This window comes from Budorcas taxicolor, chromosome 5, assembly GCF_023091745.1.
Source record: "Budorcas taxicolor isolate Tak-1 chromosome 5, Takin1.1, whole genome shotgun sequence".
NCBI classification, from domain to species: domain Eukaryota; kingdom Metazoa; phylum Chordata; class Mammalia; order Artiodactyla; family Bovidae; genus Budorcas; species Budorcas taxicolor.
The window spans coordinates 9,968,348-10,216,365 of NC_068914.1; the positions used below are offsets into that span (position 1 = coordinate 9,968,348).

General features: G+C 47.0%; 3 protein-coding genes across 8 annotated transcripts; all 3 read right to left on the minus strand.

Moving 5' to 3' along the window:
• Positions 1-16,692: 16,692 nt before the first annotated feature.
• On the minus strand, positions 16,693-92,482 carry SH2D4B (SH2 domain containing 4B). Its single transcript, XM_052641015.1, has 8 exons — positions 92,299-92,482; positions 71,851-72,010; positions 70,157-70,304; positions 56,297-56,444; positions 40,667-40,883; positions 36,974-37,098; positions 20,024-20,244; positions 16,693-16,785 (listed from the first exon to the last, which is right to left on the minus strand). Exons 1-8 carry the CDS (start codon positions 92,480-92,482, stop codon positions 16,693-16,695), a joined length of 1,296 nt encoding a protein of 431 aa, XP_052496975.1.
• A 16,245-nt stretch (positions 92,483-108,727) lies between these two features.
• On the minus strand, positions 108,728-163,941 carry TSPAN14 (tetraspanin 14). 3 transcript variants are annotated; one of them, XM_052639714.1, is made up of 9 exons: positions 163,837-163,941; positions 137,240-137,337; positions 121,852-121,902; positions 119,940-120,086; positions 118,251-118,421; positions 115,982-116,107; positions 114,664-114,708; positions 112,802-112,921; positions 108,728-111,712 (listed from the first exon to the last, which is right to left on the minus strand). In XM_052639714.1, exons 2-9 carry the CDS (start codon positions 137,318-137,320, stop codon positions 111,641-111,643), a joined length of 813 nt encoding a protein of 270 aa, XP_052495674.1. In that variant the 5' UTR covers positions 137,321-137,337; positions 163,837-163,941; the 3' UTR covers positions 108,728-111,640. The 3 variants fall into 3 exon arrangements, with proteins under 3 accessions (XP_052495674.1, XP_052495675.1, XP_052495673.1); XM_052639715.1 differs by lacking the exon at positions 163,837-163,941 and adding an exon at positions 148,997-149,143; XM_052639713.1 differs by lacking the exons at positions 137,240-137,337; positions 163,837-163,941 and adding an exon at positions 122,283-122,397.
• A 26,959-nt stretch (positions 163,942-190,900) lies between these two features.
• Positions 190,901-209,597, minus strand: PRXL2A (peroxiredoxin like 2A). Of its 4 annotated transcripts, none has more exons than XM_052640282.1 (7): positions 209,443-209,576; positions 203,425-203,596; positions 199,014-199,176; positions 196,886-196,977; positions 196,101-196,241; positions 195,373-195,537; positions 190,901-191,677 (listed from the first exon to the last, which is right to left on the minus strand). In XM_052640282.1, exons 3-7 carry the CDS (start codon positions 199,156-199,158, stop codon positions 191,564-191,566), a joined length of 657 nt encoding a protein of 218 aa, XP_052496242.1. In that variant the 5' UTR covers positions 199,159-199,176; positions 203,425-203,596; positions 209,443-209,576; the 3' UTR covers positions 190,901-191,563. The 4 variants fall into 4 exon arrangements, with proteins under 4 accessions (XP_052496242.1, XP_052496240.1, XP_052496243.1 ...); XM_052640280.1 differs by lacking the exon at positions 203,425-203,596 and adding an exon at positions 201,378-201,494 and having other exon boundaries at positions 199,014-199,193; positions 209,443-209,575; XM_052640283.1 differs by lacking the exon at positions 203,425-203,596 and having other exon boundaries at positions 209,443-209,597.
• Between the last annotated feature and the right edge of the window lie 38,421 nt (positions 209,598-248,018).

The window sequence follows — 248,018 nt, forward strand, 5'->3', positions numbered from 1 at the left end:
CAGCTGATGTGTCTCTTAAGTTTCTTTTCAACCAGAAGTTACTTCCCCACCCCTGATATTTTTCTTATGTCATTTCTTTTTCAAAGAAGTCAGGTCATTTGTCCCATAGCATTTCCCTCATTCTGAAGTTAGCTCTCTACTTCCTCATTTGAGGTGTAATTTAAAAGCATAAACAAACAAAAACAGGCAGAGAATCATCAGGACAGGGAAGAGGCAGGGAAGACTGCCTAAGAAATATTCTCTAGAAAAAGAGAATAACCGAACCATTAGCTTCCATTTATGTTAGTCCCTGAGAGGGAAAAGTAGAATGAAGCTCTGTCCTTCCCAAGCCTACTCATAGTTCCAAACTTTGGCAACTTGTTGAGAAAAACAGTTAATGGAAAGAAAGGACACGTGAGCTAGGAGGGAAATGGCACTGAGGTTTGAACCAGCTCAGAAGAGGTGCAGAAGAATCCCAGCTGTGAAAGAAGTATTTCAAGTGGTCCCATCCTCTGCAGACACCTTTTAGGGGCAGAAGAGATCAAAGTCTTGTTCAGCCGTAGACAGGGACCCACATTGCCTCCTGCAGGTGAAACTCCTTCAACACCAGCAATGAAATCTCAGCTGGGATTTCCTTCAGAGCTTTGGAGAAAGCAGGAGTGTAGGAACAGCTTCCATACTGTGTGTGCTCACTCGTTAGAGGAGAAACAAGGTTTAAAATGTCCTGAGCCAGAAGTCAATCAGTGAAAAAGTCTTCAAATCATCAGATATATACAATTGATGGTGGAGGCCAGCATTCTCATTGACATTAGTTCAAACGGAAGTTCTCTCCTCTCAAGAAGACACTTAAGAAGACTGGGTATAAAGTTATAAATGCACTATATATTTTCTTTGGGGTAGTGGGAATTGGCTAAAATATGATTGCTTCCATTTTTCTGTTTGTACAACACAATCCTGTAGCAATACTACACTGCGTCTGTGTCTGATGCTTGTTGTTGTTTGGTTGCTAAGCTGTGTCCAACTGTTTTGTGACCCCATGGACTGTACTCCGCCAGACTCCTTTGTCCACAGGATGTTTTTATAGGCAAGAATACTGGAGTGAGTTGCCATTTTCTACTCCAGGGGATCTTCCCAGCCCATGAATCAAATCTGTGTCTCCTGCATTGGCTGGTGGATTCTTTACCACTGTGCCACCAGGGAAGCCCATCTGATGTTTATACATCCCAAACATCAAGATTAAAACATACATTTTGATCAACTCTGTTGGAGGAAGCAATAGCTTATCTTTTTAATTTATTTGCAATATATTATAAAATGACAATTTTACAGAGATATAATCAAAGAGTATGAAGCCAAGATATGTAGGAAGTTGAAAGTACCATAGAGGTGTGTTAAAAATAACTGTTTAGTGAAAACATTATACCATCTTTTTGAACTTGAGGGTGTTTGTGGTATTTGGCAATTTATTTAAATTTGTGTTTTATTGTTATTTCTTTTCATATTTTACATATTCATTTTTGTACAAAAAAAAAAAAAAAACAAAAAAAGACTTAGGCAGAAAAAAAGTTAAAGTTATAAAATAGATTAATTAAGGAGTGATAATTAGCTTTGCACAGTTTGATTTAACAAAATAATTCTTTTAAACAGACAATGTTCTCTTGGGACATTTTAATTATGACTTCACAAAATATTGTAGAGGTGAATAGACCTGAGGGGATCTTATGCAGCTTATTCCTCAGATAGCTGAGAAAAGGACCCCACGTCCAGAAAGACGCTGGGAGTCTGCAGAGGCAGAATTAGAACCCAGGACCCCCGTCCCCTGTCCACATGCTCCTGCGTCCACAGGTGTACAGGCTGCGGAGAGGTGCATGGGCTTTCCTGGGTGGCTCAGACAATAAAGACTCTGCCTGCAATGCAGGAGACCTGGGTTCGTTCCCTGGGTCAGGAAGATCCCCTAGAGAAGGGAGTAACAACCCATTCCAGTATTCTTGCCTGGAGAATTCCTTGAACAGAGTAGCCTGGCAGGCTACAGTCTATGGGGTCGCAAAGAGTCAGACATGACTGAACAACTAACACTTAAAGCTATCATCTACCCTGAAACACACATATTAACAAAAAACCCCTACACTTCTGGGCCACAGCTCTAAGTTCCCCAAGCTAAGCAAGCAGAGGGCAGGGCTTTTTCACCTAACTGCATTTTTCGTGGGTGATGTAGATACCATATACATCTACCTAGGATGGTATCCAGTATGTAATAGACGTCCATCACACAGTGTCTGTTACTGTTACGTGAATTTTCTCCCCGTAGGTTCTGTGTCCTCAGCAGCTTACTGCTCGTAGATACCGGTAAAATGCTGTGATTTACACAATCATGTAAATCATAGCATCTCAAACTTATGGACATCACAGTTTGATTTTATTAGCCCCTCACAGCCAAGGTTAGATTCACCTACAATTGTAAACCCCGCAGCTGTGGATCATACAAGTAGTATGACTTCCTACATTACACCCTTCCTATTGCCATGGTCTGAGACTCCCACCTGTCTTTTCCTGCTGCAGGAGAGGCTGCCTCAGCAGATGCTGCAGGTGCCCCCTGCTGGCCAAACCGAATATCACAGCCCAGGTTACTCTCCCTTTAAGAGATTCTGGCTCCTCTCCAGCAGTTTAGAACCTGTACAAAAGATGCGGGGCTAAAGGAGAGCTTTAGTAGAACTAAAGCAGAACTTCCTACACATAGAGGGGAAGGAAAGTGTTCCATGAGACTTTGTCCTGTACATGCTCAGTTGAGACTACGGCAACTCCATCCTCAAGATCCTGAAACTATGAAGCCTCGTTGTGGAGCCTAGGGAGGGGCCTTGAAATTTAACATGAACAAACATTTCCTGGGAATCTTGTTCAAACACAAATTCTGATTAGCTGGTTCTAGGTTTGAGCTTGGGGTGCTGCGTTACTAACAAGGCCCCAGGTCATGCCAATGCTGCTAATCCAAGGACCACACTTTGAGTAATGAGACTGTAGATGAAAGTGCATGTACTCTGAAGTCAGATAGAATGGTCTGAACCCCTTTCTTTCACTCACCAGCCATATGACCTCAGACAAAAGTGGTTAAATCATCTTGAACCTTGAATTCTAGGTCTATAAAATGAGCGTGCCCACACCGACTGCATTTTTCGTGGGTGATGTAGATACCACATACTTCTACCTAAGATGGTATCCAGTATGTAATAGACATTCAGTACGTAGCGTCTATTACTGTTACATGAATTTTCTCCCCATAGGTTCTGTGTCCTTAGCAGGTTACTGCTCGTAGATACCGGTAAAATGCTGTGATTTACACAAACATGTAAATCATAGCATCTCAAATTTATGGACATCACAGTTTGATTTTATTAGCCCCTCACGGCCAAGGTTAGATCCACCTATAATTGTAAACCCCGAGGCTGTGGATCAGTTAGAGTTGGGTCCTTAACAGCGGTCTCAGGTGGCCCTGATGAATGTACATCTTCTCTCACACCCAAACTGGAAAGACACAGAAGAAGTAAGATTGATGCCTCATCACCACGCTGGAGGTGAGCCGTATTTCACATGTGCTCCAGGCAGACACTGGAACGTGACCTGCACAGAAAATCTTCAGAGGAGCATGTAAAAAGAGACTCAGTTCTGTGAGCTGGAAGACCTGGGTTCAGTGCCATGTCACGGAGCCACCTCAAAGAACCCTCTAAGTTATCTGAACCTCAATTTCCTCATCTGTAAAATGAGATGATGAAAATAATGCAGCCAAATTAGACACAGGACGTGAACTGCTTTTAAAAGCATCATCCCCATCACCTTGGCTCCCCTTGTGTGAGAAGGGTTAGAATTTAAGATAAATGGGGAGGGATCCTCTCTGCATAGTAGTTCTGAACCCAAGAACCTGGGAGTTTAGAGGCAGCAGATGTTGCAGAAATATTTGTTTGTGAATGAAATATACTGCGGTTTATTTTACATCAGAGTTTAGGTTATAGAGTGGCAAAAGTCCATCCCCCCCGACCAAATTTGGGTTACATTTTGAAGCAGGAAGTGATTGAAACACTGTAATCCCATCTCCACAGCAGAGCCTGTAAGAGCCTTCCACCATGACCCTCTCCAGCCCATCGCTGATTGCATCCCCAGTAACTCCAGAGTGCCAAGTCCTGGTGCCCTTTTACCCCTCTGCACCTTTCCACACGCCCCTACCTTCCTCTCCCTCAGTACCCCCCAAACTTCTGACTCAAGGACCAGTCAGTGCTTTTGGTTTCAACAGAGTCTGTCCCTCAGTGACATAAGCAGTAGAGTAGCATATCAGAGGATATCGGGAAGCTGAGAGAATCACCTAGAAGGCTGGAGAGAGTGGCTGGGCAGATGGAGGGCGATGTAGGAAATCACAGTCAGAACCACAGCCAAGACTTCAGTGCAAAACAGCCCAGGGACACCCCTTCTGCTGCCACTACCAAGCACAGGAAGCCATAGGTGTGTGTTCAACCAATACCCCCGGCAAAGGCTGGCCCTACCCTCACACCCCCCCAACCCCCATCACCAATCCAGGAAATGAGACTGGGCAGCTGCAGAGACTGGGCAGACTGTGCAGGTGGGCAAGTCTGGGGGACTTTGCCCTTCTTACCAGGAAGGCAGAAAACTGGGAAATTGCGCTTCTCAACTTCTGTGGTAGAATGCTGCATTCCAGCCAGACCCACTCAGATAAAGGGCTCTGAATCCAGGCAGCCAGATAGATAAGAGATGCATGTCCACAAGCCTAGCCTCACGATGCCCCAGAACTTCCCTGCTCTACTTTTCTCTGTGTCCTGAAGCTATGTTCCCAGCACCCCTTAAATCTGATCATGTGGTTTTATATTTTTCTAACTAGGTTTCTCTGACTGCCTTAGGACAGACTCCCCAAAAACAGACCTTGGGAGGAGAAATCTCATACAAATGATTTATGAAGGAAATTCTCCAGGAAAGATACACGAGGGAGTGGGACAACAGGACAGGAAGAAGAGAAGGCCAACAAGGAGGCGATCTTGGGCAAAAGTGAAACAGGGTGGCTTCAAGCTGACTCCACAGGGGACCTCAGGAGGGTAAACTATGCCTCAGAATCGGCTCAACTCAAGGTGAGGGGCTGGGTTTCCACACTCAGTACCCAATGGGCACTGGTTAACGGCAGCCAGGGTTGGAGAAGGAAGGTATGAGTCCAAGGCACATCCTTGCCCAGTGGCTCCAGTCGCCCTAGCACCAGGCTCCAGGAAGACTGGCAGGTGCCACCGAGCTACTGAAAGCACGGTGTTGACTGTGGCAAAGATGAAATGGGCCCAGGAGGATGGACGGGGCTCTGACTCCGTCTGCTCCAGTGGCCTCATTACACTGGAGCCCCCTCAAGATCACTGCCCGGTGCTGATTTCGCCTTACGTTCCCAGCACCCAGCGCAGGGCAGGAGCTTAGAAGGCATTGAGGAAATGTTGGAAAAGTGAATAAATGCTGGCTGTAAGGGGCTTATTGCTTCTGGGGTGCAACACAAAGCAAAAAGATGAATGCAGACCCTGACGGGAGGCGAGCAGGCAAGGGTCAGGAAATCCCAACCTGGGATTTATATTCTCTCCATTATCGTGCAAGTCCTGGCCACACCATCTCTGACAAAGGAAAGAATTCGTGGGGTTCCCAAGGTCAGAAGGGACTTGTCTTTGGAAAGGGTCTAGTGTGACATGAACGCCTGTCTCTGGAAGGTGAAAGAGCATTTGGAGTTCTCCAGGCACAGCTGGCCCATAGCTACCCACCCCCTCAGGAAGCGCCTAGAAGCTGGAGCTGATGCAGATGGCTTCTGAAATCACATACAATGCCCAGAGGCCACAGGCGATTTGCTGCAGCAGCTCACTTCTTGTCGCCTACTAGCAGGTGGAAGGCGGGACTGGACAGGCTTGTAAGCCCCTGACGAATGTGCTTTCACAGTAGAGCTCCCAGAGGAATTCACCCTGGCTGACTCTGGAGAGAGAGTTATTTTTAATCCTGTGCCTTTGGATTGGCCAACCTTAGAGAAAGAACAGAGCTGGTGGGGTGCGGGCAATCTCCCCCTTCCACTTTAGGATCAAGAAGAAGGCAGAGTGTTTTAGCACAGGCTTGATTTGGGATGCCAAAGAGATCTGTGTTCCTCCAGTCTGAGGCCCAAATGGTAGCCCTGTGAGTGTGGCAAACCCCCAAGAGAAGAGACCACTGATTAAGGGTCACCGTGGCCCAGGTCACGTCATCAGCAGGCCAGTGTGGAACACCATCATCAGCCTCTGGAGTTAAGGGCCACTGTGACGGTTAATTTTATGAGCCAACTTAGCTGTGCCACAGCGCCCAGATAATGTGGCCAAGGATTTTTGCAAGGGTGTTTTTGGAAGTGATAAACATTTAAGTTGGTGGACTTTGGATAAAGCTGCTTGCTCTCCATGATATTGGTAAATCCATCCTGGGAAGAAGAGACTGGGAGTTCACTTACTTTAACCTGAAATAACCAAATTTTATTCAGAAAATGGGGACTTGATATAAAGTAGCTTTAACTGCAGAAAATTAAAGTGGCATCTCTCACACAGTTGCCTAAATCATGAAGATAGTACATGTCATCATCATCACAAAGACAGCGTGCCCACGCTGTCCTGTGCCCCACAGAGGGGACACTTCACCTCAGAAACACAGCCTCCACTTACTTAGAATAGACTGATGCTGAGGTCCAGCCCAGACCAAGGGTTTAGCATCTCTAGAGTAGGAACATTACTGTCTATTTGGTTTCTTTTGTTTTGTTTTCAGGATCCCTGGAAACTGCTTTAGATCATCCTGTTCATGCCCATCCTGTAACCCTGTGAATGGACAATTTCCTGGCTGGGCAGACAAAAACAGAACTGAGGTCCCTTCCCCTCTTTGCTGGTTTGTTTCCCTTTTATTGTGCAAAGTTTCAAGTACAGTCCAATTAGACTCTGCCTCCAGTCCAAACTGTAGTTGAGCTTCACTTCTTCCTTCTAATCTGCAGAATTTACACTAGAAATTTCATTCCATGCTCAGATTAACCAGTGAGGAAATGACAACCATTTTAAATGGCTGTCCCCTTGTTCTGCCAAAACCATAAAGCAACTACACAAAGGAAATGGACAGAGCCGCCTGGTAGGGGGCACCGAAAGTCTCCACAGCGTCCCAGCAGCAGAGCCCTGGCTTCCTGGGCAGGGACACTGAGCCACAGGCTCAGGGGAAAAAAACCCTCGTGATGCTCAGACTATACTGACTCCAAGTGTGTGCTTCTCTGATGAATTTCCCTTGTCTCCTATTATTGCTTTGTCTTTGGAGATTCAAAAAAGGAGAAAATCTATACCATGGGAAAAGTGGAGAAAGTTAGAAGTGAAATAAACCTTTAACTACAGATTGTTCAAATGATCCCTGCCAGAAGTGTATGAAGAATGGGCTCCGTGCTAAAAATTATGATACTGGAAAATCCATGAAAAGCAGCATAAACTAAAGAATGTCAGAGTGCAGAGGATATGGTGGTCTGCCATCCCAGGGTCCGGTGACCACCGCCAGGCAGTCTGTCTCCTCAGGTACAGCGCGGAAAGGTGAGGGTCCTTGTGGTGGAGATGCTGAAACACTACAGCCAAGTTTCAAAGCCAGAGGTTGGGTGATAGGATATGACCTCTGCCTTCAAAAGCGAAATAAAAAGATCTGTTAACGGACTTCACGAGTGGACCTAGAAAGGTGACTGCGGTGGGTGGAACAGGACAGCAGGCAGAGACACTGTCTCTGAATACGTACAAGGACTCAAGGTTGGCAGGAAAAGCCAGGACACCTTCAGACTAACGTTGCCCCCCTACCCAGATACACTCTTGACTCCTCCACCTTTGGTGGCTGTCCTGTGGAGAGTTCACCAAGAGTTTCAGACCCTCTGGCCACAGGCAGGTTCAGCCGCTGGGGCACCCAGCAGAGGTTAGAAACAGGGAGCAGGGTGAAGGCAGGCTATTATTTCTTGCCCCGGCTGCCTCCCTGCCAGGTCACGTCAGCTGGCTCTGTCCCCGGACACAGTCCTGACCTGCTCAGAATGGCCTGCTGTACATGTCCCTCCCTCCACATGCTATAACTGCTCTCCCCTCCTCACAACATGAGGGCCTGGGGTACCAGGCGTGATGCCACTAAGCCACTGCCCTTTCCACCATGGGTCCCCTACGCCCCCACCTTTGTGAATAAAACCTCATCTGGTGACCCTTGTTGAGGTCCCCTCATCCTTCCTACTGGGGCCCCAACTGACATAGACACCAACAGCCCCTAGATCTTTTCCTGGCTATTCTCAGCTGTCACTGAAGAAAAAAAAAAAAAACCCAAATCACATATGCAATGGGGGAGAAAATGATTCCATTTGAAGAAAAAATTGAGACAAGACAAAAAGCTTATAAAAGCCTATGAAATGTGTCTCCTAACTTTTTCTCCTTTTTGAGTCACCATTGTGCTTTTGGTACAATTGGTTAAAAATTAGTGTTCAGAGGCTTTTAAAATTGTTGGGAGAAATGGTTCCTCCCTTAAACCAATAATTGAATTGCTTAACTGAGAACATAAATCTCTGTTGCGAATATTGACGGCTTCTCTTTAACGGCTCTGTATGCGACACCTACCAGCCTGGGCTCCATTGTTTTATAGACGTGTCAGGTAAGTGTTTTAACACAAAGTATTCCTCCCTGGGTATGTACTAAGTAATAAAAGTTAAGTTGTTACTAAAATGATTTTTGTATTTCTGTTTCAGCGGTGAGTTAGCCTCTGTTTTTTAAGGTTAAGAATGTTTCTAATGCAGAGTGTCATTAATTAGTTTCCCCATGGCCCTTGTGTTAAGGGATTCCATGCCTCCTGAACAAATTGCTAAGCGGTTAATGGAAAACGATATTTTGTTAGGCAGACTGGGGAAAGTGTCTGATTTATTCCTAAAACAATGTTTTAGAGTAGGGCCCTGGGTTGCTAGATCACGGATGTTCGTATGGGTTTAGTTATTTGTTCAAATACTAATTTTTGTATTTCAGCATACTCTTTTGGTTGTGCTGTGTGTTTTTATTTGCTTGTAGCCACAAGTGTTCTTTACTTTTCAAGAAGCCTTAGAAACTGGAAATGAGGAGAGAGGCCTCATTAATTAGCTCAGAGAACTTTCCGTAGTTCTGTTCAACAACCACTAGTAGAAAATAGGCTGAAAACAACACACGTGCAACATGGAAGGGGGTGGGCCCCCAGCTTATTAAATTGCCCAGCAGCTGCACAGGGGGAGAAGAATCACTCAAGAAAGGCGAAATGACAAGCAATAATTTCAGCCAATCAGAACAAGCCAAATGGGAAAACCCCACCAAAACCCCATGATGACGTGAGAATAAAAAAGAAATTAACCAGAGTCATACCGGCATAAATAGCAGTATGAAACATCAATTAGAGTCAAGAAAGGATAGATGAGGAAAAAACCAAGTTATGGAAGGGCTAGGCTGAGTTTTTAGCCAACACCCAAGTTAGGGATACAAATTGCTTGCAGAAGTGTCCAGGACACTTGGCTGATGAGTGAGAATCTATGCAGAATGAGTCCCTTATGATGAGTTTAGTTGCACAGATATTCAGTCTGTGTGATAAGGGCGGAGTAGATTACAGATGCTAAAGAGGCACCCCCCCACACACACACACATATATGCAGCCCAAGTTTGGTTCTGACCCCCCCCCACACACACATATATGCAGCCCAAGTTTGGTTCTGACCCCCCCACACACACACACATATATGCAGCCCAAGTTTGGTTCCGACCCCCCACACACACACACACACATATATGTAGCCCAAGTTTGGTTCTGAAGGAACTTGTGGATCGCAGGGGTTTTTAAAGCCTTTCTCCTGGAATATAGGCATACATACACTCATGCACTTTTATACTGCCGTACCCTTACTCACGCCAGTTTTTCCCTGTTTCTCGAAGCCTCTTTTATTCTTCAACCATTCAGATTTGGACGCATATTGGTGACCCTCAATGAATTACTCTTCTCTCTATTCTGCTTCCTCCTCCTGCCTACGTGGGGGATGCGAGATGAGATGTCCATGGAAGGGAGAAGCCCTTTGGTGAATAGGCTGAGGGTCCACCATAGATAAGCTTGCTACCTCCCTCTTCTACAGAACATGGATGCTCCTGAGGCCTTCTCTCCTTCAGCTCCCCTAGAGTGGGGTCACTGTGATTGCTGGACCTCTAACATGCGATGCCTCTAGGGTAACAAGTTTTCCTTCAGAAGAGTATCTAGAATAACCATTTTTCGAAGAGGGGTTGTTTTTAAGATTTTCTTTTTAATTTATTTTTTAATTGAAGAAAAATTGCTTTACAATGTTGTACTGGTTTCTGCCATACAACAATGCAAATTAGCCATATATCCCCTCCCTCTTAAGCCTCTGTTCCCTCCTCCCATCCCACCCCTCTAGGTCATTACAGACTGCCAGGCTGGGCTCAATGTAGCAACTCCTGACCAGCTATCTATTTTGCACATGGTAGTGTATATATGTCAGTTTGGCTGTGCCAGGTCTTAGCTGCAGCACGTGGGATCTTTGATCCTCATTGCCACATATGGGATCCAATTCCCTCACTAGGGATCGAGCCCAGGCTCCCCACATTGGGAACACAGACTCTTAGTCACTGGACCACCAGGGAAGTCCCTGGCATAACCATTTTTGAGTCTGTCTCTGGCTCTGAAACCTCACCATTGTTCACATTATACAGTTTCCTAGAGTATAAGCTCATAGCCCAGCAAGTCCATGATCTCATCCTGTGAGATGATGTTAGAAACGGACATGGACTATTGCCCACCATGGCGACTCTCACAGCTGATCTTAGCATGGTCAACAAAAAAAGGGACATTCAGCTGTTATCAACTGTTTATCATGGATCCCATACTTTACAGATATCATCTTTATAAAGCCCACCAGCAAAAGCCCTCCTGGAATACATGTGTAACCAAAGTTAGATTGATCAGCTGGTTGCAGCAAGGGGGAGCACATACCAGAAGAATTGTGGGAGTTAGATAGGATAACTTGTTGGAGCTGAAGTTGATCAGAGCATAACCTTGGCAGGGATTGGTCAGAATCTATAAACTAGGGAGTTGCTGAAACACCCAAGAGATCTTTAGAACACACGAGTCATGTAAATACTCACCCAAGTTCATAGCAGCATTACTCACAACAGCCAAAAGGTTGAAGCAACACAGATGTCTATCAACAGAAAAATGGATAAGCAAAACGTATACACGTACGATGGGACATTTCTCAGCCTTAAAGAGGAAAAAAAACTGATACATGACACAGTATGGATGAACCTTGAAGAAATTATGCCAAGTGAAACAAGCCGGTGGCAAAAAGGCCAATACAGTGATTCCACCTTCGTGAGGTACCTGGAGTCATCACATTAATTCAGACAGAGAGTAGAAAGGTGGTTGCCAGGGGCTGGAAGAAAGGGAGAACAGGGAGTTACTGTTTAATTGGTTCCGTTTATCTGTTTTGCAAATCACGGAACAGTTTCGCCAAGATGTGATTTTTGTTTGAATTCTCAGTTCCCCCAGTTCAGACTAGCTGTGAGCAGAGCTGTTTTTGAGCTTATCCGTCTTGATTGTTTGTTCCTCTTAACAGATGAAAGCAGTGGATTCAGGATTCCAACCCAAGGCAGCTGCAATGCTCAGCTTGGGCTTTTCAACCACAGGACTCCCCTAAAGGTAAAAGCAGCCTTTTGAAATCCACACAGCCCATTTGTCCCCAATCCATAACAAATGCAATTTGACAACAGCGACTATTCCAGGCACCATAAAACATACAGGTATACGGCATCACTTGGCCTCCAGGACCTCACAGACTGAAGGACAAAACAAACAGAACTGTAGGGAAGGATGATTCATTCGAGAAAGCAAATGACCCTGTGCCCTTGTAAAGTATCTGTATAACTGTGATAGTGCTTGCTTATATTTGGTTAAAATCCTTTGACAAAGACACAGGCGTCGTCTTTGATTACTAGAGATGAGTTTCAAATTTAAAATGGAAACATGTAACACATTTACTTAGGTTTCTCAGACATATAAACAATGGTATTAGCATCTTTCCTAAGGAGTAGAATTTAGATAAAGCAGAAAAAGAAAGTAAAAGTAATTTCTCACATATACACCAAAACTTAATGCTGGGGTCAGCAAATTTTTCCATAAAGGGCTAGATAGAAAATATTTTAGGCTTTGCAGACCATAGGCAGCCAAAGATTGGGTAAGCAAACTAGCAAAGCTGTAGTCCAATAAAACTTTATTGATGGACACTGAAATTTGGATTTAATGTAATTTTCACAGGTCATAAAATATTATTCTTCTTTTTAATTTTTTCCAGCCAACTGAAAATATAAAAACCACTCTTGGCTCAGGCTGTAGAAACACAGTAGAGAGGCCAAATTTGGCCCGCAGCTTTAATTTGCAAGGCTTGCTTCTCCAATTGTGGTGAAGGTCCAGCAACATTGACAGCACCTGAAAACTTGTTAGAAATGCACACCTTCAGGCCCCACCCTGCAGCCACTGCAGGATGTTTTAAGAACGTCGGTTCAGTTCAGTTCAGTTCAGTTGCTCAGTCGTGTCCGACTCTTTGCGACCCCATGAATCGCAGCACGCCAGGCCTCCCTGTCCATCACCAACTCCCGGAGTTCACTCAGCCATCTCATCCTCTGTCGTCCCCTTCTCCTCCTGCCCCCAATCCCTCCCAGCATCAGGGTCTTTTCCAATGAGTCAACTCTTTGCATGAGGTGCCCAAAGTACTGGAGTTTCAGCTTCAGCATCATTCCTTCCAAAGAAATCCCAGGGCTGATCTCCTTCAGAATGGACTGGTTGGATCTCCTTGCAGTCCAAGGGACTCTCAAGAGTCTTCTCCAACACCACAGTTCAAAGGCATCAATTCTTCGGCACTCAGCTTTCTTCACAGTCCAGCTCTCACATCCATACACCTGTGTTTATTTACACATCTGCGATTGAAAAGCACTGGTGTGAGGTCTACACAGTCTCCAAAGCCAGATTGGTGAACCCCAGTGCTTTAAGACAACTTCTCTGACAAGGACCCCTGGGAAAGTTCTGAGCTTCTCTTTGCCTCAGTTTCCCTACGCACAAGATGAGGATGATAGCACGGTCTCCCTCAGCATGGTTGTGAGAATTACACTCACACACAGAACTCAGAGTTTGTCATTACTGTTACAGAATCGTGTGCTATTTTCCCAGCGACTGACTGCTCTGAGACCAGCCATTGTGGAGAAACTGTGGCCCCGAGAGTTGGAGACACTTGTTTAGAGTCACAAAACAAAGGTCTTTCTGCCTCCAAATTTATCCTGAGGATAATGAAGGATTTAAGGGTACAGAAGGGGGCATGCTCCCCAGGGACTCAGATCTTCCTATTCAACGTGTCCTTTCTTGTTTTTTTATCTTTTTAAGATTTTTTTTACACGTAGACCATTTTTAAAATCTTATTGAATTTGTTACAATATTGTTTCTGTTTTATGTTTTAGCTTTTTGGCTGTAAGGCATTCGTAATCTCCAGCCAGGGATCGAACCCACACCTCCTGCATTGGAAGATGGAGTCTTCACCACTGAACCACCAGGGAAGACCCAACACATGCCCCGTCTAAGGATTCCCCCTCAGTAGCTCTTCGCAGCCCTTGTTCCTTACATATCCCCTCCCCCGACAGTGCGCAGCTCCAACTCCACACACAGGGACCTTCCCCCAAATCTTTACCCCAAGTTCCCCTTTCATCCTTTGAAATTTATCCTCCATTAAGTTGCACAGTGTTTTTTACAACTTCTCTTTCTAGTTGTGGATTGTAAATTTCCCTTCTGCTGAGTCCTGTAGCTGGCTGACTGTTTTTCATTATATTTGTAGGCCTCAGGGAAAAAAAATAGGCAATTCCTTTATTTGAGAATCCTGACATTTATTAGCATAATAAAACTCTCAAGATGAGATTGCAGTTTTCCAGACAGTAATTTCATTTGCAGGACAACTTACAAGGAATTTATTTTAAGGCCAGGTAAAACCTAAAATCTATGAGACATGCAGAAAATGCGGGCCCCAAATAAAAGGAAATAAATGTGCTGGGCATGGGAAACTCAGCTGTTGTCTCTCACAAGTTAATTAGGGGTGACAGGAACAACAGCTTAGGGAATCGAGTTCTCAGCCCATCCTGATCTGCTTTCAAAGCTGCTGCTGAATAGAAGTTTCTTCCTGTTAGTTCCTTCTAACACCTCGCAAATCATCACATCCTATCCCCTCGACACTTGAAATTATTGTCACTGTTAAACCAGTTGTCACCAGCAATACCTTCCATTTCACAGAACTCTTATACTTATCATTTGACTGACCTGCCAAGAGGCCTAGTGATGGCCATATAGGAAATTCTCTTCTCAGTTACACTGAACTTTAGTGAGGTTAAATGACATGAACAGCGTCATATGATTAGTTAAATGGCAGCCAAAACTCTAATTTGATTCCTCAGAGTCTAATAGAAAGAAGGTAATTATAATAATAATAACAATCGGGTTTTAAAGCACTTTGAAGTTCAGAAAGCCGATTCTCTCAATCACTTTCCTGCATCCATTCAGGGCCCCTGCGATGCAGTGAAATACGAGGGAGGCCATGGAGTCAGGATGCAGATTTTATATTATAAAACACATTTGTATGATGGATCCTTACTCTGGCTTCCCCAAAATGCTAAGCCTGCGGCACATGCTTATGTGCTGCTGTTTCACATGGGAACAAAGTCCCGAGGGACCAGGAGAGAAGAAAAAAACAAAAAGCAGAAGTAAGGCAGAGATGGAGGGGATGGACTGATCCAGCTACTGCTTGCGTCGTCATGACCAGCTGCTCGGTCTTATGGGACTGTCTTAATATGTCTTGCATAAGGAGAACTGCCTCGTGGTACAGTCCATCCAGAAGGGAGGAGGAAGGGAGAAGAGCTGATCAGCAGCCTCTGTCTCCCATTGATCCAGGATTCCCTGCATGGGGAATTAACTTCCCAGCTCTCCTTGGTCGCATGGTGTCTCAATGCCTCTGCAGTAACAGAAGAACAGCCCATAGCACCACACGCGGCAAGGCACCATTGGCCAAAGCTCACGTAAAGCTGATCAACATGGTGGGGAAGAGCAGAGCCCACCCAGAACTGGTTTTAGTGGTGGAGACTGGAGCAAAACAAGTAGCAAGTAGCCAAGGTGATCTGAGGAACAGCTGAGGTCAGTGGTGGAATAGAGCATGAGAGATAGTTGATACGGCTATCAAGTAAGGTGACCAGTTCACCGATGACCAGAGTCCATTCATCCTTTTACTCCCACCAAATACAATACTGCCAGCATTATAATACTAGTCAGGTTCAGGGTGTGATTTGAACCCAAGTCTGCTTGATTCTGCAGCCTATAAAATTCCCATGATAACATGTCATATACAGATACATATAATCCATAAATGTGAAGCATGAGCATACAAAGACACCGATGCTGAAAGTTATTGAGGAGTTACTGGAGAGTCTTCTTGTTAATAAGAAGAATGTGCTCAGTATAAACATAGTATAAATAGAACATACTCAGTACAAACAGGCATGCGAGCATGCATGCTCAGTCGCTTCAGTCGAGTCTGACTTTTTGTGACCCTATAGACTATAGCCCACAAGGCTCCTCTATCATGGGATTCTCCAAGCAAGAATACTGGAGTGGTTCCCATTTCCTTCTCCAGGGGATCTTCCTGAGCCAGGAATACAACCCATGTCTCTTATGTCTCCTGCATTGGCAGGCAGGTTCTTTACCACCAATGCCACCTGGGAAGCCCAGTATAAATGGAGAGTAAAATCAAAATCAAAAGGACTGTGAGGATAGAGCTAATTATTTGAGTAACCTGCATAAACAGGACCACATGCTAGAAAGCAAAGGCCATATCAGAGGTCTACAAACCATCCTTGGATTTTTAATTCTCCCTGGGGCTTAGGCACATCTGTAGAAATACATGAAACCACTGCCTCAATATTGCAAAACTGAGGCCAAGATATGATTCCAAGAAAAAGGAGAGGTTGCAGAAGAAGAGGGAATACAAAGGCAGGGCAAAGTCATCTGTTCTGGAAGCTGGGACTCAGAAGCCTTAGGTAATTCCAATGACAATACCAATGAGAATGAATATCATTTAAAATACAGTACCTATGCCTTCCATATAAATCCTTTAAAATATTTCTTCCCTAATCTCCATGACTTTATAAACAGCGACAAACAGAACTTACTAGGAATCATTGCTAACAAGTGTTGGAAAACTTTCAAAAGAAGTGCATTCATTCAACAAACATTTATTGAACGTCTACCATAGGTTAAATTCAGAGTTCGGCACTGGAATTATTTGGTTAATTAAAACATGACCGTGTACTCTAGGAGCTCAGTTTAGGGCAGCCCTGACAAAATGGCTTTATTTTCTGAGGTTGTATCTAAATTTTTCAGGAAAGAGCTGCATCAGCTATTAGCAATTTCTGTCCTGGGTCAGGAACCACCAACATATACGCCATACATTTCATATTTGTTGAAATACACTAATCCACTTGTTCCTCTGGGTGTTAGTGGATCTTCCAGAAGGCCATAAGGATTTGAGCTGGGAAGTTCTTGAGTTCAAAAACAGGATGCCCAATGAAGTCCAATTGAGAAGGGGGAAAAAAATCATTCAAACAACAGATGGTAGTCTGGTGGGCTGTCCCTCTGTCCACAGGGTTCCTGCAGCAACTCTCCCCCTGAAACAGTGATAATTTCCTCCTAAAAATGAAAAAAAAAAAAAAGGAAAATTCACTTTTAATTAGAAAAAGGAAATAAATATCCACCAGAGAGAGACTGGTTCAAGATAGAAAGACTAAGAATATGTATCTCCCTCCTCCTCATTCAAATTTATAGAAATGACAGAAAAAGTGCTCTTAAAAAGAAATAAACCTATAAAAGCATGGGAAAATAAGAAGGAAGGCCACCAACAAAGCAAGACCAAAATCAATATGTGATGAGATTGTCAGAGGAGTGAACGTAGGGCAGGGGGGAGAACGAGCTGTCAGTGGGCAGGTTGGGGGAACCCCAGATGGCAGAAGTCTGTGCCTCAGGCAGGTGAGGACGTGAGGAGAGGAAGCCGAAGCAATCCAAACAGTTCAGACAATTCCACTCCCAAAGATGAGCTACTCACTGTCAGCTCCAACCTTCACCACATGAAGAGGCTGGATTTGAGAAACAGGAACTGTATCCACAAAAGAACAAATGGGAATTTCAAAGTTCAAAGATTCTCCCCAAAGCCCAAAACTTATAAACATTTAAGGAAAATCATAACCATAAAAGAAAGATGCCAAACTCAAACAATCGAAATGACTCCCAAGAAAATATCAGGTTTATAAAACAAAGAGTCTTTCAGAGATATGTATTAAATTCCTCAGTGAAAGAAGAAGATAAATCACCCATGAAATGAGAATGGACTATTATAAAATAAAAGAACCCGTTAAAGAACCTGGAAATGAAAGGGACGCCCATTTAAGTTCAACACTGTTTTTCAAAAGACGACCTGGAGAGCGGAAGGGACGTAACTAAAGAGCAATTTAGCCGCCAGGAGAACTGACACATCAAACATCAGTAAGAAAAAGACACCTGAGTAGAGAAATGGACAAAGGATAGAAACAGATAATTCACAGAAGAAATCCAAGTGGCCATTAAACATGTGAACAAATCCTCAGCATCAGTGGTAATGAGAGAAATGCAAGCTCAACAACAGTGAGATAAATTGTCTGCCCATCTGGTGGGAAAAAATTAAAATGACTGATAATCCCCAGTATTGGCAGCAGTGTGGGGGAACAGCCTCATATAGTTTTGGAAGAAGCATGAGTTGGCACTACATTTTAGGAGGGTAGTCTGGCAGATCTTGACAGAGTAAAATGTGCATAGTCTTGAAGGCAGCAATTCCAGTTTGAGGGATCCATCCCAGAAAAAGATTTGCCCGTGTGCCCAAAGTGACACAAACAGCACTATTTCTGATCATGAAAACCTGGAAGCTACAAAAGTGACCAGCAAAAGGAGGGTGGAGGACGAAACTGTTAGATACATCCACACCAAGGATGCGGTGCAAGCCTGGACCTCAAAAGATCCCACAGACACATGTCAGCAACAACCAGCTTGTCCTGATAATATACAAATGTAAGGCATAGTGTTTTCGTGCTTTACACAGTGATATCTCATTGAAACCTTCCTGACCTTGAAGAGGTGAGGACTATTATTAACCCTATCTTACTGAGGAGGAAGGGCTTCCATGATGGTTCAGTGGTAAAGAATCCACCTGCCAATGAGGGAGACGCAGATTCAATTCCTGGGTTGGGAAGATCCCCTGGAGGAGGGCATGGCAACCCACTTCAGTATTCTTGGCTGGAGAATCCCCGTGGACAGAGAAGCCTGGCAGGCTACAGTCCATGGGGTCGCTAAGAGTCAGACATGACTTAGCAACTAAACAACACTGAGGAAGAAACTAAGGTCCCAAATTTGAATAGTTGCCCAAAGTGACACACAATAATGAAGCTGGGGTTTAAAACTTGTGGCTTGATTTCAGGGACTATGCTTTCAAAACACTCATTCAAGGATATATATTGTGAAAATGTTAGTCGCTCAGTCATGTCCAACTCTTGGTGACCCCACGGACTATAACCCACCAGGCTCCTCGGTCCATGGAATTCTCCAGGCAAGAATACTGGAGTGGGCTGCCATTTCCTTCTCGAGGGGATCTTCCTGACCCAGAGACTGGACCCACGTCTCTTGCGTCTCCTGCATTGGCAGGCAGATTCTTCACAACTGCACTACCTGGGGAGCCAGCGCCACGATGAAAGTTAAAAACAACGTGGATCACGGATGAGCGCCACAGGCACGTGCTCAAAACAGAGAAAGTGCCAACATCCACACACCCCTCCTTCCTCTGTCCTGTGGCTGAAATGTAAGGAGAAAGTCTGGTTAACCGAGTTTTCCAGGCAGTTCTCTCCTCCCAGCATCTAGCTATTTGTAATTGGATAGTTTTCTACACGCTTTGCTTGAAGTTAAGAGCTGCCCTAGAGACCTGGGGACATTGTGAAGAAAAAGTAATACGAATTCCAGAGTCCCTTTGATAGCAAAAACCCAGTGAGATGGCCATGGAATTCTGTGAACATTTCTACACCTGCGAAGCTCAGGGAGATGGGGACCCCTGTGTTGTCACAGCCCCACCTTTCTGGGTCACTGAGCTCCACTGCTGGCTTTCTCACAGGTAGTACTGAAGCCACGTTAACACAAAAGTTGTTTCTTTTTATACACACTGTTTGGAAGGCAACATCTTTTCTAATGTGAGGTCCCCATCAGGGGAACAAATAACAAATAGAGTTGTGGGAAACAAGGATGTGCATACCGCTTCACAGTCATAGGGCGCTGTTACATACAGTCCCCATGGAAGACTCACAGGGGCCAAGCTAAGTATTATTTATAAGACATTTGTTTGCCTAGTTAGGGGACTTCAGCTCAGCATGAATAACGAAACTGCCTGAGGTCACACACTAAGTGGTAAGGCTGTATTTGGAACAAGAGGCACCAGAAAAGCTTCCCTAACTGCAAGGTAGCCTGCTCAACCTCAGCTAAACCTACGAAGCTGCCAGACGCTTGTCTAGAACATGCTCAAGAGGGACATCCTGGAACAAGCTGGGGGTGAGACATGGGCCTGGACAGAAGACAAGTCAACCAGCCAGCCCCCTTCTCACTCAGGTACTCAAGGTGAAAACACGCCTGCGGACCAGGGTTGGAGATGGCCACATGAGTAGAGAGTTGCCCAGAGAAGAGCAGCAATTCCAGAGCCTAGTCTAAACAATCTCCGGTCTCTTCCATCAGGATGGTCTAGATCCCTGTGATCCTAAAGACTTTCTGGGGCTGCCTGCTCACCCTCCATCCTCATCTCTTAGAAAGCCCACAGCCTGGCATTTCCTGCCCTCCCCCACATCAGCAACCCTAAGAGGAATACCTTGTGGAAATCAATGAGATCTGTGAGTGTCGCATGGCGATTGGGGTCCACTCCCAGGAAGCTGTAAAAATCCCCAGAGGCATCCACAAGAAAATGCTTGAACCCTTTCTGCAGGCGGTAGGAGAGGGTATAACCCCAGATTTTCTCACTGACCCGGACCAGAAATGCACCCTCGGTCATATTCTCAAGGAGATCTTCAGCATCTTCTCGGCTGATAATTCCTGGTTTAAAAAAGAAAAGAAGAGAAAAAAATGTCAGCAGATTCTGCAACCCCTTTCTCATCCTGCCACGCTTCCCCTCTCATCCTTGCCTCTCAGCCTCTGTGAAAGGTCTAGAGAAAAGGGGAGTCTCAGGAGCTGTCCAGCACTTCCTTTATTCCAGTGAGGGGACCTCTTGGCCCGGAGCAACTAGCAGCGGTGAGCTTGGGGTCAGAGTTTCTACTAAGACCCCAGTTTAGCATGTTTTCCTCCAAATTAAGCCACACTAATTTGGATTAATTGGGTAAAATCGGGCAAGCAAAGAACTAGTAATGAGCCGGAATTTTAGCGTCTATGGATTACAAATACAAGTCAACAAACATTGCCCTGTGGAGATCCTTGAGAGTCCTGCTTTAATGAACAGGCCAGAATGGCTTATGGTTACTACTTGGCTATCTCTGGTACCTGTGAGTGAGCACCTGAAAACAACAGCTCCTCTTAGGAAGTAAAAAGATTCCCTCTGTCTATCTATGGACACAAGGCAAACAGTTTCTTAACAGGGGCACAGAATTAAGCACCACTTCAGCTCAAACAACAAACATTCTCAGGTTCTGCAGTTCTACACAATGTGGTTTCACCAGAGTATGACAGTCAGGTCTGGCCTCAGAGGTATTTGTGCATCAGTGTCAATCCCCTGAAAGGCTTTTTAGGAGCTGCTCTCCTCTGGGGAGTACCGGAGGGGCCATGTGTCTGGTGGGTCAGGCTTTGGAGGGCAGGGTGGTGGGAAGAGGAGAGGGAGACTTAGTCTGCCTGTCCACTCCTGCTGGCACGAGCCTACGGGACCTTCAGCCAAGCCCTCAACCTCTCCAATGCCTCTTAACATTTAAATGACTGTCTTAACCTATCTATTTCAAGGGCATGTTATGACTTTCAAGTGAGACCAAGAGTTGAAAACTCATTTCATAAACAGAAGAGCTGTGGGAATGTGGGCTCCTGCTCTCTCTGTTATTTGGGGGAAAGGTCAATTTGCAACACAATGTCCTCTTCCACACCCACTTATTTACCATCTACATACATTCAGCAGGGTTCTGCCAGTCACACAGCAGAGGGCAGAAGGTGGCTGGGCTGCTCATCACGCTGACCCTGAAGGCACTGCACACTGTCACTCACCCCACCCCCCGGCCACGGCACCCCCAGGGCCTCTGCCATGATCCATGCAGGGACTCTCCCTTCCCCGATCTTTCCTGCTTCACAGGAGTTGTGGCAGGACTTCCTTGTGCCCAAAGCAGAGGACACCGAAGCCACCACACTGTCACAGGTCCCCTGCTAAGAGCCAACAGCACAAGTGTGGGCCACCTCTTTCCTCCTGGGGCCGAGGACTTACGAGGAGGCAATCGAGCCAACAACCCCCACTCCAACCAGGTGGGATAAGCAGAAAACCAGGAAGAGAGAGGGAGAGAAGTGGGTGCCCCACCACAGGGCACCCGGAGGACGGCACACACATCCACGCAGGAGGGTAGATGCCCCCAACGGCCTTGGTGGGTTCAGCTGGAGAAGCAGCAGCAGCCATAAGAAGACCAACCAAAAGGGCATCCCAAGGATTTGTCAAAAGACTCAGCAGTGTCCCTCAGCCACCTCCCTGCCCAATACCAGAGGACTTAGATCCCAAAGGTGGCTGGGCGGAGGGGTCAGTAAAGGGAGACAGAGATGAAGCCAAGGCCTATGAAGAAGAAGAAGCAGAAGACATCCTCTGTCCCAGCTTGCAGCACCTCAAGCTGAAGCCCAGTATCAACTGGCAGTAGAGGAGAGTTAAAATGGGTGAACACACTTGATGTGACTTGATTTTTTTAATAAGCAAAAGTGACCAGTAACACCAAAATGACAATGCCACGTCTCAGTTCAGTTCAGTTCAGTCGCTCAGTCGTGTCCGACTCTTTGCGACCCCATGAACCACAGTACACCAGGCCTCCCTGTCCATCACCAACTCCCGGAGTCCACCCAAACCCATGTCCATGGTGTCAGTGATGCCATCCAACCATCTCATCCTCTGTCGTCCCCTTCTCCTCCTCTCTGCCATCTAAAACCCTGAAAGATCTTTCCACTGACCTCCATCTGGCAAAGCCTGGCTCAAGAACAGTGGACACCAGGCTCCGAATGCCCGCTTTCTCCCAGCTGACCTGGAACCCTCACTGAAGGATTTCTCTTCTCTCCCAGGAATCACAGGCTGCTCGTTGCCTATACTCTACCTTTGTGTGGGTTAGAAAACATCCTTCAAGGTGGCTGAACTGGAAAAAGGTGCCTCTCTGAGCCAAAAAGACTAAGCTTACATTTCTGCCCTTCAATTCGTTCTCCCCTACACCAGCCCCCATTGAAAGTGAAATTGAAAGTGAAAGTTGCTCAGTCGTGTCTGACTCTTTGTGACCCATGGACAATACAGTCCATGGAATTCTCCAAGCCAGAATACTGGAGTGGGTAGCCTTTCCCTTCTCCAAGGGATCCTCCCAATCCAGGGATTGAACCCAGGTCTCCTGCATTGCAGGAAGATTCTTTACCAGCTGAGCCACAAGAAAAGCCCAAATTATCCCCACTGGCTTCTCTTTATTCATTGCACATTCTGCCTGACCCATCCGGAAATCATTTTATCCCAGGAGGTGCTGGGACAGCTCACCTTTGGGCTTTCATGACCTTCTGCCCAGACTCTACAGTAGTAAACCAGCTGGAACCAGCTCAAGGATGGAGACTGGCAGCCATGAGCTCTGCTCAGCCTCCCTCCCAGAGAGACGCTGCTTCAAGCAGCAGCATCTGCAGCTGTTGCCCCTGCAGGATCCACCATGCCCAGGAGACACCACATGCCTGATTCAGGGCAAAGGGTATTATAACTGAGTCCAGGGTACCGGAGCCACCATGCCTATCCTATGCCGATGCTGTTCAGTCGGGAAGTCCTGTCTGACTCTTGCAACTCCATGGACTGCAGCATACCAGGCTTCCCTGTCCTTCACCATCTCCCAGAGTTTGCTCAAACTCATGTCCATTGAGTCAGTGATGCCATCCAACCATCTCATCCTCTGTCGTCCCCTTCTCCTCCTGATGACCCTACATGGGGGATGACAGTTTCCTATGTGGGACTCCTCTCCTGGGCAGTCTTTTCTCGGGGGCTTCCCCTCAGCCTGACCAAGGTGTTCCTCTGAGCTGCACTCCCGTGTCAGGCTCTTCCTCTCGATCATCCATCCTTCCTTCCCTCTGCCCGTTTACAGGTGTCAGACCTGCACCATGTTCTTAAGACTCTCCGCACCTGTCCCATTCCGTCTCCCCTTCATCCTTCAAAGGCATTTCCTCCAACAAAGTTCTTGGACTTCTGCTTTTGGATGACCTGAACAGACAAAGCAACCTTATCTTTATATTCCAAGTGCCAGGGATGTCGGGGGGAGGGGGTCTTGTTTACTTTAGAGCAGTGAATATAAAATCCCAGCTCAGGGACTTGATCAACAAGTGGCCTTGGGCAGGTCACTTAAGCCCCTCTGAAACCCAGTTCAGTGTCCTTGTGTATTAAATGGTACTGATTATAGCACTTACGCCTTCAGATTGTTTGAGACTTCATTACAGTAATGTATTAATACGCTTATCACACGTGTGAATGTGTCTGAGAAGTAATGACTACCCAATACCATGCAACTCATCTGTACCAGATACACCGAGTACACGACCTACATGCTACGTTGGATGTTACCTCACGCTGATAGCAGCAATGATCATAGTACTGCTGGGCCATGCTACCCACACCCCACACACCCAGTCCTCTCACAGAGGCTGCTGAGGGTGACCTTCTCTGAAGGGGACCACTTGGGTCCCTGGGCCCCAGCCTGGGCTATTCTACATGGGGGACTCACCAGGTAGCTCAAATAATAAGCATCAGTGAACTTTTTGATACCTCTTTGATGCCTTCCTAGGACTCAAAATTGTCATCTGTCCCAAGACCAAAGGTAATATGGCCTCACAGTTCAGGATGGCAAAGACAGTTTTACAGAAAACCAACCCTCAAGAGCATTAGTCGGTGGCTGCGGGATGTGAAGGTTACTTGGGGGAAGAAGCAGTTGCTTTTCTGCTCCATTACTCTGCTCTCCATCTCTCTCTTTCCAGATCACCCTTAAACTATGTGGACTGGGAATCAGCATTAATCATATCCCATCCCATCCCATCTCCTTTGATATGCTCTATAACCTCCTGGATGAGGAAATGGTGGGGCATACCTCCCAGCTTCTGGCTAGGGAGTGAGCGCACCATCAGGACCACAGAAACTTTCTAACTCTGCTAATAACCCAGATCTTCTGCTAAGGGATACAGCTTTACCAGATAATGCTCTAGGGTTGTTGACAATTATTGGAGAATACAGCTACGGATTCTATCTGAGCCACTTCTTACCCCTCAGACAACAGGAAATGTAGTTTTTCCTGTAATTTCCAAAAACACCTTCTTTTCCTTTCTTCCCTTTATTTCCTCCAATAAACATTTATCAACCACTCTCTAGGAGCCAGGCCCCAAGCTGGGCATCTGAGAGTCACCGCTGAATAAGAAACAATTCCTGCCTTCCAGAATCTTTGATTCTGGACTGAAATCAAGATTGGCAGAATTTTTTATGGGGGGTGGGGGGGATGTGGTGTGAGAGGAGCTCACTCTAACAAGTAGTGATAAAGATCATAGAATATGGGCTCAGAGAGGTAACCCACCAGCTCTGGAGCCCAGGGATGGAAGTGCCAGTTAGACTGAGAACAGAAAGCTTAAGACAGAGGGGCAAGGACAAGGGGGCAGTTTGCAAAAGGAAAGAGCACATGATTCTTTGTGGCTGGAGGGAGAGCTGAAGTAGGAGCTGGGCAGTGGAAAGACGTGTAGAGGTTAGAAGGGGTCAGGCCCCAAAGCACTCTCGACACCATTAAAAGGATTGTGGACTTCATTCTGAGGGCAGGGGGAGCTACTGATCTTCCCTAAACAGAGGAATGACACTAGAATCTTCAAGAGTGGAAAATCGATGGAAGGGTACGGGTTAGAGACATACAAGCCAGGGATTTCAACTCAGTGATGGCTTTCTCACGTAAGGGTTGCTTCACAGCTACATTTCCACAGTTGCAACCTTGGTATCCAGCTCCCAAGCCACTAGTCAGCCAGGAACAGTTTCCATTGTGAGGCGGAGGGCCAAGGGTCACATGAGAAGCCTGATATTGAAGCCAACACTGGGCAGTACCTTGGGGACTCGGTGACCCCCATCGCATTTAGTCTCCTAACAACCCTACCATCGTCAGCTCATAGCTGAGGACACTGAAGTTCAGCAAGACAAGTGACTTACCCAAGGTCACAGAGCTATTAAGTGGTAGAGTCAGAATTTGAACTTGGGGCCTCAGACTCCAAGTCCAGCGCTCTTTGCTCTACACCATGTTATCTCCTGCAGAGACAGTAAGCACTGCGAAAGACACAAGAAGGAGGAGATTAATGAGACCTCTGGAAGTCAGGGCAAGATTTACAGAGGCAATGAAGAGGGAAGGGAAGTGCGCCTTGAAGACGGGGTAGATGCTGTGTGAGCGGAAAGGAGTGGTGATGAGGTAAGAGAGGAGAAGAGGTGAGTGAGTGAGACGTCACAGTGAAGACCAAGAATGGCACACCCATGGGACATCTATATAATGCGACATACATTTAATCTACCTCGCAGGAGGTTAAGAGACATGGAGAATGGAATGAAAGGTCTAATACATGAATAATCTGAACACTCCTAAACAGAGAGGAGATTGAAGAGGTGGGAACATCTCAAGAGCTAATGTTGATTGCTCTGAAGCCCGAGCGCCACAACTGCTGAAGCCAAGAGCCGTACCGAAGCCTGTGCACCACACCTGGAAAATAGCCCCCGCCTGCCACAGCTAGAGAAAGCCACGGGAAGAAATAAAGCCCCAGCACAGCCAGAAATACGTAAACAATTTTTAAAAAATAAGTCAAAATTATAGAAGAATGAATGAATGCTGAGAATTAATCAGCACATAATAGTGAAATGGCACAAAACTACTGTGTCGGAGTTTGTCAACCAGAGAGAAAAAGCAGATTACCTACAGAGAATAAACAAATTGGTGGCTGACTTTTGAGTTGCAATAACAGAAGCCAGAGGACAACGGGTTAGTAATATTCTCAGGGTGCTGAGAAAAAAATAATGGTGTTTAATGAAACTCTTTCAAGGTGAAAAGAAATGTAAAGATATCTTCAGAAAAAATTTGAGAGTTTGACTACTAAGAAAATTTTTAGAGAATATATCTCATTTAGAAGAAATATAATCCTAGACAGAGAATCTGAGATGCTAGAAGAAATGATGAGCACAGCTACTTTAAGTCAATTTTTAAAATATATTGACTTACAAAGTAATGATAATCATGGGTAATTTGAGGGTTTCAAAAAGATAGAACTAAATTACTGGATAATATCATTTGAGAGTAGGATGATTAGAATTTGTTTAGGAAGAGGTTAAAGACATATATTAACAAAGTATGCATGTGAAATCATTTGAATTAACCACTAAAAGATAGGCATTGAGAGTGGTATAACCTCCAAACAACAGAAGTGGGAAGATGCAATGAGAAAAAAAAAAATTATTTTTCAATGAAGTGTGAAACAAGCTAATAACTGAAAAATAAATACAGTGTAGTTCCATTTATATTAAACTGAAGACTCACAAAGCTTAACACTCATGTTTGGAGGTCAATATATAAACAATATATGAAGCAAAGAAATGATGGACAAAATACTCAGAATAGGGATCATATCTGATGAAAGGAAGAGGGATACATGGGTGAGAAGAAAGCTATGCAGGGGCCTCCAATGACTTTATGCCTTGCTTTTCACCAGGGTCAATGGCACAAGGAAGCAGAGCTGTAATCTGGAAGCTGAGGCAGAAGCCTAGCATACAGATGGAGGCCCTTGATGGGGACTAAGGGGAACAGGGTGTCGGACCTGACCTGACCCACAGGTCCCACAGGTGCCCAAGGTTTCTCTGGGGGTCAGAGGCAATCTGACTCACTGCAATGCCCTCTGTGGGGCCTCTGCCCAGAAAAGACAGGGCCGAGGTAAGGGGACGGAGGCCCTTCAGGGCAGCAGCCCCGCTTCCCGTGGGTGCATCAGGTGAGGGTGAGAAGGCGGGGAAGGCAGCAGGGAACATGTACACCAGCACAGCAAAGGAGTCCAGGATGACTTTCCGGCTCCTGGCACCTGCACGTCAACAGCACGGGTGGGAGTTTGCAGCCAATGCTCCGGTGAGGTGGGGCAGCTGTTGCTCCCCACTCAGGTCTATTACTGCACCTAAGGCACAAATCCCCGAGCATTCTTCCTGACGTCTCCGCTAATCATCTCCCTGGATTCCTCTCAAACACCACCAAAACTCAGTGTTCACTATCAAAATATTTGCTCCCTCGTACTAATCGACAGCAGCCCAGGGAAAGGGGAGGCACTTTAAGCACACTTGCAAAGACACTCTGCTCTCATGGACCCATAAATCCACACCTTAGCAAATCCTAGAGCAGACCCAGGATTCAGTTCCCATTCCCTCCACCACTTCCATTCTGGTCCCTGAAATCATTAGCTCAAATCGAACTTGAGTAACCAAATGAGCTCCTTTTATTTCTCTGTTAGGGCTTCTCCCCAAAAAGGAAGAAAGGCAGGCAGGCCAGACATGACATTTTACTTTTTATGGGTCTCAATTTATCTGACATGCATATTTCTTAAAGCTTTCACCAAAGCTACGCCTCACCGGCCAGCCAACAACACCTCCATTACCATTCAGCTATTTCTCATTCATTTCTGTGACTTTCCTTTCTTATTGCCACACTTTCCAGATGATAACATTAAGGGGATTGGAATTATTAAGCTCTTCCTTCTCAACAGTTTCTCAGAGCATCCTGAAGCCACAGAGATTGTGATGAATGAGTTCCAATGCCTTCATTTTTTATAACTCCAAATGAAATTTAGCCACAGCTAAGTGCTGAGACAAGGGTTTCACTGGACAAGCTTCTTGGTTTCAGATATATTATGCACAAGGGGCACCATTCCATACCATGACTGCCTGCCTGTTCTAAGCTGACATGCCAGGTTCAAATTATAGATGCCGCTATTCATGACAGGGTTGCAACCACCCAGCAAAATGACTTCTGAAACTGGCTACACAAGGATCTTGCCTAGCACTAACCTCAACTGGAAGTAAAAAATCATTATTTGATTCACACCAGTCTCATTGACTGGATTGTGAGTTTCACTAGGACAGTTACTTTCCGCAATATGGTGGCCCTCCATTGGTCTTGCCCACTCAGGACCATCTGTGCATCTTCTGGCAAGGGAATGGTGAGCTTCTTTTGGGGAGCCACACCTTCCCACTCAGTCTATCCAGTTGCAATGGGATGGACTGGTTCCTACTCCAGGAGTGGTCATGTGACTCAAGCCTAGCCAATCAGACAGCTCAACCATTTGGCCATGATGACTAGCTCAAGAGTGGGCATGTGACCACACCAGAGTCAACAAGGCAGAATATTGGGACTAACACTACAAATTATTTGAGAGAAAAGTATGTCCCCTCTTCAGCTAGATTTGAAACTAGGAAAGCAAGTGCAGGCATGCTACCTCAGGCTGATGCTTTGTTTGAGAGCGACAGAGCTGAGAGATGGAGAGAGGCCAGTTGCTGAAAACAAGCTCCCTGAATCAAGCAAGCCTGTAGCTGGACTAATCTCTTTTGAGTGTATCGGTTTGGTAGCTTTCTGTCAATTGCAAGTGAATGTAAGTGCCACAAGGGGAAGGAAATTGTCAGTTTTGCTCACCACCATATGCCCTGTGCTTAGCACAGTGTCTCACATAAAACAGAAGCTTAATGTTAATAATCAACAAATGATTTAAATACCTTACACAGGAGCCTGCTCCCTAGAGCCCCTGCCCAGACAATTCAACAACCTCAAACTCTAACAAGTACTATTATTACCTCTTCCAGAGAATTGTGCAGGTTTCCCTGGTAGCTCAGCTGGTAAAGAATCCTTCTGCATTGCAGGAGACCTGGGTTCAATCCCTGGGTTGGGAAGATCTCCTGAAGGAGTGCATGGCAACCCACTCCAGTGTTCTTGCCTGGAGAATCCCCATGGACAGAGGAGCCTGGCAGGCTAGAATCCATGGGGTCACAGTCAGACATGACTGAGCAACTAAGCACAGCACAGCACAGAGAATTGTGCAAGGGATAAATGAAATACTGGATGTTTGATATTTACCAGACACAAAGCACAAGAGAAATTTTCACTAAATTACTAGTTAAAACATAAAAGCCGATGTGATCCCACACATGGGGCAAACCAACCAAACCCCATGAATACAGACCAGTGTACACCCGAGGAATGGTACCAGATCAGGCAATACCTGATGCCAGGGATGCCACCAATCCAAGTGGTACCTCTGAGCTCCTCCAGATAGACAGGGCCCCAAGCAGGGGACAGGACTTGGAAGCAGATCAGGGACCCAGATCTTGGCCTCTCTCATACCCTCAGTTGCACATCCTCATGCAACGTCTAGACAACATGCATGGCAGTCCTGCCCCTGTCCATCTCCCCACAAGTGCAGAGAAGACTCTGACACTCAGATGCCCTTTGAAGAGAAGCAGGGAATGGGGTGAGACAACTGCAATCCCAAAGCCTATTCTCCCCAAAAGGACCAAGTTAACTAAAGATGACCACATTGAAAAGAATGACACTAAACAGAATGGATGAGAGTTTATTTTTTCCCTACTACCCAGAGGGGTGAAAGGGGTTGGTGATAACTTCATGAGATCAGAGAAATTATAGAAAAGTACACTGCATTTTCACTGTACATTTAAATAAGCTTGAAATGTGGCTGTACAAATGTTGGTAGCACTGTGAGCTCTGCATGGGGGGCAGACAGTCTATTCGTGATGAACTGCAAGCCACGCTAGCCACATTGATCGCCTGCAGGAAGTGTTTCTAGGAGGCCGCAACCTAGAGCAGGCGACACCTATCTGCCTTGTGCACTCCTGTGGGCTGATGAGGAGTGTGACCTCAATACGTAAAAGCATCCTCTCTATTTTAAATGAAAGCTGTAGGCAAATGGGGCTTCCCTGATGGCTCAGCAGTAAAGAATTTGTCTGCCAATGCAGGAGACACAGGAGGCTTGGGTTTGATCCCTGGGTTGGGATCAAACCTTCTCCCCTGGAGAAGGGAATGGCAACCCATTCCAGTATACTTGCCTGGAGAATCCCATGGACAGAGGAGCCTGGCGGGCTATGGGCCATAGGGTCGCAAAGCTTCAGAGCAACTGAGCATGTACACACACAGGCAAATGGCTCTGACATGTGACTCTATAAAGAACTTTGTTACTAAACAAGGTAATTTGAGTATGACAGACTTTTAATACTTAAGCGTAAGTATTATAAAAGTCATTTCCAGGAAGCTTCTCAATACTGTAGCAACCAAACTTCATTCTCTAGCAAATGTCAAAGCCACCACATTTGTTTCTAGATAAGCAGAGAAAGAAGAGCTCATGGTGGGAAGGTAAGGGAGAAAAGTCATGTGATTTGACCTAATCCCCATCAGCCTGGACAAGCCATGCCTTCACTGTCCTGACTGAAGGGCCATCTGGCCATCTCAGCTGTAGGTGTGCTCAGGGCTCCTGGACGTAGTTTATTTCATCTCAGGACAACTAGCTGCTAAAAAATATGGTCAAACTAAATCAAAGTTAGCACCCTGTGATTTTCATAAGTGTTCCATTTCTTGAGGCCCCTGACCTAGAAGACATTAGTGATTGGAAGACAGCAGCTATGCCTCACATCCCAAGGCTTCCATCTCATGCCTGTCATCATAAAAATGTGAGGCCATGAAAAGGTTCTGGCATGAGCTGGAGCCCTTCATCCCAGGGATGGGACAAGCTTGGGACTGGGCATCCATGGGAAACTAGACTGCAGGTCCTGGAGCACAGAAAACCTAAAGGCAGTTTCCTGGGTCTAACCGATGATAGAAACTTCCCAGTGTCAGCAAATTAGGAAGAATCTCTTGCAACCACCAGAAATATGATGAGACCATCAGAAGTATATTAAATCAATAACAACAGAAATCACAGTATATTGTTACTCTGTGCTTTTATTTAATCCCAATAGAAAATAAAAAATCAGTTCTATCAAATCCAAGCCATCTAGATCCTCCAACATCTGTCCCTTTCCACACACTTTAGTTACCCACACCTGTGCATCTCAGCGAAACATCGAAAATGAAAAAGTGTTAGGTAGACAAGACACAAAGGGCCTGAAATCAGAAACATGGAACTAGGGGAAAAGAAAGAGTTAAAATCTTGAGAACACCATTACAATCGAGGCTTTTCTAAAGCAAAAAATAATTCCACTCTTCTTTGTGACCTTTTTTTGAGACCCTATAGCCAGTGCACAATTTAAAAAAAAAGAAAAGAAGGAAGAAGGTTCCTTTATTTCTTAGTTGGAACAGCTTAAGCAAGAACTTATGAAGAAAGTAGGTCAACCGACCTACTTTTTTTCTTCTTTAGAAATGTTTGCATTTAGGATAAGAGTTGGTGGAAATTTTCCATTCCAAATTCTGCTCCGGAGAGGAAAATCAGCCATCTGACTTGACATGATAGATGGTAACATGCTAACTATCGCTTCCAAATGACCCATGTGTTATCCCTCACAGCTTTTTAAAAAAAATTTCAAGATGGGTGTCATATTCATAATGAAAGAAAATTCAGACTTGTACTTTTTTGTGGGGAAGGCTAAATACATACCACCTTCCTTTTGTGAAGAGTTGTTTGATGTCATCTTTTTCTTTACTTCCAAGTGACAGGAGTGGTGTACCCTAAGGGTATGAGGCCACCATTCACATGCTTCAAATCCTGATATGCATCTCCAAAGGCTACCGTGTTTATTTACTCCATATAACAAGTAGAAGCATTTACTGCAAGTTCTAAACACTTTATAAATATGACACACTTAATCTTCATAACACCACCGTTACTTTCACGACCGCTGTTTTCTTCAGCTAGTTCTTGCTTCGCATGGATTTGGTGCTCAGGTCTCACTACCCGCCCCACCCTCCCGATTCTGGCTGCCACCTCTCAACAGGTTCCAAAGTCTCACCATAGTTTCCTATCTTTCTATTGTTCTTGGGAGCTGAGGACAAAAGCCTCAGCTGGCTCACTCTCTCCTTCTCAGCCCCAGACACTCTAGCTTCCGAGACTGATCCCAAAGACTGTACAAGGCATTCTCTGATTTCCCATCAAGCAAGGTTAGGAACTAGAGGCAGCTCTGCTCTGGAAAGTCCAAGGAATGAGAAGGGGTGAGATTTAAAATAAAGAACTCAAGGGGGCTTCCCTGGTGGTCCAGTGGTTAAGAATCTGCCTTCTAATGCAGAGGACGCAGGTTCAATCCCTGGTCGGGGAACTATTAATAAGATCCCACCTTCCTCGGAGCAAATAACCCCAAATGCCTCAACGAAGACCCAGTGTAGCCAAAAACTAAATAAAATAAAAGGACTCGAGCTATGCATGAAAGAAGTTCACAGTAAAGGGATTGTGAATCCAGAGGAGGCACTTTTTTGCCCCAGTCTCCCTCCCTGGCCAGCTGTATATTCAAGGAGCCACCAGGATGGAGGAACAGACACTGGGAGCCAGAGCCGACCCCAGCTCCCATATTAACTACTGGGTAAATAAGGGTGATTTCTCAAGCTTTTCTGCACATCAGTGATGCTATCTGTAGAGGGCTAACCATGCCTAACTCAAGAAGTTGAGAGTCCCTCTGAGACAGTGCACATCCAACCACTCTGCACATCTACACAGCCAGGAAGACACACAAGACCTCAGGGCAGCAGCCTGCCAGGAGGATCACCAATGGGTAGTACTGATCAGCCAGCCAAGCTCTTTCTGTTCCGTGCGGCTCGGAGAGGATGTGACCTCCCAGCGCATGCAGTTGGGGGAGTCCACGTTGCCTCTCACCTTCTGCCTCCACGGGCACAATCCTTCCCACCTCCTTGGGGGGCTGCCTTTCTGCAGGACAGCCTGGTGTGTCTGCTCCCCCACCTCCCACAGGACTCCTGGAAGGGCCATGCAGGAGGGGGTGTCCACTGCCTGAGCCTCAGTTCCTGGACTGAAGACAGACCGATAATAGAGACACAAATAAGAATAAAGGCGCCCAACAGTCATTTTTAGGAAGAAAACATCCTCACTCCTTAGCCCACAGACTCCCACCCAGGTGCCCGCTCTGTGGCTAACCCCACACCCTGGCCAACCTTTCCCATGCTCCCAACAACCTGAGAAAACTTTGGAAGCTTGAGCGGCGAGTAAGACTGGTGGTCCTGGGGCAGTGCCAGCAGAATCACAGTGCATACCAGGCGCTGAGAACAGGCATTCTTAAAGGCCCTCTGGTCACCCATCTCCAGAGTCCACTAGCCGCCCCTCTGCCCAACAGTAGCTGCAACCATCTTTCTTCTATTGAAGTGAAATGTGTCTCTTTAGAACTCCCAGCCCTGAATCCGCTCAACGATCTCCCTTTTTCCAGATGGGACTCTGGAGATTGAGGACTGGTGGCTTTGTTCCCCTGCCACACACACATTTGCAAGACAAACATTCCCCCCGCCCCCAACAAATAATTACTAAAAATGACTGCTATACTTCTATGTCCTTTCCCTGCTTCAAACACAATCAGATGTTCTGTGGTTAAGGATAAACTGGACAAAGAGCCTGAAGGGATGGACCCACCCTAGAACCCTGCAGCTCTGGGACTTTCAACAATCCTCTCCTCCACATGTGTCCTGAAGACACAGCATGGGAAGGTAGGAAGCAGTGCCCATTCTACTTGGGAGCTCTGCTTTGCACAGAAAGCCAACCTCAACTGCTGGGTCCCTACAAGCTGCACCGACTACACGCATGGGGAGTGCCCTGCCCTGGTGATAGTCAGAAAAAGTTAAGAGGCGAACACCCCACCTAAGTGCAGGACAAGCCATCGGGAGGCCCACTCCAGCACCCAAGCCCAAACTCCGCTATTCACTGCACACCGGCAGTCCCTGCCAAGCACTCAGGGCAAGTCTTCTGGAGACAGCCGGTGGGCTGCTGCCAAGACAATAAGCCATGAACCAGGTGTGACTGATTTTCAGAAGTAAAGCTCAGGAGGAGAAATGGGTTCTGACTGAGGCAGTATTTAGGCAGAGGATACTCTTAATAGTTTCAGATACATGTTGAAGTCCAAAAATAGATATTTTTCCCCCAAAGCCAAGCTTACATGCAATAGCTTTTCTCATGAGTATTTTTATATAACCAGAAATCTCTCTTAGAACCCCTGGAACATAACAATGAACACAGGAAAAGGAGGAATGACTTAACATTTTTTCTCTTTTTAACAGAGGAGACTTTTATCAAGAACCCCGTGGTCCCAGTGGGAAGGCACCTCCTCCTCCCCTCCCCCTCTGTGCTCCGAGTCCACTTTCCCAGACTTTCTCTGGAGAGGAGGAGTCTCAGCCTCCAGGAGGCGTCAGCACCCACGCTCATGTGCTCATGGACACTGCACATTTGCTGGCTTGATCTTCATACATATCCCACAGAGTCAATGTTATGGTCACGGATGAGGAATTGAAAGGACACACCCAAGCTCACAGAGCTGCTAGGTTCTAGAGAGGGCCCCAGATCTTCAGACTCCTGGTCCACATTGTTCTTTGAATTACGGTTCAACAACACATCCACATGTGTTTGACAGCAGGGAAGAAAATACAAAGTCACAAGAGTCCTTTTTATACCTGAATTTTGCACCTAAAATTCAGCTAAATTAATGATGACTGCTTACCCCAGGGAAAGAAAAGATTTACATTAGGATTGTGATAGATTGCATTATTGGCTCAAATTCTCCTCCCCTCCCTGTCTTCACACTCTTTGACACATGGCTTTGCAGTTCTTCACGTGAAAGGAGCAGAGTATTTTTCCCACCTTCTCAACTCTGTGACACACTGTGGCCAACGGCATGAGGTGAAAGTGATGGCACGCTGGTGTGGAGGCTGGGCTTCCAAAGCCTGGCATGGTGCCACTTGCTTTCTGGCTCCTGAGAAGAGCGTGCCCAGGCTGGCCTGCCGGTCCCAAGAGCAGCATGAGAGCCACACAGAGCAGAGTCCCCACCGCCCCAGTGATGATGCCCAGCCAAGAGCAGAGCCTCAGCCAACCTGCAGCAGTGACTCCCTAACACTGACTGTGCAGCAGGAGGCTTCCTCTCTAGTACAGATTAGCAAGGGGGAGTCCCACTGAGGATGCTATAGGGAATTGCTACAATGGCAAAGAAGTTGGACCATACCAGGACTTTCAGACTTTGGGATTTTAGGTAGAAGTATCAGTAAAAAGCCTCTGGAGAAGGAAATGGCAACCCACTCCAGTATTCTTGCCTGGAGAATCCCAGGGACAGAGGAGCCTGGCGGGCTACAGTCCGTAGCATCGCAAATAGCAGGACACAACTTAGCTACTAAAAAACAACAACAAATCAAACCAAAATTGTCGAAACCAACACGGGATTCCTCCCTTTTTCTGAGCAAAGGCAATATATAAAAAATAACCATTGCTTACTGTCACCATCAGTTCATAAGAGACAGGACATGTTAACACTGAAACTGAGGAGAGGATATCATCTTTGAATATGACACAGCCCTTTCCAAGCAAAGATAGCTGGCCACCCTCCATATATGAGCCTTTTTCTTTCCTCTTGTCACAGATCAATGAAAACTTTGTCACTAAATAGCTCTGGTCCATGGATTAGCAGCATTACTGCATGCTTTATCACTTGTGTGAATTGCAAGACTTGAATCACATTTCTGTTTGCTCTGTGACAATATAAAAATTACATTTTTTAAACTGGGATAAAAAAGAAAGCTAAAGATAAATTTGAGGACCTCTGCCATGCCTTCTCCACTGGCAGAGCAGCCAATGGCCCTGACAAACACCCTCCTCAACGCTATGAGTCACACGCTATGCAAGCACCTAAGATGCTAGTTTGTGCTTTCATGATTACAATAATGTACGAACAGAAGGAAAGCAGTGGTCCCAATGGAAGCTCTCCCAGGGCTACAGGGACACATAACTGAGACAGAGGTTCCAGGCAGGGAATCCCTGGGACCAGCTCCAGGGACACACAGTGAGGCCACGCATAAACATTGACTGTCTTCTTTCTGAGCCATAAGGAGCCCCTCCACCCTGTTGGGTATATGGAGGCCCAGGAGAAGGAAGGGGGTCACAATGCCCAGAGAGAAATGCCTCTGAGGGACCCTTGACGGCCAAGCAGGTTGCGCAGTGAGGGTGGTGCACAAGAGCCCTGTTCATCCCTTCCCAGCAGAGAGGGCAGTGCTCGCCGGAGCCCTGGGGGCCCCCGGGGCGCCCGCACACAGATGTTAAGCCATGGTCTCTAACGGTCTCTGTGAAGGCCCCTCAGTGTTCCAGCACATGCCATGGGGACATCAAAGCCTGTGCCTCGAGCTCAGCACATTCAGTGAGCACAGAAAGGGCAGACACCAGGCCTCTCTCCACTGCGCTCTCCGCAGGCAACCAGGAACACAGCCTCAGCCCCGGGAGACCGCCAGCCTTTGTGGGGCCAGAGCAGAATCAGCAGAGCCTAACGCCCTCACTCCCCTGATTGCAGCGGCCCTTCAGACTCTGCCCCAACCCCAGAGGGAGGCTCAGATGTGGAAACCTGCCCCAGGGATCTGGAAGGTCAGCCTACCGTGGAACCAGGGGGCGATGGCTTTGGTGTTCCTCTCGAAGCCCGCTCGGCGAGGCAGCTGCTCCTCCTTAAACCAGCGGACTATGACTTCTCTGGAGACAGGGCGCACGGGCCGCTCCCAGGTTCTGCTGAGACAGACACCACGGAGTGTGGGAGAGTCACGAGGGAGGGGCAGGGGGCAGGGCAGGAAGGAGGCGGAGGGGGCCGGGCAGACCACCGCGAACACCCGGTGCCCACACGCACGCTTGAGGAAAGGATTAAATAAATCCAAGTACTTGACGGCTCTCTGCAGATTATAATGTACCAGCTGTTCGTATTTTTCCCCAAAAGAAAACTGTTATCACTTGTTTTGGGGGAAAAAAGCCTACTAGCATAACATCGTAAAGCTACTATACTCCAATAAAAAAAAATTGTTTAAAGGAGGGGGACTTTCCTGGCAGCCCAGTGATTCAGTGGTTAAGACTCCATGCTTCCAATCCAGGAGAGGGGCGGGGTCCCTCAGGTTCAGTCCCTGGTATGGGAACTGGGAATCCACCAGTTGCCTGGTAAGGCCGATATTTCTTTTAATGTAAAAAAAAGAAAAAGAAGTTACACAAGTGCAAGCAGGAAATAGGACAGGAGGGGATGTCTGAGGGGGAGAAACGGTCAGGGCATCAACAGCAGAATCTACGAAGAAGGATCCTAATGTAATACCAGCAAAATCATTACATGTGCGTGTCCTCCACCCTCCCCAAACCCCCACCGAAGAGGATGCTGGTTTTGCCTCGCCCCATCTCCCGCTCATCTCCCCTGCCCCTGCCGTCTAAGGGGACACCTGTCTTGGCCAACTAGCTTTCATGATTTATGACACAGTGTCAGGACAGGGAACAGCCTCAATCTGCTCTGAAAATGGCTGAGCTTCACCTCCAAAAAATAAAACGGGAAAGGACAGAGGAACGAGAGAGGGGCAGGAGCAAGGCACTATGCTGGCTGACTTTTGACCGGCGATCTGGTGAGGGTCTGAAGATCCCTAGAGTGAGATGAACAGGGGCACTACTCCCATGCTTTCTGATATTCTCCCACAAAAGCCCAGATTTTACTTGCTTTTGTGTCTATACTGTGGCTCCTGGATGTACACAGAAATTCTGTTTTCTTGGAGCCATACTAACAGGAAGCCCAGTAAGAGTTGGACAGCATATGCCCCATAACAGCACCACCACTGTCTGTGGAGCGAGATTTGTTCTTGTTTAGTCGCTAAGTCATGCCCAGCTGTTTTGTGACCCCATGAACTGCAGCCTGCCAGGCTGCTCTGTCCATGGGATTTCCCAGGCAAGAATACTGGAATGGGCTGCCATTTCCTTCTCCAGGGGATCTTCCCCACCCAGAGATCAAACTCAAGCCTCCTGCAATGGCAGGGAGATCCTTTACCACTCAACCACCAGGGAAGCACAAAAATTCCATTTTATTAATTTATGGTATGAAAGCAGAGCAGACTTTGGGCCCACCTTAAACAACTGCAACTTTTTCACCTTTCCACCTGAGTGACAGAAACCTGGCAAATTCTCACGGTCATTGCTGTCTGGTCCACCTAATAGCACTGGCATTTAGAATTCACCACCACTGTCATCATCTCTTATACAATAAACATCAGCTGTCCCCTTATGCAGTCATTGCATTTCCTCTGCACCAACAAAAACGGACGACGAGCCCAGGACTTCCTGGCAAACCCCAGAATGAGCTCCTATTTTTTCTGCCCTAAAATGAATCCCTGTACTCACGTGCGGTAGTGAACACTGCAGATTTTTTAAATGATTCCATAAGAAAGACAGGGTTTCCCTGGAGGCTCAGACAGTAAAGAATCCTCCTGCAATGCAGGAGACCTGGGTTCAATCCCTGAGTTGAGAAGATCCCCTAGAGGAGGGCATGGCAACCCACTCCAGTATTCTTGCCTGGAGAATCCCCATGGACAGAGGAGCCTGGTGGGCTACAGTCCATGGGGTCAGAAAGAGTCAGACACGACTGAGCAACTAACACACAAGAAAGACAGGGGGTGAGGTTCCATTGAACGGCTCAGAGGCATGATCAGTGGGGCTGTTCTCCAAATCCCTTCCTCCCCACAGCCACCTCCACAGGCAGAGCGCCTCTAACCAGCTGTGCCGCCCTGTATCCACCCTTCAGCATTTTCCTCTTCTCAGGAACCTGAGTCCCTTTCTCTTTATGAAACAACCGTCCTGCCCCCAGCCTCTTCCTTCACACTTGCATTCCGCAGTAAATAATTATGCTTGGGGAGAAAAAATCCTCTGGTTTCTAGGACTCATTATCCTCAGAAGGCAAGAGGAGGTTATACATGACAGCAAGGAAAATTCATTCACTCTTGTCCCTCTGTTTCCAAGTAGAGAATCTGATTCCCCAGAATGTAAATGCGAGGGGGAGATGCTCCAGGAGGCCACCTGGCCAGAAGCCTTGCTCCTGCCCCTGCAGCTCTCTCCCATCAACCCTGTGTCTGCCCCCAGTACAGCCAGGCAAGCATGTGCTGGCACCACAGTGCTGAGGGCAGTGAGGCCACAGGGACCTGTGCCATAGGGCAGCCACAGGAAAAAGGCTGATGCACGGCTTCTGGTGCCTGGGTCTGCCATTCCATCCGCCTGGTCCCTGGTTCCCCCACCCCACGCAAGGGGGCTCCCTGTGGCTGTCACTTCTTCCCTACTGACAGCTACACCCAGACAGCCTGGAGCCAGACTGCAACAATCCATGCAGCTCTATCCTCTGGGCCTGAAGGACAAATTATTTGTCTCCTTAAAAAAAAAAAAAAGCACAAGAGGAAGAAGATTTCTAACTATGTCTCTAAATCCAGTAAACATAAAAGAAACTCTGATCTCATAAAAATCAAGAATTCCTGCACGACAGGAAACGTTATCGTAAAAGGTCAAAAGACAAATGACAGGTTGGGGGGGGAAATGTTTTATCACAAAGAAGAGAATCTTTTCCCCTATATTTTAGGAGTTCCTAAAAATAGATCAGCCCTGAATATTCATTGGAAGGGCTGTTACTGAGGCTGAAACTCCAATATTTTGGCCACCTGATGTGAGGAGCTGATTCATTGGAAGTGATCCTAATGCTGGGAAAGACAGAAGGCAAAAAAAGAAGGGAATAGCAGACGATGAGATGGTTAGACAGCATCACTGACTCAGTGGACATGAATTTGAGCAAACTCAGGAGATAGTGGAGGACGGAGGAGCCTGGTGTGCCATAGTCCATGGGGCTGCAAAGAGTTGGACACGACTTAGCAACTGAATAACAATAAACAAAAAAATAGATGACAAAAAGACCAATAACACAATGAAGAGGCAGGAAAGGAAGAGACAGGTATGGAAATATCAAAAACCCTTAAACATATACAAAATACTTCACCTCATGAAATGCAGATTTAAACTTTCACTGAGATATTATTTTTCACACACACAAAAAAATCTGACAACATACTGCTGGCAAGGCTAAAGAATGAGAGTGCTCACTGGCACCATCTCTGTGGAGGACAAATTGGCCTTAGCTATCAATACTATACATGCATGTAGCCCTTAATCCAGTGGTCCCACTTTTGGGAATCTCTGTTGTAGATAGTAGTTGCCCGAGTATAAAATTAATGTCTACAAGGTTACTTACTAAGGGCATTGTTGGCAATAACCAAAGGTCTCAAACAACACCACGACCCACCTGCCAGGCACAGCCAGGGGTGAAAGCAGCCCCGGGCCTGGGAGGTGGTGGTAGAGTCTCGCCTCCTGCTCATGGCTCTGGCCGAGCTCTCGGAACCTGGAGCTGAGTCCGGCAACGGTGCCCTTCTGGATGGCACGGAGCGAGTGACGCTGGTACTCATCCCGGGCGCGCTGGGCTCGGCGGCTCCTCTCCTCATCAGCTGCCTTGGATCGACGCACTGGAAAGGAAGCGAGAGCATGTTCACCACTGTACCCACTTCCCAAGCTTTCTTCCTTTTAAAATCAGGTATTTCCAGGGACTTCCCTGGTGGTCCCGTGGTTAAGAATCTGCCTTCCAGTGCGGGGGATGGGAGTCCAATCCCTGGTCAGGGAACTAAGATCCCACCTGCCATGGGGCAACTAAGCCCACACCCCAGCTAGAGAAAAGGCCTGCATGCCACAGTGAAGATTCAGTGGAGCCAAAATTTAAAAAAATAAATCAACAAAAATATAAATAAAATCAGGTGTCTCTGATACCAGAGCCCCTGCTATTTCCTACAAAAAGCCACAAGAGCCCTTAAGATCATCCCTCCTCATGTTACTCATGTGGAAACTGAGTGCCAAAGAAGCTGGGTCAGTGGGCAAGCCTGGCAGGGGCCCATCCTCCCCGCTACCAGAGGAGGAGTCCCGGCTCCGGCTCCCTTTCTCCTTGGTTCCCTGAGGCCTTGAAGCTGGCGGGTGAGTGTGCTGGAGGCAGGGAAGAGGTGCTTCAGTGGCTCTGTAACCACAGAGCTGCCGTGTCTGCCGTGACGCCCCCTCACCAGCATGTCTTTTTGTGTCTCTCGAAGCAGGTTGGACATCTGCAAGTTTCTGCTTCTAAAACTCAAAAGGAAGTCCTGGAGCTGGGAAAGTGCACAGAGCGAGGAAGACCTCTGAAGCATGGTGTCGAATTAAAACCGATTATTTTGTGGTCTGACTGCCTCAAGTCAGGCGCCATCTGCCCCTACAATCCAGGCCTTTTGTAGAGAACTCTTGGAGCTGGCAGTGTCCTCATTGCACAGGTCCAGGGATTGCCTTGTCCCAAGCCTTAAGAAAAATCTTACCCAAAGTCCAAGTCTGACCCAAAGTTCATCCAACACCTGTGGGGCACGCAATTGCAACCTACCGATGCCAGGGACCTGGGTTCTTTCGGCGCTTGCAGGATACAAGGCAAATGGTCCTCATCCTTAAAGAAAGAGCTTCTCCTCTTCAAGCGGTCAAAGTCCATTCTCAAAACACACCATCTCCCAGATCTGAGGAAGGCAGCGGGAAGTCTGTCCCTCAGAAAGTATTTATAGAAGTGGAGGTCACCTAGACTGAGAGTGCCAGGGTGGCGGGAGGGGGATTTTCTTTGGTCTATTCATTGCTGCATTCCAGTGCCTGGCATACATATGCATCCGTCAGCAGGTGATACATATGCTTGAACGGCTGCACCCCATTAAGTATTTAACCCTGCCAGGCTCTGAGCTGAATATAGAGATAGCAAAGACGAGACCGTTCCCTCAGGACACTCAGAGCGTAGCTGGGAGAATAAGACAAATAAATATCTGTAGCATAAGGAGAATAGGAACCCAACAAGTCTTGTCGGAGTTTAGGGGCTATAGCACTCAGGTACTGTGAGGGGGTCAAGAGACTGAGTACCCCACTGGGCCTGGAAAGGTCAACTGGAGCTTTTCCAGGGAAGGAAGAGGGAGGAATCCAGAAGAGGCAGGGGGCAGGGTCGGTGGGGGAGAAAAAAACCTAATTTCAGTTCCTGGTACTAAGAACACCACAATACCTGCCACCACAGTTTCCCAGCGTGTAGTCACGAGACTACAGACAGAACACAGAATCGTCTGCCCCACCAGGAGGGCTTTCTTGGTGGCTTAGTGGTAAAGAATCCACCTGCCAACACAGGAGACCCGGGTTCTATCCTGGGTCGGGAAGATCCCCTGGAGAAGGAAATGGCAACGCACTCCACTATTCTTGTCTGAGAGATCCAGTGGACAGAGGAGCCTGGTGGGCTACAGTCCATAGGTCACAGAAGAGTCAGACATGACTTGGAGATTAAACAACTAAATCTCTTCAGGGGCCAGTGACCTTTGAGAGTTGACAGCCTTTGAGAGACAGCCACAGTCAGTGATAGAGGGATGTCACATGCAAAGTAGGAAGACACGCTTTGGGAACTCAGCTAGGGGAGGGCACAGGCTGTGGGTCACATGGGGACTAAATCCAGCCTCCCAAAGTCCAGCCCTGGTTTTGCCATTGTCTTCCTCAGAAGCCTTAAGTGGCTCCCAGTATTTGCAGGACAAAAGGCAAATCCCTCGGCCCTTAAGAAATATCCCTTCCACCCACTTTCTTTTCCAGCCCAATGGGCCTCTGAGCTTCTCCCCACCCTTTGTTCAAGTGCCACCAAGCTCCCCACCATTTTGCAAACTCCCCTCTGTGCAGCTGTGTCCACCAACTCAAACCAGCTGTGACGCACGTGCAGCCAGATCAGCTCAGAAATGCCAGGCAGCAGTACAGAGGGTACTCAGAGGTGACGACATGGCCAAGGCTGCGAGCAGGAAGCCAGCCCTGCCGCCCAGCCTCGATTATGGAGAGAGACTGATATGGAGTCAGGGTCAGTGGCAGCTCCAGGAGGGCTTCTTGGGTCTTTTTCTCTTCTTGTGTTTCTTTCTTTTTTTTTTTTTTTTTTGACACATAATTGATGTACATAAATAAGCTTAAAGTGTTCTATGTGCTGATGTTGACATACTTAATATATTGCAAAATGATGATCACCCTAGCATTAGCTAACTCATTCATCAGTCACATAGTTACCATTTCTTTTTTGTGGCGAGAACATTTAAGATCTAGTCTCTTGGCAACTTGAGCTTCCCTGGTGGCTCAGATGGTAAGGAACCTGCCTGCAATGTGGGAGACCCGGGTTGGATCCCTGGGTTGGGAAGATCCCCTGGAGAAGGGAATGGCTACCCACTCCAGTATTCTGGCCTGGAGAATTCCATGGACAGAAGAGCCTGGTGAGCTACAGTCCATGGGGTCCCAAAGAGTCAGACATCACCGAGTGACTCACTTTTTCACTTTCATGCTAGGCAACTTAGAAGTATATAACACATTATTGTTGACTACAGTCTCTAAGCTGTGCATTAGATCCCCAGAATTTATTCATCTTCTAATTTCGTACCCTTTGATCAACCTCTAACTCCTCCTCACCCCGCCACCCGTGCCCCCAGGCCCTGGAAACCACCATTTTACTCTTTGTTTCTATGGGTTTGACATTTTTAGATTTCACATATAAGTGAAATTGTGTAGTATTTTCCTTTGTCTTTTGTTCACTTAGCATAATCCCTAAAGGTCCATGTATGTGTGTGTGTGTGTGGGTGTGTGTCTGTGTGTGGGTGTGTGTTGTGTGTGTGTTGTGTGTGGGGGGGGGTGTGTGTGTGTTGTGTATGTGTGTGTTGTGTGTGTTGTGTGTTGTGTGTGTGTTTATGTGTGTGTTGTGTGTGTTGTGTGTGTGTGTGTGTGTGTGTGTGGTCTTCATTCATCCGTTGACATATGCCTTATGTTGTTTCTGTAGCTTGGCCACTGTAAATGTTGCAGTAAACATGAGAGTACAAATATCGCTTCAATAGCCTGATTTTATTTCCTTTCGATATATACCCAGAAGGGAGATTGCTGGGTCATACGGTAGCTTTATTTTTAATTTTTTTGAGGAACCTCCATAGCGTTTGCCATAGTGGCTGCATCGATTTATACTCTCACCAACAGTGCCCAGGATCCCTTTTCTCCAACCTTCATCAACACTCTATGCCAGCTTTCTTTTGAAAATCCCTGAATGCCTCCAGGCCTCAGTGTTTACCTCTGTCAAAGTAAGAATGATGTGAGTGTCCGCCTCATTGAGTTATTATAAAGATTAAATGAAACATATAAAACACTATAAACGATGAAGTGCTTTGGAAAAGCAATGTCTTACTAAATCTGGCCTCTGACCTTGATCTTTTCTTCAAATTTCTCAAAGCCTGATTCTGGAGCCAAGCTGCCTGGGTTCAGATCTCAACTTCATTTACCAGCTGTGTAACAGTGGACAAGTTAGTTAATCACCCTGGGCCTTCATTTTGTCAAAAGTAAAACGGACATAATAATGGTCCCTACCTCATAAAGTTGCCATGAAGTTACTATGAAACTAATATAAATCACTTACAACTTTGCTGGGTACATTTTGAGCACCATGGTGTTAGCTAAAGCTTTTATTTTCATCGGAAGTGAAAAAGGTGAAAGTTCTCCGCGCTCAGTCATGTCTTTGCGACTTTTGCCGTCCCATGGACGGTAGCCTATCCGTCTCCTCGTTCCATGGAATTCTCCAGGCAAGAACACTGGAGTGGGTGGCGTTAGCACTGTCAAGATGCAAACATAAGCAGTTCTCAGTCAGTCCAGGAGGGGGCACCCTTGACGCTCAGTGGCATGGATTCTGGGTCTGTTTACAAGCAGCTTGTGGGACCTTAGTTCTCCAGCCAGGGCAGCGAAAGCACCACGTCCTAACCACTGGACCGCCAGGGAACACCCAGCTTACCCTAAAGTAAGTTTGAAATCATCAAAGGTTGCTTCTGTTCCTTCTCTGAATCTGGGATAAATTCAAAGTGTAATCATGGGAATCTGCCATGGAAACCCTCACCCCAGAACTCAAAGCTTTTTTCTTCTATCCCAGTAAAAACAACCACAAGCACCTTTGGCCTTGAGGCAGCAAGTATCAGACTGTCTTATACTCCAGAGGACCCCACTGCCGAGGTGGGGCCCCAACCAAGTCAACTTCGCTTTCTCCTACGGCCCGAGTTCCAGTCCAGGACGACTTCCCAGGGGCCTGCTCAGTAGGCACGGCAAGGGCCTGCACTGCACGCAGAACAAACGGGGATCAGAGCCATTCCCACTTCTAAGGTTGCTTCCAAGGTCTCCTCTCTCCATCTGGTAAAGGGGAGAATGAACCTCGTCTCTCAGAAATAATGTAAAGACAGCTGAACAACAGGAAAACACTGAAGACCAGAAGAAAAGCTGAATTCATAGACTGAAAAATGGACCAACCACAGAGATACCTCTTCACACCTATCCGTATAGCTATTGTTTTTAAATTAAAAGAAACATGATAACAAGTGCTGGCAACGATATGGAGAAATTGGAACCCTTATGCAATGTTGGTGGGACTGTGAAATGGTGCAGCTGCTGTGGAAAACAGTACAACAATTCCATAAAAAACTAAACGCACAATTACATATGGCCCAGCAATGCCAACTCTAGACATATACCCAAAAGAATTGAAAGCAGGAATTCAAATAAATATTTGTACACCCATGTTCATAACGGCATGATTCACAATAGCCAAAACAGGGAAATAACACAAATGTCCATCAATGGATAAGCAGATAAACAAAACACAGTATATACATAAAAGGAATATTATTCAGTCTTAAAAAGGGAGAAAATTCTGACACAAACTACAACATGATTGAAACTTAAAGATGTTAATGCTAAGTGAATAAGCCAGACACAAAAGGAAAAGTGTTGTATGATTTCACTTATACTCCACGTATTGCACTTAGAGTAGCTAAATTCATAGAGTAGAAAGTGGTAGCCACCAGGGCCTTAGAGGCAGGATGAAATGAGGGGTTATTGTTTCATGGGCCAGAGTTTCAATGTGGGAAGAAAGCAAATTTCTGGAGGTGGGCAGTGGTGATGGTGGCAAAGCACCAAGAGTGTGCTCAGTGTCACTAAACTGTAGACTTACAAGCAGTTAAAATGGTCAATCTGAAGCTGTGTCAGTTCAGTTCAGTCACTCAGTCGTGTCTGACTCTTTGCAACCCCATGGACTTCAGCACGCCAGGCCTCCCTGTCCTTCACCAACTCCCAGAACCTTTTGTCAAACTCACGTCCATCATGTAGGTGATGCCATCCAATCATTTCATCCTCTGCCGTCCCCTTCTTCTCCTGCCTTCAATTTTTCCCAGCACCAGAGTCTTTTCCAGTGAATCGGTTCTTCGCATCAGGTGGCCAAAGTATTGGAGTTTCAGCTTCAGCGTCAGTCCTTCCAATGAATAATCAGGACTGATTTCCTTTAGGACTGACAGGTTGGATCTCCTTGCAGCCCAAGGGACTCTCAAGAGTCTTTTCCAACAGCACAGTTCAAAACCACAATGCCTTTGTTGGGGTTTTTTTACCCTTTTACTGGCCACGCCATGTGGCCTGTAGGATGCAGGATCTCAGTTCCCCATCAGGGGTCAAACCCGTGCCCCCTACATCGGGAGCTCGGAGTCTTACCCACTGGACCACCGGGGAAGGCCCCTACCACAATATAAAATTTAAAAAAAAAAAAGCCATTCTGTAACATTCTGGCGTAGAGAGCACTGGGCTTAGAATGAAGAGGCCAGAGCACAGCAGGTGTTGCCATTAGCTAGAAATGTACCCAGCTGTGTGGGCCCCCAGCCATCCCTTAGTCCTCTCACCTGCAGATCAGGGGGAAAGGCCCCTTCCAGCTTTGCCCTCCTATCACAAGGATGCACCCACACCTGCCCAGCCTGGGGCCACCTCCCAGAACTGAGACACCACTTTCCAGGACTGCCAGCCTGCAACCCTCATGCTCAAAAGGCACCAAGACCCCCAGTCTTAGGAGTCCAGCCTCACTCTTGTTGGACCTGGGAGTTTCAGCTGCCCCAGGCCGGGAGGGAAGCTGAGCATTCTGCTTGGCTCTGCTCCTGACTCTCTGTCTAGTCCATGACAAGTTTTCACCTTCCTAGGTCTTAGTTTTCCCTCCGTGGAAAATAGAGGCCACCCGCTCTTTCAGACCATGTGTGTGTTTACTAATCATTTAGTCGTGTCCGACTCTTTGCAACCCCATGGACCGTAGCCCGCCAGGCTCCACTGTCCATGGGCTTCTCCAGACAGGAATACTGGAGTGGGTTGCAGTGACCTTCTCCAGGGGATCTTCCCAACCCAGGGATCGAACTGCCAGGCTGCTCTGGAATCACGTCCGAACCTCTGCTCAAGACTCCTGCTCAGTTCTCCCACGCTGAAGAGAAATGGCAGGAGCTGAGTTTCCTCTTGGCAGCATATCTGTGAGCAGTTACACAGCTCCAGAAACGTGGCCAGGCTAGTCACTGCAAGAGGCAGGATTTTTAACACTTTAAGTAACACATTCGGGCACAAAAAAACACATTTATTTAGCACATGTGTATAGTGCCTCCCTTGTGCCAGCTCGACGTTGTGCAGGCAGGAGCTGTGCATTGCACAACTGCAGGGGGCACAGTCACCCGTGATCGCCATCAGGATGTACAGATGTTGTGACAGTTTCCTGGTAGATAGCAGTGCAGCAACTTGAAAAGCGGGCACCGTTTCCTAATTTTTCACAAGGTCACCCTATCAGCTGGCAGCCTGGCTGCTGCTGGAAGGGGATGTAAAAACAGCAACGAGCAAGACACAGTCCCCATCCTCGGAGAGTTCACTGCCTTGAAGGGGGAATACAACAGCTAATGGTGCCTGGAGCTGTGCGGTATGGACAGGGTACTGGGGAGCCAGGAAGAGGGGGTACCTTATCCAGGCAGAGAAATCCTCTGGAGGACATCTAAGTTGATGCCCGGTGGACTCAAGGGATTCAAACAGGAGAGGCCAAGGAGGGGCTGTTCTAGCAGAGGGAGCTCAGGGGCAGAGGCCCAGAGGCAAAAGGGAGGTGGAACATTTCTCACAGAATGGCTGGAAGGAAGCCCTTGTGGGGAGGGGGCAAGAGATAAAAATGCAGAAACAGAAAAGGCCATTTAGGAAACCCAAAAACACTGCCTAATCAATTTCAGTACTCTACCTGAAGAGTGATGAAAGCCACCGAAAGGCTTTAAGCAGGAAAGCAGGATGCTGTTGGAACTTTTCAAAGATTGACTTAGCTACATTGTTGGGAATGAACTTGACAGGAACAAGAATGAACGTTTGCAAAACAGAAAGCTAGACAAAGAGAAGTAGGGTCAAAGTTAAGACACGGTCAGGATGAGGAGGAGAAGGGGTGTAAATTCCAAGAATATTGAGGAGGTTGAATCTTTATAACTTGGTAGGTTTGGGGATTAGTAGTGAGCAGAAAAGAGACCAGGATGACAGCCAAGTTTCCACCTTTGACAGCCAGGTGATGAAGCAGGTGGGGAAGAGGAGCATTGGGTTTTGAGCGAGTGGAGGTAGAGGTGCCTATGGGATTCCGGGGGGAAGGTCCAGGGAGCATGAGGTCTTAGAAGATCACCAGTTGCCACTCATCATGAAACCTATTTCTAGAGAACTTAACTACTGTTCTCCCTACTTCTGCCCAGACAGAAAAGACTCAGTGCTGAATAGAATTCAGATGAGCCAGTTAGAGCCTGCAGAAAAACCAAATGCTTCAAAGCATTATCAATTTGTAGTAAGCCCTTGGGTAAATAGCATAATGTCTCTGAAAATTAGTGAATAATCCTATATACAGGAAAAGGCACCAATAAATATTCAGGCTGTGTATGTATGTAGATGTGTTTAAATTCGGCTCCATCTTCTGCTTCAAGGGAAACTTAGGCAACTTGACTTACCTCGTCTCTACTTTATTTCCTCATCTGTAAAATGAGGGCCTCACAGGGTTGCTTTGAGACATCAATGAGAGTGTACATAGATGGGGCTTGGACAGTTCCTGGCACATGGCAAGAGTTCATTAAATACTATTGTGTTTGCTGTGACACAATAATATTGGTGTCACAAATAGGGGGACTGGAATACAACCTTTAGAAAGGGTCCAGTCTCATTAAGGCACAGAGGGGTGGAGGTGGGGAAGTGGTGTAAGATGGGGGGCGCTGCATAGAGTCAGGAGCCCTTGTCAAAAAACGGGGAAATGAAGCTTTGCGAGAAGGGGATGTTTCCTGACCCCAAAGAAAGAGAAACATGTGGTCCAGATGTTGGAGGATATACATTCAGGCCTCTGGTAGCCTGGGAAACAGCCATCACCTGGAGAAGAATGCGTTTGTCACCAAGGCAATGAACCCTGATGAGCCTCAGGGAAATCCAGTGAGGTCCACCCACAGCTAAACAAGACCTCTCTGTCTAGGGCTCTCTCTACCTGGACTCAGAGGCTTCTGAGGTCAGCTGTCAACCATCCTTGTTTGGCTTACAATCCTGATGGCTGCCAACAGTGACCCCGTCTGGCCACCAGGGGCAACATCAGGGGTTCCTTAAGACTAGAGTGCTCCCCAGGGATTTTTGAGCAATCAAGAGGAGAGAGAACCCTAGGCAGGACGTGAATCGGGCATGTGGGGGGCTCAGGCTGGCATTATTCTGAGCTGTAAAACCAAAAATATATGCACCTGGAGTTTGGGGAGCAGTTGCCCAAGGAGCAACTCTACAGTTTCCCATTCCATCAGTGGAGAGAAAAAAATCTTCTGTGTTATTCTTCAGCTGTCCTTCAAACCCCAGATTCTCTGCCCCATCCCATCTCCAGACCATATCCCCTTTCCACAAGCCCCCGAGAGTTCTACCTGGGTCAAGTACACAGCAGTTTAGAATCACGAACTTTCCTTCTCTGGCTGCACCGGAGCTTTGTTGCAGCACATGGCGTTATTGATCTTCATTGTAATATGCAGGATCTTTAGTTGTGGCAATGCAAATTCTAAGCTGCAGCCTGTGGGATCGAGTTCCCTGATCGAACCCGGGCCCCCTGCACTGGAAGCTTAAAGTCTTAGCCATTGAATCACTGGGGAGTCCACTAGAATCACTGTGTTTAAACCCAGACTCCAGAGCACATGCCCTTCTATGAGGGAAGAGAACAGAACCAAGACAACTGGACTCAGTAAACTTGAGAACACATTTTCTCAGTCAGCTCTGACCACAAACCCACAAAGGTTGACACGAGGATGTAGATTGTGGGTTCGGGGCCACAACTGGGATCATTAAAGCTCAAAGAGGAAGGGGAGGGGTTAACTGTAACACTGTCCCAATTTTTACAAGCGATACCATTGGCCAAGTCAGACTGGCTCATCTCAAAATCTCTGGGCGACTAGATGTTACCTAACTCACAGTGCTACAAATTCCTGCTGAGAAATTATTAAGCGAATTTCTGCCTGATATATTCAGAGCTTCTTAGAAGTCAGAGCCTGCTCTGCTGTTTGAACTGAATAACTAACTCTGTATTCAAGTGATACTAAAGGGAACAATTCCCTCTTTTTTTCCTAACTTGGAGAATTTAATTTAGGTGTTTTATCAAAAACTGCTGCTCCCAGTAGATTAATGGCCCACTATAGCTTTCATATTAAGTTAATTGAGTGCAGAATGGCTTTGCTGGATTTGAATGACAGCTTCAGCGTTAAGCTCATCATTCTTTAAGAAAGCATAAAATGAGGGAACCGAAATCATGGGCCTGAATTATCACATCTTTTCTCTGTTTAGGGGAGGTTTTTCCATTTTCTGGTGCCACACAGGCCATCAATTAGCAAACAGACAGCACTTGCACCAAATGATTTCCATCCTCTATCCCCAGCTAAACACTAGCCCAGCCCGTAACTTTCCATCTCAGGGTGTAGGTACAAAAAAAAGGAACGGCCCGTGAGTGACAGCCCTTCACAGCTTAGAGAGCACCGGGGTTCCTCTCTCTCATTTCACCCTCCCAACAAGCCTCAACTCTCCAGGAACACCCTCCCTTTTACAAATGAAGAGACTGAGCACAGGGCAGAATGAGAACTTGCTTGACATCATGCACTAGGAAGCAGGAGAGCTAGGACAGGGCTCCCAGCCCGGAGCTCCTTCCCTGGAACACAGCGGGCTCATGTGACTTCACTCTGTGATCGTTCACTTCTTTTTTCACTATAAACTTTTGTCCTGCCTTCTTTTTCCACCTCTCTCTCCATCCATTCCAAATTTATATGAACAAATTCTTCTTCGGTCTTGCCTAAGGCTTTACCTTTTTAGCCTTATTTCCATCATGACCCAACATGAAGCCCAGGCTGCAGCCATGTCAAAACATGTGCTGGCCTCTCTGGTGGTCCAGTGGTTAAGAGTCCATCTGCCAATGCAGGAGACACAGGTTTGATCTCTGGTCCGGGAGGATTCCACGGGCCACAGAGTAACCAAGCCCAGGCGCCAGTTACCCAGCCTTCACTCTAGATCCCGCAAGCCACAGCTACTGAGCCCGTGGGCTGCAGCTGTTGAAGCCCGTGTGTCCAGAGCCCGTGCTCCACAAGAAAAGCCATCGCAGGAAGCCTGAGCACCACAACTTAGAGCAGGCCCCTCTCGCCACAACTGGAGGAAGCCCACGCGCAGCCACGAGGCCCAGCGCAGCCATAAATGAGTTTTTCCAAACCACGTGCCGTGTTCCACGCACACAAGGCCCTCGCTTTTGCTCAGTGCTGTTCCCTCTTTCTGACTCAACTTTCCCAAACCAAATGCCGTTTCCTCCACGGGGCCTTTCCAAATGTTCAAATATTTCGTAGCAAAATATTACAGGATTCTTGTGCACTTATGTGTCTCAAGGATAGTGGCTTGTAACTCTCTCTGCTTATACTGTCTCTGTCTGGCTTTGGGATGAGGATGATGCTGGCCCCTTAAAATGAGTTTGGAAGTATTCCCTCCTCTTCAATGTTTCGGAATATTTTGAGAAGGATTTGTGTTAATTCTTTTTTAGATGTTCAGGAGAATCCATCAGTGAAGCCATCGAGTCCTGGACTCTCCTATGTTGGCAGATTTTTTTTATTACTGATTCAACATTCTTATTAGTAATTGGTCTCTTCAGATTTTCTATTTCTTCATGATTTCGTCTTTGTAGGTTGTACGTCTTTGAAAGTGATTCATTTCTCCTAGGTTATCTCATTTGTTGGACTATAATTGTTCACAGTAGCTTCTTACAATCCTCAGTATTCTCATGGCAAGTGTTAGCTAGATGCAAATCAAAATCACAATGAGATAGCATTTCATTAGGATGGACATTAAGCAAAACACTAAAAACGAGCGCTAACAAGGATGTGAAGACACTGGCGCCCTTACACATTGCTTCTAGAAATGTAGAATGGTATGGTCAGTTTGGGAAACAGTATGGCAGTTTCTCAAAGTGTTAAACGTACAGTTATCATAAGACTCAGAAATTCCACTCCTGGATACATAGCCAAGAGAATTGAAAATACATATTCACAAAAACACAAATGCTCAGAGCAACATTATCTGTAATAGTCAAAAAATAGAAACAACCCAAATGGCCATCAACTGATAAACAGATAAACAAAAGTGTGGTATACACCCACATTAGAATTTTATTGTCATAAAAAAGAATGAATGACTGACTCACACTACAACACGGATGGACCTTGAAGATACACTAAATGAAAGAAGTCAGACACAAAAGACCACGTAAGATATGACTCTATTTATATGAATTGCCCATAACAGGCAAATCCATAGAGACAGACATTAGATTATTTCCATGGGTATAGTGGGAGGGGGTGAGTAACTGCCAGTGGGCAGAGAGTCTCTTTCTCTGGGGATGAAAATGTTCTATAATTGGAGAGTGGTAATGGTGAGACGACTTTGTGAGCATACTAGAAACCACGGAACTGCACGCTTTGAAAGGATGAATTTTATGGGGGTGGTTTAGTCGCTCAGTCGTGTCCGTCTCTTGTGACCCCATGGACTGTAGCCCGCCAGGCTCCTCTGTCCGTGGGATTTTCCAGGCAAGAATACTGGAGTGGATTGCCATTTCCTTCTCCAGGGGATCTTTCCGACCCAGGAACTGAACCCAGGTCTCTTGCATTGCGGCATGTGAATTGTATCTCAATTTTTTTTTAAGTCTGTCTAATGAATGGGGCAGGTGGTTGTGAAATGCTGAGGAACAGAATGCTGGCCAGCAGAAGGCACGCATATCTCTGCTCTCCCTGCTGTGGCCCTCGTCATCTCCAAAGTCAATCATGCCACAGTCTCCTCCTCTCTCTCACCCCCAAAACCAGCCCGAATTATGTCACTGGACTTTAGAAGTTTCCTCTGTCCACTCATACAAGTCATGCCTTTTTATTTCCTGTATGTTTTGAAGTTTTGACATCTGGGACCTTGCTGGTCCTTCAAATACTGCCCCTCCAAGATCTAGCCATTTCCTAAAGCTAGCAAAGGACCCAGATGCAAGTGCACCTTTCAAATGCAAACCAACCAATGCAAAGCCCATAACCCCAACCACCTCGTTTATCTGGTTCTTATACTCCTCAATCTGTCCATCTGCCCTAATCAGCCCAGTGCCAGGTATAGAGAACTAGAGACAGCTCCTATACCCCAGAGCCTGCTGAAATTATTCAAAGTTGGTTTACCCTGTCCTGTCTTACCTTTGAGGCTTCCCAGGTGGCGCTAGTGGTAAAGAACCCTCCTGCCAATGCAGGAGACTTGAGAGTCACCGGTTCAATCCCTGGGTTAGGAAGATCCCCTGGAGAGGACACAGCAACCACGCAAGTATTCTTGCCTGGAGAATCCCATGGACAGAGGAGCCCGATAGGCTGTAGTCCATAGGGTCACAAAGAGTCGAACACGACTGAAGCAACTGAGCTCGCATACACGCATGCCTTACCTTTCCCAGTGACACCATAGTGAAGGCTCATGCCCACTTTTTCTACTTGTTTCCTCTACCTTTTGACTCACCCTGGTGCTTCTTGTGTGGCCCTGCATGGCATGCCATGCTCTCCATTTCTAGGAATCTCTGAGCAAAAACGTCTTGCAGCAGTCATTTCCACATCAGCATGCCTATCCATACCTGGTTAAAGAGAGTCTCAAGTACATATTAAAACACCACCTTCAAGCTTAGTTCCACTTCCTCTTTCCTACCTAACTTCTTACCACACCCGACACTCTCCAAGATTAAGAGCCACCTATGGCACCCCACTCCAGTACTCTCGCCTGGAAAATCCCATGGACTGAGGAGCCTGGTAGGCTGCAGTTCATGGGGTCGCTGAGGGTCGGACATGACTGAGCGACTTCACTTTCACTGTTCACTTTTATGCACTGGAGAAGGAAATGGCAACCCACTCCAGTGTTCTTGCCTTGAGAATCCCAGGGACGGGGGAGCCTGGTGGGCTGCCGTCTACGGGGTCGCACAGAGTCGGACACGACTGAAGTGACTTAGCAGCAGTAGTATACATCTCTAATGGCTCAGACGGTAAAGAACCTGCCTGCAATGCAGGAAACCTTAGCTTGATCCCTGGGTCAGGAAGATCCCCTGGAGAAGGGAATGTCAACCCACTCCAGTATTCTCGCCTGGAGAATTCCATGGATAGAAGAGCCTGTCAGGCTACAGTCCATAAGGTCACAAAGAGTCAGATATGACCAGGTGATTTTCACTTTTTCACATACATCTTTAACTTCCTAAGTACACCACATCCCTTTATCATATTCTGGGCCCTCCATCCTGACCACCTTCTCCAGCCTCTTCGTTTGATATCCCCATGCTCCCAGCAGCCTCACTTTATACCTTCTCATTTGGAATGCCACCAGAATAGCCACCATGTGCTCCAACAGAACGTGTACCTTTTCCCTCAAAGCCCTTAGCCTGTGTGCCTAGCTCCTGCCTGGCCGGCGAGTTCCCCCAAGATACAGACCACGATCCCTCATCTCTGGATCTCCAGGGCTTAGCACACAGCCAGAAAATTATTGGTAACTCAGTAAATGTGGGGTTTTACTCTTTAGTATAAGAAATCTCCCCAACAGGCAAGTAAGTTCCTTGAGGATGGAGCTCTTACCCTCTGGGTCCTTAGCAGGACCACATACATGGTTGACACAGGTTAAAGGCTTCTGGGCTAAGCAGATGAACTGGAATGATGACTGAGCAAGTAGACAGGTGGGAGGAAAGTGGCTGAGAAAGCAGGCCAGCCTCCCAGTCCCCAATAAGAGAGCTTAGGACCTTCCTGGTGTTCCAGGGGCTAAGACTGTGAGCTCGCAATGCAGGAGGCCTGAGTTAGGGAACTAGATCCCATATGCCTCAACTAAGAGTCTGCATGCTGAAAGGGAGATCCAGCGACCTAATTAATCACTGCAGATGGTGACTGCAGCCATGAAATTAAAAGACGCTTACTCCTTGGAAGGGAAGTTATGACCAACCTAGATAGCATATTCAAAAGCAGAGACGTTACTTTGCCAACAAAAAGTCAAGTCTATGGTTTTTCCAGTGGTCATGTATGGATGTGACAGTTAGACTATAAAGAAAGCTGAGCACCAAAGAATTGATGCTTTTGAACTGTGGTGTTGGAGAAGACTCGACTCTTGAGAGTCCCTTGGACTGCAAGGAGATCCAACCAGTCCATCCTAAAGGAGATCAGTCCTGAGTGTTCACTGCAAGGACTGATGCTGAAGCTGAAACTCCAATACTTTGGCCACCTGATGTGAAGAGCTGACTCATTTAAAAAGACCCTGATGCTGGGAAAGATTGAGGGCAGGAGGAGAAGGGGACGACAGAGGATGAGATGGTTGGATGGCATCACCGACTCAATGGACATGCGTTTGGGTGAACTCCGGGAGTTGGTGATGGACAGGGAGGCCAGGCGTGCTGCAGTCCATGGGGTCGCAGAGTCGGACCTGACTGAGCGACTGAACTGGACTGAACTGAACTAATTTTTTTAAAAACTCAAGCGCTACTCACACTGCTCTTCCCACTCACGTTCCTCCTTCTCGCTGGGGTGGCTTTGCAGCTGGGCCTGCTTCAGGGTCCAGTAGAGCTCCTTCGCCCTCTGCTCTTCCTGGAGGCGAATCTGCTCTTCTCCTCGCTTCCTCTCCTCTTCCTCTTTCCTCTAAAACACGTCATGGAGACAGAATGACATTAGGTGATAGTAACAGGTAACAGGCAGGGCAGGGCTGAGCTGTCACGTGGAAAGGTGGCCAGAGGAGGCCACTCCAGACTCTGTCTCTACACACATGAAGTGGTAACAGTTATATCTAATCAGGCCATGGTAAAGATCAAATGACTTGAAATATGTGAACCAAATATGTGAAGCTTTCTGCAATAATAAGAGAACTCTGGGCCACCCTTGGTCACACCTTCATTCTGGGGGAAGAGGGATGTGGGTATGAGGAGGGGAACCTGGTCTTCTTGGAGGCAAGTCAAGCAGGATATGATTATTCTTGTTGCTGTTCAGTCACCCAGTCATGTCTAATCCTTTGCAAACCCATGGACTGCAGCACACCTGGCCTCCCTGTCCCTCACCGTCTCCCGGAGTCTGCCCAAGTTCATGTTCATTGCATCAGTCATGCCAGCCAGCCATCTCATCCTCTGACACCCTCTTCTCCTTCTGCCCTCAATCTCTCCCAGCATCAAGGACTTTTCCAATGAGTCGTCTGTTCATGTCAACCACCTGGTCATGGCAAAGGGGCTTGCATAACTCAGTGAAGTCATGCCATGCAGGGCCACCTAAGATGGACAGGTCATAGCAGAGAGTTCTGACAAAACTTAATCCATTAGAAGAGGGAACGGCAAACCAGCCCAGTATACTTGCTGTGAGGACCTCATGAATTGTATAAAAGGCCCAAAAGATATGACACCAATAGATGAGTCCTTCAGGTCTAAAGGTGTCCACTATGCTACTGGGGAAGAGTGGAGGATGTGATTATATCTTAACCTTATTTCCAAAGAAGATATTTCAAAGAGAAAACAGTTTAGGGGGCCCCAAATCTCCAAATATTGTCCTGCTTTCAAGCTCCAAAAAGGCTGTATTTTCCTTTACTTTTGTTTAATCAAAGCAACATGAACACACATGTCAATCATGCCAGAAGCCTTGTTATAAAAAAATAATTAAGTCTCTAAACCACTTTACCCAACCTACCCCACCCTCATCTAGTGCCTAGAGGTCACCATTCTCAATTATTTTAGCTTTCCTTTATGTGGTTATATCCATGTCTGAATAATGCTGCTAATTATTGATTTATGGATTCTAGACATTAACTACTACTTCTTCTTTTTGGTATATGAATATTTAGCACTTATATTTTCCACACTGGTGTAAACCCATATTTTTCTTCTCATCACCCTCACAATAGATTTACATCACCATTCATAATTATATCACAGATTGGTACATAACTAAATATTGTTCACAGGACTGCCCTGGTGGTCCAGGGGTTAAAAATCTGCCTGCCAATACAGGGGACACAGGTTTGATCTCTGGCCCAGGAGGATCCCACATGCCCCAGAACAACTGTGCTCACGTGCCACAGCTACTGAGCCCAAGCTTTAAAGCCTGGGCTCTGCAACAAGAGAAGCCACCGCAATGAGAAGCCTGCACACCAGGACAAAGAGTAGCCCCTACTCACTACAACTAGAGAAAATCCAGGCACAGCTATGAAGACCCAGTGCAACCATAAATAAATAAACTTTTTGAAATAAATATAGTTCACTGTAAAGCCATCAGGGGCTCCCCTGGTGGTAAAGAACCTGCCTGCCAATGCAGGAGATGCACATTGGATCCCTGAGTTGGGAAGATCCCCTGGAGTAGGAAACAGCAACCCCCTCCAGTATTCTTGCTTGGGAAAATCCTATGGACAGAGTAGCCAGGTGGGCTACAGTCCAGAGGGTCACAAAGAGTCAGACACAATTTAGCAACTAAACAACAGCAACATATATATACCTAGATCTATATACATATTTTGTATCATATGTATATTATTTATATATCCATATACAGTCATGTCTGAAAATATCTATGTTACCTTCGCATGTAACTGCTAGTCTAGCTAAGCATAGAATTTGATTAAAATCATTTTCCTGCCGAACTTGGAGGACTTCACTTCCTTATCTTCCAGCATACAGTACTGCCACTCGGATTCTCATTTTTCTGCATAAGGCACTATTTTCCTCTTTATCTGTGAATTCTGAAACTTTTTAACAGATGTGCCTTGGTGTGGAGTTTCTTTCATTGATTACTAGGCACTCAGGGTGCTTTTGATTGTTGAAGTTTCAGGTCCTTCTAGTCTACTACCTCTCTGCTTAGGATTTTTCTGATAATCTCTCTCCTCTGATTTTGCTTTTTTTCTTCTTAGAACTCCTGTGTGTCAACTGCTGGACTTCTTGATTTGACACTCTAAGTGCCTTATCCTTTTTCTCTTAGTTCCTGCCTCCTGCCTTTTTGTTCTACTTCCTGGTTGATCTCACCGACTTTATCCCCCAAGCCTTCCACTGAATTCTTTATTTCAGCTGTACATTTATAATTCCCAAGCCCTCTTTCATTCTTTGCTTCTTCCTTTTTGCTTTGTGGCATTCTGTACTTCTTTCATAAATGCCAACACTCATCTCTGAGGATTCTAGAGATTTTTCTCACTCGTGTTCTGATGTAGGTCTGTTTCTTCTGGTTTTTGTTCTGTTTTGTTCTTTTCTTTAACGTTTGTTGTATTTGGTACCTATCATTTGTGTCAGAGGTTATCTTCTGATGTCTGATGTTCCCTGACTGCTCACAATTCAAAGAGGAAATTAAGTGTGTTTCTGAGGGACTTCCCTGATGGTCCAGTGGTTAAGAATCCTCCTTGCAAAACCAGAATTGAAAGAGACACATGTACCCCAATGTTCATCACAGTACTATTTATAATAGCCAGGACATGGAAGCAACCTAGATGTCCATCAGCAGATGAATGGATACGAAAGCTGTGGTACATATACACAATGGAGTATCACTCAGCCATTAAAAAGAGTACTTTTGAATCAGTTCTAATGAGGTGGATGAAACTGGAGCCTATTATACAGAGTGAAGTAAGCCAGAAAGAAAAACACCAACACAGGATACCAATGCATATATATGGAATTTAGAAAGATGGTAACGATACCCCTGTATGCAAGACAGCAAAAGAGACACAGATGTATAGAACAGTCTTCTGGACTCTGTGGGAGAGGGAGAGGGTGGGATGATTTGGAAGAATGGCATTGAAACATGTATCATATCATATAAGAAACGAATCGCCAGTCCAGGTTCAATGCATGATACTGGATGATTGGGGCTGGTGCACTGGGATGACCCAGAGGGATGGTACGGGGAGGGAGGTGGGAGGGGGGGTTCAGGATGGGGAACACATGTACACCCGTGGCGGATTCATGTTGATGTATGGCAAAACCAATACAGTATTGTAAAGTAATTAGCCTCCAATTAAAATAAATACATTTAAATCAAAAAAATAAAAAGAATCCTCCTTGCAATCCAGGGGACACATGTTTGATTCCTGGTTGGGGAACAAAGATCCCACATGCCTTGCAGCAACTAAGCCTACACACCGCAACTACCGAGCCTGCACAGCATCACGCGTCACAACTAAAGACCCGAGAGACTCAGAGGGTATAGTCGGGGTTTCCTTGGGTCTCACTCTGGGAAGACTGGGGGAGGGATAGGCACGCCACAGAGAGCCCTCAGGTGGAAATACCTGGAGGTTCTTTCTCTGAAATTATTTGACATCTTCTGCGTCCACCCGGGTGGTGCCTGACCACCAGCATCCCAGGAGCCTGCGTAGGAGGCAGGCTACAGGTAGGTCAGCCCTTAGACTCAAGCAAGCAGGACCCCTAACCTGAGCCCCATGATTCATGAGAAACCAATGCCTTGAGGTACCTTTTTGCAAACTGTCCCTGCAAGTTTCCCAGAAATAGTACCCCAGGACAGGCAGGGGCAGCAGTAGTTTCAGGTAAGATGCCCCAAACCAGACCAGGTTCCATTCAGCCCTTCAGAGTACTCTCTGACCCTTTCCTCCATGCAAAGGGTCAACCAAGTGCCCCATGGAGCTCCAGCATTCATAACTACGGAGTCATTCGCAGGTCCAGTGGCCAAGCCCTGGTTTCAGAAGGGTAGCCCAGCAAGCAGGTGAATGTTCCTGGTCAACAGAATATTTTTATCATAGGATCACCTGAGATTGGGCCACCAGAATAGAGTTAATAGGCTGAGTTTATGTAGTTCAAATTGTTAACTTGCTATAGACAAAAATACCATCAAAAAAAAAAAAATGTTACCAGTTCTGTACACCCTACAGGCAACCTGACAGTAGGCTCCACGGTTCAGAGTTCAAACCTGTGCTTGTTGCCCCTGATTCCGACCTGCCCCCACCTGTTCTCTCCACTTGTCCTGATACGCTGAGCCCCAGTGGTGTCCTTTCAGGTCCTGGGCAGAGGGAGGGATGAAGCAGCCTGAAGAAACAGGTGAAAGCAGGGAACTGAGGGTCCAGCCGCTCCACGCAGGAGTGTGCCACCAGTCCCTCATTCTCAGCGCCATCCTTCACTGAACCTGCTGTCCCCAAGTGTCAAGCCTGTGGGGTCTCTCAGCTGAGCTGATTCAGGACCACCAGCCCCGTCCTGCAGGAGCCCCGCTAACCTCCCATCACTCTCCCTCTGTCTTCCAGAAACCAAATTTCTTTGGGCATTATTTTCATCTGCTCTCCCCTCCTCTTATTTTCTGTTTTTGCGGCTTATAATTTTTTCAGTCCACTGATAGTTTAATGGATCAAGAAGAAAAAACAAAGAAGATGGGAACTGAGTTTTGAGCCCCTCGTCTAAAAAGAAAAATAAAAAAAAAACAAGGATTTTGTCGCTTCTGCAATGACACAGATTGAGAATTTTTCTCCAATTCAACAATCACGTTTTTAAATTCTAAAAAAAGACAAATTCCTAATGACCCACTCTGTAGGAGTTAGCAATTAAGGGATAAAGATGTTAAGTGGCTTCTCCAGTCATTCACCAAATCCTTACTGAGCACCTAGGAGACCCTGCCTGCTCCAGGCACTGGGGACATAGCCGTGAAAAAGGCACTTAGCCCCACTCTCTCAGAGCTTGCCTTCCAACGACAGAAAAACACTCATCCGGTAAAATAAAAAATATATCAGAATACCAGAAGTATTGTACTATATATCATACTATGTAATATATCATATTACATATAATATTTATATAACATACTATACAACATGCCATATTATACAATAAAGTATACAGAGAATTAAAACAGGGTAAGTGATAGAGTCTAGGCAGCTACTTTAGACAGAGTGACCAGAATCGTCTCAGAACGGGCTGCTCTGCGACCTAAATAATAAGAGGGCTGATGAGTGAGTCTCAGGGAGAAGAAACTTCTAGAGAGAGGGAACCACAGGCACAATGGCCCCAGCATTGGAAATGGGTTTGGCATGTTTGAGTCGGGAATTATCCACTACAGCTGGAAGGAAAACAAGTCAAAATTCTATCTTTAATGCGTCTGAGATGCCATCTGACATCCAAGACACCTGCTGTGGGTAGTGGGATGCCTAAACCTGGGATGTAAGGGTCCCAGGAACTTCAGCTCAGGCTGCAGAGGTTGAGTCAGAGGCCCTCTGCATGGGGGTGATGTTTCTCAGCCGCAGACTTGATGTTATCAGTGAGAGAAAGAAAGGAGATCAGAGAAAACAGTCAGAATGCCTTGGCGCACTGAGCCATTTATAAGTTGAGAGAAAGAGTTGGAGCCAGAAAGTGAGACTGAGAAGGCAGACCAAGGGGTAAGATAAAAACCCAGAGGGGGCTATGTCTGTAGGAGAAGCTGAGAGGAAAAGGGGGTGGTGAGCCGAGCTGCAGGCTGCTGAGACACCACGAGAGATGACAGAGAAGCACCGAGGGGCTGCAGAACGTGGTCTTGGGACCACGCGACGTGAGCTCTTGTCAACAGCAGCCCTGGTGGAGCGGACGGACAGCCATCCAGGCAGCATGGGGGAGAGAGAGGAAGTGACCACAGACAACCCCTTTCAAGACATTTCCTGTTAAAAATGAGCAGAGACAGGAAGCAGCAGCCAGAGGGGGCTGTGGGGTTAAGCTAGAAAAGGGAAGGTGAGTTGGTTGTTTTTAAGATGCGAAGTACTAGAGCAGAGAGTTAATGACGGATGCAAAACTGGAACCAAAGTCTGTCTGCCTCCAAAGCAGAAAAAAACGAATTTTACCCCAAAGTTGTATTTCACTTTCATCAGTCACTAGCATCTCAGCAGCATAAAAATGAAGCGTCACACTGGCACGGCACTTCACAGTTTACAAAGTGGGTTTCCCATTCCTCCCCCAGGAATCCTTAATCGGATTGCGGTCACCACATTGCTCAATACAAAGCGCACTAACCAAGAGAGCTTTCACCAGGGTCTATAGATCTATCATCCACCCACATAAGTCTTCCAAACAGGAGTGATCTCAGGGAAATCACAGACAGTTGAGCCATGTCAGAGCCAGAGGGTTTGCAATCCCCCAGTCTTACTTCCTTGTGACGATACTAGTTTTCCTGGCTGCCATAACAAAGCACCATAGACGGGGGCAGGTAGGCTTAAACAACAGACATTTATTGTCTCGCAGTTCTGGAGGCCAGAAGTCCAAGGTCAAAGTGTCAGCAGGGTTGATTTCTTTCTGAGCCCTCTCTCCTTGGCTTGTAAGCAGCACATGGTCTTTCCTCTGTGTTCATGCATGTCTCTGTCCAAATTTCCTCTTCTTTTAAGGGTAACAATCATATTGATTTAGCCTGGACTGTAGCCCGCCAGGCTCCTCGGTCCATGGAATTCTCAAAGCAAGAATATTAGAGAGGGCTGCCATTCCCTTCTCCAGATCTTCCCAACCCAGGGATCAAACCCAGGTCTCCTGCACTGCAGGCAGATTCTTTACCATCTGAGCCACCTGGGAAGCCACTGATTTAGGGCCTGCCCTAAAAACCTCATTTTAACTTAATTTCCTCTATAAAGACCTTTAGGTCCAAATACAGTTACATCCTGAGACCCTAGGGTTGGGAGTTCAACATATGTATTTTAACTGGACACAATTTACCATAACAAGGAGGCTTAGTACCCCTAGAAAAGGGTTATGACTGGCGTATCATTTGACCCATACCATAGATAAATGGCATTTGACCAACCACCTCAAATTAAATACAGTGTTCCTACTCCAACCAGCTGTGGCAACAGGAAGCAGCATGGTAAATGGCAGTGCCCACTTCCCTCCCCACCCACTCCTACCCCAACTCCACGACTTCCATTCTACTCCCTGCTTCTACAAGTTCAACTTTGTTAGACTCCACATTTAAGTAAGATCATGCAGCATGTGGCCTTCTGTGCTAGCTTATTTCACTCAGCATAATGTTCTCCAAGCTCATCTGTGTTGTCACAAATGTCAGGATTTCCTTCTGAGACTGCATAATATTTCGCTGCATACACACATATATGCGCCACCTACTTTTAAAAATATATCTATAGAAACTTTAGCTGTGCGGCGAAAAGGCACAAAGCTTCGGTTATACAGAGTGAGAAAGTTCTGGAGATCTAATGCACAGCAGGGGGACTATAAATGACCACTGTACTTAATGGACGTGGGTTTCAGCAAACTAGCGCTCTCATCACACAAAAAGAGCTGGTGAGGGGATGGATATGTTAGTCAGCTTGATTGCGTCATCATTTTTTCGTAATGTATATGTATATCAAAATGTCACATTGTACGCCTTAAACTCATACAATTTTGATTTGTCAATCACACCTCAATAAAGATGGAGGAAGATTTACTACCAATAAATAAATAAAGAGACAGATAGATGGATGGATGGCAGTTCCACAGTTCACTCAATTCTTTTCTCCTGAGAATGGGAGAACACCAGAAACCTCAGACTTCCCTCGTGGTCCAGCGGCTAAGACTCTCTGCTCCCAAGCAGGGAGACTGGGGTCCGTCCTTGGTCAGAGAATTAGATCTCATGTGCCACAACTCACAGTTCCCATGCCATAACTAAAGATCAAATAAGTAAAGAAAGAAACAAAGAAATACTTTTAAAAGAGAGCCAGAACCTGCATCAACCTCCAAAGGAACATGACCGGTCACTTACTGTGGCAAAGGTAAGCTCTTCACACAAATGAACTGATAAAAGAAGACATTTTCCACCACAAATAGAAGAGTATGGCATCATCCTCACCCTGGTTTTGCAAAAATGCTCAACCTTTACAGCTGAAATTGCCTGAAAACTCTCTCTGTTGCTACTTTCAGAATCCTTTGGCCCATCTGTGATCACTGAAGAAAAGGCCATCTTTCTTTGGGTTAGCAGTAAAAGGCCAATACAGCCAAAAGGCAGATAGGCAAACACTCGCCTTCCACCTTAGGAGTCGATTGCCTTTTTCTGGCAAGCCCAAAGCCCTCTGAGCTGTCCAGCTGATTCAGTCCTCCTTCTCCTGATAACACATCAGTAACAGCACACCGCAGGAATCCACAGATGCCCAGTCTGTCTCACCCCAACGGAAAATGTCACGAAGACATGTGCTTTTTCTGGAAGGCATAGTCCTTTTTGTAACACCAACCTCAGCACGACCATCTCAAGCACATTCTCTCTCCTCCAAGCATGAGCCTCCTTCCCAGCTCCCCACGTGAGAGGCTGGTGCCATCTAGCCATCCCTCCACCTGGGGCTCAGACGCCTTGCTCTCTGCTTTCCTTTGTGTGCTAAGGCACTTCAGTGATGCCCAACTCTTCGCGATTCCACGGACAATAGGCTCCTCTGTCCTCCCGCCAGGCTCCTCTGTCCACGGGATTTCCCAGGCAAGAAAACTGGAGTGAGTTGCCATGCCCTCCTCCAGGGCATCTTCCTGACCCCGGGATCAAACCTCAGTCGTGTCTGACTCTGCAACCCCATGGACTGCAGCACGTCAGGCCTCCCTGTCCGTCACCTACTCTGGGTGTCTACTCAAACACACATCCATTGAGTCAGTAATGCCTCTTAGGTCTCCTGCATTGGCAGGTGGGCTCTTTACCACTAGCGCCACCTACCAACATCTAACTGATGGTTGATTTCACCACCAGCGTTTCTTTGTCCATCCCCTTTCTCTTCATAGTCCCAGACTCTGTCCAGACCCTCCTCACTTCCTATTTTGACCATTGCAAAGATCTCCTAATTGGCTCCCCCTCACCCTAAATGTTCATCACTTGAATCACACCACCAAGTTTCCTTGTAAAACATGATCAAACGTGGCCCTCTGAATACGCGCGAGTCTGCTTTGCCCACAGAAAATAGCCCACCTCCTTAGCATAGCATTCAAGGGCCTCACAGCCAGTCTTTCCAGGTTTTTGTCTGTCTCCACCCATCATGTCCTTTTTTTCTCTCCCCCAGCAGATCATTTCTCACCCCATTTATCTCCTTTCCATTTTCTGTCTTTGTTTGTGCAGGGTTCCTGGAAGGACCTCTGCTCTCTAAGGTGCCTCTGGTCACAGTTGGGGCTGAGTGGCTGCTCAGAATTATCTCTTCCCTGGCACCTTGTAAGCTTTTTGAGAACAGGGAGTTTATTACTACCACCACTACCCTCCTCCAAACAACCTCCACTTCTGGTCTCAGGGGGAAAGAGTATTAAATTAGACGAATGTTATCGGTGCCTCGCTGCATGCAAGACTCGTATTATGTTAGCATCTTGATGTAGGAAGACACAATAAAAATTATCTAAACCAATCTCTAACCCGTTGTGTAAATCCCTTTGGCAAAGCTATTGCAGTTATCTATTGCTAAGTATTATAACAACAAGCTATCCGCAAAATTTAGTGGCTTAAAACACAAACGTTTTATGTGCTTGAGATTCTGTAGATACTAGTTCGGGCCGGGTCTGGCTGGGTGGCCTTTCAGCTCCACATTATGTCAGTCATGGTCGATTACTTGGCTGAGGTCACTGACTGGAAGAACCACAAAGGCCTCACTCACGTGTGAGGTGCCTAGGTGCTCCTTCACATAGCATCTCTTCAGCTAGCCTGGGTGTCCTTGCAGATAGCCTGGGAGCCTAGGGCAGGAAGGCTTCTTGTGAGGCAGCTTCCAAAAGTGAGCCTGGCCAGAGAGCGCAATCTGCTCTTATCCATCCTCGGAATTTACACACAGTCATTTCTCCTGGACCCTACAGACCAAGGCTAGCCACAAGGTCACAGAGGCTCAGGGGTACAGAACCAGACCCCTCCTCTCAAAGGGAGGAGAGACCAAGAATTTGCTGCCAGGCATATTTTATCCACCTCTGAAACCTTCTCAGATACTGTTTCAGCCTACACGTAACCACTTCCTGTCATGGAGAGCCTGTCACAATACAAGGGTAGTTCATTTACAGACAGCTCTGCCAGAAAATGGGGCCTCCCAGGTGGCTCAGTGGTGACGAATCTGCCTGCCAAGGCAGGAGATGCAGGAGACACGGGTTCTATCCCTGGGTGGGGAAGATTCCCTGGAGAAGGAAATGGCAACCCACTCCAGTATTCTTGCCTGGAGAATCCCATGGACAGAGGAGGCTGGCAGGCTACAGGCGTGTAGCAAAGAGTCGGATATGATTTAGCAACTAAGCATGGACGCACTGACGGAAAATATCTCAGCTCATTATCAAGGACCGTCCAGCCCCAATGTGTGCTCTGATGTCCTTTAATGAGCCTTCCAAGGCCTCAAAGATGCTACTTGCACTGCTGAGGCTCCTCAAAGCAGACATACTTACTAGGTATATTAAACACATATAACACATTTATATGTGTTCACACAGAAAAAACACATACAAAACACACACACACACACACACACACACACACTAACGATAACCTTTGGAAATAACACAAAAGCCTGCATTTGGGTTCCTCAGTGAACACGGTGCCTGGCCACATGGCTTTACTGATTCCTCCATAAACCCCAATACAGAGCCAGCATACAATTTCTACCCCTCAATCACTGAGGTCCTCAAGGAGAACATCAGAGAATCTCTGCTGAGAACCGAGCCCCAAGACTCCAGCTCCGCCAAGCTACCCTCTCAGCATCTGGGACTCAGCCCGCCTCTGGGGAGGAGGGAGGCTAGGGATGGGAACAGGTGATGCTCACAGCTGGAGACATGTGAAAAGTACTGGTTTTCTTCCCCAGCAGACTTAAATTGTTATTGTTTAGCTGCTAAGTCACATTGGACTCTTTTGCGACCCTATGGACCATGGCCCACCAGGCTCCTATGCAAAATCCAGCAATACAAACTAAGTATCTCTCCGGTGTGGATGGGATTTGAGTCACTACTACGGAATTACATCATTAATTTCAATCAATGTGACAATGATTACTGACGCTATGACAGGAAATGTCCTTCTTTGTGGGACATGCACACTGAAGGATTAAGGTTTGATCAGGGAGATTAAGGATTAAGGTTTGATCAGGAAGCTCGCAGGCCAATGACAGGCATTATTTGAAAACCTTGTTGGACCACAGTCTCCTGCTTGTGTTTACGTGTTGTCGGTGGCTGCTTTTGTGCCATGGTGTCCTAGTTGAGTAGTTGTGACAGAGACAGCATGACCCACAGAGTCTAAAATATTGACTATCTGCTCCTCTACAGAAAATAGTTTGCCGGCTCCGGGGTTAGAAAGCACTATGTTTGCAATTTTCTCTCAAACTGTTTGACAGCAACAAAAAAGCGCAAGTACGTATATGTGACTGTGTGTGCACCTGTGGGTATGCAAGTATGGATGGAGAAAGAGAGAAGCAAAGAGCATGAAATCGAGGCAAAATATTAATAATTGGTAAAGGTAGGTGGATAATATTAATATATGAGTACTCATGTCATTTACTCTCCACTTTTCTCCAAGTTTGAATTTTTTTTAAATGAAGTGTCTTGAGAGTAAATATTCCTTCACTTAAAAATGCAAAAGATTCTCCTAGGAAAAAAAGGGCAACTCGTGGGAAAGTTAAATAAGGAGACCAATAACAATGTAAATATACAGGTAGCAGTTGCAGTAGGTTTAAAAGTGATGAGTACAATCACAACAGCAATAAAAATATTAAGCATAAAATTTAAAAGAAAAGAAACATAGAGCACCTAAAGAAAAGAATAAATTTTATCCAAGTCCAAAAAATAGAAGCCCACAAGAACATATGTCACTGAGAATGTTTAGGATTGGGTGGCGGTGCATTTACAGGTATTAAAAAAAAAAAGACTATATCAAAGACAAAAAAAGAAACTTTGGATAATAGGAAGAACTTACCACATTCCTGAGTAAGATTTAGTGATTCAATATTATAAAAAATGTTCATCTTCCACCAATACAGCAATAGTACTGATGCAATTCAGCGAAAACCACCACATGGATTTTTTGGATATTAGGGGAGAAGAGGATACTGGGAAAACAATTCAAAAGTAGCTCTAATGGGGAAAAAAATGGATGAGATTAGCCAAGGACATTTTAGAAATGAAGAATAATGATACACTCTAACTTTAATAGATGGTAAAATCTATGTTAAAGTTACATATAATTAAACAATTACATCTGGCTCAGGAATAATCAGTCAAAGAAGAAAAATCCACAAAAGGATCCAAAAGTAAGTAAGAAGTAAGAATCAAGGCAGGAAATCCAATGAGAGGAGAGAGGATGATTTACATAGTAAATGATGCTAGCATAATGGGCTAGCCATTTGGAATAAAATAAAGTGAGAGCCATATATCATACCACACAGTAAAGTGAAGGAAAATTGAGTTCAAAGAAATGAGTTCTGGAAAGACATATAAAGCAATGTAGATTAGTATTTTTATAAGCTTGTGATGGCCTTTGTATGCATAAAACAACTAATAGAGAACAAGATTCATATAGTTGGCTAATAAAAATTTTAACCTTCTGTACATCATGAACCACTATAACCAAAATTAAGAAAACTGCAACAACACTGAGAAAAAATATTTACAACAGAAATGATATTAAAAGGCCAATGTCCCCTTTATCTAACCATTATAGAGGGAACGTTTTTAAAAATTCAAAAATGGGCAAATGCCATTAATATACAATTCACAAAAATATACAACTGCTGAGATTCAGCATGATTCTTGTTTTTTTTCCTTTTTGTTTACAGTATTTTCTGAGTTTTCTACCCCCTCAAAACTATATTATTCCTACATAGCCAAAAAAAAAAAATCTCAAAATAGAAACCTGAAGAAAAAATATTAACTTAAGCTTTTTTTTTAGGAAACTTAAGCTTCTTGCTACAGGACTGTAAAGCTCCTTTACCAGCTCCAAACTCTGAGTCTCAGAATGAGCAGATTTGCAAACTTACAAACAATGTCCTATCCTGGGCAGAAAAATTTACATTTTTCATCTCCTTGAATCCTCCAAAAATCTCAAGGAGAGTGTTGTTATTACGAATATTACAAACAAGAAGCTCAGAGAAGTTCAGCAAGCTTCCCAAGGTCACACAGCAGTGAGCAATAGAGTTGGAACTGGACCCCAGGCTGGTCTGACCACAGATTCAGCTCTCTTCAGGCCCCATTTCAGGACTCTTGGTTTGGGATGCAGAGGGCTGAGTTCTGATTCTGGCTCTGTCCCCAAACCAATCACCACTACACACAATCTCTTCCCTATCTGACCCTCAATTTCCTCATCTGTACAAGGAGAAGTGAATTAGCCAAGATTGTATGTCAAGTTCCTTCCTACTCAGACATGTCTGATTTCTATTCTCATAAAGCACGCATTGGCCAAGGACTGGTCCAACCAGAGATCAGCCTGGGGGTTGCAACAGGTGGCCTCACACTGACACCCAGGCACTGGCCCACCTTGAATTCCTCATGGATGCGCTCCTCCAGGACTTTGGCAGCCTTGCGGTCCTCCATCTCCACCTTCCACTTCTCTGCCAGGATCCGGGCTTTCTCATTGGCCAGAGCATCCCGGAACTTTTTGGTGATCTCCGCCTCCTTCTGTCTCCTTTCAAGAGAACACCAGCAGATATCAGGAGGCGTGGGAAAAGAAGGGACCACATGCCAACAGCATTTCAAACAAAAACCACACCCAGTCATTCTTGGTCTATCAGAATGGCAAGTAGCTGAGGTTCACAAATGCTGGCAAAGGTGGGAAAAAAACAGTTCCTCTCCTGTACAGGAGTGTAAATCAGCAGAACTGCTCTGGGAGGCAGGAAAAAAAAAATCTTAGGAATCCCATTTCTTGCTTGAGTTTACAAAGGTGTAAGGAGATGCATATCAGAGGATTTTTATAACATAAAAAAAAATGGCAAACAGCACAAATGTCCCTCAACAGGACCAATAAGTTGGGTTCCTCATGTAATGGGATACTACACAGTTACTTGAATAATGCTGTGGACCTGCAGTGACCAATTTATCAAGGTGTGAATAAAGCACTTTACAGAGCAGGTATTGCCCTAATACGCATCATGCTTATCTTAGGTGATGGGTATTGAGTTGTTCTTTAATTAATTCTTTATAGTTTTCAATATTGGTCATATGTCACAATTTTTTAATTTATTTTTATTGAAGGATAATTGCTTTACAGAATTTTGCTGTTTTCTGTCAAACCTCAACATGAATATACATCACAATTTTATTATTAGAACATTGTCATTGGAGTTCCCTGGTGGTTCAGTGGTTGGGAATCTGCCTGTCAATGCAGGGTACCAGGTTCAATCCCTGGTCCAGACAGATCCCACATAAGAGGGGCAACTAAGCCCATGCGCCACAAACACTGAGCCTGGGCTCTGCTGCTGCTGCTGCTGCTAAGTCGCTTCAGTCGTGTCCGACTCTGTGCGACCCCATAGACCCTTGCCTTCTGCGGAGCCTGGGCTCTGGAGCCTGCATTCTGCAATGAAAGAAGCCACTGCAATGAGAAGTCCTCTCGCCGCAAGTAGAGAAAGCTTGCATACAAGATGGAAGACCCAGTGCAGTCGAAACCAACAACAAACACACCGTGATTAAAACTTGTGGGAAAAATGTTGGCACCGAGCTCATACAAATGTCCAAGTTCAGCAAAAATTACGTCTTTGGTTGTTTATGAAAGAAGTCTGACCCTCCCAGTATCAGTAGAGGCTTCAGTGTCCATCTTGTGTGAAAAACAGAGGTAACACAAAGAGGACCAAACAGACTTTAAGAGTGATATTCAAATTGCCTTTCTGTCCTAGGGACAACTCAGCGAGGGAAGAGGCGAAAGAATATCAAATGTATTATCTCAATAAATCCAACTACATAAAAAAGGTGTTGTGGTCCCCAAACCATAGATGTAGAAAACTGAGGCCTCAAATCACCTCCTTGAATCACAACATCGACCTGATGTAAGACTGGTTCTTCGACCACCTAATCTTAGCACAGCTGCAAACAGCCTGCCAGCTGCCTGGCACTGCCTTCTCCTTCCCACCCATAATCTATTATCCTTCATTTGAGCCCACCCCAAGCCTCCGTGTTCAGGCACCAGCACCATCCCCCCCACCCCCACACCGGCCTCAACACCCGCTGGCACCTCTCACCAGAGTTCCTCGGCTTCCTGCTGTGCCTGCAGCCGCGCTCTCTCTGCAATCAGCTCCTCAGAGATCTCTTCATAGGGCTTGTCGCCGGGACCTTCTCCCATGATCCAGACCCAGACCTCACCATCTGCACCCAGCAGCCACTGGATGTGCTTGTCACTTGCTGCCTCACAACAAGAGGAAGAAGGAGAGGGAAGGGGGAAAAAAAAGAAAAAAAGATCAGAGTTGTAATGAGTGAGGAATGACCTGGGCTGACCAGGGGTACCCAACCATCACATCACCCTACAAAACCTTGTCATCTGCAAAGAGGATGCCAGACAGAGATTGACCTGAGTGCAGTTCCACAGCCATCTCCCCCTCCCATTCCCTCTAGGGAGCAATATGGCAGCCAGGTCAGCCTGCTGGTGCAGGTGTTCAGGGCTGGAACTGGTGTCCAAAGCCCAGAGACCCTGAGATCTTCAGCAGAGCGGACATCAGGTGACTCACTGAAGGAAGACTTGTGACACTTCCAAGCCAAGGCTTCCCTGGTGACTCAGATGGTAAAGAAGCTGCTTGCAATGCAGGAGACCTGAATTTGATCCCTGGGTGGGAAAGACCCTCTGGAGAAGGGAATGGCTACCCACTCCAGTATTCTTGCCTGGAGAATTCCATGGACAAAGGAGCCTGGTGGGCTACAGTTCATGGAGTTGCAAAGAGTTGGAAAATACTGAGCAACTAACACTTTCATACAAGCCAAGGCACTTCAGAGCCAAGCATCTTCTGAGTCTTCTCTCTCTCTCTCATTTCTCATCTCTATCTGTCATCTTCCCTGTCTGTTGACTGGAAGCAAAGAATTGGAGACGGTGGTGTTGCAAAAGGAAGCAGCTGGCCCCTGAGTCTCCCTGACCTACATCAGCCCATAACCTGAGCAAGAAATAAATTTGTGTTGGATTAAGTCACTGAGATTTTTCAGTCTGCCAGTTCTAATAGATTCCATTGGTAACCGTGACTAAAATGGAGATCTACCCCTAAGTTGGGTACTGGCTGCAACAGGAATATCAACTGACTATCAGTGCTTTAGTAGTGGTGTTTAGCAGGGTGGTTGGCTGAAGATTCATGTGATGCAGGAACAAAGCAACTGGTAAAGCTGTCAGACACTATAACTTAAAAGGAAGACCCTCATGCCTTCTGAACTTGTCCCTCTAAGAAGGGAGTTTGGAAAACACAGCACTGGGAGTATGCGTTAGTTGCTAGGTGCTGTGTTTGGCCAGATGTTAAGGGAAAGAAATGAGTTCAAGAAAGAATTGAGGAGACTTCCCTGGCAATCCAGTGGTTGGGACTCCACTGTAGGGGGCGTGGGTTCAGTCCCTGGTCGGGGAACTAAGATCCCACCTGCTGGGTGGTGCAGCCAAAATTTTTTTTTAATTATTTTTTTTATTTAAGTGTTTAAAACACAGAAAGAATTGAGCCCAAGGTCATGCTCCCAGCCTTCAGCTGAGCATGGCAGGCTGGTTCCTGGGAGACATGAGACTCCTATGAAGGGTAACTCCTCAGAGGCCGTAACAAACCTTCCCTGGACAGCCTGGAACACCTCCACCCACCCTTCCCTCCCCTCTCCTTCACTCAAGGTCATGCCTGCGCTGACTACAGCGCCATGGCTCTCCCAGCTTCCTCCAGCTCCCGGCCCTTTTTCCCTCACAGGCGTTTCCTGAATAAACTCTTGTGTGACTGTCTCCCACCCTTGTCTCTGCTCCTGAGAGGAACCAGGCTAAAACAAGACACGAAGCGTGCAGTCTTTCACACTTATTTTTCAAAGAGCCTAAATGGAGATGACCTTCAGTTGAAAAGTAGAGGCATAGGGTAAAAAGGCAAAGGAAAACAGGCAATTTTTGAAATTTGTCCAGAGAAGAATCTTAGCTGTTGCTCCTGACACATGGAGGCAAAGAGATCAGAAGCCTACTAAGTCTCTGAGTCTGGACTTAATGACTTAAACAACCCTTGGGCACCCAACCTCGATGACCAGGAGGCAGGTTTCAAAGGACCATCTATATGGTCCAAGGAGGATGAGATCCTCTATACTCACTTCGGATGCAGCCAAGGGGAATAATGAACAAGGAGGAGCCTCCAGAGTACATTCAGTGTCCATTCAAGATCATCCCTTCACTGCCAGGGCAGGGGGTCCTCACAGAATCTGACCTGGAGGACCTCACGATGCTATAGGCTAGTGACTAACTGGGGTTCATACTCCCGCCTTTTCCATAGTGGACATTCTGACCCTGCTCCCCACACTGTGTATCGTGTCTCGAGGGTGTGAGGATGACATGTCTTTTGAGCCACATCAGGACCTTAGAGAGCCTAATGCCGTACACATGCAGACTGTGGACGTTGGGCTGATACAGTGACCAGGTGAGACTTGCAGGCGCCCCCATTACGGAGGCAGTGAGTGTATCTATGCAGAGAAAAACAAATGCAGGGATGACTAGAATGACAGTTTGGGACAGTGACCACACTGTGTCCAGCACGCCACCGCCTCTCCCTGAGCCCAGCAGGTGACCACTTTTCTCAGGTCCCCTTCAATTCCATGGGGCCACATGGCTGTAGTCTATGAAACGTCAGGGGAAGTAACTTGTGCCACTTTCGGGCTAAGAGTGTTTGCAGTCAGTGCGCCTTTTTCCACATTCTCTTTCCCACCCACCCAGCAGGAAATTGACGACTCCAAGACGGTGGAGAGAAAAGCGGCCTGATCCATGAGTCAGTGCTCAAAGGCGAGCCATGCCACAGCTACCCAATCCACATCAAGCTGCGACGTAATCAGAACTAGACCCCCATTATAGTAACCCACTGAAATTTCAGAATTTATCTATTGCAGATGGCAGCATTAATTCCCCTGGCTGATATATAGCGGCATTGTTATCTTTTTAGTATGTTAAAAGCAACGCGGTACTAGAGGAATGTCAGTTTAATTATGACTGATAGAAGCAAGGAGGCAGCTACGGCTAGAACTGCAGAGCTTCCAAATTAACCGTGGGCAAAGGTACGTGATAATAGGCTTGTCAATCTTCTAAAAATACTTACCAGGAAAAGAGAAACCAGCAGAAAATGAGTAGCTATCATAGCAGACACTACCAGTTTCCTCCTCACCATCCATCCCAGCCATCTTCCTCCCTTACGAAAAACCCCAATTTGTTTGGGAAGTAACAGAGATCCCTTCGTTTCAGGAAAGGCAAGTTTCTACTCCAGCCTCAAAGGACAAATGAAACTGGTCTAAACCCATCATGTACTATTATTCTCACTGGCAAGCAGGCGACCTAGGAGTGACCAGTCATCCCCACTTTTGACCAAGAAGATATGGGCAGATGTCCCAGTGAAAGGCTTTCTTGTTCTAAACAAAAGGTGAAGACTTCTTAGGAGAAATGGGTTCACTCTTTGCTCATTTGCCTCCCCTCCTTCTTCCTGGCTGGAATGAAGAAGTGATGTCAGGAGCTGCTGGAGGGCTTTTTCAGCCATGAGGAAGAAAGCCACATGCCAGAGATGAGTAAGCAGAAATGTGAGAGGAGATGAGGCCTTGACGATCTGACTGAGAAGCTAAACTAATCTATCCACCGCAGTACACCTCCAGACTTCTTATCGTTTAGGAAAAATGACGAACTCCAAGCAATAAAGTTCTTTAATTATTAAATGAAATGTGGTAATACAAATATGAAAGATTTCTTTAATCAGGCAACTATTAATGGTGCATTCTGTTACTTATGGCCAAGCACATTCCTAACTGATACAGAGAGCAATGAAAAATAACACAGAAGCCCTAAACCCTAAGTATACTCATTAACACAAAAAGGAGAACGGAATTAATTTCTCTATAAAAATCTGAGACTGTTAGATGTAAATAAAAAGTAAAATCCAGACACTGCTTTGGGAAAGGCCAAGTATTCTTCTTACTGGCTGCAAGTAATAATAAATCCTTGCTTCTCCCAAGCAAAAAAAAAAAAAATGTAAAATCCAATTCTGTACTATTTAAATATAACACACACGTAAAAAAGAAAAAGGTTAAAAATAGTCAGCAATAGGCCTTGCAAAGGCAAGCAAAAAGGAAGCAGAAGTGCCAATGTCAGACAAAGCAAATTCAAGGACAAACATGTCAGACAAGGCAAAGAATATGATGTGATAATAAAAGAGGCAACCCACAAAGAAGCTGTAACAGTCATAAAACTTTGTACAACCAACAACATAGGAGACGACTGCATAAAACAGAAACTCCTAACAACTCAAAGAGAATTTGAAAATGTATATATAGCCATAGTGGAGAGTTCTACAATATTTATTTCAGAAGCTGGCAAGTCAAATAGCTTTTAAAGATTAATAATATGAAGTTTTTGAGTAATATAGTCAATAAATCCTACTTAGCAACTATAGAACTTTACCCCCTTAAAGTTTAAGAATACACTTTTATTCTTCTGATCTTGCAATCTGTGACAAAAATGTTATAGGCCATATTCTCTAATAATGACACAAAATTTAGAAATCAGTGAGGGGAAATAGCCATCAAGAAAATACTCCTAGAGAACTCATGGATCTTAGGGCAAATGAAAACTGAAATTATACATTATCAAGGGGAAAAGTTGTAGCAAAAAAAAAGAGTACAAGTAACAGTAAGCTCAAAAGAAAAATTATAGGTTTAAAACCTTTTCTTTTTGATGTCCCAGTGAAGATAAAACTTTCTTCTCCACACATTCCTTCACTGTCCGATAGTTAGGACTCTGCCCTTTCACTGCCGAGGGCCCAGATTTAATCCCTGGTCTGAGAACTAAGATCCTACAAACCACGTGGTACAACCAAAATAATAAAAGTTAAAATTTAAAAAAAAGTTTAAGAAAAAAACTCTCTTGTCCAAACACATAACAGTATAGAAGCAAAATGACGAGAACAAATGTATAGGAATACAAGAGATACCTCCACAGACTCATACTAAACAGAAGTGAAGCAGTCTGCAGGGTGGAAGCCTCAGCTCCCATGTGGTTCCGGAAGGAGACGGTGGTCACCAGGAATGTGACTCCTACAGGGTAGAGGGGAATCAAAGTTCTCCAGGTGAGACAGGAGCCGGAGGAGGATTCAAATCAGGTGCTGGTGATGTGCTCGGCAAGCTCGACGGGCAGCAAGGAGGTGACAATGGCTGCAAGCAGAGGGAGCAAGAAGGGAAATCGCAAATGCAGTTGGAGAAGCATCAGCTTCAGTTCATTCGGCGACCCTCGCATTGGACACTGTTGACCCTGGTAAGGACTCTGGATTTTGTGCTAAGTGGGATGGGAAGTCATGACAAGTGGAAAGTGGGGAAACTGACATAATCTCATGGATAGTTCAAATGCTCACTCTCCCCATTATGTGGAAGCCAGGGGACAATGAAACCCAGTAGCACAGTGAGCATCTGTAATAGTCCAGGGGCTAGATAATCATTTCTTGGACTAAGATGATCCTGGTGGAAGAAGTATAACGTGGTTAAGATTTAGGATATATTCTGGAGGAAAGAGCAATATTTGCTTAAATTTGGGATATGAGTTGTGAAAGAGAACGAGAAACCTCCAATGTTTCCACTTAAGTAATGGAGTGAAAGGTGGTGTTACTGAAAGGAATAACATGAAAGAAATAGCTTGGATAAATCAACACTTCTGTTTGGGCCAAGTTAAGTTTGAGATGTCTATTAGAGATCCTACAGGCAATCGAACAAAAGAGTTCAGAGAAGAGACTAGAACTAAAATATAATTTTTTACAGGCATCACTGTATAGATATTTAAAGCCGTAAGGCTGGATGAGAGCAGATAAAGCGTGAGTATAGGAAGGAACTAGAAGAGGTGGAAGGCAGAAGTCCAGCACATTCCAACATGCAGGTGGGAGAAGGACCCCCAAGGAAATGAGGACAAAGAAGCTTGTGAGGCAGGAGAACAACAGAAAGAGCCCAGTATCACAGAAACCAAAGGGAGAAAGCATTTCGGGGATTAAAGAGAGGTCAACTGTGTCAAAGGCTACTGATGGGTCATCAGGATGAAGACAGAATCGACCAATGGATTCAACAATGTGGAGATCACCAATGACCTTGACAAAGGTGATTTCACGACTCTGTGAAAGGGAACACTTAGAAACCTTTAGAGGAAAATATAAAAGCGTATCATTATTACTTTGGGGAAGGAAAGAATTTCTTCTATGACACATAAAAAGAATATGAGACAACATTGATGTATTTGAATACAGATTCAGGCTTAAAATTTTCTCACACAAAAAAATACCACAAAGACAATTAAAAATCAGCAACCAACTGAGAGAAGATACTTGAGTGTGTACAACTGTCAAATAACTGCACCAATTAATAAAAGCAATAATAACAGTTAACATATACTGAAGGCTTATATGCTATTCACGGTTCAACATATTTTACATGTATTAACTTATTAATGTCTAGAACAATCTTTCTTTACCAGAGTCCTGTGAGAGAAATAAGCCCTATAAAACATAATTTGAATGGTGATTTTTTTTTTCGGTTCCCTAAGAATGGTATATAGATAGTACCAGTCTAGGTGCATTGTAGAAAAGTCAACTCATTACATACTATGCATCCTTTCAAGCAACTATTGTCAAATAATTTGCTCTCAAGACCCCTTTATATTCTTTAAAAATATTGAGCATCTCAAAGAATTTTTGTTTATGTGGATTATGCCTATCAATATTTACCATATTCAAAATTAAAACAGAAAATTGTAATATATATTTATTTAAAATAATAACATATCAGGACTTCCTTAGTGTCCAGTGGTTAAAACTCTGTGCTTCCACTGCAGGAAGCAGGGATTCAATCCCTGGTCAGGAACTAAGACCCCACATGCTGCCGGGCATGATCAAAAAAAGATAAAATAATAGCAAATCCATTACCTAATAACATATACAACACTTTTTATTAAAAAATAGCTATATATTCTAAAATAAAAAATGTTTAATTGGGAGAGCGGTTTCATTTTCCATTTTTGCAAATCCTTTGAATGTCCAGCTTAATAGAAAGCAGCTGGACTCCATTGTAATACATAATTTTAGTTGAAGCATATGAAAAAAAACTGACTTCACACAGATATATAATAGGAAATAGAAGAAAAGAGAAAAATCCATGCCTTTTCATATATTATAGATAATCTCTTATTATACCACACCAAAAGTAAAGTGGTAGTTTCTTAAATGTTTGTTGTGATGTGAAACCTGAAACAATATCAGTGAATTTATTGTACTTCATCCTATTAAAATTCATAGGTCATGTTCATCTCCTAGTTTTGGTCAATGTATCATGGTGACATAAGCTGTCACCATTAGTGGAAGCTAGATGCAGAGTATAAGGGAAATTCTCTGAACAACTTCTGTAAGTCTAAGGTTACTTCAAAATTAAAAATTAAAATTTTTTTAAGCAAAAGAAAATTAAAATCCATTGGTTTATGTTGCACTTTGACAGGATCTTTCACTCATGCGTGATTTAGCAACTTTTTTGTTCGTTTGGAAAACACTGATCCACTGAGTCAAGCAGATCTTCCAAATGTGGACCTGTTTTATTTTACAATATCATAAAAACATGTCTGTTAATATCACTTCAAACCTCAAAGAAAAGCCTCTACATATTGGAAATCTAATAAGCTCATTGTGGCTGATACAAGTTTTCCAAAAATTCTAATTTTTGCTTGAAAGCTGGAATTTTATCACTGCTTTAAATTTTATCAGTTGTTTTCTTTGAAGTGACAGAGTCACCTTATTAATTTTCAAATATCCAAGTTTGAAAAAAGACATAGTTTGTCAGTCTTCTTTCAAATAAAAATAGCATTCCATGAAAAAAGAGGCTAGTTCAGCACATAACTCAAAAAATCACATACTGCTTTTCCTCAGGACAGCCATCATACTTCAGTATGCAGCAGAAATGGTTTATGCAGCCTTCTAGTTTGTCACACAATAAAACAATAAGGTTTACTGTTTCATCAAGGAGTGAAACCACCATCAATTTTACTGTGAGTATATGATGATGAAAAAATACAACCATTTCACTCCTACAAGACTGGAAAGAACAAAAATGTCTGATGAAAAAGTCTGCTTGTTGGAAAAGATATGGAACAACAATAATACTTGTAAATTGCTGATGGTAGAAGGTACTGATACAATCACTTTGATGATATTCAGCAAATATTTAGTAATGTTAAACACGCTACACATTATTACAAAGCACTTCCAAGTAACATGTGCCCAGAAAAACCTGAATAAGAAGGTTCATGGAAACATTGTCCAAAATATTAAAAATCAGAAACAACATAAATGACCAGTAAAGGAAAACAGATAAATACATTTTGGTATGTTTTTATAATGCAGTACTCCATAGCAAGAAAAATAAATAGGTTTGAACAACACAGACATATCTCTTAAAAAAATGCAGAACCAATACATTAAATTCAGACTGCATATAATATAATGTCATTCATATAATGATTAAGCAACATACTGCTTATAAAATATATATTAAAGTACAGAAAAGATATAAGGATGATACATTTTGTATTTATAATAGACTTGCATATGGGGAGAGTGATGAAGAGTGAAATTTTAGAAAGATATTAAAGTGTGAAGTATACTTTAACAAAAAGGAAGAAGGTAGGACTTCCCTAGTGGTCCTGTAGCTAAGACTCTGCACTCCCAGTATAGAAGGTCGGGTTTGACCCCTGTTCAAGGAACTAAATTTATGTCACATGCCGCAACTAAGACCCGGCACAGCCAAATAAAGAATTTTTTTTTAAACAAAGAAGGCACCATGTTAACCATTAGTAATATGGGTCCATAAGTACATATTACACTACTTACTATTTTTGTCTATATGTTTAAATATTTTACAGTGAGAAATTTTTAAGGCTTTCTTTAAAAAAAAAGATGAAATATGAATAACTAAGTTCTCAATCTAAGACATTAACAAAAGAAAATAAAAAGAGAAAAGAATTACCAAAGAAAAAAATAATATTCATGAATATACAGCATATATATTATAAATACAACCAAGCATTTGTTCTTTGAAAAATGTAATATGCTAGGAAACCACCCAGCATGCTTAAATTAAGTTAAAACATATATATATATAAATATATATGTTATACATATATTATATATGTGTGTATATATAATATATATATATGGAATTAGGAATTTAAAAAAGAGTGTAAAACAAGAAGGGATTAAAAGAGAGTCTCAAGGACTTCCCTGGTGGTACAGTGAATGAGAATTCGCCTGCCAGCGCGGGGGACAGGGGTTTGATCCCTGACCCAGAAGATTCCACATAACATGGAGCAATTAAGCCCCTGTACCACGGAGCCTCCACACCCTGGAGCCTGTGCTCTGAAACAAGAGAAACCACCACATTGAGAGCCTGCCAACCAGAACAAGGAGGAGCCCCACTCTCTGCAACTAGAGAAAGCTGGCGTGCAGCAACAAAGACCCAGCACAGCCCAAACCAAATAAATAAATAAAAGAGAATATCATATACTATTCTGTATTAACAAATTTGAAAATATAGATATAGGCATAAACCGTCATAATCTTAAATTAGACAACGGTTTCTTAGCTATGACACCAAAAGCATAGCAACAAAAGATATACATACGATTTGGACTTCATCAAAATTTGATACTTAAAACTTCTGTGTTTCAAAGGATGCCATCAAGAAAGTAAAAGGGCAGCTCAAAGAGTGGGAGTAAATATTTGCAGATCATACGTCTGATAAAGAACTTGTATCTGGAGTACATAAAAATTCTTACAACTCAATAATAAAAGGACAAATCAGTCAAAAAATGGGCAAAGGATCTAGACATTTCTCTAAAGAAGATATACAGTTGTCCCGTATGCACGAGAAAAGATGCTCAACATCTTTACTCATCAGGAAAATACAGATCAAAACCACAATGACATGACACTTCACACCTCCCAGGACGGATTTAACCACAAACACAAATAATAACGAGTATTGGTGAGGGTGTGGAGAAACTGGAACTCTTATCCACTGCTTGTGGAAAATTAAAGTGGTGCAACTGTTTTGGAAAACAATCTACCAGTTCCCCAAGTTATTAAACACAAAGTTATCAAAAGATCTGGCAACCCCACTCATAGATACACACCCAAGAGAAATAAAAACATACCTCCACATGAAAACTGGCACATGAGTGTTTACAGAAGCATTATTCGTAATAGTCAAAAGTGAAAACCCAAATATCCTTTAAGAGATGAATGGATAAACAAAATGTGATACATTCATATAATGGAATCTTATATAATAGAATCTTTATTCAGCCATAAAAAGAATGACATACGGATATACGCTACATTGTGGATGGACCTTGAAAACATTATGCTAAGTGCAAGCAGCCAGTCACAAAAGTCCACATATTATATCATTCCATCCATATGAAAGTCCAGAATAGGGAAATCCAGAGACCTAAAGAAGACTGCAGGCTAAGTTGCTTCAGTCGTGTCCGACTCTTTGCAGCCCTATAGATTGTAGCCCGCCAGGCCCCTCTGTCCATGGGCTTCTCCAGGCAAGAATACTGGAGTGGGTTGCCATGCCCTCCTCCAGGGGATCTTCCCAACCCAGGGATCGGACCTGTGTCTCTTATGTCTCCTGCTTCGGCAGCCAAGTTCTTTACCACTAGCTCCACCTGGGAAGCCCGCCAGGCTCCCCTGTCCATGGGATTCTCCAGGCAAGAATACTGGAGTGGGTTGCCATTTCCTTCTCCAGCAGATCTTCCCAACCCAGGGATCGAACCCGGGTCTCCTGCATTGCAGGCAGACGCTTTATCCTCTGAGCCACTAGGGAAGCCCATTCTAAAGAAGATTAGTGGTTACTAAAGGCTGGAGCAGGGAGAGAGGGGCCTGGAGGGTACTAGTTAAAGTCTATGGGTTTTCTTGAGGGATGAAAATATTCTAAAATTGACTGTGGTGAGGGCTGCACATCTCTGTGAATAAACTAAAAACCACTTAGTTGTACACATTAAATGGGAAACTTGTGTACACTTTGAACAGGTGACTTGTATGGTTTACGAATTATGTCTCAATAAAGCTGTTCTGGACAACAACAACAAGAAAAAACTCTCCTGGTAATTATTTGATAAGGTAATTTAAAAAATTAGTTAAGGTACAGAAGTCTAAACAAGATATGGACAAACTTTACCTAACCGACATCTGTAGAACAGTCCACACTATATTGGAACACTTTCTTTCAAGAGTGAGTGCTCTTTCACAGAGCACTCACCTGGATAGACTACATTCTCGGCCATTATAAAAAGAAACAACAAGTTTTAAACGTTTGAAATCATGTATGGAATGTATAGGGAACCCAACCATGGTGGCCAGATAATAAGCATATCCATGCGATGATAAGATAAAAATAAATGCTCCCTGAGGCCCCAAATCATGTCATTTTGAAAGGACAGGTGGGAAACAGGTGCGGAAATGCACCTGAAGAATTTAAACCCCAAAGCTAAATGCAAAATCTGGTTTCAAATGAGAGAATTCTAGGAAGCTTTGCTAATTTTTAACGTGAGAAAACCTGGAAAGCAGTGATGCTACTAGCCACTCCGAGAGATAACAGAGGGGCCGGCAGCTGCCTGCAACCTGCTACTTCAGCATGACTCCACTAAGGAGAGTTGAGACCTGGTGTCAGGTTACAGGGAGTCACGAGATAACCAGGTGGTGGCCTTTCTCAGAAACTGCCCCTGCTGACCTCCAGGCAGAGGAGGAAGCAGTCAGGTGGACAGGGAAGAAGGGAGGTGGCAGGCATGAACACCTCTCAAGCAAGGGGAGAAAATACAACCCGAGCAGCTCAGCCTGGCATGCCCAGCTGGGGTCCTGCAACAGGCAGGGGAGGCCAGAGTTGAGCAAAACTCCATCTGTTTAATCAGTCCCTGGGCTGCAGGAAAGAAACTTACAGTCACCAGGGAGGAAAGAGGGGGTGGGGTAAACTGGGAGACTGGAATTGACATACACACATTACTACATATAAAATGGATAACTAATAAGGATCTATTGTATAGCACAGGGACCTCTACTCAGCACTTTGTAATGCCCTGTCTGGGGAAAGAATCTTACAAAAAAGTGGATACACGTGTATGCGTAACTGATTCACTTTGCTATACACCTGAAATTAACACAGCACTGTAAATCATCTACACTCCAAAAAAAATTTTTTTTAACTAGAGAAAAAAATATACAGCCCATGGACGCTTGGCAGCATCCAGGAAAATGGTGAGGGGTAGGCAGGCAGGATAATCCCATCCCCACGGGCCAAGCTCTTTGGGTACTTGCAGAAGCTCTCTCCCTCTTTATATGTCCCTCTTTAGCCTTGTAGGAGGATCCCCATCAACATTACTACTATCATACTTCTTAACTTTTGCCAGTATTATTGTTTTAATTGGCAATGACATACTTTACTAGTGAGGCTGAAGACCTTTCCACATGGTCATTGTGGATTTGAAATTGCACTCTTGTGAATGGCTTGTTCATATCTTTCCTCCATTTTTCTACTATTTTTCTTTTGCTGATTGGGGAAGTTTCTTTCATCTCTGGATACAAGTCCTTTGCCTGTTACAAATGTTGCAAATATTTTCCTCTCGTTTATCTCGCCTGTTTTGTTTTCTTTTTAAACTCAGTTTGGTACCTTTTATAAAGATTTTTTAAATTTAGTCATATTTATCTTTATTTTCCTTATTTTTCTTGCTGTGTCTTATTCTAAGAAAGCCTTCACTCTCCCCAATATGCTCTCATTTTTCCTTTGATTACTTCTAGAATTTTGTTTTTGCTTTTTCTGCATTGGTCTTTAGTCACCTGGAATATGTCATTTCACCATAAGAGTAGCTGTGAGAAGGAGGAAGATGCTGTGCACTGAAGTGTGGGGACCTGGAGCCCCAACAAGCCTGGACCTGGATTCTAACTCTACCTCAACTCAAACGGAGATAATAACCTATTTTGTTAATTTGATGACACACATCTTAAAGTTTCTGAAATCAGGATGTGTCTTAGAAACAATGGTGTATCATGGTTTCACTTACAGCTTTCTTAGTAGTATATAAAAATAGTGTCTTTCAAGCTCCGGCATCTTAGATTTCATGAATCTAAGGTGGGTATGCTGATTTTCTTCAACTCCCTTTTTAGATTTCTCTGTTAGGTTCAACTTGGAGGGCAATGAGTTTGTAGGAACATTGGGGAATTAGGGGCTTGGAAGCCCTGGATTTGGGGGCTGTAATTCTTCAGTTGCCCATCTTAGATTTCATGAAACACAAAGGACCCAATCTCAGGTCCCTAAGGGGGTGAGATAAACAGGCACTTCATGGGCCCAGGACAGGTGAGATGTTCCATCTGGGTGAGTTCACCTTCATTCCAGAGAAAGCAGCTGCTCTGAGGCCTCATTCTTCCTGCAATCCTGGCCCTTCCTCCTTAGCCTCCAGAACCTGAGCCTCCATTCCAGAAACCCCTTCAGGCCCCCTTCTCTAAAACCTTCAATGAGACAAGGTCATACCTTCAGTTGTCTGCCAGATCCAGGATGCTCAGAGCTGACAGTTGAGGGCTCTGTCTAAGGCTGATCTCTGTCCACATTCAACAAGACTGCACCCTCACCCATGGGGACACCCACACATGCTGGGCACCAGAAGCGATTAAGGCAGCGCCCCCACATCTTCCCACAGCAGCTTCTGCCTGGCTCCTCCCACTCCCCACCTGGCGAGTCTGTGGGTTTGCAGCTTCTGCAAATGCTGGAGACAGGGAGCTGAGAGCTCTGGCAGAGCTGCCTCGGTCAGAACCCTGGACTGGGCTCAGGGAAGGCCAGGAGGACAGGGAGAGAGCCAGGGGGCTCCAGAGGCCCCCGGCCAGGGTCAGCGTGAGAACTTTGCGCACTTCAGCCCCACCGCCACCCAGAAAGTCCCTGCGTCACCCCAGATGAAGGGAAGCAGAATGACACCCCCGAAGAGTTACAGTCCCCAAATCCAGGGCTTCCCTGCCCTTGATTTCCCAGCATTCCTACATACTCACTGTCCTCTAAGTGGAGCTACTGGAAAACTTTTGGAACTAATAGAGAAATTTTAAAAGGGAGTTGAAGAAAATCAGCATGCCCACTGCAATATGACAGCAAGAACAGGGATGGGGCAGGAGACAGCTTCAAACATGGATTTCCCTTGATGTTTAATAACTTCTGTGTGACGTGCTGAGAATCCAAACAGTGAGTGGTGTGCTACTGGGTTGGCCAAATCATTTGTTCAAGGGGTCAGAGAGGGGATAAAATATTTATCACTTTCCCCTCAGAGGAAAAAATGTGGAGAACTAGCAGTACAAAGTGGAGTTAGTGTCCAAGTAATTATTGTTGTTATGACTTGATTATAAAACCACTATTGGCATAAAAAATAAGTCTTGAAAGACAACTAAATAAAATCAATCTAAAATTCTTGATTATACCAACAAAACCATGGAGAGGGATATTAAAATAACCTTGTTTCTCATCTTCAACCTATAACATTTCATTCCTGATAAAGATAAAATGGGTTCAAATATATATTCTTAAAGCTTTAAATGAATATATGCTATTTAATATACACTTTTCAATCGACTCCCTTTAAAAAAAGTGATAATATCAAAGGAGGGGGCAAAGAAAAGATACAAGGGAATGAACATTAGGCAGATACAAAAGAAAAAAGAGTCAGTCAACCTAAAAATCGAAGTCAAAATCCTAAAAAAAGAAATGAGAAGGAAGGACTTGCCCAGCATCCAGTGGTTAAGACTCCGCCTTCCAATGCAAGGGGTGTGGGTTTGATCCCTGGCTGGCGAGCTAAGATCCCACAAGGTATGCGGTACAGAACAACCAACAAGGCTAGAAAACGTGAATACCTCTATGCAAAATTACAGCAACAACAACCGGTCACATCTTGCACCACATACAAAGATTAACTCAGATTAATCATAAATTAACTCATTATGGATCATAGACCCAAAATGTAAAGCCTAAAAGGAATTTAAAAAATAAAATGGTGGATTGTATGGTAAAAAAAAAAAAAAAGAAATGAGAAGGAAATGAGTTGTAAGTACGAGTGAAAAGGTGACAGAATGCCACCACTTGGCGGCTTGGGTGGTAAAGGATCCATAGGCAACGGAGGAGACTGGGCTTCAGTCCCTCGGTGGGGAAGATCCCTGGGGAAGGGGATGGCTACCCTCTCCAGCATTCTTGCCTGGAGAATTACAGGAACAGAGGAGCCTGATTGGCTACCGTCCACGGGGTCACAAAGAGTCAGACATGACTGAGTGACTAACACTTTTCATATATTACAGACTGTAGTTCAGCTTCTACAATATATATCACAAAACACAAGTATACTGAGACTGTTAGACTTTTACTGAAGATTTTCAACGTCTAGGGGAGAGGTCACACTGCACAGCTCACAACGTGGGCGTGCTTGCTCAGGCGCTCAGTTATGTCCGACTCTGTGTGACCCCGCAGACTATAGCCCACCAGGCTCCTCTGTCCATGGGATTTCCTAGGCAAGAATCCTGGAATGGCTTGCCATTTCCTTCTCCAGGCGATCTTCCCAACCCAGGGATCAAGCCCATGTCTCCTGCGTGGCAGGCAGATTCTTTATCACTGAGTCACCTGGGAATCCCACAGCTCACAGCCTTCTACTCAAAAGAGAAATCCTTTAATACCCGTCTCCTCAATCAAGCCCCTCTGACACACCAGGCACACCAGTAGCTCCCCGCCCGCAGCTGGCCCCAACCATAATCCTCAGGTTTGCTTCACTTGCTAGGACGGACACGACGCAGCCACAGCCATGCGGACACGGCGCACGCAGGCTAATGGAGGAGACAGACCACACACAAGCAGACAGACGTGAGAGAAAAAGAAGACGATGACGACAAAGGCGGATTCACAGGGACAGAAAGCAGACCGGTGCTTGCCAGGGGCTGTGGGAGAGGACGGGGAATGACCGAGTAATGGATACGGGCTTTCCTCTGGGGTGATGTTCATGACACACAATATTCTAAATGTCACTGAACTGCACACTTTAAAATGGTTAAAATAGTAACCTTTATGTTGTGTATGCTGCTGCTGCTGCTAAGTCGCGTCAGTCGTTTCCGACTCTGTGTGACCCCATAGACGGCAGCTCACCAGGCTCCCCCGTCCCTGGGATTCTCCAGGCAAGAACCCTGGAGTGGTTTGCCATTTCCTTCTGCAATGCATGAAAGTGAAAAGTGAAAGTGAAGTTGCTCAGTCGTGTCCGACTCCTAGCGACCCCATGGACTACAGCCCACTAGGTTCCTCCATCCATGGGATTTCCCAGGCAAGAGTACTGGAGTGGGGTGCCATTGCCTTCTCCGTTATGTTGTGTATATTTTACCACCAAAAAAAAAGGTATTTTCAGATGAGGTAAAGTGCTTTGAGGGAAGTCAGACTGGATGTTCTAAGAAAGACAAGGGTGGGGCTCCTTGAGGGCAAGGAGACAGTGAAGAGCTCAACATTTAACTGAGAGATGAACGAAGAGGAGAACCCAGGCTCATGAGGATTTGGGAAAAGAGCATTCCACGCAGAGGGACACAAAAGAGGTAGAAACTGGGTTGGAGAATGGGTAGAGGCCCTCAAGAAGCATTTGTGTTCCTTTGAGTGCAGTAGAAGCCACTGGGGCAGGGAGATCCCTGAGCTTAATGTGTTGAAAGGGCACTTTGGCTGCTCTGCAGAGAAAGGTCATAGGGCATGAGCCTGAGACAGGGCGACCACTGAGAAGATGGATGCATTGGGAATGTCTGCAGGCTAGTACAGGTTCCCATGCCCGGAAAGGGAACACACTGAGGCTAGGAGGGTCTAGGCCCAGCAGGGGAGGTTGTCATGGTTACTGGAAGGTTCCCAGGAAACAGAGACAAGGTGGATGCCCAGGGAGAAAGATTGTGTTCCACAGGTTTCATTAGAGCATGGACCAGGCCCACCTGGGCACCAAGTCCAGGGCAGATGCGCAGTGGGAATGGCTGAGAGCTGAGACGGGATGCTGGATTGGGTGTCTCCTTCTAGCCCCAGGTCAGGGCTGCTTGTAGAAGTGGCATAGGATGGGAGGACAGAGAGAGGTGGGCCTAGGAGGTGGGAGCTGCCTCTTGACCCTTAGGGAATGGAAGCAGTAGGGGCTGGACAGCCAGACTTACAGTCTCCCATAGGCTGGACTGAGGGGCAGGCATGAGGCTGGCTGTGTGGGCGAGAATAAAGCACTTCTGTGAAGCTGCAGGTCTGGCTTGCAGTGTGGCCAGTGTCAGCCACGTGAAAGGAAAGAGCAGGAAGGAGAGTAGGGGAAGAGGTCTGGACCCCAGGAAGAGGATGTCCAGACAGATAAGGAGATGGTCACGGAGGAACCAATTTAACACTGACAGGGACTGCCAATCATGGCCAGAACCAGCAAGACCAGGTGGAGAGCCTTCCTGTGTGATTGCAGCGGTAGGAACACGTGTCCCGAGTCCTGTGTCCCAGGTGACACACAGCTCCAGCCCCAAGAAAACCCAGAAGCGAACAGGAGGTTGTGAAAGCTGCAAGAACCCACATCACATGTGAGCCTCTGCAGTCACCATCATGCTTGATGGCCGTGGCTTAAATCTAGAAGAATATAATGTCATAACACGCCTTCCCAGAGTCTCAACAAACAACACAAATTTCCATCAGACATCAAATTTTGCCAGAAACGTGAAAAACTAGTAAATATGATGGGAGATGGGAAAACATTGTATGCTAAGGGTCTGTATCTTCTACAACAGGGCAGAATACCAGAAGCATCTCAGCAAAGTACAAAGCAAAACCAAAAAGATACACCTGCATGATCGGGGGGTGAGATTAGCCCAGCCATGACCATCCTCTTCCAGTCCAGCTCACTTCTGTGGACCCTCCCAGGACCAGAACAACCACCAAGTTTCTGTAAACCGGAATAATCCATATCACCAGTGTTTATCCCTACCCTCTGCAGGCGCAACTGGAAAGCAGAGACGTTCTCAGGGTCAGGATGCACCTTGCCCTGCCTGAGTCCTAGGGACAGCGAGGTCAGGCCTGCTAGGAGCTGAGAAGTGTCTTCAGAAGAGAGAGGGTGGGATGGAGTTCTCCAGGGACCAATGGAGCTTGGGGGATCAATGGGCAGGAGGAGGTGCGAGGTCATTCCAGGCTGACGGGAACTAAGCTGTGCTCAGGGATCCCAAGAGTCTGGCACACACAGCAGGATGCAGCAGGTGCTTCCTTCAGGACAGACTGGAGGGAGACACCAGCTGGAAAGGAAATGTCTGTGAAAGGAAGGAAAAGATCCAGCTGATAGAGCCTGTGCCCACACACCCTGCCCTGAGCCACCCCATGGCTGCTTCTTTCCCAAGTCTCACTCCTGACACTCCAGTGGGCATGCTTTCTTGGATCTGATCTGTTTACCCATGGATTCAAGAGCTGAATCCATGTTCACCAAGATCAGAGCTTAGTGATGCTGGCTAAAGGTATGAATGAATGAACAAATGAATACACGCACAGATCATCCATTGAATTGAAGCACTGAGTTCAGAAGTGAATGAATAGGAAAACATCAGTCACTGGACCAAGGTCAAAGTCGCAGGATATTCATCCCGACTCCATTCTTAGCAGGTGACTTTGGAAGACTGGGCTGTGGCTTCCTCATCTGAGACTGGGTCACAGGGCTATGGGGGCGTTCAGTGAGGGCAAACACATGATAAATACTAAAGGTCTCGGACAGGTGGGGTGGTTGTTGCAACCCTTTTTCAAGATTCCAGGACGAGAAGCAGACAATGTGCACCCAGACCCAGACTAAGAAGCTCTTCAGCCTCTGGGGCTGAGCCTGCCCCCAGGGCTTCCCGGAGGTTTTCCCAGACAGCTCTGGGACTGCAGAAAAGAGCTGAGATCTGAGCGGGATCCTGACCTGGAATACACACACTTCTCCTTGTCTCCATTCTTTATAAATCAGAAAACTAACTATCTGGAAAAGAGTCTTCTGCACCAGAAACCAAATGAGCTTAATGTATAATTTATGCACAAAAATGTAGATGTCAATGTGTGACAAATCATAGTAAAAATATTTTTGTAGTTAAAGTTTTAGGCATCTGTCTTCCTCCCAGAAGAGTCACAGTATCGATAACATGCGACCCCAGGGCTCTGGGCGGGTGGGGCAGGAAGGTGGCCTGCCTTTTTCACCAGCAGTGATGAAGCTGCCAGTGCATTCCCAGCGTCTGCACGAGCCACAGGCAGCCAGTTCATAGCTTTGCCTCCCGGGGGTCCTACCATGTCTTGCTCAAAATGGGGATTTCATACCCTGTGACAACTCCGTGTTAGACCCAAGGGTGGAAGACAGAATGGAGAATGATCTCACTCCCGGAGCTTTGAGTCTCCTGGGAAAGCCAGGCAAGCAGAGCATCAAAGACACTGACAGTGTGGCCAGTGCTAGGGCAGGGATGGGTCCAAGCAGTCACCAAGGAGCAAGGACTTCTCTGTGCCAGGAGCATCCCCGAGAGACTGCAAGAGGCAGGAGTCTGTCAGGAGGATAAAGGCAGGAGAACATTCCCCAAGAGAAGAATCGAGTGTGTAAAGAGAGGCCACAGCAAGATGGCCAGATGGGTGCAGGTGTGTGTGGCCTGCAGAACACGGCAGGGGCTAATGGTGAGCCTGGAGTGAAGAGAGGGAGCCAGGTCACCCAGGGGCCTGTATGTCTATCGAGAGGCAGAACCTTATGCTAGACTGAAAACTCACAAACTGATCGAGTCTACACCTCACTCTGGTCAACAGTAGTGGAGGAGGGCTGTTGTGGACAGCCAATGAGAGAGAAGACAAACGGGTTTGTGAATGGTAAAGTGCAGCAGCCACATGCAGTGCCCTCCCCAGCAGGGTCTCGAGTACCGCACACCTCACCAGCCTGCCTGCTTCAGATGTGCCCTCGCTCACAGGCTCCATAGCCGTGACTGACACCTCACTGCATGGTAACTACCTGAGATGTGGGATGAACCCTTGCTTCTCATCTGCAGTTGCTACTACCTTTGGGGCTGCTCACTCTTAATGCAGGTCCAGAGGCCCAGTGGGGCTCCAGCACAACCCAAGGCATCCTCTCACACAAGGACAGGGAGGAGGGCCACGGGGCACCGTGCTGGAGCCACTGAGCTGCACTTGCAAGGGAGCGAGGAACGGTGTGTCTCCATTGCAGCCTGCCCTCTGTCCATGCCATCAGGGTCCCCAGGCAGTCCCCTGTGAAGCCTTGGAGCCCTGCATAAAAGATAGACGCCCAGGATAATGGGATAGGATGCTCACAGAACAAGGGTTTCAAGCCCCTGACCCTCCTCACATCAGTACACATTTTAAAGAACACAGTCTGATATTATCAACTTTTCCGTCTCCCAGGAGGCCAGGGCTCAGGCCTTGGGTTACTCCCAGCCACCTACCTCTCTTGACCTTGGGGGGCCTGAGGCCCTCGACCTGGGCCAGGGCCTCCCAAGCCTCACGATCCCTCCAGCGTCTCAGCTGCTCCTCGCGCATTTTGTAGAAGAGGATGTGCTTCTGCACATCGCTGAGCTCAGCGAGGAGCTCGGGGTCGATGTACATGTCATGCAGGATCTGCTGAAGCATGGCGCCACCTGGGATGCGCTCGCCAGCAGGACACGCCAGGCCACTCCTCAGCCCGGGCTCCTCACGCCACAGCCACTCCCAGAGCCCCTTCTTCATGCAGCATTGTTACTCTGCCACAGCTCCCAGCCCAAGACGAACTCATTTCCTCTGCTCGGGACAACAACAGGGATCAGGCAGCTGGAAGGAAAGAGGCAGCCAAGACCTGCAATGGCGATCCGGCACCTGGAACAGTCTAGTCCTTCTGTTGGGTCCCCAAGAGGCTGGGTCGTGGCCTCCCCTGGGCTCTCAGATGATAGAAGAGTCAAAGCCTCCAGCTCTGCAGGCAATGCCCAAGCCTGGCCCTGCCTGGCCCGGCAGGTGTTGAGTGATCTGTTAGTGGAAGGTAACGATGACACCAGCTGTATCAATGACACTGCCCCAGCCAACCAGGAACCGATCTTTCCTCCGAAGGTAAGAGGAGGAGGAGGAGGCAGGTTTGCCAATGAATTCCATGTCTTCTGAGTCAACATCAAACAGGCCAGAAGAGCCAGCCAGGAGCTTCTAGGCTGCGCGGTCTTTCGCTTTAGTTGCTCCGTCATTGGCAGTCTACCTCTTTTCCAGGACGTTGGCCGACTGAGATAAAGCTTCTAACACTCTGCCTTGGAGGAAAAGAGATCTACCCTTCTTTCTGGCTTGCAGTTAAGGAAGAAAGCAAAGTGGAATCAGTAGGGACACCCGTGGGGCTCGATCACAGGATTCAAGGACATGAAGGAAGCAGATATCCTCTCCCTTTCTCCTGTAATGGGCTGGCTCAGTCTGGGGTCAATTGTGGTCACTGCTGATCATTTTTTGTTGTTGTTGTTGCAAGTATCTGGACATGATCACAAACAATACAAGTGTGTTTTCTCCATCCTCTCCATGCCCTGATGTGAAGCACCCTGGACAGAGGGGGGATGTTGCTTTCTGCTTGGAGGGAACTCACCTGTCTTTGGCCATGAGGATGGGTAATGTTGCTCATGCTGAGATCGAAAGTTGACCCTAAAAGGCACTCAGAGCTACTCCCAGCTGCCCCTGTATTCAGACAAGGAAATGGGTTCAGAGAAGGTAAGATACTTGCCTCTGGCTACCCACTCCATAGGCTGCCACCTGGGGACTTCATCTAATTTTCAAATTTGACATCCACCAGATACTATGACGGAGAAGGTAATGGCACCCCACTCCAGTACTCTTGCCTGGAAAATCCAATGGACGGAGGAGCCTGGTAGGCTGCAGTCCATGGGGTCTGGAAGAGTCGGACTCGACTGAGCAACTTCACTTTCACTTTTTACTTTTCTGCATTGGAGAAGGAAATGGCAACCCACTCCAGTGTTCTTGCCTGGAGAATCCCAGGGATGGGCGAGCCTGATGGGCTGCCGTCTATGCGGTCGCAAAGAGTCAGACATGACTGAAGTGACTTAGCAGCAGCAGCAGCAGCAGATACTATGAAGATTTTGATGGTTTGTAGCCTGAGCAGGAGAAAACAGAGTTTGACACTATGGCCTGGGAGGGATGGTAACCTTCACATCCTCTTCCCTCCCCAAGAGGACTAAAGGTGGGTCAGGCACCCCAGAGTGATGGCACCCAGGTGTGAGTGGGTGCTCTTTATGCCCAGGGGGTCACAAGAAGTATGAGGGCCAGGCTGCCCCTCCCCAGGTCTGGCTGGCCTGTCCCAGTGTGACCCAGACCACGGAGGCCCCACACAGAGGCTCCTGCCATGCAGCGCTGTAGTCCTGGAGGCCACCCACCCTCTTCTCTCTCCTCCCCACTCAGGGAAGGCAGAGAGCGGGCACAATACAGGGCTGCTGGGACGGGCCGGTTGCCGTCGGCATGCGGTCTGGTCCTCCGGCCAGAGCGGTGATAGTGCCATCCTTGTGGTGGTGATATGTTTGAGAGCGGGTGGGTGGTAGCCAAACGGGAAGGACGACGCTAGCGCCCCGTTTTGTGCCCCAGCGGGCCAAGAGCTCCCTGGCAATCCCAGGTCAGTGGGGCAGGAGGCCGAGCGTGGAGCGCGGCCAGGGCGCGGGCTGGATCGGGTTTCCGGAAAGAGGTGCTAGGGCCCGCGCGGGTGGGAGTTGCCTGGCCCCGCTCCCCGCTCCACCTCTGGCCTGGCTTCCGCCCGCCGGTCGCGGTCCCCGGGCGAAGGAGGCCACTAGACTCGGCCTGGAGCGCCCCCTGACGGCCAGTCGGAGTGGGCGCGCCTGCCCGTGGGAGAGCCAGACAGGAGAGCAAGCAGCTAGCGCCGGCCAAGCGCGCCGGGACGCCCAGGGGTCTGCGCGCCGGTGGACCCCTTCCCGCCGCTGGCGCGCTGCGCTAGTTCACCACGGCGGTCCAGAGCCCGGATGCCAAGGCGGCGGCAGCGCAGACCAAAGGAGCCCGTGGCAGTTCCGGCCGAGACAGCGCCCAGCGACTGGAAACGAACCAGGTGAGGAGTCCCAGGGGTATTTACACTTGGCCCTTTACCGCCTTCCAACCGGTTTTATTTTGTTTTCATTTTTCATCGGTTGATGTGATGTGTTTAACTTTGCATACTAACGCAGTTCCCTCTGGGGGCAGGGTGCACGTAGGCAATGTTCTTACGAAAGTAACTGGAAACCACCCGAATGTTCCTCAGTGGGGTGGGGAGTGGCCTAATGAGGAACACCGACTCTTGTCACAAAGAATGGAGTCTATATGTCTGCTTTGGCCAAGGAAAATGTCCAGGGCAGAAAAATGGAAAGGTGACACTCAGACTATAGTGCATGGTGCAATCCATGTTTAAAATTCTATGTTTGATTGTTTTCGTGTAAACGAAGGAAGAATATGAAAGAAGACACACACGGTTCCTTGCTTTCTTGTTGGAAGGGGGTGGAAGCCTACTTTAGACCGTTCTGTATTGCTTTATACAGTGAGTAAGATATATAATTCCTATGAGTGAAATAAATATATTTGAGAAGTGCTGAAATGTGCCCCAAGAAAACTGGCCTCTGGACACGGGACAGGACATGCACACTCTTGCCCACACTGGCACCCACCCCCAAAGAGGGACATGCAGACAAAGCCAGACCGTCCTAGCAGGAAGGCCAGAACCTTGGCAGGGATAATCCTTCCTGTCACCAGAGGTTCCTGAGCTGCATAAGGGCTTGGAGACATTTCTCTGAGACAGAAGAGCAGGAGGTTGGGAGAAGTCAGCGGACTCTGGCCAAAGGCTATGCGGGAGGTGACGAGGACTGTAGCAGCATGGCCAGTGGGGACCAAGGGCCCAGAGTTTCCTATCAGGCATCTGCTTACATCTAAAACCATTTTAAAATGTAGATCACGCCATTCCTCTACTTGAAACCCTGCGGTGGCTCCTGTTTCACTCAAAGTCCAAGGCTTAGAGAATCTGCCTCCTCCCAGCTACACCCCTCCCAAAGTCCCTGTTACCCACCACCCCCATTCTCAGCTTTCCACAAATACACATCCCTCGCTTATACTGGCTGTTCCCTCTGCCCAGGCCCCAGCTAGCTCCTTCACCTGCTTCAAGTCTTTGCTCAAACTTTTAGCTCCTCTATATTCCCGACCCTTCCTTGGTTGCGTGTACGCTCAGTCATGTCCGACTCTTTGTGACCCCGTGGACTGTAGCCTACCAGGCTCCTCTGTCCATGAGATTTCCCAGTTGACAATACTGGAGTGAATTGCCACTTCCTCCTCCAGGAGATCTTCCCAACCCAGAGACTGAACCAGTGTCTACTGTATCTCCTCCACTGCAGGTGGAAACTTTACTGCTTAGCCACCGGGGAAGCCTCCCTTATTCTGATCTATTTATTCCCGTATCACTTACTCTGTTAAAGACTATTTTACAGTTGGTTTGGTGTAGTCTGTCTCTCCCTACTTGCAACAAGCATCACGAGGGCAGTTGCTTTGCTGATCCCCAGTGCTGAGAGGTCTGTTGGGTGTGCAGCAGGTGCTGGATAAACACTGTAGCTACTAGAAATGAGAATGGATGATGGAACATTCATGTGGGAATTGACCAGAGGCTGTGTAAACGCTGCAGAACAAGGCTCTGGGGAGATGCTATTGGAGATTGATACCTGGAAGTCGTGGGCAGATGGGCTAAGTCTCTGGGGCATTAGGTGGACTGGCCACTCGCCCTGGCTATCCCCCCAGGCCCTGACCACAGGGCTCCCTTAAAGGCAGCGTCAAGTCATGGTCAGAGAACCCCATCATCTTGACTTCAGGCAGCCCTGAGCACCGCGTAAAGACGGACTGCAGGAAGGCCTTCCTTACATTCTCCTCCCACCTCCCTGGCACACAGTCACTTGGGGAAACTGGTCCCAAGCGCACATTTAGAATCTTATCTGGTCTCTGTTTTGTGATCCAAAGGCTCAGTGATAGTCTAGAGGAATTTCTGCTTTGTTACCCGTTAAGCTCCCCTGAAAAATCATGGCCATAAAAATCAGTGGTGTCCCTGTATGAGTGCAACAGCCACTTAGAAAATGCAATATGAAAGACATCCAGTTCACAATAGGAACCAGATATGAAACACTGCGAATAAATTTAACAAACATTGTGTGGACCTATGTGAAAAAAAGTAAAAATCCTCGCTGAGAGCACACCGAGGATTCAAGTTGGTATAGGGACACACCGCGTTCACAGTTGAACAGCTGCAATGGCGTAACATGTTCAGTTCACCTCTGTATTAGTTAGCCTTCAAGATGGTTCTCGATGATCCCGGACACCTGGTATCTGTGACTTTGGGTGGCCTCTCTCACATATACCAGGGTCGTCTGTGTGATCAACAATGGCATGCACCAGAGGTGACCATCTGTCACTTCTGAGATTAGGTTATAAAAGATTTTTCTGCTTCCTGCTCGGGTTCTCTCCCTTCCTCTCTCTCTTTTCTTCTCTCTCTCAGCATTCACTCTGGGGAGACCACATTACAAAACCTACATGTCAAGGAACTGAAGTCTCCTGCCAAGAGTTACGTGAGTGGCGGAGGATCTGGTCAGATAAGACTGCAGCCGCAGCCAACAGTTTCACTGCAACCTGACGAGAGATCCTGAGCTAGCATCCCCCAGCCACACTGTTCCTAGCTTCCTGACCCTCAGACAGGGTGTGAGATGGATAAGTGCTATTTCAAGCTGCTGAACTTTGGGGTAATGTGTCCTGCAGCGAAGCATAACTAATACAATCCCAAATAATTCATCTATTTCTACAGTTTCAAGCCAAACCTGAAATTCAACTGGTATGTGGGCAAGACACTTTGATAAAGTGTTTCCCAAGTTAGCCAAATGAATGAACAGATGAGAACGGTCTAGAAAATACAGTGGAATGTTGAACTCTCTACTGTCAGTATTCAGACTTCTAAAACAAACATTTCAGTCCTGACACACACACAAAAAAACAGGTAGATTGAAATAAGAAAGCCCAGTTGTTGCTGTTTAATCACTAAGCTGTGTCTGACTCTTTTGCAACCCCATGAACTGCAGCCTGCCAGGTTCTTCTGTCCATGGGATTTTCCAGGCAGGAATACCAGACTGGGTTGCCATTTCCTTCTCCAGGGGGTCTTCCCAACCCAGGGATCAAACCAGTCTCCTGCATTGCAGGCGGATTCTTTACCACTGAGCCAGCAGGGAAACCTGAGACAGCCCATACTCAGATCCAAATACGTATATAATTAGAATGTGACCCAACTGACACCTAATAACAGGGTGAAAGAGAGGATGGCTATGTATTCAATAAACAGAGCTGGGACAATTAGCCAGATCCTTGCTTGGTACCTGTGATTGTACCAGGATAGCCCTCAGGGGTCATGACCTTAGGGCTTCTGTGACATGCAAAAGAATAACTACTGCGTAATTAGTCATAATCGTGGGAAACTTCAAAATAACAGGTGGATTCAATAAAAGGGGCTTAGATTAATAAATCATGGTGAGTCTATAGAATGAAATCCTATACAGACATTAGAACTGACGTTGAGCATATCTGTTGGCATAAAAGGGTAATCGTGATATATTACTAGTGGGGAAAATCATGTGTAGGGTGCTCCCAGCCTACTGTATCAGGAAAAAGAGTATTTTAACCCCCAGTGCCTTCTAAAGAGAGTAGACAGGTCCTAATAAAAGGAAAGGCACAGAGTCTTCCCTAGTGCTCCAGTTGTTAAAAATTCACCTGCCCGTGCAGGGGACATGGGTTTGATCCCTGGTCCAGAAACTGGGATCCCACATGCCACAGGCAACTAAGCACATGAGCCACAACTAGTGAAGCGGACGTGCCTAGAGCCTATGCTCTGCAACAAGAGAAATGAGAAATAAGAAAGCAGTGAGAAACCCGGGGACCACAGCTAGAGAGCAGCTTCCGCTCTCCACAACTAGAGGAAGTGCGCGCACAGTAGCGAAAATCCTGCACATACAAAAATAAATAAGTAAATCCTAAAAAAAAAAAAAAAAACGAGCAGCCCATGAACTTCTGGAAATCATGCTAGGTTTAGATATGCACATTTGGGAGGCCAGGCTGTGGTGAGCTGACTTGCTCCAGGACTGAAAACCAGGATCTCTGAGCCCACAGGAGGCAGGGGAAGAAGCAAAGCGACGGCCACACACCTGAGACGGTGGACCACTCTGCCCCAGATCTTCATCAAAATGATTTAACTCACAAAACACTTGCTGTGAGATTTATTTAAAAGAGGGGAAAAAAGTGAACTTTAATTCTGCCAGGGCAGAGGAGGGACAAAAAGGAACCATTAATGGACATAGTAGTGGGAGGCATGTGGGCGCGAGTGCCAGGTATTAGCAGAGTTCATGAGGAGGGCTTGGGGCTTTCCCCACCATGGAATTGCTGGGGTCGGAGTACACGGTGGAGTACAGGTTGAGAATAGCAATGCTGATGTTAAATAAAAAGCACAGGCACACACATTTGTGATTATAGCTTCAGAGCCCAGGGTTGCAGCCAGCCAGATCTGACCTTCCAGTGGCGCAGAGCTTCTTAAGTAATCAGGTCTCTGCACAAGGCTTTGATCAGCATTCAGTGGGTGCGGTAAGTTATGTCAGAGCCATGTGGCCAGGCTCACAGTAGGTGGCAAGGGGAGTTGTTTCCTGCTCCTTAATATGGGACTAAGTTCCTCACTAACTTGGTGAATCAACATACTAGGCGGGGGTGGTGGGTGTTGGGAGCTAATTCTATGTCCCCAGATTCCTTCTGGTTTACAGGAAGTCCTAAATCCTGCACAGGCGTGTTTCCTGAGCCTGGGACTGATACACAAAACAAGCAGAAATCAGCTGATTTTCTACTACAGTTTGAACTTGCGGCTGCCAGCACTCGGGGAGTCTGGGAATGGGCCAGCATTCCAAGAGGTGGAGACACTGATGGAGAGAAAACACGGGGCAGTGTGAAGTCTGGTCATGTCCCCACGGCCCCATGCCTCTCTGAGACTACCCCACCCTCCCTGTTATCAGAGTCCCCTTCTGCTTCACCTCCTCTCCCTTAAGGTCATTACAACCAGTTACTTGGCTAGTCCTGCATTTGTCTTGCCAAGGATGCCACAGGGGTGGACTGGACATGACACCAAGGACCTGGGCCAGACCCTGTCTAAGGGCCGTTTCTGATGGCCCATTTCCCACTGGAGGTCCCTCCTGGGCTCTGCTCTCTCTTTGACGGCAGCCATCCCACCTCCTTGCTGCCCAGCCCCCGTTCCATCACCTCCCCCAGAAAGCCAGTGACACAGCAAAAAAAAAAGCTAGTTTCCAGAAATGGTCCTTGGCTCACCGGATGCCGAGTCCTTTGGGCTGCACATCGCTCGTATAGCAGGGAGCTCTGGGTCCTCAGGTGGAGGGAATATTGAGCAGGCTGCCCCCTCTCCATCACAGACAGACAACCTTCGCTCATCTGCACTCTCGCTCCCTAAACCTCTCCAGGAGCCCTGGTCCTGCTAATTAGAAAACGCTTGACTCCATCCGAATCCCCCTGGAACCAGGCCACTCAGCACAAGTATAACAGATTGACTCGGTGTCAGTCCAGGACTGATTCTTATTAACTCAAAGGGCAGGAGGCGACTCTGAGACCGCAGATAGCAAACAGGCTTGTGCTATGGGCAGCCGCCCACACAGCCCTCCCCAGGTCCCCTGACTAAAGACCACATGTCGGCCAGGCCTGCCTGCTGCCTCTCTCAGCTGCAGAGTCACCTCCAAACCACAGGCCTGGCCCCACCAGGCCCCTAGCCTGTCCCGCCCAGTGGAGAGGAGCAGCAGTGCCCCCACCCTATAAGCACCTGAGAACTCCAGGGAGCCCTGGGCTCCTATCTGGGCCCGGAAGAACGAGCAGAGATCACTGTCAATATTTCCTGCATGCCCACCATGAGGCCACAGGCACTGTGCTAAGGCCTTTCTTCTCCTAACTTCTTTAATTTTCAGAATAAGATTATGAGGCAGACAGTTTTATTATTCAAAGGTCAATTTTGTTGTCAAAGTCGACAGCTGCTAATGATCCAGGACCTAAACCTAAGCCTTAGTGAGCCCTAACAGGTTCTGCCCTTTCATCCTCCACCTCCACCCTCTGGGTTCTTGTTCTGAGCTGAACAGTCCTTCTGGGGCCATGCAGTGGTGTCTCACCTCCCCAGTGGTCACTCCTGGTGGGTATGGACAAGAATACATGTGCCTCCTGCTCCTTGCCACTATCTGCCCACAGACCACATCTGTCCCTGTGGGATCCCACATACCACTCAGCTTGAAGAGGCGACCGCCACCTCCAGGCTGCTTTTGGGAGCAGTGAGAAGGCTGAGCAAGGCTGTGAGCTAAGCAAACAGCCTCCCACAGGCTGGGTCCTCAGTTCCCTACAAAGGGGGATTCCAGCCCCATTCCTCACTTCCCCAAGCTGTGGGACTTAGGGTAGAGATGGCTGGTGTCCTTCAATATCTAGCCTTGCCTCTTCTTCCTGGGCATACAGAGACCTTGACCTGGCAGCTTGACATGGCTTGAGATGATGGAACATGGGCACGAGTGATGTGCAAGCATCCAGGCCTCTTTCCTAAGATTCTCCCTCACTGGGTCCTCACCCTCTTCCCCGCTCCAGCCACCAGCTGACTAGACTAGAGCCTTCAAAGCCCTATCGGAGGGTGGGGTCACAAGATGGAAGGAGTCCGGGTCCCTGAAAGACTGTGTGGAGCAGAGTATTTGCCACCCCAACCCCTCGGCCCTCCACCAGAGACTGTGACATGAGCAAAAAACATGTATTTTTAAAAGCCATCAAGGTTTAGGGGATATTTGCCATAATGGTTAGTCTATCCTGACTCTAATGCAGTGGTCTTTTAACTTGAACCTGTGTTAGAATCACCAAGTGGAAGTGAAAGTGTTAGTTGCTCAGTCACATCCAACTCTTTGCAACACCCCTGTCCGTGGATTTCTCCAGGCAAGAATACTGGGGTGGGTAGCGATTCCCTTCTCCAGGGGATCTTCCTGACTCAGGGATCAAACCTGGGTCTCCTGCATTGCAGGCAGATTCTTTACCGTCTGAGTCATCGGGGATGCCCCAGAATCACCAAAGGGCTGGTTACAACAGTGACTGCTGAGCTCTATTCCTGAGTTTCTGATACCACAGGCCCAGAGCGGGACCACAAAATTTGCGTGTTTAACGAGTTCCCAAGTGACACCACAGCTGCTGGTCTAGGGGGTCACACGTAGAAAATCATCGCACCGTTGCTGAAGCTGCAGTGTTGTAATCCGTATCGCCACTTTACAGAGGAAATGGTCCCCAGTTCCTGCCTGTTTCACTGCCACTGTGCTGCCTCCACACTAGGCCACATCCGTGTGTGGCCCCCCACGTCTGCCCCTTCTCTGCTCACGGATTGTGTCCTGTGAGTTGGGGTCTTCAGCCAGGGTGGGAACAGTCCTTGGAGTAGACATCCTGGGCTATCAACCCAGTTCTGCTACTCAGCATGCACGGCACCCGCGTGTTCAGCTTCCTCTAACGCCAAACATACCTCACCTGCCCAGCAGTGTTGCCAAAAGTAGGTCTTTTAATGAGGCTATCTGACTGTTGCCCTTGAGCAGCAGCTACTTGGAACAGAAGGAACGAATATTGGTCCTAGATGAGCCCATTCCTGCCTCACTCCTGAGAACCACGTGGACGTTCACCGGTATTGCTGCCTCCAAGGCCAGTGACTGACATTTGTCCCCGTACAGTCTTGGGGTGGAGGAAGGTGGGGGGTGGGATATAGAAAGAAACAAAAACACAGTTGAAAACTTTTAACGCACATCTTGGCCAGGTGTAAGAATTGTGTTGCCCGGAGGAAGGAGGGGAGTTCACCAGCCGGGGACTGGGCCCCCACACCCCAGTTTCTTAGAACATCCTTATAGATTCTCTTTTATATGAGAATCCTGCAAGACACCCCCACCCCCTGCAGCTTCCAAGAATGGTTTTAAGATCCACAGAGAGGGGAGATAAGCTCACTTCAAAATGCAGTTATGCTTGGAAAGAGATTCAGATGCACGTGAGATGTCTAACTTTTAGAAGAGGTGACCAGATGTTCTGTTGACTGTGGAGGAGCCAATTTCATCCTCAGGGCCCTGGTGATCCCATACTCCTGGATCATCCTCAAGGAGCCCTGTGGCCTGGATTTAGCCAACGGGCAATAGTGGTCCCCTGAGCTTAGATGGGCGAGACTGGAAGGGGTAACTTGGGATATGACTGAGATGTACAATTTGAGGAACAGAAGACAAATTCTACATGTCTGCAGGAGCAGGTGACCCCATGGGTCTAAAGCGGCTTTGCTGACAGTGGGCTCTCTGGGCAGCAGATGACCGGAGCCATCCAGTCCCCACTGAGAAGGCAGCCAGTGCCCTTAGGACCCCTCTGATAGTGGCTGGCCCTGACCAAGGGCACCCAGGAGACACCCTCATCCCCTGGCTCCACTTCACAGTGAGAAGTTGGCTCCTTTGGACTTCCTGAATGGGTCCTATTTTCTAAAAAGTGAACTCTGCCAGAGAAACAAGAAGTGGAAGGAAATTTGGAATAAGCAGGAGATCGTGGGTGGAAACCTCTGCCTGGTTTAGAGCACAGCCTTCAGTTATCTGATCCTGATTCTCAAATTTCACTGCCTTTGAGCTGTTTTACAACTCTTTAAGTTGTAGTTAATGCAAAATACTTCTTGTCTATGGACATGCATATAGTATATTTGAATGATCCTTCAGGAAAGGGGAATGACCATTGACATTTTCCCCCTGAAAAAAAGCCAGTCTCAACATTCCTTTACTCTGTATAGATTTACAGTCCACTGCAATTTCTCCTTTGAATTGCTTGTTAATCTTACCAGATCCATCGTTTAATTAATGAGTTAAATCTTTCACACGTGCATGTTTAACATTTAGATGAGTGATGCCGCATTAAAAAAAAAATAATCTGACAAAATACACAGGAAAGAAGGCCTCTCAGGAATGAGAAGAGTTGCCATGCAGTGCAACCCCCTCAGCAGCCCCACCCATATCACCCCCAACAGGAGGTGTCCAGCCTGGGTTTGCCTACCTCCAGCAACAGGGTGCTCAGTCCCTCCCAAAGGTCAGTTCTCCACATGTATGATCATAGCTGTGCTGACTTTTAAAAGTAGAACAAAGCAAGAACAGATCTAAAACTAAAAAGAAAACACAGCCTCCTCCCAGCCCCAGCTGATAATGACTGCTTGGACCCTCAAAATCGCCTACAAATAAAGCTTGCAACCCCGGGCTCCCTGCAAAGGCACAGTAAGGCTGAAATGGCTGGGCAGTGAGGACTAGGAGAGAGGGGATGGTGTGGCCCAGAAGAACGTGCCGCCATGAGGTGGAGCCCGAAGGTGAGACTGCTGGGGTCATGTGCCTTAGAACAGTCTTAAGACACTGTTAATTGGCTGCCCTCCTGACCTTAGGGCTATAAATAAAATCCAGAAGGTCTTGGAAACGAAGATTTCCTCCTGGGGACCTGGGCTAGTACAGAGGGACTGCGTGCACATGTCTTACACACATAGACACACATGCCTCCAGGACTCCATGCATGTCTTACACACACACACACACACACACACACACACACACACACGAGTGCCTCCAGTCCTGCCGCGGCCATCCTGCGTCTGGGTTGGACACACTCACTTGTCAAGGTGGGAGGTGCACGGACCACCTCCTGGCCTTGGCTTCAGGCCTGCTCCAGGCCCCCTGCTGGACTCAGCCCCTCACTCTGAGGCCTAGGGTGGGTCCCAGCACTTCTCTCATCTCTGTTCTCCCTGCCTGGAATGGAACCAAATACGGTCTCCAACCACAGGAGCCTTCCCATCCTATCCAAACATGTCATCTTGCTGGTTTCAGAGCATCTATTCAGGTTCTTCTTTCTCGTCCAAGCTCATTTACCCCAGGCTCCTTCGCCGGTCTCCCCCAGATCATCCCTTCAAGAGCTCTTGCAGGCAGGCTGTGGCCCTCTGCTGGGCCCCTTGGCCGGAGAGGAACACTGCTTCCTCTGGGGGCTTCAGGAGCTACGTCTCAGGCTGTGTTGGTTTCTGGAGGATCCACACTCCCGGCAAGAAGAAACCCAGTCTTCTGCCTCCCCACCACCATGACACAGAAAGCAAACAGACCTTGAACCCCAAATACCAGCTGAGCCCTCAACAGACCTAAGCCTTGTTCTTAAAAGGACAAGGAAGTGGGGCTTGTCACTTCAGCCTGGCTGGGAGCTTGAACTGTGTTTCCCATAACCCGGCAGCTGAGCCTGGTGGGGACTACTGCTGCTGCTAAGTCACGTCAGTCATGTCCGACTGTGCGACTCCGTAGACAGCAGCCCACCAGGCTCTGCTGTCCCTGGGATTCTCCAGGCAAGAACACTGCTAGTTAGATAGAATTCAGTAATTGCATTAGCAGTTGTGAGGGGTGCCTACTAAGGAATCCATCTAAACCTACGTTAAAATGCTTAGATGACCAGCTCATCTCATTTAAACCTTGAAACAACTTCATGTTGGAGGTGCTTTTCACAAAAAACACGCAAAGTGGTTAAATAACTGGCCAAAGGCTACTGGGTAGCTGATAACACCCTTCAAGTTTACCTCACTGTCTCTCCTCTACACAAACTCATCAGATTCTCCCAGAAACCTTGTGAAATCAAGACCTCAAATGATTTCCACCTGAGAAATGAAGACGCTGAGGCACTGAGGTGTTTGGGGTGTTTGTTCTCAAGCCCGAGCTCACTGAAGCACAGGCCTTAATCTAGAGCAGACAGCCTGGTACTACAAAGGAAGCCAAGTAATGGCGACCCCACTCGGTCTCCGCGGGAATACACCCTCAGAGCCAAGACCGCCCCCGCTTCCCCACCTACCCTGGGCTCACTATCTAGTTTTGCTTCTGGCACATAGCTACCTGCCTGGGGAAGTGGCCAAACCAATAGGCTGAGCCCATCAGGGTGATCTGCCCTTCTCTAGGAGGGGGTCAACCCAGCAGGCAGGCAGCGAGCCACCTGGACCCCAAAGCCCCATCGCAGGCTGGTCTGCCAGGCTCTGCAGCTCCCTCCCTGGCAACCTCAGGGCGGCCCTGGATCTCCAGCGCAATGTCCTCATCTGTACACAAGGATGCTATTCAAACCACTGCCTTCTCACAGGACCAGCTGTCTCCGAAGGCAAAGGTGGATTGCAGGGCCACCCTGCTCAGCCTCCCTGTGGAAGCTGTGCTGTCGCAGGCCACAGGCTCCTGGAGGACACATCACCCATCCCCTGCCCACCAGCCCTCACTCCAGAACTAGCCTGTATATCCCAGGTGCTCAGGCCACCCGCACCACTCAACAGCCAGGCAGCACAGGCACACCCCAGCCCTAAGTAGCCGCTCATTACGACAACAGCCCACCTCCCTGGAGAATTTCTTTTAAATATGTTTTCCGTACAAAAACCTTCTTGGAAGTAATTCTAATAATAAGATACAGTAGGGTTCTTAATAGCGCTTGTAAGAACAAAACACCCTGTAACCAAAATGTTCATCCACAGGAGTGTAATAGGGGTGATTGGCAGCCTTTCCCACGTCCGTCTCCTCTACAGGAGTCTGGTTCCCCCACCACGGCACTTCAGTGGGAGGAACAAACACAGGGGGCTGGTGGGGGGGATCCCCTCAATGGCTTTACCACCATGCTGCCCTCTTCAGAGGCTCCAGGTGGTTCGTGGTGGGGTCTTGCCTCCCTCTGCCTTGGGTGATGGGAACACCGTGACAGGTGGGGCAGACAGGAAAGGAAACAAGATCCTCAGTGCTGGCATCACTGAGTCACTCAGACCTAACCCTGAAACTCACCCGCCTCTGGACTTTCCAGGTTCAGGAGCCAAAAACCTCCCTTCATTGTTTTCGGTCAGTTTGAATTGGGTTTTCTGTTACCTGTGACTGTAAACACAATCCCCATTCTAAAACTAGGTTCATTCACTCATGGCAGTCCTGCAGTGGACTGTGATAATGCATTGCGGATGGGTACTCAGCCACGGAGAAATATTTCTGAGATATAGTAAGTAGAACTCATTGCAGAACACAATTCTCGTTTGTGTGGAAAAGATACTTGAACATGCATGCACATTTCCAAGGAGGGTACTTTGTGGTGGATGTCACTGGGGAACAGAGCACACACTTGTTGCTTTATGCTTGGACTGTCTCGACTTATACTGAAAAAATAGAGAAAGATTAGTTTAAAAGTCATTTGAGGTGATAGGATTAGAATCTTAGGTGATAATTTGGTAGTTATTAAACCATGCTTTTGAAGCCCCTGCTGACATACAAAATGCAGAGCATGGCAAGAAAACAGAGGAAGAGAGAACTCTCCGAGACCTGTGAGAGGCAAACTTCCTCCTTCTCCAAAGCTGGAATCTCTAAAACTGGCGAGGTCATCAGAACAGTATCCATTTGAATCCCAAAGATGTATCACAGTCGCCGTATTATACTGCCCATGTCAGGTTGTCCTGAGGTGCCCTGGAGACCCTAAAAGCATTCTGAGAGTGAATATATCTTTACTGTAGTCTTTGAAGGCTTCCCTGGTGGCTCAGATTTTAAAGAATCCACCTGCAATGCAGGAGACCTGGGTTTAATCTGAGAAGGATAAACCAGGTCTTGCTGAGTTTACAGGAGCTAAAAGTGTACAGTTCTGAATCTTTGGAGAGAGCACCCCGATGAAGAACAGTGCTGCAGGAGGCCCAGTCTGCCGTGGAAGGCTGGGCAGCATCCTCTTGGATGGCAGATGAGCATATGCAAGGGCTTGTACCAAGGTGGGTCCCTGGGGACAGGCTACCAGTTTTGGGGGCAGACAGCCTACAAACCCTGTGGATGACCCTAGAGCTAGAAAACACCCACCCAAGGTCAAACAGCCACTCCACTCACCCAGGACAGCTGAGGGCACTGGACCCAGAGGTGACCTGGCTGAACTCCGGACACCTGGGCAGAAGGATGTCCTGGGACCACTGCAATATCTCCTCCCCCTTTTTTGCAGTCCACACTGAGCTTGCCAGCCAAGAGGCAACTGGGTGGTCCCCACTGCTGAGACTCAATCCCTCCTCCACTGGCTCTGACCCAGTCTCCTGTTCTGAGGAGCTCTCTCCTCCTGGGTCCCTGAGATTGCAGTGGCCTACACTCCCAGACATGCCCATTACTGCCCCAGTAGCAGCCCCAAGTAGTATCTCTGGGAGAGAAAGCGATGCCCGATTGCTCACTGCCCACCAGGCTTGCTCTGGTCATGGAGGGGCGTGAGGCTGCTGCTCATGAAGTTAAGGAAGCTGCCCAGATGGCAGCTCTGGTTATGAAAGGGAGTGAGCTACTGCTCAAAACCAGGGCCTCTAGCCCAGGGTGGGACAGAGGTCCTTTGGGATGATGTCATGCTCTCCCAAAGGCCCCCCAAACTCAACCAGGCACCCAGATCCAGGTACAGAGCTGGGGATCTTCACTGACTTTCTCCAGATGGTTGTCAACCTGCCACAGAGCTCAGTAACTGGATCATCGTCAGGAAACTGATACTTCTCACAGCCTTGCCCTTGGTGCTGGTTTTCCTCAGCAGTCACCAATCAATGGTTCAGAAGCAAGGCTCACAGGCACCAAATCACCTTCAGGGGCAAGGCTCCCAGAGTTTCAATCCACCTCTTCCAATGTCAACTGGTAACTTACCTTTCTTGTGTTTTGGACACAAAAATGGCTCCTCCAGAGCTGATCTGGGGACTGAATCAGCTTTTAACTGTTAGGTACTCTGAGTACTTCCTTTGTTCGAGGAAGGTCTGGATCCATTCATTTTTATTGTTATTCATGTGGGGAAACCTAGTCCAGCCCAGCACCAGCACATACGGCTTTCCTGCCCCGCCCACGCCCTGCCGGAGGGTCAGAGGAGCCCAAGGAGACTGCTGAGTGTGACGGGTGCTGAGAGGTGGGACAGGGTGGGCAGGAGGGCCAGGCACCTGGGAGCTTGGGCGGCAGAAGCAGAGGACTTGGAGGATGGGGTGGTCCGGGGCGTCAGGAGCCGCAGGGGCCAAGAGAGAGGCACTGAGTCTGGTGACTGGGCTAAGCGGCTTCCAGGCAAGTGAGAAAAGCAGTGGGTAGTGGCGGGAGGTGGACAGAGCCAGACAAGCAGCTTCCTGGGAAGGAGAGCTGGAGCGGGGCAGCACAGAGCTGGTAGGCAAGCTTTCTGGGAGGTGGATATGTGGGATGGGACAAGGACAGCAAGTGGGAAAGATAATAGCATGGCAGTTCCAGGAGGAGGAGGTGGACAGGAGAGTCACAGGAAGGATAAGCAAAGACCTTGAAACTTTCAAGCAAGAGTCGGGGCGGGGGGGGGGGGGGGGGGGGGGCGTGCAGGAGGGGACACGCAGAGGCACAGGCTGGCCTATGTCGGGAGGCTGCACTGTGGCTCTGCGGAGAGAGTCCAGAGCGTTGGAGATGCCATGTCAGCACTCCTTAGCCTGCATTTCTTTTCTACCCTCCACACAACTCAGAATCAGAAGAGATGGCTGAAAGTGGTCAGCAAGTTCTGTAAAATAAAGAAACAAACCCAACTCTAAAAAAGTCACAGGTAGGTAAACTTCACCCTGAACTGGGCTGGGACCTGTGAAGATATTTGCAAGGGGTCACCAGGTCCACCTGAATAGACGGAACGGCAGGGCTGTCGAGGAACAGCTGCGGTGCACACACACCAGCAGTGAGAGCCTGCGGACACTGACCCCCGCTGGGCGGGCTGGATCAGACGTACTGGCGAGGTGGGCACAGCCGTTAACTCTCTCCACAGGTGGGCCAGCAGGTCTAGGACACACAGCTCATGCAGTCTCAGATTCCAGCCCAGTGTTCCCAGGCTCTTTTGCTTGGACCTTACCTCCTGGGGCTGTATGCTTATAACCTAAAATAACATTTCCTCTGGGCCTACAGAGTCAAAGTCCCTGTGCTTACAGCTGAGCAAGCCTGCTTGCTCTATCATAACCTCCAAGCAACCCCTGAAAGTGGCACATGGAATCTAAAAAAAAAAAAAAAAATCACCTGATGAAATTTATTTCAGGTTGTGTCAACCGGCTACCTTCTGTGGTGCTTACTTACACCCAATCCCACTGGTTCCCTTGGCAACCAAGTTTACCACCGAGGTGCTTAATGCCACCTTGATATGACCCCAAACAAAAACAATCAAACAGCATTCATATAAAGATATATTCCATAAAAGAGTTTGGCAGTCAAAGAAAAGCGTCACACTTCCTAAAAACACAAGCATTCTTCTTCCCCTAGTCTACAGAGAAAATTGTAAAAAAACAACAAAACCAACGTCATCAACAAACACCCACCAGTATACACCACGCTGGCATGTACACTTCGGCAAGTAAGTGAAGGTAGCGCTCCATCCCTGAACAAGGACAGAACTGGTAGAACAAGGTCCAGAGAGGCGTTAGAGTGTAGCCCAGCCAAAGCTGCACAGACATCCCAGCTTGCCCCGGGAAGTTATTCAGGACATCAGGCTTCATTTCCAAAAGCAAGCCCCCAATAAACCCTGACATGAAGGGTGGACACAATGACCACAGATATCCCCTTCAGGGGTTGGAGGGTCACCACAAAAGTCTTCAATGAAATATATGAGCCTCTATCCAGCTGCAGGCTGGGGTCCATGGCTCAGCCCAGGGGCTGGCTACAGGGCTTCTCTGTCCAAGGAGGGGCAAAAAAATGCCAGGCCGGCCAGCCGGCCCTTAGCATGAGGCCTGGAGAGGAGCCCTGGCCAGAGGTCTCCGGCTGGCCGTCTGTGGCTAGGGTTCCCTCGCTTAGCAGTAGAGCAGGGTCAGGATTCAAGTTCTGGGTAACAGTTTCAGTAGCACCAAGACCAGAAGACAGTGAGGCCAAGTGGGGAGGGGAGTGATGGTATGCGTGTTGGGGGCATGTAGACGAAGGGGAAGTATGTGAGTGCAGCTGGGTGAGGAGCGATGATGAGGAGAGGCTGATGGAGTTGGTTCGTGAGACACTCAAGGGGACTGAAAGGGATGGCGTCAGTCCCAGACACCGCGTAAGGCTGCTAAGAGGAGAATGTCAGAGGAAATGAAGACGTGGTGTGAGGACATTCTTACCCCTATAAATAAACTATTTACACACTTTAGGAAAAGGAGAGCTGACGCTCAAGAGGAAAGCCATGCCCACCGCCACCCCCTCCACCCCCCGTGCCATCAGGGCATAATGCTGTTAGGCTGGAGCAGTTCCCGTCCTGGGGGGCTGGAGGGGACAGGGGATGAGGCACTCCCATGGCCCCAGCCACGTGCTGGCTCAGGCTTACTTCACTTGGATGTGGCTGAGGATCCTGCCCACACCCCCGACGTGTGCAGACACCGCAGGCCCCGCTGGCACTCGGAGGTCCACAGAAGATGGGGCTGCCCCTGAGGCCAGCACCAACCACATGTGCGATGGAGGCCAGGGTGCAGCCACCAGAGCCGTCGGTCCCTCAGAGTCACCTCCCCCACTTAAAGACGGAGCCTCTGACTCCGGGCGGACCCCCATGGGGGTGTCAGTCACAAGTCTGCGTGGGTGACAGGGGGCCCCTCGGTCTTCAGCACCGGCAAGCAGAAACAGAGGTCACATCACGCGGATGCTGAAGGCGGGGTGCCGGCTCTGGCCAGGTGCTTCTGCTTCTCTCCCTGTGGACATGACGCTAATGGTGGTGAAGGGCTGCCGCCTCCACGGTGTGGCTCAGCTCTGCTTGCCTGCCTCCAGCTCCTCAGAAGTGGTGGCCTGCCTTCACTGCCTCAATGTCTGAGATCAGGGTCCTCGCCAGGAAGATGCCAAATATCTGGAAACAAAGGGCAGCAGAGGCAGCAGCCGTTAGCATAGGGGCTCAGAGGGCATGCTGGAGAGGGTACCCCACACTGCCCATCACCCCCACACCTGCCCGCAGAGGCTGAGGACAGAGAGCAGCAACCAGGCACACACCAACGGAGACCCACCCACAGTTAAGACAAAGGAGCCTGGGGTCTGCTTTGCCATGTCCCAAGAGCCTGGAAGGGGCAAACAGCAGCTCCGCAGAAGCACAAGGGACACTCTGGCCTGCTTGCAATATGACCCTGCATGTCCCAGACCGCAAACCACAACACGCTTTGTGCCCTGGGTGAAACTGGAAATGACAGGGTCACTGACTGGTTCTGATTCCCAAAATAACAAATCTTGAACATTTCCCGTAAACCTGGATTCTACAATAAATACGAGGTTGTCTCTGACCTGGGCTGTGCCGATGTCTGAAGCTACACTCTGACCTCAGTGACTGGGATAACCGTGTGGGAAGAATGATGTTTTTCTACCAAGAACAGACTAATGTGAACTCGGTGACCTGAGGAAATTGGCTTTTTCCCCAGTTTTAAGTTCTTGTTGCGGTTGGTATTTGATGAGCCACTCCTTCTTAAGTCTGAGTTCTTGCCTGCTTTGCAAGTAAGTTTTTTTTTGTTTTCTTTTCCCAATGCTTGTCTCTCGGCCTTCCTCTGAGATCAACCAGCCACTGAGCAAAGGAGGGAAAAGGGCATGGACAGCTGGTGACCCTGAGTCCATGTCAGTGACCTTCCTTCCAGGAAAGGTCAGAGCTGTACATTTTCTAAACGGTGTGTTTTTCCAAAGAGCAACAGCCTCGGTTGCTTCAGAAGTTGCTCACAAGGCTGCCGGCTTCTCCTCCAAGCCCTGGGTAGTACTGGAAAGCTCCTGGTTTCTCTGATTCACTGAATTCTCGACTTTCTCTAGCTAGTTCTTCTCCCGGCAGACACTAGCCAGCCTACTCACCCCCCGCCTCGGGCACCCCCAGCCACCAGCATCTTTCCCCATGTGAAATCCGGCTCAAGGGGACAGGTGTGGTTACACGGCAGGAGAGGAAGCCACACAGGCGGTGGGGACAGACCTGAAGCAGTGAGATGGCGATGAAGACGCCGGCCACGATGTAGATGTTCCGCGGGAGCCAGCTCTCCAGTGCCTGGATGCAGCCTTTCGTGAAGATGGACTCGTCCCATTTGCTCTTCAGCTGCAGGGAGACACAACAGTGCCCTGAGCCTGTGACACGCAGGCTGTCCCCACCTTGGTTTTCTAGAGGGCTCCCGCCAAGGGCAGGGCAAAGCTCGGTGGGGAATGAGGGATCTGGGAGGAAGGCGCCGAGGACAGACAGACAGACAGAACTCTCCAGGAGAAGTACATCGACTGGCCTTGGCCTCTGCCCCTCCCTGGACAGTCTGCACTTTATAACCTGCCTAAGTAAAGGCTCCCTCACTGTGATCTTTAACTTTTCCTGTGAGGGTCTCCACAGATTTCAAGATCAACACACTCCACAGCCTGTATCTGGAAAAAGGGGAGCAGGCTGGGAGGTGTGGGGGAAAGAAGATGTGCCTCAAAGAGAGAAACTGGGAGAAGAGGGTTCAGCATCTTCTGAGTCAGCAGAGGGAAGGGAAGGAGCTTCTCAGATCGTGTCCCCTAGCCCATGGGAGACTGGTTCCAGGAAGCAGAGCCTGCATAAGTGGTCACACGCCAGCCAGCTCTTTCTAATCCTGACCCCAAGTGGAGGCTCAGGAAGCACACAGGGATGGGCCACAGCCAGTTCCTATGTCCCCACCCGCCTCCCCACACAGCAACCAGCTCCGGCCCCCCTCCCCTATCAGCATCACTCATGAAACACTGACAGAACATTCATTTGTTAGCAGTGTTAGGGGCTGAATTATGTCCCCCTAAAATTTGTATGTTGAAGTCCTAACCCCCAAGACCTCAGAGTGTGTCTGTACTTGTAAAAAGAAGTAAATACATTAAAATGAGGTCACTGGAGTGGGCCCTAGTCCAGTATGACTGGGGTCCCCTAAGAAGAGGTTAGGACACAGAGAGGGAAGCCCATTTGAGGACATAGGGAGGAGAAGATCATCCGAGCCAAGGAGAGTGGCTTCAGAAGGGACCAACCCTGCTGGCACCTTGATCCCAGACTTTTAACCTCCAGAACTGTGAGAAAGTAAACCTCTGTTCCCACACAGCCTGAGCGCTTTGTTATGGCAGCCCTAGCAGCTAATACAAATGGTGACAAAATTCATTCACTGGAGAGGCTGATGCTGACACAGGCCCATCCCTGTCAAGTCGAGCTCACTGCAGAGGGAGCTGAGGTTTCCCAAACAGGAGGGTCACATCCTCAGTGTCCATGGCCAATAGAAGGGGTGCCTGCAGGTTCCCTGAGATCCCTCTCTTTCAGACCAGCTGTCATTCACAGCAACAGAGGCCATCAGAGCAAGGGCTGGGTGAGGCCTCACCTCTTCACATCTGAGCGGACACTCCTTGCAGCCTGAAGCCCTTAGAGGACTGAGCCCCACTCCTGCCCTGCCGCCACTGTCTCCACTCAGCAGCTGGACCAAGCCATATGCTCCTGCAGCTCCATCCTGGACCCGTAGATAACAGATACCTCCTAGGATTCCAAGGAGCCTCTTCTTAAACATATAGCCTTTGTTCTTCCAAACTTCCATCTGACTGCTTTCCACTCTGTAGCCAACTGCTAGATTTGGGGACTGTGGTTCAGAGTCTGGAATCACAGGCATCATTGCTCTCGGGAGGATGTATGCATGAACACGTGTGTGCTGGTTCCAAGCTTGCCTGGTTCCCAGCTTAGGTGGCACCTCTGGCTCCTTAAGTCTCCCCTGGCTTTTCCATCTAATTTGCACTTGTGCTAAATCAGGGAGTCAGACCCTGGGGAATAGACCTAAAGAATTCAAAATTCATATGCAATATGGGGGCTCTCACCTGAGTCCTGACGTCATAGCCACACTGTGTGTTCACAACTTTTTGCTGTTAGAAAAACAGAAAAAATTAGTCATTTTTGTACTCTCGAGAAACTGGTGGTAGAAAGCTCTAGAAAAGTCACAACCAAACACCAGCACCAACTCCGTTACAGCACATGCCCTTCCAGCATACTGCCAGCTAACCTTTCATGCTAGGACAGGGTCAGAAAACTTTTTGCATGAAGGACTAGACAGTAAATATTTCTGACCTGTCTATGTAGCTGCTTTTCAACTCTGCTGTTGCAGTGTGAACACAGCCATTGGACAATATATAAATGAATGGGCATGGCTGTATTTCAATAAAACTCTATTTATAGACAATGAAATTTGAATTTTGCATGATCTTCACGTGTCACAAAATATTATTCTTTTGATTTATGTTCACTTAAAAATGGCTAAAACCATTCTTGGCTCACAGGTGATGCAAAAACAGCAGGCCGGCTGTGGCATGGGGGTTGCAGTCTGTCGATCCCTGTGCTAGAGGGGAAAACCTACCCTTGCTGAAGAATTCACAGTCACTGTGGAGCTGTCAGATGCTGGCTCCGCAGCCTCTTCCCGGGCTGAGGAACCTGCCCAGAGCCTGTGGCCCAGCACCAAACAGTGTGGCCGCACTGATGGTACACTGTGACTCTCCCCTCGGCTCAGACCCGCTTCAGGCAAACATTCAGTGCTCCCTCAAGGGAACCCAAGGAAACTCCCTAGGCAGTCCAGTGGTTAGGATTTGGACCTTTCACTGCCAGGTCCCAGGTTCAATTCCTGGTTGGGGAACTAAGATCCCATAAGCCACGCAGTGTAACCAAAAGAAAAAAAAAAAGGTCATCCAAGAGCTCAGTTTCTGGAACTCAAGGATGTTAGTCTGCAGACCAGAGAGGAAAACCAGTGAAGAAGAAAGAACAGTAAAAATTCTGCGTCACCCCAGATGGCGATGTACCCCATCATCCCAGGCTTCTGAGCACTGGGCATTTTCTCCAGAGAAAGGGACACCTGGGTTCAATACATTCATAGCATCCTGTTCAGGCTCTCTGAGTGAGAGCCCCTCCCGGCAGGGGGAAACATTGTTTTTCTCCTGCTTCACCCAGCCCACTAGAGCCAGGGTGGGACTTGTGGAAACGTTCCTGGAATTTTTACATATAGAATTTCAGAGCTGCACGAGCCCCAGGCAAGTGGAAGGGGAGCCAGGTGCTCATTGCAGCAGCAGGAGAGAAGTGGCCAGAGCCCTCAGGGAGGCAGGAGCGGCTCACTCCACTCCTGAGAGACTGTCCACAGGTGGGCCGACTTACTGCGGGGTCGGGCACGCAGCAGGAGAAGGGCACCCCACACTTCTCGCGGCTGTAGCTGGCGCCGCTGCAGTTGAAGTAGACATTGAGGTCCCAGTCTTCAGGGCCATACGCCCCACAGCACTGGTTCTGCAATCACAACGCCAGGGACCATCAGAGCTCCAAGCACAGGGTGGTGTCTGTCTGAGGGGCGTGGGATTCGGTGTGCCTCTGTGTATCACGCAGAGAAATCAAGGCCCGCCCAATGGACCTGCCATCACAGAGACGTGACCAAGGTGACCCTGGTGGACCTAAAGAAGGGAACTGGAAACTGCGTCCAGGCCCTGTCTGGGCCCTACACCCTGGGCTGGCTCAGCAGCGCCCTGGTCTCAGCTCTACACCCGCCTCACCCTGGAACTTCCCCAACTGCCCCCATCCAGCCCAGAGCAGGCTTCTCGTTCTTCCTGCATGGTCCTCTATTACCCGGCAAGAGAACAGCTCCCGTGGTCGGTGTGCCTTCCCCCCCCAGAAAAGGCCAAGCTGACCCCAGTCACCTTCTGTGTCTCTACAGAAAACAGCTGCTGAATGCCTGCTCCCAAGGAAAGAGTTACAACTGGGGTGAATGGTAACACAGTCGAAACTTTGCCCCTGACCCAGGGTCTCCGTCCTCCCTTCCCACAACCACTCTCTATCTGGTGAAGCAGCAAAGAAAACCTCCCTTTGTCTAAAAACTCATAAAACCAAATGCACTGAGAGCAGCTTTGTGACATCAGCAGTGTCCCAACCAGATGTTGTTTTTGCACTTGTCCTTAGAGCTGACAGAGTTACAGCCCTAATTACAAGCCCACCACCAGGATTTCTGCTTTACTTTCATTTCTGAGGTAAAAGCCCGTCTCTCTCCCCCAACCATCCTCCAGGGTTCCAGGTGCTCTAACGAATACCCAATATTTCACCATGAGAAAGCTCCAGCATTTACTGACTACCTCTGAAGAAAGGTACTTTTTTTTTTTTAAAGGAGAGGAAGGCAGTGGAGAAAACTACAGTGTCTTTAAGGCCAGTGCAGAGATCTGGATCCTTGATACCAGCAAGCCCCAGGCTATGTGGAATTGAGGAGCCTTGAATAGAAAAGGAAAAGGCGCAGCAGGCAGTGGTGTCAGGAGAGGGTGGGGTGCCGACTCCCACAGATGCATGCGGGTCTCTACCAACAACACGGGAAGGATCTCTGATCACAGAAACGGGTTTTGCTGGATCGATCCCAGGATACGTGAAACACGGGGCAAACAAGTTCTGGTTAATAAGGAGAACAGATCACAGTTATTTTTAATTCTCTCTATTTTCTTCTTGGCACCCCACTCCAGTACTCTTGCCTGGAAAATCCCATGGGCGGAGGAGCCTGGTGGGCTGCAGTCCATGGGGTCGCTAAGAGTCGGACACAACTGAGCGACTTCACTTTCACTTTTCACTTTCATCCACAGGAGGAGGAAATGGCAACCCCTCCAGAGTTCTTGCCTGGATAATCCCAGGGACGGGGGAGCCTGGTAGGCTGCTGTCTCTGGGGTCGCACAGAGTCAGACACGACTGAAGTGACTTAGCAGCAGCAGCAGCAGACTTTCTGATAGAGCAGAGATCAAACAACAGCCTTGCACAGGCCGGCATGGTGGGGAGTGGGTTTCTCCCGGGGGAAGGGAGGCAAAGTATGGGGGACAGCTGTGGTCCCAGCCTCCAGGTGCAGCCACACACAATGGGGATGGAGGTCAGACGGAGAAAAGGTCACAGCCTGGGACTGCTGAGACTAACCTCCAGGGACATATTCCAGGGAGGTTACATTCCTGTTGGTCTGAAGAAGTTTGCTCCAGGCGGCTCTATCCTCTCAAACAGGAAGGGGAAAAGGTCCCGGGAAGGAAAGGGACAGGAATAGCCTCAGACAGGGAGTCATGTGCCTAGCTCTGCCCCTCATTGCCCACAGGGCCCAGGGGACTGTGGCTGTCTGCATGTTCAGGGCTGGAGAGGTCCAAGCCCGAGGGAGTGGGGTGGCCACGAGTGAAGCTAGACTGCCTGCCTGAAGCACTTGGGGGACAGCACCCTGAGAGCAAGCCCGGCCCATCAGCACACAGGAGTGGACAAAGCTAATCTGTCCAGGGGCAGGGATGGCACCGCCCCAGCCTCCCTGCTGAGGGCAGAGCTGAGGAAGGAGGGTCCCATGTTCCCCACCAGCCTGGGCCCCCCGCCGCGCACACAGGCTGAAGCCAGCAGAGCCAAGCTCTATCAGGGAGAAGGTGGGCGCGGTACTTACGGCTTTCTGAAGGGAGTCAATGAGGTTCTGCAGGTCAATGTCATCCCGGTAGGATCTGATGTTGCTCTCGAAGAACTCCCGGAACCGGTCCCTCACCCAGTCCTGGAACAGGAAGGCCAGCACGGCCACGGCCAGCTCCAGGAAAAAGATGAGCACGATGGTGCTGCAGAACTGCAGGGGGGACACGCAGGGAGTGGGTGTCACTGCACCTCAGCCTCCCGACCAGACCACACCCCCACCTGACCCAGAACCTCTGCCTCCCACTAAGAGCACGGGCTTGGCAGCCAAGAGACCCACGCCGGAGCTGGGGAATCGCACGCAATGGGCTGGGTACCCTGGGCACCTCATGCCTGCTCACATCGCTGCACTACTGGTAAGTCAGATGAGCAAAAGGACAAGCAAGCTCCAAGACAATGGGCCAGCCATCTCCTATGAAGGAGCACCCCCTCCAACAAGGAAACCCCCCCACAGGAATGAATGGCTATCCTGGCCCACCAGGCTGTCAGCTCCTTTAGCGTACAGACTGTGCCCCAGACACCCTATCTGACCTCTCTCCTCGCACCTACAGCTAGAATCCTGTCACTTGCTAGAAATCTGTCACTCCTACTTTAGGGATAAGGAAACAGGTTTACTCAGGTCACATGCCTGAGACGCAGGACCTCTGAGTTCCCTGGCAGGGCTCTTGACAGCTCTGGAGTTACTAATGTTATCAGTGCCTACTCTGTGTGCATTCGATAGTCAACTGCGTTAAACTGCAGGGCACCGGCTCCCCTGGGGTGGAGTTCTGTCAAGGCCACTGCAGCGACAGGTCCACACCCCTCCGTCAAGGCGGGGTTCCAGCCTACAGAGCTCATGTTATCACAGCCACTAGCACTGGCCACACCGCACACTAAGCATCTATGCCACAGCCAGCAGTACCTCAAAATAAGACACACACACACACATACAAACATACATACACACCAGGTCCCCCAGAATGTAATCTCCATTCACAGAGAAGCAAGATAACCAAACAAAAATGAAAAGCGGCGGGGCGGGGGGGGGGGGGGGCGCGGAACACATGTGTTTTGCTTTTTAAATTAAGCCCAGAAAAAAGTCTTGATCTAATAAATTCAACAGATAATATATTGCAAAACATGATTATGTTTCCCCCACCAGGTGCTATTTAATTTTAGCTGAATGCATTTCAAAATAAATGTGTATCTAAATATAAAACTAACTCTTAGTAACTCAAAGTTCTGCCAGGAAATCAAGGATTCTGCACTGTACATCCAACACATTCATACCCCCTGGAGGAGGCAAAAGATTTCCTAATATTGACATCTTCTGATCTTAGCCAGGAAGGGCAAAGGTGATTAGCAAACAAACAACTGGAACTGCAGGGGGGAGACAAAAGGTGAGGGAGGGGCAGGTGACTCTGCCTACTAGGAGCTGAAAACCAGAGGGGCTCAACTTCTCCCCCGCTGAGGGCCTACTTCATCTGATTGTCTCCTGAAACCTTTCCTTTTTCAGTGGGCAGCAGGGTACAGAGGGCTGCCTCCTCCCCTCACTGCCGGATCCTGGGGCAGGCTTCTAAGAGTGGCTACCTCGCCCCACCCACTCCAGCAGGTAAGGGCTAAGCCTGTCCTACAGAGCCCGCACCCCTGCCTCCCCACCATGCTTCCCCCTACCCCCATCCGGGCCACTCACAAAGTTGAGCAGGCAGATGTTCTCCCGCAGGGCCCCCACGCAGCCCGCGAAGCCCAGGGTGAACATCACCACGCCCACCATCAGCACCAGCACCACTGGGTCAACTCCATGCATCCGGGTCACTTTGGTGAGGTCGGATAGCACCCCCTGAAAGAGGCAGAGAAAGCAGGGTAACATCAGCCTTGAAGAGTCGAGGGTGCCCTGGGGGGACTGAGCTGCAACTAAATGAGGACAGGGAGCTGCCTTCCAGGGCTGTCTTCTTGTTAACTGCCAGGCCAGCGCATGGCCCCTGCCCAGCGGCCCTCTCAGAGGCCCAGCAGATCTTTGCCTCCCTCAGCTCCCAGTGGCCCTCCTGCTCCCAGACTCCATCTCGGCTGTCAGTTCCTCACAGGCAGACCCCATGCTTCTTTTGTAGCCTGTAGGATATTGATGGGGTGAAAAGGGGCCCTGGGGGACCCTGTGGTCAAGGCACCCAAAGGCCCTGGCCTCTGGTCATCTGGCGGCTGACTCTGCATTCAATTCATGGAGATCGCCATTATCTTGAGATGAAAACGGCTTCAATACGAACAGGCTTGTGAACAGCACATGCACCAAGGACAGGTGAAGACAGCACTGCCCACTGACTTTTCGTGCTGATGCAGATGTCCTGTATATATCCGCGCTGTTCAAAACGGCAGCCACCGGCCACACGTACGACTACTGAGCACTTTAAATGAGGCCTAGCGGAACTGAAGAAGTGAATTTTAATTTGTATTTCACTTCAGTTAATTTAGATATAATCAGCCACGTCTGGCTAATGGGAACCGGAATGGACAGAGCAAGCAGCTCTACGGGATCAACGGAGGAAGCAGTGAAGAGCAGCCAGGCCAGACACCCAGCGGGACCCGGGCAGCCAGGGCAGCCAGGCCTAGGCTCTGGGCCCGACTGGCTGAGATGCTGCTGTTCCGTTCTGGTCACACGGTGGCGCTATGAGGCACGGTTTGCACCAGCTTCTCGGTCACTAGGGCAAAGGGACATTGCACTGCAAGCACTTAAAGGGGCCCAAACCTAAAGGTGGACCTTACCCAGTTCCCAAGGCCATGTCAGCAAAGCCCACAGACCTAAGCGCTCCTGCCTCCTTCTTCTGAAAGTAAAGAGAGGCCCCACTGCAGGAACAGAGGGCCCTGGGCCTTAGGCTTAAGAGAAAGCTTTAGCTCTCACCGTTTCCTGCCTGGTCTCTCCACCTCCCCAGTACCCACCGACTCACAGTGCAAACGGTGCACCAAAGGTCCACTCTGCTCACATCCGGTCTAGTCCCCTCCTTGGAGCTCCAAATGCCCCTTGTCCTTCTGGACAGTAAGAGCCTGCTTTCCTCTCCTCCCCTGTCCTCCATAGGCTGGGCAATGAGGCTCATGGGTGCTAAAGATGTGCCCCTGCACCACAGGGCACCCAGGGGGCACAACCCAGAGCCTAACTCCCTGACTCAGGGGTCCTGTCCACGGGCAAGAATGAGAGCTTCAGGAATCACCACAGCTGTGTTCAGGGACCTGCTGGCTCCAGAGGCACAGTCCATTCCAGAAGGTAGCCCCAGGCCTGCCCTGGACAGAGCTGTGGACACACCCTGGGATGACTCGGGGCTTCTGGAAACAGAAGAGAGGGCTCTCCATGCTCATGGGGCTCAAAATCCCAACTGGCCCAGCCTTGGCCTCTAGCAGCGACCCTGCCACAGGGAAGCCAGGCTAGCCACAGGACCCCAGGAGTTTTCATCACAAGTTAAGTAACTTCCAAGAACTGGCTCTGTAAAGGTTAATGACCACAAATCATTGCCCTGCACAGGAGGGGCTCTTCGGGGAGGAGTTTGGAGGAAGGGACAGTTAAAGCTGAATGAACCTGGTGGACTACTGCTCGGGGTTCCAGTGACAGTCACACCTACCTTCTCGCTCCACGCCCATAGTCCAACTCCGAGGAAGACAACTCCAGCCAACTGAGCAGGGGTAGGGGAAAGAGAGAGAGAGAAAGTTAAGTCAGAAACCAGCTCCACGAACATGCTTCTCAGAGGAGGGATCAGACTGCTAGTGTCAGAGGGGGTTCCTGGCTCATGTCCACGCTGGGCAGGGTAAGGCAGCCCCTTTGTCCCTGCAGATGACAGGGATTCCAGCAGAACGGTGGGACAGTGAGGCTCTTCAGGTTAACTCACACCTGTCTTCCCTGACTGCTGGGACAAAGTCCTTCGATCCCGGCTGGCCTCATGCTTGGGAGAGCAGAGACAAAGATCTTGGAACAGTCTCTGATCAGGAGAGACTCTGGGGTCAGAGACACTGAGCCACAGCCTGCTTCTCTCCTGTTCCCCAAGTCCCTACTCACTGCAGTGCCGTGTCTGGGGCGTAAGAGGACATCATCCCTTGTGATGCCTTCAAGGGCTCGCAGTGCAGGTAAGGCTCTGCACAGGACTGCCATCCTTCTTGGGTCTCCAGCCCTGGAGACATACTCCAAGCACAGAAAAGCAGCTGCCAGGCTGAGCTTCCTCCCGTACCGTACTTACACTCCGCGTGGTGGGACACACCTGTGTTCAGGAAACGCTGGGTTATGTTACTGAATTAAGAGGCCTGCACTGAGCCATGTGCTAACCCCAGAACCGTGTCCCCCAACCCTGACCTCTCATCCACAGGAGCCCGCTGGTGCCAAAGCACTCCACCTGCCCCATGACAAAAAGAGACCCTCCATATACACCCCACAGCTTCCTACACCAGGAAGGGTTTTTCCAGAGCAAACACTTCGTGGCCTCAGAAATTAAGCAGCCTCCTGTTGTTCTGCTTAACTGCCTTATATTCTGCTGGCATTTCGCTGCCATTTATCAGGACCTGGTGATAAACAACAGGGCAAGGTTCTCTGTGACTGCAAGTTTCCCAAGTGTGTTCTCCAGCTTCAGGACCCTCCTGCCCACTGCAAGCCCTAGGAGGCTGGACTTGGAGGAAAGGCCTTCGGAGAAAGCCCGGGAGTTCCCAACCTCCTCTGGATCACAGGCCACTTTCAGAGGCCCCACATTTTGGAGGGAATTTCAGAAGGTTCACAGACTCCTCGTTGCTGTTCCCACCGCAGTCTGTGGACTTCAAGTGAAAAAGTCCTGCCAAGTGACCTGATCCGCCCGCCCCCGCCCGCCCCCCAACTCGACTAAGTACCACAGGGGCTGAGAGGGCCAGGATGAGAACTCTGAACCCAAGTCCCCCTGAAAGCAAGTTCCCTGACAAGTTGATGATTAATCGTTCTACCCACAACTTCATTCCCTTTCTTGTCCCACCCCTGTTCTCCTTGAGATTAAGGAATATCAAAGAAAAGGGGAGACTGAAACCGAGCAGAACCCTGAGGGACCTTGCAGGGTCCAAGCCCCTCCACGCCCCCTGCTTCTTGTTGGCCTCCCCTCCCCCTACCTGTTCCAAAGAGCAGACTCAAGCAGTTAACGATTAGAATAATGACGCAGGAGTCACAGGACTCCTGATTCCTCCGGAAGGGATTTAGATAACAATCTGCCACTATCTTTAAGTTGTTCTGCAGAATAAGACCCCCACCCTGTGGAGGAGGGCGATTACAAACTGACCACAAGAAGTGTAGACCCCAGACTGGTTGGAACTGGAAGGCTGATGATTCAGATTCCTGAAACATTACCTGTTACCTCAACACTAACCAGTCAGAAGAAAGTCCACAAGCTAACCACATACCTGTGGCCCTCACTACCAACATCTGCCTTTACAAACACTTGTCTGAAAGCCTTCAGGGAGTTGGGGTCTTTTGAGCATGAGTTGCCCATTCTTCTTGCTGGGCATTCTGCAATGAACCTTGTACTTCCCTTCACCACAACCCTGTGTCAATTAACTGGCTTTGCTGCAAGTTGGGTGAGTGAACCCAAGTTCAGGTCAGTAACAATTCAGTAAGCAGTGAGGGAGAAGACCCAGATCCTAAGGCTCAGGTTAGTTCATTCATTTCTTCACTCATGCATTCAGTGAGCAAATGCTAGGCACCACCTCAAGCACTGGAGACAGCCTGCACCACGCGGCAGAAGGTCCCTCTGCTGCTGGAACTCGGGTGCCAAGGAGCCGACATGAGGTTCTTTCTACCACATCACACCGATCCCCCACTTTTCAGTCCTCCCATTGGATTAGCCAGCTGATAAAGGATGTCATTTTCCTTGATGGGGTGCATGACCTTCCATTCCTGAGTGTCTGACACTGTGTGGTAAGCAAGCTGGAAGGTGACTAAATGCTCTCTGCTGAATCCTATAGACATCCCTCCCCACCATTCCTCGCAGTCTCTGATGACTCACTTCCCTCTTTCCAAGCTGGGAGGTCAAGTCCTTTGCCTTAGCTTATCCACCCTCATCCACCACAGTGGTCCTTCCCTCCTCCACTGAGGCACTCAGCTCTGGGGACAGGAAGGGTGCACACATGGTTGTCTTCCGCTCCTCCCCGTCACTCCACCTCAGTCTCTTTTGAGGGCTTACCCTCCTCTTTCAGAGCCCTCTAAATGCTGGAGAGCCTCACTGCTCAGTCTTGACCGCTGCCCTCCCCTAACCCTCTGGATGATCTCATAACTCACACAGCTGACGCACAAACCCCAACCTCCAGCCATAGCTGACCCCGAGTCAAACACACCAATGTCTCCTTGACCTGTCCTCTAAATACGACCAGCAACATTTCAGTCTTCACACGCCCCCAGAGGGAGCTGTGGTCTCCCAACTCCCCCGTTCTCACTAAATGGCACCACTGACCATCTACTCTTAAGACAGAAAACCTCGACCTCAGGCTTGAACGCTCTGGCCCTCCAACTCCACATTCAGCCTACCAGGACCTGCTATTAGTCCCACCTTCAAAATATGTAAAGAACCCTCTCTGCTCCCACCTGTCCATGCCATCACCCCTGCAGGGACCGCGCAACTGTCTCCCCACAGGTCCCGAGCAACTAGAACAACACTTTAATAATATATATCAGATCACCCTCCTCCTCAGAATGCTCCAATGACTTCCTTTTACACTTAGAATAAAATTCAAACTCCTTGCGGTGGCTCACAAGGGCCTGGGTAGCCAGGCTGTAGCCGGCATATCCAACATTATCTCCAACCCAGCTCCCTGGCCCCAGTCCCATCCCAGATCACGGCCATCTCTGCTGAAACCCAGACATCCCTACCCACCACTGTGACTGTTTCTTGAACTCACCTGCCTCACCCCTGCCTTAGAACTTTGACTTAGCCTAGAATGTTCCTCCTCCACATCCCTTCCTGGCTTCCTCCTTCACTCCATTCAGGTCTCTCCAAATTTCACCTCCTCAAACACACCTCCCTTTGCCATCCTGCACAGACTGTCTCCCCACGTGTCAGTCCTGACCTCCTTCCCTGCTGGATCTTCTTCATGGCACTCATCCTAGACCACGTGACCTGTCTACTGTGTCTCCTCCCCTACTTACGCCCTCTGAGGGCAGAGAGGTTTTCTATTTTGTTTAGGGTTGCCTGACCACTTTGCAGGACAGCCCACCCAACACCAGGTACCACACGGGATGGTGAGGGAGGTCTGGCTCCTGCAGCCCTCTCGCTGAACACAGTCAGCTTGAGACACCAGCTCCGTGCCACCACAGCCCCGTTCTCCTTCTCCCAAAACAATGGGGCTCCAAGAATAAGAGCTCATGGTTTTTTTCCATTCTCTTTCAAAGGAAGAACTAAAGTTAACTTGCAGCAGAAAGACAGGAACTGAGGTGGGGGGTTGGAGGGGTGTCACATGCCAGATCATGCGTTCAGTGAACACTGGCCCCAGGCAGGAACTTCAAGGACCAACAGTTGTTTCAGAGACAAGAAGACTGAAGGAGGGCCAGACAGGGGAAATGACCTGTCTGGGAGCTCACACAGCAAACTCTTGAATGAGCCAGGACTCTGGCCAGCTTGGCATGGCTCCCTGTGGAGCCCCTTCCCTGGCCACCCCCCGCCGTCCCCGCCACGTCCGCCCCGGGACAGATGGTCTGTGTAGTTGGGATGCCCTCTTGGCTGCCAACCATCTGGGAATGCCTTCCAGCCTCGGAGTAACCTGCTTTGTTGCTCATCTATGACCTGATTAAATTCCTTCTCAAAGAACAGAGTCCAGCTCCCACCAAGCCCAAAGAGGCCAGCCTTGTACCATCAGGTTCGCACACCGTGGTGGTCACCAGGGCAAGCAGCACCACCCTCTCCTGGGTAACTGGTGCTACGTTAAACACAATACACCTAAAGAGGCCCTCCAGCCCCCGTAACACTGGTACTGTTACCCCCGTTTTTCAAATGGGAAAGTTCAGAGGTAGGATGATTTGGTTATTGCCTAAACTCACACAGCGAGCTGGTGGAGAAGTCAAGAAACAAACCTGCCTGTCTCTGACTGTCTTGACATCACATTATCTCACTGCACAGGGCAGCCGCGAATAGTGGGCACCAGCATACGCCCTCCACCGCAAGGGGCAGTCACAAGTGCCCAGTGGCTGCAGACGGGGCTTCGAGGCTGTGCCACAGTAAAGCCAATGGAGGACCACTCTGTGTCCAGTCAGGACCCCTGTGGGGGTCACTGTGAAGATTCAGGAGTGACCTGAGGCAAAGGCCCCCTGTGTAAGAAGGTGAGAGGTTTCCTCCAGGGCATTCTGGGCTGGTCCAGCCCTGCTTTGTTCTGGAAGCCCACATGGAGTCAACTCGCAAGGTGGGCAAGCCTTTACCCAGCAGGTTCCGGACACGATGGACGTGTAGACACCTGGCTAGGTTCTGCGGGACTGGAGGAGGATTCCAACACCAAACAGGTTAAAAGCAGCCCCTCATCACCGACAGTTTAGTGGCCCTGGTCTCTTGCAAGACTTCATTTCAGTGTGAAAGTGCTCAGGCAATTACTGCAGGCCCCAGTGCCTTTCCTCCACAAGATCAAGACAAACCACCAGCAGTGGTGTTGTTTTCAGGCTGTTGGCCTGCCAGCCCCTGACTCTTGTAGATTCCTTTAGCTGAGGCAGGCTCCCCTTGGGCCACCTGAGGGCGCCTCCGAAAAGAATCAGGAGGAAGCACTGAAACCCAAAGGAGTCCTGGGCAGCGCTGAACAAACAGCATGGGTCAGTGGGTCCTGATTTCAGCTCCACCCCACAAGTTCCTTGTGAGAGGACTTGTGTGAGTCCAGAAATTTCTCTGAACCCGTTTTCCTTTGCAAAATGAAGGTGACCCCTCCTGGGTCAAAGGAGGGTCGTAGGAATGATATGCTTACCCTGGGGCACTGAGCAAGCCCTGTCTGGAGGCAGAGCAGAGTCCTGGGGGGCCTTCAAGACCCTGTCAGCATTTGCTGGATTGAAGACACTGTGCCTCACCCTCCAATGACAGTTTGTCCTGACACAAGGTCAGAAGCGTCTGCTTCACTGGGCTTCTGGAGACAAGAGTAGAGTTTAAGGAAATAGGGGCCTCCTGAAGGCACTTTTCAAGTGAAATGGGGAAAGGATGATGGAAAGAAAACAGGGCAGGGAGTAGAAAAAGCTATAATAAAACCGTTCAGCTCTGTTCCTAACTCACCTTGTGGCTTTAAGAAAACCATAGCTCTCTTCGACTTCAGTGGAGGCCAGTGATCTCCAAAGACCTCTGTTTCTCCTGCTGCCTAAGCTCCGCCCCCATAAATCATGCCAGGTGAACCCAATGGTCCTGGCACTCACTCTCCAGAACCAGAAATCCTGGCCTGGCAAGTCCAGGGAACACCAGAGATGCCTGTGGTCACGTGAAAGGATGCCAGAGATGGCACAGATCCTAGACCCAACCTGGTCCTGACAGCCAGTGCGCTGAGGTCAAGATGAGGGGGCCTTGCCCTTCCAGACTGCATCCACTCTGGAGCATAAAGAGAGCATAAACGGACTGCTTCTTTCAAAAAAAAAAAGGCTTAAAGCCAGCCACTTCTGGGTGGGAGTTTGGAAGTTCTGGGGGCCGGAAGGGATGCTGGAGCCCAGCTTCCTCATCTCAGAGGGAAACGGGACGGGGCGGGTCAGTGCCTTGCCCTGGGTCACACAGTTATCACACACCAGCCTTTCCTCCTGCAGGAAGGGCGGTTCTGAAAAACCAGAAGCATGTGTGCCCTTCCCACAGAGCCTGTGAACCCCTGCGAGGGGCCCCGCCAGGATGGGGAAGGACACCCCACAGGGGTCTGGGGCAGCTTCCACAGACACTCTGTGCTCCCAGATAACAGGGAGCCCATGCACACAACGCCCGGCCCAGGGATCTGACTCTGGTCAGCCTTTGAAAGAAAGGAAGGCGGAGGATGGTTACAGGCAGCGGCCCCAGGCGATAGCGAGAAGGAACCCCCAAACCCGCCTCACCCCCGCCCCAGTCCCTGCCATTGCTGGCACAGTTGGATGATTAACAAGATACTAAGCTGAGGGTCGGCAGTTCCATAAGCCAAATAGTAAGTATTTTCAGCTTTGCCGGGTGGAAGGTCGCTGTTTCAGTTACTCAATTCTGTTGTTTTAGTAGGAAAATGGGCAGGGCTTGTTCCAAAAAAAGTTGTATGTGCTAAAACGGGCAGAGAGCCAGGTTTGGCGTGCAAGCCATAGTCAGCCACGTCCTGCACTCAACTATCATACCGAAACCATCTGAACCTAGACAGGGTTTCCTTCAGTTCAGCCACGTGAACCCCGGGACATCCTATAATTCGGGTCTCCAACCCTGGTATGTTTCCATATTACTTCAACAGGTCTTACTAGCATAAAACTAGAAGTAATTCAAATAATATGTTTCCACAATGGAATATCCCACAACGAGAATCAACAATCTATAGTTATGTACCACAGCAAGAATGAATCTCAGACAAAAGATGCCAATTCAAAAGACTTGATATGGATTGAAAGTTATGTCGCTCCAAAATTCACATCTTGAAGCCGCAGCCCCAGTGTGATGGTATTTGGAGACGGGGAGGTTAAGTGCGGTTACATGAGGTCATGAGGGTGGAGCCTCCATGATTAGAGGAAGAGAGACCAGAGCTTGTGTGTTTTTTTTTTCTCTCTCTCTCTGCCATGTGAGAACACAGCAGAAAGGCAGCCACGTGAAAGCCAGGAAGACAGCCCACACCGGAACCTGACCATGCTGGCACCCTGATTTCAAACTTCCAGCCTCCAGAAATGGGAGAAAATACGTTTCGATTGAGGCAACAAAAGCAATGGCATGTGGTAATGGCAGCCCAAGCTGACCAAGACAGGAAGAATATTGGGGCAGAAAAGCTGTGTCTAGCATCCAAACAAAGTTACCAGATAAGCATGACCTATAAAAAGGAAAAAAAAAAATCAGTAACTGGAAAAAAGACAGGAATGAGAAAGAAGATGGAATCAGCAAAGACTTTAAAACAGATACTGTAAATATACTCAGAGATTTACAGGAAAATAAGCAAAGAGAGAAATAGAAAATATAAAAAAGATTCAAATGGAATGATTAGAAACAGAAAAACCAACATTAGAAATGAAAAATTCACTAAATGGGCTTAGCTGCCAGTTAGACACTAGAGAAGATGAGTGAACTCAAAGAGAAAGCAATAGGAACCATCTAAATTAAATGATGGAGTGGGTAAAAAAAAAAAAAAACTGAGCAGCATCTCAGTGACCTGTGGGACAACAAGGAATTCAAGGCGGGGATGGAGTATATATTTAAAGAAATAATAATTGAAGGCATCCCAAATTTGATGAAAAATATAAACCCACAAATCCAAAATGCACAATGGACTTCAAACAGAACACAAGAAAACACACCGGCACACATCATGATAAAATTGCTGGAACCCAGTAAAAAAAGAGAAACTCCGCAGGAAGCCAGGGAGGGAAAGAAAAGATACTTGTATAAACAATATACAAGATATTTATTTAACCAAATGAAATGAAAACATCTCAAGACGTGTGGGATACAAACAAGCATGGGGCATCATCAAACACAGGCATACCCTGGACACATTTGGGTTCGCCTCCAGACCACCAATACAAGACAAGTCACACTAAACTGTTTGGTTTCCCAGTGCATATAAAGACTATCTTTATACTATACTGCAGTCTAATAAGTGTGCAACAGCATTATGACTAAGGAAAAAATGTACATATCTTAATTTAAAAATACTTTACCGCTAAAACATGCTAACCATCATCTGAGCCTTCAGCAACTCATAATCTTTTTTACAATAGTAATTATTCACACATCCCCATAACAAATACAATAATGAAAAAGTCTGAAATATTCCAAAGATTACGAAAATGTGAGAGACATGAACTGAGCCATTGCTACTGGGGGAAATGGTGCTGATAGACTTGCTCGGCTCAGGGTTGCCAGAAGACCTTCAATTTGTTAAAACTGCTGTGTCTGGGAAACACAATAAAATGAGGTACTTACGGACACTATAGGAAAAAAGAAAGATCTAAAATCAATGACCTAATCTTCCACCTCAAGAAGACTGAAAAAGAACAGCATGATCCCAAAACACATAGAAGAGAGAAAATAATAAAAAGCAGAAATCCACGCAACAGGCTGGAGATGGATGGTGGTGATGGGTGAAGAGCAACATGAATACATTTAATGCTACTGAACTGGGCACTTAAAAACGGTTAAATTCTAAGTTTTGTTACATAGGTTTTACCACCATTTTTAAATATAAAAACATTTTAAAACTTTTTAAAGAAATTCATGCAATTAAAAACAGAAAAGAAAAAAAAAAAAAAAAAACCCAGAGAAACATCCTCTAAATTAAAGGAAGCCAGATCTGAGAGTGAAATTCAATTGACAATGACAGAAGGCAGATCAACGGTTGCTGGAGGAGGGGGTGGGGAGAGAAGGACTACAGAAAAGCACAAGTTTCGGGACAGATGGAAATCTTTGATATCTTTACTGTGGTGATGGTGATTATGCGGAGTGTACAGCTGCCAACTTAGTGGGCTGAACATCCGAAATGTGCATATGCATTCTATTTAATTTACACCTCAACAGATGTGATTTTTTAAAAACACATTTCTGGGGGGGGAAAGGTATAAACAAGGTGGGAGTAAGATACTCCCCCACAGATGACAGATCACCCCGTCAGACTGAGCCATGCTGACTATTTGCCAGAAGCAGAGAGTTACACACACCATCAGTTACTCAGCCTTGACACCACCCTGTGAGTGTGTAATAATCACATGTCCCAGGCAATAATCACAGTACACATACTGCCCATCCTTGCAAATTCCTCCTGGGGGTCCCAGCCTCAGATGCGCCTGAACCAGTGAGATCAGGAGCTGAGGGCCTGCAACGACCAGCCACTCCCAGTTCAAGTGGAGTCTATAATTAAGCAACCCTTGCCCTCTGTCTTGGCAAGCCAAAATATGGAAAAATACACACACAAACACATACCCGTGTGCGCCAAACAATAAGCGGATCTATTTCCTATGAACTGGGGCAGCCTTTCTGGTGAATATGATTATATAAATGTGTCAGGCCAGTCAAACCAATGGACACACCTTCTAACCCATTTAATCTCACTCCTGGGAACCTATCCCAGCAAATAATTTCTCGTCCTTTCCCCAAAGGCAAGAATCTGTGTTACAAAAGCTAATCACAGCGTCCTTATCCAGGATAGTAGAAAAACAACCTAAAAGTCCAATATGGAATTTTCAAAGACATGGTCAGGAAGTCTACTTGGCAACCTGGAATGCTCTATCCTAAGTGATGCTAATACGAAAATGCAGACTGCAAAATGAGGAGGATACTTTCACCAAGTGAAACTGTGAGTGAGCGCAGACAGGAGAAGGGAGCCTGTAGGAGGGAACACAGTAAAGCTGGGGGGCCTTGTGTAGTTCTCTAGAATTTCCAAGCAAATAGAAAAGTTCAGTATATAAAACTAGAAGGGGAAAATGTACTACTTCTCAGCAGTGAAAGCGAAATACTCTACATCTGTTGTTCCGGCAAAATTCTTAATAACCTCTCTTTCATTCTTTAAAGTTTCCTGACTTGGACCACAAATTACATGCTTACCCTACTCACAGGAGGCATCTGTTACTTTGAAGAAAGGGGCCTCAAGCCATGCTGGTCACAGAACACAAATGTCCATGTTTCTCACCCAGAAACAGGCTGCACTTGAGGCTCAGAAGCGAATTCCTGCATTTTACAAGCAAGGAAGCTGTGGCTCATGTCCCTGAGAAGGCCCAGGGCAGGGGCTCTCTGTGAAACACAGGCTGATCGTCTGTGCCTACAAAGGGCCCTCGGTTCTACACTTTTAATCCATCTCTGAAATAGATCCTGGCAAGGGCTTCACCAGAACCTCTGCAGATTAAACTCAGTGTTTGTGGTGGTAAGCAATCCTGGAGTTGCCAGCATCATCAGAATCATCCCTCATTGAGGATACACTCAGTAAAACCAGGCAAGCCCAAATTCTCTCCAGAATCAGGTGGGGGTGAGAATGAACAAAAACAAAGGCTGCATGCCTCTCTCGGCTTCCCTTCCTCTGCAAGTCAAAGTGAGATATTTCAAGAATTTTAATCATAGTGAGGCTTCCCTGGTGGCTCAGTGGTAAAGAACCTGCTTGCCCATGCAGGAGACACGGGTTCGATCTCTGTTCCGGGAGGATCCCACATGCCACAGGGCAACTAAGCCCGTGTGCCACAGATATTGAGCCCGTGCTCTAGAGCCTGCGAGCAGCAACCACTGAGCCCACATGCTGCAACTCCTGAAGCCCCAGAGACTGTGCTCCTCAACAGGAGAAGCCACCGCAGTGAGGGGTCTGCACATCGCAACTGAGAGTAGCCCCCGCCTGCTGCAACCAAAGAAGAGCCGGTGCAGCAATGAAGACCCAGCAGAGACAAAAATAAATAAATAATTTTTTAAAAAGGAAACTTAATTGTAGTAAAGTACACATAATATAGGCAATGGCACCCCACTCCAGTACCCCTGCCTGGAAAATTCCATGGACGGGGGGGCCTGGTGGGCTGCCGTCTATGGGGCCGCACAGAGTTGGATACGATTGAAGCGACTCAGCAGCAGCAGCAGCAACACATAATGTAAAACTAACCATCTTAACCATTTTTAAATAAGACTACTCAGGGGCATTAAGTACATTCACAGAATTGTCAAACCATCATCTCCATCCACAGGTATCTTTCCATCTTGTAAAACTGACCCTGTTCAACAGTAACTTCCCACTTCCCCTTCCCCCAGTCCCTAGTTTCCACCATTCTACTTCCTGTCTCTGACGACTCTACGTACCTCATATAAGTGGAATCATAGAGCGCTTGTCCTTTTGTGTCTGGCTCATTTCACTCGGCATAATGTCCTCAATGCTCACTCATGTGGGAGTACATGTAGGAATCTCCCTTATTTTTTAAGGCTGAGTAATAGTCCATGGACGAGATGGTGTTGGATGGCATCGCCGATTCAATGGACTCCAGGAGCTGGCAATGGACAGGGAGGCCTGGCGTGCTGCAGTCCATGGGGTCTCAAAGAGTCAGACACGACTGAGCGACTGAACTGAACTGAACCGAATATTCCATGGCACGTATAGACTACCTTTTGTTTATCCATTCATCCTTCAGTAGACACCAGGGTGGCTCCACCTCTCAGCTATTGTGAACAATGCTGCTATAAACAAGGGTGCGCAAATACCTCTTCAAAATCCTGCTTTCAGTTCTTCTTGATATACGCCCAGAAGGAGAATGGCTGCATCTTATGGTAATTTTTTTCACTTCTGGAGGAACCATCATACTTTTTTTCCACAGCAGCTGCACCATTCTCACCAATGGTGCATAGGGATTCCAATCACTCTGCATGCTCGCCAACATTTATTATGTTCTTGTTTTTAATAATACGCATTCTAAGGGGTGAGAAGTGGTATCTCATTGTGGTTTTGATTTGCATTTCCCTATGTCAAAGTGAGATTCCACCCCAGAAATAGGTCTAACACAACCAAGGAATGATTATAATTTTAAAAAACCAAAGAAGGGTAAAAAATGTTAGTGTCCTCAAAATGCTGTGTTGGCAGCATTTCCCTGACATCCCTGTGATGAAAACCCCACGAAGCCCAGCTCCATGCTCACCTAGTAAAACATGCAGTTCAGAACAGACACAAATACTGGGGCATCCATGTTTCTTGCCTCCAGTAAGTATTAAATGTCCCATGGGAAAATCTTGGTCCTAAAGTTGGCAAGAGACAGCTTAAAGAACAGTACTACAGGTATTTGCTATAAAGAATGTTACTGTGAAAATAATTCTGGATGGGGCAACCTGCTAAATAAAACCTCTGCTTGTTCCAGCACCTAGAACTGGTCAAAGAATCAACAAGTTGCTTCTTCATATTCAAACCTGCCTACTGAGCCCAGGTCCACCATTAAGGCTGTCATCCTGCTCCACTGCTGTCAATTCATCAAAATCAAACAAAAACTCTCTGCAAAACGATCCAGCAAAATAATCCAAGGTGGAAGAAGATATAAATTAAACGAGATCGGCTGAATAGGTAACTTTTGAAGCCTGTTGATGGGAGCATGGTGGTGGTGGTGGGATGGGGTTGGGGGATGTTTCATTATATTGTTTTATTTCTGTATTTTCTCCATTTAAAAAAGAAAACTCCTCTGAGAAGGCATACCATATTACACATTTTCAGCAACCTTGTGAAGCAGGCAGCAGGCAGGTGAGAGCAATTCATAAAGAAATTAGCTCAGGTGGGAGTCCAGACTGGCACCCGGGAGCCCCGGCTGCGCCATGTACTTATCGAAGGGCTCTACACCCCAGTTCTCAGACCTCACTTCACGTTTCCAGCCCCTGCACAGAAGACAGCAAATCTTTGCCTAAAACTCAGCAGGGAGGGGCCAGGCGGCCTCCCCCTCTCATTTTCCCAACCACGCTCTCAGTCCTTGTTTTCCTGACTGTTCCTTTTTGTTCCATCCCATTCTGCCCCAGTGGACACCAACTAAAAAATGATTAGCTCTCGACCACACACATTGCCAATTCTGCAAAACTCTGATAACACTGGAGCCTCCTTCAATAACCAAACAGACCTGCTACAATTCTGGATTCATGAACTGTACAATTTGAATTTGCTGCTGCCAATGTATTATATGGGGTAGGTTAGTAAAACTTCCCGAAAGCAAAGAATCTGTTCTGAAGAAGCTGTGAAGAAATGGAGATTCCCAGGCCCTCAGCCACAGCAGCCGCAGGAGAGTTTCACTCCAGATGCAAAAATCAGGATGAGAGTCAGAGGTTGAGATGTAAGGCCAATAAGTACAGCCGGCCAGCTGGCTGAAGGGTACAACAGCTGGGTGGACAAGGCCAAAAAGGTCAAACCGCCAGTCTAAACCAGGTGGCCCTGAACTGTGCATCTGGCTGGCAGGTGGGGACTCCAGGTGGGGCCAGAAGGCTCCCCTCCAGACAGGTAGCAATGCAGGTCTGGACGTCACACATCTCAGGGAGGGGTAGCCACAGTCCTCCCATTAGGAGGGGTCCACAGAAACCACCTCAAATGTTCAGCACTGCTCTACTACAGGGGCAATGAGGTGGTTGCTAATGACAGGTTGTCTGGGACCAGAAAAGTCCTGGGGTAAACAGCCAAGCCACTGAATCCCACCCTATTTCTCCAGGACAGAAACCCACCCCCCCCCAACCCCACCCCCACAAATTTGGGATAAATCATCAGGAGATGATGCTGGAAAAACAAGGGTGAAAGGCTGAGAAGTGTGGCAAGTCTGCCTTATTGTCAAGTATTCCAGTCCAAATAGGAAATGTCAACATCCTCAGCAGAGGCAACTGTGGCATCATGACCACTCACCCTGTGCCTCCTCCTCTATCTGGTCCCCCCAGACACTAGCTGCAGACCCAGACACCAGAAACGCTGCTTATATTACAGGGTGGTTTTAAAAACTCTCTATGTGTGGTCAAGTGGTCTTGTTCCCCTGCACAGAATCCATGTCTGCCTCTCTCTGAACCAATCCCACCAACATGCTCTGATATCTCTCTTAACCCCTTGACCATCTCCAGCTAGTACCCAATTTCTCTGCTTGTCATTAAGGCAAGAGTCCTTGAAAGAACTGTCATGAGTCACTGGTCTCCACTCTCTCACGTCCCATTAGCTCCTGGACCAGCTCGAGGTGGGTTTCCACCCCCAAGCAGTTCTGGTCAAGGTCACAACCTCCACCTTGTCAAAGCCAATGTCAGTATTCTGTTCCCACCCTACTCCTCTCTACGTGAAGGGCTTCCTCTTGAGACTTCTATGACACAAAAATCTCCTGGTCTTCCTTTGACCTCAGGCCACTCACTCACAGCCCACTTTGGAGTGGACTCTCCTCCTCAATCCCACCTCTAGCATCCCCACCTCCATATCCAGACTCCTCCTCTCCTCAGTCAGTACACTCTCCTTCAATAATCTGGTCACCCTTTCCTCCGATGGTGACCAAGACTTGCATTTCCAGGAAACAGACAACTCCATGTGTCTGGCTGAGAGATCATTCTAACTCTTCTGCCCCAAATTTCATCTCAGAACTTGGGACCACCACCCATCCCTTCACTCTTCAGAATCTTTCCAAAATCAGATGACACCATCCAACTTATAACATACCAAGTGTTATTAAAAGGAGCAGAAAGTAATTCCAGCTACTTACTGGGAACCACTGAGTCCCACATGACCTGGCTTCTTTGTGCCCATGTCCTAACCTGTGTCCCCTATGCCCTGTACTCACTCAGATCCAGCCACATGGAATTCCTTTTGTTTCTTGCACATACCAAGCTCATTCCTGCCTCAGGACCTTTGCACATGCTGCTCTCCCTAACCGGCGCTTTCTTCCCAAGACCCCACATGGCTGTGTATTGATTAGTATTCAGGTCTCTGCCCACAAGCCTTTCTTTTGAACGTCCTTCCCAAGCACCCCGCCCAAGTGGTTTCTCCTTCCCTGCTCTGAGGCTCTTAAGCTAATACCTCTTCCAGCTGAACACCAGCATTACAAGGGCAAGGCTTTACTACCCTTGTTCACCCTTATCTCCTAGAAACCAGGACAGGGCCTGGCCCACAGTCCAGTGTGTACAAAGGACCTCACAACTGATGTCTCATTGGGGCATTCCTAGAGTGTGGGTGGAGGGAAACTGGGTCAGAGCCCCAAGCCTTCCCTAGGCTGAAGAAGGGCACCTTAAACTGGTCTTTAATCACCTTGGCCTTCCCCATCACAGCACTTGATGGTCTATTTTATAATTTACTTGTTACTGGCTTCATGAGGGTAGGGCCATGACTGCCACCTCATGGGGGCCAGGTAAACCCAAAGTACGTGAAGAAGCATGGTTTACTAACTAAGGACAGAGAACACGGCCGCTCTCAGCCACTCACCCAGAAGACGATGTTGTAGCTGAAGAGGAGGTACTTGTACCAGCAGCTGACCTCGGCGTTAGAATATCTATAATAGTGCATCTTCTGAGAAGCAGGATCTACGGAGAGAGGAAGAGTGATGAGATGGCAGGCTCAGTTTTTCAAACTATTTCCCCAAAATCTGCTCCCCAAGGAAGGAGCAAAGGCAAGATACAGAATCAGACTCCCGAAATTCCCAAATTGTTCCCTGTGTTCTTTCAGTAGTCCAGCCAGAGGTTTAATACTAATGCCAGCTATAGGTTAGACAAAAATCAGCAAAGTCAACTTTCCATAAACAGCCAAAATAGGAGGAAAACTTTTGAAAGAATGGAGAATAGCAATTTCTAAAAAGTGTCCTGTAGACTTCCGCTGGGAACCTTCCCAAACATTTAGGTCATCACCTCTTCATTGGATATTTATTCCCCCACTTCACAACAGGGAAACAAGAGTTCAGAATGCTCATGTGACTTGCCCAACAGCAAGACAAAAACCATAGCGTTCAGGACCCAAACCAAGGCAACATGGGGGTGGAGACAGTGGTCCCCACAATCCACATTCTTCCCACCCACTGCTTGCGGCCAAGCAACCAAGAGTTGAGGGAACCAAATGAAGAAATGAGGGCTTGACTAGTGAGAGTCAAGTCTGAGAAGAAGAGACGAAAGAGCAGGTTTGGGCATGACCTAACAGTGGCCAGTCAGCAGAAGTCACACTTGTTCATCTAATATTTTCTGAGACAACCTCTCAAGTGCAGCCCAAGAGGTAAGGAAGGCAGAGGGCCCTGGCCTGGGTGGAGAGATCCCGTGAACTCACAGCAGCCAGTCTTCACCCCACTCCCCCTTTCCCTGCCTAACCTCCCACCCTCTAGGACCACTGCTTTGGCCTCCTTGGGCTACAGTAAAGCTTAGATTATAGAACACCAAACTGCACAGGGTGAAGGGTGGGCCACTTTCCTTTATCTGTGTCCAAAGCCTACAAAGGAGGGTGCCCTCAAAAGGAGTGCAGTCCGAGGGCCTGGTCCACCTTCACTATGTTCATTTTTGAAACACGATGGCGACCCAGGTGGACCCTTAACTCCTCCTCTGTCTGCTGCCCAACAGTGGCTGAAGGGTGGGGAAGGTGCCTCAAGCTGACCCTCAGGGTGGGATCTGAGGCTCACTAGAAATGCCCACCCCTAGCCCCAGAACTCACCCTACTTCCTAGGGTGAGGAGAGGAACAAGAGGCAACCCAAGGCCTAGGGCAAAAACAAACAAGGCAACTCTGGCAGTGGGGAGACAACCCACCCACAGCTGCCAGTAAGAGAGCAGCTTCTGCGCTTTGCCGCGGAGCAGCCACCAAAGAAGCCCTTCCTGCCAAGGCAGCCTTGGCGGCCTGGCCCCTGGTCTGTCATGTTCTGAGAAAGTGCTGCCAGGCAGGCACATGAAACCACATCCCTCTGGAAGTGGGTACTCTGACTGCTCCACCATCCTTCCCAGAGCAGAACCAACCAACAGGCAGAGACCAGACACCACTGCCCGCTGGCCCCCTCCCTCCCAGAGGGACAGGAGTATGGTCAAGGCCCAGCTGGGAGTACCAACCTGCCTGGCCTGAAACCATCCAGGGAGCGGGCAGTGACCCAGCAGCCCATCCCCACCTCCCCGTCCCACCAGCAGAGCAGCATTTCTACAACACTCCCTTCCCAGAACACAACCCTGGTAACAACGGAAGATTCCGAACACGAGGACACCGAAGGCCTGAACACAGCCTGGGCCACACAGGATGGCTGCAAGGAGGTGAGCAGGAACTCCTGGACAGAGTCCTTCCTTCGGCCACATGACCTGACCCTGAGCAAGCGTCTGCCTCTCCAGGGCCTCAACTAAAATGGGGCCGATCCCTAAGGTCCCCGGAGACTGGGGAGGGCTGCTCAGGCACAAGACCCTGAAGTTCAGGAATCCTAAGGGGTGCTCCTTGGAGTCATTTAACCTAACCGTAGTAAAGAACTCTGCTCAAAGCTCTGAAGCAGTAAACAAAGCCAGGCTCCCTTCTTTCTCCTGGATCTTGGCTCCACAAAGACACCAGCTAATGAACACTGGCCTGTATGCCTTCCACAGCAGGGCAGACCTCATCCCTGCCCCCTAGCCCAGGGCCTCTGAACAATGATGACCCTGAGGTGACACAGGGACTCGCCGCGTGGAGATCCCTGATCTCCTTCTGCTCCGGCCATGTACATGGGAGAACACGGAGTGGCCACAGGGAGCTCCTTGTCAGGCGGGCTGCAGGGAGCCAGTGCTCTGGAGTGTGGGTTCTCTGCAGGGGGCTGGTTTTCTCACCACCTGTTCCTCGCTCTTCCACTGGGCTCCCAGGGTCTCGCCCCACAAAGACTCAACCAGGAAATAACTCTGCCTTTATAAATGTCAGGGTTCAAACCCACACATAGAGAATCTCAACATCTGTGATATAAACCCCAAGCCTTCACTCCATGGTGACTTAAACACTCAGAACTATACTAGCCAGGTCCATGCCAGGGAATGATCAGAAAGAAACACCCTAACCATGCACTAGATGATGCATCACCCTCAGATATGCCTGCCACTCACCCCCAGAACACTTGCTTGAACATTGCACCAGTTCTGTTGGACCAAAATAACTGTATGAGGTCTTGGGGTAGGGTGTTTCAATGACACTTATTTCCCCATTCCAACCCACAGAAGAGGAAGCTGTTGAAGGGAAACAGTGCAGTTTAGTCTTTCTTCACCCCCTTGTTTACTCCTCCCCATGGGGAGCGAAGGCGCTCAACTGACCGGGAGGTGGGGAGAGGGGTCCCGCACCGCGCCACACGCTATCAAAGGAGCAGCAAGGAAAAGTTGCCTCTTGCTCTTGACCTGCCAGCTCTGTCCTGAGACCAGGGTGGGTAGAGAAGGAGGTCCTGAGCTTCAACCAGAAAATCCAGGTCCCCACATAGGCAAGTTCTGAATTTAAGTGGAAGGAGGTAACAGTGAGATTTGTTTGGACCCCAGCCTAAGCCACATCCTCCAACACAGAGCCTTGGGTTTGGGGCGGAATGAAGGCAATGAGTGTCTGAGGTCTGGCTTGGCAGCTTCAGAACTTGAAGGAAGGAGAAAAGACTGATGAGTGCTCCCCCACCAACCTGAGGTGCTACCCACATTTCAAAGAACCCCAAAAGGTGACGAGGATGGTGGTGCTGTAACTAGAACCAGACCCGACCCAGAAGTCAGCCAAAATGACTCCAGAGTGACTACGGTCCTCACTTCTCACCATAGTTGTTAACCCGAGTAGAGTCATATCGGAGGGAGGCAAAAGTCAGCTCTCTACCAGCTAACGAATTCAGTCAATACCAAAAGCATTTACCCTAAATACCTTAAATACACAGACTAAAAATTCTGCTTCTTAACAGAAGATAAATTTTCACAGCTACTAACGACCACCACAACTGAAAACTCTCCAAAAGCTATGTTGTGTTTTCTGTAGAGAAAACAATTATTTAATTCCAAGTCCTCAAACTGTCTCAACTCCAAAAGTTATTATAACAGAATAAAGCATTCATGTGGCAAGTAGGAGGCATTGTGTTTGTCCAAACATCAACTTCTTAAAACAAGGGGGAAAGTCAGAATTATTTAAATGTTAAGATGGCTGGTTAGCCACCTGAGAGGAATTGAATAATACGCTAAAGTCTACCTAAATAGTAAACACACACACACACTCAAAAACAGGGTATCCTTCACATTTAAGCTAATTGAAGTACAAAACTATCAATATAAAACAGATATGCTTTTAAATTCCCATATAACAATGAAAAGTAACATTACAATTAAAAAGGAAACAAATGATAAAAATTATCTGCAGCTGTAGTGATTATGACAAAGGTTAAATACTATCTCCAACACATAGAAATTCATACTTAACAGAAGACTGATTTTAGACCAGTGGACATTATACTAAAACTGAAGAACAAAACAATTTCTAGATGGAAAACTACTCAAAGTCACTGGAAAAGAAATTAAAGACAACTCACAGATATTGTTTTACACTTTTTATTTTCACAAAATCACCACCACTTTGGCTGGCAATCCCATGGTGAGGCTGTTGCACTCATACCTTGCTGGGAGTGGAATAAACTGTTACTACCCTTTGGTAAGCAATACAGTTATAGACATTCAAAAAAAAAGAAGTCCTACCCTTAATCCAATAAACTCATGACTCAAGAGTTTGCCTCAAGGAAAGAAACCAAAAGAAGAACGAGAATATGAGTTAAGCATTCAAAATCTAAATATCCTAGCTTGCAATTATGAAACAATTTGTAAGCATGTGGTTAAAGGTCAAAATGGAAGCTAAAAGCATGAAAATGGCTTCGTGGGTTGGTAGGCTCACAAGTGATTTTCTAAAAAGGCTTCTACTGTGGCGCTTACCACGACCACCTATGTACTAAAATGTAAACTGAGGCCACTGCTGGTGGAAGATGCTGGCCCCACAAGTGTGATGACCTCTGCAGTCACCGTCAACAGGGCTCATCTACTCCGGGACTACATTAACTTGTAAGATTGTTTCCTCCTCTGTCTCTCAGCTTTATTTAATTAAAAAGGTAGCACATGCTGAACTGTAAAATACTTAGACAATTCAGAAGTGTACAAAGAGAGCTGGCAATGAGCAGCCACTGACAATGGCTGTCAGATTTTTTACGATGGCCCACAGTAAGAAGCTCCTCAGTATTCTTGCCTGGAGAGTCCCATGGACAGAAGAGCCTGTCGGGCTACAGTCCACAGGGTCGCAAAGAGTCAAACACAGCTGAAGCAACTTGGCACACACAAGAAGCACCCTGAACAATCAATCCAGTGCCCACATACTCCCATGCACATCTGAGGTCTGTGAAACAGTACTTGCCCTTATCACAGGCCTCGTGTTCCAGATGTGCTATTTTCATTTTTTTCAAAATTATTTCTGAACATATCCCTGCAAGAATCAATGACTGTAAATGCTGTGTTCAGAAAAAAAAAAAAAACAGACCCTAGGCCCCAAGGCCCCAGTCCCTTTCCAGGGGCTCCCTTAACTTCTAGGTGCTCTTGATGTTAACATTCCAAATGTCTTAGAAAATTCAGTACATGCTATTTCCTGGTTTTTCATTGTTAGGTGTCACCTCACCACTTCCTGCCCTGAAGAGGAAAATGTAACCCTACTCCTGTACCAGCCACCTGTCCCAAGCCACTCCCCTCACACTCCTTTCCCATATCTCCACTCTAATTATACCCACGGCGACACTAATTTTCAGAGTCTACATTATTAGGACCACGTGAGTCATCACGGCGAGCCATGTAAGCCACGATTACTTTTCCTAGACAACTTTTTGTTCTCTAGAGTTAACAATTCTCATTTTTTCTGTTTAATTTTCTATGAATTTATTAATATTCAACCCCAAATTCAATGTCAGTTGTCCAAATCTCCTCTCAATAAGTTCACTCACATCAGATGTTCTAGTTCTTCTTTCAGAAGAAATTTCTCCTGGAACCTTCTGAGCTACTTTAATCTGGACTGGTGCCCAGAAGAACCCCCTTGGCCTCATTTGGGATACAGCCTATAAAAGAGCCAGTCTTTGCTCATCTTTGTGGAAGAAATCTTCAGGGCAAGAGGAAAATTTTTCAGACCATGTATGTCTGAAAACATCTTTACTTTACCTTTATTTGTGAATAAAAGTTTGGCTGCGTATAGAATTCTAGGTTGGGAGTCATTTCTACTGAGAACACTGAAGGCAGTGCCCTAACATCTTCTACATTCCAGGGTATTGGGAAGTCTGAAACCACTCAGATTCCTGATTTTGTACTTAACCTATTTCTTTCTCTCTGTAAACTTGTAGGATCATCCTTTTCTTCCCAGCACACTGACATTTCAAGGTACTGGTCTAACTGATCAGCATACTGGCCTATCTTCATCCACTCAGCTCAGCATTTGATGAGTCCATCTGATATGGAAACCTATATCCTTCTAGGAAATTTTTTTCTGGGTGATTTTCCCACTTGCATTTTTCTTTGCAACTCCTATTAATGGACATAGGAACCTGAGCTGATTCTTTAAACATCTTACCTCTTCTGCTCTATTATCCATCTCTTCATCTTTCTGGTCTAATTTTCCAGAAAACTCTTTCAAATTTATAATTATTCTAATGATTCGATATTTTTGCTCTGCCCTTATTCTTTTAAAATTTTAATTTTTTTTGTTTCCTAAATGTTCCTTTTGTATAGTATCCTATTCCTATTTCATGGGTACTGCTCTTATCTCTCTGAGAAAATGTCTAATTTTTTTCAAAATATTCTCCAAGTAGAATACTTATTTCAAGCTGCTCCCCCTGCCCCATTTGTTTTGCTTCTTTTCACGTTAGGTGCTTTCCTCAGGTATTAGCAATCCTTAGTAATCCTCATGACTAAACGTAAATGCCTAAGAGTTGACTAGAAGCACTGAGTCCTTGGGCAGGTGGGTTTCTGTGCAGGGCAGTCTGGCTGGCCCATCTGCTATAAAGTCCCTGTTGTTGGCATCTTTAGTTCTTTCCTCTTAGGTCAGTCAGGTTCCTCAGTAAGGTCTCTTAATCTCCTGCTTGGAAGGTAAGGGGCTGGCTGTCAGAGTTCTAGAAGCCAAGTGGGATAGAAGGCTGGGGGATGGAGATGTTCTTCACATCAACTACTAAGAACAACTGGAATATCCCAGGCCCTTGGTTTTCCCTTCAGCAGAAGGAATCTCCAATGTCTCGCTTAAAGGGAAAGGGCAGTCACCAGGCACCATGGAGACAAGAAAGGGGTTCAACCACATGAACTGCCTTCAAACAGTCCTTATATTCAGCCACCTCTGATGCTCCTCCCTTCCAAGCCCCCCTAAAATAATATGGTGACACCAACTCCTACATTTCCAAGTGGGTCACTCACCCATCTAACTCCTGATTTGAACATTTTTTCTTGCTTTTGCTTCCTTTGCCACTTTCCACGTCCTCTTAGAGTGATTCCTTTTTTAAAATTCCCTTTATCTTAACTTTTGTGGGGTTTTAGAACTGTGGTGTTGGAGAAGACTCTTGAGAGTCCCTTGGACTGCAAGGAGATCCAACCAGTCCATTCTGAAGGAGATCAGCCCTCGGATTTCTTTGGAGGGAATGATGCTAAAGCTGAAACTCCAGTACTTTGGCCACCTCATGCAAAGAGCTGACTCATTGGAAAAGACTCTGATGCTGGGAGGGATTGGGGGCAGGAGAAGAGGACAACAGAGGATGAGATGGCTGGATGGCATCACTGACTAGATGGACGTGAGTCTGAGTGAACTCTGGGAGTTGATTATGGACAGGGAGGCCTGCATGCTTCAATTCATGGGGTCACAAAGAGTCGGACACGACTGAGCGACTGAACTGAACTGAACTGAACTGAGGATAAAGTAAAATTAGGTGTGTTCATTAAATCCACAGATCTCTGGGAAGACTTCAAAAATATTTTAGTTGCCATCTTTTCACTGAGCAAAGTAAAAAAAAAAAAAAAAGGAAAAACAGGAAGTATAATTTATAACCATATAAAAGGACAAATGAGATTTTGTGGATGTAATCAAGATGAATAATCAATTTACTTAAAATAGGGAAACTATCTGAGTGGGTCCAATGTAATTAGATGAGCCCTTAAAAGCAGAGCTTTCTCCCAGCTGAGGGCAGAAGTAGTCATATTCCAAGTATCAGAAGGATGCAATGCACTGTTGTTGGATCTAAGGCAGGGGAGCTACCTGCAAAGAGCAGAGAGAAGTTCCAGCAGTTCAGGGGAGCCCTGGCTGACGGTTAGCAAGGAAACAGGGCCTCAGTTCTAAAACAAACAACAAGAAACGAAACTCTGCCCCAAATCCTCCAGAAATTAATATAGCCCTGCCAACCCCTTGATCTGGGCCATGTGAGAGCCCCAAGCAAGGAACCCAGTTGAACTGTGCTGATCTGACAACACTATCCACCCATATCCCAGGCTAAAACTCTACCAAGTTATTCTGCTGGCTCCTCCCTACCTCATTCTCCAGACTTGGCCATTGACCAAGATTCAACCTTTCCACCTGAACTTGGAGGCTCCCAGTACTTGTATCTGCCCACAGGCTGATCCCCAGGAAGGGCAGCCATATTCCCAACAGAGCTGGGGGCCCTGCTGCACCTCCAAACAGCACACCATAGGCCTTCGACTTTCCAGGTCCTCAGAGCCCACTGTGAACTGGGGAACATTCACAGGCCAAAGGAACAGGGAAAGGGGAGAAGCCTAGGAAGAGACAGGCGACCTTCAAGGGAAATGGGTAACTGAGATGGTCATAAAGGCAACCCAGTAGGCTGCCTCACTGCCCAAGGGAACCTCACGCACAGGAAGGGTGCCATATCATGCCTCAGCCTAGGGGCACTATCACTCTTAGAGGGGAAAGGGGGCCTCAAGTCCACAGGCTTCCCACTCGGTTCCGACTCACCCTCAGAGTCAGAAGTGTCTAAGTCCTACTCTAACCCATACGCCTTAGGGCCAACTCTCCATACTCAGGGTCTGCCACAAACAGTGCAAAAATGAACATGGTGGCAGCAACTACCGCAGGGGTCCGGAAGTTTGACTACTCCTCGTGGGAAAACACTACAAACTCAGCCAGGAGTTAGGATGGGCCCCTCAACCCCCCACCCCTCACCGTCCCTCATCCCTGGGTGAAAAGCCCTGCCACACAGGTGTTGGGGAAGGGAGGTTCCCAGAGTTCAGAGGCTCTCAGGCCCTTGACTGCCCGACCTGGGAAGGCCTCCAGGTGGAAGTCCAGGAAGACCTGGGCTGCCAGCTCTGAGCCCTGCCAGGCTCCCCAATGGGCCTGGGATTCTACGAGCTTGGCTTCCTGTCTGAAACTCTGTTTTTAACCATCACAGCGTTATGAGCTTCCACCACCAAAACCCCACAACCCCCAGACCTGCTGAGTCTGAGAAGCACCAAGGGGCCCCTCGCTAATCCGGGGGGAGATATCTGTCTCCCGCGGTGCTGACACCAGGAAAGAAGCCAAGAGAGGGACGGACGAGGGGCAGAGGAGGAAGCAGTGAGGCGAGGGCTCAGTGGGAGACATGCTGGGCCTCAAATGGAGGTCACCTAATCCAGTGATTTTCAAACTTACTATTTTTATTACTTTTTAAGCTACAGGAGCTTTTGTACAAAGAGGCTCTGACCCAGAAACCCAGCATGAGGTGTGCAGAGCAGTTCTCTTGAAGTGGCTAGGGGGAAGGGGAGGCTCTATGACATACACGCTTGAAAATGACGGGTCTGGCCCAGCTGATCCCAAATTCCACATAACTGGGGAATCACTCTAGGAGCTTTATCCAAACTGCACACAGAGACTCGTTCAGTAGTGAGTGTGACAGGCCTGGAAAGTCACATTTTTAAGAGCTGTCCTTCACAGCAGACAGTTTGAAGGGACCCCCCACTGGCCCAATCTGGAACTATGTGTGCATCAAAATAAATAATATTAATGCATTTTAACTCACTGAATAAAGTAAGAACCCATGACTCCATTCTAATACTATAATACATTCTAATTCTATAAATGGATAAATAATATATAAATGGAAGAGAAGGGAAAGTTCTTTACAGAAGGATAAATGTAAAAACTTATGTAATTAAATCATCACCATTCAGTAACCATAGAATTCTAGGTTGGGGAATTCTAGAATGACGGAAATAACTGATAATGGGTTCTTAAGTCTGTTCTGGCTATTATAACAAAATACCAGACTGGACCAAACTGACAGACCAGGCAGCTTCGAAAGTACAGAAGTTTATTCCTCATAGTTCTGAAGGCTAGGAAGTCTAAGATTAAGGCACCGACAAGGTGCGGTTCAAGCCTCATCCTGGTTCAAAGCTGGCACCTCTTCACTGGTCCTCAGTGAAGCAGCAAGGGAGCTCTGAGGGGTCTCTCGTAAGGGTACTAATCCTATTCTTGAAGACTCCATCCCCATGACCTAAGCTCCTCCCAAAGGTTCCAAGCCCTAACATCATCAAGCCAGGCACCAGACAATTTCAATATGTGAATGGGCGGGGTGGGGGAACTCACAAAGACATTTAAACCATAACAGGCTCTAAAACTAATCAACAAAAGTTTGATTAGAGACAGCATGTTTACATGGTCTCAAAGTATCTCCCCACAGAACACTAATTAATTACAAAGAGCATGATAGTAACTCAGCAATGGAGAAAGCCTGCAGATATCACCTGTAACCACCACTGTCACCACCAGCAATGAGTCAAGCCAACGGCTGTCCCTCCTGCCGGGATGCACCGAGGACACATGTCATTTCTGTGGTGTTCCTGGCGAAAATGCATAACCTGAGTCCTATCTTGAGCAATGGTCAAAAAACAAACAAAACAAATGAAGGAAGAGTTTACAAAAATAACTCGTCTCAAGTAAAATGTAAGAAGTTGTGGACATTTTTCTTTAAAGAAAAGAAGAAAACACTGGGGCAACAGACAATCCTGGGGCCCAAAGGGAGATCTTGAAAATGATGCATCAGACAAGTCATGCCTCACCTGCCTGCCCACACAGGTGAGAGGGCCGGGCCGCCCGCAGCGGCTGCCGTTCCACCTCTCAAAGGACTGTGCAGAAGGAGGCCTGGCACTGTCCTGGCCTCCCAGGGGCCTTCCCTCTGCCGCTGAATGTGAAACCACCTGTTTAAATGCAGATGGGGAGCCCTGAGCCCAGATAATCACAGCAGGCCTGTTTCTGAAAACCCGATGTGCACATGAAATGTTTACATTCAGAAGCGGATGCGCACAAGATGCGGTTTCTGGGCCCAGTTTACAGCGACATCTCCAACATGGACAAGAACCCATGAACCCTGTATACTGGGACCTCTGGACCTCAGGACCCAGAGGACTGGGCCTTCTGTCCACCCTGAGCTTCTCCACAAACGGCTTGAGGCAAGGCCACAGCACGAATGGATGAAGCCAAGAGTCCAGCAACCCATCAGTGTACTAACTCGCTCTGCGAGTCCCTGGGGGGAGAGGCTTTTATTGTGTGAGATGAACACCTTGGGACCGGTTTCTACACGTCCTGGCTGCTGCTGCTGTTGCCAGGCACCTAGAGTGGGGATGTGGAGACCAAGAACTCGAGTGAGCCCTGCACCTGACCGGAGCGGCTCAGGACACGCTTCCCTCTGCTAAATGCTGTCAGGCAGGCGCAGGAGGGCAGGATGTGGCCCAGGAAGGAAGGAGGAGGCGGGAAGCTGGTCAGGAAATGTTCCCTAGAGCAGCAGCTTTAACCACTACAAGCCGGCATGGTGGCAGCCAGGAGTCTCAACAGAGCTCTGGGTCAGGCCCTGTGGATGGCACCAAGGCGCCACCGGGCCGGCTGCCCTGGCAGGGCCAACACGGCTGGGGAATGGGACGCTCCTAACAGCCACGGACGTACTGAGTGACGAGTGGGCCTGCTCTCGGGCAGAAATAAATTCTGCTCCAATAACTGAGTCCTGGGCAGCCCTTAGGGGAGCTGCTCCAACTCAGTGCGAGGATGTGATCTGAGTGTCTAATGTGGGGGGGAAATGTTCTCTTTGCAGACATATCCCACCCTCCTCCCCCCCAACACAAACTATATAAAACTTAGAATTAAACACCTTTTCTTCCATTCCTCCATGCCTGGAAGACATAAAATAAAGACTGTGGCTCTAAGATGTTCAAAATCCTTGTATCCAAAATTGCACAGTTCACTGCAATATACTTTTTAAGACAACCAACCAACCAACCCACCTGACTCCTGAAGTCAGCACTGGAGGGCCACCCCGTAGTCCTGCCCAGGGCGGACAGGGCTCACCAAGCCAGGGCAGAGCCTGGCTCCTGGCCTCTGAGCAAGGCAAACAGCCTGGGGCCAGTCTCACAGAGGGAAGAAAGCCAACTTTCCCAGCAAGCTATAAAAGGTGAGGCCTGCCGGAGAAAAATAAGATGAAATGCGCTGAAAATGTAGAAGAGAAGAGGAGCAAGCAGGGAGGGGAAGGGAGAAGCAGATGTCTTTTTAAAAAAAACACAAATCAGTGATGGGACTCTAATGAAAAAAGCTGAGAAAAATCTGCAAAGAGATTAGAAGCTTAGTACCTAAAACAGTTCCAGACAGCCAGGGGCATCCCCAGGCTTGGGGCCCCACACTCACCCCCACAGGCCCTCCACCCACCTCTACCTGAAGGCAGGGGTAAGGTAGGCCATCTTAGCGAAATCAGGAAAATCATTTCAAACATTTTTCCCGCTAAGAAAAATACTACAAAAAATAAATATACAGTCCGTTTTCTGGACTATTTATTTGAACTTCAACATATACCAAAAATCTTTTTATAGAATGCTTCATGTGTCTACAAAAAGCAAACAACATTTACAACCTGATTCTGATCTCCTTGTCGCCCAGCTGGGACGGATGGGGTGGGCCAAGTGGCACCAGATGGCCTGGGAAGGTTCTTAGCCCCCTTTCACAAAGGAGGGCTCCAATTACCTCCTCGGCTCGGTGCCCCAGAGTTGACCTCGCCGACAAGCTTGGAGGAGGCACCCGCAGCTGCCAGCTCAGGCGGCTTCCATGGTTCCCAGACCCACCTCCCAGACACCCCCCCAGTGCCCAGGGCTACCTGCTGCGATCTTCGTGTCCCAGAGACGGAGTTGCCAGACCCTTTTAAAGTCGGCAACTTTAAGCAGGGCAGGAGGGTGAAGACAGCTAAACCACAAAAGAGAAAACAGAGTCTTGAAGGTGGGGCAGGGCAGGATGGAGGTGTCTGAGACAGAGCCTCTCAAACTTGAAAGTGCATGCAAATTACCCGGGAATCTTGTTAAATGCAGATTTTGCTTCAGCTGCTGCGGGGTGAGTCTGCAGGGCAACAGGCTGCCAGGTGTTGCCAGCCCAGCCCACTGCCAGGCCTGCGGGCAATACTCTCAACAATGAGGGTGTAAGAGGCCTTGAGTGAAAAGCAACAGCGCTGACGGAGCGAAAGGACCTTTAGGGCAAGTGACAGGGGAAAGCTCACCCATCTGAACTAGGGATGTCATCAGCTTTCTTGGAGGGATGCTTTAACTGTGGAATTGGTTTGGTATTTTAGGGCACCCTCACAGGTTATTTTTATTCCCATTTCACAGCTGTGGAAGCTACTCTAACCAAATGTTTATCAAAGCTGGGCTCCCTGCCCCTTGGACGTCTTCCAAGAGTACAGGCCTCCTGTGAGGCAGGGCAGGGCAGAAGCACAAAGGCCAGAACTGTGACAAGGAGGCCGATCCCAGCCCAGCAGACAAAGGCAGGAAAGCCAGGGGACACAGGAGGCCCCCCAGGGAGTAGAGGTTGGGTGGGGAAAAGCAGATAAAGGGCCAGAAACCCATTTTGCCTCCTGGAATTTTGAACAAAATAGAGACAAAATGTAACCTCAGCCTCCTACCCCCTATTCCACTCACTCCCAGCCCCACCTCCCAGAACTAAAGAGGATATTTAAATACAGAGGGTATCTCCACCTTATAAGTTTTATTTCTACTTTTAACAGCCTGGCCTCATTTTGGCAGGACATAAAATAAACAGCCTTCATTCCCTCCTCCCAGGTTTGCCAGAGAGGGAGTGTGGTATGTCCAAGAAAAGGGCCAGTGCTCCTGTCTAAGGCAGGACTGTCTGTCTGTCTGAGTGGCTCCCAATGCCACACTCAGCCCCTGAGGGGTGCTGTACGCTTTGGGGCTTCCGGTGGGAGGGTTTCCCTGTGAAAACCACAGACATCTGGGGAGGTCATCATCACCACTGCCACTCCCTCAAGAACCTGAGGGGAAAAAAAAACCATGGGAAGAGATGCCCTCCGTTTACCCCATCCAATGATATTTCTCCCAAAAAAGTACCCAGAGTTGGCGAGAGGGGCTCAGTGTAGTGAACAAGCATTTTGGACTTAAGTTTCACAGAACTCAAAAAGTCATGGCTCAAAAACAACCAAAGTTCATCTGAGCAACATCTTCCAGAGACCTACGCCCATGGAAATGAGTGATCAAGGTCACCAGGAAGGCCAGCGGCACAGCTGGGACCCAACACTTCGCCTTACCTCCCTGTGCTTTTCCGGAGCAGCATGCTGCCTCAATCATGACCTTTCCCACCCTCGTTTGGGCCCAACTACCCTAAAAACTGGGCTTCCCTGATGGCTCAGCGGTAAAGAATCCACCTGCCGACCCAGGAGACAAGGGGTTGATTCCTGGTTTGGGAAGATCCACTGGAGAAGCAAAAGGCAACCCACTCCAGTATTCTTGCCTGGAGAATTCCATGGTCAGAGGAGCCTTGTGGGCTACAGTCCACAGGGTCACAAAATAGTTGGACATAACTTGGTGACAGAACGACAACAAGCAAAAAACCCTAAAAGGTGCATCTGTGTTTCAACATTTCTGACAGCAAACCTAGCTATTTTTACTGAGTCTGGTCCAACATTTGCTGCAATAAGGGCACTCCAAGGGGGCAACCCTGTCCAGGCCTGGGACCTGCTTCCTAATTTAGGAGGTTGGCTGATCTCAAGATGGATGGGTTTTGGAAAGATAAAATGATAAGCACAGAAAGTAGTGAGAGCTCAGGAGTTCTCATACCAAACAACTCTGTGTCAAAGGCAGGGGGACAATTAGAGACTGCAGTTAAGAAAGCTGGAGATTTGTGAGCTGGGACGGGCACACTTTCAGAAAGAGTAACCCTCAGCTTGGGCTGTGACCTCACACTGAGTAAAATCAGACCCCCCAGGAGGAAGCTCAATTTGCCCACCAAAAACTGAGGATGAGAGACATTCAAATGCAAAGGGGCAGGGGACAATGGGTGTGTGTGGGGTGGGGGGTGTGGGTGGCGCGTGCACGCTATGTCGTGTCCAACTCTTGCAGCCTCCGCCAGGCTCCTCTGTCCTTGGAATTTTCCAGGCAAGAATACTGAATACCACAACCATAGAGACCCTTCAAAAGAAAGAAAAAAAAAACCCCGGAAAACAAAAATCACTGTTTTCTCAACTACCCCTGCCACTAAATGCTAAGAGTTTGTCCTGACATGACTCTTTCATGGAGAAGGGCCAGGAGGTAAAGGAAGATCACACTTTGCACTTGGGAGTGGCTTTTTCTGCCAAAGTCCAGAAGGACGGTGCTCCCAAAGGCATCCATGAATTCAGTCTTTCTCCCTCTCTTACACATCTTCAGTGGCACGAACAGGCGAGCCCTTTCTCTGCCCCCACTGTACAAGCCAGCAGCACTGTGATCCAATAAGATGGCAAGACCCTCTTTAAACAAAGAGAAATCTCAGCACCACTGGGGAGCCGGGGGTACAGCTGGGGGAAGTGACGGTAACAGCAAGCAGACGGCACGGCATCGGCTCAGTGGGAAGATTCATGTCACAAGGGCTTCCGCTGGTGCTGTGTGCCCGCTGCCTGCTGCCTGCCCAGCCTGCCACCGCCTGCCTGAGATTCAAGAGCCCAGAGACGGCAGAACAAAGAAAAATGGCTGTGGCTCAGGCAGCGAGGAGGCTGCAGGCCGGCCGGCCAGCAAGCAGGCTTTTCTGCAGCTGAGTACTCCAGCGAGGCACAGGGACACGGGGCGCTGAAGTACAAAGGAAAGTGGGGGCCTCAAGACTGACAGCTGCCCAGGCACACGCCTGGCCCCCACCCAAGGATGCAGCTGGGCCGAGAGAGCTCAGGCAGAAACCCACTCCCAGAGGCAGCGGGCAGGTGGCTGGGCATCCCCACTCCTTGCCCAGCTGCTCAGCGCTGTGACCCAGGGAGGTTCCAGGCAGAACCTGGGGACTTGAGAGGGAAGAAGGGGAGTCTTGACAGAAGTACCCAAAGCGCAGGATCCTTCCAGACTTCCGGCGATGGGGAGTGCTGAGAGAGGGCAGGGTCGGGCTAGGCAGCTCACCCAACATCAGAGAACAGGAGAGGGGCCCTGGAATGGCAAAGATCTGTTCATCAAAGGACTTCTATTAAGCATAATGGGCTCCCACTGCCAGGAACAATAGCTGCACTGGCCACCCCCTCTCCTCCTCCCCTCCCCTCCCCCCAAAATTGTCCACAATGAGAGGCAGCAGGAAATGGGGCAGAGCCCATGAATAGCTCCACTGTCAGTCCCCAGGCCCCACCTCCTCAGCCCCACAGGTCAGCCCTAGCTGCCACCCGGCCACAATAGAAACTTGTATGCCGCCAAGCTCCAGGCCGCACACAATAGAGCTGTGGGCATGGGAAGCTTCTCACGGGGCGGCATGTAAGGGCAATGGTGGGAGAGAGAGGGCAGAGATGTGGGCCTCAGACTCACCAGGGCAGGGTCATACCGAGCACATTGCTTTTTAGGGGAGCTATCTGCCAGCCAGTCCTAAAATCTCCGCCCTTCTTGCCCTGCCCTGTCTAGGCATGAGGTCGCCAGAGCCAGAGAGGGGAATATTATGGTCATTTCAGGGGCACATGGTGGCCCCAGGGGTGGAGAAACTGCCAGAGCACTCCCAGGACCCCCAGAAGGATTCCCAGTAGACGTGAATCCTCAAACCCATCCCAGGAAGAAAACCTCACCTGCCCTCACCCCCTGCATCTGCTCTTCAAGGAGGCTGCCTGTTCAAAACAGAAAAACTCATCTATTATTTACACCAGGTGCCTTCTAAACCAGCTTTTAAAATCACAACGTGGCAGTCCTCTCCAGAGCAGCCTGAAGTTGCACAAAGCCAGGCAGGGCTGCTGGGCAGGTAGGAGATGGGGGATCTCAGGGCGGCGGATGGTCTAGTGAGACCTGGACAAGAGGCCTCACACCAACCCCTGAAACCCAAGGAGGATCTTTTCTTCTAAAAACTTCCCAGCTCCTTGTTTGTTTCTCCGAGACTCCAGGTTTCATACCCGGCTCAATTCCTGCAAACTCCTGGGCTCACTCAAGTCCACCTATGACAAGTTCCCTGCGCCCAGCCTCCCCAGACCCTCCCCGGCTCCGACTGCCTCTTCACACTCTTATAATCACACTTTTGGGTACACAGGCTGCACGGCCCATGGGGCACAGCCAAAGGCTACAAACACCAGGTGCTCCAGAGGCAAGCTGACCTGAGCTGAAATGCTCAGACCACGTGGGAGCGAGCCAGCACTACGGCCCCTCCAGCTCTAGGGTCTGACGGCATAAACAGAAGATCCTCCCACAAGGAAAACTCAGAAATGTTCATTTTCCCTCTTGGAACCAAAACAGCATGTTTCCTTTCTGGTCAACCACCCCACGCCTGGATTCCCCATCTAGCCATCTCTACAACAGACCTCTGAGCGTGTGCACCCAAGGCATTCCTGCAACTTGGCTTGTAGCAGCCCAACACTGAGAGCAACCTCAACGTCCATCCATAGGGGGCTGATAAAGTGAACCATGATTGACCACACAGAGGAATACCATGCCACTGTTAGAAAGAATGGCCTGAGCTACGTGTGCTGAAATCGAACAATCCTAAGATAGACTTGAGGGTAGAAATCAACACCGTTGGGTGTGTACGGCATGGGGACAAACAAGAGGAGGGCAGACACGCTTCACTAGGCACCCAACATCTGGTGATGGTTATGTGGCCTCGGGGGAGCAGAAGTGGAGGAGTCGGGGGTGGAAATATTAATTTTCACTACATATCATATCTTTGAAATAAATATGTATTTTAAAAAATAAAACATGTATTTTTAAAAATGAAAAAATTTAAAACTGAATTGACATTTAAAACCCCTCGTTTAAGCTCAAAAAATTTGCCTTGTAGCTGTCTGCAGGCAGTTCCCTAGAACAAGAAGCGGCGGGGGGTTGGGGGGGTGCCAGTCTTTGAAATAAAGACAGACATACCGACTCGTAGAACTCCCCACTCACAAGTCCTCTCCAGGTCCCAAAATAGAAAGTCTTCCTAGGAAGACCAAGAGCGGATTCTGACCAAGGCAGAAAGGAAACCTAAGTTATTCCATACAGAGGACCATCTGCAGCCAGGTCCACTCCATCTGTGATAAGACTGTAAGACCCCCAGGATCAGGGAGTGCTGAGTCACAGGCATCCCAGGCTAGGCAAGGACCCTTCTCAGAGCCCTCCCCAATCATCAGTGAGGCTCAAGGTCCTCGTGTTACGAACCCATCCCAATTTTAGCAGCTGAAGAAAGCTATTTCAACAGATTTCTAGGCCTGGCCCAACTCCAAGGACAAGCTAAAAACAGTTTTTCCAAAATCCCAGCTCTAAACTCCAATCCCTTAACCACTAAACTCCCTGCACCTTTCAGGAAATGCAAGTTGCAAAATGGAGCTGCGAGATGGGTGTGCACGCTTGCTCCTTACTAAAGGGATACATACATGTTGTTTAAAAGCCTACTTTAACTGACACATCAATAAATACTCTGCACTCAGAAGCACTGATGTATTTCCTCCGAGTGATTTTCCCCCTAAGGGACAACAGAATAACTATCTCAGTCTCTCTTCGGCTTCTGAGGGGTATGACACAATGCCTATTAGAACCAGGATGGGCCAGACCATTGGAGTGAGGCCACTTGGAAGGCAGGGAGTGAGTGCTTCCTGGATAGAGCTCTCTCTACCTAGCAGAGGTCCCCTGCCCCACCCCCAGCCCACCACAAAGATCCCCTAAGGACTTGCAGAGTGCCCAGGCCACAGAGAAAGGTGGCTAGAAATGGGGGAGGTATAAGTTTGGCTCCCCTACTCTGTAAGAGGCTTTCTGATGAGTGTTCAATGTTCAACAAGGAGGCTGGAAATAAAGGAGTACAAATGAGACATCATGACAAGCAGAAGCCCACAGGCAGCCAGAGCCCTTGGACCTCAGCTACTGGAAACAAGTTCCTGGCCCTTCAGTGGGCCCTCAGGAGCTGTGGCCCATCAGACCACCAACCCTCCATCAGACCAAGGCTAGCCTCTCCCGCGGTCTTTCTGCATGAGTGAGCAGGGCTCCCACACCCAGGTAGGCACTGATGCTCAACACACTGAATCCTACAGCATCCCAGCTGGCACCTCCCCCCTTGCCCCTCCCCACATCTGTCTTCCCACAGAGAGAGCATCAGGACTCCCCAGCCTAGAGGAGCCCCAGAAAGAGCTGCACACCGCACCCCTGCACCAGGGTACATGCCACTGGCTCCTCCCTGCTCCCTTGGGAATGAATACCTCAACGCAGCTACCGGCTCTTTTGTTGTTGACAGGCCCCTTGTTTGTATCATTACTTGTATTTCACAGGAAGCAACTAGGACAAAGGAGACGATGACAGCAGAGGCAGGATGGGTGCACAGAGCCACTGTTCCCCTGCTGGGGTGGAAGCCAGCCTTCAGGAAGTGGGGAAGGCTCCGAGCTCCGCAGCCAGCAGGTTTTCTCCACACTCCCTTTTTTTTCTCACAACAGCGGGTGGCGTCATTCCTAAAAAGCTGGCTACTGAGACGTGAACACCTCCAAAAGTAGCAGACACACCCAACAGGGTCATCTGTGCAGGTGTGAGCAAACAGACAAGAAGGGCAGAGAGAACCAGGAGTCTGGGAAGGCCACAGACAGCGGAAGGAAGCAGTTGGGGGTAGGGGGGTATCCGGCCAGAAGGCCCTGGAGCTGGAGCAGTGGAGCAGGGTGGGGAGGGGAGAGTCACCCACTGCACCTCCCTTGGCCCAGGTCAGGCACTTTAGATAGTTGTATCCAAGGCCTATGGGAGAGAAACAGATCCATGAAGTTGTCGGACTGGTTTGCCCAGAATGCAGAGAACAGGAAACACAAAGTACAGGGGCCAAGGAAAGAGGGTCAAGCAGCGAGAGTTGTCCAGAGTCAAAAGGCTGTTATCTGGCTCCCAACACATCTGGCAACAAGGGCAGCCAGCACTGGGAGGCCACAGGGAACCAAGGCCGAGGGTTCACCCAAGGCTGTTTTCTGGGTGCAGAAGGTGGTCAAGGGGCCAATTACAGAAGGTGGTCAAGGGGCTCCAGGGGCCAAGGAGCCAGTAAATGCTGACAAGAAAGGACCAGGGTTTCTGGAAACAAGAGACTGATGCCCACAAAGAGAGTACCACTCTTGAGCGACAAGTGTGAGTAGTGATGAGCTCAGGCCAACGTGAGAAGCGTGGGCAAGACCGAACAAAGGCTGAAGCTAGCCTCATACACTGACAGACTCTTTGACCGAGCTAGTCAGGCTCCTCTGAGCCCGCTGCCCCTTCTGTCTCTGTCCTGGTAGATTCCGGTTTTAGCAAGAATCCCACTAAGGCAGTTTAGGCAGGCTCCCCCACCCCTCCACTGCTGGTCACCTGGCACGTCTGACCAAATCCTCACCCTCCTAGTGCAGCATCCGCCACATGTTATCTGATCACCCTAGCCTGACTTCAGCAAGGATTCTGTTAGGTCTGTTAACAAAGAACTACCCTACCCTCTCATAAATTCTCCATCCATCCACCCCTCCCCCTACTCTGCTCCCTGGCTGTAAATTCCCACTTTTCCCTGTAATATTTGGGGTTGAGCCCAATCTCTCTCCCTTACTGCAAAACCCCATTGTTATAGTCTTTACACCTATCACGACAGTCCTGAAGAAAGTCTACCTTACTGTGTTCACAAGTGTCAGAATAATTTTTTTTTTCTTTTAACAATATGGAGCTCTACGTCTTCCTGGACCTGGAGTGTGAGAACAACTGGGGGTGGCATTTGGGGCTGGACGCTGGCCTCCCCCAAGAATCCCCAGGGACAGATTCTATCTGCCTGGCCCAGGAGTAAAGGGCTGAAACCAGCTACAGAGCAGCCAGACATCAGGGAGGTCACCTGGAGAGGAAACAGAGTCTCTTTGCAGCAATGGTCACTCGCTGGACAATCGGAGCCTTTCCTTGGAGCAGCTGGTGGCTGCAGCCGGGAAGCCTGGAAAGAGCCAGGTCCTGAGCACAGCTTGAACGGGCACTCCAGACTGAGCCTCAAAACACACCAAAAGCTGAAAGCCACACCATGGCCTGAACTTGAGCAGGGTGTATGGGGCCCAGTTGCCTCTCCGTGGGAGGCCAAATCTGAAGCTGGGGCGATCATATTCCTTATTCCCACCTGCCACTTCCCACGGTGCCCTGGGGGGGCTTCTGATGCATAATTGCAGACCCTGCCTTAGGACTGTGTCCAGGGATATGCTGCCCACCTCGGCCCTCCCAGGCTCACCACTCGGACCTCAGGGTATGGATTGAAGAGATTCAGGAAACACTCATAATTCCAACTGCTGTTTGAGGGCCCCTCTCCTGAGAATCAGGACAACACTTTCCTCAAAGTTTTGTTTTATTTTTTAACTTTTTGGGTCCTGCAAAATAGACTGGCACAGGCCCCAGTGGTTAGTACAGGTAGACAGGGAAAACTCAGACACGGGGGAGGTTCATCAACCCTTTTCTCGGAGTCAGCCTTTGCTCAGCCCCACAGCATGACTTCTCCCCAAACCTTACCCATGCAGAAAAGCCTGGCCTCAGCTCTCCCAAATTCCAGGGGGACACAGAGGCAGCACCAGGAATGCACCTGACTAGGATCCCAAAGGCCCCACCACCACAGCTCACAGCCACTAGACACAGGCAGACAGAGCCCAGGAAGGGAGAGGCCAGTCCCTCCAGCTGTCCAGCTGATGGACACCAGGGCTCCAGGAACTTCTCTCTGGCTGCTGAGTGAGGGAGACAGAACAGACCTCCAGAAGCCTGCCCAGGCCCACCGTATCTCAGATTACCAGGCCTGCTGCCTCCTAAGAGAAAACCACAGCCCTGCCCAGCCCCGCCCAGCCCCGCCCAGCCCCACTGGACCCCCACCAGGCCCAAGAATGGAGAAAGCGGGGTTCCCAGAACCCGCAGCTGGTGAGCACTTTGCTGGGAGCCATCAGTCATGGCAGCAGTCCCAAACCAGAGTATATCAGCCTAACTCAAGAGCTGCACATACTGCATCTCAAACCTGAAGTGTGTACGCTTCACAGTAACTCCACCGGCAACAGGGAGGGCAGATTCTTCCCACTTTACAGATGAAAACACCAAGTCCAAGAAAGAGAGAAAAAAAATTCAAAGGCTTGTCTAGGTCACTCAGCTACAAAGTAGGTGCAACTCGAAAGCTGGCCTCATCACTGTCCACTCTCTGTGATGGACAACATTCTTCACTGTACATTTAATCGGCAAAGGCACTGTTGCCCACTGGCCAGGTCAGACCCTCTGCTAGTCCAACACACCACTTTTCTGTCTGAACCAAAAAAACATGCTGTTAAAGGAGAAAACAGATGTTGACATATTATGAATTACCCCCATTGCTATAATGAAGATAAGACAAACCAGGAATGTTGGCATTCACTTAGACCAAAGACTTTTTCAAAAAACTGGTGTATGTAGTCCCCTGAGCACTCTGATGACCAGGCAAAATCGAGACCATTGCTGCAGACCACCGTTAACTCTCCCTGTATTCCTGATAGGAAAACAGAAGCCCTGAAAAAGGAGGAAACATGCCTAAAGATAATGAGTTAACCACAAGCAGAAGAACCTGAGGTCTCACCACCTCCACCAGGGTTTCCTGGCCTCGCTGGAAGTCACCAGGTACAAAGCAGGCAACAAAGCACAAAAGCAGGGTCCAAAGTGTAGCCGGCTCTTGGACACCCTGCAAGCGTGGCCCAGGTGGGAAAATGCGATTAACAAAGGGGTCCCACCCGCTTCACAGGCCAGAGAACCACCCCAACCCCACATCCAAGCCTGATCTCCATGTGGCTCCATCCTTTAGGTAACATCACCACTTTACCTCTCCACACCCCGAGGCCTGCAAGCTCAGCCTTGGAATCTCACTGGTGGAAGGGGAAGGGCAAAGCCTATGGGGGTATTTCTGCCTGCTCCTGCTTCCAAGAAAGTTGGCTGCCCCTACTCGCCACATGCAGAGTATGAGGAAGACAAGAAATCCAAGGATTGATGTGTCAGGGCAGAGACAGGGAGCAGGAGCCTGCTTCCCGTCCCACGGGTAATACCATCCCTCCTTAAAGGCCACAGGACCCAGCAGCAGCAAACAGGGATCCTGGAACCCAGTTCACAGCCCTGAGCGCCAGGCAAGGAGCTAAACAAGTGCTTAATGAGAATCCCTGGCTAGGGTCTCTGCACCAGTCCTTGGGCCCACGAACTGATGACTGAATAAATGAATGAGAAAAGGAGAACCCAAGGAACTCAGAATAACTTGTCCAGGGTCAGAGAACAAGTTGCTTCTGCAGACCACCTCTTGCTATGCTAATAAGCATTTTTGTTCACCATACCTCTGCTCTTCAAATGTGACACCTCAATTCATCTCTAACCTAAATGACATTTCTTTGACTAATTCATGATTGATGTTCCTGGTGACACAGAAACATGACACTCAGATCTAGACCTTGGAAATAAGTTACAGAGACAGCACAGTGTTGGGCAGGTGGCAGACATCAGTGCTGTTCCCCAAATGTTTCCAGTCCTCTTTTGGTCCCCACCCTGCAGGGAAGTATGGCCATGTGACTGTTTTGGCTGCTGAAATGCCACTTCTAGGTGGAAGCTTTAGGAGCCAGGGTGAGATTCACCGTGCTCCCTGTCTCCAGGTCCAAGTGACCAGGAGCATTCCAATTAATCCGCATGGGTCCCATGGTGAGAACAACATAAAGCAGATATGCGATGGATGTGGTGTGAGTAAGAAATAACCCTTCATTGCTTCAGGCCTCTGAGATTTGAGGATTGTTACCACGGCAAACCCTGATCTATCTAGACAACTACAGGCAATGACTCACTCCCCAGTCTTCTGTGCATGGTAGTGCTGGCCTTCCCATCCCCTGGCCTTAGGGAGATAAAAGCTACACTGACAGTCAACCAGCAGGGGTTCAGAGACACCTGCTTTGTGCCCAGACAGATGAAATGCTTTCAGAAGCAGAGGATATAAGGGGACCTGCACTGAAGAATTTACTAGCTCCTGTGGGCCAGGCTCTTCAGTGTACTTAATCAACTTGAATCACTTCTGAGAGGAGGCTTTATCTAATTTATCTAATTAGATATGAGAAAACCCAGTTCATATTCAGACCTCACTCGGTGACCTCTCTGGGCCATGGTTTCACCATCTGTAAAGTGGGACATTAACATTACCCACTGTACTGTGTTCTTTCAAGGATTAAATGAATGACTACAAATAAAGCTTCTTGGATAGTATGTGATATGTCTCAATAAACACTAAGTCTTAATAAACACGATTACTACACATTTAAACATTCCATGTAATTGCTATAAGCTTGTCCGTAACTCCTCCAGTTTTTAAATCCAGCAAAGGTTTCCCAGGACTGGCACAATGGCACTTTGTAAGCATTGCCAAGCTGAATTCTGTCTCAGTAAAAGTTGAAGTCAAATCCCTGAGAACAAGGTAACCCTAGTGTGAGGCCTCAGGAGATGCTTCCACAACGCAGAGCTTCCAGAACTCCCAGTTTCCTGGCCTCTCTGGAAACTTCACTACCACCAGGACCTATGGGGCAGAGCTCCCTCCCCTTCCCCATGGAGAATGTGTTCTGTCCTCCCACTCTCAAATGCAGGATGGGAGGGATGGGAGGCACCCTCACCGGCCTCAGAGATTTGCACAGCTACCCAGCTGGTAAAGGATGGAACTTTCCTAAGCAGTCAACCCTTCTGCGGTTCCTTCCTTTCCCTGCCCTTACTTGCTAGAGGTAGCTACAAACCTCAGGATGCATCAGTGGGCTTGAACTCGTGTGCCTGAACAGTGCTGCTAAACTGAGACTGAGTTCAGATTAATAAACACTACAGAGCATGTACTACATGTCCAGCCTAGGTTCTAAGACCGCATAGAACTGACAGCCAATCAGGGAGCTGTGAGCCTAGAGCAGGGCTTGCAATGATGCCTGGCACCCCACAGATTCTCAACCACGCTTTGTTGAATGAACTGAAGACCATGTTTAGTGGTTCGAGCAGTGGAGTTCAGAGACGTGTGCGGATGCAGGAAGGCAGGAGGGGAAATTCATCTAGTAGCTGGGCCTCCAAGGCCTGACCCCTAGACATCATGGATCCTCAAGATAAGACAAAGCTTGGATGGAGAAGGAAATGGCACCCCACTCCAGTACTCTTGCCTAGAAAATTCCATGGATGGAGAAGCCTGGTGGGCTACAGTCCACGGGTGGCAAAGAGTCGGACACGACTGAGCGACTTCACTAATCGCAGTAAAACTAATTTGTCTATATTAAACTTGGCCTGATTAAAAAAAAAAAAAAAGACAAAGCTTGGAGATAGCAGAGAGAGGAGCTGGAAGGACATGTGGGGCCATCATGGAGGAGTATGAGTTTCATTCTGAGGGTGCTTGGAGGATCCCTGGAAACAAGGGCGCTCAGCCTTCCACAGGGCTTACTGAAGGCTAGAGGTGATGTAGGGGTACTGGGGTGCTCTAATGACTGAGGTGCCAGCTTTCACTTCACCAACAGGGAAGGGTGACCCAAGCACTCTGCAGGCACTAACTTCCTGTACCCTGAGGTCAAGGGGAAGGGGAAAGGTTACCCTGAAGGATTTGGCAAGCAGCTCCACCCACTTTTATCAACCAGAGGGCAACCCCCATCTCAGAAGAGGGGAGGAATCCTATGGAGCTGACTGTGGTTCAGACAGCACACCTGCACAGGCTCCAGGGCAATGCCCTGCACTCAGGGCCCAGGTTGACTTGATGCCCCTAGACCCCACCACCAGGGACAGCCTGCGAGCTGGTACACTGCTGCCGGATCCAGCTGCCAGCCCAGCACCGGGGCCAGCCGCTTCCTCACGACTCTCAACAGCACGGACTGCTTCCAGAGAGAGACCAACTTCGTGTTACCCCGGATTCGTGTCCCAGCGGCCTCCCGATGCACAAGTCCCTACACAAACACATACACACAGCCTACCTACCAATACCATCACCCCTACTGGGCAGGAGCAGTGGCCCGGGACGAGCGAACTCCACAGCCGCAGACCCAACTCGACCGAAGTTCCAGTTACATCAGGAGTTGGGTTTGCTCCCAAGCACAACCCCAAACGACCAACACGGAGAAGCAGGATCACCATCTACTCAAACTCCGGCCGCCCCAAATCCGTGAAAGGCAGAATGGGACTTAGGGCCAGGGTGGGAGACTGGGAGCACACTTGCGGTGGGGCAGGGGAGGGGACCGCCCTCCCCGGTCGGCGCCACCCTCCACCCTCTAGCCCGAGCTCCGGGCGGCCGAGGGTCGGTGGCAAACCGAAAGGAGTGCCCATCCCAAGGCTCGCGGCTGGGGAGGGGAGCAGAGCCCAGGACCACGGCGATCTGACTCCTCCCTCCCCGAGTGCTCTCACCCACGCCCGGCCCCAGCAGGCACCCGCCCCGGAACGCGGACAGGGCGAGGGCGACAGAACCCCGAGCGCCAGCCGGGTCGACCGCTGCGGCTCTCTCTCCTCTTGGCGCCCGAGTTCGGCTCAGCGGGGTCCCGGCCAAGGCCTCAGCCCCTCGCAGGCAATCTGAGCAGACAAAGCCAGCGCTGGCCGCCGGGCCGCCCCGGGCCAGGAGCGAGGACGCTGGAGGGACCGACCCTGCACCAGGGGATCAGTCCTTGTACCCAGAGGGCGCTGGGGGGAGTAGAGGGGATCGGCTTCAGACAATGAGCGGGGCAGGGCCCGACGCTCCAGCGGGGGCCCCGCGCTCTACTCACCCGGGCGCGGTGGCGGCGGCGGCGGCGACAGCAGCGACGCGGCCGGGCTCGGCCAAGGAAGTTAGAGCAAGTTCGGCGGCGCGGGGCGGTAGGGCGCGACTCAGGCCGTCCGAGCGCGGGGGCGGGGCGCGGAGGGCGGGGCCGGGGGCGCGGCGCCGGGTGGCTGCGGAGAAAGGGGCGCCGCCTCCCTGGGCCGCCCGGCGCGGCGCCGCCCTCCGCGCCCCGCCCCCGCCGGTAGCCCCGCCCCCGCCCCGCCCCGCCCGGCCTTCCAGTCAGCGCCTGGGCTGAGCCCGCGGGGCCCCGGGCCCCTGCGAACCATTCTGGGCGGGGCGGGAGGCGAAGGCGGCCCTGGGTCCGCTCTCGCCGGGTGAGTTCGTGGCGCAGGCCTAGGCGGGACCCGCACCCCACGTTTGGGGCCTCCGCAGTATGCGGACTCCACGTCGGCGTTGTCACTGACCCGACCGGAACCCAGGCTTGAGAAGCGCGAGCTGTGGGGGCCACGTCTCGCGGCGGGGTACGACGAGGGTGACCGGGTAGAGAGGTGAGCGCAGGGTTAGAAAAATGGCTGAAGATACTGAAAGGCGTTCCTGCCGGGCCTCAGAGGCTGGGAGTGGGGGTAGGAGTCCAACCTAGAATAGTAAATTTTATTTACTTTAAATCCAGCAAAGGTTTCCTTTACACACCCACCGGCAGGTAAAGACTGGCTCCTGGTAGCCTTGGTGCTAAAAAAACCAGGCTTTCTTTGGACCACCTGCCGAGATTTGTCCCTCACCTTCATCCCAAGAAGATGGCTGGGAGTGTTCTTGAGGGGAAAGGGGGGCTAGAGGTACAGCCTGTGGTAGACAGGTATTCACAGTGCCGACCGGGCTCTGGTGTTAAAAAGGCTGACCTCTGGGGTCTCAAGCCGCCTAACTGAAAAATGAGACCCAGGCACCGCCACTGAGCCTAGAACTCATTCAGTGGGGAAGGACTAGGCTATTTGTTCTCCTGGGCAACAGGAAATTCGAATCTGTTGGAATTGGGCCGAGAGACTGGCTGCACCACATTATAGTAAAAGCAACCAACAGGTTAAGTGCAATGTAAGGAGGAGATCTTGTAAAGGAACTGTTGGGTCGATTCCCAGTTTTTTCTTATTAAGAGGGATGCAGCCAGCCTCTGACACCCAGACAGCTCAGAGACCTCCTTGGAGAACTGCCCATCTGTTCATCTAGAGTAGATAGTGGGTGTTTGATTGAGTGCTGGGCCCGGATTTGATACTCAGGATACAGCCATAAACAAGACAGTGGAAGCCTCTAACTCCATAAAGCTGATTTTTGGTGATGGAGACATAATTGCAAGTTGAAGTAAATGCTAGGAGAAGAACAAGGGACTGCGTTAGAAAATAGGAACCAGTAATTCTTTAGGTGGAGCCAGCAGGAAAAATGTCTTTGAGGAGTTGATATTGGAATTGAAGTCAAGAGAATGAGGAGATAGTGCTGGGAAAAGTCAGCAAGAGACATTCCAAATCAAGAACAGCTTGTGCCAAGGTCCTGAGAAAGGTAAGCTGTGAATGTGTCAAGGAGCTAGGGAGGAAAAAAAAACAAAAATAATATGGCCAGAGTATGAAGCCTGGGAAAGAGAACCAGGATGATATGAGGAGGTGGGCGGGTACCAAGACATGTAAGACTGTCTAGGTTCAATTCAGTTCAGTTCAGTCACTCCGTCGTCTCCGACTCTTTGCAACCCCATGAATCACAGCACGGCAGGCCTCCCTGTCCATCACCAACTCCCGGAGTCCACCTAAACTCATGTCCATTGAGTCAGTGATGCCATCCAGCCATCTCATCCTCTGTCAATCCCTCCCAGCATCAGGGTCTTTTCCAGTGAGTCAACTCTTCCCATGAGATGGCCAAAGTATTGGAGTTTCAGCTTCAGCATCAGTCCTTCCAGTGAACACCCAGGACTCATCTCCTTTAGAATGGACTGGTTGGATCTCCTTGCAGTCCAAGGGACTCTCAAGAGTCTTCTCCAACACCACAGTTCAAATGCATCTATTCTTTGGCACTCAGCTTTCTTCACAGTCCAACTCTCACATCCATACATGACTACGGGAAAAACCATAACCTTGACTAGACAGACCTTTGTTGGCAAAGTAATATCTCTGCTTTTGAATATGCTGTCTAGGTTGGTCATAACTTTCCTTCCAAGGAGTAAGCGTCTTTTAATTTCATGGCTGCAATCATCATTTGCCGTGATTTTGGAGCCCCACGAAATAAAGTCTGACACTGTTTCTGCTGTTTCCCCATCTATTTCCCACGAAGTGATGGGACTGGATGCCATGATCTTCGTTTTCTAAATGCTGAGCTTTAAGCCAACTTTTTCACTCTCCTCTTTCACTTTCATCAAGAGGCTTTTTAGTTCCTCTTCACTTTCTGCCATAAGGGTGATGTCATCTGCATATCTGAAGTTCTTGATATTTCTCCCAGCAATCTTGATTCCAGCTTGTGCATCCTCCAGCCCAGCATTTCTCATGATGTGCCCTGTGTATAAGTAAAATAAGCAGGGTGACAATATACAGCCTTGACATACTCCTTTTCCTATTTGGAAACAGTCTGTTGTTCCATGTCCAGTTCTAACTGTTGCTTCCTGACCTGCATCTAGGTTTCTCAAGAGACAGGTCAAGTGGTCTGGTATTCCCATCTCTTTCAGAATTTTCCACAGTTTATTGTGATCCACACAAAGGCTTTGGCATAGTCAATAAAGCAGAAATAGATGTTTTTCTGGAACTCTTGATTTTTCCATGATCCAGCGGATGTTGGCAATTTGATCTCTGGTTCCTCTGCCTTTTCTAAAACCAACTTGAACATCTGGAAGTTCATGGTTCAAGTACTGCTGAAGCCAGGCTTGGAGAATTTTGAGCATTACTTTACTAGCATGTGAGATGAGTGCAATTGTGCGGTAGTTTGAGCATTCTTTGGCATTGCCTTTCTTTGGGATTGGAATGAAAACTGACCTTTTCCAGTCCTGTGGCACTGCTGAGTTTTCCAAATTTGCTGGCATATTGAGTGCAGCATGTTCACAGCATCATCTTTCAGGATTTGAAACAGCTCAACTGGAATTCCATCACCTCCACTAGCTTTGTTCATAGTGATGCTTTCTAAGGCCCCCTTGACTTCACATTCCAGGATGTCTGGCTCTAGGTGAGTGATCACACCATCATAATTATCTGGGTCATGAAGATCTTTTTTATACAGTTCTTCTCTGTATTCTTGCCACCTCTTCTTAATATCTTCTGCTTCTGTTAGGTCCATACCATTTTTGTCCTTTATTGAGCCCATCTTTGCATGAAATATTCCCTTGGTATCTCTAATTTTCTTGAAGAGATCTCTAGTCTTTCCCATTCTATTGTTTTCCTCTATTTCTTTGCATTGATTGCTGAGGAAGGCTTTCTTATCTCTCCTTGCTATTCTTTGGAACTCTGCATTCAGATGCGTATATCTTTCCTTTTCTCCTTTGCTTTTCGCTTCTCTTCTTTTCACAGCTATTTGTAAGGCCTCCTCAGACAGCCATTTTGCTTTTGTGCATTTCTTTTCCATGGGAATGGTCTTGAACCCTGTCTCCTGTACAATGTCATGGACCTCTGTCCATAATTCATCAGGCATTCTATCCCTTAAATCCGTTTCTCACTTCCACTGTATAAGCATATGGGATTTGATTTAGGTTGGAGACCTTTTATTAAACCATTGAAGGGTTTTATGCAGAAGACTAATGTATTCTGATTTTCTACTGTGTGTGGAAAAGAAATGCAAAAAAGCAAAATGGCTGTCTGGGGAGGCCTTACAAATAGCTGTGAAGAGAAGAGAGGTGAAAAGCAAAGGAGAAAAGGAAAGATATAGGCATCTAAATGCAGAGTTCCAAAGAATAGCAAGAAGAGATAAGAAAGCCTTCTTCAGCAATCAGTGCAAAGAAATAGAGGAAAACAACAGATTGGGAAAGACTAGAGATCTCTTCAAGAAAATTAGAGATACCAGGGGAACATTTCATGCAAAGATGGGCTCGATAAAGGACAGAAATGGTATGGACCTAACAGAAGCAGAACATATTAAGAAGAGGTGGCAAGAATACACGGAAGGACTGTACAAAAAGATCTTCACGACCCAGATAGTCATGCTGATGTGATCACTAATCCAGAACCAGACATCTTGAAATGTGAAGTCAAGTGGGCCTTAGAAAGCATCACTATGAACAAAGCTAGCGGAGGTGATGGAATTCCAATTGAGCTGTTTCAAATCCTGAAAGATGAGGCTGTGAAAGTGCTGCACTCAATATGCCAGCAAATTTGGAAAACTCAGCAGTGGCCACAGGACTGGAAAAGGTCAGTTTTCATTCCAATCCCAAAGAAAGGCAATGCCAAAGAATGCTCAAACTACCGCACAATTGCACTCATCTCACATGCTAGTAAAGTAATGCTCAAAATTCTCCAAGCCAGGCTTCAACAATATGTGAACCGTGAACTCCCTGACGTTCAAGCTGGCTTTAGAAAAGGCAGAGGAACCAGAGATCAAATTGCCAACATCCACTGGATCATGGAAAAAGCAAGAGTTCCAGAAAAACATCTATTTCTGCTTTATTGACTATGCCAAAGCCTTTGACTGTGTGGATCACAATAAACTGTGGAAAATTCTGAAAGAGATGGGAATACCAGACCACTTGACCTGCCTCTTGAGAAATCTGTATGCAGGTCAGGAAGCAACAGTTAGAACTGGACATGGAACAACAGACTGTTTCCAAATAGGAAAAGGAGTATGTCAAGGCTGTATATTGTCACCCTGCTTATTTAACTTCTATGCAGAGTACATCATGAGAAATGCTGGGCTGGAAGAAACACAAACTGGAATCAAGATTGCTGGGAGAAATATCAAGAACCTCAGATATGCAGATGACACCACCGTGATGGCAGAAAGTGAAGAGGAACTAAAAAGCCTCTTGATGAAAGTGAAAGAGGAGAGCGAAAAAGTTGGCCTAAAGCTCAACATTCAGAAAACAAAGATCATGGCATCCGGTCCCATCACTTCATGGGAAATAGATGGGGAAACAGTGTCAGACTTTATTTTTTTGGGCTCCGGAATCACTGCAAATGGTGACTGCAGCCATGAGATTAAAAGACACTTACTCCTTGGAAGGAAAGTTATGACCAACCTAGATAGCATATTCAAAAGCAGAGACATTACTTTGCAGGCTAAGGTCCGTCTCGTCAAGGCTGTGGTTTTTCCAGTGGTCATGTACGGATGAGAGAGTTGGACTGTGAAGAAGGCTGAGTGTCGAAGAATTGATGCTTTTGAACTGTGGTGTTGGAGAAGACTCTTGAGAGTCCCTTGGACTGCAAGGAGATCCAACCAGTCCATTCTGAAGGAGATCAGCCCTGGGATTTCTTTGGAAGGAATGATGCTAAAGCTGAAACTCCAGTACTTTGGGCACCTCATGCAAAGAGTTGACTCATTGGAAAAAACTCTGATGCTGGGAGGGATTGGGGGCGGGAGGAGAAGGGGATGACGGAGGATGAGATGGCTGGATGGCATCACAGACTCAATGGACGTGAGTCTGAGTGAATTCCGGGAGATGGTGATGAACAAAGAGGCCTGGCGTGCTGCAATTCATGGGGTCGCAAAGAGTCGGACACGACTGAGCGACTGAACTGAACTGAACTAAACTGAAGAATAAATTGGGTGGGTGACAGGCAAGAATGAAAGCAAGGAGACAATTAGACTCTTATGGCAGACCTGGCTCAAACTAATGGTGATTTGGACCAAGTTGATGGCCACACTAAGATCAGTAGTTGAAAGATGCTGTTTTGGACATGGACATCAATAAGATCAATGGGGAGGCAATGGAGAAACCAAAGATAACTTTCAAGTTTCTGGCTGGAGTAAGTGGGTGAACAGTGCCTCATGTATTGGATAGGGTAGCCTGGAGGAAAGAGACTACAGCTCAGACAGGCACATCAAGAATTCTGCGTTTATGTTGAGTTCGAGATGCCCATCAGAGATCCAGTTCAATTGTCCAGTCACTACACACCCAGAAGAGAAGCGTGGGCTGGAGGTGGGGCTTTGAGAGACATTCTAAAGACGGTAACTGCCTTGGGATCTGAGGGAGTCACCCAGGCCAAAGAGGTGGATGTAGAAGAGGTGGGGGTTCAAGAGAGACCCAGAGGAGTCGGAAGAGCCAGAGCAAGAAAGAAGACTGAAAAAGGCTGCTTTTTCAAAAGGCTGGGGAAGCGAAAGGAGAACCAGAGAGTGCTATATCCCAGGGACTGACAAAGCAGTGTTTCCAGAAAAGAGTGGTCAGCTGTGTTAGATGCTGCTCACAGACCAGGTAAGATGAAGAAAGGGAAGGAACCTTTGATTCTGGCAACATGGAAGTCGTTGGTGCGCATGATAAGGGCAGTGTTCCTGGAGTAGTGGGGTGGCTGCCACACCATGGTAGAGCAGTTGTGTTTGGACAGCTTATCCAACAGGGAACACAGAACTGGGAGAGGTCTAGAAGGGATGTGGAAGCATAGGAGGCTTTGGCAGAGAATGCTGGATGACCCTAGTAGCCATTCTCCCCTATTTCCTTTATTATAGACTTCCCAATTCTAGCTGGCCACATAGCTTCTTTGAATAAAAGCAAGTTTCTAGGACTCGCTCAGGGCTCCGCATGATCACATGCATGATCACATGACTCAGTTCTAGCCAACAGGAAGTAAATGGAGGTGAAGCTTGTGCAACACGAGGTAAGTAGCTGTAAAGGGAGGTTGTGTGCTGGCCTCAGCCTTTGTGTTCTCCTGCCCAATGGAATATGTAAAGATGTAGCCACAGCTCAAGTAGGCTTATTCAACGCTGAAGTGGAAGCCGTGTTGAGGATGTTAGGGCAACAGGTTTTTGGGTTCCTGATGTTTAGGGATTTGCTGTAGCTATTCTGGCTACCTACTTCATCCTTTGTTTTCCAGTGCTTATAGCCATATCTAATGTTAATTTTTCTTAGGATATTTGGGTTTTATTCAAATGTGGAAGGGAGTAGAACAAGCTTGCAGAGTGATAGGAATGACTCAGGAGAGATGGCAGGCGTGATGATTCGGAAGAAGAAGTGGAAGGAGATGGGATGTGGGCAGGAATGGTGTTGTCCCCTCTGGTAGAGGGATGCCCCCACCATTATCAAGGGGGATGTGGAGATAGAGAAGATATTTCCAGTGAAGGTTGGGATTGGAAAGATGGTCATCCACACCTGATGATTTCTGCTTAACCTTGGATGGTGAAGAAGGTCGTGAGCCTAGAACAAGGAGGAGAGAGTAAAGCCAACTTTGTGAATCATAGACCCGATGATGTTAGTGGTCCTGCCGGCCTGAGTAGCCTCAAAGAGACAGCTGCTTCCTGGCACAGTTGGCCACACTGCTGCAGGGCATGAAGGGGGTGAGGGAAGTGCCCACAAAGCCAGCAAGGCTGCCACCCCACCCCCACCAGGCCTCACTGACAGTTACTGTGACACTCACCTGCCATTCCCAGCTGCCCTTTGAGACCCACCAAGCTTTACCTGACCCATTTTTACAATAATTTGTTGTGGCTTTCAGAGAGCATCAGGGACACTCAAAACAGAGCAGGCCCATTTTCTTTTCCTTTTTTAAAAACTAAAAGGAATCACAGTCGTTATCATTTTGAAATGTACAGAAAGATCAAATCACTATGTTGTGCACGAAGAACTGACAGTGTTGTAGGTCAATTATGTACTTCAAAAGCAAACTCACAGGAGAAAGAGATCAAACTTGTGGTTACCAGAGGTGGGGCCTGGGGAGGAGGGGGAATTGGATGAAGACTGTCAAAAGGGACAAACTTCTAGTTGTGAAATAAAGTACTAGGAATGTACACCTCTGTATGTTACATATGAAAGTCATTCAGAGAGTAAATCCTGAGTTCTTATCACAAGGAAAAAAATTTTATTTTGTATCTCAATGTATGAGTTAATGGTTGTTCACTAAACTTATTGTGGTAATCATTTTATAATATTTGTAGATCAAATCATTTTACCATATACTCTGAACTTATACAGTGCCATATGTCAGTTACATCTCAATAGAACTGAAAGAAGGAAAAAAAAAAGTACCACGTAACCTAAAGCGCAAGAATGGAGATATGGACAGTCCCAGCTCATAAAAGGGCTGTATTTTACGGGTGATTTAGTTTCCGGGCTAGCCCCTAGAACTGTAATTGCCAAGAATATAACTGAATTATTGCACCTACTGCAAGCCTGAGGTATAGATTATGGAAACAGAAAATAGTACAAGGAAGGGTAAAAGAAAGAAGCTAAGAGGACTTTCTTCTCCTGGACCTAGAGTGGCTATAAAATTTAAATGGAGGAACTTGGCTTCACCGTCCTCTGACTTCCTCCTTTAACCCTCCCATCACCACCCCCGCCCCGTCCCAGGCTGGTCCTTGTCCCACTGCTGCTTTTGCTCACCCTGGGCTCCACTCTGGCACTTCTGTGTGTGTGTGTGTACAGGACAAGAGGTGGGGAATAAAGGGGAACACCTTGAATATAAGAGGGACTTGGTGTCCAAGTGTTCCTAATTCTCAGCCTCTTGATCTTGAGCAAAATATTTTACGTCTCTGAGCCTTACTTTTTTATTTGTTAAATCAAGATAGTAGAACCCACCTCACAAGCTTATAGTAAGAATCAAATGAAATAACGTTTGTAAAACATCCTATAAGCTAGAAGAAACTCTGTTTTCTTGGAAAGATGCCTTATTGGGCCAGATGACCAAGGGTCCTCACTTTAGTCAGGATGTTTTGGTTGGAAGTGACAAAACCCTACCCAAACTAGCTTAGGCCAAAGGAGGAAAAATTATTAGAAGGATACTCAAGTCGTTCACAGAATCAAAAGAAGAACTCGAAACTAGATCGATTGTGGATACTAGGGGCTGATCCTGCGGGCTACACAGACCAGGAGCCCTTTTCTCTCTGTCTCTCCTAGTGCTTAGAGCTTGCCCCATGTTGGAGATGTGACTCCAAATAACTACACTCTAGGAATCCCAAGGAAGGCCTCTAATTGGCCAGACTGTGGTCATGTGCCCACTCTTGAACCACTCACTGTGGCAAGGGAGAGAGGTTTCCCTAGTTCCACCAGGTATAGGTCAGCATGTCCATCCCTGTGGTCAGTAGAGCAACACCTTTGCCAAAGAAGAGGTGGTGGGTGCAGGACCAACCTAATTCCTGGCAGAGTTTTACGGTATATATATGCCTAGTATTTCTTAGGCCCTAAGCAGTCACTGAAAGGTTTTAGGCAAAATAGTAACATTATTACACTTGTGCTTTTAGAAGATCCCTAAGGCTGCAGTAGGATTGGAGGGAGCAAAATTTTAAAATAGTTAAGGAACCTGTACAGTGGTTCAGAAGACTGATGAGGAAATGGTAAGAGGTGAACAGATTCAAAATATATTTAGGAGGTAGAACTGAGGGGTGACTAATAGGAAATCTGGCTGCATGGACAGTGATGCTGTTTACTGAGACCAGGAATCCAAGTGACTCTGTGTGTATTTGGTGAGGCGGTCACAACTTGGACCTCTTCCATTTGCGAGATCTCTGGATAGAGAAAAGAGGTCCAAATTGCTGTTTGAAGTTCAGGAGAAACATCTAAGCAACATTATATATTTGAGAGCTGTATTAATCAGAACTTGTATTCAGTTCCTGTAACATCTACCCAGCCACACTGCTTTAACTAAATGGTATTTGTTGCTCTTTGCTGCTCTATTTATTGAAAACTCTGACATAACGCCAAGTTTGAAGGTAAGCAGAGCAAGACTGGTCCTTCAGGGCCCGGGTCTGCCCTGTCGGTCTGCTCTGGCTCTCCTTACTGGGAAGCTTGCACCCTCAGTCAGCTGTGGTCATACAATGGCTGCTGCAACTCCAGCTTCCCACCTGCATTCCACATATGCTGGAGAAAGAGCAGAAAGGATGAAGGAGCAGCACCTGTGTTAAGCAAAGCAACCCTTTCCCAGAAATCCCCGCTGCCTGCTGCTTATCCCTCATTGGCCAAGTCTGGTCACATGGCAGTGCTTAGCTCCATGAGAGGCTGGGAATTGTAATTTAAAAAATAAGTCCCGAGCCTATTTGACAGAAAGAAAAGGGGAATGATTCTTGAGAGAGCTGCACAGAGATGGTGATTAATAACTATGAAAGTAGAGGAAATTATCTTAGGACTGGGAGTTGAGAAAGGAGAGTAACCAAGGCCAAATCCCGATTAATGTGGGGTCAACCAGAAAGAGAAAAAGAAGAGGGATTAATTAACCTGAGAAAGAGCAGTCAGCAAGGCAGGTGCAAAGCCAGAAAGGTAGTATGTATACAAGTCAAGGGAAATGAGGGTTTCAGGAAGGAAGGAGCGGCCCCCAGTTTCCAGTGATGTAAGGAGGACTGCAAGACAAAGCTGAGGAGTGACCCCGGCAGTCGGCAGCTCCAGAGAGCTGGGTGAGTGAAATAACTGAGTCAAAAGTGGGCTGGAGACTAAATGAGGTTCAGAGTGAGATCATTAGCTGGAAGAGGATGGGGGTAAGAGACCGAGGGAGAGGTTTGTTTGGATTTTTTTTAGAAGAGAGAGACTTGAAGATGTTTAAATGATGCAGGAAAGACACTAGAAGAGGAGAGATTGAAGAGTCTGAAGGAAAAGAGATGATGCTTGCTGGAGAAGGTGGGAGGGACTGGAATTCAGGACAAGTGGGCAACCAAAAACTGGAGGACAGATGGGGCTCCATGGAGACAAGAGGATGGGGGAAGAGCTGAGTTGGATGCAGATGTTTGTGGGTTTAGTGGGGGTCCCTGAGTGAAAGCAGCCTTTTTTTTTTTTTTTTTTCTTCTGAAAATAGGAGAAATAGGTCACCTGTTAAAAGAAAGTGGTTGTTTGGTGGGATCCAGGGATTTTTAGAGAAACTTAGTAGAAAATGAGAGAAGCTTCTGAGGAAGGCAGGCAGGAAGGTTTGAGGATGGTGAACCAGAGTCAGAGTCACAGCTCAAATGAGACAGCCTTCATCAGTCCTCAGCAACTGGGATATGTCCCGGTGTAGAGAGCACAGACAGAAGTGGTCAAAGTGTGGAGGGGGTTGCTGGAAAGGCATAATAGAAAACAATGGTACAGAGGGTTGGAGACAATTGAGGAGAAACCACTGAAGTGTTGTGTCATGAGTTGTGGGTGTTGGGGGAGAGAAGTGATAGCTGGAAGGGCCAGTAGATGGAGAGAAAGGAGAAGATGGGAGTGGAGCTGGAGGGCCCTCATTGACTACAGAAGACAGGAGTGGTTGCACAAGGCTAGGTCAAACAGAGGGATTTATCCATGGGAGGGAATGACTGAGCTGGAATGAAGAAATCAGTGACACTTGGAGTGAGGAAGTCAGGGTCAAGTATGGCAGGACTCAGGTGAGCCGGGCGCTAACATCTTTCATTCAGCTGTCTTGAATTAAGGTTGCCTTTCTTGAAAAGATCAGGGAGCCGTGGAGAAAGGTAAACAGAAAAGAAAGTAATTTCTTAGCCTGTCACCCAATGCCTACCCAAATATCTGTTTTAAAGAATTTGTAAATTTCCAAGGGCTTCTTGCTCCGATATGCAGCAGCCACCATGGCTGTGGGTCTTCTGTCCTCAGAAGTATCCCTAACAGACTGCAGATTTGTGATAGGAATCCATGTGTGAGCACAGGACACAGTGGAGCATACTTTAATGGCGGAGGCCAGGACTGTCATAGATGATGGCGACGAGGAGTCCTACCCATCTCACCTTAGTTGCCCAACCTATAAACTGAGGGTGGGGGAGAGGGGACAGTTGTTTGGTAGGTAACCTCCCAGGGTCCTCCAGCCTTGACAGTTTTGCCAAAGCAGGAAGGTCCAGATGTTGCCAGTAAGACATCAGAGGGAGGGTGCCCATCAGTGAGATTAAGAGCAAGGTCAACCCTAGCTTTGCCCCTGAAAGCTGTCCACTAGGGGAACTGTGGACTGTGTGCAAATGTGAAAATCACTTGACAGTGAAGAATTATTCCTTCTAAAATAATCTCATGTGAAATGACTTTCACAAATCTATGCATTTGTAAAACAACGTGGAAAGGTAGGCTCAGAGTGAGTCACTCACCCCATAAGACGTGGAACCAGAACTGTTAGCTTTATGTCCAGACCTTTGTGTCTCAATCTTCCACCTCAAACTGGAGAGTCATCACATGGATTTGGGGATTCACTGAGCCCTTGGAACCCCTATGCTCAGGCTCTGCCAGGAGGGACCCTTGATAGGAACCCCAGGGAAGGGGACAAAGAGGCACCTGCCCCACCTGCCTGAAGCAGAGCAGAGTAGAGGTGGATGCTGTACCCATCACAAGCGCTTCTGCCTGGCAGCCTCAGCTCTGGGGACTTTCCCCCGGTTCCATGGGAGAAGCTGGCTGTCCCTGGGGAGCAGTGCGTGCTAGCTGCTGCACGTGCAGACACTGCCATCTAGGGGCAGCCAGCTGAACTGGCTTTATGGAACCACTGCTCTGTGTGTTGGGGCGGGAGGAAAGGCCTTTCGGTCTGGTCTGAGGCTGCTTCCTTCCTGGAGCACTAGTTCTGGCTCCCCTCTCCTAGTTACCCACTCAGACAGGACTATGCACCTCCTCCTCCGAGTATCCGATCTCCCTTCCTGTAAATGTTTCTTCTCTTCCCTGCTTCCACCATCTCCACAGGCTCTCTGGTGCTCATGTGACTTTAGATATCTTCCATGCACTGGCCACACTTCATGTTATCACCAGACTTGCCCTCTCTCATGAGCCCCAGCCCTAGTCTAGAAGGAGAACTTGATTCCATGCTCCCCTTCCCCCAGGCCTTGAGAAGTTCATGTCCCTGAACACTGTGCAGAGGCTCCACAAGCCTGGTCCCCATAACCACATCTGAGCAGGTCTCCGTAACCACGGCTTTGACCACTGGCCTTCTTCACACTTGGTGATCCAGTCTGTCACCTCTGGTTCGGGGGTGGCTGCACAGCCTGCCCTTCAGGACCCAGTGTTGGAATCTGTTGAATGGCTTCTGGCTGAAGGAAGATGCCTCACCCAGAGTGCTTAGACCCAGAGCTCGCCAAACCCTCTTACCTCACTTCTGGACAAGTGATGAGTGATCCTGGCTCTGGCCTCCACATGGGGTCATATGAAGCCAGAGTTCAGTTTCAGTTCAATTTCTCCCTCCACCCTGTCCTGCTTCCCTTACTTCCTGCACACAGGTCTCCGGATCAGCTTCTGTTTCCAGTGCACTTGGCCACAGCACGTGTTATCACCTCAACTCCGAACATCTGCCCATTCCCTCTGTGTGAGAATACAGAAGGAAGGAGCCAGCCGGCCCCCCGCTCAGCCAGGTCCTTCAGAAGAAGGGGCCTGGAGGCTCCCACGTCACCAGCTTCCAGAGCGCCATTCACACTTTGGCCCCAGTGTCTCCCTTTCTTTCTCCTGCTCCAGCTACTTCTGGCCAACTGGCCCCCAGCTTCCTTGGGAGGGGGCTCTGCCTGCTGCCCTCTGCGAGTCTTCAGCCCTGCCCTCTTCCTCTTTCAGAGAGGCACATTTGTGTACCCCAGGAGTGAGAAGCTGATTGCCTTGGTTGACTGTCACCCTCTACATCACTTCTTGGACAGAACTTTTGTGCTAGCTTTGCAGGTTGGTCTGCCTTGCATACCTGAGCAGTCCATGGGCTCCTAACTCAGAGTCCAGGACCCACCTCTGGTCCAGCCACTCTGTCCAGGACAGTCTGGGGTACAGAGCTCTGGTGAGGGGACTCCAGGGGAGCTGCTGCATGAGAGCCCCAGGAGAGGGCAGTGACGCATGGCAAATGAGTGCATAGTATCTCTCTGGTCTGCTGCTAGGGCTGCTGACTCGAGATAATAAACAAAGTTTGATCTACACATTAGCATCTGCAACCAGTTTGAGTATGAGTATGCAGATCCGGTTTTGTGATGATTATAGTCTTATTGGTCGACTTTTAAAGGTGTTTAAAACATTTATGAGACTGAATCATCAGAATTGGGAAGAGTGTCATTGATTACACTTAACTTCAAATGTTCAGGGCAATCTACTTTGTTAAAATTATAAAAGGTCAATTTGTTAACTGTGGGAATTTGTTGTTGTTTAGTTGCTAAGTCGTGTCCGATTCTTTCCGACCCCATGGGCTGCAGCATGCTAGGCTTCCCTGTCCTTCACTGCCTCCCGTGTTTTGCTCAAAAAAGTCCTTCACTACCTCCCGGATTTTGCTAAGTTTTTGAACAAAATCCAGAGGTAGTGAAGGACAGGGAAGCCTGGCATGGGACAGTCCTTGTGGCTGCAAAGAATCAGACGTAGTACGTGAATATTTAAAGAAATGTTAACTGTTTCCGTTTTCCCATGTTGCATGTGAGACGAAGTGTGGAGCTGGCTGTGTTTCTCTGTGTACACAGAGTTCCTTGGGCATTAAAGAGTAAGCTGTGGGGACACCAAGGGGTGCTGAGAGTCAGTCCAGGGAGCAGGACACTGTCACGGTCTGTACACCCGGGGGTGAGAAGGTGTCTGCCCCGTGCTCTGCCCCATGGCCCGGCTGGGGCCAGTGAAGGGGGCTGACCCTGTGCTCTAGGGTAGGATTCACAGCTGGTGGCCACCCGGCCCTCACCCCACACAGGCCTGAAGTTGATTCAAGGTTCTTTCAAGTCATGAATGTTGGGGAAGAAATGAATGCCAGGTAAGGGCAGCTGAGGCCCCTGCCTGGCAGACATGTCAAAGGCTTCCTGCAGCTGAGGCCCCTGCCTGGCAGACATGTCAAAGGCTTCCTGCTTGAAAGGGCAAGCCGCACAGCCCACCCCAGGAGCTGGCTGTGTCTCTAGGCCCAGCTCCCCAGCCCCTCTGGCCCTCAGGGCCCTGGCCTCCTCCTCCTCTTATGAGCAGTGCCAGGATAAGGGCCTGGCAGCAGGCTAGTCTTCTCTCCCCCTAAACAGGCACAATCAGAAAGGGCACAGGGAAGGCCCAGTGCCAACTGAGTCCACTGACAGGCAGAGCAGCTCTCCCAAGTGCTTGTCTGAATTTGCATTCCTCTCCAGGCACCCCACTCCAGTGTTCTTGCCTGGAGAATCCCAGGGATGGGGGAGCCTGGCGGGCTGCTGTCTATGGGGTCGCCCAGAGTCGGACACGACTGAAGTGACTTAGCAGCAGCCAGGCCTCCTCTACCCTTGCAGGCCCATTGGGTTTCCCCAGCCATACTGATTCTATACAATTTAATGTTCCCTGAGCTTCATGGCACATCTATAACCCTCTCTGAGGGGCTGAGGGTGAGGGCACAAAAAACTTTTGGTCAGGAAATCAGATACGGAGGTTTACTAAGCAGATAGGATAATGCTATTTTTATTACTTCATTAAAAAATATTTAATTAGTTAATACATTCACATGTATTAAAGTTCAAAAGGGCTTTGGAATGGACATTTTCTTCTCACCTGTGTCCCCAGCACCCTTTTCCTCGAGGCAAATACTGTTACTGGTCGTTCATGTATTTTCCTATCAGGATGTTATGGAAGACGCTGTTGGTTGAATCCTCAAATCCTTTCTGTTTTCTTTTTCTAGGGATAGAGTCACCAAAGTTTGGCAAGGTATAAACCTATCCATGAGAAAGACTACATTCTCCCAGCCACTCTTACAGTTAAGTACAAGCATACCTCATTTTATTGAGCTTTGCTTTGTTTATCTGTGTGTGTGTGTTTACAGATTAAAGGTTTGTACCAATTCTGCATCAAACAAGTTTATAGGCACCATTTTTTTCCAACAGTGTTTGTTCACTTTGTGTCTCTGTGTCACATTTTTGGTAATTCTCATATTTTAAACTTTCATCATTCTTATTTTTGCTATGGTGATCTGTGATCAGTTATCTCTGATGCTACTGCTGCTAAGTCACTTCAGTCATGTCCGACTCTGTGCAGCCCCATAGATGGCAGCCCACTAGGCTCACCCGTCCCTGGGATTCTCCAGGCAAGAACACTGGAGTGGGTTGCCATTTCCTTCTCCAATGCATGAAAGTGAAAAGTGAAAGTGATGCTCAGTCGCGTCCGACTCTTGGCGACCTCATGGACTGCAGCCCACCAGGCTCCTCTATCCATGGGTTTGCCAGGCAGGAGTGCTGGAGTGGGTTGCCATTGCCTTCTCCCTGATGCTACTACTATTGCATAAAGATTAAGACTTGCAGAAGGCTCAGATGATAGCATTTTTAGCAACAAACTTTTTAAATTAAGGTATGTACATTATCTTCTTAGACATAATACTACTGCACACTTAACAAATCACAGTATAGTGTAAACATTACTTTTATATGCACTGGGAAACCAAAAAAATTCATATGACTGGCTCTTTTTTTTTATTTTGCTATATTTACTTTATTGCAGTAATCTGAAACTGAACCCATGATATCTCTGAGGAATGCATGTGCAACAAGTGGGATGTGAGCAAAAGTGATAACGTGCTTCTTACTAGGTCATACCTTAAGGGAAAGAAGTACGTTTGGCCTTTGATAAAATTCAGCATCCTTTCATGATAGGATTAAGTATGATTTAGTATGGAAGGATCTGTTCCATACCAACAGATTAAGTATGGAAGCATTATTCCTCAACATAATAAAGGCCGTATGTGATAAACCCACAGCTAACATCACACTCAATGGTATAAAGTTAAAAGCCTTTCCTGCTAGGATTAGGAATAAGACAAGGATGCCCATTGCCATCATTTCTATTCAACATAGGACTGGAGGTCTTAGTCATGTCAATTAGGCAAGAAAAAATAAATAAAAGACATCCAGTCAGAATTTCATCAGAATGGAATCTGTTTACAGATCATATGATATAGAGAATTCTGAAGACCACCCCAAAACTGCTAGAACTCATAAATGAATTTAGTAAAGTCACAGATGCAAAACCAATATATAAAAATCAATTGCATTTCTATACACTAACAACAAGCTATCTGAAAGAGCAAGAAAGTAATCTAAGCTTTATTTTCCAGGTAAGAATAGTGGATTGGGTTGCCATTTCCTTCTCCAGCGATAGAAACCCAATCCACTATTCTTACCTGGAAAATCCCATGGACAGAGGTGCTTGGCAGGCTACAGTTCATGGGGTCACAAAGAGTCAGACACAGCTGAGTGAGTGAGGGCACAACAGACATCTATAAGCACATTCCACACAATGACTACAGAATACATTCTTCTCAAGTGCCCAGGAAACACTCTGGGCATGTATTTGGCTGCATCATGTCTTAGTTGCAGCACATGGCATGCAGGCTTAGTTTCTGTGTGGCATGTGGGATTTTAGTTCCCCAACCAGGAATCAAACTCACATCCCCTGCATTGCAAAGTGGATTCTTAAACATTGGACCAAGGAAGTCTCCCTAAAAAACATTCTTAAGTATAGACCATATGTTAGGCAATCACATAAATCTTTAAAAATTAAAATAATTGAAATCATACAAAAGCTTATTCTCTGATCACAGTGGAATGAAATTAGAAATCATTAACAGAAGGAAATTTGAGGAATTCACAATTATGTGGATATTATGCTTCCCTGGTAGCTCAGACAATGAAGAATTTGCCTGCAATGCAGGATACCTGGGTTCAATCCCTGGGTTGGGAAGATCCCCTGGAGGGGAATGGCAACCCACTCTGGTATTCTTGCCTGGAAAATCCCATGAACAGAGGAGCTTGGTGGGTCTCATGGGTCCATGGGGTCTCAAAGAGTCAGACATGACTGAGCGACTAGCACACAAACAACGTACTCCTAAATAACTAAAAGGTCAAAGATGAAATCAAAAAGGATATTAGGAAATATTTTGAAATGAATGAAAACAAAAACACTGCATACCAAAGCTTATGCCACCAACACAGTGCTTAGATGGAAAATTATAGCTGTAAACATCTATATTTAAAAAAAAGGAAGATCTCAAATCAATAACCTAACCTTGTACCTCAAGATACTAAAAAAGAAGAGCAAACTAAACCCAACACAAACAGAAGGAAGGAAATAATAGAGATTAGTGCCAAAATAAATGAAATAAAAATGCAGAAAAAATGTAAAGAGGAAATCAACAAAACCAAAAGCTGATTCTTTAAAAGGATCAACAAAATTGACAAATCTTTAGCTAGACTAGTAAAAAACTAAAAGACTCAGTTTATTAAAATCATTAATAAAAAGGGCCATTACTTTATTTTCAGAAATAAAAACGATTATAGCAAAAAAGAAAGCAATCTCATTTACAATAGCATCCAAATAATTAAATAAAATATTTAGGGATTAAACTGGACCAAGGAGGTAAAAGACCTGTACACTGAGAAGTATAAGAAGTATAAGACATTGATGAAAGAGCCTAAAGAAGATACAAGAAATAAAAAGGGAAGGAAAAGAAGAAGACACAAATAAATGGGAAGATATTCCATGTTCCTGGATTGGAAGAATTAACATAGTGAAAATGTCCATTCTACCCAAAGGAATTTACAGACTCAGTGTAATCCCTGGCAAATTTCTAATGGCATTTTTAGGATACCTTTTAGGGAAACCTATCCTAAAACCCTAAATAGCCAAAGAAATCCTAAAAAAGAACAAATCTAGAGGTATCACACTTCCTGATTTTGCACTATAGGGAACATTCCATGCAAAGATGGGCACAATTAAGGACAGAAATGGTATGGACCTAACAGAAGCGGAGATATTAAGAAGACGTGGCAAGAATACACAGAAGAACTATACAAAAAAAGATCTTCATGACCTAGATAACCACTATGGTGTGATCACTCACCTAGAGCCAGACATCCTGGAATGCGAAGTCAAGTGGGCCTTAGGAAGCATCACTACAAACAAAGCTAGTGGAGGTGATGGAATTCCAGTTGAGCTATTTCAAATCCTAAAAGATGATGCTGTGAACGTGCTGCACTCTATATGCCAGCAAATTTGGAAAACTCAGCAGTGGCCGCAGGACTGGAAAAGGTCAGTTTTCATTCCAGTCCCAAAGAAAGGCAATGCCAAAGAATGCTCAAACTACCACACAGTTGCACTCATTTCACGTGTTTGCAAAGTAATGCTCAAAATTCTCCAAGCCAGGCCTCAACAATGTATGAACTTCCAGATGTTCAAGCTGGATTTAGAAAAGGCAGAGGAACCAAATTGCCAACATCCATTGGATCATCGAAAAAGTGAGAGAGTTCCAGAAAAACATCTGCTTTATTGACTATGCCAAAGCCTTTGGCTGTGTGGATCACAACAAACTGTGGAAAATTCTTCAAGAGATGGAAATACCAGTCACCTGACCTACCTCCTGAGAAATCTATATGCAGGTCAAGAAGTAACAGTTAGATCTTGACTTGGAACAACAGATTGGTTCCAAATCAGGAAAGGAGTATGTCAAGGCTGTATATTGTCACTTGCTTATTTAACTTATATGCAGAGTACATCATGTGAAATGCCAGGCTAGATGAAGCACAAGCTGGAATCAAGATTGCTGGGTGAAATATCAATAACCTCAGATATGCAGATGACACCACCCTTATGGCAGGAAGCATAGAGGAACTAAAGAGCCTCTTGATGAAAGTGAAAGAGGAGAGTGAAAAAGTTGGCTTAAAACTCAACATTCAGAAAACTAAGATCATGGTATCTGGTCCCATCACGTCGTGGCAAATAGGTGGGGATTTTCCTAATGGAAACAGTGACAGACTTTATTTTCTTTATTTTCCAAAATCACTGCAGATGGTGACTGCAGCCATGAAATTAAAAGACGCTTGCTTCTTGGAAGAAAAACTATGCCCAACCTAGACAGCATATTAAACATCAGAGATATTACTTTGCCAACAAAGGTCAGTCTAGTGAAAGCTTTGGTTTTTCCAGTAGTCATGTATGGATGCGAGAGTTGAACTATAAAGAAAGTTGAATGCCAAAGAATTGCTGCTTTTGAACTGTGGTGTTGGAGAAGACTCTTGAGAGTCTGTTGGACTGCACGGAGATCCAACTAGTCCATCCTAAAGGAAATCAGTCCTGAATATTCATTGGAAGGACTGATGTTGAAGCTGAAGCTCCAATACTTTGGCCACCTGATGTGAAGAACTGACTCATTAGAAAAGACCCTGGTGCTGGGAAAGGTTGAAGACGGGAGGAGAAGGGGACGACAGAGGATGAGATGATTGGATGGCATCACCAACTCAATGGACATGAGTTTGAGTATGCTCCAGAAGCTGGGGATGGACAGGGAAGCCTGGCGTGCTGCAGTCCATGGGGTCCCAAAGAATCAGACGTGACTGAGCGACAGAACTGCTGGACTGAATGTTTGTTGTGATCCACACAAAGGCTTTTGTGTAGTCGATGAAAAGGAAATAGATGTTTTTCTGGAATTCCCTTGCTTTCTCTATGATCCAATGGATGTTGGCAATTTGACCTCTGGTTCCTCTGCCTTTTCTAAACCTAGCTTGTACATCTGGAAGTCCTCAGTTCACATATTGCTGAAGCCTAGCTTGAAGGATTTTGAGCCTAAAATGAGTGCAATTGTACAATAGTTTGAACATTCTTTGGCACTGCCCTTCTTTGGGATCAGAATAAAAACTCACCTCTTCCGGTCCTGTGGCCATCAGCAAATGATTTTGTAGCCTCAGCTCTGGGGGCTTAATTCAGAGCTCTTTTGTTTTTTCAAAATGTCGCTACTGACCTGTTTGGGATCCTCTAACATCATATTTCTGTAACTCTGTTTTACCACATAAAGTGAGGGGTAGGATCAAGATTTTAACTCACTGAGTCTATGCTGGGAGTATTTCGAGTAGGAAATGGAACCCGCGTGTCTTGCTGGATGTAGAGAATAGTTTGAGGCATTATTTGTTGGAAAGAAGCTCTGGCAGGAGAGGAATTTCCAGGGACCTGGCCTCTGCCTCTGGCTACTCTGTGACCTCTCCCATTCTAAGTGCGGCTGGACCAGCCCTGAGCATGTACTTGTGTAATGAGAAACTTCTCTCGTCAACTCTTTGGTTCCTTTGAAGCAAGAAAGATAGGATAAGTGCTCATTTCTTTTTTTCTTTCCCAGGTTTTACAATGAATTAATTTTCTAGTATCATCCAAAGACTTTTTATTTTTTTAGCATTTAAAAAATTTTAAAGGATTGTTGTGAACTTATGAATTTAAACATATCTTATATGTTTTAATCCATCTTAAGTAAAGATGCTCATGTTGTCCCATTTTTGCAAGAAAAAACACTTCATGGTAAATCTTGAGTCCTTTCTTTCTACAAGCCTTCAGTGGTTTTGGGGCACTTGCTTGATAACTGATATGACAAGATATTCCAGGTGAGCTTGTACACATTCTCTGCCCTAAGCTTGTAATCAGCCATTTCTTTGATGTTGGGAAGATGACAATGTGGATTTATCTGTCTCTTAGAAGAGTTTTTTCATGTTTCCGGACTAAACAACATACTAATTAGGGCATGGATGTCTCTTGTCTAACTCTTAAACGGATAATCTATTCAAGGCTTAAGATATAGAAAACGAAGATCATGGCATCTGGTCCCATCACTTCATGGGAAATAGATGGGGAAACAGTGGAAACAGTGTCAGACTTTATTTTGGGGGGCTCCAAAATCACTGCAGATAGTGCTTGCAGCCATTAAATTAAAAGATGCTTACTCCTTGGAAGAAAAGTTATGACCAACCTAGATAGCATATTCAAAAGCAGAGACATTAGTTTGCTGACTAAGGTCCGTGTAGTCAAGGCTATGGTTTTTCCTGTGGTCATGTATGGATGTGAGAGTTGGACTGTGAAGAAGGCTGAGCGCTGAAGAATTGATGCATTTGAACTGTGGTGTTGGAGAAGACTATTGAGAGTCCCTTGGACTGCAAGGAGATCCAACCAGTCCATTCTGAAGGAGATCAGCCCTGGGATTTCTTTGGAAGGAATGATGCTAAAGCTGAAACTCCAGTACTTTGGGCACCTCATGAGAAGAGTTGACTCATTGGAAAAGACCCTGATGCTGGGAGGGGTTGGGGGCAGGAGGAAAAGGGGACGACAGAGGATGAGATGGCTGGATGGCATCACTGACTCGGTGGACGTGAGTCTGAGTGAACTCCAGGAGTTGGTGATGGACAAGGAGGCCTGGCGTGCTGCGATTCATGGGGTCGCAAAGAGTCGGACATGACGGAGTGACTGAACTGAACTGAACTGAAGATATAGATGAGGAAAATTCCTTATACTTCTCTAACATGTCACAGTTGTTTCTCAATTTAAGGCAGTGGTTTTCCACTTTGACTGCATACTATAACTCCCTAGGAAGCTTTTTAAAAAATACTGGATCCATCCTGGATGCACACCCAGAGATTCTGGTTTAACTGGACTAGGATCTGGCCTGGGCATTAGTTTTAAAAGTGTGAAGCAACCTGATGGTGCACAACCCTGGGTGCATAGTTTATCATTCCATATGTGTTTTTACACTTTACTTCATATGTATGAAGCTTTAAACATTACTGTTGGTCGGTCTTAAAATTTTATGTAAATTGTGTGCTACTGAGTATAGCCTTGGGAAGCTTGATTTTTACCGAAGATTGTTGTTATGCATCCCAGTTGATACTTAGACCCCTGGTTCATTCATCCCAACTATTATATTAACAGCTTATTAAAACCTTACTTCTGCACCATCATTTTCTGCTCTCTTTTACTGCAAAATTCACGAGTAGTTGTTCAGGTCAAAGATCTTGGAGTCATCCTTGACTCTTCTTTTTCTTTTTTTTTTTAATGTCCCAAATTTATTCATTTGGAAATCCCCTTAGCTCCATCTTCAATCTTCAAATACATCTGACAATTTCTCACCACGTCTACCACTACCACCAGGTTCCAGCAATCATTATCTTTTGCTTGGACTATTGCAATATCATCCTAAGTGGTCTCCATAGCTGATCTTCTATAATCAATCATCGCAAAGCAATCAGAATAATGTAAGTCAGATCATTCCTCTTCTCAAAACCCTCCAATGGCTTCCCATCTCTCAGTAAACTTCAGAAGTTTTACCGTGGTCTGCCAGAACATGGTGTGCATTTCCACCATCTATCTCACCACCTTCTCATCTTGTTACCAAGGCCAAGGTCACACTGCTTGCTTCATGCCAGGCCAGTAAATCGAGAGAGGGATTGCTGGGGCAAGGAATAGCGAGTTTATTTAGAAAGCCAGCAGCCTGAGAAGGTGGTGGACTGGTGTCCCGAAAACCGTATTACCTGAGCTAGAATTTGGGGCTTCTGAAAGGAGAGGCAGGTGGCTGGTTGTTGCATACTTCTTGGTGCAGGGACCCTTTATGATTGCCACTGTCCACATAGGTGTGGTTACAGTGTTCCTGTAAACCTCCAAGAAGACAGGTGCTATTTTCTGTTCTTCAGCTTTTTAAAGTCAGAGCCTTGAGACTGGACTGTTCTGTGTTTTTCAGGCTATAGGCAACACTCGTTCACAAAGCCGCAGTGCCAGCATGACTAAGCACAGGCAAAGAGCACAGGAGTTCGAGCTAAAGGAGTAGATCCAATAATGAGACAGGTTTGTTTTTCTCTTAGACAGTCACTCATGTTGTTAAAGCCACACTTGGGTTCTTTTTATTCCTTGACTGTAACAATCCCATCTCCACCTTTGGGCCTTTGGATTTGCTGTTTCCTCATCGATGTGAGAAGGGTAATGCTTTTGAGAAATCAGTGCATTGAGAAAGAGAACAAAGAACCAGGTAAATAAAGCAGGCTCTCCCGCTTTTCCATGCCATACTTTCCCTCTGAGGTTCAGAGGCTTGATCCTATCTGAGATGACCTCTTTACTATCCTGTGCACCTATCCAGATCTTCTCCACCCTGAAGGTCCAGCCCAGGCTTCCACTACATCCATGTCGATGCCATCCCTGACCCTTGCCATCCAAAGACCATTTTACAAAAATCATCACAGACCACCAGAGGCAGTCTCGTTCTGGGTAAATTCTCTTTTAAGGTGTGAGCGCAGGTCTTCTAGACTTGATGCCAAAATCTTTGAAGATGATTCTCAAGCTTGGTTGCATATTGGAATCACCCAGGAGCTTTCAGAAATGTTTTATCTGTGTCCCACCCCCGAGATTCTGATTTAATGGGCCTGGGTGTGTGTCCAGGGCATCAGAATCTTTCCAACTTCCTCAGGTAATTCTATCATGCAAACATTTTAAGAACCATCAGCTTTCCTGCAAGGACTCTCTCTCTGCAGGTAGTTTAAATTATTATGGATTCTTGATTAGTTTATAAAATAAAGAAAAGGGAACATGCTACTGCTTGTCGAAGGCTGCTAAAGCTTCAAGCCCGAAGTGCACAGATTTGATCTGTAGGGTCCTTTAGATTCTTGCTTCTCAAAATGTGGTCCATGGGTCAGTAGAACATCATTACAAGGAGCCTATTAGAGGTGTAAAAACTCAAGCCCCGCCCCCCCCCTCCAGTCTTGAGAACTGTGGAACTTTCAGTACAAATGATTTTGTCCAGCCCCCATATTAGGAGACCTGAACAAAACTATGCTTCCTAGCATAGTTTTTAGCACTCAAGGTTGTTTCTTGGGGAGACCCAGCCCACTAAGTCCTTGCCTGGGGAAGCTCAAGGCTGTCAAAAGGATTTACCCATTGCTCCAGCCAGACATCTGACCAGAGGCCTCTAACATACATCTTCTTTTCTTTTTTTTAGTTGATGTATATTTTAATTTTTAAAACTTTTATTTTATATTGGAGTATAGCTGATTAACAACATTGTGATATTTTCAAGTGGACAGCAAATGGACCCCATTTTCTTCCTTTTGCTTTTTTTGACCTCCCTTTTCTTAGAGCATTTACTTAAAAAAAAAAAAAAAAGGAAAAAAAAAAACAAAACCCTCACAACTGTAAATGCTCTCTCTGTCCCTTTAAGATGTGTATATTATCTCCTGAAACCCAGGAGTATCTTCCTTAAGGACCTGAGAGCATCCCTCTGAAATGTCCTCAGCAAGACAGATAGGGCTCCATCTTCCAGTCTCTGTGGAAGGATGGAAACCTAACCTGCTGAACGAGCCAGTTAGCAGAGACAGCCTGATCACAGTGATCAGTCCCCCCACCTTCTGTTTGTAATTTTCTACCAATTTGACTTTGTTCAAATCCTGGCTCATCTCCCCTCCCACTCCTCCATCTTCCCTTTAAAATTCCAGTCACCTTTGTGCATGGCCTGGCTGAGTTCAGTTCCATACTGAAGCCTCTGCCCGAACTGTAGGGGTTACCAAGCAAACTCCGTCTACACTGCCTTTAACTAGTGTGTGGCTTTTCTCTAACCTTATTCATTTAACAAGATCTTCAGGTGATTTGCATGTACATGAAAGTTGGAGAAGCACCGTTTCGTATTTATCATTCCCTCAATGACTTCTAATAAACAGCCCTCAATGACAGATAGGAATTACTATGCCCATTCTACGATTGAGAGACGAAGGTCAGAGCTTTGCTTAAAGTCACACGGTTAAACTAGAACTTGAGCTCACCTCATAACTCAGTCCAGTGCTCTTTTCATAATGCCATGCTGACTGGGGAGAGAAGACACAATGCATTCGGGGACCCAGGGGTGAAACAGCTGATGGAGATCACAATAAGGTTCTTCTCCAGGCATCCATTTCAGTGACATCTTGCAGGCTCTGCTCTTCTTTGGTTGTAGAACTGTTTCAGAATCAAGTGTCTTCTAGGCACCAAAGAATTCTCATCTGGAAAACCCTATCATTAGCTGGAGTCCCAGGGATCACAGCTAGTAAGGGATGAGTCACTGTGTTGACCCTCTTCAAGTACTGAAGAGCGCTGCCTCCAAGAAGCCCAGCACCTCACAGGCTAGTGCACACACCATACAGCCACCACTATAAGTCAGACCCAGTCCTGGCCTTAGTCCTGAACTAGCCACCCCTTCTCACTGTATGCTCAGTGCAGACATGCCTACCTTCCCAGCTTTACGTCCACCCTCCATCTTCATTTCTTGCTTTCCCGGATAAACACGGACTCCCTTCCTCCTGGCCAGTTTGGCCCCTTGGGTAAATTCAGTAGTTCCCCCTTATCCATGGTTTTGCTTTCCACCCTTTCAGCTGCCTGAAGTCAACTGCCCTCTGAAAATATTAAATGGAAAATTCCAGAAAAAAAAAATCTGGTTTTAAATTGCACACCATTCTGAGTAGCATGATGAAATCTTGCGCTGCCCCGCTGTCCTGCGTGGGATCCACAAGCATCAGCATCATCTGCTTCTGGCATCCAAACACCAACACTCATAGCTCAGTGATCCAGGACCACCTGAAGCAGACAGATGATCCTCCTTCTTACTTACTGTCAGGCCAGCAGTCATCTGACCCTACAATGCCTACGTCATTCACCTCACTTCATCTCAGCACATACCATCTCACAGCATCACAAGGAGGATAAGGATAGTACATTAAGATACTCTGAGAGAGACCACAGTCACGTTAACTTTTATCACAGTATAATTTTTCTATTATTGTTTTTAATCTCTTGTCTAATTTATACTTTATAATAGGTATGCATGTATAGGAAAAAACACAGTATACATAGGGTTCAGTGTCTCCCATGTTTTCAGGCATCCAGAGGGGTTCTTGGAACATATACATGTAGAGGGGGACCACTGTACTCCTCTGGACTCCCGTCCCTGCCTTCCTGCTCCTGGGGGTTTGGTGCCCTGAGCAGACTCTCTAGGGCAGAGTCCCCTTCAGGCTCCTGTGGACATCATACTTACTCACACGACAAAATTTCAAACATAACACACTAATGAATTAAGTTACATTTCATCTTCCCTGTCCTTTTTTCCCCTTCGGTTACCAAATTAGGCTAAAAGACCATCAACAAGAAAGCAACTACCAATTTTAAATGCCAAGTCATTTCTCTAGAAAAGACAGCACAATCACTCACGTGAATGACAGGATGAACTTTTCTGGTCATTTGGAAATCTCTCAGATCATTAGAACGAGAGGAACTCCATTACCAACCATACCCCATATACATGCAGAGTACTGATTTTTCACATTCAGTGTCTTTGACACCAATGATTTAATAAATTCAGCCATTACTGTGGTAAATATTTTTATTGTTAGTTTTATCAGAAATGTGTATATATGGACAATTTTTGATGCTTAATTTTATTAGAACCAGAACCATGCTTTCTAGAAGATCGTTCCTTCTAGAAAATCAAATTTCCAAGATTAGAGTGGAAGACAATGAGAAAATAGATTTCACTTTATTATTTACCTTTATCAAGTCATCCAAAGCACATCAATTCATTTATGTATTACTTTAACATTATAAATCATTCACTATTACTGTGAAAACATGAGCCAAAAACCTTGCATCTTTAATCTTCAAGTCAATCATCAACTTTTCTAAGATTTTTAAAGACATGAAAAATCATTTCAAATAATAGCACTCAAACACCATGTACATTTGTGATGAGGTGTAACAGTCAACTTTAAGCCTCAGATTTCCCAGGTTTTAGCTGAAATAAGCCTTATTAGCTTCTTAGATTTTTATCAGTCTTGTTTGGGGGCTTATTAGACCTATTTTGCCTTATGAGACCTACACAGAGTACAATATTAAAATATGTTAATGGTCTATACTGAGAATATGGCATAAATGGGTTTATAACTCCTTAGGGACAGCAGTGGAACCACGACGCATCCTGCAAGCACAGGCGAGAGCCCTAGTCATCCCTGAGCTGGGCAGTTTCACACAGTCATTGTTTCTCTGAGGCCGAAGTCTGTGGTCTGATTTTCCTAGCAGCTTCCAGAACAGAAGTCAGGTTTACTTTGTCTCCAAATTCTTTTTCTCGGTGCTCAAGAAGGATGCCCTAAAAGGAAACAAGTGGCTGCGTCAGGCCTGCCTTTGAGAAACTCATGGTACAGACTCTGAGTGCCAGCTGTCCGTTAAGCCCTATGCTTGGGAGCAGAGGTCCAAATCAGGCTGGGCTCTGCCCTTGAGAAGTGCAGGCTTTTGGGGAAGGTGGATCAGGAAGGCTCCCTCGAAATAATCTGGACTCTACATGCAGCACTTTGGGAACAGAAGTCAGGAGTGATTAATGTAACAGGGCGATCAAGGACGGCTTCAGAGACAGTACAACGTGGACGGTGAAGGGAGAGGTGCAGGTAAAAGGACATCCCAGGCAGCAGAGCACAGGAGCTTGCCCAGAAAAGCCTGCCGGTATGGAAGTGGACTCCGCGGTCAGACTTTGATGGGCACTCAATGACGACCTGAAAAGGGTGACCCTCTCTCCAGCTTACCTACGAGTCTTAGTGCATTTAGTGAAGCATAATGCACTAAGACATAGTATGCCCCAAAGTACCCTAAAGTGGTAAAATAGATAAAATAATATGCTTGAGATCAGCATCAAGCAATCCTTGTTAGAGAGTTCTCTGAAACATGATAAATTAAACTCAAACTGAATTTGAAAAGTAAACACTGTAAACATGTTCTTTGTACGATTATTTGTAAAGACTTTTAAAAAAAAGTACCACCACCCTGTGGGAAGGGTGATCTTCCACTACAGGGAAGGACATCAGGAAATTAAATTATATTTACTTGCTCATCAGAGTAGTTTGCAGACATTAGAAACACTGAGGAAGAACATATGATGACATGAGGAAATGTTCATGATATATCGTTAAGTTTAAAAAGAAGATCTAATTTAGTAAGATATCATTTTCTATAAAAAATAAAAGGCCCCTCAGTTCAGCTCTGTTTTAACAAGTTGACCCTGTTAACTGAGCTCTCCCCACCTCCATTTTCATATTTCCTACGTTGAAAGTGCATTATTTTAAAAGTATGCTTTAAAGTGGAGAAGGCAATGGCGACCCACTCCAGTACTCTTGCCTGGAAAATCCCATGGACAGAGGAGCCCGGTAGGCTGCCATTTATGGGGTCGCACAGAGTCAGATACGACTGAAGTGACTTAGCAACAGCAGCATGCTTTAAAGATTATTACAAAGAAAATTCCTACTGAGTGGCACTTGGCACAGTGGAACTGCAAAAATTCTGCTCTCAAGAAACACGGAGGTGAGTCCTGAAGCTGGGCCAGCCTGGTCAACCTTCCACCAGGAAGGAAGAAGGCAGGAGCTCCAGGGACACCAACAAAGTCAAACACCACACCCAGAAACATCAGAGTGAGCCAGCCAGGCTTAGGGAGCCTGTGAGCACCAGGTGAGTCACTGCCAGGCAAGAGGAGGCTGGCAGGGGAGCCGGGCCCTGCCCTGGGGCTGAGAGAGGCAGAGATAGGAAGAGAAGGAATCCTAGGAGTCCAGAGTGGGGAGAGGCTGAAGGATCCTAAGGAAGTGACCTGCCCAAGTGCAAGGGTACCTGGAAGGGATCTTTGGGAACCATCTGCAAGAGGAGCTATGGGCAAGGGAAGGGTGACGTCTCTGCAGCAGGAGAGATTCATTTCCTCTGTAGCACATACTAGCTGTGTATCTTTGGCTGAGTTATTTCATAGGCCCGTTCTCTTACATGTAGATGGGAATAAAAATACTGACTACCCCAGGCTGGCTGCAGGGAAGACATGAGATCATGTAGATGGGCATCTGGCACAAGGCAGGTACTCACTGGCAGTCCCTGGCACGAAGACACGTTGATACATTTACCAGAAAGGTAGCAAATAGGTTAATGTTAGACCAGACGCCAGATCATGCTAGATTCTCAGACAAGCAATTGCAGATACCCAAGGTTTAAAAGAAAAAGACTTGAAATACAGCTTAAAATTGAACGCTTTCTGGACAAATATCGTCTGACATCCCTTATGTGGAATCTAAAAAGAAACGATACAAAGGAACTTACCAAACAGAAAGAGACTCATAGATTTAGAGAATGAACTTACGGTTGTGCAGGTAGGGGGGTGGGTGGAAGGGATAATTAGGGAGTTTGGGATCAACATGCACACACTGATACATTTAAAATGGATAACCAACAAGGACCTACTGTATAGCATATGGAACTCTGCTCATTGTTATGTGGTAGCCTGGATGGATGGGGAGTTTGGGGGAGAATGTATGTGTGTATGTATAGCTGAATCCTTTTGCTGTTCACCTGAAACTATTAATATCACAACCCTGTTTGTTCATGCTTTCAAACTGTGGTGTTGGGGAAGACTCTTGAGAGTCCCTTGGAATGCAAGATCAAACCAGTCAATCCTAAAGGAAATCAATCCTGAATATTCACTGGAAGGACTGATGCTGAAGCTGAAGCTCCAATACTTTGGACACCTGATCCGAAGAGCCCACTCATAAAGATTGAAGGCAGGAGGAGAAGGGGACGACAGAGAATGAGATGATTGGATGGCATCTCCGACTCAATGGACATGGGTTTGAGCAAGCTCTGGGAAATGGTGAAGGACAGAGAGGCCTGGTGTGCTGGAGTCCATGTAGTCACAGAGAGTCTGACACGACTGAGCAACTGAACAACAACTGTTAATCAGTTACACCCCAATACAAAATATAAAGTTATTTTTTAAAAAAACTGACAGCTTTCTGTTCCCACTAGCTTATTCTTCCCTACCTGGTAAAAGTATGCAGTTAGCAATGTCAGTAGGGATCTCTACCATGAAGACCAACCCTATCTTTCTGGCTGTGCCACGAGGCTTGCAGGATCTTAAGTTCCCCAACTAGGGACTGAACCTGTTTCCCCTGCAGTGGAAATACTGACTCCTAACCACTGGACTGTCAGGGAATTCCCAACCCTGTCTTTTTTACAGATGAGCCCAAGTATTAATGTCATGCCTGAAGTTGGCAAGACAGGCCTAGAGGTTTAGAAGTCAGACCCTGAGTCTCTGGGTCCTCCTGCCAGGCCCTCAAGCTGGCACCCACTGAACTCTGTCCTAGCTCTGTACACACTCGGCCTCTGCTGGCACTGCCCTGAGTCTGACATGGAACATCTACGCACCACCTCCTTGGCCCACAGAGTCCTCATCTCTCTGCACCTTCTCCCCTAGGCCCCTGTTTTGCATCCCCACGACTGGGACCCAAGCCAGAGTGTACAGAGAATTGTGCCCTGCCACCAGGACCCCCATGCAGAAAGCACCCCTCCCACCACAGCTCCCAGCTGCTCCCCCAACGAGGTCTGTTTCAATTCCTTCTCATCACTTTACTATCCATTCTCAATGACAGAGAACACTGCAAGGGAGTACATTTTTCACAGAATAAAGACTTTGCTTTTGTTCTAATGTGGAAAACAAAACTCAACATCAGAAAACCTGGGTCCAGGCCTCCACAGTGCCGCTGAGGAGCTGTCCTCCTCGGTGCGCTCACTCGCCCGTCTCACAGGTTACTCACCTGCAAGGTTCACTATGTTGTGATGTTACTGTGACGGGAGGGGGCTCCCGTGTGAGGCGCCGAGAGAGCAGGAGGGCGATACAGAACTACTTACCCCGCTTCCCCGTCCTCATGCTCCCTGGCTTTCTGGAAGGAAGGCTGGGAAACTCCGATTAGGGAAAATCACCCTCCCACCAACAGATCCCACCAACCAAATCACCCTCCCTCCAAGTGAATGCTAGGAATTTACCTGCTTTCCTGGTCCCATCACAAAGACTCCCCCAAGGATGAAGCCCTCGCCATCCAGGTTTCCAGAAAAGCCTCCATTCCAGGCCCGGAAGAAGTTTTGCCAGACGCCCAGACGGACAAATCCCATGAACACCATCTTCCGTTTTTGTGGGCCATAGAACTTTTTCTGCAGGATTGAGGAAGACAGATCCCGTGTGAGTAGCCTGTATGCCTGCCTTCCTGCCTTCTGCTGGTTCACACCCTCCACCACGTGACACACACACAGCTCCCGCCCAAGAGCGCTCTAAACTGCCCAGGACCAAACAGAACCCTGCAGCTTGCAACTCTGACTCTAATCTCTTGCTACAGACGTACAGGCTTCTTGGGCCCAACCAAGTGATAACAGTCCTACACTCTGCAGAGGGGAGTGTAGGGGAAAGAATAAGGGCATAGTGAATTACGGAACAGGGGCTGGTGCTGGGCAACCCCTACAGGGTGGGGGACCCAGTGGAGCTTTTAGCTATTTTCAAGGCTCCCATTCCCAGGTCACAAGTCAGGAAGGGCTCAAGTAAAATCTGAAAGACAGTTTTAAAGTTTTTTTTTCCACTCGTGCTCTGCTCAGAGGGCTGGGGGCAGCTGAAAGGGAGGCCAACTTCAGCTCCTGGCCAGACAGGCGTGGAGCCACCAAACTCTTCATGCATGAGCACCATTCCCAGCAGTCTGTGTCTGACTGGTTCACACCACACATACCTTTTCATCCAGGAAGATTTCTCCTTTGAAATAAGGCTGGAAGTCCTTAACTTCATTCTTGATGTGCTCCTTTACCACTGCGTAGAGGGGGACGCCCAGCTCGTCCAACCTGGGCTTCAGGGAGGACAAATCTGCAGCCTCCTGCAGAAAAATGGAAAGGTAAGGGGCACAAACTCCTGGGACTCTGTGGCCAGCCAACACCATCTCCTACAGGCCCAGAGTGTAGGAAAGACAAATGCACCAAACACAGGAGAACAGACTCTCACGCCCACTGTACTCACACGATCAGCAAGACTGAAATCCCCGAGTTTCGGATCCACGGCTGAGGGAGGCAGCAGAGTCACTACCTCCAGCCCTTGGCCATCCAGCAGGAATGCCAGCGGCTCCCCAAGAAGGAGACAGGTGGGTCTAGTCTAAAAGTGTGGCCATGCTTCCCTAGGGGCCAAGGCTGCACCATAGATGAGGCTGCCCACATCTGTACCAGTGACAATCCAGACACCTCATTTCAGTAAGCAAAGCACTGTGCTGAACATCAGGAACATGGGAATTGGAGCTGGTACAGGACAGAGTACAAGGCTAACAGGCCTTGGGATTACCAAAGGAAAGTCGAGTATGGTGCTAATCCTAGGATAAGGTGAGTTCTTACATGAAGAGAAGCAGAGAATTAGACCCAAAAAAAACCTGGAATAAATAACAGACTGTGCCAGTGTTGGTCCTGGCTGGAAATGCCCCAGTCCTCATTTGCTAGGATCCCTTCCTATGAAAAGGTCCTCAAATGCACTCACCTCCCGACAGAGGAAGCAGCCTGGCCTCCGCACAGCCATAATCACAGCTCCATTCTTCTCCCAGAGCGCCTTAGCTTTAAAAGTTACTGCATCTGAGGAGAAGAAAAGAGAATTCAGTATCATTTCCTCTCGCCTGCCGCCAACCTCTAAGCACCTCATAAACAGCACCAGGCCTAACAGAGGACCTGGAAACGTACTTCACACGTTGAGGAAAAAATCAAACAGGAAACACAGACAGGCAATACTCATCTTTCGGAGGAAAATGAATCTCGTGTAAGATTCATTCCTACTCCCGAACCAGAAGCCCCCTGCCCCATAAAAATCTGGTTGTGAACTTGAATATCCCAAACTGGAATATTTCTGGAAAAGTAGTGTATTCCTTTGCTGGTCTCGGTGGACCTTGTAACAATGCTTTAGGGCTAATACATGGCCAAAACTTGAACAAGATCTTGCACTTGGCCAAGAAAATGCCAACTCTTAAGGATTTAAAGAAATTAAATCAACTGAAAGTTTTTTAAAAAATTTAACCTCAATATGTTAACTCCAGTGTTATCCACAGGAGAGGGTAGAAAATGCCCAACAAGGAGATGCTTTGGGTAGCAGAGCGGTACAGCTCAAGCCTGGCTCTGTTCTGACGGAGTCGCATCTAGGTGTGAGCCCAGGCAGGCTATGTCTCCTCCTTGAATCTTCCTTTCCCTATCTGTAAATGCAGATGCCTAGCAGCTCCACTTTGGGCTGCAGGGAGTATTAAAACATGGATATGAAAGAGCTCACTGCAGCATCTGTAATAGAGTCAGTGAGGGCTGAGTAAGCACTATCCCTTATTATTTCAGTGAGGAATCCATGTGGCTGTGAAATGTTACCTAGGAAAATAAAGGTGGGAGAGGGTTGAAATCAAATCATAAGGGAAATTCTGGGTTGAACACAGTGAAACAGAGCTCTCCGTCTGTACGGCTTCTTAGTCCCTTACCAAGGGAACCTACATCAGAAATCTGCAATCACAGTTCCTGCCTTCCCTTCACAAGCTTCCTCACTTAGTGAACAGAACTGATGGTCTCCCTTTGAGGGGTCCACCTGGAGACCACCCAGTCAGTGAGCCCCGACCTGCAGCTAACTCTCATGCCCACTGAACCCACAGTATGGGCATGACTGAAACCCCGAGCTTCAGGTCCAAGGCCAAGAGCACAGGAAGGCAGCTGAGTCATCACATGTGGCTCTCAGCCATCCAGTAGGGCCTCCAGTGGGCTCCCCAAGAAGAGGGAGACAGGCGGGTCTATTCTAAAAATGTGACTGTGCTTCCCCGGGTGCCGTGGCTGCACCACAGGTGAGGCTGCCCACATCTGTACCAGTGACAATTCAGGTACCTCATTTCAGTATGCAAAGCCCTGTGCTCACATCAGGAATCTGGAATTGGACACACAATATTTCTCAAATTTATTGGACTCAGGAGCTCCTGTTTGAAGAGCCATGCCTGTGAGCATGTTAAGTCACTTCAGTCGTGTCTGACTCTTTGCAACCCTATGGACTGTAGCCCACCAGGCTCCTCTGTCCATGGGATTCTCCAGGCAAGAATGCTGGAGTGAGCTGTCATGCCCTCCTCCAGGGGATCTTCCCAACCCAAGGATCAAACCACGTCTCATGTCTCCTGCATTAGCAGGTGGATTCTTTACCACTAGCAGCACCTGGGAGGCCCCAGGTGCCTTGAATTCCTCAGGACACACTCTGGAAGGTTTGGCTGAGTTGACTGTGGTGTAGTGTTACTAAATATTACGGAACAATCATCATTACATTTAGAGAGACAACATGAGAAAGTGAACAATGCTTTTGATAAGAAAAAGCTAAACTGTAAAAGAAATCATGTACACGGAGATCACAACTACATATTGCAGCATGTACACCTGGAAAAGAATGTTCAAAAATTAAAAAGATCATTGTGTTAGGGTAATGGTAATTTAAATTTTAAATTATCAGCAATTTAAAAAGTGTTATTAAATTAAAATTTTTCTAATGTTACACTGCCTTCTTAGTGAAAATAAAAAGAAGGAACGACCTTAGAGAGAAAAAAAATAAGTAGGCCTGCATCCCAGTGCCCTGGAAAAGTACTGACGCTGGTGGGGTCACCACTTACCCTTCTCCATTGTTTTCAGGTCTATGTCCTCCAGATACTCCAATGCTGCTTTCTGGGGCTTGGCCAGAAACATGTCTGTGTTGGCCAGGAGCAGAGCCAAGGCAGCGACTCCTATGGCCCCCGCACCGATGGACCACATTCCCATGCTGAAGAAACTGGGATCCTGGAGGAAAGACATTTCTGGGGATTGAGAGGAAGGAAGAAGATGTTACTGCTCCCACAGGACAACTGTAACCTGATCTCTGGGACAGGGCTCCCGCTGGAGAGCTAAGCAGGGTGCCAGAGGCCAAGGGAGGGGGAGCTGCAGCGTCAGAGATGGGACTGGACAAGGGCTGCTCTCAAGGGACCTGCCACCATGGGAGCCTGGGGGCTTACGATGGACACATGGAGGTTCCTGCCCCAGGGAGCTCACTTCCAGGTCAGGAGCCAGACAAGTGACAGCCTCTCTTGCTGCTCCCTCTCCCACGCCCAAAGCTGTCACCTCCTGGTCTGATGGTGTTCCTCCAGGCTGCAACCCCCAGCACTTCCCGCCCTCCTCCTCAATGCCTGTCAATGCCTTCTGTCCAGGAGTCACAGCTCCCACCTCCCTGGGGAGGGAGCAGCTTCTTCTGTAATTAGATTACTGAGAGTGCCAATCCCCCTGTTGTTACCCTATCCTTCCTCCTCACTGTGAACCCCTCCGACACAGAGAGACCAGTCCTCCTATTTCATCCAGCCCCCAACAGTGCCCAGCAGGGCCTCACTCAAGGCAGACAGGCAATCTGAGTATATTTCTCCCAACTGAGAAGACCTTTAAAACAGGCTCAAAGTGAAAACAAGCAAATAACAAAAAAGGACCATTACATAAAACCATAGTTGACAACAAAGCGAATGTCCTCTAAATATCTACCACTTACTATATAGTTTAATAGAGACGGCTACTATTAATCTGACATTTCCCCGTGAACAGAACTACACAGATGTCTGCTGAAGGAACGGGGTCAGAGTCTGCGAGAGTAGGCATTGTGTAAGAAAAAAGCATGGTGCTGGGAGGGTTCTGTTTCAGAGGGCTGGGCAACAGGATGTCTGTGTCAGGCATGGGGCTCGGTGGTTGAAATGGAGGCACAGGCAGGTCCTGTGGAATCTAGCCTCATCCTCAGCTCGTGCTCAGGGGCTGCACTAGGGCTTCCTCTAGTTGAGAAGCCTTGTGCTTCTGGGTGCAAGCTCCTCGAAGCAACCCACCTCTATAAGAGTGGCAGATCCCCTATCCAGCCTTCTTTTCCTGACAACCACTTACAGCATCTGTCTTTCCATTTGGCCCACTGGCCATCCTAGGATCTGACTTGCACTGGAGCCTTCCTCCCTAAGTATCAGCATGACTCTCTTTGCTAGGATCACTGGGCAACGTCCTGGGGTGTGTATCTATGTGTCTGTGTTACCGTGGCCCACCTGACCTCATCCCTCCTAACCAAAGACTTGAGTCCTCCTGCAAGACTCTACTCAGGAGAGGACTTCTCCAAAGGTTTAAGCAAAGGCCCAGAAATTTGTGCATCACAGCCAAAGGAGGGGGCGGGGAGGGATCCACTGCCAAGAGGTGAGGTTGGGAATAACTTGGTAGTGATGGTTTTGGGCAGAAAAGGTAGGCCAGACTAGCGTTTAGGCCAGCCTGTGAAGTTCAGACTTGAGTTCAGACATAAAAGGGGACTTTCAGGCAGTTGGGTGTGGGGTGTGAACTTGGAATAACCAATGAAAATAGCCTTTAAGAGGAATCTGGCATCTGTACCAGAGGGAAGAGGAAAAAGAAGGGGAGGCTGTATGTGTCTATTGTGTGTGTGTTGGGGAAGGGATCGAGCGAGCTGGGAGAGAAGCACATCCTATAACCTCAAAATGCGCTCTCATGGGCTGGCAGCATTGGCACCAGGGAGAACTGCAGAATTTCCAATCTTACCTCAGAACTAAGGAATCAAAACCTGCATCTTCATCAGATCTGGCAGACAACTCACAAGCACATTGGAGTGTGAGACGCATTGTCTTAAAGCAAAGAATTCAGGTTTTGTGCTTGGCTGGACATAAGCCACAAAGTGCAGCTATGAAGGCAGGCTGGCCTTGGAGAGCTGGGCCTTCCTCAAGGGCCAGCTTCAGTTCCCTCAGTTCACTGTGGGAGGGCAGCCACAGTGGCAATGAGAGTCAAAAGCCAGGACACGTCTCCACGCCTCTGCCCAGAATGTCCTACCGCATTCATTCTGTCCTTTTAAGACTCAAACCCCTCTTCAGAGGCTTTCCTGGATGCTCCGCTTATCCCCACTTTCCCTCTAGAGGGGATTATTCTCCCCAGCCTGCATCCACATTGCACCACGATCCCTCTGATGTGTTCAACACACTCACTTGGACCTGTTTTCAAGTTGTCTCTCCTTTGACTCTGTTCCTCAATTTATCTCTGAATTCCCGGTGGACAGCACAGGGCCTGTTTGTGGTCCACAGTGGGTTTTTCATAAACGTGTGCTGAAATGAATTTGACAAGATTGAGTGATGGAAATGGTAATTTATGGACGACCAAAGCACTTGGGCCAAGCAGGAAAGAACGTTCCACAGGCTGACTTCCAATTTATTTTTTACGTGGCAAAGTTATACATTACTGGATTATGGTTCATAGAACAATCAGGGGGAAAACCACAGCTCTCACCCACCTGCTATAAACAGGAGATTCTCCAGAGCGTGGTACAATTTCTGTACCTTGACGTATTTCCAAAGCCTCCCTGGACTCCTGATAAGTGTGTATGACTCAGATCCACACGGTACGGTCTCTGATCACAGATGTGATACCATTTCTGCGTCAGCTCACAAAGGCCAGCTTACACCTACCCTTCCAAAGGACTCGCTTCAATTCCTGGGACACAGCATTGCATTTTGGGAAGCCCGGGGACGCTCACAGTCAGCTCTGCATGCTTTTAACACACCACTGAGTTTCCTGGAGACAAACAGGCTCCATCTCTCCCCTGCCCATCAGTCATCACTGAGCCTGTTTGCTCCCGAGTACAAGGGAATCAGGCTCAAACAGACTCAACATTTATTTCCAAACATTTATTCAGCACTGATCTGTTTAATAAGTGGCAATTTGGGAATTTTAACTAAATGATAAACAGTCCTCTAGGAGCTACAGGCCTAGTACACCGGTAACAGGGTGGAAAGGTGAGGGGAAAAAAAAAAGGTGAGAGACAACACCTCAGGCAAGGTATCAACACCGGGCTAGGGCAGAGCAGGGAGGAAAACGCTTCTGTCTGGTCGGGGTAGCCACAGAAGCACCTAGAAGGAAGTGGCTTTGGAGAGACTCAGAGAGCAGGATGGAAGAGCTAGGCCAGGCTGGGGCTCAATAAGCCTGGGAAACAGCAGACTGGCTGGGTGTGTATATCCTACAGGCCCCTGACGCGCTACCTCAAGTTCATGAGCTGGAACACAAGACATGGGCTTCAAAACTCCCAGGAGCTTTGTTCAGCACCCCATCCGCACCTCTAGCTGTGATCCAGAAAGCGTGAGCACAGAGTCACCCCTTTGGGGAGCTCCGCCCTCAACCTCAGGCCCCGAAGAACTAAGATGTGAGAGTGTTATCAGCACCAGAGGGGAGAGGCGGGCCTCTCCACAAACATATGCTCCCAGTGGGCCTCTAGCAGCTGGCCCTTCTGCCAGAGGGAAGTAGTGAAAATTGACTTCTACCTAGAGAGTGTATAGATTCACCTCCCAGCCAAGCGCCCCTAAGTTGCAAAACAATTCCCAACCCAACAAGCCTTGGAGCATGTGCCATGAATAACCTGAATCACAGCTATTTCCACTCACACACAAAAAGCCTGGAGGCAGAGAGAAGCTTAATATCTGCATGGAACAATGCCTAATCACATGAACCCTAAGGCTACTAACTGGAGAGAGGGGGTGGCCGGTAAAGCAGCACTTACTTAGTCCCACCCAAAATGAGTGCCTCGATTTCACTCTCTCCAGTCTTCCGATGCACATAGTCTCCCATGATGCAGCTGACAACACTCAAGTTTAGAGAAGTTCAGTACCTTCTTCCAGTCACAGAGCTAGCAGGCAGCAGTACTGTCTCCTGGATTGAGACCACTAAGACCCCAAATCTTTCTACTACCCAGGCCTCTCAAAGCGCTCACTGGTGGGGTTTCTGGAGGTCAAGGGGCCTGGTATCTTTTGTCTTAGAATTTTAAAAGATCAACTTATTTTTTCATTCATTACATACAGTCAAACAACATGTTGAAAGGAAATTCACCATGTGACAGAGGTCTCTTCTCTTTCCTCCCCTCTCTATGCCCCTTCTGTTAAGGAAAGGGTCAGTGCTTCTCTGAAAGATAATAGCGAGGCTGTTTACAGAAGAGCCGGCCCCCACCTGACACCACCACAGTATTCGGTTGCCCACTGTGGGACTTACCTGGTCCGGGCTCTCCCACAGGAGAAGGTGAAGCCTGATAAGACCACAAACAACAGCTGGGGCGGCTCAGAGTGGCAGCGCCGGGCTGGGATGTGCGTCGGGGCAGGAGACACAGCCGGGCTCCTGAGGCCCTGCTGGCTTGATCCCTCCCCCAGCCTCCTTTTCCTCAACTCTAAAATGAGGGGGTTGGACAAGGTGAATGGCAAAGCTTCTAAAACACCTAGTGACATCGCAAGATTCTTTCAGGAACAGCTCACTTTGGAGCCTGTGCATTCTGGGTTCCTGATCATAACCCTACCTTCACCCGCCTCCCGTCTCAAGTTCAGAGTATTTCTTCCCCGATGCCCAGAGCTTCACAAGGCACCTCCCCTCAAACACATATGGTCCCGTATACCCAACCTTTCAAACCTGGGAACCAGGCACTCACCATCCGCAGTGTGCACACCCCGGCTCCTGCTGACCCACTAGGAGTAGGCAGGGAGCAGGCGGCAGGGGAGGGCTGGAGGCGGGGCTCTGGAGTCCCGCCTTTGGCCCTAAGCTCGCTCACTCCATAGGCAGGACCAGGCCACCCAGAAACCCTGGGGCACCTTCAGCTGCCAATAGTCAATCTCCAGAAAACATCAATATGGACAGCTGCCAAGACCCCCTAGTCCTTCAAAATGCTGAGCAAATGTTGAGTCATTTGCAGTCATGCAGATTATAACATTTATCAAGTGCCAGCAGACTCCCTCTCTGCTTTCTGGAGCAGGCTAGTGAAGCAAAGTCCTTAACGCAGCCCTTAACGCAGTCCTGGGGTCACAGTAACTGAAATAAAAGATGTCCCTTTCTCCATGGCTGCTTGTGTAACAAACAAGCCTGACTCCACGCTGGATCTATTCCTTCAGCTCTAACCCTTGTGCTCTGCGCTTAGTCAGCTGGTACTTACTGCACCTTTGTGAAAGAACATTGCCTAGAGCCTGAAATACACATGAAAATGTGTTCTCAAGGCTTTGATCTTTAAAAAGTTGCAGAACAGAAAATAACAATTGTCCTGTTGATGGTTTACAGGAACACTGTGACCAGACCTACTCTGACAGCTGCAAGAACAAAGAATACCTGCATCAAGAAATGTGCAAAAATCAGCCACGTCCCCTCCCCTTTCCATATAAAAGAAGCCCGAATTCTAACTCAGTAACATGATTCTTTGCGACACCAGTCCGCTGTCTTCTTGGCCTAGTGGCTTTCTGAATAAAATCGCTATTCTTTCCCCTGACACCCTGTCTCTCGATTTACTGGCCTGTTGTGCGATGAGCAGTGCAAGTTAGGCAGACAGCTTCATCCTCCCCGCCACACCACTGAGGCCGCTTACCCACTGTCTCTTCTTCACCTCCCTCTGCCTTCTCTTCTTTTCCAGCCACTTCGAGATACCTCGAAACCCACACTCCGTGCCTCAGTGACCTCACCTATGGCCAGTGCTTCACCCACCACCTTGGGATTGACTTCCATGTTCCATGTGCTGCTCTGGACGCGAAGTTTCCACTTGAGAGTTCTATAGTTTATCTCTGTGACCAAAAGCTGACATCCACTAAAGTCAGTTTCTCTTTCAGAGTTTCTTTCCCCCGGCTCAGTGGATGACACAAGCATGGAGCCGACTGTGCAAGCCAGAAACTGAGAGTTGCATTTTCTTCTTCATTCTCCCTCATCAGCCACACAAAATCAGTCTGGAAGCTCTGTCCCTCCTATGCAATGGGCTCAGTTCCTGCCCTCTTCTCACCTTCATTGCTGCCGTCCAGAGGGAAGCCCCTGTTACTCTGCACCTGGCCTCAGTAACGACAGATCTGAGGTTGGCTGGCTCCAGGCCCTCTTCTGCTTACTCTCTGTGTAGTAGGCAGATCAACTGTTACACTCCCCACCCGGATCACAGCCTTCCCTTGCTTTCAGGTTATCACTGTAAACAAACTCTGCAACCCACCGCCAGGGCCCTTCACAGTTCAGCTCAGGCCACCATTCTTGCCTCACTCCCAGCCATTTCAGCACCCTCCTTGGTCACTCAGTGTCCAAGGACTATAACATGCCCTGTTAGGCCTCTGCACTGCAGCTCGTGTTGTTATCCAGAACGCCCTCCCCACCCAGGCCAGCTAGGTAAAGGCACAGCACATGTTAACACTTTCTCCCCGGAGCCTTTCCTGAAGGTCTTGACAACTGGCTGCTTCCTCACCTCTGGTCAGACCCCATGCATGTGTGCAAACACACACGTACCTTTTGCACACTGCACAAGCAGATGGACTTCGTGTATTTAGTTATTTACATGTCTATCTACACAATATGGGGGATCAGTCTGAGGGTAGGAGCTGCCATCTTTGTCCATTCCTGCAAATTCAGCATTTAACATAAATCCTGTCAATTACTAGGCATTAAATGTCTGGATGCAATGATCTCAATTTTACCCTTTGAACCCCACAGTGAGGCAGAGTTGAAACTACTTTGTAGCTTGTTTGACCTTAAAGAAAACACCTGAGCCTGGGGCTTAGGTGACCTTAGGTGGGTTCCTAGCTCCTCTGCTCATTGGTAGGGTGATCTGACGCAAGCTGTGAAGACGCTCTGGGCCTGGGTCTCCTCATCCATACACAGGAGGGAACTGACAAATTTATGAGGTTGTCTCAGTTCTGCCATCCAAAGACTCTGAAGTACTGCACGATTGCACCTCCAGGGTTCTGACATCCAGAAAGTTATGGGGACACGTGCCACTACTGCTCCCCTGCTGGGTGTGTACAGCCTCACCCTCCGCTTCCCCAGGCCTCATTCTGCCTGTTCAAGGAGCTGCCTCTGGGCAGGAACTGATAAAAGTCTTACTAAAACAAGGTATCAGCACTGGGTGGGTTAATTCATGCCCAAAACAAGTAGAGACAGCATCATATTCCAAGCATTAAGGGTACACCTGCCCAGCCAAGCCCCACCCAGGGGATCTTCCTACTCAGAATGAGCTGGCTTGAGGCAGAGACAGGGCAGGAGGAAGAAAGGGGTCCTCAGGAAGACAGAAGAAACTAGGAGGCTGGAAAGCTTGCTTCCTCTTCTTTCCTTTGCTCTCGCTAATGCACGTTCCTTCAGAGTTCTAGTTCGGCCTCTCTTTCACTAAGTAAAAGAAGAAATTAAGGCCCAGAGATGGAACCAGCTAGTCCCAGGTCACTTCTGGGGAAGACTAGTTAGTGACTGTGCTGGGTCTCAGGGCTCCCAACTCCCAGTTCATGGCTATTTAGACATGGACACACATGCAGAGGCTGGGACAGTGTGGGGCTCAGGAAAGGGCCCCGTAGGTCCTCAAGCCGGCTCACTAGTCTGAAGAAGCCTGAAAACAAAACTGCTCCTGAACAGAGCCTGGGAAATCATGTGGCTAGAGAGAGCACTAATCTCTCCCAAGTTTAGTGCTTTGCAAGCAGTTTATAATTCAAATGTTTTCTTGAGGGTCACACTGCCCATTCTTGGCTGAGAAGCCATTCTGTACCTCTCCTCCCTACAGTCACAAGGTCCTCTCAATTCTGGATGATAAAAAGATAGCCTCGAAAATGACAATTTAGCAGCCTGGTGTCATGGCACCTAAGGCCCCAGGAGCAATAGGGGATGCACTCCCACCCACCCTTGTCATCAACCACCAGGGAACTAGCCAGGTGCAAGGAGCTCTCACCTACTTGCCTCAGTCTCCAACTTCCTGCTCTGCTCCTTGGGATGACTGTCTCCCAGATGCCAGATTCAAAAAGTTCTGATTAGATGCTGAATGCAGAACAAGACGACATCTCAATTACTGGGAAACTGGCCAGTGTAAGGAATGTGAGGACTGGGAGACATCTTTCCCTCTCATCAGTATCCTGAGGCTTCTCCCAACCCCTGCCCTGCAAAACCCCTGGCCATTCTGCCCTCTGCCTGCATAGCCTCCAGTCTGGGCTCAGTTATATGAGTGTGGATGGGAAGGCAAGCGCAATCCATGAAAGACACTGGGCTTCAGGACAAAAATCCTATTTCTTACTCTTTGATTCTGAGAGTTCACCTTGTCCCTCTGAACCTCAGTGCTTCTTTAAAACAAGGGCACTTTCAGGAAGAAAATATGAGAAGAGCGATGAGGAATGAATTGCCAGACAGCACTATTCTCTTCTTTGCAGGGCTCAGCTTCACTCATTCTCCTACAAAGGCAGGAGATGTGAAGCAGAACAGACACCAAACACTGAACAGCTGCTCCCGCTGTATCAGTGCAGGCCTGCCTCCTGGGCCTAAGCTCTGGGTCTGGAGGGAACCCTGGCTTTTCTCTGGCCCCTCTGCCCACTCTACAGTGCACACTCCAGGCTGCCTTTCTACAGCCCGCCAGCAACAGAAAAGGCAAAGGGCCCTGCCCAGCTGTAATCTCCCTGGGCCAGAGGCTACTGAGCTCAGGGGTGAGGCTGGTTCCCTCCAGACAGTTCTTGCCACACACACCTCAGCAGAGGGGCATTTGGAGTGTTTCTGCTCAACATTTCACAAAAAGGCAAGTACCCAGCTGGCAGGAGAGCTGCCTTATTTCTGGGATACTAACAGATCCTGGGGCTTCAAGCCCCAGAATTCCAGTCCTCACCAGACTTTCCAAGCACTCTTTAAGTGACAGGAGCAGATAAAGTAAGAAATGTCTTCGTTCACCTCAGGAACACTGAGATCTCAAATAAATGGCATGCCTTTATAAAGAAGGGCAAGGTAAGAAGGTTCACACCAAGAATAACTCAAACGTAATTCAAATTGCTGCAAGCTGTAAGAACCTGGACAAGGCTCTGTATCAGTAAAACAGGAACGATTCCCAAATTACAAAAGGTAACCTACAGAGTTACCTTCAGTTCTAGAAGGATTAAATGTATGCATGGTGCTTTGCAAGCTACCTTACAAAGAGTAACAGAATGTGAGGTGTAATTCTTACTCATTTCTAGATTAGTCAGTGATTGCCCCTAAAATGTTGTTTGTACATGTACATGAGATGGAGGGTTCCTAAGGGCTGGATACGTTCCAAGGAGACAGGGTTTCTCATCTGCCTGACTGAGTCAAAACAGGAGCATCCGAGACTTCCCAAGCTGGCTCCCGGACAAGGCTTAGCTAAATAAATCCGAAGTAATTATTTTCTGTTTTTAATCATCTGCCAAGTTCAAATGAAAATACATTAAAAAAAGAAAAAAAGAAAACTAAACGGAGGGGTAGGGAGTTGAGTTGTGGAAACAGCCTCGTGTGCAAAGGAAAAGAAGCCCAGAGTCAGCTGGGGCTGAACCCCAAGGCGGCTTCTGGGCTCTCTGGAGGTGCTGTCTCCCAAAGACCCTGCGCAGGCTGGGCCTTAACCCCCCTCTCCAACTGCTTCAGCTCTGATCCCTGCAACAACTTCGAGGTGTGACTGTCTGATCATCAGTGCCTTGATTTTTCATTACCAGACTTCAGCACAGTGTTTTAAAATCCGTACGGTTGGGCTCTTTTCAAAGTTGCCTTTGTGGGAGGGAGGCAAAACGGGTGCCTCTGAGATAATGAAAAGAGCGAGAAACCGCTACCCCATAAAACACAGAGCCCCACATGACCAGGTTCTTGGCTTCCACCTGCACACTGCCAGCTGGTCCGCCCGCCACCCTCTGGGAAACAACCCCAGGCTCATCCTGGCTCGGCCCCACAGGACAGACGCGCCAGGATAGAGTCCGTTTCTCAGTTCTTTGTTCCAATAATCTAGGCAGACCAGTGCCATCAGCCTCTCAAAGCCTGGGGGCGGTGAAAAGGGTGATTTTTGGCCGAACGGATCAGCGCCGGTCCCGAAACCTGGTTTTCTGACCGCAAACGCTGGGGTTTTTTCGCGGAGCGCGGGGCACTGGGGTGGGAGGGCAGTCTTCCTCCGCGGGAGTGGGGGCCGCCTCGGGCTCAGCAGGTGCGGCCGCAGCCGGCCGGCTCGGAAGCAGCTTCCCGCGGGACCGAAGCTGATCCCCGGGCGGACCTAACGAGTCCGGCATCCAGGGAACCTGCACCCGCCAACTGGCCTCGCTAGCCCCGTCCTACCTCAGTTTCCTCACTTGCCTCCGCAGACGCCACGAGCCTCGCAGAGCCCCAGCGAGCCGCACGTACGACTCTCGCTCCCGGCCTCGCGCCGCCTCTAGCGTACGAGGCCGGGTGGGCTGACTGATAAACCCTCCGGGGCCCCAGGGGTCCCAGGGTGGACCCCGCGCCTGCGCAGGCTCGCGCCTGCGCCGCCGCGCGCGCCACGCCCACGTGACCCGCCCCGCCCACCGCGGCTCAGTGCCTGCCGCGCTGCGGCGCTGTCCCGCACGGCGATCGCGCGTCCAGCCCTGTGTGGCTCTTGAGACGCGCTCTCCTACGGCCCCTCGTTCTCATAGCTCCAGCTTAGCTCAGTCCTTCGCTAGCGGTGACCCTAGACTCCTGACTCATTTGTCAGGAGCGGCTTCTGGAGCAAAAGGAGGCTCTCGACTGCCCTATTTGGATCTGGAAGCCCTGTAGCCCGAGGACAGCCCCTTTCAGTCAGTTCAGTCGCTCCGTCGTGTCGGACTTTTTGCGACCCCATGGGCTGCAGCACGCCAGGCCTCCCTGTCCATCCCCAGCTCCGGGAGTTTACTCAAACTCATGTCCATGGAGTCTGTGATGCTCTCCAACCATCTCATCCTCTGTCTTCCCCTTCTCCTCCTGCCTTCAATCTTTCCCAGCATCAGGGTCTTTTCCAATGAATCAGTTCTTTGCATCGGGTGGCCAAAGTATTAGAGTTTCAGTCCTCACCGTTTTTGAGCAGTTAATTTTTCAAGGCTTTTCTGCCTTTGGGGTTTTTTTCTTTTGTATAGGGAGCGAGAAGCTTTAGGTCGGGCGCACTGTGGTGAGTGTCCCTTCAAGCTTTAGGAGCAAATTCACAATTGCCAGCCTCTGACCCCCATCCCGCAACCTCATTCACCTTCGGAGTGCTGTCTGTTGGGTAGAGGGTGGTGAGTGGCGGCCTGGAGCACTGGCTCCTGGGATGTTGCCAGACTTCACAGATTCTGAAGTCAGGGTCTAGTCTGACCCAAAGGGTTCTTCCATACATTCGTTTACCTGTTATGTGTTAAACGTTCACAATATTTTATAAAAGTCCGCGATTGAGAGAACACCTTTTCAGAGATAGGACGACACTTAAAATATCACTGGGACAACTGATCAGTCACAAGGTAACGTGCAATGAAAGAGCATAGCAGGGCTGACACACCCACTGCCTTTTGCCCCCTGAGTTCGTCTGGCACTGCCTACTGGTGTGCAAAGTTCAGAAGTCTGGTTCATCTTCCCAACCTTTCCAGTTCAGACGCTAAGTATCTTGTAAATTTATGGGCCATTTAATTCTATGGTCCCCAACCTTTTTGGCACCAGAGACTTTCATGGAAGACAAATTTTCCGCAGATGTGGGGATGGGGTGGTGGTGGTTTCAGGATGATTCAAGCACATTACTTTTGTTGTGCACTTTATTTCTATTATTGAAGGAAATGGCAACCCACTCCAGTATTTTTGTCTGGAAAATCCCATAGACAGAGGAGCCTGGCAGGCTACAGTCCATGGGGTTGCAAAGAGTCAGACAGGACTGAGCAACTTCCCTCATTTCTATTATTACTATATCATTCCCACCTCAGATCATCAGATCCTGGAGGATGGAGATCCTTGCTTTAAGAGACCTGCCCTTCAGCAGATGGTGAATTCCTTTTCTTCATCTTTAGGAACCCAGAGCCTGGCCCAAGGCCAGCAGGGAGGTATAGATGGGAAGTGTTGTAAAAGAGAGGGTGTTTCTAGGTTGGAGGTGAGAGCAATCCATTTGAGTGATCTTGCCGATTTCTTGCAGGAGTAGGTATTTGAAGGCCTGAAAATATTTGATATGATTTGGTACAGGGTAAGTGTAGTCATAAGAAGACAGTTTACCCCCAGAGGGCCTTTCTCACTCCTGTTAATAAATACCTTCTTACCCCATGAAGGGGAGAGGGAAAAGGCTTATTCTAGCCATCCTGAAATAGGAAATTTAGTCAACAGAGAGAAAGGTTGCAGGGAAGAAGAGCCACTTAGAACAAAACAGGAAACCATTTCTCTTGGGTATGGGTCCCTGGAGACTGACCATTAATGACAGAACCATCCAGGGGCTGTGGGTATCAGAATCCTGAGGTGGAAGGCTCCCTGAGGCTGCAGCTCTGGATAATTACCAAATGCAAAAAGCCAGGATTATATTTATACTTTTGTAGCATTCCAAAGCTCTGGATTTCAAAAGCCAAGCTAGATCTGATAGCTAATTAACGCACTCCTCACACTCCCAACTGGTCCAAAAAGGCACAGGCTGAACTCATTAAAAAGTGGTCATCAGACCAGAAGAATAAATTGTGAGGCATAGGAAAACTCACAAAACTCAAGGATTAAAAACAAAAACACCAATACCAATCTGCCAAGCTTCAAAGAGAAAAGTAGTTCTGGTGTCCTGAAGACCATGAAATAACCTAGATTTTGAGTTTAGGGGAATAGAACTGAAGGTTGACCAGGAGCTTTGTGACAACTTAGCTGTGTTACCCTCTCGATAGGGGCGGGGAAGCTGTTCTGTCCTTCACAAATCCCCTGGAGCAGGCAGAAAACATTGCTAACAGGAGGCAGAGATTTGTAAGTAAAAATTGGTGATTCTTTCAGTGTCACAGCCACCTGTAGACTGACCTATCTTCATCTGTTCACTCAGCAGTAATCCGGGCCAACAGCATAACATGATTCTTTAAGTTGCTGGTCCTGCCGAGTGTCTGGCTCATTGGGAACAGTTCTGGAAGCAGCTAGCATCAACATGAAAGTAAAGTAAAAATGGGTGCTTGATTTCATCTTCTCAGGCCAGGTTCTCATTCGGTGGATGCATAAAAGTCAAATCAAGATCTGGAAACAAGTATGAACCACAGAAACAGATGTGCGTGGATCAGCTCCAGCTATCTTTCTACTTGCCAATATCTCCAAATTCCACTCTTCCTTATTCTTTAAAAAGCATTATAAAGACGCTCTTCCTCCACAGTGTGCCTCACGCAAAACCTCTCTGCAGCCCTCAGTAGACAATACCTGGTTCACCAGATGGATCAATGACTAACCCAGAGCTGGATGGTATGCTCGATCATTCTGTCCCTCGGTTGCAGAAGCAGGGCTGCCTTGAGTGTCCTCACTTATTATATTTGCTCCATCCACATTTATTCGATTAGAAAGCTTTAGTTCTAAAGCTTGTTTCTAAAGCAAGTAACAGAAACCGAACACGCTGCCCTGAGGTGCTCCTGTGGTTCAATACAGTCATCAAGTATCCAGGTTTTTTTGCTTCTTTGCTCTGTTAGCCATGTGTTGGTTCATGTTAAGTCTGTTTCCTCTTACGGTCAAAGGATGCTTTCCAAGACCCAGCATGAGGAGGGGCCAGTTAGACTAAGAAGGGAACAGAGTCGAGAGCCTCACTCTGATTGGCCAGTCAGAGTAGACAAGGTATTTCTATGCTCTGATTGGTCTAAGTCTGGGTTAGTGCCTATCTCATACATCACTGCATGCACACTTTAAAGGATAAATAGAAGTGAAATTAATGTGTTAAGGTATTCCTAAAACATCTTCACATCAAAAGTTTAACTCTTCTGCATTTTTAGACTCAGAATCGTTGATGTCTGCATTTGTCACAGAGGAGGGAATGGCAAACCACTTCAGTATTCTTGCCTTGCGAACCCCATGAACAGTATGAAAAGGCAAAATGATAGGACACTGAAAGATGAACTCCTCAGGTCGGTAGGTGCCCAATATGTTACTGGAGATGAGTGGAGAAATAACTCCAGAAAGAATGAAGGGATGGAACCAAAGCAAAAACAACACCCAGCTGTGGATGGGACTGGTGATAGAAGCAAGGTTCAATGCTATAAAGAGCAATATTGCATAGGCACCTGGAATGTTAGGTCAATGAATCAAGGCAAATTGGAAGTAGTCAACCAGGAGATGGCAAGAGTGAACATCGACATTCTAGGAATCAGCGAAATAAGATGGACTGGAATGGGTGAATTTAACTCAGATAACCATTATATCTACTACTGTGGGCAGGAATCCCTTAGAAGAAATGGAGTAGCCCTCATAGTCAACATAAGAGTCTAAAATGCAGTACTTGCATTTTGGATGCAATCTCAAAAACAACAGGATGATCTCTGTTTGTTTCCAAAGCAAGCCATTCAGTATCACAATAATCTAAGTCTATGCCCAACCAGTAATGCTGAAGAAGCTGAAGTTGAACGGTTCTGTGATGACCTACAAGACCTTTAAGAACTAACACCCAAAAGAGATGTCCTTTTCATTATAGTGGACTGGAATGCAAAAGTAGGAAGTCAAGAAATAACTGGAGTAACAGGCAAATTTGGCCTTGGAGTACAGAATGAAGCAGGGCAAAGGCTAATAGAGTTCTGCCAAGAGAACACACTGGTCATAGCAAACACCCTCTTCCAGCAACACAAAAGAAGACTCTACACATGGACATCACCAGATAGTCAACGCTGAAATCAGATTGATTATATTCTTTGTAGCCAAAGATGGAGAAGCTCTATACAGTCAGCAAAAACAAGACTGGGAACTGACTGTGGCTCAGATCATGAATTCCTTATTGCCAAATTCAGACTTAAATTGAAGAAAGTGGGGAAAACCATAAACCATTCAGGTATGACCTAAATCAAATCCTTTATGATTATACAGTGGAAGTGAGAAATATATTTAAGGGACTAAATCTGATAGACAGATGGAGGTTCGTGACATTGTACAGGGGACAGGAATCAAGACCATCCCCAAGAAAAAGAAATGCAAAAAAGCAAAGTGGCTGTCTGAGGAGGCCTTCAAATAGCTGTGAAAAGAAGAGAAGTGAAAAGCAAAGGAGTAAAGGAAAGATATATCCGCTTGAATGCAGAGTTCCAAAGAACAGCAAGGAGAGATAAGAAAGCCTTCCTCAGCAATCAATGCAAAGAAATAGAGGAAAACGATAGAATGGGAAAGACTAGAGGTCTCTTCAAGAAAATGAGAGATACCAAGGGAACATTTCATGCAAAGATGGGCTCAATAAAGGATAGAAATGGTATGGACCTAACAGAAGCAGAAGATATTAAGAAGAGGTGGCAAGAATACACAGAAGAACTGTACAAAAAAGATCTTCATGACCCAGATAATCATGATGGTGTGGTCACTCACACTCACCTAGAGCCAGACATCCTAGAATGTGAAGTCAAGTGGGCCTTAAGAAGCATCACTACAAACAAAGCTAGGGGAGGCATTGGAATTCCAGCTGAGCTATATCAAATCCTGAAAGATGATGCTGTGAAAGTGCTACACTCAATATGTCAGCAAATTTAGAAAACTCAGCAGTGGCCACAGGACTGGAAAAGGTCAGTTTTCATTCCAGTCCCAAAGAGAGGCAATGCCAAAGAATGCTCAAACTACCGCACAATTGCACTCATCTCACATGCTAGTAAAGTAATGCTCAAAATTCTCCAAGCCTGGCTTCAGCAATACATGAACCATGAACTTCCAGATGTTCAAGCTGGCTTTCGAAAAGGCAGAGGAACCAGAGATCAAATTGCCAACATCTGCTGGATCATGGAAAAAGCAAGAGAGTTCCAGAAAAACATCTACTTCTGCTTTATTGACTATCCAGCCTTTGACTGTGTGGATCACAATAAACTGTGGAAAATTCTGAAAGAGATGGGCATACCAGATCACCTGACCTACCTCTTGAGAAACCTGTATGTAGGTCAGGAAGCAACAGTTAGAACTGGACATGGAACAACAGACTGGTTCCAAATAGGAAAAGGAGTACGTCAAGGCTGTCTATTGTCCTCTGCTTATTTAACTTATATGCAGAGTACATCATGAGAAACGCTGGGCAGGAAGAAACACAAGCTGGAATCAAGATTGCTGGGAGAAATATCAATAACTTCAGATATGCAGATGACACCACCATTATGGCAGAAAGTGAAGAAGAACTAAAAAGCCTCTTGATGAAAGTGAAAGAGGAGAGTGAAAAAGTTGGCCTAAAGCTCAACATTCAGAAAACTAAGGTCATGGCATTTGGTTCTATCACTTCATGGAAAATAATAAATGGGGAAACAGTGGAAAGAGTGGCTGACTTTATTTTTCCAGGCTCCAAAATCACTGCAGATGGTGACTGCAGCCATGAAATTAAAAGACGCTTACTCCTTGGAAGGAAAGTTATGACCAATCTATACAGCATATTAAAAAGCAGAGACATCACTTTGCCAACAAAGGTCTGCCTAATCAAGGCTATGGTTTTTCCAGTGGTCATATATGGATGTGAGAGTTGGACTATAAAGAACGGTCAGCACCAAAGAATTGATGCTTTTGAACTGTGGTGTTGGAGAAGACTCTTGAGAATCCCCTGGACTGCAAGGAGATCCAACCAGTCCATCCTAAAGGAGGTGAGTCCTGGGTGTTCATTGGAAGGACTGATGTTGAAGCTGAAACTCCAATACTTTGGCCACCTGATGCAAAGAACTGACTCATTTGAAAAGACCCTGATGCTGGGAGGGATTGAGGGCAGGAGGAGAAGGGGGCAACAGAGGATGAGATGGCTGGATGGCCTCACCGAGTCAATGGACATGGGTTTGGGTGGACTCCGGGAGTTGGTGATGGACAGGGAGGCCTGGCGTGCTGTGGTTCATGGGGTCGCAAAGAGTCAGACACGACTGAGCGACTGAGCTGAGCTGATAACACTTGAGCTATTAGAAACACTGATGATGCAGCATTTCTTAAAAACAAAATCAACAGGAAGTTTTGATAAATAGATGTTTTACATCTTAATGGCAGTCCTTCAAAACACATGAATTGTGATAACAATCTCTTATTGCTTTGGAATTTCTTTTATCTATATCAAGATATTTGGGGAATTTTCCTTTGCTTTATAATCCTTTGACATGGATCTTGTGAAATATAATAGACTTCATATGTGTGTGAGAGGTGATTGGGGGATAGCTTTATTTCTTGGCTCTATAAACCTCATATTTTGATTGTTGTTTTGCAGGAAAACAGAAAAATGAAGTCATTCCTTTGATAACAAAGTTTCCTTTACTAATATAAATTTATTTTTCACTTGCTATTTCCATGAGTTTCTGTGTTCACAATGACTTTTTCACTTTAGTGCCAAGTCACTATGTAATCTCTTAGAAGATTTTTATACAGCAATTAAACTCAACTCATGGAGGATAAACAATGTGCATTTGTAACTCAATGCAGCTTAACTAATATAACATCCAAGTTTTATAAGGAAACATAAATGTCTGAAGTGAAGTGAAGTGAAAGTCATTCAGTCATGTCTGACTCTTTGCAACCTCATGGACTATACAGTCCATGGAATTCTCCAGGCCAGAATACTGGAGTGGGTAGCCTTTACCTTCTCCAGGAAATCTTCCCAACCCAGGGATCAAACAAGGGTCTTCTGCATTGTAGTCAAATTCTTTACCAACCGAATTATGAGGGAAGCCCAAATGCCTGAAAGTAGTTGCAAAAGTTACATGAAAGAACAATGAGACAAAATTTATCTTACTAAGTATCAAAATACGGGATGAAGCCATTCAGGTGAACACAGTGTTTTCTAAAACCTCTGCTTTATCTATAATTAAATGCTAGTTTTCCATCCTGCTATTAGTCTCCTTCCCACTTTTTTTTTTTTTTTGCTGGACACTAAGGTCCAGGGGAGGTTCCCTGGTCACCAGCATTCTGAATGTTGTCCCATATCACTGCTGGAAAAGTAACACTTTTCATGACTCCACAGTTAGAGGATGACTGGAAGCTCTGAGTTTGGCACTTTCTTAGACTTGGCTCTATGTACTTCTCCCTTTGGCTAATTTTAATCTATATCTTTTCCCTATAATAAAATATAACTGTGAGCATAACGGCATTCAGTGAGTTCTACAGGTTCTCCAAGTGAATTATCAAACCTAAGTGTGGTTTCAAGAACCCTAAACTTGAAGTTGGTGTCAAAAGTCTTACTACCTCGGACACATATATATGTATGGCTGAGTCCCGTACTGTCCACCTGAAACTACCACAACATTGTTAATCAGCTATACTCCAATATAAAAAAAATTTTTTTAATAAAAAATAGATATTTAACAAAAAGAAGTCTTGCTCCCTCAAACTCCTCACTGTCCTTGATAGTTTCAGGGGCATCTGGGTTATGCTAGCATAGTAAAACCAGCTAAGAACCTTTCTATTGATTCACTTTATTAAGTTATATTTTTCTGAATTATTGTCCATTTCAACTAAATTTTAACATATATGTATTTAAAGTTGACCCCAGTCTGTGTGATCACAAAGAGTCGGACACGACTGAGTGACTTTCACTTCACTTCACTACCTAATGATATTCTAAAAGAACTGTGCTTTTCCTCTAGTTAGATCCCATTTCTCAATCCAGTTATCAGTTTCCTTCCTTATTTTCACTTGAATTAAAAAAAAAAAAAGTAAGTTGCATCTGACAGGAGAAATTTGTGTTGTACCAGCACATGCCTTGGAAAGACTTAAGTAATGCAAAAATTGTCTTTTTTTTTTTTTCTAATCTACTGACAAGCTCTAGTAACCCAAAGAAATGAAGGAGAAAGCAGCTGCCTCACTGTTCAAATACTGATTTGTTCAAATGTTTCAATGCCTCATGACACAATAAAACCACAAAAATTTTCTTTAGAGACAGTTGTATCAGCTTTAGTAAAGTATAATTTTTTATTAAACAATTGAGATAAAATTCACCAGTTTTGACTGTTGAAACCCACATATACAGTCGTCTACGGCCACCTGCACAGTCGTCGTATGGAACATTTCTGTGACTCACCATCAACGGTTCTTTCATGGGCAATCCCTTCCCCAGACTGCTAGCCTCAGGAGGTCACTGATCTGCTTTCTATCACTGTAGTTTTGTTTTTTGTAGAATCTCATATAAATGGAATCATATAATACATAGCATTTTATTTGGCTCCTTCCTCTTAGAATAATGCTTTTGAGTGTTTATTGCTGTCTACACTAGTACTTTGTGGCTTCCCTGGTGCCTCAGATGGTAGAGAATCTGCCCTCAATGCGGGAGACCCGGGTTTGAACCCTGGGTTGGAAAGATCCCCTGGAGAAGGGAGTGGCAATCCACACCAATATTCTTGCCTGGAGAATAACATGGACAGAGAAGCCTGCCAGACTACAGTCCGTGGGCCACAAAGAGTTGGACATGACTGAGCAGCTAACGCACACACACCAGTACTTCATTCCTTCTTGTTGCTAAGAAGTATTCCATTGTATATGCATGCCAGACTTTGTTTTTCCATTCACCAGTTGATGGATGTATTTGGGTTGTTTCTGGCTTTTTGTCAGCTATGAATAAAGCTGCTGGGAACATTTGTCTGCAACCTTTGGACTTCTGTTATCATTTCTCTCGGATCAATGTCTAGGAGTGGTCATATGGTCAGTGTATGTTTAACTTTATAAGACAGTCTCAAACTGTTTTCTAAACTGCCTGTATGATTTTCACTCCCACCAGCAGTGTGTAAGAGTTCCAACTGCTCCACATCCTCACCAAATTTGGTATTTTCAATCATCCCCTGTAGTTGCCATTAGACCCTTGAAGCCACTCTTCAGTGCTTTGGGGCTTACAGTCCAGTCTCTATAAAGACCCTGCAGCAGTCCGGGGGCAGAGAGGGCTCAGGCCCTCTGTCGTGTTGGGTAACCCCAATTCCATCTCTTCCTTTAGTCTTAGAAATCTGGATCTGGCTTCTCTGGCCTCTCCTTCCTCCCAAGTATTGGTTTGTTTCTCCCGATGTAACTCTGCTTAACTGACTAGAAACAGAAAACTTCTATTCCTCACTCTGTTCCCCAAAGTTCAGCTCAGTTCAGTTCAGTCGCTCAGTCGTGTCCGACTCTTTGCGACCCCATGAATTGCAGCACGCCAGGCCTCCCTGTCCATCACCAACTCCTGGAGTTCACTCAGACTCACGTCCATCGAGTTGGTGATGCCATCCAGGCATCTCATCCTCTGTCGTCCCCTTCTCCTCCTGCCCCCAATCCCTCCCAGCATCAGAGTCTTTTCCAATGAGTCAACTCTTGGCATGAGGTGCCCAAAGTACTGGAGTTTCAGCTTTAGCATCATTCCTTCCAAAGAAATTCCAGGGCTGATCTCCTTCAGAATGGACTGGCTGGATCTCCTTGCAGTCCAAGGGACTCTCAAGAGTCTTCTCCAACACCACAGTGCAAAAGCATCAATTCTTCGGCACTCAGCCTTCTTCACAGTCCAACTCTCACATCCATACATGACCACTGGAAAAACCATAGCCTTGACTAGACGGACCTTAGTTGGCAAAGTAATGTCTCTGCTTTTGAATATACTATCTAGGTTGGTCATAACTTTTCTTCCAAGGAGTAAGTGTCTTTTAATTTCATGGTTGCAATCACCATCTGCAGTGATTTTGGAGCCCCAAAAAGGAAAGTCTGACACTGTTTCCCCTGTTTCCCCATCTATTTCCCATGAAGTGATGGGACCGGATGCCATGATCTTCGTTTTCTGAATGTTGAGCTTTAAGCCAACTTTTTCACTCTCCTCTTTCACTTTCATCAAGAGGCTTTTTAGTTCCTCTTCACTTTCTGCCATAAGGATGGTGTCATCTGCATATCTGAGGGTATTCATATTTCTCCCAGCAATCTTGATTCCAGCTTGTGCTTCTTCCAGTCCAGCGTTAGGCTCCTCTTATTCCCTGTTCCTGATGAACCGGAAGGAACAGCTGACATCAGCTGTGTGTTTGCACCTATCTGTATCCCTCTCTGGTCCTGTCTCTTTGACTCTTCATCTAGCTACATGTAGGTCTGTTTTGATACACTCTGAGGCTGTATGTGCATAGCACAAGTTCTAGAAGGAAACCCCACAAACTCATAACAATGCTTCCATTCTGGGAAGGAGAAAGATTTACTTTTCAACATGTAGGCTCATGTCGGTATTTTTAAAGCATTATAATTAAAAGGAAAATAGCTACACTGCTAAAAAAAAAAAGTTTCCTCGTATTCCACATTTTGGGCATCCTTCTGCTCTAGGAGCTTTCTATAGTTCTTCCTAGCTCTCCCCATGTCTCATTGAATTATTAATTATTATTTTAAAAAATCACCTACACTTTCTGGAGGTTAGGCAAAAAGAATAGTGTGTAGCAAGACAGGCTGCTCCATATTCATTTGAGGTTCTCTGGGGAGACTCAATTTCTTCCTAAAAACATTTAGAAGGAAGAGCATACCATAAAGAGTCTAGACTGGCTTAACACTGTCTAATTTTTGTCTCTTTTCTTAGTGTCTCATTCAGTATAGTCCATGTCCCAGAAAGAAGAACTGTGGTTGAGATAATAAAAAGCATTGTCTCCCAAAACACAGATAACCAGTTTTGGACAATAGTAGGCTGCCACCAGCCAATCCTTCTGGGAGAAGATGAAGGCTTCCTCCCCGCCTGCAGTCACCTTGCCTTATGTTCTCTTGCTGATATCTCAAAGTGTCACCAGCTTCCCCTCATTGGCACACTGCCAAGACACCCAGGGACCTGGCTGGAGCCAGCGCATGCTGTTTCTGCCTCCCAGGAATGTTAATGAGCATCAGATCGGTGACTGGGATGGCCAGGGCTGCTGCAGGAAAGAGCCAAGAGGTGAATATTCCTCACACACTTCTCAGCCTCACCACAGGAGGCCTCCCCTCTAAGCAGGCAAGGTCTCCTCTTTGCTGATTAAATGCCTCCTCCCTGCAAATGGCCACTAAAGCAATGTTTGTGCCACCTATGAATCAATGCCTTCTCCATCCTTGGTTCTGGGCACACAGCTTCACAGTGTAGGCTGCGCCTTCTCCCTGGTCAGACACTGTGGGCAGCCAGGAAGATCAGGCATAGGACTGGATCCACCCAACAGGGACACAGCAGCCCTCTTCTGGGGCTCTCACACTTCATCAAGAAGGCTTCTCAAGTCTCAGCCTCAGCCTCCACCATCTGCTATTCCTCTGTCCTGCCATTTGTATGCGTTACTGAACATCAAGATATCTTTGCATATGCCGTTTTCCCCCAGTCTAAACTGCCCTTCTTATGCTCTTCTGCCTGTGAAACTCCTCCTTGTTCTTCAACACCCAAGTAGTTGTCATCTGTGCAGTACTTTCCTCGCACTCTACCTGAGTTAATTTCACTCTTCTGGGCTCCTGAGGATTGTTTTTATTTCTATTCCCTCTCTCTGCCTCCGCCACTGGAGTAGGACCTCGAGAGTAGAGACTGTGTTCATCACAGCCACACTCTCAGAGAAGGACTTGGCAACTGTTATTAAGAAGAATGGCTTGGCTCTCCCCCTACTATCCTGAGCTAGGCATTCTCATTGTGGAAACAAACCCAGAGAGGAAAGTTTCAATGGATCAGCCAGGTTTCACTACTGTTTTCTCCAAAAAGGATTCTGTGATCAGTGATTTAAGTTACTTCTGCACACCAACCAGCAGGCACACCTTTACGGAAATGTTAAGCATCTGACAAACACCCACCACCCCACTGAGTCAGTGTGCTGAAGTCAGAAGTTCCAAGATTTAGTAACATGCCTGCCAGCTTGATCATTGGCCAGACCTTCCAACCACACTACTCAGGAGAGAAAAAGCAAACCTTTCTTCCAAAGGATGCTGTACCACTCCTAAATGTTTTTCCCTGGGGGTGTAGTATACATGACTGAATTTGAAGAATGTTTTTTCTGAACACCTGGAATGTAGTCTTCCATATTTTCCAACAAGTAAATGCATAGCTTCATCTAGCAAACGATTTATGTTAATAGATACTCATCTTTGCTGAAAGGGTTTCCTAGATAATATTGTGACTAAAGTTCATAATGATTCCAGGATTTTCTCTGCAAGCCCCCAATTTAGAACTGTTCTAGGGGTACACTTTAAAGCTATTCAGTACAATTTAACGCTGTTCTTTACCTTCTGGAGGGCTGCAGCTTTGGGACTCTATTGAATACCAAAATCTTAGCTTTGAGTGTCCAAACTTCCCAAATTAATGTCACCCAGCAGTCTCTGAAATGTTAATTTCAGTTAGTTCACTCCTCAAAAGGCTCCATGTTTATTTATTTGTTCGTTTAAAGAAAGTACTAATAAAACATGCAACCAAGTTGACTGTATCTTAAACCCAAGAGTCATGCTGGATCTGTGATACTAAGCAGGGTCCTGTGTGGTTCCTGGGCTCAAAGACTTTTTATGTTCCCCATTTCTTTGATTACAAGAAATAGCCTTCATTCAGCCTCATGGCCTTCCCTGAGGTCCAACGTTCAGATTCAAGCAGGAGGAACAATAGTGCAGTCTTGGGCAAGGTCTTGGTTCTATATCAAGGGATGTGCTGTGCTTAGTTGCTCAGTTGCGTCCAACGCTTTGCAACCCCATGGACTGTAGCCCACCAGGCTCCTCTGTCCATGGGGATTCTCCAGGCAAGAATACTGGAGTGGGTTGCCATGCCCTCCTCCAGGGGATCTTCCCAACCCAGGGATGAAACCCAGGTCTCCTGCATTGCAGGAGGATTCTTTACTGTCTGAGCCACCACGGAAGCCCATGAAAGGATACCCTCGATAATATATCTTTGAACTGTTTTGTAAATACTGAAGCCCCCTCCAGGTAGGAGAAGTTAAGATCAATGATGGCATGCTGCCCCACAAGCATACTTTAACCCTAACCCTAACTCCAGACCAGTTGGAACCTGAAGGTTGATGATGCTGACTCCTACATACTTCACCACCAACCCATCAGAAGAATGTCCGCAAATTGATCACACCCTCTTTGAATCATAAAACTTCTTACTATCCTCTCTAAGTTGAGACACATAGTTTTTTGAGGCAGGATCCCACTGTGTCCCCCTTTGTCTGGCAAAGTAATAAAGCTATCCTTTTCTACTTCACTCAAAACTGTCTCCAAGGTTTGATTCAGCACCGGTATACAGAGAACATGAGCTTTCAGCATCATCTTGAAAAGATATTTGCATACCTATGTTCATAACAGCATTATTTACAATAACCAAGAGGTGGGTGCAACCAAATATCTATCAGCTGGTGACTGGATAAACAAAATGTGGCATATGGAATATTCTTCAGCCTTAAAAGGCAGGAAATCTTGTCACACGCACAACACGGATGAACCCAGAGGACATCATACTAAATGAAGTAAGCCAGTCACAAAAGACAAATTTTGTATGATTCCACTTACATGATGTATCTAGGGTCGTCTAATTCACAGAAAGACAAAGTGGCTTGGTGGTTTAGTGGAGTTAACCGATCTGGAGATCTGTTGCACAACAATGTAAATATACTTTACACTTACTGAACCATGTACTTGAAAATGATGAAGGCAGTAAGCTTTATGTTGCCCATTTTTTTAAACCACAAAGCAACAATAGCAATAAAACAAAGCAAAGTTTCTTCAGGATCACTGGGTTTGTCCTTCTATTCTACAAATGGCCCAAAGATTTGCCTAAGGTCATCATCCACATTCAGGGTGACCTGACTCACGGCTGGATGCTTTTCTTATTCGAGCAACCTGCCTCTCCATCAGCTCTGGTGAGTTTCCCCTCCTCCTTCATTGGGGAAAGGAGGAGCCCTAGCCAGTGGTGGTCCCAAGCAGAGTCAGGGCAGGAGGAGAGGCCCCTCAATGCACTAAATTCTCATTGGTTGCGCTCTCTTCTCTTCATCAGCCTCCTGGGTAGCTCTTTGTTATGTATTCAAGGCCCTATCTTCTTCTTCTTGTTCAATCGCTCAGTCATGTCTGACTCTTTGCAACCCCATGGACTGCAGCACGCCAGGCTCCCATGTGCTTCACTATCTCCTGGAGTTTGCTCAAATTTATGTCCAATTGAGTCAGTGATGCTATCCAACCATCTCATCCTCTGTCATCCCCTTCTCCTCCTGCCTTCTATGTTTCTCAGCATCGGGGTCTTTTCTAATGAGTCGGCTCTTTGCATCAAGTGGCCAAAGTACTAGAGATTCAGCTTCAGCATCAGTCCTTCAAATGAATATTCAGGGTTGATTTCCTTTAAGATTGACTGGTTTGATTTCCTTGCTGTCCAGTTCAGTTCAGTTCAGTTCAGTCGCTCAGTCATGTCCGACTGTTTGCGAACCCATGAATCGCAGCATGCCAGGCATCCCTGTCCATCACCAACTCCCGGAGTTCACTCAGACTCGCGCCCATCGAGTCAGTGATGCCATCCAGCCATCTCATCCTCTGTCGCCCCCTTCTCCTCCTGCCCCCAATCCCTCCCAGCATCAGAGTCTTTTCCAATGAGTCAACTCTTTGCATGAAGTGGCCAAAGTGCTGGAGTTTCAGCTTTAGTATCATTCCTTCCAAAGAAATCCCAGGGTTGATCTCCTTCAGAATGGACTGGTTGGATCTCCTTGTAGTCCAGGGGACTCTCAAAAGTTTTCTCCAGCACCACAGTTCAAAAGCATCAGTTCTTCGGCACTCAACCCTTTTTATGGTCCAGCTCTCACATCTGTACATGACTACTGGAAAAACCATAGCTTTGACTAGACTGACCTTTGTTGGCAAAATAATGTCTCTGCTTTTTAATACACTGTCTAGGTTGGTAATAGCTTTTCTTCCAAGGAGCAAGTGTCTTTTAATTTCATGGCTGCAGTCACCATCTGCAGTGATTTTGGAGCCCAAAAACATAAAGTCTGTCACTGTTTCCATTGTTTTCCATCTATTTGCCAAGAAGTGATGGGACCGGATGTCATGATCTTCGTTTTTCGAATGTTGAATTTTAAGCCAGCTTTTTCACTCTTCTCTTTCACTTTCATTGAGAGGCTTCTTAGTTCCTCTTCACTTTCTGCCATAAAGTTGGTGTCTTCTGCATATCTGAGGTTATTGATATTTCTCCCAGAAATCTTGATTCAAGCTTGTGATACATCCAGCCTGGCATTTTGCATAATGTACTCTGCCTATAAGTTAAATAAACAGAGTGACAATATACAGCCTTGATGTACTCCTTTCCCAATTTTGAACCAGTCTGTTGTTCCATGTTCAGTTCTAAGTGTTGCTTCTTGACCTGCATATAGGTTTCTCAGGAGGCAGGTAAGGTGGTCTGGTATTCAGAAGCAAGAAGAAGTGGGAAGAATACACAGAACTATACAAAAATGGTCTTAATGACCAGGATAACCACGTTGGTGTGGTCACTCACTTAGAGCCAGACATCCTGGAGTGTGAAGTCAAGTGGGCCTTAGGAAGCATTACTACAAACAAGACTAGTATATATAATGGAATTCCAACTGAGCTATTTAAAATCCTGAAAGATGATGCTGTTAAAGTGGAGCTCTCAATGTGTCAGCAAATTTGGAAAGCTCAGCAGTGGCCAGAGGACTGGAAGAGGTCAGTTTCCATTCCAATTTCAAAGAAAGGGAGTGCTAAAGAATGTTCAAACTACTGGACAATTGCACTCATTTCACATGCTAGTAAGGTTATGCTCAAAATCCTTCATGCTAGACTTCAGCAGTAAGTGAACTGAGAACTTCCAGAACTTTCAAATGTCCAAGCTGTGTTTAGAAATGGCAGAGGAACCAAAGGTCAAATTGCCAACATCTGCTGGATCATAGAGAAAGCAAGGGAATTCCAGAAAAACATCTACTTCTGCTTCATTGACTCCATGAAAATCTTTGACTGTGTGGATCACAACAAACTTTGGAAAATTCTCAAAGAGATGGGAATACCAGACCACCTTACCTGTCTCCTGAGAAACCTGTATGTGGGTCAGATAGCAAGAGTTAGAACCTTACACAGAATAACTGATTCAAAATTGGGAGAGGGGTATGACAAACTTATATTGTCACCGTGTTTATTTAACTTCTATGCAGAGCACATCACGGAGAAGGCAATGGCACCCCACTGCAGTACTCTTGCCTGGAGAATCCCAGGGATGGGGGAGCCTGCCGTCTATGCAGTCGCACAGAGTCGGACACGACTGAAGTGACTTAGCAGCAGCAGCAGCAGCAGAGCACATCATACAAAATGTTGGGCTGGATGAATAACAAGCAGGAATCAAGATTGCCAGATTACTATATTATTTGATATCAATAATCTCATATATGCAGGTCATACCACTCTAATGGCAGAAAGTGAAGAGGAACTAAAGAGCCTATTGACAAGGGTGAAAGAGGAGGGTGAAAACGTTGGCTTAAAATTTAACATCCCCAAAATGAAGATCATGGCATCTGGTCCCATCACTTCATGGCAAATAGAAGGGGAAGAAGTGGAAGCAGTGACAGATTTTAGTTCCTTGGGTTCTAGAACCACTGTGGATGGTGACTGCAGTCATGAAATTAAAAGGCACTTGCTCCTTGGAAGGAAAGCTAAACCTAGACAGCATATTAAAAAGCCAAGACATCACTTTGCCCACAAAGGACCATATAGTCAAAGCTATGGTTTCTCCAGTACTCATGTATGGATGTGAGAGTTGGATCAAACAGAAGGCTGAGCACTAAAGAGTTGATGCTTTTGAATTGTGGTGCTGGAGAAGATTTTTGGGAGTCCCTTGGACAGCAAGGAAATCAAATCAATCAATCCTAAAGGAAATCAACCATGAATATTCATTGGAAAGACCAATACTGAAGCTGAAGCTCCAATACTTTGGCCGCCTGATCCGAAGAGCCCACTGATTGGAAAAGACCCTGTTGCTGGGAAAGATTGAAGTCTGGAGGAGGAGCGGGTGACAGAGGATAAGATGGTTAGACAGCATCACCATCTCAATGGACATGAGTTTGAGCAAGCTCCGGGAGATAGAGAAGGACAGGGAAGCCTTGTGTTCTGCAGTCCATGGGGTCACAAAGTCAGATACGACCTAGTGACTGAACAACAACATCATTGGAAGCAAACACTGCGTAGTGACTTAAGCTTAAACTTAGGGTCAGGATTAAATTCTAGTTTAATAGGCTTTATTTCTGTAGCCTTGCTTCCAGGTGGCTCAGTGGTAAAGAATCCACCTGCCAATCCCTGGGTCAAGAAGCTCCCCTGGAGAAGGAAATGGCAACCCAATGCACTATTTTTGCCTGAAAAATCCCATGGATAGAGGAACCTGATGGGCTACAGTCCATGGAGTCACAAAAGAGTCAGATAGGACTTAGCAATTGAGCAACAACTATAGTCTTAGATAGTCACTATCTCACTCAGCCTTGCGTGAAGAAAAACAAAGATAACAGAGTCTAGTGTTGAAAATGTGGTGAGATAATGCACGACAGATCTTAGCCTAAAACCCAGTACAATGTAAGCAGTCTTTGGAGCACTTTGAAATAGGACTTTTTTTTCAATAATAGTGGTGTCATCTCCTCCAGCGGAGTTTGACCATTTACTAGATGTACACTGCGCACAGAGTCTATGCATTCCAGCCTCTGCCACTGTCTTACGTCTCTCTTCTCCCTTTCTAGAGCCTCTTTGGCAAATCCCGCCGAGGCCCAGATCGAAGCCATCTCCTTCTTGAAAATTTCATCCATGCTCTCAGCAGGAATGTATCTTTGCTAGAGGTTGATTTATGAGGCCTGGGCTAGCTGTAAAGACAGTGTTACAGATGCGGGGTGGCTGAATGTGTCCTCAGGTGATCATGGAATGCAGGAGGCTCTAGGACTTGAGAGAGGGGCTTAGTCTTTCTCTGGCATTTTGGAAACTTCTCTGAGCAGATCCCTGTTTCTTCTCTTCATGAGGAATTCATGAGACCTCAAGGGGGACACCTATATGACCTAGTTTGTCAGCTACTGCAAGCCTTGGAGAAGAAGGAAGCTTTCTCAAGGATATTGCCTGGGTGTTCCTACTAGGCTGCTAGCTGTGTTTCCCAGTAAAAGCAACCCTGGGTGGTGGGAATGGCTCCCTCCCCATCTTGGGTCCATGGGCCTGATCGTTGCCCCTGCCTCCCCTACTTGTGTTCAAATCCAAAGGGCTAGGTTAATTCTCCTTTCCTACACGCACAGCAACTTCTGCCTTGGATTCTCTTATGCCTTGTGGTTCCTCTCTTGGGGTATGATTCCAGTCAGTCTTGTGTGATTATTATTTGGTCTATAATTTGCTCCTCCGCTGGATTAGAAACTCGTTCAGTGCAAAGATTATACTAGATTGATTTCTCTGTTCTGTGCAGAGCCAAGCATAGTACCTAGCTATGCTTGGCACCTCGTAGTTTGTGTTAACTTGTTATAATAGTGAAATTAACAACTACCGATTACCATGTTGCATGATCTGTCTGGCCCAGTCCTAAGTGCTTTACGTACATTATCTCAGGTAATTCTCATGTTCTGTAAAGAAAACTTTGCTACCCTCCACTTAAAGATGAGCCCTGGAGGCTTAGAGAGGATAAGTGACTTGGCCAAGGTCATAGAGCAAAGAAAAGATAGAGCTGGGGTTTTAATTCATCTCTATTTGATGGGATAGATGCATGGATGGCCAAGCAAAACACAAATACAAACACATCATCTCCTTTGCAAAAATTTCACCTCGCACCTGAAACCAGTCGCACGAACCTTCGAACACTTGACTGCCCTTAGACGACTTGAACCAGCATCGTGACGTGGACTGCTCGTTTGGAGGCTCCATTGGTTCAGACCCAGATTGGAGCTGGCCACATTTATAAAATCCTGAACTATACAAGGTGATCTGAATGTGGCTTCTGTCCTTCCTCTAGCTTCATCTTCATCATTGGCTCAGGGTGCTCTCTAAGCTCCAGGAGGGCAGGGACTTTGTCTCTCCCAGAGCCATGCTTGAACCTGACAGGCACTCAATAAATTGCCATTATTATGTTCAATCTGCTCCTTGGCGTGCTTATATCTTCCTAGCATCATTAGCAAAAACCATGGAGGCTCTGCACAAAATTCAGGGCTAAATAAATCTTCATAGAAACAAACACAAAAAGGAAATATTTCTTCAGTGCATAGAAAGATCCATCTGATTAAGCTTGGCTCTATGTATAAGCATATAGGCAGAGTACATCATGTGGAATGCCGGGCTGGATGAAGCACAAGCTGGAATCACGACTACTGGGAGAAACACCAATAACCTCAGATATGCAGATGACATCACCCTTATGGCAGAAAGCGAAGAAAAACTAAAGAGCCTTTTGATAAAAGTGAAAGAAGAGAGTGAAAAAGTTGGCTTAAAACTCAACATTCAGAAAACTAAGACCATGGCATCCAGTCCCATCACTTCATGGCAAATAGATGAGGAAACAAGGGAAACAGTGACAGACTTTATTTTCTTGGGCTTCAAAATCACTGCAGATGGTGACTGCAGCCATGAAATTAAGAGACATTTGCTCCTCGGAAGAAAAGCTATGATAAATCTAGACAGCATATTGAAAAGCAGAGACATCACTTTGCCAACAAAGGTCCATATAGTCAAAGTTATGGGTTTTTCAGTAGTCATGTACAGATGTGAAAGCTGGACAATAAAGAAAGCTGAACTGAGCCTAAGAATTGATGCTTTTGAACTGTAGTGTTGGAGGAGACTCTTGAGAGTCCCTTAGACGGCAAGGAGCTCAAGCCAGTCAATCCTAAAGGAAATCAATCCTGAATATCATTGGAAGGACTGATGATGAAGCTGAAACTCCAATACTTTGGTCACCTGATGTGAAGATCTGACTTATTAGGAAAGACCCTGATGCTGGGGAAGACTGAAGGCAGGAGAAGGGGTTGACAGAGGATGAGATGGTTGGATGGTATCACCGACTCAATGGACATGATGAGTTTGAGCAAGCTCTGGGAGAAGGTGAAGGACGGGGAAGCCTGGTATGCTGCAATCCGTGGAGTTGCAGGGTCGGACCTGACTGAGTGACTGAGCAACAACTATGTATCAGCAGATCCATGATGATAATTCTTCTGAAATTAACAACCAGCCACTTCAGATGAACTTTTGTGAAGTGCTGGTGACACCATGTGGCTGTGAGATGAAACACAGTCTGGGCACTTGTCAAGGTAGAAAAGAAATTGTGGAGGTGGTGGGGAGGTGGAGGAAACCATCAACAGTAACACAACGGCAAGTTTAGAATTACGTGGTTCTAGCACAACCACAACCATAGTGACAACACTACCACCAGCAACTGATGTTATTGAGGATTTCCTGTGTTCCAGGCAAACCACTCTAAGAGCTCATTTAAGAGTCACAGCGGTTACAAAGTCACAGGTGAATAACCAGAGGCTGACTTAAAAAAAAAAAAAAGCATTTCATTGAACTATAGTTGATTCACAATGTTGTGTTAGTTTCTGGTGTACAGCAAAGTGATTCGGTTATATATATGTATATACATATGTTTATCCTTTTTCCTACTCTTTCCCATTACGGTTTATTACAGGCTCCTGGGTATAGTTGCCTGCTATGCAGGAGGACTTTGTTGTTTACCCACCCTATATGTACTGGTTTGTGTTTGCTGAGACCCAAATCCCAAGCCATCCCGCCCCCAGTGCTTCTCTCTCTTGCAGCCTCAAGTCTGTTCTCCATGTCTGTGAGCCTGTTTCTGCTTCACAGATATGTTTATTTGTGTTGTATTTTAGATTCCACATACAAATGATATCTTATGATATTTGTCTTTGTCTGACTTACTTCATTTAGTATTATAATCTTCTGTAGTTCCATCCATGTTGCTGGCAAATGGCATTGTTTTATTCTTTCTTATGACTGAGTAGTATTCCATTATCTATGGATATATATTGATATATATACCACATCGGCTTTATCTACTCATCTGTGGATGGACAGTTAGGGGGCTTCCGTGGCTTGATTATTGTAAATAGTGCTGCTATGAACATTGGGGTGTCTGTGTCTTTTCAAATTGGAGTTTTCTCTGTAAATACGCCCAGAAATGGGATTTCTGGATCATATGGCAACTCCATTTTTAGTTTTTCTTAAGGAACTTCCATACTGTTTTCCACAGTGGCTGCACCAATTTACTTTCCCACCAACTGTGTAGAAGAGTTCCCTTTTCTCCATACCCTCTCCAGCATTTGTTATCTGTAGACCTTCTAATGAAAGCCATTTTGACCAACGTGAGGGGATATCTCGTTATCATTTTGATTTGCATTTCTCTAATAATTAGCAATGTTGAGCATTTCTCATGTGCCTAGTGGCCATCTTCATATCTTCTTTGGAGAAATGTCGATTTCGCAGAGACTGACTTTTTGAATGTGAGACTCTGAAGGACTATGCCTGGTAGGAAAGAGTTAGAAGCACTTAGCTAATCATGGTTATATTAGTGATCTTTATACTAGCCATGAGCAATGAATAATAGCAGCTGCAAAGGTCATAATAATAATGATAATCTGAAGGGCAGCATTTTGACAAGAGAACAGTTTCAGTGGGTTCTCCCTGCATTTCAGTGGAGCAAGAGATTCCTTAAGATTGTGTTCAGAGAGACCGGTGAGCAGCTAAGTGAAGCTGTGGCAGTGTCTCACATCTCCCTCCGTAAGCCTAACTTTCCCACCAAATTGTAGGTACAGAAGCTGAAACCAAGAGTGTGAAGATGTGCTGAGCCCCTGATAAGTACCAAACAGATTGAAGACACCAGGGAGAAAGAAAAATCCCAAGTAGTGTGACATTTAATACATTGCCTCAGCCTAGCGGAGAAATGCAAAACCATGACTAGCAGACCCTAACAACCTCCACAAACAGAGAGGTCAGTTTTCCACTAGAGAGAGGACTGGAGGAGCAAGTAACCAGAACTCACTCCATTACTGGCCCATCTGGAGGCTGATCTAGAGGAACTCTGCGGCCACACAAAGAGTGGGAAGTAAGCATCCCACCTCACAGAGAAAGATCATGTTTAAGTGTGCAGTTCGTACTTTTAAAAGCTGAGCTTCTCAGGTTCATATTGATACATTTTACTTAAAAAAAGTAACATTTATTTCTCCAGTGGAGAGGATAGCTTTATTTCATTTTAATTTTATAAAAGATTGATGATCATTATAAAGAAGCTTAGGTGCAGAAAAGTAATACAAAATATAAATTCAGCAGTGTTCCTGTCACTTGACCATCATTCTGTGTATTTCTCTATGCATAGACATACACGCATAGTCTAAGAAATACATTTATTGTGTTAACACATATCTTTCTACATTATTGCTTTTCAGTTAAGTTCAGTTCAGTTCAGTTCAGTGGCTCAGTCATGTCCGACTCTTTGTGACCCCATGAATTGCAGCACGCCAGGCCTCCCTGTCCATCACCAACTCCCAGAGTTCACTCAAACTCACGTCCATTGAGTCGGTGATGCCATCCAGTCATCTCATCCTCTGTCATCCCCTTCTCCTCCTGCCCCCAGTCCCTCCCAGCATCAGAATCTTTTCCAATGAGTCAACTCTTCGCATGAGGTGGTCAAAGTACTGGAGTTTCAGCTTTAGCATCATTCCTTCCAAAGAAATCCCAGGATTGATCTCCTTTAGAATGGACTGGTTGGATCTCCATTGCTTTTAGTGGCTGTCTAATAATCATAGTCATAAGCTAGAATCAAGATTGCTGGGAGAAATATCAATAACCTTAGATATGCAGATGACACCACACTTATGGCAGAAAGTGAAGAAGAACTAAAGAGCCTCTTAATGAAAGTGAAAGAGGAGAGTGAAAAAATTGGCTTAAAACTCAACATTCAGAAAACTAAGACCATGGCATCCAGTCCCATCACTTTATGGCAAATAGATGGGGAAACAATGGAAACAGTGTTTTGGGCTCCAAAATCACTGCAAATGGTGACTGCAGCCATGAAATTAAGACACTTGATTCTTGGAAGAAAAGCTATGGCAAATCTAGACAGCATATTAAAAAGCAGAGACGTTACTTTACCAACAAAGGTCGATCTAGTCAAAGCTATGGTTTTTCCAGTAGTCATGTATGGACGTGAGAGTTGGACTATAAAGAAGGCTGAGCACCAAAGAATTGATGTTTTTGAACTGTGGTGTTGGAGAAGACTCTTGCGAGTTCCTTGGACTGTAAGGAGATCCAGCCAGTCCATCCTAAAGGAAAACAGTCCTGAATATTCATTGGAAGGACTGATGCTGAAGCTGAAACTCCAATACTTTGGCCACCTGATGCGAAGAACTGACTCATTGGAAAAGACCCTGATGTTGGGAAAGATTGACGGTGGGAAGAGAAGGGGACGACAGAGGATGAGATGGTTGGATGACATCACTGACTTGATGGACGTGAGTCTGAGTAGGCTCCGGGAGTTGGTGATTGACAGGGAAGCCTGGCATGCTGCAGTCTATGGGGTCGCAAAGAGTCAGATGCAACTGAGCGACTGAACTGAACTGAGCTGAACCAAATAGTCATAGGGGATTTCCCTGATGCCTCAACAGTAAAGAATCCACCTGCAATTCAGGAGCCACAGGAGACATGGATTCAGTCCGTGGGTCAGGACGATTCCCTGAAGGAAGGCATGCAAAGCATTCCAGGGTTCTTGCCTGGAGCTGGGAAGCTACATTCCGTAGGCCTGCAGAGAGACATGACTGCAGGGAGTGAGCGCATACCCGTGCAGCAGTAGTCACAGGGCAATGTTTTCACAGTGAATTCCAGAAATGTCTTTTGTCCTGTCTATCTATCTATCTATCTCTGAAGTATTCGAGAAATTAAATACTAGATCAAAGTGCCCTTTTTGTAGTTGGCTCTTAAAATTGTCAGCCTATGCTTAGCTCTTTGAGAAATGTTCAACTCTTCGTTTTAAGGAAAGGTTAGATGCTAAGCAGATTGGAACGTGGGGTAGAGTAACACAAGATTTTGGAATTCATTGGGCCACTTAAGTTAATAAATGGAAAGGTAGGCATAGGGCTCTTGAAATCAAGTTCAGAAGCCTGGAGCTGCTCCTCTGCCCACCTGCGCTTGTCTCTCTGACGCCGCCCTCTGGTGGTGGGGAGCTGTCAAGGTTGCACCCTGCCCCCTGCAGTCTTGTCCATCTTTTCCTTTTCCCCTTCCCTTGGGTTCTTGAAGGGCACACTAAAGCAGGAGAAAGAAATATTAAAAGGGAGAGAAGCCTTCTTTTCAGTCATGCAGATTCTGAGTCTAATAAAATAGTTTTTAATAAGGAGAAGAAATCCCCCCCCCCTTTTTTACAGCATCCTTTCAAACCCCTCTTCTTTTTCCCACATCTCTCTGTCTCTCCCCATGCCGCCCCCCGCCAACAAACACACATTCACACGTACTTACCAAAATCATATCATTAGCTGTGGCACATTCTCCCTATTGCTGACACTCTGATTGCTCAGAGTTTTTCATTTTTATGAACTGATTTTGATGAACAACTCTGTATGTATATCTTTATATACCTTGATAAATTAAAAGGCTCTTTTTTACTTTGTTGAGAGCAGAGAGGCTGCTATTAGAAGCTGGAAGAACTATTCCCAAAGAGAATTCTTCCAGACTGAGGGCAACAATAACCTGCTTTCATGACTAGCTGAAAACAGGGTCACACAAAATGGCAAAAGGTTCACTCCTGCCAGAATGCCCACAGCCCAGGGCTCTGCCTCTGGGGGCATGGTGCCCCTTTAACCCTTTGAGGGTGAGCAGTGTGGCACCAGTGCCCATGGCACTGGAAGACAGCAGCACCTGCTTGGCGGCCGAAACCTTCAGAACACTCCTTGGAGAGCAGAGGCCCGGGCAGCAAGCACACTGAGCAGGAGACACGTTCATGCTACTGTGTGAGAGCTCTCATGGTGGACCCACTAGGGATGACAGAAATAATCTAGGGAAGAATCTGAATAGGTGGAATTGTTGTTCGGTCGCTAAGTCATGTCCAACTCTTTGCAACCCCATGGACTGCAGCATGCCAAGCTTCCCTGCCCTGTACTATCTCCTGAAGTTCGCTCAAACTCATGTCCATTGAATCAATCATACTATCTAACCATCTCATCCTCTGCCACCCCCTTCTCTTCTTGTCCTCAGTCTTTCCCAGCATCAGGGTCTTTTCCAATGAGTTGGCTCTTTGCATCGGGTGGTCAAAGTACTGGAGCTTCAGCTTCAGCATCAGTCCTTCCAGTGAATATTCAGGTTTGGTTTCCTTTAGAATTGACTTGTTTGATCTCCTTACTGTCCACCACTGAAATAAAATATGCATAATCACTTTTAATGTAATAGTTTCCAGAAGCCAGTGTTTAGCTGCAGAAACAAGGCCCATAGCTATTGTTTAATGTATATACTGCCTCATGGAAACCCCAAAACAACTTTACGTAGTGAAGTATCTTAGTATTTTAATCTTAGGGAGGGCAGGCATGTGGGGCATGGAACAGTTAAGTAACCTGTTCATAGCCAAACAGCTAGTAAGTGCCAGGGTGTGGATTTGCAGCTAGTCTTGTGGAGGTCAAAATTCTTGCTCTTATCTTTAGGTTATACTGTTTGCTTTCCAGTTAAATAGCAATTCACTTGAGGTAAAAATCAAATAAAAATTGATCAGTTTTGTCATCAATTCTTTTTTTTTTTTTTTTTTGGTTTGTTTTGTCTCTATTATTCATTGAGTGAAGGGGCTATACTCTTCTCATTTATACATTAGGTACCCATATAGTCATTTGCTTTTTCTTCTGGAGTTTCTGAAATATTTGATGCATCTTTAGACCTGATATTTTGTTATATTTTTAGTTACTAATCTCTTAAGAAATAGCTTCTTAGATAATTTCACCATCATCTTTCATCTCTAAGGAATAACACTGAACCATAGCGGGAAAGTTACAGTTACCCATAAAATAACCACTTTCAAGAAGAAATTTGACTCAGATTGGCGGCTATCAGGAGCAATTCAGTTCTGATGAATAGCATCCAGGGTACTCATCTCTTGTGATGAAACTTCCTCGTGAAGTATAGCTGGATTCTTTTATCTCTTCTCCATGATGTCCATTCACCTGCTGCTGCTGCTGCTGCTGCTACCATAGACCATCACCGATATCCACCTCTCCCTAGTGGCAATTTGGTAAACACCTCCCCTCAGTTGCTGTCTTGTCTCTGAAGGAAGAAACACTGGGGAACTTGACCAGTTTTTCAAGGAAAGTCTTTGGGAATTATGCCTTGGGTAACTTCATCCTGACTGAACTCAATCTCTGATGCTGTGGCTTTCAATTCTTTTTGCTGAAATCTATCATCTTTGTTAACTTTAGTCTGGAGTTATCTTTCATGAAGACTTCTGGAAAGATTCTTTTATTTTTTTAGCCGAGTAGCATGTGGGATCCTAGTTCCTCAGCCAGGGATTGAATCCATTTCCCCTGCACTGGAAGTGCAGAGTCTTCCATGGACCACCAGGGAAGCCCCTGAAAAGATTTTTTCTGAATCACTGAAGGCAAGCAAATTAACCTTGAAGTGGAGAAAATCTTCATGCTTTCGTGGCTACCTAAATGTGGGTCACAGAATATAGAAAGAAGACCCAAAGTTTAGTTTGGGTGACACTGACTACAAGGCTTGCGCCACAAGGTGACATCTGTGGGACTACTTGGCCTGGATTTAGTTTACGGTGGCTATCTGTTTTTCCTGAAAAGAAATGAATTGAGATAATAGAGTTTACCTCAGGAGAGTTACTTCTGCAGCAGAGAATGTGCTGCTGCTGCTGCTGCTGCTGCTGCTGCTAAGTTGCTTCAGTTGTGTCCAACTCTGTGTGACCCCATGGACTGCAGCCTGCCAGGCTCCTCCGTCCACGGGATTTGCCGGGCAAGAGTACTAGAGTGGGGTGCCATTGCCTTCTCTGAGAGAATGTGCACAGCACATCTTTCTGATGGGCTACAGATATTACGTCATCACGAGCTAGCGTCAGGTCAGGTTTGCTCCAAATGGCTCAGGTTTGCTCCTTTTGTCTTGGCTAACTTTTTCTTTTTTTAAATAAATTTATTTATTGTAATTGGAGGTTAACTACTTTACAATATTGTATTGGTTTTGCCATACATCAGCATGTATCCACCACAGGTATACACGTGTTCCCCATTTGCCACGGAGCCACGCTGAGCTGGATCCTCTCCATAGATTTCCTGACAGCATTTGCTGAGCAGAATTTCCTGGCTCAGAGTACGCATTACTTGTTCCCCTCCTAGAGAACTGTTTGCAAGACTTTTATCCTGACTAATTGAATGCTTGAAACTTTTTATCTCCAGATGGCATTATTTAACTAGACTTACCTACTATTATTTGCGATGACATTTGCTGAGAAATTTGTTCTTTGTTTAAAGTTCCTTATTTGGTCTGGGAGCTTTAGCCACGACAATGACGGTTGCTTTTGGTATTTTGAAGGACTCTAGTAACAAATGCTAATGTGCCCCAAGGCGTGTTCTCCAGGAATACTACACTGCAGAAACTCTTCAGGAAACCTGACTACGCATGAGAAGTACCCCTAACAACCTCTGCCCTAGAGCCTGCCCTTATGCCATGTTATATTTTCCAGATATCAAGATTTGCATAGTTTTATCATTTCTCATTGAGTCAACAAACTACTCTTTGGATCCTGCCTCTCTGGGGAGTTTTCCTCTAAACATCTTGACCTTTGCACATTATTTTTCTAAATGAACTCTCTGAACATTTCTTCTCTGGCCAATCCCATTGATGGAAGCTTCTCTTTCTAAGGCCTTCTCTTGGTAACTATTAGTATATTCTAAATGTATCATTGGAAGTACTTCTTTCAGATCAAAACTATTGGGGAATTTCCCTCTTGGTTTCTGTCAATTTGACTCTGATGCTCTTTAATAGACTTGAGGAATAATGTCTTGGCCAACCTCTTTTCTACATGGTAATCCCCCTGAAGGAGCTGCCTTGGAAACTGGGCCCCATTTACATTTGTCTGTTGATGAAATATCTATTGATATCACTTGAGGAAATATGCCTTAATTATCCTGTATAAAATTATATGCTGCTGCTACTGCTAAGTCGCTTCAGTCGTGTCCGACTCTGTGCGACCCCATAGACGGCAGCCCACCAGGCTCCCCCATCCCTGGGATTCTCCAGGCAAGTGGAGTGGGTTGCCATTTCCTTCTCCAATGCATGAAAGTGAAAAGTGAAAGTGAGGATGCTCAGTCGTGTCTGACTCCTAGCGACCCCATGGACTGCAGCCTATCAGGTTCCTCCATCCATGGGATATATTAATTAAATTAATTAACTTTATTATATGTACATATTTTAAGCATTGCTTTTTGAAGACCTATTTCATAAATACCCTTATCCAAGGATCTCAGGGCTCTTGGCCTAATTATTTTGTGGCTAATTTTATTCATAGAATCTTTCAAGTCAGCAACCGATTTTTGAGGCATCTCATAAACACCAGTTTTATGCACTGATTGTGACATTGATGAATACTGAGGAATTTTTTTTCCTCTGGCTAACTTTTCTCATGAAATTGCTTTCTATTGGCCATTACTCATGAGCATTTTCCCTAGCTAGGCTCATCTGCAGAATTTATCTCCCCAGTGATAATTCTTGCAAAGTCTCTCCTCAGCTAGTTGTATCCATGTAGTTCGTTTTTCAGATAAACGACCTGGAGGTAATTCATTCTGGCCCATTATGGTCTTGGAAAAGTCCAGTGGTGACTTTTTTGGGGTAGTAGGGAATAATTGCAGTCTGACTGAAAGCAGACACGTGTTTCATCATAGGGGCAATTATTTCTTATCAGCTTCTTCCTTCTTGGCATTATGTATGCAGACTTTTCTTTTATGGTAACTCTTGTGGGGCAATTTTTGCCCCAATAATTGGTATCTGGGAACTGTATTTCCTCATGAAATATTTGATTATTCCATTTCACTTTGGCTAAACTTATCTACAAGTGTAATATTTTTATACATTATCTTTGGATGCTATCATTTTAGTCAGAGAGGTCATCCTTTTTGACAATAGCAACCAGAAAAAGAATTTTTTTCTTTTCTAATAATTTATTTGAGGAGGAAAGACCCAAGAAATTCCATCCAGTGTCAGGATAACTTCTGACCATGGCTTCCAAAAGTCTACTTTCTGGGAACACTTAATAGGATTTTTGTTCCATCTGCAACATCCAGACTTGCCTGTTGTTGAAAGTTATCAGAAGGAGTTTCTTCTTGACAAATAGAACTTGAACATGGACATAGAAAGACCCAGAAAACCTACTCTGTGCTAACATGAGAGATGCAACAGGGCTCAACTGTGAGCCATCCCTGGGGAAGTGTTGGCACATGCATTGAGCTCTCTTCATACAAATCATAGCTTTAATCCTGCCCAGAAAAGTCACTCACTGGCTTTTCTTTGCTGACAGGCATCCTCTTATAGCCACATTATCAGCTGATTTAAGCCATTTCATTCTCATATGCTGAAAATTTGTGGTTGTGACATCACAGCTGCTGCATTTGTTCCCCCAAAGTCATTCTTCATGTGGTCTCTCCAAAGATAAAAAAGGGGGATCCATTCTACCCTACAGGATGCTATTCACCCTTTTGAAAAATATTTACAATCTACATAAAAATATAACAATGAGGTTACTAGGTACTGATTATTCAAAAGAATATTTTCACTGGAAAATCTTACTCTGTCACGAGGAAGAGCTTTAGTGATGGACTTTATCACTTATATCACTTATAACGTGTCTCTAAAGGATCTAACATGAATTTTTGAAGTATCCTGTTTGGATTGTAAATGCCTAGAGTGTCAATTAATATGGCTGATAACCAAGACAATAAAATATACATGAGTGAGCTTAAATGCTTCTGGATAACAATGATCACTGGGAAGCTCTTTGAAGATTTCATTTCCTATCTGGGAGGTAAGAAAAAGACTGCAATTGATTTGGAGCAAAATATCCATAGACTACAGATCTCTTCAAGAAAATTAGAGATACCAAGGGAACACTTCTTGCAAAGATAGGCACAGTTAAGGACAGAAATGGTATGGACCTAACAGAAGCAGAAGATATTAAGAAGAGGTGGCAAGAATATACTGAAGAACTATACAAAAAAGCTGTTAATGACCCAGATAACCATGATGGTGTGATCACTCACCTAGAGCCAGACATCCTGGAGTGCGAAGTCAAGTGGGCCTTAGGAAGCATCACTGTGAGCAAAGCTAGTGGAGGTGATGGAATTCCAGCTGAACTATTTCAAATCCTAAAAGATGATTCTGTGAAAGTACTGCACTCAATATGCCAGAAAACTTGGAAAACTCAGCAATGGCCACAGGACTGGAAAAGGTCAGTTTTCACTCCAATCCTAAAGAAAGGCAATGTCAAAGAGTGCTCAAAGTACCGCATAATTGCACTCATCTTACATGCTAGCTAAGTAATGCTCAAAATTCTCAAGCCAGGCCTCAGCAGTACATGAACCATGAACTTCCAGTTGTTCAAGCTGGTTTTAGAAAAGGCAGATGAACCAGAGATCAAATTGCCAACATCCATTGGATCATAGAAAAAGTGAGAGAGTTCCAGAAAAACATCTACTTCTGCTTTATTGACTACACAAAAGCCTTTGATTGTGTGGATCACAAAAAACTGGAAAGTTCTTCCAGAGATGGGAATACCAGACTGCCTTACCTGCCTCCTGAGAAATCTGCATGCAGGTCAAGAAGCAACAGTTAAAATTGGATATGGAACAACAGATTGGTTCCAAATCAGGAAAGGAGTACATCAAGGTTGTATATTGTCACCCTGCTTATTTAACTTATATGTAGAGTATATCATGTGAAATGGACTGGAATGGGTGAATTTAACTCAGTTAACCATTATACCTACTACTGTGAGCAAGAATCCCTTAGAACAAATGGAGTAGCCATCATAGACAACAACAGAGTCCGAAATGCAATTCAGTTCAGTTCAGTTCATTCCCTCAGTTGTGTCTGACTGTGACCCCATGGACTGCAGCACACCAGGTCTCCCTGTCCATTGCCAACTCCTGCAGTTTATTCAAACTCATGTCCATTGAGTCGATTATGCCATACAACCATCTCATCCTCTGTCATCACCTTCTCCTCCTGTCTTCAATCTTTTCCAGGATCAAGGTCTTTTCCAATAAATCAGTTCTTCGCATCAGGCGGCCAAAGTACTGGAGTTTCGACTTGAGCATCAGTCCTTCCAATGAATATTCAGGACTGATTTCCTTTGGGATAGACTGGTTGGATCTTCTTGCAGTCCAAGGGACTCTCAAGAGTCTTCTCCAACACCACAGTTCAAAAGCATCAATTCTTCAGCACTCAGCTTTCTTTATGATCCAACTCTCACATCCATACATGACTACTGGAAAAACCATAGCCTTGACTAGACGGACCTTTGTTGGCAAAGTAATGTCTCTGCTTTTTAATATGCTGTCTAGGTTGGTCATAACTTTTCTTTCAAGGAGCAAGTGTCTTTTAATTTCATGGCTGCAGTCACCATCTGCAGTGATTTTGGAGCCCCCCAAAATATAGTCTGCCACTGTTTCCACTGTTTCCCCATCTATTTCCCATGAAGTGATGGAACCAGAGGCCATGATCTTAGTTCTCTGAATGTTGAGCTTTAAGCCAACTTTTTCACTCTCCTCTTTCACTTTCATCAAGAGGCTTTTTAGTTTCTCTTCACTTTCTGCCATAAGGGTGATATCATCTGCATATCTGAGGTTATTGACATTTCTCCCGGCAATCTTGATTCCAGCTTGTGCTTCATACAGCCCAGCCTTTCTCATATGTACTCTGCATATAAGTTAAATAAGCAGGGGGACAATATACAGCCTTGACATGCAATACTTGCATGCAATCTCAAAAATGACAGAATGATCTCTGTTTGTTTCCAAGGCAAACCATTCTATATCACAGTAATCCAAGTCTATGCCCCGACCATAACGCTGAAGTAGCTGAAGTTGAACAGTTCTATGAAGACCTACAAGACCTTTTAGAACTAACACCCAAAAAAGATGTCCTTTTCATTATAGGGGACTGGAATGCAAAAGTAGGAAGTCAAGAGATACCTGGAGTAACAGGCAAATTTAGCCTCGGAGTACAAAACAAAGCAGGTCAAAGTACCCCACTCCAATACTCTTGCCTGGCAAATCCCATGGATGGAGGAGCCTGGTAGGCTGCAGTCCATGGGGTCGCTAAGAGTCAACCACGACTGAGTGACTTCCCTTTCACTTTTCACTTTCATGCATTGGAGAAGGAAATGGCAACCCACTCCAGTGTTCTTGCCTGGAGAATCCCAGGGACGGGGGAGCCTGGTGGGCTGCCGTCTATGGGGTCACACAGAGTCGGACATGACTGAAGTGACTTAGCAGTAGCAGCAGCAGACATTTGACATCTGGAAACATTTTTTATTTTTTTAACTAGGGTATATGGGTGTGTACTACTGACATCTATTTTTGTCATTGAAGTTTAGTTGATTTACATTCTTGTGTTAGTTTCTGATGCATAGCAAAGTGATTCAGATATATACATATATCTGAATCTTCTTCATTTTAGATTATTACACGATATTGAATATAGTTCCCTGTGCTATACAGTAGGACCTTGTTATTTGTCTGTTTTATATATAGTAGTGTGTATCTGTTAATCTCAAGCTCCTAATTTATCCCTCCCCCTTCCCTTTTGGTAACCGTATGTTTGTTTTCTATGTCTGTGAGTCTATTTCTGTTTTGTAAATAAGCTCATTTGTATCATTTTCTAGACTCCACATTTAACTGATACTACCTGATATTTGTCTATCTGACTTACTTCACTTAGTGTGATAATTTCTAGATCCATCCATGTTGCTGGGACTGCCATCATTCCTTTCTTTTTTTATGACTGAGTCATATTCCATTGCATATATGCACCACATCTTCTTTACCCATTCCTCTGTCTATGGACATTTAGGTTGTTTCCGTGTCATAGTGCTGGAATGAACACTGAGATGTATGTATCTTTTCAAATTAGAGTTTTCATCTTTTCCAGATATATGTCTAGGACTGGAATTGCTGGATCATATGGTAACTCTATTTTTAGTTTCTTAAGGAAAATTCATACAGTTCTTCATAGTGGCTGCACCAATTTACATTCCCACCAACAGTGTAGGAGGGTTCCCTGTTTTTCACACCCTCTCCAGCATTTATTATTTGTAGATTTTTTGATGATGGCCATTCTGACCAGTGTGAAGTGATACCTCATTGTAGTTTTGATTTGCATTTCTCTACGTCTATTGAGTAAAGGCCATGAACGCTACTGACATCTTACAATATATAAGACAGCTCATTACAACAAAGAATGCCCAAAATGTCTGTAGTGCTAAGACTGAGAGATTTGACTACTCAGAGTGTGGTCTTTGGGCTGGCAGCTTGGGCACGGTGGAGGAAATTGTTGGGAGCCTCATATCCCACTGGAAATATAGAAAATCCAGACATTTTAACAAGTGACATTTAACAAGATCTCCAGGTGACTTATAAGCACTTAAATGTGTTGCTTTTACACTTGTTGTTTATTCTTTCTAATTGCCAGTGTGAAAGTATTGTTTTCCAGAGGCTCCAAGAATTCTGATTAATTATAAGCATGAGTTTCTGCTTTTTGTTAAGGAAAGACTTTACTGGGGCCCCTGCTGCATCAGGGGGAGGCAAGAACAAATGACAGGATCCCTTGCTTGCTCACTCCCTGAGTGGGGTGGTGAGCTTGTTCCTTATAGGAGGAGAGGATAGGGGTGTGTCCAGGGGACAGGGGACAGTGTCCAGGGGACAGGCCAGAGGGATGGCTTAGGTGTTTTGCCCACCCCTTAGAAATAATTCTTGTTTTGTTTTTAAGCTGCACTGTGCAATGTGGGGGATCTTAGTTCTTTGACCCGGGATGGAACCTGTGTCCCCTGTATTGGAAATGTGGAGTCTTAACCACTTGGGAAGTCCCTAAGCACTGGTTTCTAAGGAGAGTACGTTTCCATCTCAGGCCTGGGCTAGCCATCCACATCCAGGAGACAAACCCCAATAGCAATGTGTTCCAAGGTTCTGAGCATTTCCCTCCAGCTTGGCACATGTGGTCCTGTGTGTGGCAGCTACGGACTGATTCATGTGTGTGACTGTTGGGGAAGGCCAGTGGGAGCTCTCACCCTTAAAAAAACAGTAGTGTGACCTTGGATACACTTAATCTCCCCATCCTAAATTCTGATCTCATGGCTAGGGAAGATAAGGCCTCGCCATAGATGTTCACTGTAGGAAAAAAAGGCCTCATCATAGATGTTCAATGTAGGCGGCAGCTCTGGCTACAGCAAGGCTGACTTCATAAGAGTGAAACTTGTACAGTTACACAGGACCAGATTTGGAAATGTTGCACACTTGGTTTAATGCTCTGCTGTTGTCATCTTGAAGCACATAATTTTGATCAAGGCAGCCTTTATTTTCCTTTTGCACTAGGCTTTGCATATTATGTAGTCAATTCTGAGCCTAGAGGAAGGGGTCAGCAATCTGGAATTGCAACCTAATCCTTGTGCCAATCAAAGCTGGCTAGCTTGCCCTTTTCACATGTCTGCCATGAGTTGCCAGCCCTTATGTCCTTTGATTCATTTACTTATTCAGCATATATTTACTGGCCACTTTTTGTACACTGGGCACTCTTTTAGGTGCTGGATATATCAAAGTACACTTGATTTTGGCCAAAAGGCCAAGAAGCAATGGAAATATCAAAGTAAACAGACAAAATCCATGCCCTCTTGGAGCTCACACTCTCTTGAGGGAGACTCACAAAGGAGACAGTGTGAAATGTTGTGGGTGACAGTATAAATGGGATGTATCTATAGGAAGCATGGACTTCCCTGGTGGATCAGTGATAAAGAATCCGCCTGAAATGCAGGAGATGCAGGAGACCATGAGTTCAGTCCCTGGGTTGGGAAGGTCTCCTGGAGGAGGGCATGTCAATCCACTCCAGTATTCTTGCCTGGAGAATCCCATGGACAGAGGAGCCTGGAAGGCTATAATCTATAGGGTCGCACAGAGTTGGCCCGACTGAAGACACAATAAACTGTGGAACATTCTGAAAGAGATGGGCATACCAGACCACCTGACCTGCCTCTTGAGAAAGCTGTATGCAGGTCAGGAAGCAACAGTTAGAACTGGACATGGAACAACAGACTGGTTCCAAATAGGAAAAGAAGTACGTCAAGGCTGTATATTGTCACCCTGCTTATTTAACTTCTATGCAGAGTACATCATGAGAAATGCTGGGCTGGAAGAAGCACAAGCTGGAATCAAGATTGCTGGGAGAAATATTAATCACCTCAGATATGCAGATGACACCACCCTTATGGCAGAAAGTGAAGAAGAAATAAAGAGCCTCCTGATGAAAGTGAAAGAGAAGAGTGAAAAAGTTGACTTAAAGCTCAACATTCAGAAAATGAAGATCATGGCATCCGGTCCTATCACTTCATGGGAAATAGATGAGGAAACAGTGGAAACAGTGTCAGACTTTATTTTCGGAGGCTCCAAAATCATGGCAGATGGTGATTGCAGCCATGAAATTAAAAGACGCTTACTCCTTGGAAGGAAAGTTATGGCCAACTTAGAGAGCATATTAAAAAGCAGAGACATTATTTTGCCAACAAAGGTCCGTCTAGTCAAGGCTGTGGTTTTTCCAGTGGTCATGTATGGATGTGAGAGTTGGACTGTGAAGACCGCCAAAGAATTGATGCTTTTGAACTGTGGTGTTGGAGAAGACTCTTGAGAGTCCCTTGGACTGCAAGGAGATCCAACCAGTCCATTCTGAAGGAGATCAGCCCTGGGATTTCTTTGGAAGGAATGATGCTAAAGCTGAACTCCAGTACTTTGGCCACCTCATGCGAAGAGTTGACTCATTGGAAAAGACTCTGATGCTGGGAGGGATTGGGGGCAGGAGGAGAAGGGGACGACAGAGGATGAGATGGCTGGATGGCATCACGGACTCGATGGACGTGAGTCTGAGTGAACTCCGGGAGTTGGTGATGGACAGGGAGGCCTGGCGTGCTGCGATTCATGGGGTCGCAAAGAGTCGGACACGACTGAGCGACTGAGCTGAGCTGCAGAGACTGAGCACGCACACGTGCGCGCGCATGGGAAGCATCGATAGGAGGGCTGAAAGCCCTCATTGCAAAGGCCACTTTGAATGAAGATGTAACGGAAGAGAGTGTCCACTTTAATAACAGAAAAGCCAGTTATTTTACCAGCTACAGTGTTTATTAGGGAATAGCAGAGGAATTTCAATTCAGACCATAAGCAAATCCGGAGGAGGAGGAAAAGGAACTTGCTTTTATAGAGAAAAGGGGGGAATTGGGAGGGGCTGCAGTAATCAAAGAGCTTACTGGAAGAAGCTGGGAGCCCCAACTATGGAGGCTTCTTATTGGTTGTTCTACTACAGTCTCTTACTGGCTGGAACCCAGGGTGGAGGGAAGTTTTATTCTGTGTGTGTGTGTGTGTGTGTGTGTGTGTGTGTGTGTGTGTGTGTGTGTGTGTGTGTGTGTGTGTGTGTGTGTGTGTGTGTGTGTGTGTGTATGAGCTCAGTCATGTCCTAACTCTCTGCAACCCCATGGACTGTAGCCCGCAAGGATCCTCTGTCCATGGAATTTTCTGTCCATGGAGTGGGTTGCCACTTCCTACTCCAGGGGATCTTCCCGACTCAGGGATCAAACTTGCATCCCTTGCACCCCTTGCATTGGCGTGATAACTCTTTTCCACTGTGCCACCTGGGAAGCCCTTTATTCTCTGTGCTGGACGCTAAAGTAGAGGCACCTTCAGGTGGAGACGTAGGCAAGTATCTCTTCCTATTTGGAGCAACTGATGATGTGTGGAGGGGCATGAGAGTTCTCCCTACTGGCCTGTCCCAGCTGAGGGTTTTTTTTTTTTTTTTAATTTTATAAGAGAATCTGCAGAAATCCAGGGGTGTGGGGAGGTGAGAGCTTTCCAAGTGGAGGGGAAGAGAATGTAAAAGTTCTGAGACTAAACCATGCTAGTCCTGTTTGAAGAATGGAAAGTTGGTATGGCTGGCATGGAAAGAACAAAATGGAGACTAAAAAAAGGTGATGCAGAATCACTCTTATAGAGTCGGGCAGGTCATGGTGCGGGCCTTAAATGTTTCTGTGACTGAGATGGGAAGCTACTCGTTAGACATGATCAGACTTCATGTTTTACCAACATCATCCTACTTTAATGTTGAGGTTAGACTAGACAAGGTCAAGGGCAAAAGAAGGGAGATCAGTTAACAGTCTATTATAACAATCAAGGCAAAAGATGATGGTGACTTATGCATTCAGGTGGTTGAATTCTGTCTTTATTTTAAATGGAAAGCCAACAGACCAGATTTAGGGCTAACATAAAAATAGTAGAGCCCAGGATGACACCAAGAGTTCTGACCTGAGCAAATTTAAAAAAAAAAAAATAGTAGAAACCAATTCAGGGAGAATATCAGGGATTCCATTTGGATTACAGTTGTTCCTTGAACAACATGGGTTTGAACTACACAGGTTCACTTACATGTGGTTATTTTCCAAGAGTAACTACTGTACTTCATAGTCACTGGTCTGTTGAATCCAAGGATGTACAGGAACCTCAGATATGGATAGCCAACTCAATGTAAGTTAAACCCATGCATTGTTCAAGAGTCAACCATGGTTAGGTTGGAGATATCCATTGTTTATCCAAGTGGAGGTAGCAAACTGGGAGTCATGTTCAAGGAAATCTTGATTAAAGATATAAATATCAGATCATCAGCATAGA

Coding starts and splice junctions, on each gene's coding strand:
- SH2D4B (XM_052641015.1), bottom strand. CDS start 92,482: ATGCTTCAGCAGATCCTGCATGACATGTACATCGACCCCGAGCTCCTC. Junction 72,011..92,298: donor GCCCCCCAAGGTCAAGAGAG/GTAGGTGGCTGG, acceptor GTTGTGAGGCAG/CAAGTGACAAGCACATCCAG. Junction 20,245..36,973: donor CATCGCCCCCTGGTTCCACG/GTAGGCTGACCT, acceptor TTTTTAAACCAG/GAATTATCAGCCGAGAAGAT.
- TSPAN14 (XM_052639713.1), bottom strand. CDS start 122,375: ATGGCAGTCCTGTGCAGAGCCTTACCTGCACTGCGAGCCCTTGAAGGC. Junction 116,108..118,250: donor TTGACTCCCTTCAGAAAGCC/GTAAGTACCGCG, acceptor TTGTGATTGCAG/AACCAGTGCTGTGGGGCGTA. Junction 114,709..115,981: donor GCTGCGTGCCCGACCCCGCA/GTAAGTCGGCCC, acceptor TTTTTCTAACAG/CAAAAAGTTGTGAACACACA.
- PRXL2A (XM_052640281.1), bottom strand. CDS start 199,191: ATGTCTTTCCTCCAGGATCCCAGTTTCTTCAGCATGGGAATGTGGTCC. Junction 196,978..199,013: donor CCTGAAAACAATGGAGAAGG/GTAAGTGGTGAC, acceptor TCTTCTCCTCAG/ATGCAGTAACTTTTAAAGCT. Junction 191,678..195,372: donor TGATGGGACCAGGAAAGCAG/GTAAATTCCTAG, acceptor GTTTCCTTTTAG/GGCATCCTTCTTGAGCACCG.